The 242,720-nt window shown below is 53.1% G+C and overlaps 7 protein-coding genes and 1 long non-coding RNA gene across 8 annotated transcripts; 5 read left to right on the top strand and 3 right to left on the bottom strand.

Moving 5' to 3' along the window:
• Positions 1-76,897: 76,897 nt before the first annotated feature.
• On the bottom strand, positions 76,898-81,709 carry LOC127026147 (green-sensitive opsin). Its single transcript, XM_050911233.1, has 5 exons — positions 81,349-81,709; positions 79,330-79,498; positions 77,591-77,756; positions 77,238-77,477; positions 76,898-77,029 (listed from the first exon to the last, which is right to left on the bottom strand). The coding sequence occupies exons 1-5, from the start codon at positions 81,707-81,709 to the stop codon at positions 76,898-76,900; spliced, it is 1,068 nt and encodes a 355-aa protein (XP_050767190.1).
• A 16,464-nt stretch (positions 81,710-98,173) lies between these two features.
• MLN (motilin) lies at positions 98,174-107,127 on the top strand. Its single transcript, XM_050911173.1, has 4 exons — positions 98,174-98,290; positions 99,820-99,936; positions 101,351-101,459; positions 106,916-107,127. The coding sequence occupies exons 1-4, from the start codon at positions 98,174-98,176 to the stop codon at positions 107,125-107,127; spliced, it is 555 nt and encodes a 184-aa protein (XP_050767130.1).
• A 124-nt stretch (positions 107,128-107,251) lies between these two features.
• Positions 107,252-119,001, top strand: LEMD2 (LEM domain nuclear envelope protein 2). The gene is made up of 10 exons (XM_050911503.1): positions 107,252-107,850; positions 108,023-108,963; positions 110,278-110,318; positions 111,033-111,108; positions 112,354-112,430; positions 113,081-113,160; positions 115,449-115,594; positions 116,644-116,745; positions 116,837-116,939; positions 118,140-119,001. The coding sequence occupies exons 1-10, from the start codon at positions 107,252-107,254 to the stop codon at positions 118,288-118,290; spliced, it is 2,316 nt and encodes a 771-aa protein (XP_050767460.1). The 3' UTR covers positions 118,291-119,001.
• Positions 119,002-131,780: 12,779 nt separating this feature from the next.
• On the top strand, positions 131,781-140,908 carry IP6K3 (inositol hexakisphosphate kinase 3). The gene is made up of 5 exons (XM_050911469.1): positions 131,781-131,979; positions 136,932-137,154; positions 138,197-138,369; positions 139,009-139,184; positions 140,438-140,908. The coding sequence occupies exons 1-5, from the start codon at positions 131,781-131,783 to the stop codon at positions 140,906-140,908; spliced, it is 1,242 nt and encodes a 413-aa protein (XP_050767426.1).
• Positions 140,909-143,447: 2,539 nt separating this feature from the next.
• Positions 143,448-147,270, top strand: LOC127026257 (ubiquinol-cytochrome-c reductase complex assembly factor 2). Its single transcript, XM_050911420.1, has 4 exons — positions 143,448-143,585; positions 145,856-145,930; positions 146,294-146,363; positions 147,092-147,270. The coding sequence occupies exons 1-4, from the start codon at positions 143,448-143,450 to the stop codon at positions 147,184-147,186; spliced, it is 378 nt and encodes a 125-aa protein (XP_050767377.1). The 3' UTR covers positions 147,187-147,270.
• A 1,129-nt stretch (positions 147,271-148,399) lies between these two features.
• ITPR3 (inositol 1,4,5-trisphosphate receptor type 3) lies at positions 148,400-191,455 on the bottom strand. Its single transcript, XM_050911249.1, is given in 62 exon segments — positions 148,400-149,273; positions 149,555-149,716; positions 150,241-150,401; positions 151,117-151,282; positions 151,558-151,682; positions 152,117-152,212; positions 152,730-152,922; positions 153,409-153,573; positions 153,687-153,859; positions 154,358-154,483; positions 155,479-155,671; positions 156,188-156,298; positions 156,997-157,083; positions 157,373-157,474; positions 157,741-157,836; positions 158,124-158,234; positions 158,666-158,866; positions 159,239-159,423; positions 159,506-159,680; positions 160,380-160,549; positions 160,791-160,881; positions 161,043-161,151; positions 161,332-161,480; positions 161,617-161,801; positions 162,549-162,669; positions 162,789-162,914; positions 163,230-163,355; positions 163,450-163,701; positions 164,061-164,107; positions 164,110-164,260; position 164,318; positions 164,437-164,558; positions 164,733-164,858; positions 165,318-165,386; positions 165,591-165,755; positions 165,923-166,088; positions 166,257-166,314; positions 166,600-166,729; positions 166,883-167,079; positions 167,389-167,536; positions 167,703-167,847; positions 168,135-168,186; positions 168,189-168,385; positions 168,470-168,539; positions 168,542-168,651; positions 168,814-168,933; positions 169,062-169,234; positions 169,378-169,539; positions 169,786-169,927; positions 170,616-170,776; positions 171,069-171,168; positions 171,345-171,487; positions 172,080-172,130; positions 173,371-173,466; positions 173,852-173,998; positions 174,976-175,059; positions 175,192-175,290; positions 175,412-175,570; positions 175,759-175,845; positions 179,069-179,190; positions 183,185-183,255; positions 191,318-191,455. Coding segments are annotated over 62 exon segments (7,989 nt in total). The 5' UTR covers positions 191,410-191,455; the 3' UTR covers positions 148,400-149,204.
• A 22,975-nt stretch (positions 191,456-214,430) lies between these two features.
• BAK1 (BCL2 antagonist/killer 1) lies at positions 214,431-227,686 on the top strand. Its single transcript, XM_050911311.1, has 6 exons — positions 214,431-214,462; positions 218,616-218,735; positions 224,601-224,736; positions 224,869-225,012; positions 227,187-227,367; positions 227,563-227,686. The coding sequence occupies exons 2-6, from the start codon at positions 218,648-218,650 to the stop codon at positions 227,665-227,667; spliced, it is 654 nt and encodes a 217-aa protein (XP_050767268.1). The 5' UTR covers positions 214,431-214,462; positions 218,616-218,647; the 3' UTR covers positions 227,668-227,686.
• On the bottom strand, positions 227,546-234,119 carry LOC127026191 (uncharacterized). Its single transcript, XR_007767731.1, has 3 exons — positions 234,050-234,119; positions 230,200-230,370; positions 227,546-227,848 (listed from the first exon to the last, which is right to left on the bottom strand). It is a non-coding gene; the product is annotated as an uncharacterized LOC127026191 (long non-coding RNA).
• Positions 234,120-242,720: the final 8,601 nt, after the last annotated feature.

The raw sequence follows: 242,720 nt of genomic DNA, 5'->3' as shown, positions 1-242,720 counted from the left end.
CACTTTGTTCTGCTCTCTAATCGCTTTGCTTATACATAATTTGGTGCCTAACACACCACTACAAATACTGTGATTATTCTTAACAGTCATATACAGTACATATAATTTGAAGGTGAATGTGGGAGCTGTCAGAAGGAAATGTCTAGCCTGTGAATAGCTGAAGGTCATGTCACTACAATGGTAACTCTTCCTCACACCTGCAGTTGAGTATGTGAAAGCAAATTCTCTGTGCCAGGAGCTCTTGATCTGTGTGGGACAAACAGGTAGGCAGGAAAAGGGAGAGCACGTGTGGCAGGAGCCCATGGGATGTGAGCGTCTGCTTCCATCAATGTTTGTTTTGGAGAAGCACGGCGCCCAGTTTTGTCCTAGGAAACTTCAGCTGTGGCTTTCTAGTGGGATGCACTCGATCTGTTCCTGCAAGCGTGACGTAGGGCAGCTCCGCTCCCCTGCGTGGGTGGGTGATGGGTGGTGTTTCCCTGGCAGAGCACTGTCCTGCTCTGCCTCTACAGTATGAGAGTGTGCCATGAGCATGGGGAGCTGGAGCTTGCCCTTTGCTACGGGAGCAGAGGAGCAGTTGTTTGAGGCTCACCTGGAATTAAAACATGACAAATAATCAGCTTTGCCTCACCTTGAGTTTATAGGAGACTGCATGTGTCTCATCTTTTGTGTGATGATGGGGCTTGCTGTCCCTATCCCACAATCTAGATTTGTTTTCTACCTAATATTTGTTCCTCTGTTCTTGGAGCAGATTAATCAAATGCTGCAATCCACGGGGTAGAGTCCTAGGAAGCATCAAAAACCCTACAACAAATAACTCATGAGTGGTTCTTCTCTTGCGCATCTTATCTTCCCGCATTAGACACAGAGAGACAATCAAAGTCAATGCCACGCTTATTGTAAAATCTTTACAGCATGTCTCTGCAGAAGTTACAAGAGGAGTGTTGAGTTGTTCCCTGGCTAAGTGAAATTTTTTTTTCCCCTTGCTTTGAAGCTTGCCAGCTGGGACTCTGCAGCCGGTAGGACTCACGGGGATCTGTAGTACCTGAGCAGGGGAAGTGCTGGCCACACTTGTGTTACCATACACAGCTCTTCCCCCTTAGCTTCTGCCTCTGAGAAACCTGGGAGAGACCAAATGTTACTAGTAAGCCTACAAATGCTTGGAACGAAAATCCAATCTTTTGCCTTGACTTAGCTATCACTGCAAAATGAAGCTTTGGGGATGTACTTGATACTGTGGCACCTGGAGAGCTGGAGGACTTTTTGGGAGGCGGGTGGGAGAAGAGGCTCCCACTGGGACTGAGTCCTTGCTGTTTCCGTGCAGAAGTCTCTGAAGGCTGAGTTCAAGAAACCGAAAGGTTCCTGTGTGTCCTATACCCAGCCTAGGGCTTCAGCCTGGACTCAGCACCTCACCGTGAGGTATCCCTATGGCGTGGAAGGAAGCAAGGGGAAAACAAAGCACTGTGTGTGTGTGTGCAGAGCTTGACTGAACCTTCAGAACACTTCCAATGATGGGTGTGGAGCTGCAATGAGGAAGAAACACCCACGCACACATGTACCCTCTCTCTACGCTCTGGCTGTCCCCCGCTCCCACGTGCGCTTTGCAGGCAAAGTCTCTCATATGCTGAGGTTGTGCGTGCCGTGTCGGCTCCCCGGGGGCCCCTCCGGCTCCTCCCGGCCCCGTTGGCTGGCGCAGAGTGGGATAGCTGGTAAAATAGTGCTCTTTCAGCATCAGGTGTGCCCGGCAAAGGTGAGATATGGGAAGGGTGGATGTGGAGAGTGAGTAATTGAAGGCCAAGAGGCAAAAGTGTCTGACAGAACAGGATTGATTTGAAGCTTTTCACTGGAACACTTGCAAAAAAAATCAATGCTTATTCCCTGGACTCGAGAATGTGTTTACTGTATTCGGCAGCTAGCATTAAAAGTGAATTCCAGCAATTGCAATTACAGCTTTCTCCTTCATTGCCATCCCCCCTCTCCCTCCCCCATTCCCCACTCCCCCTCTCTTGCTGGCTGGCTTTCGTCATGTTTTGGAGCCTAAGGCAAAGCTAATGCAGTCAAACTGAAAGTGGTTTTGTAAATTGTAAAGCCCACCTTCCCCCTTCCTTTCCTTTCCCTCGGGATCTTCTTTTCCTGAGCACTGTCAAACTTGATTCAGCTCAGAGCCACGGAGGTGCCTTGCCGAGGAGATTGCAAGGCGCTGAGCCTGGCTGGAGCACGGCTCGCTAGCAAGGCAGCGGGCCAAGGCATGTTAGTCCTAATGCTCTCTGATAAGACCATTTGATTTCCTACTGCCTGATGGCACAAGTCTGAAACACGGAGTTTCAGGGACGAGGCTGTGTGGGGAGGCGACGCAAGGGGATGGTGATGGGGAGCTGGGAGGAAGGAGCCTGTGCAGTGCCCGGGGAGGGCATGCCACATGCCAGCCTCCGGAGTGGGTATCACACCTATCCTGCACCAACCTGGGCTTCGCAAGCCCCGGTACATCCAGCCCTTCTGCTGGGAGCTGCACAGGGTGCCCAGCACTCCCCCATAAGCCCTTCAGACTGGTCCCAGTAGAGGGCACTGATGCCTGCACTCTGATCCTCTTCATTAACCTTTAATTAATGTGCAAGTCCTGCACTGGTCCCAGCTCTGGACAGAGTGTGGAGGCAGGGGTTGTCCCACCTACCGCAGAGAGGCTGTGGCTAAAGCATCGAGTGCCAGGGTCCCTAGGACAGGCTCCACAACAAGGGCAACTCCAGGTTGTCCTGAGCGAGACAAATTAAGTTGTTTGGGGTTTTTTCCCTTTTTTTTTTTCTTTAATTTTCTTCTTTGTGGTGTGGATTGCAGCTGCAGAGGAGGGAGATGGAGCCTCTCCTGCCCTGTGTGTTAATGAAGCCGTTGCAAACGCAGCTCTGATGTGAGGATCTCGTATTGGGGGTTTGGTGGTGTATGAAGTGGAAGGAGCTCTACTTGACTTGCAGACCCCAGCCTGAGCTGAGGGAGCAAAATGAACTTGCTGTTGCTTGTAAACTCAGTGGTTTTGATCTGGAAGTTGCTGGTGGGGAAAATAAAATATGGGAAATCAAGAATTCATTGTTCCTCCTCTGCTTTCCTGACTGTAGTGTTTTTTAGTTTGGTTTTTTTTTTGCATGTGATCCTGTGTGGAATAAGACAAGGGACTACTGACTGTATTTTGCTTATGCTTTCTATCTAGGTATTGATCCAGTCCGCTCTTCAGAGGAAGTGTTTCCAAAAGTGCATAAACCTGCTGCTTTTGGGTGTAACAAAAGCTTCTGATTTGATTTTTTTTTTTTTTTTAATGCTTCTGCCAGTTCAATCCAAAGGACCAAGCTGCTTCCCACTGAGCACGTGGGTTGCCACTTGCAGGGATTTCCAGGGTGTGCAGCCAAGACCCTGCTCAGCCCTTCGTGCGAACCTGCCAGGAGAGGTGGTTTGGAGCTCTAATCCTACTTCTGCGTGAGCTGCTTCTCTCTCCACCCTGTGAAACCAGGGTTTATCTGTCTCCCAGGGAGCGTGGTGGTGGTAGATGCCAGTAATGCCCGTACACAGGCTCTGTGAGTGGCGTTGGTATCAGGTTTTGCTCTGCTTGTTGCTCTGGATCTGGCAGAACCTCTGAGCTGGATTTTGCCTCCCCGCCTATGACTCGCATTGCAAAATTCCCAGCAGCGTCCGGTGCAGAAGAAAGCACTTTGCCAGATAAACTCCTCACGCTCGAGTGCCTGGGTTTGTAAATGCCTACGAGAGGACTGTTAAGCAGCAGCAGTATTTATCCAGCTCGCTTTGATAAACACACTTCGGAAACTTCCCTTGTGAGCTCTGGCTTCTTGGCACTTGGCTGACCGCAGCCACGTGGGGCTGAGCTGGGCGACGGGAGCCTTTGGCTCTAACCTGCCTTTTGCTGCGAACTGCCTGCACCATCCATCAAGTTGTTTCAGCTCCGTTTTCCTCCAGTCCCTTCTACTATATGCATTTGGAATAGAAGTTGTTACTGGGAGCTGTGTTGGGCTCAAGACCACGTACCCAGCTTTTGGTAGGCAGTAACAGATCTCAGCATCTCATAGCTGATCAGCCAGAGATGTCCCAAGTGTGAGATAGTTTGATGCATGTGGGCTCTGTTGGCCTCGGCTCCCTTCCTTGCACATATGCAGTAGCTATGAGAGCAGGGTCTTGTCTTCATGGGGGCTTGTTGGCATGACAGTGACAATATGCTGGGGGTTTTTTGGTGTGTTTTTTTTTTTTTTTTTTTCTTCTCCTTTTAAATGGGAAAGGAGGAGCTGCTCTGAAGAATAACAGCTGGCCCAGCCAGGGATGGGTTCAGGGCATGTTGTCCCTCACTTGTAACTTGAAAAGTCATGTGGATAGAGGCTCTGGGCAAAAAAGGGGAGACTGTAGTAAAATTCCAGAGCGTGCTTCTGTGGCAGCCAGAGAAAGCACTGGTGGCTGCGAGCAGCCAGTCTGCCCGCGGCAGCCTTTGGACAAGCAGCTTTCGGAAGCGTTCAGCCCCTTGAATTTGCTCTAGGTCCTGAGTGCTTTGCAAGATCTGGCACTTAATTCCAAACCCAAAGCTTGAGGGAAATGATTTTCCTCTTCATTTTGAGGGACATTGAGCTAGGGACTAGGAAATAGGCTCTGTGATGGTCTGTCATGAATGAATTCTGTGCTCTGTTTTCCTTGGAGATCCTTTAGAGATGGAAAATTCATGCTGAGCTTTCGAATGAAGCCATTGTGCCTATTTGCATGTATAAAGCATTGGGCAGGACTGAGCTAGGGTTGCTAGCTGCAGACCCTTTTGCTCAGTCTAAATTGCCGGCACTGTGCGCGGAAACAAACATTATGTTGATCTTACTGACTGAAGTCAATAGCACACAATTCCCCGGGTTGCTAGTGAAAGCAGCACGTGCTCCAGACCTTTCCACAGCAAGTCATTGGAGACGTTGCTAAGTCAAAACCTGCTTTTCCCAGACAGTGCGGTGCAGGAGTGTTTGTTTTCTCGAGTACCTAACTAAAGTTGCCACACAAAGCAAATGAATGCTGACTTAAACACAGTTGCTAAGACAAGACCCTAGCGAAGCTGAGGAATTCCTCTTCCAGCTGTTTGCAGAAGCAGGCGATGAATATAGGGAAGGGGGAGCTGCTGCATGTGCCCTTTGTCACCACTTTCCCTGGGTATTTGTGACCGGGGACAGAAGTGCCCCCGTGGCCTGTCTGGCTCTCTTAGGCTGTGACAAAACAATGCTGCATGGAAAAATGTAAGCTGGGGTAGTCCAGCGGTCAAATCCCCTTCCAGCTTGGAAGAAACATCTTTATTTGTCTTGAGAGGAAAAAAATAGACAGCCTTGGAACTAGATTGCTCAGCCAGGGCAAAACTGTGCGTGGAGAAGGTGGCTGCCTTCCTGCCGCTGATCCTTCCCTTCCCAGGGATGTTCCTGCTCCCTCCTGGAGAAGTTGTTTGGTGCCAGACAGCACACAAGAGATGATCCCCAGAGGGGTCTGCTGACCACCCATAAACATGACGCTCACTGGCTCTGGAATGGATCGGGGAGGGATTTAGAGACTCGGAGCTTGGCTGCATGGCTTGGAGATCGCCCTGCAAGTAAGCTATCCTCTTTGCTGACACGGGCTTTCTCTTCAGGTCATGCTACTAAACCTCTGGACCCCAAGATAAATCACTTCCTGCTGTAATTACAGAAACTCATTTGCCTGTGATTAAGCAGTTTGGTGGAAGGTGTGGGAAAGGTGGTAGCTGAGCTTTGCCGGGTTGTGCTTTAATTAGGATAAAAGGGCTTCCTTCTCTTCCTCCCGCAACTCTCCCTGGGCCTTCCACCAGGTCTGACGGAGGCAAGTTACTGTTGGCTTGACCCATTGCTGACTTAAATGAAACGAGTTTGTTCAACACAGTGCAAGCTTTAGGATGTAAATATGCTTTAATTATACAGCCTAGTGTTTGTACTGGTATGATTACCCCCGTCCCTGCTGAGCAGCAGGGTGTCCTGCACCAGCTCTCTGCAGGTCATCTCTCCAGGAATGGCAGGAGGGTATCAAACAGCTGGTGGAGGTGAAGAAAGGATGGCCTGGGGCTTTGGAGCACTGGTGAACAGGGTGTGAGGCAATGCAGATTCATTCCTTCCCTGTCAATTGTCCTGGACAAACTTCTGCAGGTCCCTCATGGAGGCCCAAAGTAGTGAGGGAATTTGAGGATGTACGATCCCTGTGGACTCGATGGGAGCTTGTGTCTTGCCGAGGCTTGAGAGCATGTGTGTGTTTTCTGTCTGCCAAGGATGGTAACCATACTGCCCGGTCTCTTGGGGTGGTAGCACGTTGGATAGAGGCTGTGAGGATGGCCAGGCCTGACCTGGAGGTGATGGGAAGGGCTGAGAATCAAAGATGGGTCCTTCTTTTGGCAAAACCAAAGAGTGGAAAGAGTCCCCTGAGAAGGACTGTGTAAATGGAGTAAACCCAGCTCCTTCTGCAGGAGACTTCTCTGCCCTTCCCTGGGAACTGGGAACAGTCTCGCAAGCAAGGAGAAAAACACTAATCTCCCGGTGTCAAGAAACCAATCTGAATTTCTGTGCTTGCGCAGTGCATGTTCCCTTTAATGTCCCACACTCCCCAACGGGAGCCCGGGGACGCTAATTGCTTGCGAAGGCTCTCTGAAGTGTTTTTTGCTTGGTGAATGTATTTGCGTGATCTCCAAGCAGTACTTGTGAAAAGTGGCAATCCGTGTCGCCAACGAACCGCCTGATTCATCATGAATCGATTTCCGTTGGCCGTGGTACATGACTTGGAGAATGTCAGAGCCTGCAGCGTGGGGGGAGAGGAGGGAATTGCTCTGGGTTGAGATGGGGAGGGAAGTTGTTAGAAACCAATGCTCAGAAGAGTCAAGAGAAAGCTTGGAGTGGTAGTGATCCCTCTGGGCCCACTGGTTTTTATTTCTCTCCCCGCTCTGTACTGCTGTTTGTTCAATGCCACACAGCTTTATGCACAAAAGGGCCACCAACCTTGAGTCTTTTCTGTGTGTGGATCAGCCTGCAGCTCTGCATGAAGCTTCTTGGTGGAAAAGCTTTCTGCGCAGGTTGGAGAGCCTCTGGGTTGGATAAATGCAGACCTGGGTTGTTCTTGGTGACCTGCTCCCAGCCTTTTCCCAAGGATGGCCAGGTACAGTGTTTGCATATGTAACTGGGGTTTTGACAACGCAGTTGCAAGAGGCAGGTCTAAGAACACAGCCTTGGCACCTCTCTTGGACAGAGACTGGATAATTTAAACTGAAAGAAGCTGCTGGGGCGAGCAGAAGAGTGATCTTCTGCATCTGTCTGGGAGGTGTGTCAAGGACTCTGGTGTTTTTGCAGCTTGTAGTTTACATCTGGCCACTGTGGGCAGCTTTCCCTGGGTTTCATTCTCCTGCAAAGCCATTTGACTTTTCTAGCTAATAAAATCTGTGTCTTATTAGAAGGAAGTGTGTTGTTTTCCCTCCTCATCTCTGTCCCTCCCCTCCTCCCTGTGGCCTGGACCAGAGCCCTCGGAGGGCTTCGCAAGCTGTGCTCTGCTGATGTGCATGGATTGCTCCCCCATCACACTCTGTCCCTCTTCTGCATAACCCAGCTGCAGAGAGCTGAAGAGTTTGGACTTGTACAGGGCTGCGAGGTGCTGTGCAGCTCCCTGATACATCCTCCCCCAGCCCGTTGTAGGAAGCTATGGACCTGGGCTGTAAAGATAGGAGAGGAGGAGAGATCAGATTAGCCCTGTTCTGTATAGCAGGGCAATGTCTTGTACTTGCTGGGACCCAGGGGAAATGCTTTAACCTCCCTAGCTCTTAAATTTTCCTTACCCTGTGTGCTGGGCATGAACTGTGCTGGGTGTGAGGGCAGGATTTATCCAGCATTTGAAAAGCTCTCGGGATTGGATTCTCAGCCTTTGGGGACAAGATGGTGACTGTATAAAACCAGCCCTTTCTTGCTTTGTCAGTGCGGGCTCCTCTGTACCTGTGTCAGCCAGGTCTGGTGGCTGCAATTTGTTCGTCCCACTGGCCCTGCCGAGCCAGCCGTAGGTGCCAGCAGAGGAGCTGGATCCCTGCGTGCCTTCTGCAAAGCAGCCGGAGTAACTTGCTTTCGCATGGCAGGATACCCATTACAGGTGGCTGATCGGAGCCAGCAAGATCAGCCTTTGGCTTTCAGATCCCAGCAGGAGCACGGGGCTTGGGCAGCAAGGCTTACAAATGCAGGAGGGTTTTAAAGCAAATCTGATTTGGAATTGCCAGGGCAAGAATGCCAATGGTGGCTCTTGCAAAACCTATCCTCAAAGCTGGGCTGCTTTTAAACACCAATTAGTAGTGAAGTTGCTTTCATCCCCTGCAATTTGTGGTTCACTTCTAATTCATCTGAAGCCAGGAGTATATTTTCTGTATCTTAGTGTGTCCTCTGAGTTGTCCTCTGAGTCAGGCTGGGTTGCTGTGTGCTGCTGCTTCTCCAGGATTGGGAACTTTCTGTTTGCTCCTGGCTGATTGCACAGGACAGAAACCTCTGCAGTTCTGCAGAACTGCATGGAGACAGTGACCCTTTGCCTGGATTGCCTGGCTGCTGCGGATGCAGAGCTCTTGAGGATGGGTAGGAAACCAGTGGGAAGGTTGTTGCCCTTCCCCCTCCCTTTTATTTTCCTTCTTATTTGTACTAACAATTCCATTCCAGTGGTCCTAACAGCAATTTGCCCTTCTTAAACTGGAGCTATCCATGCTGGGGGGGATGAGCTCTTAGTAGATGTGAAAGATGCTACAATTTAAACAGACAAGATGGGTAGGCAAAGGATAAGAGCGAAGCCAAAGGACAGCAGATCAGTGACAAACCCAGGATGTGACCCTGAACTGTCTCAAACCAGCTCTGCTTCCATCTGTCTGCTGTGGCCCAGATGCCAGCACGGAAGTCTCTTGCTTATGCCTTGAATCTGGGGTTAAGCTGGCTTCCTCCTCCTCCTGCAATTCTGGCCTCATTCAATCTTACCCAGAAGAAAAACCTTTTTAATAGTGCATGTGCCTGTGCTGTTGTGGCATGTTCACACTGTCAGCAAGGCGAGAGAGTCCCTTTGGTGCTGGAGTGGAAAGAGACCTCATTTCGAGTGTGGCTGCAGGAGGTGGCTGAGTCACTGGTGCCATCGTCGAGCACCCTCCTGCATCCTTCACAGCTTCTTCCCTGACCTGCTCTTGCAGGGAACAGATCTGGCAGGGACGTGGGCATTGGCAGTGCTGCCCGCTGCCCTGTGGTGTCCAGGACCAGAGGATGAGGCCAGCGTGTTCCCCGTTACCTAAAGGCTGTAGGATGCATCTTTGCTTTCCCCACCAGCCCGTGGGTCTCCTCATGTTCAGGGCTGGTGGGAGCGGATGGGATGTATTGGTACCTTGGCACAGGGAAGCTGGGTGAGAGAAGGCAGAGCCGGTTCCTCCCTCTTGCTGGCGACAGCAGCAAAAAGAGGGGAGGCAAGAGCTGTCTTGCTTGCTTCCCAAATAGAGTCCTGGCAGCAGTGCCCAGCAGGACAGAGAGGGCAGAATGCATGTCTCTGCACTCTCTCTGCGTGAACACCAACTTGATTTGCCTTCCAAGCCTGTCCTCAGAAAATGCCCACCCTTTCCTTTCCCGTGAGCAGGCTCCAGGCTTGCTCCAACTCCTGAGAGGTCTAAAAATGCTCTGCTCTCCCAGGGAGAATCCCCGTGGCAGCCCTTCCCGGTGCCAGGCGAAGCCAGCCCTGCTCGTGCCAGCGCAGGAGCTGCCGACCGTGCCAGGGCACGGGGAGAGGATCCCATCTGTGCTCGGATCGCGGCCTCGTGCTGGCTCTGTCCCTCCTGTCTGTCTGTTCCAGAGGATGTTAGAACTACATGTTAAATAACTTTGTCTTTGGCACCTCTCCCTTTTACTGGCTGTAAAATGATGGCAGGGAGAGCATAGGTGGTTGTTTGCAAAAACAAAGCAGCACCCTAAAATGAGCAATCACTAGAGGAACAAAGAGGCATATGAAATACCTATAAATCTCCATACTGTGTTTAAATGGTGCAGGATTTTTTTAAATGCCCTCTTTTTTTTTTTTTTTCAGTGAGGATTATATCCTAACAGATGGGCAGCATAAACTGGAACATCAGTTATCAGGCACTGGAGAAGGGCAGGATTTTGTTAAATACTTTGAAGCTGAAGTCTGTATCCTAGTAGCTCTGAGATGATTTTTCTTTTTTTTTTTTTTTTTTTTTTTCCCCCTGGACTTAGGACTTCTGAAGCTGAGCCTAGCTTGGTTGCCTGATGGGTGTGGGAGGGTATAGGAAGACATCTCCAGCAGGAAAAAGCCCTGGTTGAGGCTCTGGCTGTACCTGGGTCAGTAGGGTCCCTGCGGCACTGCGGAGCACAGGGATGGCGGCTATGGAGTAAGGCACCACTCCTGCTCAGTGTGCAAGAAGGTGATGGACCCCCCCACCCCAGTTTTCCTTGGGATCGACACTGGGTGCCTGGCTTTTGCCTTATCTCTGCTTCTCCCTTCCTTGAAGCAGCAAAAGCCTGCTTCGTGCCTGTCGCTGCTGTCAGGCCGTTCAGAGCAGCCTTTCCAATTAGGCTCCTTGTCTGGCTCCAGCAGCCTCAAAGGGCTACGTGCTTTCCTCATCGACCTCCGGATATATTATGCCTCTGTCAGCCTGGTAGGATTTGGGACAAGAAAGACTCTAGATTGCTTCTTGTAGATTAAAATGCCATATTGTGAATTTTTTTTTTTGAAGGGAGGGTATTGGATGCCATGGACTACCCTGTCTGTGCTGAGGAAGCATCCTGGGCTATGGCTGGGGTAGGGTTAGGGCTGGCTTTAGGGTACCAAGGGCTGCAGATCCTGTGGCCTGATGCTCTCGGCACTGCTGGGACTGGTCCTATTCCATTTAACCACTTTTTTTTTAATATGGAGCTGGGGGAGGCGCCAAGCTGATGGCAGTCTCTGGCTATTGGTACCCTTTTCCTCCTGCCCACATGAACACAGAAGCAACTTGAGGCTCAGGCTTACTATGAGAAAGAAGTTCAAATCCCCATTGTCCCAGGTGCTGGGAGGATGCAGAGCTCGCACTTGGATGGGACAGGACAGCCAGCACGTGGGAGAGCAGCACTTAGCATCATCCTCATCCTGCGTTTGCATGGGGGGGTCAGGTGAATTTAGGGGCTGGGAGTGAGGCCAGGGTCTGCTCTCACCATTTGTCCTGCTCCCAAATCTGCATGGGAGCCCTCAGCTGCAAGGAGCGGGTGGTTTGTCTCTGCTTTTTGGAGACCGTGGCTTTCAGCCAGTCCTGTTGGCTTAGAGTGAGCACAAAGGGTCAAGGAGGTGGAAGTGGTATTGCCTTGTCTGTGTGTCCATCACTGCCTGTACCCACTTCCTTCCCATCTTTAGCTGCATGAAGCATCTGCCCTGAATCTGCACAGCAAATCCCCAAACCCGGGTCTCTGTTTTCTGTTAGCCCCCTGCCTCCTGCCCCATCTTCCCTCGCAGTCCGTCGACATTTGCATTGCTGCAAGGGGGAGGCTGCCTTTCCAGCCAAGGCCAGGTCATCTCTGTGACCGCAGGGAACGGCAGCCAGGGACTGAAGCTACAAGTCCCCAGCAAATACAAAACAATGCATAAACATGTTTTAATGTCGAGTTTTTATTAAAAGTGGACTAAGAGATTAAGTTGTTCATCTGCCTTGGAGGGAGTGACTTTATAAATCTTAGCTTGCGTGTGCTCACAGAGCGTTGCTAATCTCCATACTAGATCCAGATCACGTGTGCATGGACTGCTCGTTTGTGGAAACCTCTCTTTCTCCCGCGATGAGAGCTGGGGCTCAGCGAGCCCTCTTTGGGCTTAATGTCGCTTCCCACTGACACAAAGCTCCTGAGTCTCCTTCCCCTTTTCAGACTCTTAGGCTGGCCTTTTATGTGCTAGTGACCCCATGGTTTGAAGACCCTGCCAGGAGCTGCACTGGGGTCAGCAGACCATGGCTGATATCTGCCATATCAGCAGACCCATGGCTAATATGAGACCCTAGGATCTTGCACTGGACATCGCTAGAAGATGCTTTGAATGCTGCAAGGATGGCAGTGGCCATTGAGAAGGCCTTTGAAAGCAACTGGAGTGTTACACTCTGCCATGCTGATTTGCAGTGGTGGAAGAGATTTAGGAGCGTCTGAAAATCTTATCCTTTGGTCTCTTTCTTAAGCATGAAATAGTCGTAGAAGGATTGGAGCAGCTTTGGCAAGAGATGATTTGATTCCTGGCTTTTCTTTCTTCCTCTCTACTTGTTTTCTTTTCCTATAAGCATTCATCTAGAAATACCCCTTGGCCAAGGTTGGATTGATGGCTCTGGGACAATCAGTTGTATTCTGCTGCTGTTAGTGGTTTTAAAGGCAGTAAAGTTGGGTCCTTAAAGTGCTGTCAGTAATCATTTTTTATAGTGGTCAGATTGCTCATTAGCACACTTGTTTTCAGATATTTAAGCTGGAAAGAAATCTATAGTCCTTGCATTTTTAACTTGATAACCACTCAATAGAACAAATAGAGTTGGAAATTAGAGTAGAGCTGGACTGGAAGAAATAGTCCTGAATGCTCACCTTTTACCTCAAAGGTCTATGGAGACAAGTGCTTTGAGAACACAGCTTGGGGGAACACATATATTCCTAGCCTACAGAGAGGTAATAACACTCAGGTTTACAATGGTGATTAACCTGTAGGATGATCAGGATCTGGAGGTAGCCCTAAAACAGGTATGTTGAAAGCTGCTGCTCTGAGTTTGGGAGGAACCAAGGGCTGGATCAGAGCATTGATTTTTAGGTCACGTACCAAAAGAAACAGCCCAAGAGGTCCTAAATGATGGTTCCCAGAACTTGGAGGCAACTGGCTGGAAAAAATCAGACAATGCGGTGCTGGAGTGGCTTTTCCTAAAGGCAGGGGCCTCGGCGGCTGGTTGGAAACTGCTCTGTGTCCTGGTATGCAGTGTGGGAGATGTCCTGGGGGTACCGGGTGCCCTGCCCAGAGCTGGGCACAGCTAAGCATCGGGACGAGTCAGTATTTCCCCCACCACACCTTCAGGTCTGGCAATAAAACAGTAAAGGGCTGGGGGATTGTGTTGGGATTTTTTTTTTTTGTGGTGATTTTTTTTTTTAAAGCATTTTGGGATTCAGTTGGAGGCAAGGTGCTGTGCAGATGTAAGCTCGTTAGAAGATCATTATCATTATTTACCTGCTGTGTCTGTCTGTCTCTAAATAGCATTAACTGTCAGCCTATTTATCCATGTTCCCCTCTTACCATTATAGTGGCAAAACACCAGCTTGCCCTGTCTGCCAGCCCCTCTGCACCTCCTCCCTCCCCACTTCTCATGCCCAGAAACACTGGTCACACTGGGCTGCGTGTTATGGGAGCTTGAGGGGCGCGAAGCCAGACTGTGCCCTGGGTTCAATCCATCCTGTGTTGCAAGGCAAAATTCAGAAATTTTTTTTTTAAAGCCTTGAAATGCAACGAGTGTGACCAGGCAAAGCGTGTTCCCCCTCGGCAGCCAGCCTTTGCCCGTCCCTGCGCGTCCCCTCAGCAGCCTGTGCGGCTCAGTGCCGCTCTGTGTAGCACTGTGGTCATGTTGCTCAGAAAAGATAATTAGCATGAGGAAGCTAAAAAATTTTGTCTTGCACTTTTTACAGCCTCTAACCCTATTAGTCAGGTCATTTGGAGTCCGGGGAGGGTTGTTTCTTGCCAGAATAGATTGCAAATGGATTGAGTTCCATTACGTTGTTAATTAAAAGGAATAGGGGAAAAAAAAAAAAAAGAGGGGGAGGAGAAGAAGCAATGGAGTTGTCTGAAACTTGGGAAGGAAAATTAAAGCCACTTGGGTATTTTCCACTGATGCATTCGTGTGCATTGCCTTAGTGCTTTGTCCACCCTGGGTTTTTTTGCTCTTGAGCATCCCAAGTGCTTGCCTGCCCCACTGCCACCCCACCTGGGGAACCCCAATGTCCTGGCTGAAGCCCAGCAGGGTCCATAGCACAGCGCAGCGAGAGGCGGCAGGGCTGAGCATCGAGGCAGTGCAGCCAGCAGGCCAGGGATTGCCGCAGAAGAGCCAGAGGAGGAGGCAGCCAGCCGGGTTTGGAGAGCCCTGTCCCGCTGCCGGAGGGGCGAGCTGGTGGTGCTGCGAGGGAGCCGTGTCCCCCCCCCCATACACCAAGGCAGCACGGTTAGACTTTCATGAGCGCTATCGGTTGCCCAAAGCGCTCAGTGCACTTACTTATTTTGCAACGCGGTCCCGCAGCCTGTGATGTGCCAGCCGTGTCTAAGATGTCTAAGAAGCCGGGCTGTTTCTTATCAGCCGTTCGTTCGCACTGTCTCAGAACCCTTCTGCTAAGTGTCTTTTGTCCCCTAATAAACTGATAAGCTCCTGGTAATCCACTGATCGCTGATAGGCAGGGCAGCCCTGCTCTCCCGTGCCTGCACAGATAAGGCAGCTCTTTGGCAGCGGGTGATACAGCAGCAGCCTGCGGAGCGCTGAGCCGCCCGCCAGCAGCAGGGAAAGGGTGGGCTTGGGGGGAGCCCGTGGCCTGATCCAGCACGCCCTTGCCTTGTGCTCGGAGAGGGGATGGGACTTGATTACAGAGCAAGGAGGACGGACTTGTCCAGCCTCTAATCTTAACCTGACGCGGGGTTTTTGCATCGCTGGGGCAGGCGGGCTTGTGTCCTGGGTCCGTCCCGCAGAGCACGGGCACAACTCGCCCTCTCCCAAAGCCGCTTCCCGGTCCGCTGCAAGCCCCGGAGCCTGCGGTGGGCCAGGGCATGGAGTCCCACTGACTGCCAGCGCTGCCGTGGCTTAGCAGAGGATAATTGAAAAGAAACGGAAGGAGGGAGAGAGCGAGGGAGAAAACATGCGTTTTCTCCTCTCCCCTCGCTGTTACAACACTGTTTTGCTTGCTTCTGTCAGGAGATGGGCAGGAGGGAGCTGCGGAGCTGCTTTCGGTGTTAATTATCTGAGGTCTTCCCTGCGCATCCAAACTGCTGCAGTACAGACGGCTCCTGTCCCAGGACTGTTGGCCACCTGGCATGTGTGGGGAGCAAAACCAGCTCCAGCCTCCTTGCATCCAGAGCCAGCATGGGGCAAGGGGCTGAAAACGCAGTATCGCTTCTCCCTGGGCCCCCCATCCCTGCTTCCCAGGGGCCAGTACACAGCTACCAGTCTGCCTGGGTCATCGGAGGGGAAGCACCCCAGCTCAGGCAAGGGGCCACCGTGCCTTTTCTAGCCGCACATGCACACATCAGAGTCATTTAATTTGCCAAGCGATAGGGAGGAAGGGAAAGGAGTGTTTCATTTCATGTTTTTACCATCTTGTCGGCATTCTCCTTGGGGGCAGCTGATCTTTGGCCCGTTGTAGCCACAGCCCTTGTTTAGCAGAATCTGGGCTTGTTCTCCTTGTTTCTTACAGTGGAAAACAACTCATTAGCACAAGGTATGCTGGAGCCCTGGAGACTCTCCTGTTCTCCTGCTTTTTTTGCATGGCGCAAGGATGGAGTGTCTTTCTCCTGGCACTGAGCAAAATTATGGGCTCAACTCTGTGTCCTCCTCTCCTCTGCTCGTGTGTTTCAGGGTGAACGCTGGCTGCTCCCTCTCTTTGATACAGGCTTTTGAGCTGGGGGCATAAAATCAAAAGTAGGATCAATTTTCCCCCTGCCTTCTCTCCTTAATTGTGTGCGTTTATGTATCTGTTTGCTGCTGCTGGAGCGAGTGGGCTCAGCCCAGCAACCTGCTGTGTGGGGATTGGAAATGAAGTATCAAGAAGACGCTGACAGCCTGCTCGCGAAGGCTTGATCAATCAGTATGTAATAGAAAAATGGCTCTGGCTCCTAAAGGGAAAGGGAACCAAAGGATTTGATTAAAAAGTAAGATAGTAGCTGGTTGGAGGGGACATCTCTCGGAGGCAGATGAATCATCAAGTAGTTACAGAGAGGGGTTTTGCTTGAGACCAAAGTGGGGGGAATCGCCTGCACCCTTGGGCTGAGGACTAGCGTTGCACATCACTGAGTCTGTCATGGGTCTCGCTGCCCTTTTCCTGATGGGCAGCTTGGGTTAGGAGAAGCAAAGCTGTGGGTGGGAGATTGCCCAGGGGCTGTGGGCAGAGCCAGGGGTGGGTCTGCACTGCAACAGAGCTTGTGCTGCCTGGGATGGACCCTGGGAGCAGGGCACGGGGGTTTAAACTGGGAAGCATCAAACCCAAGGCCTGAATCCACTTGAAAAAGAGACCAATTGTAGCCAGACGGCACACCCCAGCATCCTGAGTTGGTGTTAGAGACTGGCTGTGGGTCCCTGCTCCCGCCTGTGAGCTCTTGAGGAAGGAGCTGTGCTGGGCTCCTCTTGTTGCAGGCAGAGCCTGGGTGCACGCAGGCTGGTGCCTGCCCTGCTGGCATTTGATTTGGGCGAACAGGCACTAAATAATCGGCAGTCTATCGATCCAAGGTCACCCATGCCAAGGCGTGATCGATAGAAACGGACAGCTGAGTGGTTCTGTAATAAAGTGCCTTCACCTTAGTGGATTTGGGAGAGAGCAAGGGTATGGGAGATTAAATCCTCCTGCCATCGACAGCTCATCAAGCAAAAGATATATTAGTGAAGAAAAATTATGCTTCCTGAGCCCTGATGGGAGGAATTGAGCTGCTGGGAACTGTTTGTGCTCTTTGGGGGAACATCAGCCAGGAGAACCGCTCTGGTGCCTCCCAGCACCAGCTGGCAAGGAACTTCCCGAGCAGCGGCAAAGCTTTTGAGGGCTTTGAAGGGATTAGGGAATCAGCAAGGGAATTTGCCATGGCTGCTGCAGCAGCAGCCCAGCATGAGGCTGCTGGCCAAAGGGCTGGTGTGGATCTGGCTGTGCCATGCTAAAACCCAGCCGCCATCGATGCCCTTCCCAGCCTGATGGGCTGTGACAGGCAGTAAAGGGCATCACACCGTGCCCCTGCAGTGCCTGGGCTGCCCTGGAGCCCACGGAGAGAGAGAGAGAGGCTGGGAAGCACCATGTTCCCTGCAGGTTCCAGGACCTGTCCCCATCCCCACGTGCGGAGGGAGGGGAAGGCAGTCTCTGGACGATGGTAAGGTCTGCTGGGATCAGGCAGCTGTTGTGTGAAGCGTACAAAATCCATGTGCAGCAGAGAAATGAAAGGCGCGGGATTAGATCCTGCATCTCTAGGCTGCCCTGTCCAGCTCTTGCCTGCTAACCTCCCCTGCCTGGCTGTAACCTTGCAGCAGGAAGGAGAGAAAGTGAATAACACTTAAACCTGTGCAGGCCCGGGGTAAGAGCAGCCCTCTGACATCTCCTCCACCTGTTTTTCAAGACAAACTTTCCACTGTGATCCACACGCCGCTTTATTGAGCTCTATTTCCTCCAGTCTAACTACAGAAAGAAATTGGCAGCAAACGCTCTCTCGCAGGCAGCGTGGAACAGGAGCGGCCGGCTGTCAGGGCCCCTGGGGTTTTATTGCCCTGCCAAACACCTACATCATGGTGACACGTACATAATTACATATGGACCAGGGAGGATGAAGCACCCGGCACCTCCTAAATGTGTCAACATGATTTGAGAGGTTTGGGCTCGGCTGGACTTCTCAGGCATTAGATTGTTGACTCCAATCACACGGGCATCCGGAGGATCAATAGCTGCACACCTTAAAGCAGCTGGCTGGAAGGTGAGGGACTGGGGCGCTGGGTGTCAGGGAGGACGATTAAGTTGATGTGTGAGTTGGGTTTGGGGTTAGTCACTCTTCCTTCTTGCAGGGAAGAGGAAATCTTGTGGGTAGACTGCATCTCAGCATCTCTATCCCACCTCCATCCCGTGTCAGCAGTCACGAGCTGCCTGCGGATGCTCCGTGACCCTCGTTATGCAGCAGAGCATCTCCCAGGTTCACCAGTAATCCCATGTCTCGGATCCAGACACACCACCTCATGCCGACAGCAAATAGCTGTTGCTAAGAGAAGCAAGCATCCGCCGGCTGAGTTCCATCTGATGGCAAATGCAGATGGCTGCTGGCCACGCTGCCGGCACAGGGAGCATGGCATCGCGGTGGGAGATGCTGCAGGTTGTCTTGTCTTTGGCCTGAGACTGAACAACGGGAGGGAGCAGACGGAGCTGCGGTTTCAGGCCCTTGTGTGGGTTCTTGCTGAAGCTGCGTGGGACGGAGCTGCCCTGCTTTGGGCAACGCTGCCCTCCATGCGCACTGTATGAGCTGCCCTTGGAAAACAGGGGGAGCTGGGTGTGATTCGTGTTATCAAGAACAAAAATCAGAAAATTCTTGAACAAAACAAGTTGAGATTTGCACTGAGTTTTCTTGCGGTAAGCTTTGGGAATAACTGATTTGAGCTCTTATCGCAAAGAGCTGAGGTTCCTGGAGTTCTTGTCCCCTCCAGCTCAAACTCATGGCACTAAGCACGTGGGACTTTCTAGTGACTGATGAACAGTTAATTAAAATATCCATTGATTACTCATTAAACCTGCATGCTCTGCTTCGGGATATCCCTGCTGTCAGCCTCCTTCCCTCTCTCGCCTGGGGCAGCTCTTCCACAGCAGGACCCCTTGGCCCCTTCCCCTCTTTGAACTTTCTCACCTCCCGTCTCTCAGATGGGCAAAGGGCTGAATGTCCTCGGCGTCCCTCTCTGTCCTCGGCGTCCCTCTCTGTCCTCGGCGTGTCCACAGGACCAGAATCTCCCCTCTGCACCGGGGAAGGTTTGTGTGTGCATGTTCTGGCAGGTTGTTCAGCCCAACCCGTATCTCACCTCATTCGTTTGACATGACAAATTAATTTCCCCGGTGCGGAAGCTCTGCTTCGGCCCTGTGACTCTCCTGTCATGTCTCACAAGCCGTCCCTGGATGAGCTGGCGCCGAGGTTTGTGGCACCTGGCTGGGGCTCCCCTGCGTGCTCTGCCAGCCCCGATTACCCAGCGCGACTTAAGGGGAAAACACCTGCAAACAAATTGAATGTTTCTAAGTGCAAATTGGTTTTTCAATTGCTCAAGATTTAAAGTGGCACTACTGCAAAATAACATTATTTTTAGGGCAGGTGTCTTTGGAATATAGATTTTGGGGGGGGGGGTTGTCTTGAAGGAGTGTGTTGTGCGGGGAGCGTAAGGGAGCTGGGAAGAGGCACGTGGCTTGGGTTGTTTGGGGATGCCGAGTGAAACGCAGTAAGTTTTTAGCTGGCTCCTGACACTGTACAAGGCAGGCAGGTCCCGGGAGGCTGGTTGCATTGGGATGTCTTGGATCGACGTCTGGAAACAGCCAGAGGATGAATCTCACACCTGCACTACTGGCCTCATCCGCTTCCAGTCTGATGCTCACGTTGCAGGGAAGGGAGGAAACAGGGTACCCTGGCGCGAAACAAGCTGAGAAGAGCCTGTGCATGGTCTCTCTCATATTTGGGGCGATGAGACGATCCTCTGTTCTTGCAGGGGTGACCTCGGACCTGTACCTGATAAATACAAACTGATGGTTGCCAACGCCACAGCAACTGGTGAGGATCTGAGCAGAGTTCAGTACCGCTCCAAACTTCCCCTTCTCTTCTGCGTGCTCTCCGCAGTCTTCATTTCCACTAAATCACCTAAATCGGTTTCGCTCAGCGGTAGGAAAGCCATGTTCAGAATATAATGGTTGATCTTTTATGACATTTACCGCCACTCATGTCAGAGCGAGCGCCTGTTTAATTCACTTGTTGCTATGCCATCCGTCAATCACTATAAATGTTATAACAGCAATCTGTCACCGGAGGGGTGTGCACAGGGATGTGTGCGTGGGGCCTTGGATGGGCCTGAGAAATGATGTGCCACCTCTGAATTTTTTTTTTTTTGGGAGGGGGCATCCATGTCTAACCAGCACTGTTGGGTCCCCTGTCACTAATGTACCTGCCTCGGCAATGGGCTTGTGCAGCAAGCTTATTTATTTGCTTGCAGCTTATTTATTTGCTGTCCGGACTGCTCTGCTGCTTGTCTCCTCACCCAGCAAACACTCCTCCTCTTTTGGGGAGCAGGAGGCTTCTGATGAGATTTTAAGCGGTGAAAGTTCGTCTGGTTTTGCAGCAGTTTGCATCCCCAACAGCCCGTGTAACAGCAGCCATCAACAACAAAAAGCCCAGCAGCAAAACAAATGAAGACAAAGTAGCCTTAGGTTTCACTTCTTGCCCTTTGCAAGATGTTGTATTAATACATCTGCAAGCCTGTGTGCAATAACAAAGATGAAATTCCAGTGACGCCTTGTTTGGGTGAAGGCGGGCTTGCAGATGTTTGAGCTCGCTTTTCCTGCAAAGAGTCAGCATTTTGATTGATCTTTCAGCAAAGATACGAAAACGCGCCAACTTTGTGTGACTCTTCTTTTTTGCGGTGACGTTTTGTACGGCTCCCGTGCGTGCCGGTGTAAAATAAATGGCACGCAATGATTCCCGCTGCACGTGGCTATAACTCCGCGGGGTGATGCTGCTGGCATTATAAACGCCCACTTAAAGCTCAGCGTTTCCTGCAGCACCGATTGCACTCGAATGCGGATCCCGGCTGGCTACCCGTGCCGAGCTACCTGGGGTCGGGAGAAGCCAGCCAGTGCGGGTGAAGGCGGGTGAACTGGGCCGGCAGCAGGACAAGCCGCAGAAGGCAGATCAGAGCAGGGTCCTGCTGTCAAAGGAGGTGTCAGAGCCCAGCGTGACAGGTAAAAGCCCTGCGCCTTCCCCTCCTGACTTCAACATGGAAAGTGTTTCAGGTGCTCCTTTTCCCCCTTGCACAGAGCTCTTTATTGATGACAACTTAATTAAGAGTGGCAAAGTTCATGAAATACTAATTGCCCCCAAACTCACATCTGCGCTGCTCTCTTGTTACCTGGTGAAGGGATGAGGGTCTCCCTGGGTCCCCAGAGCAGCTCTATTCCCCAGGGAGAGCTCGGGCTGCTGCCCAGGGACAGTGGGAAGCTCTTGGGTGAAAGGCTGGGGAAATCCTGCAGTTTGGAGCCAGCAGGCTCTCCGCTTTCTTCTTTAACCCTCACGGGTGTGATTTTTGGCCTCGATGGGTCTCAGATTCCCTGTTCGTGAAACGGAGTTAAATTTTCCTTCCCTCTGCTGCGGTGACACTGGCTCCTCCAGCCCCACTTGGGTTTTATTCTCTTCTCTGTAGAAGTGCTTAAAGGCGCTTGCCCATGTCGCAGGCTGATGGGCAGCACGCTCGATGAGCAGGGACAAGGCTCTTCCTACTAAACCACGGGAGCGCAGAGGCAGCTCTCCAGTCCCCCGTTATTCCCCCATTATTATCCTGTATTTCCTTCTTCCCGCTTCCCTCTCTGCCCTCCCAGATGATGCTCAGCTCAGTCATCCCTGCGATGCCATTGCAGCTGTGAGCAAACGGAGGAGCAGGGCTGGGACGTGCAGACTCCGTGCAAGCAAGGAGATGCTCAGCCCTGTGTTCCCACCGGGGTTGCGTCTGCACCCCAAAATCCCCCCTCATGGGGTCTTTGCGGGCCGGTGGCTGAGAACTGAGCGATGCCTCTGGGATTCAGCCCGACGGGAGCTGCTCTGAAAGCAGATGGGAGCATCGCTGGCCCAGCTGCCAGGGCTGCTGGGCAAGCTCTGAGTCTGGCATGTCGCTTCTGGGGCAGGAGCAGGTTTTTTGTGCACTTGCAGATGTTTTGAGCAAATCTCTAATGCTCACATCTGGGCTTTGAACCTTGAAGGCTGTTCTTAGTCACCAGCACCTCGGACGTGAGGCTGGCTTGGGAATGGACTAACGAGCGTTTCTGCTTGGTTTTGGGGTCTCAGGTTTTGAGCCTTTTTGAGCAATGGGTTCTCCTTTGCTCCCCAGTCCCAAGAGACAGGCTCGCCACCTCTTTCCAAATGAAAGCCGAGACCCTTGCCCCTCGCCTGAGGTTTCACAGGTCAGCTGTGCCAACGCAGAATCGCTGGGCAGTGGCACAGGGCACAGGGGATGCTTTTCATCCCCTCGACCCGGTCTGCGTAGGAAGGCACTGGGTTACACCTGGCTTGCGGGTAGCTGGGATTTACCCTCCGGAGCTGCTGGTTTATGGGTGCCGAGCGTGCATGGGGGGGCATTGCAGGGGGATAAAAGGGGGAGGAGAGCACTTACAGGAGCGAGGAAGCAATCACCAGCCTGGGTAGGGGGAGGCAGTGGGCTCCAGCTAGGCAAAGGGGCTGCTGGAGCAAGTGCTCGTGGCTGACTCCCTAAACCCTCGAACATGAGGATTTATAATGGAAAGGCTGCCAGAGCAGGAGCCTAGCAGGGTGAATAGAGCTGCTCTAATGGATATTAAGTGATTTGCGAGCCTGCTGCTTGCAAACACAGCTGTAAATAGAACAAAAGGAGGGGGAAGGAGATGAAAAGAGGCTCAGGCTCTTTAGCAGCGTAGTGTGAAAGATGGGGAAAGGTTCCTGTGCAGGGCTCGGGCAGCGAGAGAAACAAAAGCTGCAGCATCTATTTTCATATCTTTTATGTCTTCCTTGCACTTAATCTTGTTTAGCTCTGCAATTAAATTTTAAGACGCATAAGAGTGTTCGCTTACACACTTGGATTCTTCGCAGATTGAATTATTTAATAGAGTGTGGAGCGGCTCCATGATCTCAGAGCTATGGCACCAAACGCAGCCAAGCAGAAAATTAATAAACACTGCCTGCCGTCTCCGTGCCTCCCGCACTCCCCTCTGCCATCTTCCCACTCCGGCATGCTCTCCTCCTGCCAGCCGCCCCTTCTCCACCCCCTTCTCCAGCCTTTCCTCTGGGGTTTCCCCCTTCCCTTCCTCTGCTGCTTTCTCGTTTGGTTTTGCCATTCATCCTCCTGCTCCAGCCCTCTCCGGTGTCTGCGCTTGAGTCCCCCCGGTTGGGTCTACGGGCTGCTCTGCCCGTGCGTCCCGTGGGCTGGAGGTACGTGCAGGGTGAGAGGGGATGTCCAGCCCACGCCGCCACGGGTGGACAGGCAGCCTCGGACACGTGGGCTTATTGGACCTCATCCGTGCGGGAGCTGAGATAGCTCGATCCCCATCAGCCATGGCTTCGTCTGCGCGGGGAAGCCCCTCCACTGCGAGGAACGGGACTGGCCTGCGCCTTTCTGCAATTGCATGCCTTGGCCTGGAGTAAACTGTGTTTCAAGTGCCGTTGGCTTTCTCTCTCTCTCTTTCTCCCTGTTCCCCAGCCAACAAAGTTCATAGAATCATAGAATGGTTTGGGTTGGAAGGGACCTTAAAGATCATCTAGTTCCAACGCCCCTGCCATGGGCAGGGACACCTTCCACTAGACCAGGTTGCTCAAAGCCCCATCCAACCTGGCCTTCAACGCTACCAGGCACGGGGCATCCACAACTTCTCTGGGCAACCTGTTCCAGTGCCTCACCACCCTCACGGTGAAGAATTGCTTCCTTACATCTAATCTAAATCTACTCTCTTTCAGTTTAAAGCCATTACCCCTTGTCCTATCACTACATGCCCTTGTAAAAAGTCCCTCTCCAGCTTTCTTGTAGGCCCCTTTAGGTACTGGAAGGCTGCTATAAGGTCTCCCCAGAGCTTTCCTTCTCCAGGCTGAACAACCCCAACTCTCTCAGTCTGTCCTTCCTAGGACAGGTGCTCCAGCCCTCTGATCATCTTTGTGGTATGGAATTTGTTCTTCTCTCCCTTCCTTTCTTTTTTGGTAACCTTTCCAGGCAACAAATTGCAGGGGGCAATTATGCCGTGTGCTAAAGAGAGCATTAAGCCAGCCACAATTTCCGTAGAGGATGTTGCTCAGCAAACAGCAGTACAAAAGCAGTCTATGAAATTCATCAAATTGCCTGTTGGATAAAGGCATACATTTACAATGCACTTGGAGCCCTTGCGAATTATCTGAAGAGAAATCAGTTTGTTATTTCTTTTCCTTTTAAGTTTCACTTTTTACAAGGAACCAAATAAAAAGGTTTGAAAATTGCTGTTAAAGAAGGGGCCTGGCCTCTCCTTCCTTGGAGACGCCAGCGGTTTTCCTCCATCGATTCTTGGCGGGGATGTGCTTGGGGTTTTATGGCTTTTAATGTGATTCTCCATCACTCCTTTCCTCAGAGCCTCCCCTCCCGGCTCCTGCCCTTCACGCTGCTCTTGTGACGGCTGTCGGACATTGCCCCGGCATTTCATGGGGCCACCCAGCGTGGGTGACGGCAAACGGAGGCACCGGCAGGTTAAACTGTGTGCACCCGTGGAGCTGAGCGGTCTCCGCATCCCAGCCCCATGCCCAGCACCTTCGTGGAGCTGCTGCCTGCGGTCCCCAGCACCGCTCTCCTTATTAGCAGCTACCTCCCTTTCCTTCTCCATAGCCAAGGGCGGAAGTTTCCTGCTGGATTGAATTGAGATTATTTCTTATCCTTTCCAGAGTATTTTTCTTTTTCCAAAAGCTGCCTTCCCCCACTCCTCCCCGAGGCTTTTTGGCAAGAGGGAGGGCTTGGACGTAGGGCTGTGGGGTCAAGCAGTGATGCTTTTCCCGGCCCCGTTGCAGGGTGGAAATAGGTCTTATGCAATTGAAATTCTGGAGGGAATAACAGGGACACAGCAGAGAAGCAGCTAAAACACCTCTCTAATTGCTAATCAATAACCTAAAGAAATGTTGCCCTGGCTGAAACCTGCTCCCGGGGAAAAAATAAAAATCCACATGATTTGTTTTGTGATTAGAGTGAGATTTTATTTGTCTGGCTTCTGGTTTGGTTTTCCCCCTTTTCTGTTCTTCTGGGCTCCCCACCCCCATTACACTCAGGTTTATGAAGTTATCACCCGCTCCTAGGTTCAAAACCTCACTGAGAAACATTTGGCTCCGCAAACAGACCGACACTAATCTTCTGTGTAATTGAATCATCATCGTGGATATTATTTGGCTGCTTTGAAACAGTTCTGTTTCTCAAGTAATATTTTTATTAGCTTTTGGTGCAGTTGCGGAGTGGGTTTTTTTCAGTAGTAATATTATTTCCTTGCTTTCAAATGCCGTCTACAGCGTGGCTCTTTATTGGTGTGTTACTAGGATTTTGGTCTGCCTTAAAAAATTCTCCGCAGGCGTGCGGAGCTGTGAATCCCCCCGCTCTCTAACAGAGGCTGTCAGCTCTCCAAGGACGAGCAATTAAGGGACATGACCAAGGAGAATTTGCCTGCACTTAGCTGTCTCTGATCTCCTAAACCACCAGTTTGCAGCTTGATTTGGGCCAGTTTGCCACTTGACTTGGGCCAGTTTGCAGCTCAGTGGGGTTATCACCATTTCCCTGGGTGTTGGAGGGGATTTTCTCCATCCTTTGGGGATGGGAAGGCAGATGCACGGGGCTCCCCTAAGCCCGAGGGCTCTCTGCAGCCTGGATAAACTTCTCCCAAAATACAGCTCCTATCCCAAGGGAGGGATAATCCAGACACCAGCCCCGATGCTCCTGCCGTCAAGGATTGCTCCTGGGGAAGAAGAAACCCTGGATCAATGCAACGTGCTTTGACCCAGAGATGGTTCATGGCAGCTTGGAGAGAAGAGTGGGGAAGGGGCCGGGCGAGGAGCTCGGGGGTCGGGCTGAGCTGCTGGGGGCTGCGGGAGGGATTCGTTGAATCCTGCAATTGCCTGAATTCATTTCAATTATTGGCAGTGCTTCTCTACAGAACTAAATAAAGTAAAATAAATAAGGAAAGCAGAAGGCAATATAAAGCAGTTAGAGAGGATCAGTGGTGAATTGAATAATTCATTCAGGAGAGAAAAGGAGCTATTTGCAATGTCAGTCTTATCTTGATTGTATTTATAGACAGGAACTTTTGACAAGGAAATTACCTGTAAATTCTTCTTCTTTTTAGTTGGTTTTTTTTTTTTCTTCCTTCATCCCAGAAAATAACAGGCAGGAAGATTTCCTGCAGGTTTTTTTATTTTGTTTTTTTCTGAGGCAGTTTGATGGATTTCTGTAAAGAACATGAAATCTTGTGACCTCCCCACGAGCCCAGGGGAAGCTGCTGCTTTGATGGAAACAGAGATAGCGGCAGCTGGAAACTCAGGAAGGAAAGGAGACAAAAATGTTCCTCAGTGCTTCCAAAAAGGGATGGAGGCCACCCGTTTGTATTTCGTAAGCTGGGTTGTGGAGCAGGAGGGGTCCCTGGGTCCCTGTTTGGTGGTAGGTAAAAGTCGCTGCTCTGAGTTTTTGTCTCTTGAAAGTGGAGATTTCGGGATGGGGGTTTTGCAGCAGTGTTGCCAGTGGCAGGGAGGCTCCCGGCGGAGCGCCCGAGCCAGCACCCATCGCTGCCAGCAGGACTCTGCCCGTGGTCTGGGTGCACAGCGAAGGTGCCCGGGGTGTGAGCGGGGCGCTCGGCTTCCTGCGGCCCCAGGGATGCTGGCGGGGAGGAGGAGCGGGAGAAGGGCAGCTGGGCCAGCCGGAACGCCTCTGCGAGCACGGCTTCTCCTCCTGCAAAGCTGCAGCCCGCCAGAAGTGTCATTTTATTTCAGAAGACATCACTTGGAGTGAAAGATGGCTTGAAAAAAAATTAATCCTACTGAGTTCCTTTGGCAGAGAGAGACCCAGGGGCTTTAAAAATTTATTTACGGCTCTCGTGCCTTGTATTTCCTCTTCCCCTTATTGAGAGATGCGGGACTTTTGGGATCAAATTCCACTTTTCCACCCTAAAAAGTGGCCATGGAGCGAGCTCACAGAAATCGAGCCCGGGACAGACTCTGCCAATACAGAAGCTCCAGTTCTGCCTCTGAACAGACGTTGTTGTAATTTGTTTTCCAAGCGGTGTTGGGGAAATGCATGTTGTTTGCCGAACCTCCCATTTGCATTGTAGGGAAGTTATAATTTGAGCGAAGCATGAAATACTCGTGGTGAACTTGTTGTCTCTGCGAGCGCGCTGGAGCTCAGCCTCGTGTATAATTGAGTTGTTGTAATGAAGTCTAGGTTTGGTTCTTCAAGAAGGAATTTGTTTTGAAAAGAGGCTCTCGACTTAATTTAGATTTCATGCTATTTCCTAGTGCTTGCTGTCAGTGTTGTAGGTCTTACGGGCCAATTTCTCCCTGGGGTAATTCCACGGAGGTCAAGTGGTGCTGGGATGTGGCTCTCCGAGGAGCTTAGGGATGTAATAACCAGCAAGTGGTCCCTTGGCAGTAATCGCAGAGCTGCAGAGGATCTCAGCGCAGGCAGCACCAGCCCCAAACAGCAGCGTGCTGAGGTCTGACCCTGCAAAGCGGTGGGAGCTCGACGATGCTGCTGTGCCCATGGGATAGTGACAACCTGGGGTCCCCGAGGAAACCGGAGCTGGGGGTTGCATGCGTGTTTGCCCAGCGGAGCACGCTCTCGAGACAGACATAGGGCTGGGGAAAAGAGGAATTTTCCCTGTTGTATTAAAACTGAAATGGAGGAAATATAGGGATGGAAGGGGCTGACCTTCCAATGCCTCCTTACCAAGGGAGACAACACACCATCTCCAAAGTACCAGGCTTTTTTGCTCTGCTGCTCTTCTGGGAAAGTCCCCCTCCTGCAGAGCTGGTGGTGAATACTTTACAGGCTCCATAACTCATTAACATCTCTAAGCAAATGTAAAAGCAACAAGCAAACAAGCTCCCTTTCCTTCGTTTGTGCGTTTTGGTTTTAAATATTACGTTTCCAGGGATAAATGTTGGCAGCACTTGAAATAAGATGTATTAATTAATGAACGAAGCACTTAATTTAGGTTTAATAGGATAATCCTTTGCCGCATGTTACATAAATAGTAATTGAATATTAAGAATGCATTGAATGAGAATTAGCTACTAGGGGAGAGATGCAGTTTATTGCATTCTTGTTAAACGCGTAGCCCCAGCCCGGGTCTCTAGCGTGGGAAAGCTGGATTCAAAGGCTCTGAAAGTCAATGCAGAAACTGCTCTGAAATGTGTGTGGAGCCCAGGGTGAGAAATTCAGGATTAGGCTTTTGTTCTTTAGCAATCCATGGCCTGACCCGAAGCTCAGCTGAACAGGAGGGACCTCTTTGCATTGACTTTGAGAGCAGCCGGATCATTCACCAGGTGAAATCTAGCCATCATCCTAAACACATGCCTAGGATAAATATAATCACTAGTGTGGGGGATCAACAGGTTGGAGGCAAAGGGCTGCTTTAGTCGTTATCCAGAGCCATGGGGCTCTCTGCCATGTAGAGCTTGACAGCTTTGCCAGGTCTGGCAAGCATCAGGCCCAGCAAGGAGAGGGTGACTGAACACCGGCGATGGGCAGAATGGGACCTTGATCTCTCTCCTTTGCAGCTTGAGCTGGGGGAGAGCTTTCCCTGGGCAGTGTGTCCCTCGGCCCCTGGGTTGCCCCGATCTCCTCCTAACCCACCCACTATAGCAACCATGGGAAATGCAGTCCTGCATCCTTGCTCGCTCTCGGAGGGGAATCTGCCACCTTCATTTTATTCTGGGATTTATTTATTGCCACTCGCTCAATTACATTATTGCAAAATGTGAGTGATAAAACCCTTAAATTACTTATAGCTCATCCTTGTTTAAGGGAATAATTAGTGTGCTTCTAAACAGGGAGCAATTCTTCACAATGGGAAATTTAGTCTTTAAGGATATTTCGCCTGTAACTTATGTTACATAATTTAGCACTGATTACACAAGTATTTTATTCTGTCTAGCCCTAAAACTTTCCCTCCTTCCCATGCCAGTTTACCTCGGCGCTGCAGGTCATTGCACACTGAAGGTGCTGCGGATCCTGCTTAGGGGACTTGCTGAGGGCTGTTTCAGCGACCCGTGGCAGGGCAGAGAAACAATATCGGGTCCCCTAAATTCTCCATCGATGGAGCAGCAAACCCCGAGATGCTCCCGCTGGCTGCATCCCTGTGCTGTGCCCACCTGCAACAGCCATGCCAGCTCCACCACAACCCCAAACGCGTCGTCTTTCAGCTAAACCCTAGCCTGGCACTGGAAGTCAAGTTGATCACAGTTTCTCTAGCTCTTATTTTAATTATTTTTAATCCCTGGCCAGAAAAACTGCCTCAAACCTCAGCCGTTTGCCTGTGTCACTTCAGCCCGTCCGGGTAATTTATGCAGCCGAGGAGAGCGAGGTTATTTAGCTATTGTTTCAAAACCGGGTGCAGGGGAGCGGGGGGGATGGAGATATATTTCATCCGTGATTCAGATCCTGCCACCTGGGAGAGGCTGGGTGACAGGTAGGGAGAGCTGGTGTAATTCATCTCCTGGGCTGGGAGGAGCTGGAGCCCGCAAGCAAATCTCGTGGCAGGAGTTTGGAGCATCTCCGTTCTAGCTGGGGATGATGGCTCAGCTGGCACGAGGGGGTTTTGCGTAGGAGAAGAGGTGACAGCCCCAAAGCGGGGGGACCGAGCCAGGGGAGCCTCTGCCCCGACCCGGTGCCGCTGTTCCTGCATTGAGGCCGGGAGCAGGAAACTCAATGGCAGCTTTCTGCAATGTGCGGCGAGGCAGAGCGCAGCGATTTCCAGTGCAACCCAATTCTCCCTCTATGTTAATTAAATGGGACAGGAACATGGACGTGGCTTCTCTGAATAAGAAATCAACTGGAAGGTGGCTCCTTTCCCGAGCCCTGCTGCTTCAGCAACCAGACTGGAGGAGAGGTGGGAGGAGAAGAATATCCCTGGATTAAATTTAATGAAAATAAATACATCAGCTCTACTAGCAGCAGACGGGGCCCCGTTTAGGGAACAGCAAGTCCAGCTCGTTCTTCAGGAGCTGTAACTTTTGCGCTGGCTCAGAGCCCACTTGGTGGCTTTGCACAAAGTGTTTCAGGAGGTGCAGGAATGATGCCTGGGAGGTAGGTGAGACAGCCTGGGAGACAATGATAGATGAAGTAATGCTTCACGAAGCTGGCATATGCTTGACAATGAGCCTGTTATGCTGGATGCTAAATACCAAATGGTGATTAAACGGTGGTGGTGCAGAAGGAAGGGGGTGGAAGACGGAGAGTTTGACCTGTCAGACAGCTCCCGGGGGCTTCGCTCGGCAAAACTTCCTCCAGAGTTGCACAGAGGTGTGGGGGCTTCGTGGGTCCGTTTGATCCTTGGGTTTGTTATACATATATTTTTAAATAGCCTCAGTAAAACGAGTATTTCCATAAATAGCTGAAAGTAAGAAAGTTGTTCTCGTATGGTGCTCTCCCAGGTTTGGTTTCTTTAGCATCCCGTAACAGCTGGCACAGGTTCCTGTCTGTGGTGGGGAGACCAGCACCTGCCTCCTCTCCCCTCTCGCTGTTCCTACAAAACATGCAAGATGGAAGAGGTGACCCAGACGGGAGCCGACCTGCCCCAAGCCCAGCCTGTGTGGTCCGTCCCTGCCCCGGCAGTTTTGCAGCAGGGAGTTAAGACATACCTGGGGCAGCCCCTTCCTCAAGTCATTAATTAGAGGTTTGCTCGTGTCCTGTCGTGATCTGCTGGACTTTCTTTGCTTAGCTGCACCCTGCCAATGCTCTGGGCTGTTTACATGTAGAGATTTGATTTCAGGTCCATCTCTAAGCCTCGCGGTGTCTTGTGGTGACATTTCCCTTGCTAAATATCAGAACAAGGATGTTTGAAAGCCAGAGCGAAGAAGGGCAGAGCGAGAGATGCAGGATGAAGGACGAGAAAGGGCTGGAGGAGAGGATTAGGGGAACAGTAATAGGAAGTGAAAGGAAAACAAAGTCCAAATCAGGCCTCGTGGAGGAATAAATACCAGGATGGTTGGGTGGTCAGGCAAGGCTCCTGCAGAGGCTGTGGGATCATTCAAAAAGCAATTAAATGCTTTCCTGGGGGAATGGGCTTACTGGAAAGAATGAGCCACTTTGGACCTTTTCCAGTCCCTGCTATCTTTAATAATCTTCCAGCAACTTGAGCCAGCTGGTGGATGAAGGCAACAGCCAGGACTTCCTAGAGGAGTTGGGCAAAGTGGTGAATCGTGGGGTTGCAAGCAGGTTGTTCGGTATCGCACAGCTCTGCAAGGATGGGGTGTTACGGGGAAACACTGCAAGGGAAGAACTCCCCCATGAATCTCTGCCTCGTCCCTACGTGTCCCAAAAACCCAGATTCCGCAGTGTCCTGGTGAAGAAGAAGGTGATGGCCTTGCTTGAAGCCATGCAGCGAGTGGATGGAAGGTGCCGGCAGCTCCCTCACCTCTCGGCAGCGGTTCCCGATCCTGCAAGAAACGGTTGTGGGTTTTACTCTCCCCCCACTGCGTTGGGACTAAGAGCCTGGCTGCACCATGCTGCTGTGGGAAGGGAACTGGGGGAGACGGGCACTGTGAGCCTCTGCAAGCGTCATGCGGGTAGGTTGGAGGACTGCAGGGATCACCGCTCATGTGTCACTGGAGAAACCCAGTGTCAGTGAGGCTGGAGACCCTCGCTGCGCCCGTGCAGTGCTTGCTGCAGGATCCGCGTTAGGTGTTTGCTGCATGCGATCACTCTCTGCTCTCCCCACGGCTTTGCTGACCTGCGCAGGGCTGAGCCCTTCGGGTCTATGGGCTTCGTCCAGTGGTAACTTGTGTGCTCGGTGGCTCTGCGATACAGCAATCGTGAATCAAACCCAAGGTCCTGGTCCCGAGGGTGTTGCTGGCCACAGACCTGCTCTTGCTACGAGATGCAGTGTCTCTGCTTTCCCTGGTATCTATCCTGGTCACCTTTTTTTTTTTTCCCTTTTTTTTTCCTCTTTCTCTTCCGCTCCTACAAGAACAAATTATCTGAAAAGATCTCAGGAAATGTGAAAACAATAATTATTCACTTCAAAATAGCAGTTCTGGGACACCTGATCTCCACATCTTGTTATAAAATGAGGCTGTAGCAGACTGACACCTTTCACAACACAGAGTGCGGAGGGAGGCAGTCGGGCTGGGAAATGTGCTGTGCGGCAAGGCAGCACTTTCCTCTGCGCCACGCTCGCCGGGGCTGTGCCCGCCCGGCTCCTCCAAAACGGCCCAGCTATGGCACCCCGTCCCCTCGGCAGCCACCGCGCCGGCTCCTCTGCCGAAACGCCGGGGCGGCGGCACGACACGAGGCGCCGTGTGCTGTCGGCACCTGGGAGTCCCGGGGCTTCGATTGGAGCGGCTGTCGAGCAGCCAGGGAGACGAGCAGGAGGCAGCAGGCTTGAAGTGCAATTTGCATTTTAATAAAGAAAGTTGTATTTTTTTCAGTGATTTGCATTTAAATCAACCGTGTTTCATAACTGAGCATCCCTCTTAAAGGGGCGCCCTGCGCTTTGCCTAACTCAGGGGAAAGGTTAGAGGAGACTTTTACTTATCCTGCTCAAACTGGGGGCTAATAATGTCACTTTTTTGCTCACAGGTGGTACCTACTGACCCTCACCCACGTATTTCAGTCTGCTGGAGAATCCCGGAGTCCTCCACGGTGCCGACAGCATCTGAGCAGCCCTGGCATGAGCAGGCAGAGCGGAGGTAGCACAAGGGAGATGAGGGGATTTGCCCGGGCACAGGAGAGGGGGACCCTGTTAGCAACATAAGCAGAAGCAGAGTAGGCGCAGGCATGCCCAAACCTGGGTGAAACTGGGAAATGGTAGCAGAGGGAAACATTAGCAGTGCAGAGAATGTAAGGAAATTATAAATTTTTAAAACTGTTTTGGATGAACTGAAGTATTCTGTTTTTAACAAATGTGAAGCTTTTCTCCTTTCAACTCCTTTTTGTACTAAAACCATTCACGCTCCAGCACAAAACACAGGATCTAGAAAAGAGATGGCACTTCTGAAGGCAAACAAGGAGATGTTCTGTTCTGAGCGTGCTGGAAAGCTTCTCCCCCTCCAAACGTAATGAACTTTTACTGCTGTTGAGAAGTTTCTATAAAAAGCCATTTTCCAATGCAAAAAATGTTGCACTGGAGGCCTGTTTCGCTGGGTCTCTGGGTGACGGAGCTGAAGTTACTTGGCGCTGCCTGTTCTGCCTCCTGAGCCTGCCCGAAGCATCGTCTCCCCTCCCCATCACCCGGGGATGCCCGGGGCCCCCCCTGCACCCCGAGGAGAGCACTCTGCAAGGCGCCGTTTGCTTGCAGTCGCTTTTGTTTGCAGACAGTGAGTTTTCCATCAAAGCCGCTGCTGCCTTTCATCCCTGGGGAAAGCTGCCTGTGAGAACAGCCTTTTAACCGCAACTGATTTAGGGGATGGGGAGCCTTTCATGGTCCTACTTTTATCTTGGGAATGGGATGGCTCTCCTTGTAGGACATGGATTCGAGTGCTTGGAGAAGGAGAGACCGATGGGGCGTGGGCTTTGTCCTGCCCCCCGGATGCTCCAGCCCTTGGTACTGTGAAGATGGGCTACAGCACAGTCGTGCGCTTCCCTTTGGAGCAAAACCTGCCTGTGATGAGGTGCTGCTATTCTTTCATTGAAGGGCAAAAAGCTCAAAGGTTAGTTTTAATGTTTAATGCTTTCCGACGAGGTGAAAGCAGAGGGAGGAAGAGGATTGCTTCCTATTTAAGCACCTCTGTCAGATGCCAGGGTGTTCAGGTGGGAGGGTTGTGGGCTAAATCCCACCCCAATTAACTTCGGCGCTGCAGAGTAAGCCACGTGCCCTCGAGGGAGATGGGTTCAGAGGAGGGTTAGGCAGTGCAGCTGCTGAGCTAAGCACAGGTATCTCTTATAGCATAACCTGGACGGGGGATACACATTGCTGCCGACGACGCGGTCGCTAGCCGGGGAGCTGCAGGGTCTCTATCCAGAAGGTGATGGCCACGAAGATGTGACCTGGCTGTTGCCCACGTACTGCTGAGCCGGGGGATGCCGAGATGTCACAGCAGTGCTGTGTCACTGCTGCTCCTTTTTATAAAGGATGGGAGAGGCACGAAGGGGAGGTTGAGTAACAGTGGGTATAATTCAGGTTGATTTCTTCCCAGACTCTTCATTTGCTGAACATGTCACCAGCCGTGTAGTATATGGGGTGTTTCGTATCAATTTTCTGCAATGCCAGGCCATAAATAAAGAAAATAAATGTTGCGACTGTTAATCAGTCGGTGCTCACCCAAATGAGTTCCCTATACATTTTCCTGGTCTATAATTACTTGTCACCTATTGCTAGTTTGTAACTTTTCGGTCTGTGATTCTGTTAGGTGGCTTTTTCCCCCTCTTTTGACAGGATTAATCTGTTAGTTGTGGGGTTGGTTTTTTGGGTTTTGTATTCTTTTTTTTTTTTTTCCCAGGCGAAGGGAGTTAAAAACCTATTGATTGGTAGCGGAGGTTTCTTATGGGTTAGGAGCTGAGGGAAAAACTCAATCGGAGCTGTATTTTTAATGTCCAGAACAGATATTTGATGATACCTGGTGCTGGCACTGTGCAATTCGTGCAGACTTTTTGCAAGCGTACGTTGATTTAAGCCTGGCGTCGTTGCTGGGAGGTGGCCGCAGCGGTGCTACGAAAGCAAGAGCAGGTGCTGAATACTCTCCCCTTTTTCTGTCTGTCTGTCTTGTTTTCTGCAGCTTTCCAACGCTCTGGAGATGCTATGTCTTGCAGCACTCAGCTCCCTGCCCTGGTCTGCATTCACCCCACGCTGCATCTCCTCTGGGATTTAGGTCGGTCGCCCCGGTTTGCAGGTGGAGAAGTGGAGGCAAGGAGCCTTGCTCGCAGCCATCCTCTGCATCAGTCTCCCAGACAGGAATCCTGACTCCCCATCCAGCAAGCTGGGGCAGGAGGCGGAGGAAATCCCCTGTGAGTGATTGCTTCTGGTAAGGACCGCTTTAAAATAGATAAGTCTAATGGACAAGAAACAGCTGTGAAAGCATAGTTTAATTTTTCAGCCAGGCCCTCCAAGCTGGAAAACAGAGCTAACTTCATCTCCTTTCCCCTTGCACCGAAAATAATTGTAATTTACACACCAAAGGGACAGATATGCTGGAACATCTTGTGGCAAGAAAGTATTAACTACAGCTGTCACGTGGAGCCACCCCAGGGATGGGTATATTAGGGGAGAGGCTGCCGAGATGGATTTTTGGGGGAGAGTGCAGGGAAAACGAGCACAGGTTCATGGTGAATGCGTCCCTCGTGCCTCTCCGGGCTGCCTGGCAGAGCTGCCTGCCGCGCGTGGGGATGCCTTGGGCTTTATATCCATTGAAATCTTCCCATGCATTCATTTGCCTGGCAGCCTCTGCTTTGAAGGCAGAATAAAAGACTAAATTTCTAATGCAGTAAAGGATAAAACACAATGGGGAAGTTGGTCGGCTATACAGGAGGAATAATAGGGCTATTAGGTGAATACATTTTCTGTGCACCCAGCCAAAACGTTTCATTAAAACAACGGGGCTCCTCCCTCCCCTGCTAATAAATTAACCTCTGCAGAGGGGACAGATCTGCTGAAAGGATTCACTTTCCGAAGTGAAACGTGAGCCTGCATCTCTCGCAGGGAGGGCTGCCTGGTCCTCCCCTCTCGGGGGAGAGCTTGGGTCCTGGCTGGAGCCTCCGGCATGGGATGCTGGGCACTGGGATGGAGGCTGGTTTCTGAGCCTACAATAATTCATGTAGGGGCCTTCTTTCTTCATTTTACCTCCTTCCCCCCAACTCAAGGTCTGTCCTTGGTTTCAGACAGTTGAGTACCTCTTATCTTTGCCCTGGGTCTGTCCGGGTTCTGGCAGCAGCCCCAAGGCAGGAGCTCGAGGGACCGCAGAGCCCACCCGAGCCTCCAGCCTGTCCTCTCCGGCCATCCAGCGGAGAGCCAGGACAGCATCCTTCCTCCAGCAGTTTATAATCTTGCAGGGTCTGAGGATGACAGACGTGGATTTGGGGCCTCCAGTGGGATTTGGAAGGACAGAGTCCAAACATCCATCTGGCCGTGAGCTCGCCACCGTCACCCAACCGTCAAAACGCCTCCGGGGCTTGGCACCTCCGAAAACAAGGCATTTTTGTGAAGGGCGCGTGGGATGGAAAATTGTTGTTTGTGTTCACAGAAGCTGGAGATCAGATGCTCTGAGCCGTAAACCAGCCTCATCGCTCGGGGCAGCGCTGGCAGAGGGAGAAGGGGACTGCAAAAGCATCTTCTGAAAGGATTCAGGTAGCTTTCTCTGCTGGAGCAGCCACTGCTGCAGGGTTTTGTTAGCTGAGCTTGATATGGCAATTCCTCTTCCTTCCTGCACAGCCGGTCCCAGGGCCACCAGCAGGTCACCGAACCCAAAATGCACAAACAAACCAAGCTTCCTACAAGAGTTTCCATCAGGGCTGCGTGAACGTTGCCGAGGTCCCCGCACACGTGGGGACAGCAGCCAGCCACTCGCCTTTCAGCGGGACCGGGCACTGAGTGATTATAAATACAAAGCTTTGCAGCAAGCAGACTCAGTCCGGTGGCTGAAAAGATCTTTTTGCAAGTCTAGTGCAGCCTTACGTTCCTCCACAAATTATTTATCAGCATAAATAATTATATATTAGGGCCATAGTGGATGCAAATGATTTAATTAATAATACACGCTTCAAGAGTAATTTGCAATTTAAAGTGCTGTATAAAAGCCTGGTATTAGCAATACTTATTTTTATTTATTAATTGCTGGCTCTCAAAATCTCCATGGTGAATAATTTCCCATCTTTTTAATTTTTAATTTATTTCTGTGGCTCTGGGGAGAGGAAAGGTGACCTTGTAGTGACCTTGTACGGAAGGTGGTGGACTGGGAGTCCCCAGCCCTGGTCCACCCGTGGCTGGGCTGTGGCGTGTTTGTTTGACCTTCATTGCTGGAGACTTGGGGATTAGGGTCTGTGATCTTATGAATAGTTTTTGCTGACTTTTTTTAGCTTGTACCTGTCACCTGGGACTGCCTTGCTGCTCTTTCGAACTGTGTGTTTGGCTGATGTTTGGTGAAACTCTTCCCAAAAGAGGGATGCGGTGCTTGTGCTGATACCTTCAGCACAGCAAAAATGAACCCTGGGTGGGATTTAAGGCCTCGGAAAGCCCCGCTGTCTGCCTCGCAGCAAGTGCTGCGCCCCAAAAGCCCAGTCTCAGCTTCCCCCTTCAGCTAATGTCTCCAATGCACAGAGACCAGGACTCCAAACTCTGCCTTTCTGGTCTGGGAAATGCAGTCTCCCTGGTATTACGTCTGCCTTTGCTGCTGGAAGGGGCTTAACTGGTTTTCCCACGGAGGCAGAAAGATGCTGAGCACCAAGAGGGCTATGATGAGGTCAGGAGGGGCAGGAATGGGTGCCTTTCCCCTTCGCAAGGCGTCCTGAGAGCCGGTCTCTCCCCTTGCATACCCCTTGGCTCGAGCATCCCACCGAGCAGGACGCCGGGCAGGCTGCTGGGAGGCGCACGGCAGCTTTGTCCTCTTTCTGAGATGAAGTGCTTTCTATAACATGTGAGTCCTGACACTTTGCTGCCTGTTTCTCAAAAGCCGGCAGAACCTGGTGGGCGCTCGGATCCGCAGCATATGGTGCGAGTCACTCCGAATGCACCCAGCGAAAGCAGTCTTGAGGAAATGGGTTGGGGAGCGAGGGAGGAGGGAAGCTGTGCCGGTGGCTGCCGGAGCCATCCCGCTGGCAGCCGCCTCCGGGAAGCGATGCAGTAACTCAGCCAGGCGTGGAGCGCGAGGGGAGCCGCTTTGTGGGTTCGTCAGTGGCTCTGTCCGGTGCCGTGCGCTGCTTTAGCCACGGGGCTGCCGGGCGTTTTGCCAAGTCCCTGGGGTGGGGATCCACCTTGGTGACGGGTGCCGGCCACCGCTGCTGACCGGGTGCCAAGAGGTGCTGGCAGGCGCTGGTGCCTCTGAGTGCTGCAACGTCCCTCTGCTTGTAACGGTGGCACCCGCGGTGGAGGACTGTGTCTCTCGGCGTCCCACCCCACGGATAGAGCAGGAGGCTGCAGGCTGACCTGGCTCTCAAGCAGAGGGCTCTATGTGCAACCAAGACCCCAAAAAGCCAGATCCAGGCCCTCTCCGTGTCGTGAAGTCCCACGGCCTCTGCAGCAATGCTGTCTGCAGGAGCCGTAGCTGCCATGGTGCAGAGGATCGGTGCTGGAGCTCAGTGGGACGAGGGAGTGCCGGCGGGTCGGTGCCGAGCATGGCGGTGGCGGTGGCGATGCAGCTGCTGGCCCATCTGGCAAAGCAGCTGCTGGCGGGAGCTGGGGCTTTGCACGCAGACACACAGGCGGCTGGAAATAGAAATCGGGGAGAGAGGAGGCACCCGGCGGCGCGAGGCCGGCCAGGGAGCGGGAGGAGGCGTATGGACTAAATCCTGCCATGTGTCGTGCTGGTCTGGCACTGGTGATGCGCTGACCAAGCTGGTGGCTATGGGGGTGAGCGGAGGTGTGTGACCCCCAGACGAGCAACAGCAAAACCCTCTTTGGGGTTTTGGCAGATCATAGGATAGCTGGTTGCTTCTTAGTTTCTCTTAGGACTTCTTAGTTTCTCTTAGGACCTTGCTGCAGCACGGAGGGGATGCAATGCTGCAGGCAGAGGGATGGATGGTGGGACCAGAAAGAGTCTTAGCAAATGTGTGGCTTGGATCCAGGGCACCACCATGCTTTCAGTGCCATGGGCTGGTGGAGCTGGCAGGAGCTTGCCAAGGAGCGCGTGGCAGGCTTAATTAACCTGATCTGGGTGCATGGGTTAAATAGCCCTGGTCTGGGCTAAAGTGTTTTAATGCTGTGTCTGTGTTGGCAAGGAAAAAAAATGGCACGTCTTTGTGTTTCCAAAGCCCCGGCATGGACACCGCTCTGCCACGCGTGCCCTGTCAGAGGCCAAAAGCCATCCCTTGCAGGTAAAGATTTCCACGCGAGCGGGATGCAGTGCTGCAGGTATCTCAGCACGGGCTCTGAAGCATGTACGGAGCCTCGGGAAAACACTGCGCACGGTGCACAATAACATTCCCGATCGCTAGCGAGGATGCGGGAGCGGCAGCGGACCTGGGTGCCCAACGCCAGCCCGCTCATCCCTGCCCCTCCGCAGCTCCTTCCCCCGAGCCGTCGCAGCACTTCGGGGCACTTGTGCCGAACCGCGGCATGACGAGGACACCCGGCTCGTCTCCATGGGGCGCGGGGAGAACATGGCAGGTGACAGGCCTGTCAGAGCGCTTGGGATGAGAGCCCATCACAGCCGGCGCGTTGACATTTTCATTTCCGACAGCTGCCTGCTGCTGCTGCTCGTGGCCCTGGGGAGACGGCTCGCCGGGGAGCCGGGGCTGGCACGCTGCGGGCTGTCCCTGCTCCGCAGCCCGGCTGCCCGCGGGAGCACAGGCAGGGCAGGACCCTTCCCCGATCTGAGCCCTTGCATTTCGCAGAAACCCAGCTTTATCAGCTCCTGTCTCACTGGGCAATTTTTTCCTTTTCATCTGGCACTGCCGGCAGGTCCATTAATCCTCTAGCAGCTGAAGCATGGTGTGATTTTTCCAGGCGGAGTTTGGTCTGGGTCGCGAGGTCCTGCTGGAGCCTGGAGGGATGGATCTGTCCAAGACCATCCGGACTCAGAGCTCCAAAAATCCAGAAACCATCCCCAGCCATTTGTCGGGCAGTGGGGAAGAAGATTCGCCTGCTGCCACTGGTCCAGCTGCTCTAGAGAGGCCTGAGATCAAGGAAAATCTCTTTTTTGAAGTAAGTCGGCTTTGCCTGTCCCAACTTGCCGAAGTTACTGTGGAAGCCCAGTCAGATTTCTGTAGGGATTTGTCTGCTACGGCCTGTGTTCTAGGAGCTGGGACCTCTTGGCTGGATCCTTCTTGCAATTTGTCGTTACAAATATCATTTACCCTCCAAAGTCACGTCTTGCTTTTAATCAGTCTTTACCATTCAAGCGTGCTGCAAACTGCTCCCTAGGTGGCAAAGCGTTATCCTTCTTAATGAGTGGGACTTGGGGGACACGGGAGAGCAGAGCAGCCCATTTTTCTTCATCACCACCAATAGATCAGAGCAAATCAGTTTTGCAACAACTTTAATAAATTGATTCAATTTGGTGAGCCAAAAACAAGAAAAAGGGAGAGATTAAAAAATAAAGGAGGAAATAACATGGGATGCTTCCAGCAATTGTGGTGGATGGTAAATCTCTTCTTTATTACTCCTTTATTATTTCCAGAATCTGAAGTTTAAATAATTAAGCAGAATAAATGGTGGATGAATACTATTTTCAAGTTTTATTTATTGATTCTCAAAGGACAGATGTGCAGAGAGACCCAGGCATAGAGGAAACTAATTTCTCCAGTGGTGTAAATCAGGGTAGGATCATTAACATGAATGCCATTTAAAGGAGATTTACACCAGCTGAGTATCTAGCCTCCTAATTTTGGGAGGAAAATATGGAAGACTACATAGATTTCAATAACTTTTTGTTCTGTCTTCTGTGCGATTAATTTATTTCCAATTTAAAAGCACATCAGGTTAGTGTTTGGTTTGTTTGTTGGTTTTTTTTTTTTGTAATTTAAATACATTTGTTGACAGTGCTGCTCGCTCTAAAGGTCTTCTCAGGAGTCTGAGACTGGAAAAGCTCCATGTGCCTGCAGGTTTCTGCTCACAGCATCTGCAAGGCCGGGCTGGTACCCTGGAAGGGGAGGAGGTACTGCACCGCGCAGCCGGCGCTGGACTCCCGATAGCCGCCTGAGTCACGAAATCCCGGGGGCTGCTGGAAGCAGGTCGGGGCTGGGAGCGCCGGGGGCTCTCGCCTGGGCAGGCTGCGAAGGTCAGGGGCGTTTGCAATGCCTGGGCAAGGATTTCCCAGGGCCAAAGGCTTAATTCCTGCTTAAGTCTGATGCGCACCTTGCTCTTGATAATATCCACTTCAGCAGTGTATTTATTCTTTTAAAAATACAGATGAAACCCCAGCCGCCTGGCGTGCACCCTTCTGTGCAGTCCCGCGTGCCAGACTCCCGAGGCAGCAGGTTGCGTTTGGGGGTGAACATCTTGTCGTGCCTTTGCTGTTCTTAATTGCAGCTTCAGTCTCAGGTTGCCGCTGATCCGTCACGCACGCAGCGGGGTCTCGCCTTCCACAGGAGATCTCCGGCGCTGGGATATTTTTGGCAGGCGAAGGAGAAAGAGGTGGCGGCTGCTACAGCAAGAGCAACAGAGGCCTCGGAGAAGCAGAGGCGTGCGAGCTGGTATTAACAGTGGGGCCAATTAAGGAGACCAGGAATTAAGTCAATCTGACACCTGTAAGTAAATTAACCCAAAGGAAATACGATGTTACATGAAATTTCTGCTACACGGAGAGTGACATATGGATAAAGCAGCCCCGTGAGCAGATAAATAGGTGGTTCCCTTCGTTATCCAACCTTGCCTGTGTGTTAAAACCAATTAGGGCACGTCAGCGGTGCAGTTGTAGCTGATGGTGACGGGCACTGGAGCAGGAAGCACTGTCAGTTTTCAGGAGTCCCCAACTCAGCTCACTCCGAGCGAGTTGCATCATGCAAAGTCTCAGCATCGTGAGAAGGAGTTTCTCATGCTTGAGAGAGTCCTGAAATACAGACGCCGGGAATGCGAGGCTGGGCGTGCAGATCTGACTTTTATGGCTTCATTCTCCACTGATGAGCTTGGATGGGGTTGTGGGAAGTTATTTTGTTCCAGCAAGACGGGGAGAGTCTCAGGCATCGGGAGCTTGGCTTAGGTCTCTTCTCATCTATTACCAGCCTGGAAATGAAAAATCTAGCTATGATTTGTAGCGGTTGCAATGGAGCAGAAAAGCTGTTGACACCTCCGATCCATCGCCGTTCATTTTTTTTTTCTGCGCTCCCTGATATGACTGGCAATTGGTATTTGGGGAGCGCGAGAGAGGTGGTGTTCATGGCCTTTTCAGCTCCACCAGTAGCACCTGCATCGCAGTGTGCCGTGAGGTTTGTTTGGGCGGACTGAAGAAAAATTAGGGAGTTTATAGGATGTTTCAGAGGAGCGCCTGAAATTTGGGAACTGCCATCGCAGGGTGCATTTGCTACCAAATGAAGGAGGATCCACTATTGCCCGCGGAGATGTGTGGGTCTTGTTATCTCCCTGCCTGGAAAGCAGGCTGGAAAGCCAGGAGGCTGGGCTGCGTTCCTGTCACTGCCAAAGTATGTCAAATTAATCTATCTAGCATCTTTGCGAAAATTTTTGCCCAGCTTTAAAATGGGGACAGTCGTCACCTGCCTTTTTTAGAGGAGGTTTGTGTGTTTAAGAGGAACTGTGCGTGGGACTGAGTTTTGCTCCCACGCTCGCAGCAGGGGTGAGATTTGGTCCTTCAAAATGTCACTTGATAAACAACAAGTAATGATAAACACTTATTGTTATTCTCCCTTTTTTTCCTCTGTGGGAGTAGATGATATTGCTAAGTGACCAAATACTCATTTGACCCTTGAAAATGCAAGAGTCATGTTTAATTCATGTCTTTTATTTATAGATTTGGGCTCCTCCGGTTTCTCTCCTGCGATGCGCGGCTGCTGCTCTGGAGCAGAGGGAGGGTGTTCGGCCAGAGCCTCTCTCGAGGAACAGCCTTCAGGACCACGCTGTGGCAGGAACGCCATCGGGCGCTGTGTCAGCTCCCTGCACGCTGGTGAGGGCTCGTAAGAAAATAAATACGGGAAGTTTTGCAGCCAAATCGCATGGATGTTTTTGGTGGAGCAACCGCAGCTCCCTCCCCACCTGCCTGCCATCAAATCTAGGGTTTTCCAGTGGTATCAGCATCAAGCAAGTTCCTCCAAGAGAACAACCCAGCGGGATGGGGAGGAAGGGAGCCACGTCTCCCTGTCCCTCACCCCACCAGCCCCACGGTGCCCTGGCTGAGGCAGGCAGCTGAGCCTAAGGGTTGGAGCAAACTGGGCTGGGGGGGAAGCTCTGCCCATGACCACAGTCCAGCAAAGCCATGCAAAGAGCTGAGTGCAGCGGCAGAGATGCGTGAAGCAGGGAGACCGTTAATCAGATTAATGAGGACATGATCTAAAAGCCACATATCGATGACAACGATTGAGTGGTGCTGGACAGAAACAACGCAGGCGGAGCTGGCTCTGGCATGGCCTCTGGGATGAACGCTTGTTGTTAGCAGGGAAAGGCAGTCCTGGGACATGTGGCCAGGGGCACCCGAGCAGAAGGGCAGGGACATAATCCTTTCTCCCAGCACAGTGCTGGTTAAACCACTGTAATGCAGATAGCTGTGGGCAAAGCATCACAGAAAGGAAATGGAGAAGCAGCAAAGGGAGGGAATTGCAGCCTGGAGGAAGATAAAGGGTTTAGAGAAGACGGCTGTGAAGAAAGCGATTAGAGGAAATTAAACATGGACAGGCTGGGGAGGGGGAATCTGGCCCTGCTGGTGCGAGGACACATTGCAGAGCAGGGGAATTACTCTCATCACTGAACTGTGCAGGCGCTGGGAAGAGAGAATGGCATTAAACGGAGCAGGAGGCTTATGCATTTCAAAGGCCAGCCAGGCACTGGCACTGGGACCAGCTCTGGGCTGAAACCAAGCAGCACAAGAGCAAAGGGGTTGGAGGAGGCAGGAAGATGTTAATTCCTGCCTGCTGAAGCCCTAGTGTATACACTTCAGGAATCCGAAGGAGCCTTTGGTAGAGCTCTTCTGCCTCTGGTTTTCAACCTAGTCGATTAAACATCCAGCATGGACACGCCTCTTCCCTCGGACGAACCTCTTGCAAGGGACAGACAACCTGAGGCATCATGAGTTGCCTTGAACTTGGCAGCTTCTTCAGCCGGGAAAAGCCACGGGAGATGGATGCATCTCCCCTGGTACTTTGGTGCACTGGCTTGAAGCTTGCCTTGCCCTAGGATCTCTGAAGATGCTGGAGGACTGACCCTTGTAGTGCAAACATTGAGGGCAGGATTGGAGTTTGGGAACAGATGAGGGTGCTCTCGCATGTCCCAGCAGTGCTGTCAAATGCACTCCCGTTGCTTTGGCGAGGGAGAGGATGGGACGGGCTCCCGGGTGCTCTCTAGCTCACTGCTGCTGCTCCTGGGAGATGCATGAAGGCACGATCCTAAAACTTGCTTCCTAGAAATTGCTGCCAACCTGTGGGAGCTCTGACAGAGGCATTGTCACACCAGTGCTGTTGTGTTGATGACAGGCGGCTGTGCCACGTCTCAAGAAGGATGAAGAGCGACTTAGGAGAGCTGAGAAGTTCACCACAAGCCTTGTCTGAAAAGGATGCTGCTGGGAGGGGAAAGCACCTGATTGTGGTTTGACCCCTGGTTCTCCTCTCCCACTGCCCCTTTTCTTCTTAAAAAATAGGAAAGAATTAAATCCCATCAGTGGCTTTTAAAAGCCAACTGAAAATGTCCTTTATTAAATTACCACCCTATTGATCTAGCAGTCATCCGAAAGGGGATTGATTGAGGACTTAAACAGACACGCAGCCGGGCCAGACGTTCAATTAATGTGCATAAACGGGCAGTGGAGAAGCAATTTTCAGAGTAAGTCAAGCAAAAGACCAATCCTGTTTTGCCTTCCATGCCAAAGTTGCTTCTGTGTTTATTTTTATGTTATTTCATCTTTTTTTGCCCTGTCCCTCTTATGATAAGCGTGTCATTGAGAGGCAGCACTCAAAGCACAGCTCACTCCACTCATGGAGCCATCGCTCCCTTCCTTTGGGCCTTGGAGAGGACACATATGCAGAAGGGTTGGGGAAAGCCACATCATCTTGAAGGACTCGTACCTGAGGGTGTTTTTAGCAATGTAAATCCCAGGTTCTCCATTAAACTCCTACAGAGAAGACAGTATGCAGCAGAAGACCTGTCGCCTGCTTTGAGTATTCACGTGTCTGATGAACCTTGAGTTGCTCTTCCAAGTCTGGGGAAGATTTAAGGGGAAAAAAACATCATCTTTATTGATTGTTTCCTCCCACCTCTTCACCATATGATAATTCCAGCTGCCTGCGAGGGGCAAAGCAACCGTGATGGATATACAAATATTCAGCTTCGCTCTGGCCTTTCCTATGAATGCTCCAAAGAGAGCCCACGGACATGGCTGAAGCATGAGCCAGAGGAAAGCATTTGAAGGCAAATCACTGCTCTGTGTTTGTGAGCAAACCGCAAGAAATACTCTGGGTGTTTTTTTTTTCTCTAGACTTAGCAAGAATCCTGATAAGAAATGCTGGCCTCCGAAGGCCATCAGCCCAGCTCCGCTGGCTCGAGGGCTTTGCTCCTGATCTCCCTTAAGCCAGAGGTAGCTGGCATCACCCCACGCATGTAAAGGTGATCTCCTGTGGTTTGAAGCGGTTGAAGGAGAGTGCAGAGCCAGGCTGCCGAGCCCCAGTGCGTGTGGAAGGCTGAGCTAAGGCGTTTCATGGCTCCAGGCAGAGCTGAACCACGGACCTGGTGAGCTGGAGGTGCTGAGGTTTCCCCGTGCCTGATGCACCATCAGTGCTGACCTGCCGGGTCTTTCCCTGGGGAGCCAACGGGACTTCACAGCAGTGATGCTGGGGACCTTGATTGTACTGGTGGACACACTGGGGCAGAACTGGAGCCCAGTCCCTCCCTGCTCTGGTTTCTGCTCATTCAGCTTTTGCTAAGCAGTGGCCGAAACTCCTGCATCTCTGTCAAGCAGCAGAATGGGAATTTGCTGGGGCGAGGGACTCTTGATCTACTGCGCTTGGGGAATATGGGCTCAAAAATATCCGTGCGAGCTCTTCCACCTTCCCTTCACTCTTGTCTTTGTCCTCTGCTGCTCCTGATCGGGTGAACGTGGGGTCCCCAGGATCTCCACGGTTTGGGCGCATGGAGAAGGACGCTTTCCCCTCGCCGACCCGAAGCCGAGCAGTCTCCTCCTGCCCCACCAGACTCAGCCGTCCCCTCGCGCTGCTGCTGCTCCATGTGACAACGTGGCTTTGTGCATCTCCTCCTGCGGGAAGGGGGACCGTGTCCTGACCTGGCATCGCTGGTGAGTCACCACGGCAGATAGCCTCCCCTTTCCTTAACGGCATGGCCCTGGCGCTCACAGCTCCTTCCCCAGTGCCGGCAGGAGGGAATGCGCTCGGAGCTAAAGCCATAATTAGCGGGAGCTCGTTGCAAAGGCTGGGACCGAGAGGCTTTTCCTGTCTGTTACGCTTCGAGAAAGCCTTTCATTATGTGGATGGAGAAGCGTTATTCCTCTTCCCCTTTGCACGCTGCGGGATTGCCTCTCCCAGATAGGTTGTGCTGGTTGGAAAGCTGTGCCGTGCGGAGGGGTGAGGGTGCCCTGGGGTTCACTCTCCTTCTCCTCCCTGGGGAAACACGGTTGGAGCCACTCATGGCACAGGGAGGAGGGGGCAGGGACGAGGGGGGCCATGGGGCGATGACCATGGGAGGAGAGCTGGAGGGATTCGTTCGGGCCGGTTTTGTTCAGTCCAGTGACTTAGGAGCCAAAAAAGAGCTGGTGGGGGCAGCAGGAGCGCAGCCCCTCTCCCAGGACTTGGGTCGGGGCGGAGGGAGGGTGAGCGGAGCGGGGGGCTCAGGGGTCCTGACCCATCTCCTCTCTCAGCCTGCAGTGCCTGCCGGGAGCGGCGGAGAGGAAAGGGAGCAGGCTGGCGGCTCCTTTCCCCTCTCTGATCTGTGTGATACAGTCACTTTTGAAGAAGATAAATTATTGAATGGGTGAAATCTTCTGTGAAGAGTTAATAAAAATGTATCTTCAATTAGAATGTGCTGGGGCTTTTTACAGCACCTGAATGGGAGCTGCTCCTGCGGCAGATAGAGACCTCTCATCTCCTTTTCCTTTTTTTTTTCCCTTCTTTTTTTTTCTCCCCAAGATTGTTGTTTCTTCCCTGCTCAAGAATAGCTGTGCAGGAATAGAACCGCACCCCAGCAGCAGGCAGGAGCCGAGCCAGCGGGGGGGAACGGATGATCTCTTTTAAACCAAGAACTGGTCAGCAGAGAAAAAGATTTTTTTGTGTTTGTTTTTTAATTTTTAATAGCTCTGCTTTTTGGATTTTTGGAGCCAGTATTTTATTTTAGTGCATTACTTTGTCCCTGGTAGTACAGGCTTTAATTTAATGTGATTCTGTGTTAATATTCCTTCTTTCTCTCTTACTTGTTCTTCCTTTGGTAATAATCAAATAAGTGGAGCATGTCATTAACGGGCTGTGAGCACCGGAGCATGCTTGGGTGCGATGGGGCCCCCGTCACTGGAGTGATGGCTTGCTCTAGCCGGTGCTTGCACTCCCTTTTCCTCTGCCTTTACAGCTGTTGGGTGTTTTTTCTCCCCAAAAAGTGACCCCTGCAGCATTCCCACCACTTCGGGACAGAGATGCTGAGTACTTGGCTTTGTGGTCTGCTTCTTTGCCATGCGGCTCTTGGGATTTATCCGGCGCCCTTCCAGCCACCTTGGGCAGCTCGAGGCGTGGGACGGTGAGTGCTGGGGTGCTGGTTTAGATGCTGCCCATCACCCAGCAGCCTGGCAAAGGTCCACAGCTGAGGAAACACCAAGCAAAGTCACTGCTGGGGGCAAACCCCTCTGCCGGGATCTCCTTGGGGTGCTGAGATCATCCCAGCTGCTCGTGCGATGCCGAACAACCCAACCGCTTCCCTTCCCAAGGGCAAACTCACCAAAGCTCATCCCGAGCAGTATCACAGCCCTTTTGTGACTGTAAATTTGGGGGGCAGGGGGAAAGAAGTGATTTATATGTATAGTTGGGATTTTATTTGCGTTTTAAATCACACTCTGCTAAACTAATGGACCCCCTATTTATAGATGACGCCAACATAAAGTGACTGCTAATTACTACAATTAATATAACGTTAAAGGCTTGCCAGCCAACTCCACTGCAACTTCTATCGCCTACTCATTTTCAATTAAGGCACATTGACAAGTAAAATACGCAGTTATTAAGAGCAGAGCCCTGTTGTGTAATTACATTTTTCTAAGGTCATTAATCTCCTGCAATATTCAGTTTTGCACCCGATGGCCGGAGCGGGGGCAGTTTTGAGGGACAGCCCGTCGGGGGACAGTGGTAGCATTTAAGGAAAGTAAAAAAAGGTGAGGTTTTTTTTTTTTTTTCATTGTGCCCTCAGGCTGTGGGTGCACATCCTTGGATGAGCATCCTTGGATAACCCGTGGGACCATCGCGTCTGTGGCCAACGGGTGCCCTGCTAAGCAGACCGTCCCTGCCGTGCTGCACCCCTGGGTGCTCTGGCTGCCTGCGAGATCTTTCTGCATTAGGGTCAGGCAGAAAAGCCCTGTGTTTGTGGAGCTCTCGGGTGGGTGCTATCCTACTTTAATCAAGTTTCCATGGTTCATCCCCACATTTATTATTAATTCCTGAGCTCTTTGGGGACACCAGGCTGGGCTGCCTATTGAAAAGGGCTTTTTCCTGCCCCATGACCGGCGGCCAGGACGGGAAGGGCTCCGGGCTGTACCCTGTGCACTTTTTGGGGCCAGAGGGAGAGCAGAGGAGCTGGGGGGATGGAGACCCCCCTGCGCTCTCCCCGCTGGGGAGCAGAGCAGCCTCCTCCTGCCCTACCAGCTCCTGCACACCACACCGGGCCAGGGATTACGGTGGATGCCAACAACGAGGTTGAATCCTCGGGTTAAGTCTGTGTACGTTAACTCAAGCCCCCAGCAGCACAGCGCTGAGCCTCTCCCGCCCTAGGTCCAAGCCTGCCTTGTTTCATGTTTTGTGTACTTTTTGGCTGAGTGTCGGTAAAGGCGCTACCAGCCATAGAGGGGGCAAGTGCTCTGTAAAGCAAAAGGAGAATAAATAAAGAAAAGTCAGTATATAAAGAGGCTTAACTGCAAACAAGCAAGCAAACGCCCAGAGCAGCGAACGAGCATCAGCTCCCTAATGCCTCCAGCAGCAGCTGGTGAAATCATGCGCAAAATATTGCGGCATTAGGGCACACGCGGCGACAAGGTGTAGTGCTGTGATTGTAATAAAGACAGACATGGGCCTTTAACACTTTCAAGCTGATGCTTTGATTGACTGTCTGAGACTCGGCGCTGGCAAAGCGGCTGGAGCCCGCTGATTGCCAGTGTCTGTGGGCTGCGGAGAGCGGGGAAAGGAGGGCTGGGGAGGGGGCCGGTGCTCGCACGGGGCTCCCCTCGATGCTGGCTGCCCGCTGGGCGAACTGCTGGTGGAAGCCTGGATGCAGCGTGCAAGGCTCAAGGTCTAACCCAGCTCCCACCCATCCCATGGGTGTCCAAGAGCTAAAACTGTTGAGTGCTTCTCAGCCCCCTGCAATAAAGTCCTTGCTTTACAGGTCTTGCCTGGTTTAGGGGTGGTTTTTGTTTTCTTGGAGCTGAAGCTGCTTCTCTGAGCTCTGTCTCCTCCCTTTGGTCTGTGGTTTGGACTTTGTCTCTGGACGCTCTGGGGTTCTGCGTCTCCTCCAACTCCCTGGGCACTTTCTGAGCCAGAACTATTCGCCACGGCAGCTGCTCATCTGTGTCTAGCCAGGTACTACAGCACTCTGCTGATTCCCATAACTCCAGGGTTTAAGCACCCAGCATGGCCCTTAGCACTGAGCAGCAGTAAATCTCCACATCCTTGTTTGCCTCTGGCTTTATTGACAGCACAGAGGAATGACCAGGGCCACGTGCGAGGAATGAAGATGTCTGAGGAGCTCTGTGCAGAGGGATGGCTGGCAGCACACGCTGTTTGTTTGGGCCTTGGGACACCTTTCCGCTGCTCCCTGGAAGGGGATGGCTTCTGCCTCAGACTACAAACGCAGGAGCGGGACCTCATCCAACCCTTGCTCACCAGATGGGGCTTTTTTGATGTTTAGATCCTTGCAAAAGGTGAATGCAGTGGGCACCTGTAGGGACTGCACTTGCAGGTCAAGACTAGTGTACGAATGAGGCTGGACACTCCGGTGTCTCCCCTACAAACCCCCTGTCTTGCAGAGATGTCCCACAGGAGCTGGGACACATGGCTCTCGACACAGCTCAGCAGAAACTCCCCCAAACCCCGTGGCCCTTCCCAGCCGGCTGCCCTCCTCGTTCCCCATCCCCAGCGCAGTCCTGGTGTTTCTGTGGGCTGGAGCAGCCCAGCCATGGGCACCACGGGGCTGTGGCCGTGGTGGCTGTGCTCCTCCACCCTGGCCTCTCGAGGCTGCTGTGAATGATGGATGAGCTGAGGAGAGGAGCAAGACGGGCCTGGCATTCACCCTGCTGGGACAGGCTCCTATCTTGTTGATTCGCCTGGCATTTTTCCTTCTGCAGTAATCCCCGAACTCCTCTCTGTCCTTCCCATACACACAAGCACGTTTGCTCTTTCATAGATGAGCACAGAGTCCTTGCACAGGCTGTGGCAAGCCCGGCTCTTGCTGAGATGAGTGGAGCCAGACCCGAGCCAGAGGGGCAATGCCACCCGGGAGCACCAGCACGGAGGAGGAGCAATGCCCCGACGGGAGCGACAAGGCAGAAAGCCCATTCAGCAGACCAAGGAGGGTTAGGGCACTCCATCCATCCCCATCCCTCCTGGTCCTGTCCCTTCTCGCCGCTTTGTAGTAGCTATGGACAAGGTTTACTCAGATTTATGGCACTTTTGAGGAGGTTTCTAGGAAGAGATGTCTTTTGCCCGCTAAATTACCAACATCTCTCTCTCCTCTCCCCAGAGCTCAGCTCCATGGCTTGACTGACACAAAAACTTCCCAGCATCGGAGACTGAGAGAGACAAATGAGCAATTTGCCAGAAAGTTATCCTTTGGGATTCCTTCTCTCTCCAGTCAGTTTAATTGGGTGAGCTCAGGGTGGCTTTAATTGCTGCGCTCAATGCGCACCTTCAGCCCCTCCTCTCTTTTTTGTCTTCCATCTCTCTCCTTCCCCCTCCTCCTTCCCGGCACCATTTATCTTCCTCCTCCTACAGTATCTCTCCTTGTTTTTTCCCCAATATCTCTTGGAAATGGTGACAAGCTGAAAGCTGAAATGCTGTTCGAGTCCCTCACTGCTGACAGGTTCTTTAAGACTTTGGTGCTTGCCAGAGGGTGATGAACTGGCGCGGAGATGCCTTGGATTTGCCCGGGGGATTTGCGACGGCTGCGGCAGCGAGCAGCAAGGCATCTGTTGCTGGTTATGTGCTGTTTGGTGAAGGCGGTGATGTCTGGTGGGATGTGGGCTGTGTTTTCACGCGAGCCGCCTTCCTGCCCGTGTGCTTTGGGGCTGGCATCTCCCAAATGTGTCCCAGTGTGGGCTGAGGTTGCAGCAGAGGCTGTAAGAGCCCAGTGTGGGACTGGGAGCCCCTGGTCATGGCTGGAGCCTGGAAGATGTTTCCTTATCCCTGCTCCTACTTGCTGGTTGCTCTTAGTATTTTCAAGGGGTTGGAGACCATGCGGGGTTTGTGGTCATCAGGTTTGTATATGGCAACTGTGGTGCACAAACTACACCCACTTAATTTGTCTTGGCTTTTGCGTGGTCTCATCCCAGAATTACCTTCAGGGCATTTTCAGGGTCAGATTCTCAGTGGCGTGAATCAGGAGCATCCTGGAGTGCTCCCAGAGAGGCACCTGGTACAGGAGGGTGGTGCAGCGAACGGCTTGCCTAAATGGTTCTGAGTAGGGGTGCAAGGACAGGGGAGATGGAGAGAGACATTCAGAGTCCCTCTGCCCCTCCTTCCTCTGTGGCTTGGAGTCCTTCTGCCTGTTACCAACATCTCCCTCCTCTCTTCTCCACGTTCGCCAGAAAACCCCTGCTCCCCCCGCCCAGCCCGGCTGCAGCTCTCTGCTGCCCATGAAGGCAAAGCTCCTTGCCGGGGAGTTTGCCGTGCATTTTAGATCCATGTCTGAATTTTGTGTAGTGTTTGGAAACAAGAGGGAATAAGCAAGCCCACTCCCTGGCCAGCAAACACTAGATTTGTGGCTCGCTCATGGTCCCCAAGGACACAGCACAAGCATCCAAGCAGCACATGCAGCACTATGATGAATGAGGGATAATTTAAAATGGTAGCTGAAGTCCAAATTCTGTTTGTAATAAATACATAAACTAGTTAGAAATAAATTGATTAACCAAGGGTATCCTCTTAACACTCTTTAAACTCTAACATCTGTTTGTAATAAATAATTCAACCGGTAGATATTAATGAGGAGGCCGGGCACGGTGGGAGAGAAGGCTGCTCAGAAACTCCACAGAGACGCAGGGCTGCCAACAACCACGAGCCGGAGGAGCGGCTGTGGCTGCAGCCACGGCTGTGTGCTTTCCCGGGGGCTCGCTGTGTGCACGGCAGCAACACGCGTGTCCAGCCATGTCCCGACTGACACGGATATGATTGCATGGGCGGAGAAGCTGTGCAGCCAGGCGCACGCAGGATGGCACGTGTGTGCTTAGCATGTACCTGCCTGTCCGTGTGCTCACGCCCTGCGCTGGCACAGCCAGCCTGCTCCAGGCACGGCACAACCTGATCCTTGGGTGCAGCCACGCGCAGCCCCAGCCTATGCAGTACTGTGTCCCTGTGGATTTATATGCATATACGGCCGCACACAGAGGTTACACTATGGAGCTTGTCACATGTGGTATGTGGACACTGTGGGCGCAATTGGTGTGGAAGTTGCACATGTGTGTTTCCTGGCATATCCCTGTCCCGCTGCGGGATCCCAGGGAGGAAGCGGGTACCCAGCCTCCCTGCCCAGGTTGGCCGACCCCTCCTGCCTTGCCTCCGGCAGCCCAGGCTGCAGGCAGCAGAGCTGGCTGTCACGGGCTGATAATTGTTGGGTTTCTCCTTTTTTAATCAGTGCTAACAGCTGCTGGGGCCAATGCATGAGGGGCTGCTGCTCCTGGCACTCCTCGTGAGCCGTCAGCCCAGGACCATCTCCCCGATCAGTCGGAGGAGCCAGCTGGACTCGGACCAATGCTCAGAGTGAGTAACGCGCTGCGGGGAGTGGGGGGCACCAGCAGCTCCAGACGGGAGACAGGGATGAGGGATGGACCCACTGGTACCCAACCAGGCTGCTTGTGGTCCTCTAGCTGAGCCAGTGCTGATGGCATTGCTCTGTCCCTGGAAAGTGCAAATCCTTCAGTGTGGATACATCAGGAGAGGCTGTCCAGCTCCCAGCTTAGCCAGTTCTGCACCAGTCTTGCAGGCAGAGGCAGAGCTGGATGGGGCCAGAGGCAGGCGAATGCTGGAGCATCAGCCCAGGCGAGGAGCCGGGTGCAAGAGGGAAGGTGATGGGTGCCCGGCACAGTCTGTCCTGCTGCAATCTCCAGGACTGTGTTTCAATTCCCCCTCTGCAGCTGGGGAGCGGGCGGGTGCCGATGGGCAGAGATGTGCTGCAGGTTGCTGGGGCAGAGCTGGCTGTCGCTGTTAAAGGTCTGAATTGCTGCAGTAATGAATTGCTCAGTCTGATGGTTTTGCTGCTGTCCCATGGCTGTGCCGCGGTCGCAGAGCCACATCCCGGACAGCATCTCCTGGATCCCTCCCATGGGGTCAAATCCAGTCTTGGCGTAAGTTGCTATTGCACCCCACAATCCCTGCTCCCACGGGCTCCAGCTGCTGTTGGCTTTCAGCTGAATTAGCAAGAACCAAGTTTATTGCTCTAAAAACTTGGTTCAAAACACATTGCCCTTTCCCTCTCTACGCTTGATGTGTTGCCCCATGCAGAGAGGACATGCAAGGGCTGAGTGCTCTGCCATGGGTTGTCCCCTGGCTGGCATCTCCCCCTGAGAGCAGCAGGGTCCTGGAGCGAGTGTGCACCAGCCCCAGACGTGCCAGCATGTGTGTTTGACGGGGTGAGAGGGAGAGGAGAGGACAGGAGAAATGATTGAATGGTCTCAATCCTGCCTGCGAACCTCTGGGGAGGACCCAGACCTGGGAGATGGTCAGAGGGATAGTGTGGGCAGGAGGGAGATGGACTTTGTGCGTGGTTGTCATCTCTTGTCCCCCAGATGTGAGGCTGGTCTCTAACTTGGTTCCCAGCCTGCTGCCTCCGAGCATCGGTCCCTGCTGCTCCATCCTCCGGTCCCTGCTGCTCCATCCTCTGCCAAAACAGCTCCCTGAGCTCCTGAGGCCGCGACGAGGTGCTCCTCCCATTAATCACCCTCTCCCATCGGTGTCTGCCCAGGAATTAAACTCATTTGTCACTGCTGCCCTGTTCCCACCCGTCCCTCTCCCAGCATGCTCATCTTGCAGGGCTGGCTGCTTGTGGCAGCCCCGCGGCCTGTGTGTCCCGATGTCCTCAGGCACCGCAGGCCTTATCCTGTCTCCATCTGCTTAGAAATGTCCTAGGGCACGCACGGAGCCATTTCTTCTGGCCCCCACCTCTGCAGGCCCATCACAAGTTGGGACCCCCCAGAACTGGCTGCATTCAGAGGCAGCCCCCGAGCCCGGCGCTCGCTGATGCCGATGCACCAGGGCTGAGCGAGGTTGAGATGCCCCATTTGCTCCACCAAAACCCACTGGCAGATGCCAACGAGCCTCTTACGTCCTCCCTTTCCCAGGGTTGAAGTGGGAATTTGGCCTGAGTCATTCTGCAGCCCGACCCCGAGCGCCTCAGCCCCCCGTGTCCCACGCAAAACCTCGGCCGGGAGCATCGCTCGCAGAGTAACAGCTTCATTCCCAGCCTCCTCCAGCCCCCCGTGCTGCACTACCTCGACACGCTCGCTCAAACCCGCTCTGCCGGCATCGCTCTCCGGCTTGCAGCATGGCCCCTGGGAACGTTCCCCCGGCAGCGAGCAAGAGCTGCTCGTTAATTAGCCTCCTGTTACTCCCGAGCATCCCCTGCAATAACACACAGCTCCTGCCTTTTAACTACCTACAAGTAATCATTCAGTCTCCAATAAAAAGGGAAGGAACAGGCTCCTGGTCGTGTTGTTAGCAATAATTTTCCTGGCTGTTAACCTGCTCCCGTACTCTAATTTTTCTCTGCGAAGCCCCAGATGTGGTGGGGAAGGACGGGAGCCAAGCACGGCTCCGATCCTGGCGCTGACTTGCTGCCAGCTGCCCATAACCACACATTTAGCCGTTCTTATTCCTCCCTGCCCATCCTACGTGCTGGTTTTAAGGGCATGGAGGGTGCATCCACGTGGGTCTGTGCAAGAGAGACTTCCCATTGCCGGGCGCTTAGGTCAGGCTACGTATTTCTATGAAAAGAGATGGAAAATGTGAATGACTGTGACTGAGTTTTTGCATTAGTCCTAGAAATCCCATATTGGCCTCGGAAAGGCAGTCACTGTTCCTAAACATCTTATAGCGCAAGGAAAATACAGTCCTGTCTGAGACGTCAGCCTCGCTGAGCTATTCCCAAGGAGCCGGCTGTTTTCTTCTCTTGTTGCCTGTAAATCCCCGACACGCTTAAAGCCTCTCTCCTGATAGGGAGCCTAGCGCCTGAGCCCTGAATAAACCTGCTGAAACTCTCTGGCTTAGCATGCCGAATGTAATGTTCTTAGCCAGCCTCATCGCGGCAAATCTCCATATTTCTCAGGGATAAACACTCACCTCTCCTCCCTCCGTCTTCTGCTTTATGACTGATTTTCCACCGCGGGCGCGGCGTCGGGCTCTAATTGCTGGAGGGATGGTGAAGCCACTAAAAAAGTCTCTTTGTTTCGCTGTACCCCCTCTCTTGCAGGGGGGTTGCACACCCAGCGTGGTTTGCAAACAGCTCTTTCTTTAATGGGAGAGGGTTTTGCAAAGAAGGATCTGGGGGCAATACCCCTGAGCACCTTTCAGCGAGGCTGGTCCCATCCAGCAGTGGAGATGGGAGGATGCTGGCGAGGCTGGCAGCGAGTGACGGCTGCCGAGATCGCTGTGCTACGGACACGGTGATGCTGAGCCAAGCAGTGGGATCTCCGTGGGCTCCCGGGCATCACCGTAGCGGTAAGCAGCCATCAGTGGTGGTGTGAAAGGCTGTCCTGGGCGGGCTGCATCTCCTCTGAGGTTCATACCGAGGGTTTGGGATCACTTGAGCTGGCTCAGGCAGGGCTGCTCAGTTTTACATAAATTCACCTGCATTGGGCTGCTCCCTTTTGAATTTCAGATGCAAACGGAGCTGAAATCCCCACCCTGGCCCGCACCGCTGCCTCTCCTGAGCTGTTTCTGGTGCAGAAAATCAAACAGGACTTGAAAACCATGCACGACAGAGAGAAGGCTGCATCGAAGCAGGGCCAAGCTAAGCAAGCTCAGAGCTGTCCCAGTCTTGAAAACATCTGGAGTTGTGCTGTAAAACAAGGTGTGTTGGGGCAGGGTATGTTCAAGGCTGTCTCGGCAACCCAGGAGGTCCTGAGAGAGCTGCCAGGCTGGTGCAGCACTACCAGGAGCTAGCAGTGGTCTCCCTCCTGCTGCATGGGGGCTTGTGCTGCTGCGAGAGTGGTGGGTTGGAGCTGTGGTCACAGGCTACGCTTGCCCGAGGCTCTGTAGCAGCCTGGAGGTGCCAACCGTTCGCTCCTCGCCGGGCTGGCGATGCTCACAGCTCTCCAGCCCTGTCTCGGTGCAGCGCATGGGTGGACAAGGGGAAAAAGAGATGGTGGAAGGGGAGAGATTGGGGAGCTGATGGGAGGAGGAGAGAGACAGGCAGGGATTGTTCCTAAAGCACTGGGGGGGGAACGAGGACGTAGATCACCAGAATTGGCGAGGGACAGGCCATAAAGCAAAAATAAAAAGGTATTATAATTTATGATGCACAGTAAAAATATCCTGGGAACTGGGTTATGAAGAAGAATTCATTCTCTCGCCAACTCTGCGTATCTTTAAAGATGATAAATGACATTATGATTCTTCCTTACATCTGAGAGCTGAAAAATTCACTCCACCTTGAAGCTCTGTCCACGTCCCCTCTGTGCTCCTCCTGCTCCCCAAAAGACAGGGGCTGCTGAGCCCTGGCCTGGCATGGTCACCCTGCGGGGAAAGCGTGGGTCCCCCAGACCTGGGCTGGGGACACCACTCTCGGGGTGCTGTGCCTGGGGTGCTGCAGCAGAGCAGGCATCTGCCCACACAATGCACTGAGTTGTGTGTGGCCTCAGCATTGTGTGTGTGTGTGTGTGTGTGTGTGTGTGTGTGTGTGTGTGTTACAGGGCTGCAGCCAGGACTTCTGCCAGCACTTTTGGGGTGCTGTTTGTCCCTCCCATCCCCAGACGCAGATCCTCCTGCCCATCTTCAGCGGCTGCTGTCGTCCTTTGCACGGTGCAGATGGTGTCTGAGTGTCTCCAGATGCCACGGCAGAGCTGATTACAGGAACCCCTGGGCCGCCATCCCATGCAGGTTGCATGTTTGGGGTGAGTGGGAGAAATTCCCTTTATCACGTAGAGCCATGGGGCCTTTGAACCCAGACCCTGATCCAGAATGAGAGAAGGGCGAGGACCACTGCCGGGGGATGGAGCCGCTCAGCCACGTGCTGGGGCTGTCCCCTTGTGCTGGCCCTGACTGCAGCAAGAAGAGTTGGCCTCTACCCAGCTGAACGCTGCAGAGCAATGTATAAACGTGGATTAGTTGTTCACAAGGTGGATTTAAAGAGTTAGGAGAGGAGAATGAAGCCAAAACTTTCTTTAAACCTGCACAGGCAGCCTTGGCATCTCTTCCCTTCCCTCTGCACAAAGCCAGCCCCTGGGTTTCTTCTTTGAGAAGAGCCCTTGATGCCTCCGTGCCTCCAAGCACTGAATAAAAGGCTTTAATTACCCACTGCCAGGCACCAGCAGTGCCGCTGACAGCGGGGAGGTGCCTTCTGCCCACACCTTGGGAAGGAAAAACTTCCTACAAAAGGAGCCATTCCCGTGTCATGTGCAGAAACGTCCGCTCCTCCGCTGGCTGCTCTGGGGCTGGTGGGCAGAGCCGCTGCTCAGCCCTCCGCACCTCCAGGACTCATTTTCCAGGGAGGTGGTTTCCTTCTGCTCGCTGTCTTCCACTTCTTGAGTGCTTTCTTGTCCTTCCTAAAGGATGTGGCTGCACCACAGTGGCTTGTATGAGCTCCTTGCATGGCTGGGGCATGGGCTCTGCAGGCTTCCCAGCTGCGGGCAGCTCTTTATGGTGGGGTTTCAAGGCACCATCCTAGAAAGCCGTGCTGAGTCCACCGGTACTGATGCCCTCTGCACAGTGACGGGCACTGGACCTCTCCCACTGGTGCTGTCTGCCCCGGCACGACACCGCTGCATGGCACTTGCAGGCTGGCCGTGCAGCAATGCCTCCTGCTAACGGGTGGGCATCCCCACGGATGGGTTTTCGGCAGGACGAGTGGGATGAGATGGAGCCTGCACCCTGCGACTGCGTCACCCCTAACTCTCTCACTGCCCCAGCGTAGGGAAGGGCAGGTTGCTTGTGCCTGGCAACACAAACACTCAGGGGACTCCCGTCTTTCACCAAAAATTTGTATTAGGAAGGAGATAACGGATCTCATTTTTATCACTGCGGCTGAGCGCTGCAAAGGTCAGGAGCTGTCAGCTGCCAGCCAGCCGATCTGCCCGCTTGGGCTGGCTGCGAGGCTGGGCTTCGTCAGCACCTGGATATTTCCAGCCTTTCCCAGGCCCATCAGCAACGCAGCCAGCTCCTCCGCTGCCGGCAGGCCGGGAGCACCTCCCCAGTGCTCCCAGCTCAAGCCCCGCTGCGTGACCTGGTCCCCGTCCCTGCAGGGCAGAGCGGGGCCGGGGGCGAAGGCAATCGCTTCAAGCGGCAAATCCTCGTGGGGACCGACAAACCCCGCTGCTTCCAGGCGCCTCCGTCTCTTCTGGATCCCCTCCTTTGCTCATGCAAAACCTATTAAGCATAGAAGAACCTCAAGTATTCCCCAAATGAGTCATTAACCAGGTCCGGGTAACAGGTGTTCCTTTAAAAAGGCCTCTGAAGCCTTCAGAAACAAGGGGAGCGGGAGTGCTTGGCTTTAATCATACACCAAAAGCAGATTCATTTTCACAGCGGGATGGCAAGCTGCCTCATCCGATAAAAACAGACAATACCACGGGGAGGCGTCTGCTCCGGTCCCAGCTGCGGCGGGACCGTGTGCCCAGCCAGCGCTCTGCCTTCCCCACTTGTAATTTCTTAATCTAGTTTCGGAATATTTTATTACTCCTGGCTCTCATCTGCTTTTTGTTCGGCGTGGCGCTCCTTCTTCCCTCCTCCCTTCTCGCTCCAATTAAATTATGTGCTGCAACCCATTGCTTTCACCCGGGGCTGCTCCGCCTTCTGCTCTGCCTTCTCCTCCGTCTCGGCATGCCATGCCGGCCAGTGTGGCGTGCCCTGGGCTGGTGGGCAGAAAAAGGGGCTGTGTCGCACCCTCCAGGCCACGGTCCCCCATGAGGGTGCTCTTCTCTTAGGCATTTAAAACCATGAGGGTCCCGGTGCTGTGTCTGCATCTCCTGCATCCGGAGCCCTGCTCCGATGGATGCCTTCACCCACCTTTGGGCTCCCTATGCCAGCCCAAGCACCGGGGTGAGTTCAGCCCTGCCAAGGGAGTAGCGTGGGCCATCTGAAAGCAGAATTGGTGTTTTCTAAGTTGTATCAGAGAATCTGCTCCTTTCTCTGCAGTTCTCCTCTAAAAAAGTCTTTATTTCCAAGCAAGTGATGGATGTGACAGCAGGAATGCCCCCCGCCGCCGCCCCTCCTGCTGCCCGGCTCTGCCTTCCCTGCCCTAAGGTTTTCGTGTGCCTTTGTCCATCTGTCGCGCCGAGGACGCTGTTGGGGACAGCCAGTGACGCTGCTGTGGCTGCGAACTCAGCTGTTGATCAAACACTCACCATCTTCACCGTCCTTCCCCAAGGACCGCAGCCCACCGAGCATGAGGGACCGATGCGGTGTGCCAGCTCCGGCTGCTCGTCCTGGCAATTACCGAAGTATCTGTGCCGTGGGGGAAAGATTTAGGAGCTGCAAGTAAAGAGGGGAGGGGGTTGGTCAGTCAGGGAGGGTGGATTTGGGGCAGTTCCTGCCCCTGCAAGGAGGTGGTGGAGCCAAGATGTCCTTTGAGTCCTGCATCTGAGGCTGTGCTGGCCCGTCCAGGCTGTCTGGGGCCATATTGGCTGTATTCACTATTTCCTGCTAGCCGGAGCCATCCCCAAGGAGCTGTGGCTGGGCTCTGCTCCCCTGTATAAACGGACTCCCTTGGGTGCAGCCTCAGCACCGCGGTGGGCGATGATGCCCCCGCACCCTCCTTCCGTCCCCTTCCCCTCCTGCAGCCGCCCGTGCGGAGGCGGCACCGCTGCTCCCCGTCTCCGCCGCGTTTCCCCTTCGCTGCTTGGCTTCCGCGCGCGCTGAGGTGCCGCTCGATTCATCGCTCCCGGCCCCGCTGGCTCCAGCTGCGAAGAGCAAGGTGTTTCCAAGCAGCCGCTGCCGGAGAAGCCCCAGTGAGTACCCCTGCAACCCCCTTCTCCGCTCTCGGGGTGGTATCCCCGTGGGGTGCACCCCTTGGGGGCTGATTTAAGAGCCACGAGGCTGCCTTTGCATAGAAGTTATTAAGAAGTTGCCCAAACCCACCCATCCCCGCAGCTTGTCGTAACTCCGGGGGTCCCTTCCCGGGGTCTGGAGCCTCTAAAATCGATGTTGAAGGTGCGGAGCAGCCGAGGGAGGTGGCAGGGAGAGGATGTTGCGATGCACCGGCTCGTTTTGGAAAGAGCTGCTTGCTGCAGCAAAGGGGCTGTGGCCACTTTTCTGTAGAGAAAAATGGAGAATTTTCTGTGGTTTTATTAACTTGAATTTTAACTGAAGAAATGAGAGGAGCAAAGACACTGAGGATGTTTGGCAGCCGAGCACACACCCCTTCCTACCTCCTGACGGCTTCTCAGCCACAGAGATTTGAGCACTTGATTTCATTTTGCTGCCACCAATAAAACACATGTCGAAGGGGAACTGTGGGGCAGAGGGAGGGAGGGAAGAGGAGCATCACGAGCTGGGAACCAGCACTGAAGTGGAGGGTGGGGACCAGTCCCATCGGTAATGGTTAAAGAGGGAGTGAGTAACAAACAGGGGTGGTGGATATTTGGCAAGATAAATGGCGCACAGAAAATATGCTTCTTGCAAACTTTGTGGGGATAAAAATGATTTAAAGAGACGCCGTCAAGATAAAAATCATATCTATTCAAGAACAACCCCTTACAAGTGTTATTAATAGTACCCGAGATTGTTATGCTGGGAAGGACTTTAAAATATTGAGTTTGCTTTTCGCTGTTGGTGCTGCCTGGTTTAATTTCTGCAGCGTGCTCGGCCGAAGAGCGCAACAGTGCCTGGGTAGGTAGGTGGCAAGCGTTGGAGCGAAGGCGAGACGGCAGGGCCACGCAAGCCCTGGTTTCCCTGAATTCAGCTTCTCGGCATCCTTGAGGACATGGTTTTGGAGTGCAGATGCATTTCTCCACCCTGTGCTCCAGCCACAAGCATCTCCTGCATCCCGAGCCGCCCTTGCATGGTGATGTTGAGGGCTGGGTAGAAGCAGCGGGTGCTTTGCTGTGTTGATCCTGATGCCAATGCTGCCGGACCCTTGCACGGAGCCTCTCCCCGCTGCACCCCATAACCAGAGCCAGGTTGGAGTGAGACATCAGTGAAAGCCTCCAAGCGCTGGTGCCTTCCCCGCATCCCTTGGGAAGTTGCGCTTTGACTGCTGGATGAAAGGCTTCTCCGGCATCACAGACCTCCTCCCTGGGTGTTTAATTACAGGCTGTGATCCACTTGTCTCCTAATCTTCTCTTTGCCAACATCAAGGCACCGCTCAGCCGGGTCCCCCGGCCCCGCTCGTCGGTGCTTGCAGGAGCTGGGCCTCCAGCGCTGTGGTTCTTCCCTGCAGTGGCAGGGACGGGGAGCGGAGCGGGGCAGGGGGAAGCGGAGCTGCCCCGAGCACCGTTTGGGGACGTCAAGTTGAGCACAGCAGCAGGCAGGCGGACGGGGGGGGACAGGCTGATGTCCCACCATGCTCCGAAGAAGTTGGGGGGAGCCTCCCCGCTGCCCCTTCGAGTGGGCAGATTTTCGTGGAAACTTGGCAATAGGGAAAACCGGGTTGTCCTCAGTTTCTTCTGCTTCCCCCCAGCCCGGTGGTAGGGATGGCCAACTCCACAACACTGCCTGCAGCTCCAGACTTGGACGCAGCCCCTTCTTGGGGCCGGGAGAGAGCACGGGGGGAGTCGGAGGGGTGTGATGAGGTTGAGCTTTGCTCAACACTCCCGCTCACTTGTCCTGCCTCTTCCCAAAGACCCCCGATTTCCCCCTCTGCCTCCCTCTCCGCTCCTTAACTCTCCGCAGAGCTTCTCCTCCTGCCCGGCCTAAATCTCTCCATCTCTGACCTCCGTTATTCCTTTCTGTGCACCCAGGGGACAGATTATACCTTTCCTCTCCCGCAGAGCTCTTGCAGCTTTGAAAATTGTGATCATGTCTCCCTTCTATCTTCTTCGAACCGCTCAACGCCGGCGCTCTCCATCCCTGCCCACAGGTCTCGCTTTGCAGCCCCCCCGATCATTTCTGTTGCTCTCTCTGGGCTCGTTCCCAGCGCTTGACATCTTTCAGCCGCGTGAAGATTCATTTTCGCTGCCTGGCCTGCCAGTACACCGAGAAAAGGGGGATCGCTGCTGTATTTTAAGCTGACTGGTTTGAAAGCTGTGAAAGCAGAACTGAGAATTTAATGGCACGTTAAATATATGGCTGATTGTTAGGTCCAATTCTGATTTCAAAGCAAATATGGGCTTGGGAATTAAGGATGAAGATAAGTTTCACTACAAGGTAAATAAAAATTAACTGATGGTGATATAAATATACCTGCGTATTAAAAGCGGGCATGTGTTTTTTGAAATACTCTCAATTAGAGATGTGAGGGTTTGGGGTTATTTTTAATAAAAGCTTCATAAACATGGCAAAATTTCGAGGACTTACAAACAATAAAAATACTCCCAGCTCCAATATCTAACTCCGGATGTTTATGACTGTTTAGTGCTCCTCGCATAAAATAAAAGCACCGCCACAAATTAAGCCAGTTGCTTTTGCTACCTTTTGTCCCTGATCTCTGCAGGCGGCTCTAAACCCTGCCCGGGAGCGAGGAGGTGGCGAGGGGACGCCGGGATGTCCCTGGGAACGACGCCTGGCTCGCTGAGGGATGGAGAGGTGGCCCAAGCTGGGAAATGGGGTGGAATGGAGTAATTGCAGGAATTAATTGGGCAGGGCTGTCCCCTGGATGCAAGTCCCTGGGTGTGGGTGCAATTAAGCATCACCCCCAACGATGCTCTCGCAGGGTCTATTTATTCTCGAGGGTGTTTGGAGCGAGGGCTGGTGCTTTGCAGCTAGCCCTGTGCTGGGGCTGGGCTGGAGCGTTGGTGTTGCCGTAGCACAAATGCGTGAAATCATAAAAATTGGCTTAAACCAGCTTTTTACCGGCTCGATTTGCACTTTGCATATGCAGCACTTCTGGAAACGTGCTTCTGATTTGGGTACCGAAGCGGGAGCTGAGGACGATGAAACCCGGCCTTGGCTCTCTGGCAAGGAGGGCTTGGGGCTCGCGGGGTCTTGCCCGGCCGAGGCTCTTTCTGCCGCTCGCTTCAGTCCAGAAAAAATCCCTAAAATGAGGCAGGAGGGAGAGAGAAAGACAAAACAGGAGAAAGAAAAGCTCCTGCTTCAGGGAACGGTCGCCTCTGATTGTTACCAAACTTCTTGCAAACACGAAAACAACAAAGAAGCGAAACGCGGAGATAATTAAGGACGTAATTGTACACACACAACTGCTTAATTAAGCTTTTCCTCTTTAAACCTGACAGAATCTGCTTACAAGGTGCGAGCGCGAGGGGAGGCTGCCCATATGCCGGGCCATCTGCACCGCAGGCGGGGGAGGCGAGACAGCCCCATCGCCGCAGCCCGGGGAGGAAGAGGTTGCCCGAGTGCCAGGGAAAAGAGCATCACGGCCCCGAATCCGGCCATGTGCCGGTGGCTGTCCGTCTGTCCCATGCCTGTGCCTGCCCGGGGTGGGACTGGCAGGTCGCCGTCTCCTTTTTGCTGCTGAAAAACACGGAGCCATCCCAGCTTGGAGCTCCTCTCCCCGTTTCACCCCACAGCGTCCTCCTTCGTGGGATGTGGGGGATGAGGACAAACAGACAGCGAAGGTTAATAAGTGAAAGAAAAAGGGACAGGGACACCTGACCCAAGCTCCTTCTTTCTGAGATTCAAATTAAAGTCGTAATGCTGTTAGGAACACGATTCAGAGTTTATGAACATGTTATTTATATTGATTTATCCCCGCAGCCCTCAAGACTTCTTGAAAATAATTAGGGTTGACATTGCCAACACTAGAGCTAAATGTTGATATCATATAATGAAAATTGCATGCCTTGGCTCTGCTTGGCAAACGCAGTGTGCTAAAGCAAATACCAACATCTGCGGATTGCACCCTGCACGGCTCCTCAGTCAGACACTGCAACTGATCGTGGCACCCGGGAAGACACGTAGCCACGGGACGGGGCACCTGGAAACCCCGACCTGCAGCTCCCGCTGCAGCCCCGCTCGGCCGCAGGAGCCGGTTGTCCAAGGGGCTGCAGCAATCCCATCGCCTCCGTCCCGGCTCCGGCACCGGGATAGCCCCATGCCTCATTTCATCCCACATCTCCGCTGGGATGTGCAGCCCAGCCCCTCCACCCGAGGCTGCACTGCCTGGGCAGACATCTCCATCAAGCGTCACTGCTTTTTCTTTGCCATATAGTAGTTTTATTAAATTTTTTCGTTAACATGGCTTATAACAAGATAGGACACGTGTACCCGGACTAGGAAGGTATAGGATGGCCTAGCCTGGGGCCAGGATACATGGCTCCAGATTTAGCGCAAGTGCTCTCCCTATTAGGGCAATATGTGCTTGAGCTGCTGTGGAAGTGGCTCCCCGGGGACAGTCCATCTCCTCCAGCGACGGAGAGGGGCTGAGCTGCATCGGCTGTTTCTCCTAACGCGGAGGATGCCCTCCGTCAAGCTGCTTGGTTACTTTTAGATAAAATCCCATCAGTTTTCCAGCTCAGGGATACCAGTTTCTTTCACCATCACTCTTAGCAATGGGTATCATGCCGTAACTCAAGCCCCTACGGAGGGGACACCGGCACGTGCTTTGTCCCCGTGTTTGGGGTGTCACATCTCACTGTCCACGCCATCCTGGGTTGATGCCAGACGTGAGAAGCCAGCTTTGGGATCGCAGGATGCCCACGCACGCAGGCGGCCCCACGGAGAGCGGCATGTGGGGAACGGAGATTCCAGCCCAGGCTTTGCACGGCGAAGCCGGCGGGATCAGGGGAGCAATTCAATTAGGTGCCTGACGAGGCAAGGAGAAATGAGACGGGTCGTGGCCGCACCAGGGACGCGCTGGGAGAGGCAGAACAGGCATGACGGGAAAGGTCAAGGCCTGGATCCTGGGAATATGCATCTTTAGTGGCAATAAGCGGCAGCGGAGACGACAAGCCCGGCAGCCCCACTTGCCTCCAAAAAACCAGGGAAAAGCCGGCATGAAGCTGCTGGGGAGGGCAGGGAGCAGGGAAAGCCCAGCTGGGGGGGCAGCGGGGCGAGGGAGGGGGCTGGCAGCTCTGCCCCAGGCGGGGCAATTTGGGGATTAGCAGCAGGCAGGGCACACCCGGGGCTTTGTCCTTGATAAAGGGCTGGTTGCCCCACGGGAGGCTTGCAGGAGAGGAGCTGGTGAAGCCATGCAGAGACCTTGGGGCTGGTAAAATGCTTCTTTGGGCTTTGGTAGAGCCCATGTAGGACCTGGGGCCCTGAGACCCCAGTGCTGGGGTTTGGCACTTGTCCCTTCTGCTGAGCCAAGGCTCTTTCTGCAGTCAGGGGCCGGGGTTGAGCGTTTTGGTGCAAGCTGAGCTTGGCTCCAGAAGCCGGCTTTAATTACGTGCCGTGCTTGGTGCCATCCCCGCAAGCAGGGCTGTCGGCAGAGCCATCGCTCATCTCGCCCAGGTTAGCCGCGTCCCACACGCGCCTGCTCTTATCTTGCTGTTTATTGCTGTAAATTATTGAAGTCAGAAAGGCTGACTCAGCAACGGAGGCTGGAGGAAATTTTTACACATCTATCAAAGCGACGAGTCCCACTCCTGTCTGTGTTTATTGCTGGCTGTGTCACCTTGCGGTGGGCTCGCCTCTGGGCTGAGACGGGCAGTGGTGGCTGCAGGAGTGACTTGTGCCTCTCTGGGGCTGCCCAAAGTGGGGCAAAACCCGATGCATGGATCCAGCTCTGCAGCAGGCATCAGCCCGCGTTGTGCCGTGTTGGATGTGGGGTGGGATGGGTCTGGAGCGGTGATGACAGCCGGGTGTGCTGGGCCATGAGCATGGATGAGCTGGGATGCCGGAGTGGGTAACTCAGTGGTGGGTGTTACAGCTGGGTGGGGAGAAGGGGTAAAATCTTGTATTATTTCTGCAAGAAGAGGGGAAAGCCTTGGCCTGCAAGGGGAGGTCTCTGCTGGAGACCCCCTGCATGGCTCGATTTTAGGGGTGTTAGTGCCCCAAGACCACCAAGAGTTCAGGCCTTAGTGCATCAGGATTGGGGCTGCGCAGCACTTTGGAGAAATCAGTTGTCTTGAGCCAGCTGCAGAAAAATCCTTCGTTGTCTGGGGAACTGTGGCTTGTCCCCAGCACCATGGTGCCTGCCCTGTGCCGGTCCGATCCTGGCACCCACCCGTGTGTTCCTATCGTGGAAGTGGCCTCCTCCGGGGATGCGATGGCTGAGTGTCCTGGGGGTTGGGGCATCCCAGGGAGGGCAAAGTTTTGTTTGTGTATTTGTTCCACTTTAATTTATTGAAGTGGCGTGGGGACCTGCTAATGAAGTGTTGAAGATGGATTGTGGCTGGGTTGTGTTACACGGGGCTCACAGAATAGTTAATTACCCTGGGAAGCTCAAATGCAATGAATACTTCATAAAGCAAAAGCCAACAGTGAATTATTCATTATCCATTTATCAGGGGCAGCTATGATAAACCCTCTGGGACAGGGACTGAGTGTAGGCTCCCCTTCCCAGCCTTCGGCAGACACGGACCTGCTCATCTTCCCTGTCGGCATGGGACCCACGGGGGCAGGGACCCCATGGGGCTCCTCTGGGGAGGGATTTTGGGGGAACCTGTTCCCTAAAGCATTGCTCAATTTGCTCAATCATGCGCTGAGCTACAGCAGGCACCTGAAGAATTCAGCAAAGGGCTGGGAAGGGGGTTTGGAGACATAGCAAGGGAGCGGGGTCGGTCATCTGCCTGCAAGGGGGAGAGCAGGACAGGTCGTCCGCAGTGAAATGCTGTGTGTTCCCTGACAGGACAGGCACTGTCCCCCCGAATTCGAATTCAAAGTGGCAGCTTGGCTGTCGCCATGGGGGTACCCAGGGATGCCCCGTTCCAGGGACAAGGGGAAGGGAGGAGAGGCAGGCAAGGAGCCAAGCACCAGGCACAGAGGCATTTTAAATACACCTGGCTGGCTAATTTGCTTGACACATCCTAACCAGGGAGAAATTAAGATCCATCCTGAACTCTGAATCATACTCAAGGAGAGAAACCTCGGGAAAAGGAGCTGTGGTGGAAAACTCAGACTGTGGGTAAAGCGAGGGACTGGATGGTCTGTAAATACCTGCTTGGTGCGGTGGCCTGCATGGTTGGATGGCATCTGAGCGGGGACCAGGCTGTCGCATCCCGGCTGTCGCAAGAAATAGGCTTTGCTGCCATCTACCTCTCCCGGGCTCCCCGGCAGCCGGCCCCGGTGCCGTGGGGAGGTTGCGTGTGCCGTGGGCTGCTGCCGTGTGCCGTGGGCTGCTGGCGGGGCTCGGGGCTGCCTTGCTGCTCTTGGGAGTCCCAAAACATCCTGACCTGAGACTGAAATGGTGCTGGGAGGCTTGCAGGGGAAGCACTTGGGTTTCTCCTCTCCATCCCTCTGCTTCAGTCAGTGGTGGCTCTTGCACCGGGGTCTTCCTCCGGCACCAGCCCAAAGGTTACTCGCTCGCCTCCAGCGCAGGGTGTAAGTGCCTCCGTGATCTGTGTGCCTCGGGAGGACTTCATGGGGGAGAAAGAGCAAGAGGCGGGGGGAAACATCCCCTTGACATCCCATTTCATCAAGCATCTGCTGCCAAAATGCCGTGTCCTTCCAGTGTGGCCTCCAAGGGCACCAGGCTGTGCCAGGCACACTTCGGGGCTGCTCTGCCCCGAGCGTCAGCATCGTCCAAAGCAAGATGTGGCTTTGCTCGAGCCCTGCCAGGCGAGGCAGCCTCCCCTGTCTGCACGCCCTGGGCACTTGCCTCCTCCCGCTTCCCTCCCTGCTCCCCATTTCATCAATTTTTTTGGCACAGGCAGGGCAGCCCACGCTGCACATCTGCATTGCACAGCTGGCAGGGCACATCTGGGTGGGATATTCCCCTAAAACCCCTGGCTAAGCCCGCTTCCTGCTGTGTCTGATCCCGCTGGATGGAAACGCGGCAGCGATGGGATGTCCTGGTCCTTTCCCTCCTGTGGCATTGGCTCTGCTGCTGCATCTTAATGCTTCTTCAGCACTAAGCCGATGGCTGTGCCCAGTTGAGGCCGCTCCCCCCCCCCCCCCCCGCTTTATGTTCAATTTGTAGTTTTGTGTTATCCCCCAAAATCTGTGTTCCTGCTGATGTTCTCTAGACCTTAAAGAATATTTAACCACCTGGTAAATTATTTATCCCTCTGAGGTTTCGTGCATTCGGGGTAGCTCACAGGCCTCCTGGAGAATTAACTAGAGCCATAAATCAAAGAGACGTTTGAGAAATTTCCCATTGCTCGTGCTGATGGCGGCCTGGCCCCTGAAATGCCACTCGCAGGTTGGGAGCCCGGCGCTGCCACTTGCTGCTATTACTTCTTTAGGAGCTTGTTAAATTTAGAAGTTAAATAGACTCCAGGAAACGGATGAGACACACCAAGTGCCGGCTACAGGGGAAATTGGGTGGCTGCCACCCCCTAATACTCCTTTTTAAGGTGGGTTTTTTTCAGGCTTTGCAAAGCACCGCCATCAATCCAGTTGTGAGGGTGAAGGCAGCCGAGGGCGGCTCGTGGGCTGCAGCAGGGTGTTGTGCCGTAGGGAACGGGGACAGCAACGCTGCCTGCTTGGTGGGTGGGAGATGGGATGGGATGGTGGGACTGCAGCAGCTCCACTTGCATGGAGTGCAGGGGATGTGCCCGATGCAGAGAGGGGGTAGCCTGATCCCCCGAGGGGCTGTCGGCAATGCTGGGCATGCAAAAAGCTGATGGCTTTTACCTGTTGTCTTACGGACCAGCTGAGGCAGGGATGGAGCAAGGTCTCTGCTGTCCTGCTGCAGTGCTTTCTTCGCTTGACAAAGTGAGTCTTGTCCTGGGTGTCCCTGCCAGCTGCAGGAAAGGGTTAGGAATAAAAGGAGGTACAGGGAGGAGAAACGCAGCAAGGGGTCAGGCTGCCAGCCTCCTGGCTTGTTTTCCCTTATGCACCAGAGCTGAGCTGAGGATGGGAATTCAGGCGGACTCAGCAGGGTGGTGCATTTGGGTTTGCATGGGACGTTTTTGGACGCCTGCTGCAGCAGCAGCCCAGCCGGGCTGGAGCAAGGCAGCAGCCCTGCTCAGGCATGCGTGTAAAAGCTGTTCAGTAAGGCAAGGCAAGGGACAAATCCTGGCTCTCTGATGTCTCTTCGCAGCATCATATGGAGTGAAATGTGTTTAGGAGTCGCCTCTGGGCAGGGCCTCTCGGTAAACAAGCTGTCGCACGGCGCTGCCGCGTCCTGGGCAGGGAGCTCTGGGCGGCAGAGATGCCACGGTGCCCGCAGAGCTGCGCTGATGCCAAGCGACACCCGTGGGGGTCTCCACTGCAAGGATGCTCCCGTCTTGCTGAAAATCCTACAGATTGCCCTGTGCCCCGAGGTCTGCCGCTCACTTCATGTGGCTTCTGTATTTTTATGGCTTTTTTGTATGCTTTACATATCCTGAATGCTACCGATTGCATTGCGGGTGTGAGTCGGAGGTATCTTTCCCCTCCTGCTCCATGCCCCCAGCAGAAGGGAGATACATGGACCTGGGAGCTCGGGGCACCCTGGCTTTGCAGGAGGAGGCTGCCTGGCTGCAGTGCTACCACGACACCATCCCCTGCCACCCTAGCCATGCCAGCGTGGGCTTTCCAGAGGCCCTGAGCTGGATGTGGTTGTTCCAGCGTGGGTGTGGGGTCTCCATGTGTATCCCCTACCTCAACAATGCCTTTTCCTTTGGGTCCCCTGCTTTCTCCCCATGCTGGAAGCCTTCTGCAGGGGTGGCAGACAGGTGTTTCACCTTTCCTGAGACATCATTACTTTCTCTGGCATCAGTCTTTTTCCAGCAGAAGCCACCTGCATCACTTCTGCTCCCGAGCAGAAAGAAGCTGCCTCGGGAGACCGCTTTCACTGCTGACCACAGTGCAAATCACTTCTGTGACGGCTTTCCCTCCGCCATCAAGCCCTCCTGCTCCCCCTGCACCACCTCAGTGAGATTTTAAGCATGGTTTGTCCTTATTCCCTTCCTGCATTAAATCTCAGGCCCACCCCAAGCTGCACAGCGGCGCCTGGGACAAGCCCAGCTGCACCCACAGCACTGGGGTCCCCAGGGACTGTGGGAATCCTCCTCCCCCTCGGGACCAGGGCAGGGTGTCCGAAGAGAGGACGCAATCTGCTGCCATACAGTCAGACAAGCCCCAACCCCACCTTCCCTAATCAATTAATTCATTTGACTCCCCGTGTGATGATGCAAAGCTGCAGCCAGACCCCAGGGAGGGGGTTTCTCCCCTCCCGCGCTGCCCCCAGCCCTTTGCAGCCAGCCTGGCTCAGTCCTGCTGTTTATTCCCCATAGAAATGAGAATTTCAGTTTATCACGTCTGCCTGGCGGGCAGCAAGCCACCAAGCGAGCAAGAAGGAGCCTGCAGCAGCCAGCTGGAGAGAGCTGGGAGAAAGCGCTAGGTAATAGAGGTATTTATTAAAGGAGGGAGGAAATTTATATGCTATTCCTGCTTCTTCAGCTCTCAGTCATCGCCAAGGGGAGAGGAGGAGTGGGCAGCTTGCGCAGGAAATAGCCAGGAGTCTGTTTTCTGCCCATTTGTCAGTCTGATGAACAAGAAAAATATAGGCGGTCTTGATGAAGGAGAAATAGAGAGTCTGGAGGAGGCTGGCGCGTCTCTCTCCATGGCCGTTCACAGCCGTGAGCAGCCCCAGATCCATGGGGAAGCCGCCCTGGGGCTGGGGGCTCGTGCCACCGTGGGCTGGGGGACCCGAGGCCCCCATGTTGGTGGCAGTGAGCTGTGAATGGGAGGGCAGGGGCGAGGAAGGGATGGGTGGGGAGGGGAGGAGATGGGAGAAGGGGCCGTGGGGAGGAGAAAAGGGGCTCTGGAGGGGACAGGCTGGAGGAGAGCCCTGGCAGCGGGATGGGGACGGTCTCGGTGTCTGGAGCCATCACTGCAATCCATGCATCTCCTCTTAGCAAGGCCCCCCCTGCCTGTTAGTTTATCTAAAGTGCTTGGCACCTACCAGAGAAGAGCACTAGGGAGTAAAAAACCCACCAAGTATTAAGTGCTAATAATTCCCTACTTTTATTTGCAGTTATCCACCTACATGAAAGAGGCTGGGTTTTTGCTGACACTTTCTTGCTGGGAATTGAATGCTGCCTGAATCATCCATCCAGAGCCATTTGTTCATAAAAGTAAGGAATTGCTGTTTGAATCTTTTTATTGCTGCTAATGTGAAACAGGCAGCGGTGATGGATTTGGAGAGCCTTTGCACAGGCTGGCGATGTCCATGCTGGGAAGTGGGCACAAATGTGGGTGCTCGTGCACCCTCCCGGGGGGTGCAAACACTGCCTGGGTCTCCCTGGGTTCAGCCTCGTGGAGGAGAGGCTGTTGGGGCTGTGCAACGTGCCCCTGGCACATCCTCTGGCACTGGCAGGGGAAATCTTGGCCTCTCCCCAAGCTGTAACCCCAACAGCTTTTCCCCTGAGGGGCAGCTTCTCCCCATGGTACCAGGGTCCATGCCCCCTGGAGAGGGGCTGGGGTGGGATTTGGACTCCCCAGCCCTGCGAGTGTGACGGCACAGAGGGAAGGGGGGAGTTTTTTAATCTTAATCTTGTTCTTTCCAGAGCTGCTGGCGTGGCCGGACAAGGAGATGGTTTTCCTTTGGCAGAGACAAATAGACAGAGCCAGACCCTCCGGCATCCCGGCTGCTGCTTCTGCACTCAGACGTGATAAATATGTCCCAGGAGAAAGCCCAGAAAGCGATGTCCCAGCCTGAAGGGGATCAGCCCCGGGGCAGGATGAGTGCTGTACGGCATGGCACCGGGCCAGGACCCCGTCTCAAACCTCGTGGCCTCGCACCCTGTGCCTGTCCCCGTGTTTTGGCGCGGGATCTCGGTCTGTGCCCTGCAGCTGCAGGGGACTCGCACAGCCGCTTGCGGGGCAAGGACCAAAGAATGGCCCCTTGCCGAGATCTCCCTCCTCATCCCTGCGGAAGTCTCCAAATTAGGGATGTTATTAACTACAAGCTGCTTTTCCCCTGACTGCTGCTTGCACAAATGATAACTGATTTAAAATGAATTGAGCCAATTACTGCAGTTTTCCTAAAACAGATGACGGCAATACTCGGGTAAGGAGGAGCAATCCCAGCTGCAGTGAGGATAAGAGTTAGACACTGAAATGCCCTTTGGGCCCCAATTTCCAGCTGTCACAGTTTCCTGGCTAAGTCTGGCTGCTTGCCTCAATTGCATGTGAATTTAGGTGGTAGCAGCCAGGGGCTGCTGAGCAACCTCAGGCCAACGGCGCTGGAGAAGGTGATGGTACCTGCTCTGTGTGCAATTATCTGCTATGAATGAGCGATGCTGGAATGATCCTTGCTGATTGCAAGCAAGCAGTGCCTGAAAATATCAATGTATTTCTGGAAAAGTGGAAAGAAATAACTCCTGAATGATTTTTTTCAAGGATGGGACCTTGGGGCTGGGCTTGGGGATCTCCCAGTTCCTTGGGGCTGGCGCACATGGGGATTTGCCATATGGGAAAGGTGTGGGTTGTCCAAGGGCTCCTAAAGGGTAGCTCCTGCCCCAGCTTATTTTAACCAAATGGTTATTTCATAGATATGCCAAGCTGGTCTGCCATGCCCAGATCTGATCTGCATATGAAGTTCATCAAATTTGAAAGAACAATAATTGTCACTGGATGTCTTGTCCTTGTAACGTGAGGAGCTTTAGCGAAAAAGAAACATAATGAAGATGGATTAAAGCTTAACTGTGTGAAAATGAGTTAAGGAATCTTGAAATCAGGTTCCCATTTGTCTGCCTTTCCAAATCATGGGAAATACTGATTTACTTGGGCCAGCAGCAGTGACAGCACGCCACGGTCCCAGCAGAGAGGGTGAGGAGTGACATGTGCCACCGGCTCTCCGGGATGGGGACAGGCCGAATCCTGCACTGCTCCTCAGCCGGCTCGGTTTGCCACAAGGTCCGAGCCCTTGGCAGTTTTGGCTGGGGCACGCAAACGTCGCAGGCTGAGCTGAGGAAGAGGCTGGGCATGACTTCCTCACGCTAAGGGTGGCGAGCGGCTGGTGCTCAGGCTCTGTCTTGCTGAGGATGGTTGGACCGAGCTCGAGCTCTTCCCTGTGCCCATCGCGCTCCCCAGTTTGGCTGCAGCCCCCCAGCCCTGGGTTTCCCTCTGCCAGGAGATGCCCCTGGACAGGACAGTCCCCTTCGATGCAGGCCACGCAAAAGCCTTTGGAATTGAGATTAGCTGAGCTGTTGCAAAATCAATTAGTGATAAAACCCTGTGGGCAAAGCGTACAATTGTATCATTTTATTATGTTGCCATCTAGGCAGTAAAAATACATAGATATCCATGTATAAAACAATCTGAAATACTGGGTCAGGAATCTGGGCTCCTGCTGCTTCCCTCTTAATCTCCTATTAAGTGATGTATCTTCTGATTGCTTTTGTCAGCTCTCTAAATTTAATAACTGAAGTAACCATCTTCTCCTATTGTTTGCATATAAATAAGTGTTGGATCGATAAAGAACATCTCTAAAAGTCCCTGGATTTGAAAAACGAAGGGAGCATGGCCTGGCGGGCAGTTGCAAGAAAATTATGACTTCACACCTCCAAGAAACAGTGTTTAGAATAAGAAGGGGGGGACACAACAAAAAAGAAAATCACCTTCGATGAAATGCTTTCTGCTACTGAAAGGTTGAATCGATGCGGGCTAGATGAGGTTTCAGCTTTTGGTTGCAGATTGCCTGGCTGCTGCGCTCCACCCCTACGGTTTTGGAGAAACCTGTGCTGCAACTTGGATGCTTTAATTTTTTTGCAGGGATTTGTTCAAGGAGAGGTGAGCATCATCATCTGCTGCTGCGGGGCCACCTCGGATAGAGAGGGGCTGGAGGCAGAAGCAGAGGGGTTGCTCTCTTGGGACAGGTTTATCTTTTTATTCCCATCTGCAGGTCCACCCCAAATAAAGCAGCTCCTCCTTTGCATCGTGGATGACTTCAAGCTGCCTGATGTCAAGCTGCCTGCACCTCCGAGAGCATCACCAGCCAGCCCCACCGGGGACACCACATGTGCACAGCCTGGCCAGGCACCATCCACCTCGAGAAGGCTCCTTGCAGCGGGGTAGTTGCACCAAGGAGGTAAAACTATTCTGCAGGAGAAAATTCCCTCTACAAAGCATCCCCCGGGCTGCAAGGGCAGGCCGGGTGCTCGTGACCTCCACCGGCTTTTTGCAAACGGCGCTCGCTCGTGTGCGGTGACACATCTGGCGAGGCAGCTGGCTGCTGAGCGCAGGTGGGGGCGGCCAGAAGGCATCGCTGCCGGCATCGCTGCCTGCATCTGCCGCTGCCCAGCGAGCTGCAGCACCGCGGGGCTGGGGCACTCCGCTCCATCCCTCTCGCACCCATGGGAAATTCAGCTGCAAAGCCTCAGCTCACCCTGAGGTGGTCCCCGGCTCTCCGGAGCTGCTTGTTAGGGGTCACGGGCTGCTGTTATCCCCTTCCAGGGTCTGCTACATCGTTGTGAATTCTTCCAGCATTGCTGCACGGCAGCAAAAGGCAAGCAGCCCTCGACTATAACTGCAGCATTTAAAAAAAAGAAAAAAAGCATGGAGGGGGGGATACACAGCCAGGCACCGCGCTCTGTTCAAGGTGTGCGGTTATGGAGGGTTGCGTTCCCGTAATATATTGCGCTCAAAAGTCTAGGGGGTGAGATAAGCAATGCCGAGGAGGCCTCCTTCGCACATGGCGTGCTCAATCACTCACTATAAAAAAGCCCCGGTGCCTCCGCTCCTCTGGTTCCCCCATCGCTTCAAAGAACAAAAGGAAATGGGCTTGTTGCTTTGTAGGCGAAGGAAAGGAGGCTCCGGAGACCCGGGGAGAGCGGGCCATGAATTATTCAGTGTAGCTGTCGGTGCAGGAGTGGTGCCGAGACCTGCTCCTGCGGTGACCCCAGCACCGGGCCCTGGCCAGGAGCCTTGAATTTGGATGGATGCAGGCGCAGTCCGGCTGGGTGCGGAGGCAGGAGGGTGCCCGGATTGCTGGGGCTGGGGGCAGCGACCTTCCCCCCCGCTCCCCAGGGCACGGCTAGGCTGGTGGTTTGGAGCAAAAGGTGGTTTCTATTCCTGCATTCCCATCCCAGGGGTGAGCCTTGGGCTTCCCACCATTTTTGGTTGCTTTGGACCAAAAAAAGGAGGAAAAACGCCTGAGAGGGGGCACGTGTGTGCCGAACAGGGAGGGCGGTGGAGGGCAAGAGCCCCGGCAATGAATGCGCTCGGGATTGCTCTCCAGCCAGCTCGGTAACAAATTCACTGACACAGGGAACAATTTTTCCCTGACTCTGCCAATTCCTTAATGACGCTGACGCGAAGGGCCCCGCGGGGAGGGGAACTTGAACTCTGCAAAAAGCTCTCTGCTGAAGCTTTATTTAAGGCTACGTGGGGGATGCTTAAATATTAAAGGATGAAAAAAATAACGGCTGGTGGTAGGCTAGGTGGCGAGGGCCATGGTACAAGCGATGGCACCGGCTGCCCTGTGCTCTGTCTGTGTCTCTTTTCGCCTCTAAACCCCTTTGGTGCTCCAGCTAATGGGGCTGTCACCTTGCTGGGGACGGTCACTGCTCTCCCCTCTGATCTGGGCCAGTCTAACCCACAGATCCCCATTCCCATGGCTTTCGAGACAGCTCCGGGCTTGCGTCTCCAACAGCAGCATTGCATTTTCTCGGTTGGACACCAGCGTCTTGTCAATGCAGCCCAAGAGAAAGGACAAGGACTGAGCATCTGTATTTTTCTCTGCGCTGCTTCTGTTTATTTCTTATTTTTTAATCCCTACTTCTTGACTGTAGAAGTCCTTGTGCTGACACGGTATTATTTATTTATAAAATATGTACAGGAAAGCGCTCGAGTACCAGTCCCACCCTCCAAGGCTGGCCGTGCGTGTCCGGCTGGCGGGAGCGGAGGTGAAAGACGGTTTCTCTGCCTTGGAGTCGGGAGGAGGAGGAGAAAGGAAAGGGCTGAGAAAGATAGAGACTTCAAAGTATGTGAGCAAATATTTACAGGTTCCAAGACAAAAAAAATATATCTACAGTGTTGTCTTGGGGATACAGGGAGTTGGGCTTGAAGCGAAGCCCGCTCACAGCTCCATTTGTTATACTGAATTATAAAGACTATGGGTATTGATTTCCATCGGCTGTGCTGGCAGCGGGGTGCACAGCTCCGGCGAGCCCCAGGCTCGGGTGCTGGCAAGGGGCAGCCGGGACCGCTCCAGCCACGGGTTCGTGCTTCTGGAGTTTTTGCAACGGTGCTTTGTCGGTACGCTTAGTTTTTGCAAATGAGGGCCGAATGCTTCTGCAACACTCCCTTGAGCGCCAGGGAAGGGGGATGCTAGCAGGGAGCGCATTTCAGGGAGGGAGGGAAGAAAATATTGCAGTTGGGGGGTTCCCGCTGGGCGCTGCCGTTTTAACACGATGTGAACAAAGCCGGGGGTTTTGCTAGTGCTTGGGGCAGGTAGGGACAGTCCCCAAAAGCTGACCGGCTCCTGGGAGCTGGGGAAGGGACCTGGGCTCCCCTGCAAGGGGCTGTGTCAGCGTGGAAGAGCTCGGTGTGCCGTCTTTGCACCAGTGGGTGCAGGGGTGTCCCAGCGAGCGTGCCTGGGGCTGGGGGTCTGCACGTGGCGGGGAAGCTACTGCAGTAGGTGCACAGGTAACTGCTCGTGCAGGGGAGGGTGTCGGTGCACAAGGGAGTGACTGCATGAAATGAGACTGTGGGTGCGTAGGTGTCTGTCTCGGTCCCCGAGCTCGGCGGGTCACCCCAGTTCAAACTGTCCATGGTCTATGCAGGTGATACTTGGCTGGAAGAGACGGAAGAGACCTCGGTCTTGCTCTGGGATACGGCGGAGGAGATGTCTTCATCCCCAAAGGGGTTCTTGCCGCAGCAGATTGTGGTGATCATGCAATTACGGAACTGAAGAGGGGAGAGAAATGGAGAACGATGGCATCGGGGGCCAGTGGGGACGTGCTGCCATACTGAGAGCCCCCGACAGCCCCCGAGCTTGCTGCTCCCCCCAGGCTGAGATGCAATCACTTATGGGGAGGAGCAAGGTGCCTGCGGTGACACCAGGCGTGCTGGTAAGCCAAGGGCAGGGGAGAGGCTGCGCCGTGGGGCATCTCACCTGTTTGTTCATGAGGACGTAGATGATGGGGTTGTAGAGGGAGGAGCTCTTGGAGAAGAAGGCAGGCACTGACATGAGCGTGGCGGTGAAGTCCGCTCCCTTGTTGGTGAAGATCCAGAATGCCACCACGGCGTAGGGCGTCCAGGCCAGCATAAACCCCAGCACCATGAGGATCACCATCCGCGTCACCTCCTTCTCGGCCTTCTGGGTTGTGGCCGATTCCTGCTGCTGGGCAGCTGCCTGCAGGCAGGGAGGGTGGTGAGGGGCACCCCCCAGCTTTCCGCCCCTGGACCACCTCCCCTCTCCTGCCCAAGCTGCCCACCCTGTCCCCATTCATCCCCTCCCAACGTTACCTCTCGAACTTTGCAAATGAGGCGCCCATAAGAGAAGAAAATGACCACGACCGGGATGATGAAGTGGATGACGAACATGTAGAGGACATAGGACTCGTTGTGGTAGTCGGGGTTGTGGGTGTAGTAGTCGGGGCCGCAGGAACACTGCATCCCCTCCGGCATGTATCTGCCAGTGAGAAAGGTTAGGATCTTCACCAGGACACTCCTGGGGGGCAACAGGAGGGGCTCAACCTAGGGACCGAATTCCCCAAGGATGGGGGATGCTTGAAGAGTGGTGGCATGCATGTTTTGGGTGAGCTCCTCCCCGCCTTCTCCTCTGCACCCTGTGCACCCAGCCTCGCTGGCTCTGCAGCGCACGGCTCCTTCGGGGCCAACACGAGCCGTGCCGACATGTTGCACTTGAGTGCGTAGCATCGGTTTGTTGTGACACTCGCTCCCTCCCACGGGGAACGGGCTATTTATTTCCTTCCTACATGGCTGAGCACTTGCCTGCCGGGAGCCACCTGCTCTCCCTCTGCGGACAGAGGGACGCCGAGCGGGGACGAGAGCCGCCAGCTTGGTGGGACCAAGCTCTTGAGGACTTTGTCCCTGCTGCTGCACAGGGTGGAGGGATGCACAGCCTGTGTCTGGAGGGACCCTGGCTCAAAGGGGTGCAGCTTAGGTCTGCTTCGGAGCCAAGGACCGGCTGCCTGGGCAGGGATCCCAATTCAAGGCTAGAGGGGGACCATCTGGCTATGCCTCATCGCAGGTGGATGGTAAAGGGACTTTGCTGCCCCAAAGTCACCTCCTGCACGTGCCCAAAGGGCTGGTAGGGGCTTGCTATGACCCCACAGGGCAGCTCTGCAGTGGGATGCGAGGAGAGGCCGGAGCTGCAGCATTAGAGAAATCACCTCCTCCTCCTCAGCTCCTCCCTTACTTTCCGGGTGGCCTTTGGCTGCTGCATCGACTCCTGGCCAGGGATGTGGGTGCATGCAAGAGCCAGACACGGGCTTCAGCTGCCCGGAGGGCACACTTGCTGTAGCCTAGTGAGCAGCCTGTGGCTTGAGCAGCCAGCATTGCCTCTGTTTTCACCCCCGAATCCTGAGCCTTCACTCTCTCATCCCTCAGGCTCTGTCCCTCGCCCCACACAGAGGTGAGTCGCAGCGTGTGGCTGCAGCTGGCTGCATGGCGCTGGTCGGTGCTCGGGAGCTGTAGGGCCGGAGCAGGGAAGGGGAGTGAGGGGCTGCTGGGTCGAGTGGGGCATTTGTTGGGGGGAGCTGAAATGTGCTGCGGTGCCAGGAGCAGGACAGATGGGCTCGCAGGGAGAGTGGGGCAGGGGTGCTGGGAAAGGTGCTGTAGGGCTCCCAGGAGCCATGCTGGGGTGGCAGCACGTCAGCAAGGCCAGGCTTGCCTCCCCTGAGCAGCCTTGCCCGCAGGCCTGGTCTCCAAACGCTCTTTATGGTCTGCAGAGAGAAATGGACGCTTCACAGCCTGGGTGAGACAAGCCGTGCCTATCGAAGCCCCTCTCTCTCTGCAGGGCATAAAGGGAGCACGAAGGCTATGGCAGCTGGAGATGCTGAGCCTATGGCTGCCTTTGGTTAGGGGACACCAAGCCATCGTTAAGACTGACAGCTGAGGTCCCATTTCTGTTCTGACTCGCCCCATTGCCTCTCTCAGCTGGAGCCCAGGGAGTTTCATGTCCTGTCCCACGGGGTGTTTGCACAGCAGCTGGGGCTGCCGCTGAGCATCCTTCAACTCACCTGGACCAGCCGAAGAGGGGTGGAGCGGCACAGGAAAAGGCCATTATCCAGGTAAAAGCGATGCCCATCATGGCGTGGGTTGCGGAGAAGCGGAAGTTTCCCATGGGTTTGCAGACGACGATGTAGCGCTCTATGGCCAAGACGACCAGGGACCACAGGGCGACTTGGCCTGCAGGAGGGAGAGAAAGAGAGAGCGTACGGTGGTGGTAAGAGCTCCTCTGGGCTTGATCTTCTCTTCGTGGTCTCGTGGTTGCAGCGAAGAGCAGAGGGAACTGAGGAGTTGGGGATCAGCAAGGGATAACCAGCATCCTGCTCAATAACTGAGAATCTCCCGGCCGTAACATTCAAAAGGTCTGGGAGCCGAGGGGAGCGTCTGTGCCGCAGCGGGATGCTGGTGGTGGAGGAGGGGGATCATCACCGTTTTTTAATAATCTAAAAATCAAGGGGGTGAATTCCACCTGGGCGCGAGGAAGCACAATTTCCGGCAAAGACGCCAGATGCATCCAAACCTGTTGATGCATTTAAATGTGTATTTCACGAGTCTTCCACCAGTGCTGGATCAGGGAGAGGTGTACGGGGGAGGCTGTGTGGGTGGGCATGCGTGCACATGTATTTAGAAGGGATAATTAAACTTCAGGGGATTGGGAGCATTTAGTCGGTGCTGTAAGCCTGCTAATGCCCCCAGCTGTGATAATCTGCTGATAACTACACCCTGTGCTAGGATTCGCTGGAGACCTGCTGCTTGCACAGTGACTGCTTCCCATCAAACTTTCTTCCCTGTGAACAGGAGCCTCGTTCTTTACTAGATACAAACGTTGGAAGGGCAAGTAATGCTGCCTGCAAGCCTGCAGACTCGCTTGATCAGAAATGGTGCAGACCCATATGATCTTCTGACCCCAAGACCAAGCCCTTCCTCGGTCCTTGGCTTGGATCAGAACATTTAGCTTTGCTTTTGCCTGGCAGAATATCCACCTGTTGTTTGGTTGGTTGTTTTTTTCAAATCGGCATCATTGTGGGAAATTGCCCCATTTAGGGAACAAAAGTGAAGTCCTTGCAGTGGTTATGGATCTCTGCAGCAAGGATTAGCGGTTGTCAGATCCATCACGAGGTGTCGTGTGGGCCGGCTGGCTGCGTGGGCACGGGGTGCAAAATGAATTTTCCCTGTTTTGCACGGGGGCTTTCTGCAGGGCGAAGCGTTAGCAGCTCTCATGTCCCTGAGAAGCGAAATCAGGAAGCTCTCAAGGGCACCCAAATTGGGTGCCACTGGGACAACAGCTGAGCAATTGCTGCAAAGCCTGGGCCTGGTTTCCCGAGCTCTGTGCAACCCTGAATTCTCCTTACCCTCCATGCTGCTGCTCCTCTCTTCTGGTTAAAAGCTGCCACATCTTCCTTTTGCCCCTAGATAAGCTGTGACCATTCTCCTTGTCTTGAACTCCTCCTCTCCATGCCCGTACCCGTTCTGTGGGGTCCCCTCCCGGGTGGTCCCTCTCCCAAGGGATGTCTCTTCCCTTCCCAAACCCTCTCAAATGCTTCGCCTTTTCCTAAGAAAAGGCTTTTGGCAAAGATGCTTGACATCATTGATTCAAGGACGTGATGTGGTCATCCCCAGCAGGTCTCTGCTAGCCGTGCAACTTCGGTGTGAGACCCCATGAACGCACGCTGGGCAGTGTGGCCAGATGACCCCAGGCTTGATCCTGCAAACAAGGATCCCTTCCTGGCATTCATTTCCTTGCAGCTGCCCTGCTAGTCATAAGATGGGCGCTTCTTGGCATCAAGATCAAACTTGCATAAATCTCTCTCTATCCTCATCTTTAAGCCGCAGGGAAGCAGCGCCTTGCACGGCAAGCTCTGCCCCACGCAACGAGATGGCTTTCTGCACAGGAGGGATGCTGCGTGCATCGCAGCCATCGCAATAGCATGATGAAGGGGTGGAATTGGGCTCCTAAAGCCCTGAAGAAGCAACATCACCCTCTGCCAAGCCTGGCCCTTAGACCCAAGCTCCCGCCCCACAGCCCTTACCTCCCAGCGTGGCGAAGAAGCCCTCCACGGCACAGCCGACGGGTCCGAAAACGAAGTAGCCATTCCAGGCAGTGTAGAAGGTGACTGTGAAGCCAAAACAGGCCATGAAGAGGTCAGCCACCGCCAAGTTGACCAAGATGTAGTTGAGCGGCTGCCGGAGCTTCTTGTGTTTGAAGGTGACCAGGAGGGTGAGGAGGTTGATGGGCAAACCGGTGGAGATGAGGAAGAAGATGTAGCAACACACGATGCGGTATTTCCAGGGCTCGGCTAGGTAGTACTGGGGGTACTCGAAGGGGCTTCGCACCACCCCTGTCTTGTTGGACATAGGCACGTAAAAATTGATACCTTCCGTCCCATTCATCCTGCCAATGTTATGGCAGCTGCTTTGCTTTTAAGGGATTTTTTTTTTTTTTTTTTAAATTAAATGCTCTGATTTTGTAATTAATTTTGCTTCAACCCCAACTAAAAAAAAAAAAAAAGGAAGCCCCACCCCCCCAATGCAGAAAAATACCCAACTAAAGGATCCTCCCCCCTCAAAAAAATGAATTAATAAGAACAACAGTAAATCCCGAGGGGATGGGAGGTGGTGCGCTGCCCCTGCTCCGTGTCGAGGGCTGGCAGTGCCCGCGTGCCAGGGGAGGTTTTATACCCTTCGGCCTCCTTGAGGGAGCGCGGGGGGAGGCTGGATTAGGGGCTCGGCTAACTTTGTATGACAAGGGCAACGGGATTGAGAGGGGTTGATGGTTTAAGCACCCTCTAAGCAGCCAGTTGGCCCCAAAACCTGCATTAAAGCGTATTAATTGCCATTAAGTGTTTAATATTGTTTAAGGAGTTGGGGGGAGGAAGGGATGGGGTGGGGAGCCCTTTGGAAGAGGGGCAGAGGCAGGAGGAGCGGTGGTGAGTTGGGGAGAGGCTGCTTTGGGTGATTGATGAAGAAATGGGTCCGTGCTTGGGTCCACAGCGGGTCACAGACTTTGGGGTGTCCCTGGGTGGCTGAAGGACTCCATGGGAGTGTTTGGAAACTGGGGAGTGCCCAGCTCTGCCCCACTGACCTTGGGGAGGTCGCTGGGGGAAGACTGGACCAAGCTCTGGGGGTCTGAGCCACGGGCTCGGCTCTGGCTGTGTGGCTGCTCTGTGCTTTGGGTGCCTGCTATGGATACATGTCTCCATCACAGAGCAAAACCGGGCTCTGCTGACACGGCCAAGGGCCACCGCTTCCCATCCCGAAAGCTGCTTCCCATCCCGAAGGCTGCAATCTTGGTAAACACAGCATTTTGGGAGCAGGTCTCTTGGCTGTATTACGCCCTGAATCACGCACCCTGGTTGTGCTAGAGTGCAAAGGACTGAATTTCCGCCTCTGCCTTGCCTCCTCTCCAGGCTAAAGGATATACATTATTCAGCTGATCCTCCAAGCATCTCTGGCAGGACAGGAGGGAGTACACCATCCGGCAGGGATGGATGCGGCACAATCAATCAGCCCTGCGACTCCCTGTCTCCCAGGGAGCTGCTGGTGAGCGTTTCCCACCTGAGCCTCCTCCCCATCCCAGCAAGTGGGACCCCAATCTGGGTTGCAGCTTTGCAAGGATTGGCGGGGTTTAGGGAGGGTCCTTAGCCACAGCTCTAAAACCAGCCTGACGAAGTGCCACTACTTGTTGGAGAAGCAGCACCTGAGTGCTCCTGGGGAGGGAAGGAAAAGCCTCAGCAATGCTGATGTCCTGAGTTCCCTCCAGAGACAGTGCAGAGAGACCCGCACCAGCCTGCAGCCACACTTGGAGAGCAAGCGGGATAGAAAGAAGCTTCTCCCAGTCTCTTAGCACTCAGTTTGGGGTGCAGGATCCCCATCCCAGCACACACGAGACTGTGAAACCCTTCTCAGCAGGGTCGGTGCCAGCTTGGAGCACCGATGCTCCATCCCATCCAAACTCTTTCCCATTTCTTCTTCTGGGTCATGGGTGCTCCTTCTCCAGTCTCCAGGAGACCTGCCTAAGGCGCCTTAGTGAAGCTCTTCCATTAATCTCTGACATCTGGTGGCGTTAATGGCCCTGATCTGTTAATGCGGTAAGCTGCTAGCCTCTTTCTCACCACTGCCGTCCGCCAAGACAAGGTGGATGGAAAAAGTCAATGCTGTCTGGCTGGATGAATGAGGTCTTCTGCCAGACTGGAGTGTCTCAGAGCTAGAGGACAGGAGCAGAAGGCTAAGGGGTGTGGGTGGGATGAATGATGTCCTAATTGCTGACCCGCTGATCTGTCTGCAGAGATCCAAGAGGAGCAGAACTAGGACGTGGTGAGAGTAAGTGGGTCACATCAGCCTCAGGTGCCCTGGGACAAGGACTCCCCACGAGATGTCTGTGCCTCTCAGAAGTATCTCACTGCATGTCCTGTGAAACCACCAGTCATGAAATTCCCAGTCTAGGTCTTCCTTGAGGGGAAGAGGTTGTTGTGGAGAAGTCCCATGGCCTTACTTCTCATAAATCTTTCCCTGGAGGTATTTCATGCCTCTCCTGGCCATAGTCAGGCTTCTGGACGTACAAAAGTTGGGCACATTTTTGCAGAATTGGTTGAATATTAAAGGAGACCCCAGAAATGCTAATACACATAAGCAGATGTGCATCTCAATTCCAGTGTGTCCCTCCCAACTTCCATGGTAGAAAGCAACTCTTTTCAGCTAAAAGATTTCACTATGATGGTCCACCTTCAAAAGACTAGGACCTTGCTGTCAGTGCCAGAAGCATCTGAAAGCTCTGGTGCTTCTCCAAGGTTTTGTATGCGAATACGGTTATCTCATGGGAAAGTTAATCTTCATCTCCCAGAAAGTAATTTTCACCTCCCATCTCTGTGAGACTTTCTGCCACATCTTTGCGGTGTCCCGTCTTCTCCTGAAAGAGTAGAGAGTTGTGCAAATGAAGCACAGCTCTGAGGAGAAGAGGTGAAATGACAGTCTGTTTTGGGTGGTGGGGGAAAGGATCAGCAGTATTTTTTGCACAGAGATTTTTTTTCCTTGATCAGTGGACCCTCTCCATTTGCTCTTTCAGCTAAGGTGTGGTGCAGATTTGGCTTCAGGCATGGTACTCAGAAACGTTTCATACAGAGGACTGCCAACAACTGGAGCAAGAGGACTTTCACCTGACCTTCACCTACATCTGGACCAGGACCTTTCCCCTTTTTGGGAGCTGAATATGGAGCAGGTAAGCCTGAGTCGCCTCTGCCGTGCTAACAGGAGGCTGCCCTTCCTAGCTGTCCTCATGGACTCAGCTTTCTCCCCCTGCGAGCTGAGGACGGTGTTTCGGTCATTACCCCGAGGCTGGTGGATTTAGAGCTCTCCGCAGGTCAGTGACAGCCGGAGCAATGCTGAAGGCCTCGCATAAACTCAGCGTAGGAAAATGACACCGGAGAGGATAGCTGGTTCCTCCAGGACGTGTCCTGAATGCAACCTCGGTTCCCTCTTCGTCTCTGTCACAGAAATGGAAAGTGATGCCTTTAATTTGGTGTCTCTTAGCAGGGGAACTTTATGGGCTGTCTCCCAGAGAGCTCTCAATTGTTTTCTATGCTGACTCTACGACGAAGAAGGCAATAGAAAAATTCAGGTCCTGTTTAATGCGAGAGGAGAGGCTTGCTTTCTTTGTGTTTGTCCTTAAGAAAAGGAAGGGGTTTCTTCCTTCTTGCAGGTTTTTTCTGCTTTGCTAAGCAATTTGAGATGAGACTGTCTCTTATTCATTGTTTGTCAGCACATTGCGTGATGGAGCCCTGACTGCTCTGGGCTTTCATGTCCTGTGTAAAGCAAGAAATGATGATTATAATCAAATAACTAACTTGCACTGAGCTGATACAGTTGGTTCACTGGGCTTGAGCGACAGGCAGAGCAAAGCACGCGGATGTGCCGGGGGAGCTGGGTTTCCCAGAGCGGTGGCAGTTGGGAGCCCTTTGCGGTGCCGTCCCTGTGCAAGCGTCCCGTTGCTGCTTGGGCAAAGGCACAGGAGCGACTTGCCCATGGGCACACAGGGAATGACTTACAGAGTAAGGTGTAGAGAGACACAAAAGCAATAGAAATCAGTCGTGAAGCAAACATCTGTGCCTAAATTCTGGTGACGGACGAAGGCACAGGACCTTGAACCTTGGCCATGAGCACCAACGCTGAATGCAAAACGGTGCCAAGCTCGCTTTTGTGCTTTTGGCTGGTTTTGTAACCTGCTGCCCTGAATCTCCTTTCTGGAGGGGCTCATTCCTCCCTGGTGGGCTGGGGAGGAGGCAGGAAGGCGCAAATATTGCGGTGCCTCCTGGTACCCCCGGCTACCCTGGCAAGACCTCATTTCCCCATATCAGATAGCAGCCACCCGTGGCCGCTGCACTGAGCCGCTTACGCCGGGCTTGTGAGCTCCCTCGCCAGGAAACGGGTTAAAGAAAGATAAAGCTGGAGCGTTATAGAGACCATATGGAGGGGAAGAAAACCCTTTATCCTGTAATTGGATTCGTTCCCCAGCAGAGGTGAGGCTGAGTGGAGCTGACAGGTTGTGATGGGCGAGGCGCTGCCAGGTCCCTGTCCAAAGCAGGATGTGTGTGCACAAACTTGTAGATCAATCCATTAAAGTGGATCAAATAGATTTAAATGTGTGGCAGGGAGAAGGAGGACACAGATGTATTTACAATTTGGTTCGGTGGGCTGTTCCTCCCCCAGCAGGGATTAACTTGGCCGTGGCTGGCAGCTCCGAGGAGGCAGCCGTGCCCTCTGCCGGCAGCCACAACGCCGGGGCTGGCTGCCTGCCACTCCTCCGGGCTTGCACAGTTGCATCCATCCAGGACAAGGATCTGGTGGTGCAGAGGCAGGCTCTTTGTACCATGCCCTTGCTTCTGTCCCAAAAAATAAGGGCGCACAGAAGCCTGTCTCCTGCCTTGCTCACAGCCCCCAAAGGGCTGCACCCACGAGGTTTGGGCAGGAGGAACCGCAGCTCCTGTTTTCCGTGCAGGTTCCCCGTCACAATTCCTTCTCCAGGCTCTCCCCACCAGCACAGCCTCGGAGGGGGTGGATGCACCAGAGCCAGAAGGCAGCTGGGAAGTGGGGAGAGCTTCACCACTGCCAACCTCATCTCATGTGCATGGTATTTGCAAGCAAGCAGGCCCCTGTCACCTCCCAGGCTTTTCCTCCTGCTGCTGATCCAGGTAACATCTCTACAAGCACCGTAGGATTTCCTTGGAGAGATAGAAAGTCTTTGGGATCTGTCATTTTCTTGCCAAGGAGCTGAGCAATCCTGGCTCAGCTGTGAACCTGCACCACTCCGTGTGGTGCTGTCAACACTTTTAACTAAGTGATAAACCAGGGCTGTAGCAGAGTAGGCAGGTTTGCAAGACAGGCTCACCAGCCACGCAGCACCACGGGACGAGCAGCCAGCACAGCCCAGCAAAGCCAAGCAGCCCGAGCACATTTCTCTGTATGTTAGCAGCTGTGCAAGGGAGCAAGCCATCCTCTGACGAGGGTGATGGCCAATGCAAGGGAGAAGATGCTGTCTGCTCCTGTGAGAGCTTCCCGTCTTGCAAACTGCAGGCAATCCCTTGCTGGATTTTGTTCTGGTTTATGGGCTCTTTGAGCCAGGTAGGTGTTAGGCAGCAGTTAACAGGGAGAGCTGGGAGACAGGGATCTATGTCCAGCTCTTCTCTCCAAGCTCTGCTTTGCCCAACTAGTGGCAGGTGCTTAACTGCAAAATCAGAGAGGCAAAAGAAAGGCTTTCATTTAATTCCAGAGGGACGCAAGAGCATAGCACCACCGCCTTTGTTCTGCGGTGTCCAGCAGTGCCTGCTGTGGCCCAGCTTTGAGAACGGCTGAGCAGTCAGAAAAGGAGGTTTAGGCAAATAGAAATAATCCAGCTTTTTTATTTTTAATTTGTAAATCTCATTTGAAGTTGAACCCTGTTATTCCTGAGGGCCTTATTGTGGATGTTCGTAACCCTCTGCAGCGATGCTTTATACATGCTGTTTAGTTTTGTCGTAACTGGGTCAATTTTTTTCATTCCTAGTGTAGAGCCCTTGGTTTTCTCTGTGGAAGCCTGGAGACTGCTGTGACACGGCCAGCTGGGTTATAATCTTTCAGGAAACAGTACAGAGGAAATTTGGGGTTTGCTTGCTTGTTTTCTGCTTTCCAGCAGGGCTGTTCCCCGGTGCCTGGCTGGGCTGGCTCCTTGCTCCAACGTCCCTATGGGACCATGAACAGCCGACCTGGTGTTCCAGCTCCCAGAAAAGCCCCGTCCTGGTGGTACTTTGGGTGTCCCGGGAAGAATCCCTCACGTCACTGCCCTGGCCATACTCTCAGCCAGACGAAGAGCCCCATCCCCTGCCTTTTGCCCCATTTTGAGGCCACTCTTCCTCTTGGTGGCAGCTGGGTCTCCTGCACCGCAATTCATTTTTGTCCTCTTCTTGCTGTTCCTGCTTTAAAGCCTTCTAGGGATTTGCTCCAGACCAAACGTGTCCTTTCTCTCCCTTTGCCCTTCATCCTGTAATTGGATTCATTTCTTCCATCCAGCCCACCCTGGACTTCTCCCCATCCCTTTATGTAACGATGCTGGCTCTGGGCTGTGCTGCTCGGGACTTGACCTGCAGCCACTGAAACCAGCGGAGGGGTCTGCACCGATTCCTACTGCACGTTGAATCCCACGTTGGTACAATGACTTTTTTCTTTTGCGGTTCCTGTTCCCTTCCCATTTGCTGCCTCTTTTTCCCTTCCACGTGCGATGTGTGCTCCCTCCAGCCTCTGCATCGCTCGTGCAGCAGTTGCATCTCTGCACGAATCCTCTGAGCACGCGGTCCTGCCCAGGAGCTCCTACACCCCGCATGGCACGAGAGAAGAGGTAAATGCAGCAGCCCCACACAGATGAGCAAAGCAATGGCAGGATTGTCTGGAAAAATGATTGATTTTTCCACTCCTTTCATTAATATTTATTCGCCTTAATTCCCAATCTTTACTGTTTAGCTCTCTAAAGCCTTTGCGGTTGAGAGGCTTTCACTGAGGTTGCTATTCATCACCTAAGCAAAATAACCATGGATTAAACGAGCATTTTATCAAATTTGAGTCCTGTGCTGGAATCAGACTTTGCTGGACAGGCCCAAATGTCTCTGCAGATCTTTCTGCTGTTGTCAGAGTTTTCCATCTGGTTTTCCCGGCCCCATGTCCCAGCCGGGATCGATATGCCGCTGTTTCGCTGATCACCAGGTTTCTCCCATGAGAAATACTCACCAGTGAGCACGTTGACTTGCCATGTGCACTGTCTCTTTTTTGCCCTGAAGGCATTTGACCCTGTTTCCTTGTTGCCTTGCAGAATGAATTGGTGCCTTGAAAGTCTGAAAGGAGATAAAGCAGCAGTAAACTCTTCTCCCCTGTTGCAGATAAACTGCTATTAACTGCTGAGGGTTTCTGGAAGGAGAAGGGTGACTCTCCATTGAAAGCGCTGATAAATCCTGGGCATCCAGCATAATCCAGTCCACTGTATCAGGAAATCTCTTGGGAGCTGGCAGCATTGAGCAGAGCAATGCCTTTTCATGCGACAGTTCTCCCATGGACAGATAATTTCCATGGACAACAACTGCAAATGCTGGCGGTTGGATCCTGACTGCTTTTGCCTCCCCTTTCCTTCTGAGCTAAACAACCGCTGCCTTCTGCAGCGAGACGGGGCTTACCTGCAAACTTCATCTGCAACGGTGACCACAGGACTGAATTTTGCATCCCGTGTGTGAGCAAGAATATCATACGTCATCCTCCTGCTGATTTGACAGTGCAAGCGGCCCTGCAAAGCAGCAATTTAATGCACTTCTTGGTGCCTTAACGTTTCGTCTTGTTATGCTTAACCTGATATATTGTTGTTTGATATGGGAACAGTAGGGGGGGTAAAAGGAGGTAATAAGAAAATAAAAGGTCAGTGGGTGCCTGGTGTGTGTAAAGGCTAAATTGCTCTTTCATCAAATCTAATAAATATTCCCTGTGAGTGGGGTAGGGAGCTCTTTTTCTGAAATGCTAAGTGATTTCCCTGCCTCAGAGCCTCAGCCCAGGACTTGGATTATCAGATGCAGGCAGGGTCTCCCACCGCCGGCCGTGGCACCTCGCCTGCCCCTGCGTCACCGCCAGCCAAGCCCCGCGTCTGCAGCATCCCGGGAGGCCAGGGCGGCAGGGTGCGAAGGGAGAGCAGCCATCCGCGAGGGACGAGCCAGCTGCAGCCCCTCACTGCGCATGAAACTGCATTTTCTACCACTCCTAAAAATATTCCTGAGCCTTCAAGTGAAAACCCGGTGGTTTGGATTTGAAAACCAAAATGGAAACAGATGAGATGCATCCCATCTTGTTTTCTCACCTCCTCTCCTTTCTCTCTTCACTTGTTCCAGATCAGGGAGAGAATGGCAAAGGAGTGACCAAAAAAGAAGAAAAACAAAGCAAGGAAACATTTTTCTCTTGTTTATTTTTTTACTTGTTTCAGAGACTAGAAAGTTTTTATAAGCACAGAAATCTGTTTTATTAAAAAAAGGGATTTCTTTTTAATTTTTTTTTTTTTTTTAAATTCCAGTGGAAGACGATTGTTCTGGGATAGGACACTTTGGCCAGTGCCTGTCTCTTCCACCGCTGGTAGAGAAGCTAAATGCATCCAGGCTATGTCCAGAAACACGTTTTCCTCTTGCTTTTGTCCTTCCATGGAGAAACGGAGGCAGCAGGCAGAATTTCCAGGTGTCCCTAATTTTGGGGTGTCCAGGTCACCTCAGGCCCAGTTTCCAGAGAGGCTTTGGCATTACGGGGTGCAGCACTCATTTGTCAGGCTTTAAATGCCTGTGGGAAGCTCTTACAGGGGCGTTGCAGACCCAGAGGAGCTCGGTGAGTTGCTGAGGGTGTAAATCGGCGCAATCCTGCTGGAGATGGGTCTGCTGCAAAGATGCTGTTCCATCCGGGGTCTCTTGGAGACATTGGTGTTGAAGAGCTACAGAGCATCACATTTGCAGGTAAAACTGAGATCGCTGCCTCTGAAAGGCGAGCGGTGGGATGCTCCCTACCCTCTGCTGCACATCCAAACCTTCACCTCCTTCCCCATGTCTGACCTGCACCTTATCCACAGCTCACTGCCACCAGCAAGAAGAGCCTCCGGTCTCTGGGTTGGCTGTAGGAACCAGGCAGAGTGGGAGGCGAGAGAAACAACGTGAGACAAATTCCCCATTAATCTAAGAGATCATTATTTGCTGTTAGAACCAGGAGAATGAACTGGTTTTGGGAGTCAGCAGGAGTTAAATCCTTGCTATTGATTCTCACCCAGCCCGGCTGCGCAGCCGTGAATTACCGTGAATTATACCGCTGAGCAGTGGGGAGAAATTAAAGTGGGCGCCAGGCAAGCGTGGGGACAGGAGGGGGAAGTCTGCGCCCTTAAAATATTTATGCTGCAAATTAACGTGTTTTAAGCCTGTGATTGTTCAAATATTTATCTAGCGTTAATATTTTGAAAACTGCATTAAAATTTGCCACTGGTGCTTTATTCATTAGGAGCGTTCAGCAGCCACAGACGGCAGCGCCTGCTAAATCTGTAATGTGTCCGTGCAGAGACAGCAGCTGGAGGATGGTGCCTGGGCTGTGAGAAAGAGCTTTCTGCTCCTACTTCCAAAGCAGGGAGCCTAAAATGAACTCCTTACCCATGTTAACTTCAGCTGTGTGACTGCAGACGTTCAATTCAGCAGAGCATGCGCCAGGTTTTTGACCTATCTGACTCCAAGCAAAAATAATTTAATGTGATGTGCTGGCCCCATCCAAGGAGGTTGTTGGCTATGGGGGAAGAGAGGGTGATTTGGCCCACCGTGGCTGTCAGGGCTAGTGCTGTGGCTCTGACGCTCACCCCCAAATTGCAAGCTTTGCTGGGGGACACCCCAATGCCTGACCAAGAGTCAGGCGGAGCGGCAGTGCAGGATTTCAGTCCTTCACACTCTCCCCACGTGCTCTCCACCCGCTGCGTTAGCCTAGGGCTGAAACTCAGCTTCAGACTCACATTGGCTTCTATCTCCTGTTTTTTATGCAACCCACTTGCCAAAATACCCCCAGCACAGAGTGACTTGGAGGGAAAAGTACAGGACATGGAGACAAATGCTCAGTGTCGCTGGCACAGGGAGCTCATTTTCCCTCGATTCCCTGACATTGCAACTGATACATGGCTTAATGGACTTTACTACTACTGCCAGTTTCCTGTTAAAACTACTCCCAATTATGGCAAACGTTTAACTTTAGGTACGAGCAGAACTGCAAGCAACTCCATTTTGCACATCCCATTTTTGTTAAGCTTCTAGCCGCTGCTGCAATTTTGCTTCATAAAACAAGGAGAGTTTCAGGGGGCCTGCAGATTGCATATTGTTACAGGGACTGCAGCGGGACAGATTTTTTGCATTATAATGCTAGGCAGTGAGATTTCCAGCTGTGACTTTTATTTTCATTTATCCTCATTTTACATTGGTGATGGGGACATGCCAAAAGCTGTTTTTATGGACTGGGCAAACCTAGAGCAAAAAGGTGCCTGTTGCTCCCACCTACTCTGGTGCTTCCACTGAAGAAGTCTTGCAGTCAGGTCCCTTCTTTTCAGCTCTCCGTTTCCTTTCCTTTTTAAGTACTCTTGCATAATTAAGAGGTGAACCTCGCAGACAGCATCCGGCTAATACAGATATGATTAATTTTCATCTTCCCTTTTTATTTTAAAGGTTGTCCTTTCCATTGCAGAAAACTTCATCGCAGATGGATGGGAAACCTGCCAGCCAGCCACATTTTTGAGGTAAAAGGGGACAAGACATGGGAAAGTTTAGTGCTTTGAAAAAGTGACCTTTCTTGGTAATTAATTTGTCACTTCCCAACACCATCTGCTGACTCGTCAGCTGCATCCATCATAACCATGCAAAAAATACTGGAAAAGTCAATTAAAATGAGAGCCGGTGTCAAATGGGCTTTGGGCAAATTCTTTAGCAAAGGGAGGGAAAAAAAAAATAACCTGTCGTGTAATGTCCTTTTCATCAACACACGTACACATGGTTCCAGGGAGAAAAACTATGTTGACCTCTCTGGAAGTTTTATAGCTAGGATCACTTCATTGCCTGGTGATAAGCTGCAGTAAATGCACAGGGATCTGGGAAGCATCTTAGTGACTGCCACAGTTTTGAAGGCGGGGTTTGGCCCAAATCGAGCGTTATTGACTGTAGTGACAGCAGCAAGTCCCTCGCGAGGACCAACGTGCGCTGCAGTGTGTACAGGTCGTATTGACTAGCTGCGATGGAGCGAGGTGAGAAAAGTCATTTTACAGGCTTGGGCAATAGTTCTTTTCCCCTTGTCTCCAGCAAATACTGCCAGTGCTTAGCTTTCAACCAGCCAGGCAGGCATGCCGCTGCACACCCCTGCTATAATACCCTATAAAGCCATTTGATGCAGGAGGATTTCATTGCTTTCCCCAACTCATTTTTTTCCTCTTGCATCTCGCCTGGTTGCTCTCAGGTTTCCTTGCGCGTAGCCACCCGTCTGTGAGAAGCACCAGGACGTTTCTGGCCTGATCCCAAACCCTCCTGCATCAGCGCCTGTCTGATGGCCTTGGGAGAGCAAAGATGAGATCTCATGCAAGTCACTTGCTCTCTCTGCATCTCATTTGTCTGGAGAGAGATGTCAGTGCACAGTTTTGTGTCCCTGAGGGGGATCAGTGCGTCCAGGACTGTGAGATGCTCAGTTATGATGGTAAAAGGGGCCACATGAAGACTCAAAATGGACAGATAAATCCCCTGGACTGCTTTGATATCATAGAATCATAGAGTGGTTTGGGTTGGAAGGGACCTTAAAGATCATCTAGTTCCAACCCCCCTGCCATGGGCAGGGACACCTTCCACTAGACCAGGTTGCTCAAAGCCCCATCCAACCTGGCCTTCAACGCTACCAGGCACGGGGCATCCACAGCCTCTCTGGGCAACCTGTTCCAGTGCCTCACCACCCTCACGGTGAAGAATTGCTTCCTTACATCTAATCTAAATCTACCCTCTTTCAGTTTAAAGCCATTACCCCTTGTCCTATCACTACATGCCCTTGTAAAAAGTCCTTTTCCAGCTTTCTCGTAGGCCCCCTTTAGGTACTGGAAGGCTGCTATAAGGTCTCCCCAGAGCCTTCTCTTCTCCAGGCTGAACAACCCCAACTCTCTCAGCCTGTCTTCATAGGAGAGGTGCTCCAGCCCTCTGATCATCTTCACGGCCCTCCTCTGGACTCACTCCAACAGGTCCATGTCCTTGGACTCACTCCAACAGGTCCGTGTCCTTCTTATGTTGGGGGCCCCAGAGCTGCACGCAGTACTCCAGCTGGGGTCTAACCAGGGCAGAGTAGAGGGGGAGAATCACCTCTTTCGACCTGCTGGTCACGCTTCTTTTGATGAAGCCCAGGATACAGTTGGCTTTCTGGGCTGCAAATGCACATTGCTGGGTCATGTTGAGCTTCTCATCAACCAACAGCCCCAAGTCCTTCTCCTCAGGGCTGCTCTCAATCCATTCTCCACCCAGCCTGTATTTGTGCCCCGACTCATGTGCAGGACTTTGCACTTGGCTTTGTTGAACTTCATGAGGTTCGCACGGGCCCACCTCTCAAGCCTGTCAGGGTCCCTCTGGATGGCATCTCATCCCTCCAGCATGTCAACTGCACCACACAGCTTGGTGTCATCAGCAAACTTGCAGAGCGTGCACTCAATCCCACTGTCCATGTCGCCGACAAAGATGTTAAGCAGCGCCAGTCCCAATACCGGCCCCTGAGGAACGCCACTCGTCAGTGGTCTCCACTTGGACATCGAGCCATTGACCGCAACTCTTTGAGTGTGACCACCCAGCCAATTCCTTATCCACTGAGTGGTCCATCCGTCAAATCCATGTCTCTCTATATAGAGTTGAGGATGTCATGTGGGACAGCGTCAAATGCTTTGCACGAGTCCAGGCAGATGACGTCCATTGCTCTTCCCTTATCCACCAACGCTGTAACCCCATTGTAGAAGGCCACCAAATTTGTCAGGCATGATTTGCCCTTAGTGAAGCTATATCGGCTGTCAGCAACCACCTCCTTATTTTCCATGTGCCTTAGCATAGTTTCCAGGACGATCTGCTCCATGATCTTGCTGGGCGCAGAGGTGAGACTGTCTGGCCTGTAGTTCCCCAGGTCTTCCTTTTTTCCTTTTTTAAAAATGGGGGTTATGTTTCCCCTTTTCCAGTCAGTGGGAACTTCCCTGGACTGCCACGACTTCTCCAATATGATTGGGAGTGGCTTAGCAACTTTATCTGCCAGTTCCCTCAGAACCTGCGGATGCATCTCATCAGGTCCCATGGACTTGTGCACCTTCACGTTCCTTAGATGGTCTCAAACCTGATCTTCTCCTACCATGGGCAGTTCTTCATTCTCCCAGTCCCTGCCTGTGCCTTCTGCGACTTGGGTGGTGTTGCTGGAGCACTTGCTGGTGAAGACTGAGGCAAAAAAGTCATTGAGTACCTCAGCCTTCTCCATATCCCAGATAACCAGGTCTCCCATTTCCTTCCAGAGAGGGCCCACGTTTTCCCTCATCTTCCTTTTATCACCAACATACCTATGGAAGCTTTTCTTGTTGCCCTTGATGTCCCTGGCCAGATTTAATTCTATCAGGGCTTTAGCTTTCCTAACCTGATCCCTGGCTGCTCAGACAATTTCTCTGTGTTCCTCCCAGGCTACCCGTCCTTGCTTCCGCCCTCTGTAGGTTTCCTTTTTGTGTTTGAGTTTGTCCGGGATCTCCTTGTTCATCCACACAGGCCTCCTGGCGTTTTTGCCTGACTTCCTCTTCATTGGGATGCATCACTCCTGAGCTTGGAGGAGGTGATCCTTGAATATTAACCAGCTTTCTTGGGCCCCTCTTCCCTCCAGGGCTTTATCCCATGGTACTCTACCAAGCAGATCCCTGAAGAGACCAAAGTCTGCTTTCCTAACATCCAGGGTAGCGAGCTTGCTGTGCGCCCTCCTCGCTGCCCTAAGGATCTTGAACTCCACCATTCCATGGTTGCTGCATCCAAGGCTGCCCTTGAGCTTCACATTCCCTACCAGCCTCTCCTTGTTGGTGAGAACAAGGTCCAGCATAGAACCACTCCTCGTTGGCTCCTCCATCACTTGGAGAAGGAAGTTATCATCAACGCATTCCAGGAACCTCCTGGATTGCTTATGCCCTGCTGTGTTGTCCCTCCAACAGATATCAGGGTGGCTGAAGTCCCCCATGAGGACCAGGTTTTTTTGTAACGCTGGTGGGTCAAACTTCATTCTGCATTATGCTTATTTTATGGCAACGTTGTTATTATTGTGATTTGTCCACATTACAGTAGAAATATAATTAAGACACAGGCTTCATTTACCACTGGTACACTCACATCAGAAATGCTTTATCCTGAAGGCCTCCTAAGCTAAATAGACAAGCTGGGAGAGATGAATTTCTCCATCTTATAGGTGGGGAAACTGAGGCAGAGATCCCCTGTCCAGCTGTGGGACCCACTGGGAACAGCTGCCAGCCTAAAGACAGAAGCCTGGGGAGGAAGGAAAGGGGATCTTCCTGGAAACGAGAAACTCCTAAAAATCCAATGCAGATAACAACGTTCCTTGTCTGGCAAACTCATTTCCATGCACGCCAGGTAGCTCTTCGTCAGCTCTGCTGGAAGTGTGGGCACCTGCGCAGGTAAGTGATTGCACACCGGTGCCTCTACACGTATATAAAGGGTGGGAAAGCCAGCAGGAGCATCCAGGCACGAACAGGAGCAAGAAGAGATCGGACCTCCAGCATCCCGTGGCTGCACTCGCCAGGTAGGTGCTTGGTCTCTACTCCCATTTGCAAGGTCGGTGGGGTGGGCACTTCATGGGTGCTCAGGTAGGTGCTGGTGTTACCAGCACAGGTTGGCTTCAGCAGAGAGCGCTCTGACGAGAAAGAGGAAACAAAGTCGATGCTTAAACAACGGGAAAGGTGCTTTCTGCTCATCCTCCATCGCAGAGCATCGATTCCACCAGCTCCTGCCTCCCTGCTTGTCGTGAGCACCCAGCAGACACCAAAGTGTGCTGCAGAGGCACAGGGAGCCCCGGGTGCCCTCTGCACTCGGGGAGCTGCTTTGAACAGACAGAAAATGAGTCACAGATGGTTCCTATTGACAGTAATGGTTTGATTTTTTTGGAAGACAGCTCAGTAGACAAACATCCTGTCTTGTCACTGTGCTCACGCCAGTACCACGTGGATGTTCACCCCTCCTGCCCCCAAACTGGCATTTCACTCCATTTTACACAGGCATAAGCAGAGCTGGGCAATGCTGCACCCAGCCCCATGCGACCGCAGTACTTTGTTGTGCTGATGCTGAACTTGGGATCCTCCTGCTTTGTGCTTTCTCTTTGTAGCTGGGAAGCAAATTCACTAACAATGAAGTACATATCTGCCTGGAGAGGCATCGAGCTAGAGATCTCAGGTCTGAAAGACATGTCCTGCTTACAAAATAAGGAAGGGACATTCAGAAATGACATTTTTTGACTGGAGTAATGTGGGGGGTTGTTTCTCTGGGGGGAAGAGGGAGCGAATCGATTCACAAAGGGATAGTCAATAAGAGATGAAGGAGGTGACTGGGTTTATTTCTTTGTATATGGTAGTATTTTTTTGCGGTGATAGAATAAATAGAAAGGCACAAAAGATTGATGCTACTGAGATAACACCATGTTATCAGGACATACGTATATCAACACATTGTATTACAAGGGGAGAGCCTGAGAAATCCTCTTTTGATCACTGCAGCAAACGGTACATCTGGCTGGGTCACCCAGGGCGATGTCCCAGTGCAGGTGACAGCTTTGATGACCCAGTGTGGGTGGGCAGGGGGGAGATGGCACCGGTGCTGCCCTAAGGGAGAGGAGCGGGGCTACAGCCGCCTTCGCTCGCCGTCAGCCCTCCCCTGGCCTGGCACGCAGTGGAGGGATATGACTGGCAAGTGCTACGGAAAGGGAATATTTATTAACTTCCACTGGCCTTCGGTTCAATACTAGCTGATATTTATGGGAAATCTAATTTAGGGGTCAAATTTGACCTGACAATGTCTTTTCAATAACGTCCAAACCAAGAGGTTTCTGAAACTAATTAAGGATCAGGCTCCAATCAGGTAAAGTAGTTAAGCTGTGGGACCAGACTTCATTAAATTCGTCCAGAGAGAATATTTTAATATTTAAAGAGAACATTTAATGTTTACGTAAGTCCTCTTCTGACGTGAAGTCGCTGTTAAATCACTTCAGAAGGTAGTTTTTAAAGCCCTTTATACTAGGCTTTTATGGAGCTGGGCTGGCAAATGCCCTTCCCAGCTCTCTTGGACCCAATGAGGCTTATTAAAAGATTCAGTCCATCAAGGAAGGTTTTCAGGGGTGAGGAATATGAAAACAAAATTTATCAAAACAGCTGTCTTAAGGTTTTTCTCTCTTACAGCATCACTCTGTCTCCCTTGCTGTCAGTGGGATTGATGGGAGCATTTTGCTCTGGATGTGTGCGGGTCTTAAACCAGTACAGCTGGAGGGCTAAAGCTTGCAGAACAGAGGGAGTCTTTAACAGTACTGAAGGGCTGGGCTTGAAGTCTCTGGAGATATTGCTCAAGAACAAATCTGTTTACAGAAAAAGGTTTGAGAGGAGAATTGTCAGTCAAGACACTTCTATTCTCAGCTCAGGAGCAACTGGAAGAGTAAATATACCTCTAGTTAGCTGGTGGATAAATTAGATTGCAGCCAAAGGGATTTCTTGTCAAACGGCCCTCTCCACTATCACCCTGGTATCTTCTTTCCTGTGTCGTTCAGACTCTCACGATGGTTTCAAAGAAGGTGGTGGCCAGTTTGCTCTTGGTGTACGTGGTGTCTATGCTGGCTGAACAGACCGAAGGCTTCGTGCCCTTTTTCACCCAGAGCGACTTCTGGAAAATGCAGGTAACCCCTAAGAAATGTACTGCAGGGGCTGGAGCCCTGAATAAACCAGGAAAGGTGTTTCTTCCTCCCTCATCCCCCAAGCTCTGCCGGTGCACACCGTGCCACTGTCATTCCCATTGTCTGCCCCTTCTGTTCAAACAGGAGATACTATGACAGTGGCAGTCCCTCACTCGTCCCAAAGTTAAGGGCTATGGGAGAGGGCAGAGACAACTTTTAAGATCTGAGACTAGAAAGGAAGAGCTTGGACTCCTTTACGTAAGAACTAAAAGACCTGTGTGGGTTATCATCCGCAGCTAGTGGGTCTCGTTTTTCTTTCCTCCATGCTAGTGGCTGTAATTTTTATAGAGAAGCTGCAGCCTTCCATCACCATACTGATGGGTCTTTTTGTTCTAACAAATAATTAACCATCCTCCAGATGGTTGTCACCTCTGGGATGTGCAGAGAGGAGAATGTTTTTTCTTTTGATGTGAAACTAATACTGTTGAAAGGTGTCAGGCAGGCAGCCTCAGAGACTGCATCTTCTTAAACACAGCCGAAGTGAGCTTCCCCGCACGACACAACCCATTGATACTGGGGAGAAATCTTGTTTTCAACACCTATCCGCTCACTGGATAGCAATTGCTTTTTGTGGGGAGTACAGTCATCCTTCAGCCTCCTTGACGAAGATGATGGGGACCCACGCACCGTCCCCAGATCGATTGTTCATACATCACAACCCTTGTAGCTACGTGTCTGCTACTGATTGAGGGTCTTCTAGATGTACGTGGGTGAAATCAGTCTTCCAAAGGCTGCCCCTCCTCTGAGCACGCATTCAAACCAAAGCGAGTGCGCAGCAAGCAGTCAGTTTGACTCTGAGCACAGCCTTCGCTGCATTTTACATGCCCTGTCGTGTCTGTCATATCCCAAAGCAACTGTGGCTTTTCTCTTTGGGCTGGGAGGAAAGGGAGGGTCCTGAAGCCAAGTTTAGCCCCATAAATGGGAAAGGACTGACATTACAGACCTGCAAGAAAGGCTGGTAATATGTAACGTCTCTCCATTTGCAATGAGGCTGTGCAGCCTTTTATTAAACTTCATTGCCACTGCTACAGAACAGAACCAGGAGCAGGCCTCTGCAATAGCTCTGTAAGGTCAGTATACTTGGCTACCGCATCCTGCTGACAGGGTTATCTTGCACAGATCAAAGGAGTCGTCTACGAGTGTGTGTTTGCTACAGATCTTTACATGCAATCCTGTAACCCGACCTTACACCCAACATTGCAGCCTCTGCTGCATGTCAGAATTACAGTCCGCGAGGCCATGCTGACCACAGCTGACTGGTCCCTTCCCAGTGAGCTGTGGGCCTGCGGAAGGATGCCGCATTGGCTCCAGGCAGCAGTTAGACCTCCAGTCCCTCCGGTTTTGTGTCTAGCTCTGCAGGCTCCTGGCTGCTGGGCATCACACTGTTGATATGGTGCAGAGGGGGTTTGGTACCCGCACGATGCTGCGTCCCAGCACCACTGCCCCATTTGCTCTCTACTGTGAAGTTGCAGAAAAAGGAGAGGAACAAAGGAGGGCAGAAGAAATCCCTGACCTCACTGCAGCAGCTGGAAGAGGAAGGCTTCCCTGAGCAATCCGGTGCAGATCTCAACAAGGTCAAGACCATCCAGGTATGTTGAACCATGCGACTCTAAGGAGCCCACAAGGACACACAGGGGGACAAGTAGCCCAAGAGTCAGCCCACAGGGCTTGGCCACAGAGGAGTGTTTGGTGGTGCCGCGTGAGAAGACAGCGGGTGTTATCAGGGAGCTCACAGTCAATATAAAGGAATACCACCCGTTTCCTGCCAGCCCTGCCAGGTAACTGAGCAAGGTAGCATCAGAGAAAGGTTTTACCTCCACCTTATAAATTATCTTGGACATTCAGCAGCGTGGTCACCCCTCAGACCCACCTGGCTTCTCCCTTAGGAAGATGGAAACAACATGAGGTCTGTCTTTGCCATTCAGTGAACAGCAGCCAACTGCAAGACAGGAATTTGCAGCTCTGCTTCAGCTCTGGGTTTAACTTGTCACTTTTTCACCCAGCTCCAGATTAGCTGCCCGGTGTCACCTCCGATCTCACAGTCCTCTGCACTGGAAAGACCTTATTTATAAACCTGGGCCCATACAGCCGCACCCCCCAAAGTCTGTATACAGAGCAGAAAATTGCCAATTTTAGGGATTTAAGTGCCAGTCTAAGCCCTCAAAGGCATGCTTACCTGGTTAGCCAAGTCTGAAAATTGTGCTTTTCCACTTGAACACAGGGAACTCTTTGCCCTGTCCGTGCAGGCGCTCCTGCGGTAAGCTCGGCCATTCTCTCTGCCAGCAAAAGGAGCGTGTAGGTCCACCCCAAACTGCGGGAGAGACTGAGCGGGACAGGCAGCGGGACTAGCTAGACTGGAATTTGGCCAAGACGCAGGTTAATGTGCAACTACTCTCGCAAACGTGGTGCACCAACAATCAGTAATAGGATTTAAACAGCAAGGATTCACAGTTCAAAGCATTAAATAACTGGCACATCCCAGTGTCTTAACACCCCTCCCCGCTGCAACCACAAGCCCTCCTGTGCCTCCAGCAATGACCGGAACAACTCTGTTTACTTCGGGTACATCTGAGCCACAGCTGGCTCAAAGTCAGTCAGTCTGGAGGCAGGATGATGTCTCATCCTCAGTCTTTACTAAGGCAGGGTGCTTCACCAGCATCAGTAAAGCTGATGGCTTGAAGGGTCAAGATGTAAGATAGTGGAGGATTAGAAGGTTCAGAAATTATTTTCTTCTTTACAGTCTCTGTTGCCAGGAGGTACCTTTATCTGTGTTTCTGAGTCAGCCCATAGATGATCCAATGCATGAAAACTTTGGCACTCTGAACAGCACAAGATTGCATTGACTTCAAAACGTTTCTTCTCCCTATATAAGGATCATCCTCTTCCCTTCAAATCAGCCCTAGACCCTCTACCGACTTGAGCAAAGAGGGGCCAAAGCACCCCAACCTGCCTCCCTCTGCTCTCCTCAGCGTTTCCTTCTGACTTTTCTGGCTTCCTCCACAGCTAGCTGTTCCTGTCAGAGCGGGGATGTGGCTCACCCCAAGGCAGCTGGAAAAATACCAAGATGTCCTGGAGAAACTGCTAGCAGAGATGTTACAGGACACCCCAGACGGTACTGTCAGGAGGTTGATTTCTGCCTTGGGAATTCTGCCTTTCCCTCCTCTCACCAGCTCATCATCACGGAGATATTTATATTCCTCAGAAGGGCTTTTGTGTCATGTTTGCTCACTTTACAGAGTACTCAGATACCCCGCCCGCTCTCATGTACTCACTCTTCTTCTGGGAAGGTTATTCACTCTCTTAGGGTGCTGTCTGTGCCCTAGAGCTGATAGGGACTGTTGGCAGCATTGCAACACTTCCCAGCAGCTCTCCTTGGCACTGCTTCCCACTTCCCTACTCCTCCTCTCAAAGTTCCAGTCTTCAGGGTACAATTTCCAACAGAGCTTATAACACAAGCTACACCTGCGAGGCAGCTCAGCAGCTGCAGTCAGATCTGAACACCTTGCTCCCTGCACAGGGGCTTAACACTAACACTTAATTACAGCTAGAATTAGCTGCAATTCAAGATGTTGACTGCTAACAAATCCAGCCCTGGGCTTTGCTCTTAGTGTATGGGAATTGCAACAGAAAATATCCAGGGGCAGTACGTTATGCAGCTATTCCTGCCTGCAGACTTGAGGGGTGGTGGAATGGGTCTCACTAGCGTTACCTCTGGACCTTTGTCTTATTTGGGCTTAAATGTCCCAAACAAGAGAGTCCCCCCTGTCCCTGTGGGAGTTGTTATTCTGCTTTGGCTGTGCTGATTTCAGTTCGCCTTCTAGCTTTTTAGCTGGGGACCTGAGAAGGAGGAAACAATATATAAAACATAGGAAAGACTGAATGACAGATTTAAGGACACTTGTTCTTTCCTCTCTTTTCTTTTTAGCTGACTGATATCTGCAGAATCAGAAGAGAAAGCGATGTAGCTTCCTAAAGCTAAAAGACTCCACTTATGTAAACGAAATCTGTAAAAGAGATTAACAACAAAATCTGAGGTGAGATAATAAAATGCGCAGTATAATTAAATGGAGGATTTGTGTCTTCTTTTCTGCATGCCTCTCAGCCAGATGGCAAGCAGCAAGTGTGGGAAAGAAGAGAGGGAGGGTTTCCAGTTCTAGAGAACATCACCGTCCTTCTGAGAAGTGCAAAGCATGTTGCAAAGCCTGAGTAATTAATCTTCGTGGACTAATAAGTTTTAGCCCTCCTTTTTGGCAATGAGGGAAACTGAGGCAAATATTTACCGGATCTCCTAGCCAAACTGGTGACACAAGTACTGGATGAGGAGTATTGGGTGGGGGACCTGGGCGTCCCTAACCGGGCTCCCTGCTCTGGACGCGGGAGGGCACCCTCTCCCACACTGCTGGGAGAAAGCAGGAGCCCTGATTTGCAGTTCCTACCTGTGCTCTTAACCCACTCTTACTCACTCAGGCGATATAAATCTAAATAACATTGTGAGGAGCACCTCTCCCATAGCTATGATGCGAACAGGCACAGCGTGTGTGAAACAACGCAGAGCTCTGGCCTTATTTCTGCCTCTCAAACAAACCTTGAGGTGAAATCGTAATTCCACTTGAACATATTGCTCTCCATTTACATACCTTTGGCTTATTTTAGAGCTGCTCCTCTATATTGGCAGCAGGAAATCCAACATATGTAAAGTAAGGACGGATGAGATCAATGGTATGTATGTGAATAGATCCAATTTCAATCCAATTTTATCCTCCCAACCTAACACAAATTCTGTTCTCACTGTGGCTCATTTAAATAGCTGTGTTTGTGCTAGAACAACACTCCTCGGTATGCTCTCTGCTGCAAGCCATCCCTTAGAAGAAAAGAAATCTCCCAATGTATAATGCAACATCCAGCACAGAGTGGATTCCAGCTTTAACATTTGATTCAAAGGCATACTCCTAGTCCATGGACTGATCAGCTCAGTGTAACTCAAAGTTTGCAGGGATTATTGCTGAGGCAGGTTGAGCTATGAAATCACTATAAATGAGTCTGAGCGGTTGGAAGATAGAAAATAATACATTCCATTAGGCTGAAAGTGAAAGCAACTGCAGGTACTGCTGGGCTATAGGAGCTCAGCCAGTGCAAATCAGTCTGCAGTGGAGTGATATCCATGGGAGATGCGGGATGGAAATCACCAGAGGAGCTGCACCACATTTACATCAGTGTTCAGCAAGATCAGAGACAAGGCTGTTTGCTTCAGAGGGGGCACTGCTGACTCATTCCTTCTGAAAGACCCAAACCTTTACCCCAAACAAGGGGGTAAAGAAGGAGAGTTTCCCCTTGAGGGGCAAACTGCTCCTAAAAACCCTACACAAGCTCCACTGCAGGTCAGAGCTGTCTCTATAGCATCCCCTCTTGCCCAGCACCTTCACTCAAGTGGTTTCCCATGCTGACAGCTCCCCTGTGCCATCTAGGAAGGAACATTGCCCAGTGATAGCAAGAAAGAAAGCGAACATGAGCCTCTTGGATTTGCTTCCTGGACCATTTCCCACCACGGTGATGGTGGGGCTGATGCTGCAGAGAGTTCCATAAGGAGATCCACCAATGTGACTTTGCTGGGATATCTCCTTTTCCTCTTACATTTTGACCCAGACAAGCTGCAGCAGCAAAGGTCTGCTTTTACCCTGGCGCTCTGTTGTGCCAATGGCTCTTCCCAGTTGACCCAGCTATAAATGACTTCAGGGATGTATGGCTGGTTGTGACAGTAACTGTATTAACCCCCTGTCTTGTCCTGCAGCAACAACTGTGCTGCCCAAATAGGCACAAAAGTGCAAGGGGGCATTCAGCTTTTGGAATTAAATTCCTTCCAGCCTCAGGGGCTTGAGCAGTGGGAAAGAAGCAGATATTCTTCTGCTGGAAGGAGAAGACAGATGAACCCCGGCCATGCTCCCAGGCAAGACTCCCACTGTCAGGGCTGTATCTTTTGTTAAGAAGCAAAATGGTCTCCCAGTTGCAGGACAGATCTGTATTTACAGTGCCCTGGAAGGCTGCTTTGGCAGCCAGCAGAACCTAAGTCCATGCCTGCAAGCAAGTAGGAAGATCTTGCCACTCCAGAAACCAAACAAGAGTTTCGTGGCAGGATGAGCAGCTGAACAGTTGGGGGAAAGAGGCAGGGAAAGGAGGCGAAGGAGGAGAGAAAAGAATGAAATCAGCACTGACTTTCTAACCTAATAAGAAGCTCGGCAGGCTGAGGACATGGCATATGATCGGGAGGATGAGAAGCGGTGTTCCTGGGTCACACCTGTGCGGCGGCTGTGAGCGACAGGGTGTTAAATTGGCACAGTCGGCTCCCAAGTAAGATTTGACACTTCCCCTGGTGACATATGCAGGACTGTCGTCCAAATGCCACGGGATAAGAAGAGGAGGTGGGACGGCGGGGTTTTTTTCAGCAGCCCCTCAGTCAGAGGTGGAAGGGTTCATCTGCTGCCCGTGCTTTTCGGGGTGCAGCATGCTCCCCTCTTCAGGCGCCTTATGAAGATGGTGCAGGTCTATTTCTACCCCTCTGCTTACACCAGTCCTCTCTTGATACTTCAAGAGAAGCAGACGGCACGGCACGCCTGCTCTTCACATTCAATATCTGAGTCACTGCCAGCAGGCCTAAGGCAGCTTCTGGACTAGCAGGGAAGGTGGAGGCTGTCCCCTCCTCGCTGTCCCATCTTCCCACATCCAGCTCAGGATATTTACAGCCAAGACATTCGAGAGCTACACCGTGGGCTGGGAAACTGGATTTTCACAGTCGAGCATCTCTGAGCATCACAGCCCATCTGCAGCATCGGCAGGCCTGTGCTCGCCCCGACAGCCTTTGCTGCTGCCCAGAGCTATGGGGATGACAAAGGGGCTGCAAAAAGCAGAAAATCCACTGTCAGCCTCATCATCGGCACTGTGGGCAGGGTGATGGGAACAAATAGGTGATTGTCCATGGGGATATAGGCTCTGTCATGTCTGAGAGACAGAGGGCTGTCTTCTCCTGCTGCCTTCTCCGTGGTGGCCAGGTACCTTCCAGGGAAGGCAGGGATGCTCCCAAGGGTTGTCTTGCTAGGGAGGAAGGGAGAGGGGTTGTGGATTTCTCTCCACAAAGAAGAGGCATCTGTTTCTGCTGAGCATCAGCGCCGCCAACCTCCCTTCTGCGAAGGAATCACAGCTTTTCCCCAGCCCTCCCGTTCTCGAACACCACTCCCATGTTCTCCACTCTGAAGGTCATGCAATGAGGCTGCTGGGCCAAACTCCGTCCTGGTGTAACTTCCCTGACCTCCAGAAACACAAGCAGCTGAAAGGATGGTTTTTGGGTTTTTTGCTGTTCTTTTTCTCCAAAGCAAGAGGAGTTAACTTAATTCATGGGCTTGTATCAGCTCAGGCTTAGATGCCAGCGTGCATTTGCATGTCTAGGCAAAGATTCTCCAAATTGAAAGCTGTGAGCTTACAGAAACTGTGTACTAAGAGCGTATTCTAATTCTGTGTTTACATTAGACACCGCTCCAAATTATTAGCTGTCAGTTGTGCTTTCCAGTTAGTGAGCAGGGGAGGCTTGGCTTAGCACGTTCACACTTCCCATCGGAACTGAGTATGCTCTTTTAATGGGCTCCCTGGCCTCTACTAAGTGTGTATTTGTTGTTGCTAACCAGATTAACAGATCTCAGCATCTTGTTGCTGCTTTCTTGCATAAATCAGGAAGAGCGAGGCGAGCTTTGTCTGGTGCCCTAAACAAGAAGGGCACGGCAGCAAAGTGAGCGTGAAAGGAGGGGTACCCCTAAAGAAGTTTTTAGGTTGTGAAGGCGCAGTTTAGCATCCCCAGCCTCATGGTAGCAAGCGGTGGGTGTCCACGCTGAGCTCTCCGGGAGCCCCCACCAGCTCCCACTTGCTGCAGGTCCCACTCCTGCGGGACCGCCAAGTTTCCACCGCTCCGGTATCATGCGTCGATCATAAAAACGGCGATGCACAGACAGCCTGCACGCATTCATCACTACTTTTTCATTATCTTTAATTAAATCCTGATATTACGCCACAGTATTTCAGCCACTTTCATTACTTTCTTTATAGGCGGCAGCAGGAAAAAGCAATTACTGTACATCACTGCCTTGCCAAAATAAATTTTCAAGTCGACACTTGTTTTTGCCTTTTTAGGCTGCAAAGTATGCAAGGAACCTCCTTCCCCAGCAAATATCCTGAGGACCCAGATCCTGATCCTGTCAGAAGTGGTGGCAAAGCTCCAGCCCACTTGATGGGTGCCAGTTAAATGACTGTAACTTGGCAGCGATGAGAGGGATGAGGAAAACGTGCGTGGGGGGTGGCAGGTGGCTGGGAAAGACACTTCTTTCTCCTCATAAATGTCCCTAAAAGAGTCAAAACATCGGTGTAGCTTGGTCGGAGTGAGGTGAGAGGTGCTCAATGCCCCTGCTTGCTCCTGAGGAGGGTCCCCCAGAGCGATGGGGCGGTGACACTGGCCGGCCCCAGATGCTGAGGCTGCTTTTGCCCTTCGCTTTCTCCATTTCTGCCCCCTTCCCCCTCTCCTGAGCTTAGCAACAGCTCCCGCCCGGCAGCCCTCAGAGGGGCCCTCCGAGAGGACCCCTGACCTCCCCAACATGGCGGAACCAGCGAACCTGCCTTCACAAGATGGCGGGAGCGGTATCCGGGAAGCAGCGCTTTCCCTCGACCTTCTCAATATGGCGCCTATCCCCCCCTCCTCCCTTATCAACATGGCGCCGGCCCTGCGAACAGAGGAGGCCGCATGAGCCCTGCGTTTGCCCTTCCCAAGATGGCTGCCCGAGGGGGTGCGGCGTGCCCCTCCCAAGATGGCGGCCGCGCTTCCCTCCTCGCAGAGCGCTTCCGGTGGGGCCTGGTGTCAGCGCCGCGGCGATGGCGGAGCTGACAGACGCGGAGCTCCGGAAGGAGCTGGTAGCGCTCGGCTACCGGCCGGGGCCCATCACCGCCACCACCCGCAAGGTCTACGTCAAGAAGCTGGGCTGCCTGCGGGCCGAGGTGGCGGCGGCCAGGCGCAGCGGCCGCGGCGCGCCGCCGAGCCCGGGCCGCGCCCCCGCCAGGCCGCAGCAGGCCTCGCCTTCGCGGCAGTGGTCCGGCTTCAACTTCAGCCCCGTCGGGGCCGCCCGCGACAGTGAGGAGGAGGATGAGGAGGAGGAGGAGGAGGAGGAGGAGGAGGAAGGGGGGCAACAGCCCGCGTCCCGCTGGGGGACTTCTGGGGAGGGTGGCGGGCTGTCCTGGGGGGACTCCCGGGGGTCCCCCCCGGGCCGGGGTGGAGGACTCGGCTTCAGGGCTAAGGGAGGCCTGTCCTGGGACAGCTTTGGGGGGCTGAGCCCCTCGGCGCAGTGGGGGGCATCCGTAGAGAGAAGCGAGGGGGCCGGGACCGGGCTGGGGGCATCCCTGGGTGGGCATGGGGGGCTGAGCTCCCCCTCCCAGTGGGATACATCTATAGAGAGAAGTGGGGGGCTTGGGACTGGGCTGGGGCATCCCTGGATGGGCCTGGGGGGCTGAGCTCCCCCTCCCAGTGGGGTGCATCCGCAGAGAGGAGTGGGGGCCTTGGGGCTGGGTCGAAGCCGTCCCTGGATAGTCTGGGGGGCTGAGCCCCATGTCCCAATGGGACAAGTCTACAGAGAGAAGCAGGGGGGTCAGCACTGGGCTGGGGGCATCCCTGGATGGGTTTCGGGGGCCGAGTTCCACGTCCCAATGGAGCACGTTTACAGAGAGAAGTGAGGAGCTCAGTGCTGGGCCAGAGCCATCCCTGGATGGATTTCGGGGCTCAGGCTCCTCATTGCAGTGGGGCACGTCAACGGAGAGAAGTGGGGGGCTCAGCACTGGGTTGAGGCCATCCCTGGACAGGTTTCGGGGGTCAAACTCCACATCCCAGTGGAGCCCATCTGCAGAGAGAAGTGGGGGGCTCGGCGTCAGGGCTGGGTCAGGGACATCCCTGGATGGGGCTGGGGGGCTGAGCTGCATGTCTCCCTGGGGTACCTCCACAGGCAGGAGCAGGGGGCTCAGCTCCAAACCTCTTTCCAGCGATGAGAGTGGGGGTCTGAAGTCCAGGAGCCATTGGGGCATATCGGGAGGAGGAATTGGGGGGCAGAGCTCCCGAGCTCAGTGGGACACAGCAGGGGAAAGGAAGGGGCTCTCTAACAGCTCATGGAGGCAGGAAAGTGAGGTGACATCCAGTACCCACTGGGGCACCTCGGCGGGACCTGGGGGGTTGAGTCACCAGTTTGGGAGAGGGAAAGAGGACTTGGCTTCCAGTGTTCGGAAGGAGGCAGACAGGGAGCTGAACCCTGGCAGCCGGGGAGGGGGATTGATCCGGCGGTTCCCGTGGAGGGCTACGAGCGATGCAGGGCTGGCCTCAGGGAGCCGGTGGGAAGCGTCGGGAGCAGGACAGGGAATAACCTCCCGTACTCACTTGTTGCGGTCAGCCCCCAAGCAGCAGACGGATGGAAAGGGCAAAGGCCTGGAATACTACTTCTCCCAGTTCCTTTGCCTCGCCAGCTTTGTGCTGCTGCTGATTTTTCTGGGCATCCTCGTGGTGAAGATGATTGGGTCAGGCTGGCTTGACAGGAGAGAGGAGAACTGTACGTGCACTGGTTTAATCCTGTTTTTAAACTTTATTCTTCACCTTTCTTCTCTGCTTTCCCTTTATTACTTCCATCGCCATCACATTTGTCATTCTCATTGCCGTAACCTGACGTCTCTGCTTCTGTCCCTGTTTCCATCTCCCCTTGCCCATGGGAAACCTTGTTAGTCATGGAAAGTAAGCAAAGTGTGTGCTTTTTTTTCAAATGAGTTTGGCCTTCGGTTCTTCAAAACCATGGGTTTTATGGAGAGTGACATTCCTGCTAGGCCAAGGATGTATTTTATGATTGTCCATTGTGTAACATAATGTCTGTGTAATTGCCCATTGTGTTTTTAATGTTAGCCTCTGCACAGCGCAGCCCTTCGTGGCCTTTATCCTGGCCACGTGAGAAGTACAGTGGTTGAATTGGTACTTTGGCACTGCAAGTGTGGCAGAGCTTTGATGAGAAATGAAGAGGGGCTTCCCCATCACCCGGTTTTTAAAGCAGAGTTCCCCAGGTAGAGCAGATGGAAATATTGTCACTTCATGGCTTTGAACTGAAAGAAGAAGGGGTGTGGGGTGCGGCTGGGAAGGTGCGAGTCCTGAAGCTTGGCACGCTGTGCCTGTAGGTGTTTGTGCACTTTGCATGGGCTGGGAAAGCTGTTTCCTGCTTTCTCAAAGTCAGAATAAAACTGTTTACAACTTGTTTAGATGTTTCCAAACCAATGGTATTTTGAAGCAGGAAATCTTGCAGCACAGCTGCAAATTCTGTAAATTCTCAGGTAGTTAAGATTGCTAGAAAGTAGTGCATGGTGGACCGGTGGCCGGTGTATATCCAATTGTCGGGGCAGGAGGGGGCTGTTAAACCAGAGGCCATAATCTGCAGAGCTAACAGCTCCAACTAAAATAAATCCTCTGCTTTTGCCTTGAGGAGGCTTGATTTAAATCCCTGTTATCACCGTGATATTTCAGGTGACCATGGTGTGCAGCGAAAGGCATTACTAGATTGTAAAAGATCAGTGCAAAGCAGTAGGTAGTAGAGGAGCACGAAACATCTACTTAAAAGGAGCTATTACAACATTCAGAGCCCAGTTTTTACTTTCCGGCTAAACAGGGTTCATCATTTGCACCCGTTTTATTTGTTTTGCTTTCAGCGCTGCTTACCAAAGCAGTGCTTTGAATGCGCTATTTGCATAGCAAGGTGTGTGGAGTGAGATTAAGAATAGCAGAATCAGGCTTTAAAGTAGAGCCTTCTTTTAAAAAGATAATTACTTTCTTGATCAAAGCTCTTGTTTTGCAGCCAGCTAACTCGCCCTCCCCTTCTCTCTCATAGTTAATCTCTTGCCTGTGGATTGTGACAAAAGAACGGATGATGTAAGCATATATTTATTTATCTTCAAGTACTGTGGATAGGGGATTCTCACAGAAGAGTAATTATTCTAGGTAACTTCCGCCAATATCAATATCACTGTAAAATTATTAGTTCTATTGTTTTACAGAAAAATTGTGATTTGATGAGTTTGGAATTAATGGGCCAGATTAAATTAGGACTGTATATGAGACTCCAAAAGATAAAAATTTAAATTCCCTATTATGTGAATCAATTTCTGTAATAGTTGTAACAGAATTGATATTGGTTTGCAATAAAGCTGTGTTCAGCTTTAACAATACAAGATTTAATCCAACTAATTCCCTGAACTCCATCATAAAGTGTTTGTACAGCGCTGTTTCTTTTATCATAATGTATTATTAGGAGAGAGAAAATTTCCTCTTGGATTCAGACTTATGCTTAGCCTCCTGTGATGTTCTGGAGGCAAAGAATCCGTCTGTGGTCAGTCAGAGGGGATGTCTGGTGGTGCAGTCTGGGCTATGGGCCGGGGGAGTCGGTGGCACTTTCAGAGGATGCGCTAGCTCGCTTTTGCTTCGGAAACGGTAGATCTTTGCTGCAGGTGTGTTTAAACGGAGCTAGTGGTGCATGACTGAGCCAAACCCCACTGCTGGCATTTTGTTTTGGTATCTTTAGCTAGTCTGACCACTGTCCTGTTGCTGCTGGTCTATTCATGTTTGTTACCTGTTTCTGACTTTCAGTTCTGTCAAGCTAAACAGAAGGACATAATAATGAACATACTGAACGAGTTGTATAACTACTTGTCCGTACAAGCTGGTAAGTTCCAATTGTCATTATAAAACACTTAAGAGCATTCAGCAAACTGCCTCTCCCAGCTGTCTGGACATTTTTAACCTCAGTTTGAAGAGAGGGGTTTATGGAACAGTCAGTTCCACTTGAAGAGCTCTGAGAAAGTCAGGTAATAGAAAAATAGAAGAAGATGTGTTTATTTTTATTCTGAATAGTGCTTAGCTAATGCACTCAAATCACTATGCTCTTGTGGAGTGGTCCTTATTTGCACTTGATATATTGGGAATTTGAGGTAGAAATATTCAGTTTTATGGTTCTTTTCTACCAGCATCTTGAAATTGTCTTCAAGACACTCAGAGCCAGTAAGTCTAAGCTGATATGTTCTTACAAATAAAGTGATTTAAGAAGTTGCCAGCTCTCTGCTGAAATGTGGCAGCTGATTATGTGAGTACCTCTCTTTTTTTCTCAGTACAGAGTAAGACAGGCTCTCTTAGCTGAGGAGCTAGCCAAGCACAGTAGTTCAGGAAGTCTACTGTGTGAGCAGATCTGGTCCATAACTAGTATTTTGTGATCGAGAAGGCTTCTAGAAATTCAGTGCGTGAGTGGAAACGTGTTCAGCAAGATGTATAACAGTGTTAATCAGTAAAAGTGCTTAAGTTCCATTTTCTAGATTTCAGACCTCAACAAGGCTGAAGCCTTTAGATACTTAAGCTTCACAGACTTTCTAAATCTTTTCAAATCAGACTTCAGCATCTGCAGGATTCCCACCAGTTTTACGTAGTCTCTTAGCACATTTGTTTAGTCAACTTTATGAAGCAAGATTTAGAAGATTTAGTTCCTCGCCAGCATTTCTCTGCCTGGGTGGAAGGTAGAGCTGCTATTTAGGCTCCTTAGAAGCATTTTGAATGCTGATCATCAGCTCCAACACCACAGTCTTTGATACCTGATGCAAGGAGCCCCTCTGCAGGGCATTAGGTCAGAGAGGCAGTTATGTACTCTGCAAGGGGGAGGAACAGTATTTTTTCCCCTCATTCTGTGTTGAGTAGCTCACACTGAAGCATGAGGTTTGATTGCCCAACCTATATGCAGTGGCTGAGCATTTTTTTAATAGTCATAATCTTATCTGCCTACAGTATCAATCTTACCTTGTAATCATTTTCCCCAGAGCTATAGCCGATTTTAAAGGATAGCATTTCCAGACAGTTCAGTGTATTTCTGAACTGTTCAAGGGCTTTTTTCCAAAACATTATTTCTATTTTACTTTTTTACCAGGTAATTTTGAATGCGGAAACCCTGAGAATCTAAAAAGCAAATGCATTTGGGTTAGTGAAGCAAAGGATCATGTGGTGGTGAGTAGGCTGTGAACGGCTATTGTTATAACATAGTGCTTAGTCTCTTATAAGGCAATAAATAATAGATACTAAAGCAATTCACCATCTGTTTTACTTCCTCATCCTGTTTTGATTCTTTCCCGTATCTCTAGCTTCCCCTTTGGCCAGTCCTGTTCTCAGCAGTTCTTCTGAAAATAATCTTCTCCTACATCTCTGATTCAGCCCCTGTAAATCTAACTTAATGGTTTGTTGTTTCACCATAGTCATCAGTCTTCTGAAACCAGAAATTTCCCTGCATTGAGGGCTGGACAGAAGAAGGATTTTTCTATACCCCAAAGTGTCAGAAGACAGACTGCTTTGATCTAGCATTCCATTTCTTTCATGGTAAACTGTCAGTAAGATTATGTTGTATTTAGTGGTTAGTCTTAACAGTCTGGGATAGTGTTATTTCACAGAGTGCTTCATGCATCATCTACCATAGTCAGAAGACTTTAGTCCAGACAGACCTTCAGATTTAGTTCTCCTTCCTCCAGTTTGCAGAATTATGATAAGAATTAACCTAGGGACAGACCGTATAGAATGAATTCTCCTAGTACTGTAATGAAATAATGTTGTTCAGTATTTTAAATGAATGGAGAACTAATCTTCTTATGGATTCTTCTGAACAGAATATAACCGGTACTTCCTCCCAGAAGTTTGAAGCTGCCCTGCACTGGATACTGAACAGTAACAAGGATTTAGGAATATGGTAAGTGGAAGCCCACTGTGTCAAAGTTACGTTTTTTGGTGTTAGCTGATACGTAGTTTGACATCGTCTGTGGTGTGCCCTAAAAGCTCCCATACCTTGTTCGATTTCAGAAGATAATCTGGGATTGGTTTTGTCAGTGCTTGCTGGGCAAGCTTCCAAATGAAAAGTACAGCCCTGCAGCAAAAATTGGCAACTGAGCTCATTCCTTCAGAGTCTGTTTCCCAGCCTTTGCACTGGGGGACACTGTGTTCACAAACGTGCTGTCTTGCAGATGAGGCGTAAATCTGAGGTCAGGGCTGCTTGTGGCTATCACCGGTTCTGATGTGCTTCCTGCAAGGTTTAGAAGTGGTGGTCCTGGTGTCCTGCCCACGGTCCTGCGACTACAGTACTCTTCTTAAACTTGCCCATATACTCACTTTTCCCAAGATACCTTTTCTTCAGTACTGTTACTGTAGACAGAGTTTCAGTATTGTGTGGAGCTGCATCCTTTGACCAAAAGGTTTATTGGACAGCAAAGCACTCTCTTCAGTAGGTAACATTACCCATGCTTTGGGATCCTTTGGAGCCAGTCCCGATGAGGAGGAGAGGAAAATGGATTGTTGAATGCTATCTTTTCTTTAGTGTCAGTTGTCTTTCTGGCAGAACACACAGTACGTGTTAAGATGAATGGTCTGACTGACTATGTAGGGTGTTGGTCAGTCATCGGTGTGGCTTTTTTCTCTTGGGTTTCTCAGCTATAACCTAATGAAAGACTGTTATCCAGAGTCCGCAGACATCATTATCTTCCCCTGGGAAGTGTCGGCTGCCTCCAGTCTGTGTTAACTCTGAAGTCTAACATTTGTTTGCATTTTAACATTGCTAAATGTATCTCTGATTAAATGAATTGTAACAGTAGTAAGGCTGGAGTTGGTGGGCATAGCTTGTATGAATTCCCACTGCTCGATTTTTCTGTAAAAAATTTCTGCAGCTGCTGTTGTGATCTAAGGATCAGACAGTGTCTACTGCTTTGATTATTGGTGTGTGGCAAATTCCCAGGACAGGAGATAGTTTCCTTAGTGGCAGGTTTGGATTTGTAGGTGGACTGGGATCCAGAGTTTTCAAATTCATATTTTCATACAGGAGCACTGCTCATGTCAGGAGCCGTGTGGTATGATATACTCCCATTTTTTTTATTTTCATAATTAGCAACTCTGCCGACTGTTGGCCGAATGGATCCGCTTTCATGGAGTCTGCGTAGCGTGCAGAATGAGTGTTCAGCATGCTTAAAAACCTGCGGGTGGCATTTTTAGCAAATGCTACATGAGATTATTTTTCTAGGTGCTAGTCTGAGAGGCAGAACTGAAAATGAGCTCTGCACTGGATGATTCTGCTGCATATTTTAAATATTTTCATGGAATTTGGATTGTAAATAAGACAAGGGGGTGGCAAACAACTGTGTGTCTCTAGCTACTGTAGAATCCAGTAACCAAATACAAGCTGTCAGCAGTTTGTGAGCTGTGCACTAGTAAATTGAGAAAACATCTTTGTCTAATAGGTTATTCATTGCAAACATAGAATGAATTAGTAGCTTAAAAAAGTAAAATCCCCTTTAGTCCAATTCCTCTGAATCTGATGGCTCTCACTTGGATTACGTGATGCCTATTGGCTAAGAGTGTCTAATAAGGAAACCACATCAGTGTAGATCTGTATATAAAGAAGTGAGTTAAAAGCATATCGGATAGCACAGCAGGTGTGTAGAAGCGATTTTGCAGGAGGATGTGTTATCGATTTTGCCATGAATGCTTTCCGAGGGTGTGTCTGTTCTCACTGCAGATACAGTTGATGCGTTGTCACTTTTCTAGCTAAACTGTTTGTGCTCATCTGTACTGAGGAAAACAGTGCAACCTCCACAGACATTCGCAGTCTCCCTCAACTGCTCTCTCTGCAATTGCTGATGAGTGACTCAGTAAACATTTCCATTTCTGTGTGCTGGGAGGTGGGAATCCAATTTAAAGTTTAATCTTCTGCACGCTGAGAGGTGCTGTCAGAGAGTCTGCAGAGGGAGACTTCAGTTTACCAGTGGGAGTTCCAGCCCTGCTGCCTTTTCTAAAGCCATATCCATTCCTTGCTAAGCAGCCAGTCCCAAAATGTTCTGGAAAGAGGAGCTGCAAGGATGTTGGTGTATTTTCTATGTGGTGTACAGAACGAGTTACTGCATCCGCAGTCTGTCTGTTCTCCCTGTCTTGATTAAAGACTGCAGTTGGAGTGTCTGCTCTCTTCAGTGAAGATTTTCTGCCTCTTCCCATCAGGTTGAAAGGCAGAGACCTTTCGGAACCAGTTACCAAAGTGGAGGAAGTGTTCTGTCTCGAATCAGCCCATCCTCAGATGGGGCTCGGCTGCCGTTTCCGTCGGGCAGTGGTCACTGCCATTATGAACCTTTTCCTGTTTTTCTGGAGTAAGTCATCAGTGTTAGTAATCAGCTTCTCCCCTTGCTAGCTGTAGAGATGAACTTGTGCGCGCACATGTGTTCTCCCAGCCATATGAAATTACTAACAGAGGTGAAATAAATCTGCTGATGAGTTAATTTCTAATTAACCTTTGTTCTGGCAGCAGAGGGAGACCTGTAGACCTGCTCTTGTGCTGTGAGTGCTTAACATTTACTTTAAATCAGCAAGCTGATTAGCTCTCTGGGTATTCCTCAAGTACCCATTACTATGGTCGGCAAAATAAGTATGTTAACCTACCTAAAAGATTTGTTTTTTCTTTCTTTTCTTGCACTAAGCTGCAAAGTCTTCTAGCCTCTTTAATAATGACTTGTAGCATTTCAGTGTTAGAGGTTTTATTGGAATAGTCTGTCATGCCCCAGCTGAGACAGAGGTCTTACTGAGCAAGGTGATAACGAGAGATGAGTGTTGACTAGAAGAGTTTATAATCTAGCCAGACAAGGTGGGGGTGAAAGGGGATAGTTATGTTTATTGTAGAGGCTGAGATACTAAAGTTAGCTCATGTTGTAACGGCGGCATTTGTCAATGCTAAACCTTCAATATAGATCTCCTGAATTTTGGGCTGGCGCTGGAGCCCCAGGCTTTATTTCCTTATCAAGTAGCTATCTTCGGAGCAGTGAAGCTTGACAGTCTTCCTAAGTGATTATTGTGAGGGAGGCCTCTAGCAAAGAGATAGCTCTGGGACTTAGAGAATTGAAGCCCTGTGGTTGTGCTGAGGTTTCTGGTGGGGGGGGGAAAACTCTGTGATGAGGCCTTCTGACCACCTCTTCCCACATCCACGCATGCTCTTCTGCTGCAGGTGTGGTCAGTACCAAGGTTTCTGCCGGGTGCAGCTGCACTGGTGAACAAAATGAATTGCTTGCATTCAGTTCCAAGCAGGCCTGGGTAGCAGGGAGTGAAAGCTGCCTCTGGGGAGAGGCAGTGTCAGAAATGAAACTGCTAGCATCCAGCAAGTACACGTCTGTCAATTACTGAATTCCATTTGTTTTTATTGTTCTAGGTCTGATAACACTTTGGGGGATCCTGATCTTCCTTCGGTATCGCTGGCGGAAGATGGAGGAAGAGGAACAAGCCATGTATGAAATGGTGAAGAAGATCATAGGTAGAATCCAGTAGCTCTGTAAATGCAAGTAGCCCTGTTCTCCTCTCTGCTGTGTTGAGGTCTCTCACTGTTTTGTCCTCCTGCCCTCCAGCTGTTGTCCAGGACCACTATAAGGAATGGGAACGGAATTTGGAGCGTTACCCCTATGTCGGCATTTTCCACGTTCGGGACAGCCTCATCCCTCCTCAAAGCAGGTAAGCTTGAGTTTTATTCAGTAAGGAGGGCTGTCAGCATGATGTTATTCAGCTCAGCTAAAAAATGCAGTTACAGGGCAACGGACCATGAGCAGACAATTGATGGGAAGCTGGACTGCAAGAAGAGTGTGTCTGGCCTTTCAGTTTATAAAGGATTTTGACATAACTCAGGCTATGTCTTAACCTGCTGCAGATTAATGTGACAGTCCCAGGGCTGATATTTTGTGCAGTCACACAGGTGTATTGTCATTGTTCTATCAAACAGTAATTGGATTTTGTTTTGCTTGGGCATGGAGCATCTGATTTTCTCTCCTTCATCTCATATGCGTAGGATGCTATCCTGCTATCCTCTTTCCGGCCGTCGTACCTTATTATCCCAACCGGTGCTGTGCTTTTCAGAACAAACCTTCCCATGAGCTGAATAGGGTATTGGGAGGCTCTTCTGAAGTGGTTGTGCATGTTGCTGCCTGGAAAGTTACCGGTTCGAGTTGGGCAGCTTGAAAGGGAGATACAGTGAGATGGCTGGGTTTGGTGCTTTTTCAAAAAGGAATTGTGGTCGAGATAGTTGCTCCATGGGTGGTGGGACCAGAGGGCTGCAGCCTGGTTCTCGGCGGTCTATGTGCCGCTTGCTCCATCTCTGCAGGAATGTTTCTTGTGTTTTGGTTAAATGGAGCTATTTTGTTCTCCTGACGGCACAGAACGCTACGTGTGCTGCGAAGTCTTAAACGTCCTCACTCTTTATCAATCACAAACCTCCTTTTCCTACTAGTGGTAATTTCAGCTGTTTTGAACCGATCTGTGTGTGTGTGGTGCCCAGAATTACTAGACACTGATTCAAAACTGGGGTGAACTTCAGTTTGTCCTCCCTGGTCGGAGATCTCTCTGCATGCAGGAAGGGTGAGGGCAATTCGCTGATCGAGTCCCTTCGCAATACGAATTGAGCTTGAAATTCAGGGCAGTCATCAATTACTGGTACTGACAGAGGCTCTCGTCTTCCCCCCGCAGGCAGGACCTGTGTTTTTATGTCCTGGCCTGAAATCGCTTCTAAACCAGAATTCTGGTTTAATCTCCTTTACTGTCTGCACAGGGAACAAGAGGCAGGTAGCAGTAGCTTGATCAGCAGCCGCAGTTGCTGTAGGCAGGAAAGTACAATGAGGATACGATGCTAATTTATTTTCTTTTTGTTGCTGTTTCTTGCAGAAAAAAAATGAAGCGGGTCTGGGAGAGAGCTGTGGACTTTCTGGCTTCAAATGAGTCACGGATTCAGACAGAGTCGCACAGAGTAGCAGGAGAAGATATGCTTGTGTGGAGATGGACTCAGCCTTCTTATGTCTCAGATTCAGAGCACTGAAGAGGAGCAGAAGTTGAGCAACTGTTGTTATGGACCTCTGCAAGGGGACAGTCCCTTCTCTGGTGGTGGGAAAGAGCAGGTCACGGTCCTAATCCCTTAGGGTTGGGGATTGCACGTATCTGTTTGCTCTTCTTTCTGAAAATCTTCACACACAAAAATTCAGGGCAATAATGTTGGCTTGGAAAGAAGATGGGCTTGAGCTGGTGGTAAGCTAGAATTGCACCAAAGTTAGCCTTCCAGCAGATACCTGGCTTCCGTAGGCAAGCAAACCTAGAACAACTTTCTAAAAAGAAAAAAAAAAGCATACCTAATATCGAGGGACTTAGGATCTCTCTGACAAAGCTTAGGTGTTTAAAACTTGACCTCAATTCTGCAAAGGCCAACTGGTGGCAACGTCCATCAGGGAGTGTGTTTAAAGATTAACATTTCCCATGGAAACATTAGGGTGGCAGTTAAGATGCATTTTGTTAGAATTTGTTTTTATCAGTACAGAAACAGTGATGAAAGCACTTGCTGCTTCCTAGCGAGGAGAACATTTGTGTCAGCTTCACCCTTTAAAAATGGGGGAGAGGGGGAAAAGTCAGGTGAAGGTAGTCCTAGAGGGAGGGCAGTCTGATGTGCCTTGGTGGTTTGGGCTGGATTGGGTGGGACAGAGGAGTGGTTGTGACCCTGCTATATACCTTTTAAGTCTGCAGTCTGTGTACTTTATGATTTGGGGGGGGGGGAGGGAGGGAGGGGGGAATTTGGGTGGAAAGTAAAGGATATAGGAAGCTTCAGAAAGCGCTTTCTTGTGGCTACAGCCAAAGGGACTGCTTCATGGGCTATTAAAGAGCAGCTTTGGAAAGGCTATTAGGGCTGAATGTACACGTTTATCCTGGGCAGCTGCAATGTGTGTGCTGTGTGTCAGAGAGCAGAGATGTACCATTCGTGGAGTGTCAGTACAGGAATTGCCAAGTCAATGTTCCTGCAGCCTCACAATAGGTACAAGGAGCAGCGATCAATCCTCTGTTCGTGCTGCAGGCGTCGTATTTTGTATCTATAATCATTTTGTTACTTAAGTTTCTTTTTATGTCCAGCAAATGAGTGTTTGTTTCAAAGAAAATAGCACCAGTGTGTGGCAGTTTAGGCTAGGCAGAGATACTGCTAATCTACTCTTCCCAATATTGTAAAACAGCTGTCCAGCTCACCACTAAGACAGCAGGGACCAAATTCATTCCCGGCGTAAGCTAGTAAAACCTGCAGAGAGAAGCCAGCGTTGATTTGAACCCGTGTAACCAGTCGATGTTGTTCTCCTTAGCATCACGGGTACAGTGTGAATGCTTGCGTTCAGCTCTGATGCTGGATGCACGGAGAGCTTCCTCTCCGGGCTCTGGGTTGGCTTAGGACAGCTGCCGAAGCCCGGCTCCCCGCTTTGCAGGCTGGTGATGCCACGTAGAAGGTGGGTTCCTTGTGCCGGTCCCTGCTCACCTCCCGGTATGAAGTCTGCACTTCTCTGCCCCACGGCTGGCTTTGGTGGGGTTTTCCACCTCTGCACCCCGCAGGCTGCTGCAGAAGGACTGCAGAGACTCCTGACATACCTCCTGCCGGTGGTCGTCAGCCAGAACGAGTGGAGAGAGCAGATTTCTCCAGGAACAAAACACGGGGAGGTCTTTCCCATTAAATGGGAAATATCCTGTGCGGAGTTGACTCTTACCCCATATTTTCCTTTTGGTTGCAAAGGTAGGGTGTTTGAGCAGAAGAGGAGACTCGACAGCTGTCTTCAAGACAATGACCAGCTTCTTCCACTGTTAATAAAATAGGTGATAAAGTGAAGGCAGCCTTGATTCTTCTAAAATGTTGTAGTAAGATCGTCACTGCTGCCGTAGAAATTTTTGCAAACACCGGTGCCTACATTCTTAAGTCTTTTTAAAATACTTACGGGGTTTGGGTTAGCTTTTTTAACCGTCCAAATCCAGAAGTGAAGAGTCAGGCATTGCAGTCATCTTTTTGTATTAAACTTGTTTTTGTAGAATAAATTTCACTGGCTTGGTGCTGTTTATATGTTCAATTTAGCTCTGTACATCAATATATAAAATAAATTTATTACAAATAATTTGTGACCTTTATTTTTATTGAGGAGTCACAGATTGTTCCAAGTGCTTTCACTCAGGCAGATCAAATAGATCCTGCGCCGGGGGGAGCTCACGGTTTCTAAGAATAAGACTGAAGATGGCATGAGGATTGCATGACAGCCTAATGAGACAGCGTGGATCCTTGTGACGCTCGGTGATCTCAGTGCAATAGCCAGCAGTCTCAAGTGTTTGGTTGCAAATTAAATCTGGTTTGGGAATAGTTGGCGTTAAGCAGAGGTGTGTATGAAAAGCAGTTAGCTTGTTTAGCTGCATTTTGTAGAGATTGACAGCTTGGAGGGTTGTGAAACACTAAATATTAGTTTAGCAGGTTGATCAGTATTCCTGTGGCCCATAATAAAGCAGTTTATTTAAAGCAGGGAATGGGATGGTGCAATAAGTCTATGGTAACCGAGTGAGGATGCCTCAAGCTTCATGTGTTTTGCATTTGTTCTCTGAAAGGCAGATCCCTTGTACGTTGGGTGTTTGAAATCAACAGCTGCCGCAGAAAATCTTGACTCTGGTCCCAGCTGCTGATCCGGTGTGTTGTGGCATCCTCAGGCCGTGGTTAGCTCGCCTGTTTTTTGGGACGTGACGTGAAGTGCCAGGTGATGGTATAGGAGGACTGGGAGGTAACGGGGGAAGTGTTGGATATGGCGCTGGAGTGGGATGGATGTCCCTTCCTGCCCTCGCTCCCGGGCTGTTGCTTGTCGCTGGACACATCGCTTCCCTCCTTGCGTCCCAAGGGTTAATACGCTTTAAGCAAGGCTATTACAAAGCTCTGTGAAAGAGGGGATATTTATGTCAAGGAAAAAGGCAGAAAGTCAAGTCTTGGGCTATTTACCAGATCCCCAAGGTTTCCAAGGTTGCCTGGTGAGTAGAAGACACATAAGCACATCTTGCTGGCAAGTCTGAGTTGTCTTTAGGGTCCGTTTCCTTGAGTGTTTTCAATTCCTCTCTCACCTGAGTGTCAGTGACTCGGAACATGTGCTACTGCGAGTTTCAACTTCTTCAGAGTCTGCTCCTGAAATGGCACGAGTAGTCCATGAATCATCGTTGCGTAACTTCTGTGGACGTGGTTGACTCACTCGTGTTTGGTTAGAGAACTGTTTAATTAATCTCACAATGTAGGTCTGGATGACAAAGGGAGAGATTTCCACTGGCACAGAAGGAGGTTGGCTCTGTGGCTGCCGTGGAAGTCGGTGGGAGCTGGCTACCTCCTCTCTGGTGTTGAGTAGTTGCTAAGGTATGGGAACAAAAGGGAATGCAAGGCTACATCTCTCCCCTGAACCTGCATTCCTGTTTGGATGCTTTTACCCAGTCTAGGTTGCTAAGTTACAGCTGAAATATATTCAAGGTAAGGAAATAGTCTTCAGTTTGGTGTAATTACATGTGCCAGAGGATGTTTGCTTTCAGCCAAGCTGCCATGATGTTTTCTGCGATAGTCTTCCCCCCGTGTCCCTTCTTTCATTTGCTATCTTGAGAGGAGAGAAGACTAGTTTCATGCCACGCTGACTGCCAAGCTCCTGCTTGCTCTGCACAAACTGTATTGATAATTTCTGTGGTACTAGCAGTTTTCCCAGAACCCCAGGTCCATTCAAAGAAGAGGGAATAGCTGGGTTCTTCATCCCCCTGCCCGGCTCTCCTTACAACTTGCGTTTGCTCAACCAGAGTTCCTAACATCCCCCTCCCATTTTCTTGCAAAGTATTAACTTTCTATAAATAAATTCTCCAACGGTGGGCTGATAAAGCCATCGCATCCCCTTACTGTCAGAAGGGAAAATATGTACCAACAAGGAATCTAAAATAAAATTTGCCCTTTATCTTTTCATTTCCTGCTTCCATTTAAAGCCTTTCACATTAAATGTTTTGTCTCCTGCTGACATGACAGCTGATGCTGTGCCTTATTTATGGGGCGCAGAGTCAGGGCGCTGTGCCAGTTCTCCTGAAAAGATCAACGTGAACCGGAGAAGAAAAAGCAGGGCCAGCGAGTCCTGCCCGAAGGCGCCCTCCCTCCGGCACGGCCCCTGGCTGAAGCAATCACTCCCCAATACCTGCCCTGGGATTTCCACCGTGACTTCATTCAACCTTTAAAGAACGGCCTCCAGGTAGGTGTTGCAAAAGGTTTTTGTGCACGTTAACGAACGGACCCCTCGCTACAGCAGAGAGCGAGGTCTGAGCCCCGTCCCCACCTCCCGACCCCTCGGAGGGCTGCCAGCCGCTGCAGAGCAGACCCCAACACGGGGACCAGACCTCTGCGCTAACCTCAAAGCAGCACGTTATTTTTGTAGGAACACTTCTGTAAGGCTGGTGAGGTCTGAGGCAAAGCTCACGGGTGTCTTTGAATTGGCTTTCCAAAACGAGGAGACCCCAGTGGGTTGTGGAAACCTTGCTTGGCTTCGAGCTCGTCTCGCCCAGGGGCAGAGCGTGGGCTCTGCGCCGCAGGAGCCCCCCACGCTCCCCCTTCCCCGGCTCCTGGCAGAGCAGCGGCTGCCCAGGCACGTGCTCTCGGGTCACAGGAGGACACCGGAGCCTCCGCCGATCTCTCCTCTGGCAGAGGAGACCGCCTGCCCTGTGTCACTTAGCAGTGACCTGCTGTAGGGCCACATCCAGTGTTTACATCCCAGCTCCAAAACAGCTCTCGGCATCCAAACAGCAACAGCAGAGGAAAACACCCTAGGGTGGGGAGGAGCTGCTGGCGGGGGGCTGGGAGCAGGGCCGGGCTCGCAGGGTGCAGCTGAGCCGCTTCCATGTAAAACAGCTCAGAAATGGGTCCTGGGGGGTCCCTGTGCTCCCTCTGGGAGAGCAGCTCCTGCTTTGCTCCCAGCTGGGGTCCCAAAGGTGTCACCAGCAGCAAGGACACCTCAACAAGGGTTTACATGCGTTTGCCAGCTGGTGGGTGAGGTTCCAGCACCCATCAGCAGCAGGAAGGGCATTTCCAGCCCCGGGGCTGGCTCAGGGTGAGGGAGTGACCCAGCGTGGCTGCCTGGCGCAGGAGGGTGGCTGTCCTGGTGTCACCGTGCCGCAGCTGCAGCTCCCGTCTGGCACCACTGCCTGTCCGGGGAGAAAGTGGAGAATAAAACAACAGCAAAGACTTAAGGATGGTCCAAAGCCTTTGGGGGTGGAAAGGGGAAAAACCTGCACTGTTGGCGTCAGTGCAGGAGGGGAAAGGACAGGGCACACCACAACGGGGTCAGTGTCAGCTCCCTGCATATCCTCGGCAGTTTCTGTTGCTTTTCTTTAATGTCCAAGGCAGTCTTCAGTCACACAATTTTATTCCAGCTCTCCCGCAGATACAAATTTAGTCCTTTAATAGGAGAAGGGCCCTGCACAAGTCACGTCAGGATGAGGCTCAGTGGTGCTGAGGTTACCCGGGAGCTGGGGACCAGGCAGCCCTGGTTCACTCGAGGCTTGGCCTCCACTTTTATTAATGGCAGCATGCCCACCTTGCCCTGAGTCCGTGCCGGGCTGGGAGAGGTTTGGAGTCGGGACCAAGGCTGCAGCCTGCAGGCTAGCCAAGGGTAATAATATCTTTGTGCCTGTAATTAGTTCCTAATTAGCATAGTTTTAATATGAGACAGAGTTGCTCTCCCCTTAGAGTGCTCTGCTTTTTACAAGAGGCTGAGTAATTGCCTCTGCGGCTCTGCAGCCGTTCGCCAGCTGCAATCAGCCCGGCTGCCGGCGCGGGGACCCCGCAGCCGCTCACGGGCTCCAGCTCCGGCATCCTCCGTGCGCTTGTTTTAATGGAGTGATAACTGCAAAGGACGTGTCTCCCAGCCTAGCAATACGCCTGACATAAAAATGAGATTGCTTCAATTAACACATGCATTAAAAATACATACGATATCCAGCAGGACAGGCTTCTGAAAAGGAGAAAGGTGTGTGCCGGTGACGTGCTGCAGCAGCCGGACACCCGTGCTGGGCTCCCTAGGGCCACAGGGCAAACCTGGGTGCTCGGTCCTGCCTCTCACTGAGCCCAAGGGACACCCCCCCGGCCCCCAACATGGGCCTGGCCCCTCCTACCAGCTCAATAATGATTAGATTTAAAGCTTGACGTGTTTTGGGATTGCATACTGGCTTGGCTTCTGTTTTCGGGGGCTTTTGGAGCAATGTGCTATAGCGCAGGAAGGACAGAATAAGGGCTGTCGGGACCTGCTGCTTGCCTGTGCCACCCTCGTGGTGGGTACGGTGAGGGGGAGCTGGCTTGGAGACCTGTCCTGCCCTGTCTGTCCTGGAAAAGGAGGAGGAAACGCCAAGACCAGCCTGACTCGAGGGACAGGAGAAGGGAGAAGCAGATGCCGGGATGGTCTGTGATGCTGAGCTGTGGCCCACGGGCACCCCGTCCTGCGATGCCGAGCCCTTTCCAGACACACAGGAGAGCCAGCTGGTGCCGGCAGCGATCGTCCCTGGCTTGCTGAAAGGCAAGAGGTGCTTCAGCCCTGGGACGGCTCTGGGCTGTGTCACCTGTACCCCTGTCCCAGGAGAGCCAGGGGTTTTGGTGGTAAGCCTAGCAGGGACCACAGCCGAGGTGGGATGGAGAAGGCAGCAGCCAGGTCCGGGTCTGCACCGGTATCCCCAGTTGTGACCGAAGCCCCAGGTCTGGGCTGACCCTTCCTCACTCTGCTGCTCACCTTAATGGCACCTAAACCCACTGAAAACCTCCATCTCTCACTAGGGATACGCTATCGAGTGCGAGTTCTCCACAACAGCAGCAATGTTTAAGGATAACCTATAGCTCAGCTGGGCGGCCGAGGGGATGCGATCAGGGATGACAAGGTGGCGAGGGGGAGGACAGGAGCGTGTTCCCCACAGCAGAGCAAGGCACCCTGATGGGAAAGGTCACTTAGTCTCCCCCAGCCCCGTGTGTTTTACTCCCAACCTGTCCTCTCCCCTGGCCTCTGGCTGCTCCAGGGCCATCACAGTGCAGGCGATGCCGAGCAGAGCCGAATCGTGGCCGGGAGACATTTCACCCCATCGCTGGAAGGCGGCAAGGTACCTTAGGGGAATTTACACCCTGAGTTTTTGACACTTCTATTGCTTTTTGCTGAGATTGGCCGATGGGTTCAGAAGTTGTTGGCGAGGGATGCACCGTGGCTGGCCTTGCAGAGCGCCCACATCAGCTTTTTTTTCTTCAGAAACCGACCTTTAGGCGGAAAAAAAAAAAAAAACGCACTTTCCTGAACTAAAATACCAGCATAAAGCAGAATGAAGTCAGGGCTCGAGAATCAGGGTCTTTGTTTCATCCTTGTCTTTAATCTCGGCCTCTGCCGCCAACCATCAGTTCGATCCCTCTGGTCTTCGTGAGCTTGTTTTCTCCCCTCCAGTTAGCGAGAATTACCACATCCATCAATCGTTATCTCAACAGCGAGATTTTCTTCCCAACCTCCTGCCGTTTTGCTGCAAAGCCCTCCCAGCGCCTTCCCCATCGCTGCCCACGGGACCCCAGTCATGGGCACTGATTTGCTAATGTCCTGAAGTTATCATTGGGGACTGCTCTGGGTCCCCTGGGACGGGGCGATGAGAGTGGGCACCACCTCCTCCTTGTCCTGGGGGATGCCCGGATCCCCTAAATAATATATGGGTCCTGTCTTCTTGGGATGCATGGGGCTGGCATGGGCTGGTGCGGCATGTCCGGAGCACGCCTGCCCTTGGCACACACTGGAGAGGATGCCCAGCAGCGGGTGGAGGGGTTCCGGAGGGGGGCATGTGCTGTCCTTGACTTGGAGGAGACAGTTCGGCCCTGGCAGGAAGCTCCCTGGGACTTTTCCATTCCCCCACCGGTCCCAAAGTGCCGGGGTGTCGTTTTTCCCTGCACGAGGCTGTTGGCAGGGTCAGGGCTGGGTGGCTGTGGGCTCCGCTCCACTCCCCTACTGCCCGGCTTCGGGCAAACCCCAGTCTCGCCCCATGCCTTGCCCCCCTTGCCGTAAATAGCTTTTCTTTGCCAAAAAGACTGGTGATTCAGTCTGTCCCGCAGCATCCTGGCTCCTCTCGCCACCTCCCTCCAGCGAGCACAGCCCCTCTGCCCCGTCCTCCCCTACATCACCCCAGCACATTCCCCCCACGCAGGGAGCGAAGAGCCAGTGGGTTTCTTTGCTGGGAGCTCCGGGAAGCCGGCGTCCATCCTGCTCCCACTGCCAGCCCCCTGCCCTCTCCCGCAGGGAAGTGATAAACACCGGTGGGGCTGAGCTGGGGGGGCTTTTGCAGGTGGTATGGCGGAAAACAGACGGGGAAAAAAGCAACAGTTGTTTTCCTGGACAGAGTATTGCACAAGGGAGCCGGAGCGTGGCCACGCTTTCTGGAAAGCCTAACACATGGCCAGCCCCGTCTCCCTCCATCCTTAACCCTCTCGCACACGCGGCTTTGTTTTCCGTTAACACCCAAGGGTGTCTCTCCCCCCTTTAAAGCTCAGCTGTCAGCTGGACATACCAGGCGCTTGCCAGCACCGGCGGCAGCAGTCAGGTGATGGCCCAAATGTCCGCGGGCTCCCCCTGCTCCCTCATTTCTCACGCTTGAGCCACACCGAGAAGCAGCGAGAAACCCAGCCCAGGCAGGACCCCGAGCCCACGCTCACCGCTGAGCCTGGACCGGCCACGTACACCCAGCAGGTGAGGTCCAGGGTGGCTTCTGCATCAGCACCGGCCGCCTTCCAGGGCAGGATGAATACGGGCAGGATGAACAAGCACTTGATTTTGGAGAGCCGGCAGGATATTATTAGGAAGGCTCCGAGCACAGCCGTGGCTTGCGGGAAGGGACAGGAGCGAGGGGGACAGCCGGCACCCGGGGGGCTGGTGCGAACTTCTGGAGCCACCCGAGGTCTGCAAAAAATGAGCCCGGTGGCTTTCGGTTCTTCATCGCACTTGTGGCATCGCCAGAAAGCGCGGGGCTGGTCAGCAGAGAGGCAGAGGGTGTTTGGTGGTGTGAAAGGCAGAAATTAGGCAGGGGGGTGAGGGAACTCATGCCCTTTCCCATGGGATGCGGTGGCACCGTGTCTCCCTGTCCCGCGGCGCTGCTGGCAGCTCCAAGCTCTCTACTGCAGTCCAAAGGCACGTTCCCGTGTCCCACCAGTAAGCCCAGTCCTCACCAGCCCCGCTGCTGCCCTGCACCATCTCCCGATGCCCATGCCAGCCCCGGGGGTGGGCAGGGGGCTGTCAGCACCCTGCCAGCTCAGGATAACGCGACTCCCATCCCTCCCCATCGATCCTGCTGCTTCCCGCAAAGCAGCTAAATAAATCCTTCAGTGCAGCAAACTGAATCTTTGCATCTTCTTCCTGAGGGACGCGGGGACCAGTCATCAACTTTACGAACATCATTTTCTTTCAGGAAAGGAAACATAAGATAAAAGAGCTGAGGGTTTCTGCACATAAGGATTTATGGCAGGATGGTTAGAGCTGGGTTTCTTGCCGAGAGCTGAGCTTTTCGCTCCCGGCATGGTGCTGCCCTGCAACTATTTCTGACTTTGGCTGTAGTCGAGGGAAGAGCAGGAAAGACAGATTTGAAGGTTCATTGAGGGTTGCAGCCGCTTGCCTGCCCGTGCAAACAGCCCGAGTCTGCTTCGAGCCCTGCCGGGATGGGCGCTGAGCTGGAACCGGTAGGATTTTCCTTCTGGCCAAGGCGTTGCGGAGTTTGGAGGCACGAGGCCAAAGACTGAAGGGAAATGGGGCAACTGGGCTTTGCAAAGCGCACCCACACCTTGCTCTCGGGCTGGGCTGGTGCTCGGTGCAGAAGCTGGCTTTGATTCCAGGTCAGCTCCAGTACCAAGGGCTACGGACATAGAGATGTCTTCAAATTAACAGCTATGTTCTTTTCTTGCTTTTTAATGAAGCAAAAAAAAATTAGCAGCCCCCTGCAAGCGCTTGAAACCCAACTGTGCAGCAGGGTGCTTTGGGATGCTCCAGAGAGCCGGGTCCCCCAGAGGGGAAGATGCTGACCACGATATGTAAGACTAAGAAGATGGTCCCGTGCTGACAGAGCATTTGTTTTTAAAGTGATTTTGCTTTTTAATATTCCAAAGTATTTCTGCTAAGAGGATGCCAGCTATTTACAGGGCGTGGGCTTTCTCCTCGGGCCGGGCTGTCTGCCTTTTGCCCCCACGTCAGACTCAGAGCCACAACGGTTCTGCTTGGGACGGGATGGAGTAGGCACTAATTAAAGATTAGAGAATTTGATCTGCTTGATTTCTTTTGGCTGTGTTTAGAGTTGGGAATCAATAAGCTGTTTAGCTCAGACTCTTTTGACATTTGGCCCTAAATGAGAGCAGGGAGGAGGGTAACGGTACCCGGCCATCAGTGGCCCCGCAAGCCCTGGCTCGTGCTGCGGGCAGAGCCGTGGTCCGGCCGGTGCCGATCAGCCTGGCAGGTCCTCGTTACGCAGACGCGATCGTTAGAAATGCAAATCTGTCTCAGGCCAGCGATGCTGCTGCGATGCACTGGAAGGGAAGGTGGTGGGTTCTGACAGTCACCGGGGAAAGAGCCGGAGAGATGCAGAGGTTTTAAAGTGTCTTGGTGTTTTTTTTCTGGAGAGGGGAGTTCTCTGTATTTTCCTTCCCCAATATTTTCTGACTCATCTTCATCTGCAGTGCCTGGGTTGCTTCTTTTTTTTTTTTTTTTTTTTTTAGCTAGGGGGAAAATATTCAAGGTTTCTGGGTTTGTTTTTGAGGATACAGATTTATCTGTAATTCTGTGTATTTTTAGTGACGTAAATATCTTTTGGCATTTGCGATAACTTGAGCCGGCAGAAGTGATTTATTTCAAGAGTGTCTTGTTTCAGAGGAGCTCGGAGCAGCTCAGTAAGTGTTTGCGGTAACATTTATCTGCTCCGAATGGACGAGCTGCTTCAGAACAAAAACTAAATGAAAAGAGCCCCTTTCTCTTACTGCAAATCTTGCTCCGAGTTTTGCTTCACAGAAAACAATAGGAGCCATATCAAATTGTGGGTTTTTTTCCCCCAACTCTCTTCGCAATGCCAAGGTTGCCAGAATTGTGAGTGTGTTAAGTCAGCCAAGTTTCAGCCTTGGACTGTCTCTGAAGCAATAAATACTGGATTGAAGTCAAGTTGCGCTCTCTGCTCCAAAGAGGCGTTATGACAAATCCTCTTGCTTTTTGCTTTTCTCCTTTTTTTTAAGGAGGGGAGGAGGGGGGGAAAAAAACCAAAACCACAACAAACCTACAGCTTTCAAGGGAGAAATCCTCTTTAAAAGTTGCCGCAACTTAACAAAATGCTAAATGCTTTTATTAACTTCTAGAAAGGCTCTGAAGAGCTGCTTTCTTCCCCGGCTGAAAAGCACTTGTCTAAGTGGCCTGGCTTTGTTCCCTCCATGCTGGTACAGGCTGGTAATTGCAGAGTAGAAATTCCTCTCCAAAGTGTGTGGTGACGAAAGAATAGAAAAATGGGGGGGAAAAAATAACCACCTTGGGGGAAGGTAAAGGGGCTGCTCCGTGTGTTTTGGAGGTAGGAGTGTTTCTTCTCCCCCTTCTCTGCCTTCAACCCACTTCATCCCACTCCTCCAGGTGAGAAACAAAATGAGCACCTGCGCTGAGTGCTTGTTTGCTCGGTGGTTTAATTGCAGCAGGAGCAGCGTGAAGGGGAAATTTAAGCAGCAGAGCTTTGGCTCTTTGTTGCAGGATGAGGAATATGCTGCGTTTCAGTGGTTAAAGCTCCCAGGTCAGGCTGTAAGTGCTGGCACTGGAGGAAAGGCTGAGCCTGCCCTGTTTGCAGAGACCCGGGAGCAGCCTGGCAGCCGGCTGCCTGCGATGGGAAACTCCAGGTTTATTCCTGGCGTGAGCAGGGAGGTACCACCATCCCTCCGCTGTTCGATGTCTCCTGGTTAAGGAGGGGGTGATGGTGCTGCCCCGGTCCCAGCAAGGCTTGGTGTTGGCAGAGGTGGCGTCGCTCACCCAGCAACACGTCCTGGAGGCTTTGCTAAAGAGAAATGGATCTTCCAAAGATGCTATTATCTACTGCACTGGGTTTTTGCTAGCAAAAATAGGATGCAAAACTCCCCAAGGTACGCTGAAGCTGGAGGAACAAGGAGAAAGTCACCCGTGCTAACAGGGGCAGGCAAATCAGGGCTCTGCACACCCCTTTTTCAGGGTTGCAAGAACATGGACCAATCCTCAAAAGGATGATTTTTTTTTTTTCCCCCCTATCCCTTTTAGTTTGGGGTCTGGAGTGTCTTCCTCTGATTTTACTGCCTCGATGGTATGAAGCCAGACTGCTTCTCCAGTGTAAATATGAGCTCAGCTGCCTTTTTGTCTTCCTCAGTGGCTATGGGATTCCCCTGCCCGAAGTCCACCAGAGCAAGAGCCATCCATGGGCTTCTTGCAAAGAATAAAGTGAAGGAGTGGGTGTTGCTGGGTGCTTGCAAGAGAAACCAGGGTGCTGAGGCAGATGTGGTCCGCGTCCGTGCTTTTCCTACCTTACTGTTTTAGAGCCAGGACTCGTTGCTGACAAAATCAAGGAGGAATTTCTCCCGGGGCCTAGAATCAGGGACGGATCTGTTGCTGGATGCTCCTTTGGGCTGTAGCAGAGGGCAGGGCTGGAGAGCTCGGGGGAGCCAGCGCCTGGGTGCGAACCGTCTCAGTGCTGGTTTGACACGTCCTTGTGCCATGTGTTAGCGCGGTGGAGGAAACACTCCTGCTAATGCTCTGGTGTTAAATGACAGGCAATGTCCCAACCTGAAGTTTCTTTAGAAGGTGCAGAAAACGTTGCTAACCCCATCAGCAGTGTTAAGAGGCAAGGGACTGCCCAGGGATGTGAGCTTGCAGAGGCTTTATTAATAAATCTCCTTTGCAAGGAATGTCCTAGCTTGGGAAAGACTAAGACCATCATTAACACTGTCTTGTAAGGCAAACTGAGGCTGTTTCACAGCAAGGGGTGTCATTAATACAGCGTATTAATAACCTGGCACTACTGGTCCAAGGAATGTCCTGATCCAGCTGCTTTGACAAGGCCACCGCATTAACTTGATAGCTCTTCTCGATCATTCCCCTCTGTTTCTTTTGCTCCCAACAGGTCTAAATTGGGTCTTTCTGGACTCTGCATTTCAGGATGGGGCTCCCTGCCAGCCCCTGGGCACCTAAAGATCTCATCCCACCCACTGGCGCCCTGGATGCCCGGCCCCGGCTGCGGCACAGGCTGCCGGCGGGCAGCGCGAGGCCAGGCTGTGCTCCCAGCCCTGCCAGGATGCCGGCGCAGATGGTGGCTTTGCGGTGGCTTGTCCCCCTTTCTCACGCTCCCCAATACCCTCTGTTTTGCAGACGCCGTCAGTGAAAACCCAGAGTGGGTGTTAACTGGCCCAGCGCAGTATGTCCCAAACTCTGCTTCCGATCCCCCTTCGCTGCTACTAAAGGGGGGCAAGCCCCCCTCCGCCTTTCGCCCAGCACCATGGTGGGGCAGAGCCCCCTGGACCCCAGCGAGAGCAGGACCGCCGTCCTCCTGGAGCCCTTCGTCCATCAAGTGGGCGGCCACATGAGCATGATGAAGTACGACGAGCACACGGTCTGCAAGCCCTTGGTCTCGCAGGAGCTGAGCTTCTACGAGTCGCTGCCCTTGGCCATGAGGCAGTTCACGCCCCAGTACAAAGGTAAGGGGAGATGCTGGGGAACGAGCTAAGGGCTGGCAGTGTTGTCACCAGGATTAGTCCTGAGATTGGGATAAGGGGCTAGTGGCAGCGCGGGAGGTACCGGCTGGCTCGGTCGGGCTGGGTCGGAGCTGTGGAGCTCCGTCACTTGCGCAGGTTTTGCTGAGCAAGGATGCTTCCCGGGTGAGAGTGTGCATGGAGCAGGTCTGTGAGACTGGGAGGGTTTCCTGGGTCTCCATGGCTGGGGGGGGAGTCTCTGATATCTAATAAGTGTTGAGCGCTGGCTGATGGCACCAGGAGAGCCTCCCCTCTGCCCATCCCCTTGCTGCCATGGTCAGCCTTGGTAACACTGGGGACTCCCGTTATGTCAAACGGGGCTGAAATTGGTCTGTTCTTGAGAGGGACAGGCATGAGAAGATGGAGGATGAGAGCGTGAACACGATCTCTGCCCAGAGAGCCGAGAGCCTGCGCAGTGCAGGAGCAGGACAGAAAGGGTAAACACAGAAAAAACACAGAACAAGGGGCAGGAATAGGATGGGGTTTCCCCAAGAGTGTTTGCTTTGAGGATTTTGCAGGTCATGGCCCCAGATAAGTCGGTCTGATGGCAGGCGAATGACAGCACTGAATAGGTGTAGGAAAGCAGGGACTAGGAGAGACTTGTTCAAAACAGCAGTCCCAAGATCTGACACATGATGCATTTTATTCAGTAGAGCTTTGAATTAGCATCCCCTGATAAGAAAGGTTTTCTGTACCAGGAGCAGAGCTCAGGCTGCCTTTGTCTCATGTGCACGGCCCCATTGCTCCAGGCCTTGGTTTTAGAGGAGGTGAAGGTTTGTGTCAGAGGCAGAGAAGCTGCTGAGGGCAAGGAAAAGGTCAGGGTTGACACCAGCACCAGCTGGGGGAGAGATGGTCCTTGGGGCCAGCGTGAAATACCGAGCCTGGAAAACCAGCCCAGGGATGTATCAAGCATCACTTTTGCTGGGTGCTCCACCTTAGCCAAGCCCTGCTCCCCCCAGCGCTCCTGTGAGCACTGGTCCCTGGAAAATCAGAGGCAAAGACCACTTAACTTCTTAAAAATCACATCCAGGCAGCTGTCCTGCTGCAAGTGAGACCTTCCCGGGACAGGGAAGAGGCTCCCGCCTGCCCCTCCGCTTGGTGCCCCCCATCACTGCCCGGTCCCCACCTTCAAACACCTCCCCTGTCCCTAACTCTCCTTGACCTGAACCTCTTTCCCAACTGAATTTCTCAGCTTAGCTACTGAAAAGCAGCACTTGGTGTCTGGGGGGGTCCTAGTATTTTTTTAAGGCATCCTCCCTCCCTCCCTTTCTTATTCCCTCACTATTTCTACTTTTACTGCCAGACTTGTGCTGCTTATAAAGCTCCTGACCCTGGATTTTTGCGAGAGGCGAGAAGCTCAGCTGTCATGTAAAAACTTAAAATATCTTTTGGTCCTTCAGTGTTACAGAAGAGCTCAAAGTGTCAGCCGCGGTTTCAATGAGCTTCCAATCCAATCTCTCCCTTTCCCAGAAAGTCAGGGGCCTTTGCAGATTTATGGGACAATATTAAAAAGATGCTTAAGAAAGAAAATAAGTCTTCCGCTAAGCAATTTTCTTTAGCCGGGGCCAGGGTTTGGTGCTGGAGAGCTGGGCCCTGCTCTGTCTCTCTAATAAAGATGTTAAGCAGTCCCAGCTTATCAGTTCAGGGGTGGCCCGGTTATTAATACCTTTTTGTCTTCTTTTTCTCTTTATTGCAAGTCCCAGTGAGTTTTGTGATGAGGGGTAATTAAATAGCAATTCTTCTCCAATTTGGCATCAGGCACACACATTCTTTACTCTGATTATAACTGTCCCAGCCCTGAATGCCAGGCAAATTAAAAAGGTGGAACATTTTCCCACAAGGGTGATGGGGGGATGAGCATAAGGGGAAATAATCCTGAGGTCTTCATCACCCGTTCACACGTGTCCATGTTCCTCATCTCTATTCTTAGGTTGCGGGGGGACGTCTCGGGGACTATTATGTAATGATGACATTACGTGCGATGTTGATCAAATGTCATCATTCAAATCTAACACCCGAGTCGGGTGCTTAAAAAACATCTACCGCTCACTTAACCATTTCAGGCAGGCTGGTGACCTTGGGACCGGCTTTCCCCCCCACAGCCCCTTCCAAGCCTCTGTCTGCCCTGAGCTGAGCTTGCAAGGGATGCTGGACTTGTTTTCAAGCCCAGTTCTGTTCAGATTCCTATTGCATGCGGCAGTAAATAAATGCACTTGTAAATTTAAAAATAAATCCATGAGGGTAGAGCTACATAGCAAAATGCTCCTGAGGATCACTGGGATGCCACTAGCACGGTGACAGCACCCGTAAATACCCACTGGCTGCCTCGCTGGTGCTGGACAGGAGGGGGATTGTGGTTTTGGTGACACTAAAAGGCCAGCAAAGACAAGTACCTAAATACACCTTTGCTCCCAGATAGATGTTTTCTTGTCGCAATAAAAGAGAAGGTCGGTAGCCATGTGTTATAGATTTGTTTTGCACACGTAGGTCACTTGCAGGACATACGCAAAACCCGTATGGAAGCACACCGGGAAACAAAAGTATTTTTCAGGCTGAGCGTAGGTTTTTGAAGACAGAGTTTTCAGCTGGAAGGAGTGAGAGGATCACACTCCCTTGCAATTTAACTGCTCATTCTTGCCTTTGAAAATCTCCCCATTAATTTTCATATTAACGTAAGATACTTAAGAACTCAGAGTTTCATGCTATATATAACATTTTTAGGGCCAGATCGTCAGCACTATGTAAATCAGCACAGCTCCATTGACTTGCAGATATGTAATTGGGACAGTTTTTAAGGTTACAGGCTGCTATAGTGCCGTAACTGAGGCGTAGAGCTAGATTTGGAATCGAGGACTCCGTTCGCCTCGCAGTGACTTTTTAAAAATAAAAAGACTTTGATTTAGGCAAAAGATACACTGGCTTTTTTTCCTGCCTACCTCCCCTGAAAATTCAAAGCAGGCATCCGAGCTGACAGGAATTTCGCTTGCTCTCTGATATCTGTAATATGGATTTTTTACGAATGGGACTCAGCGAAAGATCAGGTGGGTAACGTTGGAGCCTGAGGAAGACAGAGCTCCCAGTGCTCACCATCACCATGAGCAAAGGACTGAGATAGATAGCTAAAAACATTACTTACCCCCTAATTAAGGATTCCAGCCCCCCAGCTCCCTTGGCAAAGCACCCCGTGTATATTCCTCCCTCATTTCAGTGCAAAATTAGCCGATTTAACTGAGCCTGCCATGGCACGCTGTTTGGATTAATGCCGATTTTACAGCAAAAGGGAACAGAAATGGTTGCGGTACCCGAGCAGAGGGGCTGTACGGAGGGCGGGAGGGAAGTGCACCCGAATAGAGCTGGAGCTGCAGGGTTATGGGGTGCAGGACCCGGGGAGGGACGGGCACCCCGAGTCTAATGGAGGTGGCCGGTGGCTGCAGACACACAGGGTTCCTGCAATTCAGGTGGTGAAAACCTCCCTCAGTCAGCAGAACTCAGCAGGCAGGACTTCTGCGCACACCCAGAGAGGGCAAATCCTTGGGTCTGTGTTTGCTTACTATAATCTCACTTTAAATGGAGAGAAGGGAGTTTGCGTATTTATTTGCTTTGGCAAATTTGCTTGGGAGAACAGAGCTCCCTTGTTTGTTAAGCTGCCGAAATGCATCTCCCCACAGTGCCCAACAGACCAAGTGAGGATACCCTGGGGACAGTTGGATAAAACCCAGCTCCACGTGTTGCTAACACACAGGGGCTCTTTCCAGTGACGAGTTTTGCTGGTCCAACAGCCTCAACTGTCTTCTTTTGGATCTGCCTTACTGCAGCTAGACTTGAAAGCAGCAGGGTACGACTCATGTGGCTGGCATCCCCTCTGAGCTCCAAAGGGCGATGCTCTAAAAATGCCTCTGCTGCCTTCAGAGGCTCAGGTAGCCCTGACAGAAGGCTGCAGGAGCAGGACTGTGGTTATCAGCCTTTCCCAGAAAGGTCAGAGCCGTCTGGTACACGAGCCATGGCCATTCCTGCTCTGTCATTTGAGACACGGAGGCAGGCGTCCCCATGCCAGGGTTGGGCTGAGACTGGGCTAAACACGTGACGGGCTGAATGGCATTTGAGCCCTGTGATTCCTGTTAGAGTCAGGCAAAATTGCAATGCTAAAATACACAACGGTGTTTTAAGCACTTAGGGTGGAAAGTAACAATCCCCAGTCACGGTCATGTTCCCCCTCACGTGTGAACACCAGACATGTGAGGGTCCGGTCCCCTCCATCGGCCGTTTGGGTGCTGGTCCTTGGCACTTGGGGAAGGACACGACCATGACAACGTACAGGCATCATGTATGCAGGCAGCGCTGCCAGCCATGCACATGCCTCTGCCCTTGCTCCTGGGGGCTCGCCAGTCAGAGGTAGCAGTTGGCATGCTGGTTGTCTTCGGAAAATTCCTTGTCCCCAACCCTCCCTTTGCTTCCTGGCAATGAAAAGCATTTCCAACCTTGCCCTGTCTTAAAAAGTGAGACCTAAATCCCTTGTCATAAATAAGCCAGGAGCTCCCGGTCCAACGTGGGGGTCTTTGCTGGGTCACTTGCGGCATAGCAGAGCCTGGAGGGACAGAGGACGAAGGAACGTGATGTTCAGAGGAGGCAGGTTTCGAGCTGAGCCTTGAAAGGAGGGAACATTAGAAAAGCCTGTGGCTGTTTTCCAGGGTCTCAGACTAACGGTGTTTATTGGGCCTCAAATCAGAGTGGCATCAATGTGAGAGCACTAAAATACGAGGAGGCAGCTCTCCTGCTAAGCGCCAGCCCTCTCAGGAAGGCCAGACCACCTCGGGCTGGTGCAGATGGTGGCCAAGCCTGTATGGTAACCCAGGGGTTAATCTCATTTTCTCGTTTGTTTTTCCCCCCTTTTTGTCCAGGCATCGTTTCCGTGCACCTCAAAAAGGACAGCCTCGGCAACCTGACCCTGATTGCCAGCCCCAGCCTGCAGACGGAGAGCTGCGGCCGGCTGGATAACGCCATCGGCGACTCCTCGGTGACGATATGGCACCAATGCAAGTGGGCTGCCAGCACCGGCACCGGCAGCGAGCACGCGCTCGTCAAGTGGAGTCACACACAGGTCGCCAAGACCTTCAAAGACAGGTGAGGATCTGTCATGGGTGGGATGCTCCCTGCAAACCTCCTCCTGGTCCTCGCCTGCCGCTTTGGGTAGGGTCTAACGAGGATGGGTTTGGTCGCACAACTCCTGGTTTAAGGCAAAGTGAGCAAAAGCAATGCCCAGCCAAGGTGAAGAAAAGCAAAGCCCAGCCTGGTGGCTTCATGGTTCTTCTCTTCCCCAGCTTATGGATGGAGTGGGGCAGATTTGGCTACTGCTGAGACGCTGTTGCTCAAATACGTGCCTCAAACTCCGCTTTAAACCTGTTTCCTCGGAGCACAGCTCCAAGAGGAGGAGAGGCCCCATGAGAACAGCCACCAAGCACGCAGCACATAACGTCCTTCGGCTGGTAACCAGCCAGAAGCAGCAGCCTCGAGGTGGTTCGATCCTGTCCTCATCCCAGGGGAGAGCTGTCTCTGAAAGGCACGGCAGTGCTTGCAAGCACACCGCGACCTTAGGGCTTGCAGAGGCTTTCTGCAAGACATCTTTCATCTCAACTGGTTCAGAAAAGACCTAGGTCAGCTATGACTGAAGGGTGCAATATTGCTAGCGTGAAACCGCTGCCCTCGGCGTGATGGGAGTTACGGTTTTGGGAGGAGCGAGACCAAGGAATGACCCTCCAAGGAGAACAAATCTCCTCATCGCTCCCCCCCTCCCCTCCTCAAAGCCAGCCCCTCTAAATTGGGAATCATTCCTATTGTTGGACAATTTGCCTGCGTTGTGCCCGTTAGGCAGATAAATAGAGATTCCTGGTCATTGGTGCTATGAATGGTGCTTTTCATAGGAGCCAAGCACACTTTGAAATTACAATGAAAGAAAATATTGGCACCCAGCAATAGCTGGCTTTCTGAAAATTACTTTCACGGAGTAACAAAGGATCTCCGCAGGTTGGACATGATGAATATGTTTCCTTTGAGAGTCCCTGAAAATTCGCCTCATCAAGTTTGAGGCTCTACAAAAGAGGAGTGGAGGGAATATTCTCTTCTGGAGCTTATAAACCAAACATGTTCTTTTGTGTGTTTTGTCTAGCTGCCCGGGGAAGATGCTATTGAGGACAGACCTTCAGTACCGCACAGATTCACTTTTGGAAGATGCAAATGGAAACCAGCCAGAAAGAAACAGCTACAACCCCTGGGGACTGCACTGTCACAGGCAGCACCTGAACCGCATGTCCTCCAAGCATAATGAGAACAAACTTCATCGTATCCTTTTTCCTCTCTCCCCTCCAGCATAGTCTTGGCTACAAATAACAGCTCGTATTCAATGTATGTTTTATTGCGGGGGTATGCATCCCTCCTCTGCCCAGTCTCTGGGAAAATACAGAATATAGTTGCTCTGTTACCTTCTCCCACTGTTTATAAAAAAAAAAAATAAGAAAAAGAAAAAACAAACCACTTCCCATAAAGGGTATTCAGCATAAGTCAAGGATCCCCTTGGCATACATTTAAAAACACAACTATATAGGAATTAGCAGCTGCCTCGCCTTTTATTTTCCTATTACACTTCATTACCCACCAGTCATGTGAGTAATGCAGTTGAACAACTTCCCCCACACCCACCGGAGTGAGTACGGCACTGAGGGAAGGTGTGGGATTGACAGCCCAGGGCTATCGTGTCACTAGAGAATGGAGCTGTTGGTGCTTTAATTGGTAGGACTGTACTACAGTAAATTAACTGAAATTGGCAGCAAGGGGCCTATAGCAATGACACGTTGGTAAAATTGGCTCAGAAAGTCTCATTACAGTTGTGAGCTATTATGGAGAGCGTCAGCAGTTGCTCTGATTTAAGACCTCTTTCAATTAGAATTTAAAAGTATCGGGTTTCCCTTAACTCATGTTCAGAGTTTCTATTGCTTGAAAATGTGGTATCAAAATACAACTATCCCTGCATCCTGGACTTAAAGATGGGAACCCGGCAGCATGGCGATGACGCTTCGGAGGAGAAGAAAGCCCGGCACATCAAGAAGTGTGAACAAAGCACCTCTGCATCTCTGGGCGTTCGCATCTGTGGGATGCAGGTAAGACGAAGCCTCGGTCCTTTTGGTGTTTGCCCAACACACAGCTTGAAACCAAGCTGGAAATCTAAAGGGACTCTTCGTTGGCGTAAATTGAAGCAGGTTTATTCTCGTCTCCCACCAAACACAGGCTGCAAGAACTGGCCACTCAGCTGTGTGTCCTATCCTCAAACAGCAGAGGATGCTTAGGGAAGAGTACAGAATATGGCACATATAGGGTAACCCTTTCCCCGTACCCCACTGTGACTTCTGGAGATTTGGCTGCTTTCACAAGCGGTGGCTGCATAAGCACCACCCTGCACCACTGCCACCAGTACGAGCAGCTGGAACCAGTTTACCCCAGCTGAGAATCTGCCTGTACATGAACACAGATCCCCTCTCATGCTCAGCTCTTGGCTGCTGCCCAAAAAAGAAAACCAAAAAAGCATCCCTTTGCCCCGCTCGTGCCTTCGCAGAGCTCTCTCATCCTGTCGCCACAAGAGCGAGGGGTTTATTTTGTGCTAAATATTACGGTTCCTCTCGCTCAGAATCGCTGCCCTTCCTCCCAGAAACCAAAACCATGCATTTGTTTCACTCACACTTCTCAAGCAGATTTCAAAAGGTTGTTTTGCTGTGCCTGAAGGATAATTATGAGAATGATGATTATAAAGCCCATATATAGCAGCATAAACACTCGGTGTCAAAACCTGTGTCCCCTTCTGGTCTCTGACATCCTTCTGTTGAGCACATTATCCTTTAAATTACAACTGGCGTGTGAGCTAATTCTAAATTCACTCCCTCATTTCTTACTCAGTGTTACCAGAGCCTCACATACAAATGTCTGTCTACATCTTGTCTCTCTGGGTTTAAGAAAGCAAGATTATGGCTACCCGTGCATTACGTATTGCGAGAAGGTACAAAGCTGGGGTATTCCTGTACTGCTGCAAACTCCTGCCGTAGCCAGAGGGAAAATGCTGTAAATCACTAGCGACACGGCTATGACTTACAGCTCTTCGGGTTTCACAAAGGGGTAATTTATAGCAGTACAACAAGAACCTGCACTAGTGGTTTAAGTGGAATAGTTTAAATCTCCAGAAAAGACAGGAGGTAGGATTCAGCGAGAGGCCTGCGGTACGTTGCCAGCATTGCTAGATACTGCTGCAGAGGATCTGTGTCCCATTCCTCAGCTTGGGCCTGAACTTTTTAGACCAGGGCGAAATCGAGAGCTTTGGGAAAACCGAACAACTGAATCTGGATTGTCGCTCTCTTTCCTCCAGGTTTACCAAGCGGACACTGGCCATTTTCTCTGCAAAGATAAGTATTACGGCAGGAAACTCTCACCGGAGGGATTCAGGCAAACCTTGCGCCAGTTCCTGTGCAACGGTAACCACCTCCGAACGGATCTCCTGGAGCCCATCATCCTGCGGCTAAAAGCTCTGCTTTCTGTCATTAGGAAGCAAAGCTCTTACAGGTTCTACTCCAGCTCCCTTCTCATCATTTATGACGGACAGGAGCACAAGGAGAACACAGCACCCTTGGATAATCACCTTCACTTCCAAAAAACAAACTGCACCACGTCCCACGGCACTAATCACTCCCGAGTTGACGTCCGGATGATAGACTTTGCCCACACCACTTTTAAAGGCTCCAAATGCAATCACACCATTTACGACGGGCCAGACCAGGGCTATATTTTCGGCCTGGAGAATCTCATCAAAATCCTTCAGAATATCTCGGAAGGAAAATGACAAATTCTGTGAAATAGCCTGGATTTACTAGTGACCGATAGCCCTGAAAAGTACCGCATTGGGTCAGTTGTACGGGACCCTCACAGCTGCTGGATGTCACGTGCACGGTTTGGAATGAGAGCATGGACAGCTTGCTAGGAAAGTGCAAAAAACACTACGTGCCATTACTGAACTCAAGCGTAAAAAGCAAAGAGCTGAAAGAACCTGTTCTGTCTGCAATCAATCAGAAGATTTATTTTCCTTTCTTGTTTTACTGCTGTCCTTGATTTATTTGTGAGCCAAAAGAAAGCATTACTTGAAAGAGTCTTAATGATAAAATAGGACCTGCTCACCTCTACACTCACGAAGCCGAGCGGGCTAAGGAGATACTGTGCATTTTGAGTGAGACTATTAAAATGAGCTGGCAGGTCTGAACAGATTGCAGCATTGCTTTCCACTCATGCTCAACGCTACGGGCTGAAGGCGAAGACGCAAGCGGGAGAGAAAAACGCACGCCCTGACATTCACGCTCCACATGCCCGGCGCCGCGAGACGGTCGAGCGTTCTCCGTGCAGCGCGGGTGTTGGAACGCAGACGTACGAGACGCTGCAGAGGTGCTGTGCTGCTTCAGGTGTAAAAGCAGGGGGACCTCCGACCAAGAACTGGACCTCGCAAAGGTTTAATATCCCTGTGGGATTATAACAGGGCATGTTTCAGAAACTTTCGAAGCAAGGGGCTCCGTAGGGGCTGGAAGTATGGGAATGCGAAGATTCTGTCAGATATCAGTCACAAAAAACACACATTCACATCAAGGTATTTTTGCTTAAAAAAAAAAAAGAAAAAAAAAGTGTGAGATTGAGTCAGGGACTAGACATTAAAGGTCACCTAGAAATTCTTTGATACAAATACTGTGCGTGTGTTTGAAGGAGATAATAACAAAAGACTCAAGATAATGTTTACAGCTTTTGTGGACAGATTTTATTATTACAGAACAAACATAATTCCTTCCTGCATGGTGTGGGAAATCTGAAAGTCCTTACACAAGGAACACAGCTACAGAACCCCATTACTGGGGAGTGGGGATATAAATAAAATTGTCTAAGTACCTCTCACCTGTTGTCCATCTCTCTTTCACTTCCACAGCATCCTTAAGTTACGTTATCTTTTGTTTAGGGCTGTATGTTTTGAAGAGAGCCATTATTTCCACGGGTTTAAACACCAGATCTCGAGGGAGACTCCTTCACTTGTATTTTACTGCATACAGCTGGTGAATTGCTACAATTTATAGCCAGAAAATTTAAGTCATCTGGCCCAGTTGCATTATTTTACTTGGCCTAAAGTCCATCTGGGAAGACCTCATTATCTACTGGATATTGTTCACAGTCTTGCATATTTCTTGCCCACAAACTCAGATGGCTATAAAAAAAGCCACAAACACTTCGCTTCAGTAATGAAAGGACTGAGACCTCAATTGTCTTGGCTCACGCACGTGCACCGTGGTCCTGTGCTCAGTGCTAACTGTGGCCATTACCAGCTCTGCTGATGGGGTTTATACAGACCCACCTTGGCATCTGCATCACTGCTGAGCCTCTCGCTGGATGCGCGCAGCGGGACGGGACGTCAGGTCCGAAAGCGGGGAAGGATGACGAAGGGTCTGAGCATGACACCAGCAGCCAGACCCCCTCGTCAGCAGAGCAAAACACCCCCCTTGGCTGCACGCCTCACCTGCCATTGCTCCTGGAAAGAAAACGGCAACCTGTTGCTTGAATAGTGACAGAAGGCATCCCGCTCCCTCCCTTTTCACCCCTTATACACGACCACATAATTATCAGGTATTTAACCATTTGCCTGCCAAGAGGAGGAGCTCTGAGCCAGCGTATAACCTTACATACTCCACGTGGAGAATGGGAAAAATAGGCAAGACTTTCTAGGTTTTAAAACGGCCAGAAACCAAGCATTAAGGTAGCTAGTACGTGCCGCACTGCTGGCTGCCTGGCCCGGGTATCCGCAGCGCCGCAGGAGCAAGATCCCTTTGCCAGCCGCACCAAGCAGGACGCTTGGCAGCGCAGGCAGCAACGTAGCAAATGAACGGGCAAAGCCAGGCTACTCATCAGCTGCCTTTCAAAAACACAGGGCAGGCCGTGAGCCCACCGGGGGGGTGGTCCTCGCAGCGCCGATTAAGAGCAGCGTTGCTCCCTAGGCCTCGACCCCCGCCCTTGTAGCGGCCTGGGCCTGAGGGCACCGGAGCGGCCTGAGGGCCTCGCCTGGCAGTTCTGCCGGCCCTCGCCGAAAGCACCCCCGGGAACGGGGGGGAGGTGGATGGGGCAGGCTCTTGGGAGCCCCCCCAGCCCTCCTTTTCGGTGCTGCTCGCCAGGGCGGGGGGTGTCAGCGTTGAGGGGCAGCGCCGGTTCCCCCCCGCCATCGCCATCGCCATCGCCCTCCCGCCGGGGATCGCCCGGCGCCGCGCCGCGCATGCGCAGCCCCGGCCTGACACACCCCCCCCCCCTTCTCGCCTGCCGTAGGTCACGTGATCCCTGCATGGCCGGCGCTGCCGGCAGCGATGGCGGCCACCAGGTACCGGCGGTTCCTGAAGCTCTGCGAGGAGTGGCCGGTGGAGGAGACGAAGCGGCAGCGGGACCTGGGCGTCTTCCTGCGGCAGCGGGTGGCGCAGGCCTTCCGCGAAGGGGAGAACACGCAGGTGAGGGCGGGCGGGGGGGTATGGCACCCCCGCGGCGGCGGCCTGCTCGGGGAGGGGGGGGGGGGGGGGGGGGGGCCGAGGCGGGGCCTGGGCCGCGCAGGCGCCTCTTCTCTCCCGGCCGCCGGCGGTGGGGGGGATACGGTTTAACGGTCTTTCTGAGGCGGCTGCAGCGGTTTCTGGGCACAAACCTTAGGAGTTCGGTGCTGACACGGGGTTCTGCCCGTAGCACCCTTCGCCTCGGAGCTCGGCTCGGTTGTAGTTGAGGAGAAGGCTGTGGCTGCGGGGCTCCGCTGTGAAACGAGCCTCCCTCGGGTCTCCTCAGGGACCCCGCAGAGCTTCCCTCGGGGCCCAGGACAGGCCGGTGTGTGTGTGTACGCTCTGCTCGCCTTTGGAACGCAGGCCCGAGTCACCCCCAGTCAGCCACGTCGCTTGTCCCTCGCGTAGGACAAGCTGTGGTTTATACCCAGTTCCTGCACGTTTATGCTATGTGCTTTGGAGAACCCCATTCCCGTGGTTATGGAAGCGGGATACAAAGCATTGTGAATTCGTCAGCGCCGTGCAGGAATCGAGTTAATTAAGTGTGTTTTGCTTACCGTAGCGATAGGATGATAGTGCGGTGCAGTATGGAGTACATAGTGAAATGCGACATTGCCTGGCACTGTTAGGATGCAGTGGTTCTAAAATTGTATTCCAGCTACAGTTGTAATTGTGTTGGCGTTTAGGCTTTGGTGCTGGAATAAATTAGAGAAGCTAATGCTTGACTTGGGCTGCAGACCTTTACAGACTCAGAGGTGGTGCTGTGGAATGTAAATGTGCCCTTTCTTAGCATAAAAACATTGTTCCGGGTATGCATTTTCTACTTCAAGGGGCCATTATAGGCACCTAATTCTATATTGGTCACCGGAATAGTCTGCAGCAGACATTTCGGGAAGTGCTTATTGCTTTTTTATATGCTCAGGACAGCTCAATATGCTGCACCAATTGGCTACAAGATCCCAAAGCTGCCACTCATCTTGAAAATCTAAATTGATGCCTGCAGCACTGATGTCAATTTGTATGTATAAAGGCTTAATACAGCAAAGGGAAATGTACTGGCAGACAGCAGGAGGAATGTCTGAGAAAAGAACTAGAACTGTAAAGGATACTTTATCAGTCTAATGTCTGTTTTATTTACATGGAATAAGATTTGCTGATTTTACAGGGCAGGGGGGGGATACTGTTTCTGCTACCCATTTAATAGCTATTTCTGGTATCATTACTAAAACATTAGCAGGGTCATTTGAAATGTGACTGCAAGATACATTAAGCTGAAGATCACCTGCAGTGGGATGGTGCTTACTCTTGACCGTCTGTCTGTCCCTATATCCTCTCTCCTGCAGCAGCCGTTACCTGCTGAATAAGGAGAGCCTTTCCTTAGTTCTCCTAGTTTGCGCAGAGGAGTCATCACCCGCTTTGTGCTGAACCTGTGCCAATGTCCCGAGGACAGATGAGCCGTGTCATTTTAGCCTGACATGTTTCTGTTGATACTATTCTTATTCATGTATCCGTTTGAATCATTTATGTTTGATGTCATCGAGCAGCAATGGAGCGTTCTGGTCGAGTTGGCCCCCATTGTAAAATAGAAAAACAAGATGATGTGCCATCCACGCTGCTAAATAGATGGCTCTGCAAGGCAGATGCACCTGTCTGAGGCACCTAGCAGAGGTTTAGGTATTAGCAAGATCTTCCCAACTTGCTAGACCAAAATAGAAATCCATTTACCCTTCACAAGCTGTTCAGTGTCTCTCGTGCTGCTTTTCCCTAATCAATTATCAACTATTTTTAGCCTGCACTGGGATTTTCTAACTTCCATCCTAGTACGTTATCCTGTTTGATGCTTTAGAATAAAACAGGCGGCAAAACTGGCCTTTGAGCAAGAAGTCTCGCAGATTTCACAGCACTGGCCAATAAACATGACAAGAAAACTATCCAGCAATAGTCTCATTAACTGTGTATTCACAGTTGATCTGTCAAATCTTTTTGAGCAGAGTTTAAAGTCAATTCTGGAAATCACATGCCTCGTTATTCTTGTAGGCCAAGCTGGTGAGAAGTGGAGGGCAAAGAAAATTATCTGCGTTCTGGAGCAGCGTAGTAGGGGTCACCAGCATCCTACATTGCACTGAGAAGTCACCTAAGCTGCTCCTTGACTGTCCTCACAAGCCTTGAAATGAGGTGGGTTTTGCTATGGAGGTTTAAAATAAGACTTGTGTGATACTTTTATCCCTTTCCAGATTGCTGACCCTGAGACCTGTGACCGAATGTACGAGAGCTTAGTCAGAATCCACACCAACTACTACAAAAACAAGGTGAGCTTTGGCGTTAGCCGTCATCCCTCTTTAGGGGGTGAATCACCACCTACTGCGGTTGGTGGCCTCGTCCCAGCAGGGTTTCTGGGACTCTCTAACAGACAAATGAGTGGTCAGGTGGATACAGCACTGCCCGGTGCCTTTGGTCACTCCGGGAAGGCTGCAGGCATCTTGGCCTCTGTGACATGTATGAACAATGCAGATGATTGATAGTTCTTGGTATGGATGAACAGAATTCTTAGAGCTTGACTGAAAATGAGCTCGGACTCTACCGCTGTGGTGACATTTTTACCTTTTTTAATGCGCTACGAGTAACATCTTTTTCTCTCTCTCCTTCTCTCACCTACTTGCTCGCTTGTGAAGTATCCACGCCTGAAAGACACGAGCTTCACTGGAGTGACAGTAGAAGATTGCAAGATGATACTAGCAACAGGTACTAATACTGGGCTTGATTTGAGAATAAGTCAGTGCAGGAGATAAAGTACATTCTAGTCTTTGTGGTGTTCACTGCATCACTTCTACTAAACACCTGTGACTAAAGGACAGAACGGGACTGCCGTGCAAGTACATTAGGATGTTTAATGAGGAGTAAGTTCAGGAATAATTGAGGAGATCTTCAGTAATCTATCAGGGCAAAAAGTCGATTGTATTTTGCACTGGACAGGAACAGCAAAGGGTTTGCAAGAGCTCTTTGAGATCAGATAGCAGGAGCTATGTGAAAGAAATGCACGTTTGCTGTGTCATTCCGAAACGTAGCTCAGCTTCTGTTTCACTATGTTCAAATTCCCTTCAGTATTTCTTCTTTTGTATTAGACTTTGAGAGAAAACAGGGTACCACGGTGCAGAAATACTCTCAGCCAGATCATTTATTAAGTGCAGTGTAGGAAGCTAGTGCAGTTTTGTTCTGCTCCAGTTCCTAACTTTGATTGCAGTGCGTGGAAACTGAATATTAGTTGTTAGTGGTAAGGGACTCCCCGCACAATTGATTGAAAGGGAAGACAAACTTGCCTCAGGCCCTGAAATAGAAATTCATTAAGATGAGAAGTCAAAAAAGGAAAATGTATGTAAGGCAAAGCTGTTATAAGAGGGCTTTCATTCCTTTGCTCTTCCGCTGTTCTTCCTCTTTCCCCATCTCTCTCTCTCTCTCTTCTCCTTTTGCAGACATTCTGAAACAGATGGAAGACATGAAAAAAGGGACATGGAAAAAACTGCGAGAAAAGTTTTATGCCAAGAAACCTGAAGAGGACTCGAAATGATAGCCTAACTCCAGGATTCTCCACTGTATATATTCCTAAAGCACTGTATGTTGCCATGATGAATAAAACCATTTATTCCTCTTAGCAACAGCATTTTTGTTCAGACTTACACCTTACACCATTCATATTTAGTGCCCTTTCTTTTTTTCCCTGAAAATCTAGGACATAGCTTAACGTATCTGTGCTGAAATGATATTGGAGCAATGTAGTGTAGAGGAAAGAACTTGGTGGTGTTAGACCTGATCCTTTGTATGATAAGAAATGGAACAACCAGGAGATGCACAGAGCTAGTAGGTGCAACCATGTTAGCTTTAAATTTGCTTGTGAAGATAAGAATAGTGATGGTGTGAAAACGTAGCTATGCTTGTGTTTCTGTGTGTTAGCACTGGTAACGGTGAAATTGAAGGAGGGATAACTTAAATTGTCACATTTATTTTCCTTTTGAGAAGACACAGGAGAGGACTGAGGGTGACTGTTTACCACGGAGTAAACATAAACTGTACACAGGAGTGACAGTGGAGCCGTGTAAGAGTTTGAGATTTCAATCAAATGCTGCAGCAGTGTGTTGCTGGTCGAGGTAGCTATATGCAGCTTTCCCTCAGCGTGAAGAGAAGGTTCCATATGGGTTACTGCGTATCTGAGGGGTAAAGATAGGTTTTAATGACACGTTGGTATATAGGGCCAGAAACAAATTTCATGTGTGATTAGTCCATTGCTATGGCCTATTTTTATTCCTTTTTAAAGCTTTAATGCTTACATCAGTGTCTATTCTTGGGAGGCAGAGGCACAGGACTGTAGCTGGGGTGGCTACAGCGCTGCTTGGCTTGGGAGGGATGAGTGTCTAGAACACAGCTATGCCAGGACTCTGCTTGGCTCCAGGCAGCACCAACAGCTGCTCCTTTTTATGTATTTGAACAGTGTTTTCCTGGCAAGTAGTGAAAGAATTTGAAACTTTGCAGCAGGCTCTAATCCAAAGCTTCAGAAAACAAGGCTGGTGTTCAAGGTAGTTCTTCATGGTAGCATTCTTCTTCATCTTCTGACTGGAGCGTCATACTACATTTTAACGTTTAACATCTGGAGCTGAGAGCATTGGACTGTGGAGCACCTGGGTAATCCAGCCCTGGTTTGGCTTCAGGGCCTTGGATTGTTCTGTATTTCTGTTTTTAACACAGCCCCATTACATACCAGAGCGCACAGGAAGGGAGCTTTCTTTACCATGTTTAAGTTTTTATTATAACATGATTTTGTATTTAATTTAGTTAAGGCAATTTACACTTCAGTTCTTAAGTAACAACAATAACAAAAAAAAGTAAAACATTACACCAGAGATGAAACTAAAACACAGGACACCCCTTCACAGTGAACTCCTGTAAACCTGCAGTCTCCTACTACTACTGCCCAGATATTCTTGGTCCACAGAAGGCAAAAAAGACTAGTTCACGCTAGTACAAGCTTGGATACTCATCCTCTTCTGGTGAGTTAAATCTATCTCCTTGAGTTTAGCTCCTCTTTACTGCACCACAGTGATGAACAGAATTCTTTAAATGGAGAGGGATCAGTATGGAGCAGGTACAGCAAATACGATGGCTGGTTTGCAAAGGTCCACAGGTACTAGTGCCACTCTTGGAATAAGTTAAATATTGCAGCCCTACAGCTAGTTACGCTACACCTGAGGTGGAGGCCATCAGAATGTAGCTCATGGAGATAAAGATACAACCCTCCACATTTGCAAAATAAAGAGTTATTGCAATGAGGAATAAAAGTCCTGTATAATTTATCTTCCTACAAGGGCATTAGAGTAACGTGTGGGTCCAGGTATCGTGAGGAATCCTGGCCAGTCCCTGGTTCCTGAATTGCTTACAAGCGCTCTAAGGAAAATGTTGACTGTGAAGCCCTTCCACATGGTCCGTCTTTCTCTGACGGTGATGTCCATGCGTGGAACCCAGGAACAAGCAGCCTCCTTAGCCGATACGTAGGCGTAGTCCCTCGGTGGGTGAAGCCGATGCTTCTTCTGTGTCTTAGTGGTTCATGGTATTCTGGACATCCACAAACCCCATCCTTTGTCTGCGCTTCCGTTGCTCTGTCATCTAGAGTTCAAACAAGGACACAAGTGAGGTAGGAAGCCAGAAAACCCTGTGAGTTGGATTCTAGCTGATGAGGAAGTTAAGTATCAAAAAGCACATGTCCCAGGTGTCCCTGGTCCCCCCAAAAAGAGCTGCAGGAGCCCTTTGCTTTGTATCTGAAGCTGTACCGCCCTGGGCTGGTTCTGCCTCCTGTTCCTTGCAATCGGTGTCTATTTTGGTAAGGACAGCGGGTTTCTACGGTCAGGTGTTCCTCGAGTGTTCCTATTTTAAAGAGTGTTTAGTACCTGTTCCTTCAGCTCATTCAGCTGGGAGGTGAGATGGGACACCAGCTTCATCGTGGTGTTGAGTTTGTCTTGAAGATTTCGGATCTCATTCTGTTCCCCTTCCCCTTCATTGCTGACCAGCGACATGGCTCGCATCCGGGGGAACCAGTCAAGGTTCTTGTTCTGGAAAGGCGACCATGGAGAATGGGAGTTGGAGAGGGGGTGAGGAGGAGGGAGGAGACCTGGTAGGATTTAACAGGAAGCCTGCCTGCGCTTAGGGATTAGAGAAATTCTCAAAGGCTCGGCTTGTCTGTATCTTTGCAAATTTTCCACAATGTTCCATTTCTAGGTTTTTTTTCTCACAGCCTTCTGGGCTCAAGTTCAGAAGTTTTTCTTTTCTAAATTTCCTTTCCTTCCCTTCTTGCCTTGAAATCACCTTGAAGTCACACTCTCTACTGCTCGGTTCTGCCCTTGGTTCAATCCTTAAATACACAGTACAAAACATCAAATAGACAATGTGGTGTTGGCTGAGATTGCAAAGTGGAAATAACCAGCTAAGAACACACTAAGGCACAACAACGTTATTTAACATTTTACAAAAGCTCCTTCTCAAAGCTGTTTTTCTTTGGCAAGCCCATTGTTCTCAAATATTTCCCAGGGGTAGGCAGGCTGGAATAGTGAAAGAGCTGCCCTGAGAGGACGCGTACCTTTATCATCTGCGCCACGTAACTCTCCGGCCCTGTGTAGTCTGTCTTGTTCTTCACTCGCACCAGCACTATGAAGTACAAGTAGTTCCACATGTTGTGCTCATATTTAATATGCTCCTCAAAGGACACTGTCTTGTTGTCAAACTTGTCCCTTTCGAGTCCTGGGAAAGGCAGTCAAGAACGGAGAAGGTGGAGGGAGGAGATGGGGAGGGGAGGAGAAGGGAAGAAGTGAGCGAGCAAACAAATGTGAAAGGAAGTACAGATAATTGCATCCTCTCCCAGGTGTGACTTTCAAGAAGTGCTTTTAATAATTAGTTGGCATTTAGCACACAACAAGCATCCCAAACAGGGGGAAAATAACCCAGTTGTGTATTCAGGAGGCTTCTATTTAAAGTACTACCAGCTATGCTTCCTGCCTATGTATCTAAAAGCATAAAATGCACCCAGTGGATCTTTTAAGAAAAAAGCAGCTAGACTTACGGGTTTTTCGCTTTTTTTGGATGCCTTCTGATGACTGAAAGCATTCCAAACTTTTTCTGTATTTTATTTCCTTAGTAATATGGTGCTTTTTTTCCACTGGCTAAGTGATGGTCTCGGGAGTGGTAGATGCACAGCAACAAGAACTCCACAATGTGGCCTTTTAGTTTAATACCTCATTAACAGGAGGCGAGGAACAATACAGATCATTTCCCCTCTCAGTTTGTGTCCTTGTTTAAGCCTCCTCCCACTGCAGTGACCCATCAGTGAACAGATTTAAGTTTTGCTGTGAATCAAAATGAAAACCAGAAACCAGCTGAAACTTCTTTCCTTCCCTCAACCTTAGAAGAGAGGAAGAGCTTTGGGGCAATTCCTGTACACCGAGGTCCCAGCGCTCACCACATATGAAACAGGTGGTCTTCAGTATCTCTTCCTTCTTTTGCTTCTCGCTCCTCAGATCAGCAAAAGTGTCAATAATGACCCCAAAGATGAGGTTAAGGACGATAATAATGACAATGAAGAAGAAGAGGAGGTCGTAGACAACCCGAGCAGGAAACAAGGACTCCTGTAATGGATGAAAGGGATAAGCGTGTGTCTCCTGCACATCTCTCCTCTCGCCACTCCAACTGTGCTGCCTCGTTACACGGGCCGTGGGCTGAGGGTACCAGGTGAGGAGGAATAAAGAGTGTGATGGAGGAAGAGAGGAGGAAAGCCCTGGAGGACAGCGTGGGGGATAGAGCTGGAAGTGTCACAGCTCCCGGGGAGGGAGGGCAGCTGCACAGCGGTAAACGCAGCAGGACTTAGCAGAAGAAAGGGGTCCCGCATGCTGCCCAAACTCACATCCTTCGACGGCTTCCGCAGAATGTCACCCACGCCCCCTCCGTTCCTCAGGCCATGGTTCAGGACAGTGACGATGCACATGAGCAGCGTGTCGCAGGCGCGTTCCCACTGGTCAGCGTCTGTTTCTAGAGTACCAGAGGGGGAAATAAAAGCAAAAACCCAGAGCATAGACAAGGCTTAAGTACCAGGCCATTACAAAGAATCCAGAGCTGCGGGGATGACTCTTGCTGCAGCGATGCAGTGGCAAATCTCCTGGGAGCAGGTGCTTGTTGCGGATCTCCCAACCAGCAACTTCCCAGCAGCTCCTCCAGCTTGCTTCTTGCTGTGGAGGTGTTTGGCTGAGCGCTCCCGAAGCTCCCACTTTCTTTTATGACTAAATTGAATCTACTTCAACATTTTTTATGCCAGGGTCAGTGCAACATTTGCAGGCCTCTTGCCTGAAAGTGGGTTGTTTGTTTCCATCTTTGAAAAGCTAGGATTTTTCTGAGCTCGCTGACAAACCAGGCAGCCAACCTACTCTACCACTAACAGAGTCAACCTTTCTAATCAGCTCACTTACCTTCCAAGGCAGTGGGCACAGCAGAGCAGCTAATTTTATCACCGCTGCATGACTCCATGAAGGTCTCCATGTTCCTTTGCATCCCCAAGGGGTCATCTGCAAGTAAAAGAGACCACAGCCTTGTCAGAGCATCAGCTTGCCTTAGTAAAACTCTTCGCTGCTGTCACGGGTGCTTTTCAACTGCCTCTTCTTGTAGCTTTCAAGCTTCTTGAAAAAAAGTTGCTTCATATTCTCCTCGCCTTTTCTAGGCTTTGAATCTTTTGCTCAAGTTTCAGTAAGACCTCTACAGTGCTAAAACTTCATTTGTAGCTGTCTACCCCCTTCTCTACAATCACTCCTAGCCCCAAAACCCTGCTCCCTGCAGCACGAGGTCCCTAAGTCGCCACAGGCAGCCGTCTTCTCTGTTAACCCCAAAACCAGTGCTACCAGGAGTTTGCGCCAAGGGTATAAAACCCATGACACACGCACGCACACACAGACACACGTGGGTGCTTTTGCAGCGGGGAGGGAGCAGGGCCTCATGCAACGGTCCAGCTGCAGAAGGGGACCCACGCTCTGCCTGGCCCCTCTCTAGCCCAAGCACCGCAGCCAACGAAGGCAAGGGCTGAACAACCTTTGGCTTTGCTGTCCGGCAGCCGGTCCACCTCCAGGATGAAGTCATCCTTCAGGAACAGGAAGCCCACGATGGAGAAGAGGTAGACGAGGATGAGAGCCAGGAGGGCTGTCAGCAGGATGGAGCGCCCGTTCCGCGTCACACTTTTGATGACGTTAAACAAGGTCTCCTCACGGTAGATCAAGTCAAACAGCTGAAAGGACCCAGGTGCAAAGAAATGCCGCGGGGTGCTTTTCTTGATAATGCCTGGCCTACCTAAATCCCCTTTTATCCTGAGATCTTGGATCACTCAGCAGACCTTGACTAACTTTCACACAAAGCATTTAAGTTTCCCAGCTTACTGTAGGGAAGCAGAGAAGAATGAAGTGACTTATGCACAGCAGGAGAGCCAAGAATAGGACACATGCACCCTGCCTCTGCCCTCACCAGCTCACGTTGTCTCCCAGCTGACCCAGATAAAGTACAGAGTAGAGATTAGAGAGAGAGCAAAAGACCAGGAGAGAGACAGTAATAGATACTGTCGGAAGGCAGAAAGATCAGCCTACGCAAAGATTAGAGCACAGCGAATTGTTCTCGCTGCTTTTATCAATCAGCCCCTGGAAGGTGTCACAGGAACCTTCTAGCTTCTAACAGGGCAGACAGGCTACCTCCGTGCCCCAAACATCTGCATTTATTGTACCAGGATGCTGTAGAAGAGTTCGTGCACAAAGAGTCCCAGGACGCTTGTCAGGATGTAGCCAACATGGTAAAGAAATTCCACATCCATGATCATGGCCTTGTAGCCTCGGATGAAGGTCCCACGATTGCCCACGAAGCTCACTACGAACACAATCTTGTTGGTCAGCTGGGGAACAACCAGAAATGGGAGGGAGTGGGGTTTGCTGCACTTTATGAATGCAGAACAGCCTCCTGCGTCACGGGCTGCTACGCTATTTTTCCAGCACATGGAGAACTTACATTGAGAGCTCCCAGGATGTTCAGAGTGAGTCCAATCCCCAAGTAATAAATCGATCGCAAGATCAGTGCCACGAGGAGCGGTCTGACGCCATAGCGCTTAGTGAACAAGGCCATGATGGAGAAGCAGATCAGAATCCAGAAGAGCAGCGAGATCAGTGGGGAATCCAGCACTCCTGGGAAGAGAAGACCCACAGCAATTAAATGGCATGAGAGTAAATGCATGCTGCCAATCGGACACTGTGCTGCTGTCCAGAAAACCTAATGTGCTGATTATCAGAGGGAAGAAAGAGAGAAATTATGCTTGACTGCAAAGACTAGTATTGACTAAGGTGGTTCTTACTGATACATTTTTCTAACATCTTTTATCCAAGATCTCAAAACCTTCGTAAATGATGGAGGCTTTGCCTGACAGCAGGTATGTATTCTGTCATTGCTTCCCCCGTTTTACAAACAGGGAGAAGAGACTTTTCCCTAAAAAGGAAGCAGTGGGAGGGCTGGCAACTGAAATTTTGACTCAATCCCTTCCTTTGACCAGCAGAAAGTACTTGGGGCTTTAGGAGTCAAAAGGAGACTGAGGGTGGGGAGAGCACAGGTAAGGGGACCGGTTTTCCTGCACATGAAGGTCCTCTTTTTCTTTCACCTCGAGGAGCAGCAGATGCCGGGGCACTTACCCATGGAAGTGGCTTCAACATAGGGGTAGAAGAAAGCAATGATTATGTTGATGAAGACAGCCAGGTTGAAGGAAATGCTTCCCCAGAGCGTCATTCTGCGGGAGAACCAGTACATCAGCGGCATGCCTGGAGGGAGAGGAGGCAGACACACAAATCTCAGCCAACCTTGTGCCAACTGGGGAACGCTTTGTCCTCCCAGACATCCGAAGGGCTCGGCTCAGTACAGTTAGCAGGGCCCTTGCCTCCCACTTCCTTCAAAACGTTAATAAAAGCTCCCTCCTCATCTGCTGAAATAGGAGTGCAAGTTCAAAATGTTCCTGCTTGCATTTCTTGGCTTCTCTGCCCTTTGACCTGCTCTGGCACCTTGGAATCAGATCGGCTCCGTTCTCCTCCTCACCCTCCGCCCCATCTCCCACCTCCTACAGCCTCGCCGCTCACGTCCTTCAAAACAACAGTGTCTTTGTGTTTTCAGCGCTGGTGCTCGGTCCCAGAGGAGACCCAGCCAGCAATTTCCCATCCATACTGGAAACTTGTTTCCTGCCAAATTCCTAAGATAGTTTTGACTGGATCTGCAAGTGTTTTCAGAGCTGCTACACTACTCCTTAGCTGCATTGCAGTATTTATAGTGTGACTCTTTAGTGAGCTCCTGTTATTTTAAGGCAGGATTTCCATCCCGATGCAGCCCTGAAAGCACCTAAGCAGGTCTGCAGGGTGCAGAGAAACAAGTTTTATTTCCCATATGTAGCTGCTAGATCCTGGCTTTGGAGAAGGCAACTGAAAACAAATGAAGAGAGGGCTTTCCAGGGGAAAACACCCGCGGGCGTAATCCCAGGGAACATGCTGTAAGATGCATTTCAGACTACTGAGGAACTGCACTAAAACAGGCATGGAGGAAGCACATCCCTGGGATCTTGATTAACCTCCACTCCCTGCAAACTGCCGAGTGTGTTGTGCTCTACAGAGCAAGGGGCACAAAGAGCTCAGAGATGTGATTTCCAGGCTGCTGCCAGGGTTCACAGCCCTTTCAAAGCAGGGCTGCCTCCCAGTTTCACAACAGGGGCTATTCGAAGTGCCCGTGCTGGCCGGGGAGAGCCCAAAGGGAAGGTCTGGTTTGCTCTTACTGCGCAGTTTCTTCTGCCATTCCATCTCGTTGTGGAGGAAGGACGACTGGTCGAAGAAATCACTGACTTTGCTGCCCTGCTCATCCTGCTCCGTGGTGGTGAAGAGCCGGTACTTGGTCTCCTTGGTGAGGAACTCGCAGATGCCAGGCACAGGGAAGATGATCTGCTCCATGCTTCGGTCCAGGCGCACAATCTGCAGGAAGCAGAGCGAAGGACAGGGTGCCGTCAGACCCTGCCCCTGCCAGGCTTTGGTTTCCTCTTTCCTAGACCCAGCTGTGCCTTCCCCTCCTCCCTCCCACTCCACTGGGATCCAAATATCACCGGCCACTTGTCTATAACGCTACAAATCGACCCAGCAAAGGCAGCCCTGACTGTGCCGGAGGAAAGCCGAGACCGCGTGAACCCTTGCCGGCCCATCTGCAAGGAGAGATCCGTGCCGACAAGCAAGGATGGGGCTGCCAAATCGGCTGCATCCCCGCTGCTGCTGGGAGAAAAAAGAAGGGTCCGGGGGGGCAGCTCATTCCCTCAGCTCCTCACGGGCTCTGCTAACGCCTCCGGCTCTCTGCAGAGCAAAAGGCTCATCTGCTTCTTGCCAGCACAGGGATAGGAAGGCTCCCAGTGCAAAATAACCGGGCACGAGGCAGCTGGAGCACACGTGGGATTCACCGACCATGTGCATACTGGCAACCCAACAGCTAACAGGTCTTGCCTCAATCTGGGATGTGTGTTTCTCGTAATAAGCCAGCGGGTCTTCCTCTTCTTCCTGGACCGGGGCCGTCGACTTCAGCATCTGCGTCAGCTGCTTGTTGTTTAGGCTGAGCTGGGATGCAGGGAGAGGGAGAGCGGATGAGAGTGGCCTCAGCCGGAGGAGTCAGGTCTAACTCTGCACTGACAACAGTGTTCCTCAAAAGTGACCAAAGCTGATGAGGTCTCAGGGAAAAGCAAATGAATTAAAGCTTCCTAAAGGGGTACGAGCACTCCCTGAGGTGACAGACATTCGATTCCCTGCAATAATTACATCCAAATGCTGCTAATCCACAAATTACAAATCAATGCCCATAAAACCCCAGGGAAATCATATTACTGCTGAATCTCATTTGGGATCTAAGGTACATAGGCAAGAAACGACAGCAAAGGACTCAGCCCTTCCTTGTCTGAAGGGAAGGGGAGAAAGCGGGTACCAGCAGGACCCCATCAGGGCCACCAGCCTGTCCCTGCGGCGAGCTGGACATCACCCTACAGCTGAGCCTTCCTTGGGGAGCCCCGCAAATACAGCTCTCCGCAGCTTGGTTATAAAAGGTGCACGTGCCTTTGGGCTTGTCGTCTGGGCTACAAGGGCACTGATAAGTCTTTCTTTCTTTCTTTAGTCCCTCCGGGGAATACCAAACCCCATCAAATCTTAAACAACAAAACCCAGGGTGACTCAGCAAGGGTGGGAGAAGCAGCTCTTCGCAGTCTCCGGTCAGGGTCGGGGCGGGTTGCGGGGGCTCTGCCTCCGTTCCCAAGGCCCCTCCGTACCATGGATGAGATGCCCTCCTCCTCCTCCTCCTGGATTCGTTTCACTGGCTTCAGGAGCTGCTGCAGAGACTTGTTGTGTCGGGACAGCTGGAAGAGGGACAGCGATAGCCAGGTGAGCACAAGCTGGCGAGCAGCCACCGGTGAACACGGGAGCGGGACATGGGGTGCACAGGGGAGTGGGACGGCCGGCAAGCCTAGGGGCTGGCTTTTCACAGGAGCCAAAAGCACATTTCCCAGCCATGCCTCCCCAAGGAGGCCAGCCTGGCTGGAGGAAATGTAAATAAATATAGAGAAAAATGTGCAAATCAGCGAGCAGGAGCCCAGCGCGGCACAGGGAGCCCAGCCTGGCAGGGACCCTGCTGTCACAGCTCAGTACCTGCAGTGCCAATATATAAATGTTGTGACCGACTTCCCGGGGAGAAACCTCGGCGTTTTCACACTCCTCTTCCTGCAGATAGGCCTTCTTAATCACGTCGACCTGGAAGGCAGCAGAGGGACAGTGAGCTTCTCCCCACCTCCTTGCCCCATTTTCCTCCTCTGGCCACGAATGGCTCTGGGAAAACCATTAGGCAAGGATGCTTGTGCAGAAGGCGGTGACCAGCAGTATGGCAGACGAGATGGTTATTGGATTGCAAACCAGAAGCTGCATCAGGACCCGCAGCAGAAGAGGTCCAGCAATGGGCCAGTGGGGAGACTGGGGGCTCAGTGGGGCAAGGCTGGGGGTGTTTCACTGTCAGCCCTTACCAGTTCCTGTGGGCGGAGGCTGATGAGGATCCGCTCGGCGTTTTCGCTGTCGTGTCTGCTCTCCATGAGGGCCAAGAGGAGCTTGGAAGCATTGTCCTGGCAAAGAGAAGCCCTTGCTGAGGGGAGTTGTGCCCTGCAGAAACCCCCTGCGCCCTGGTCAGCTGTAACTCCCCGGTGCTAGAGTTGTCTGAGCCTCACACGGTGGAGATGTACCAGCCCTGACCCACCAAGCCCACATGCTCCCACACTCAAGGACCTGACACATGCACAGTCCCTGCTACAGCAGCCACCTCACCCCACAGCACACCCCACGGCCATGCCAGCAAGCCCACGCAGTGATGCACACACACATGCCCCCCATCCCAGCCCAAGGCTCTGCCTACCTTCAGCTGCAGGACCAGGTCCATCCGGTACTTGCAGAGGGGGCTGATGTCATTAAGGATGAGGGCTGTGATGATGTCGATCCCATTGGACTCGTGGGTCACGATGCAGCTCTGGGGGAGCAATGCAATGTGTTATCCCATGGATGCTGCCAGTCCTCCCAGCTTCACCCTCCAACACAGCCCAGGTCTGAAACGGTGCCCTGCCTACAGCGCTGACCCTGCCTGATTACCCCAGGAGCCCCCAAACCCCCCATCTCCCTGGAAAGGGCACCGTTTGCACCACTATATTATTTAACCCCCATTTGCATCACCATATTATCCAGCCAAGCAGTAGCTCATAACCCGTGCAGCATCCCTGTGCACCCCGGCATCCTCTGCTGCCCATGTTCTGCTCCTGTTCACACCCTGAAACCAAAAGCTGACCCTGGCCCTGCTGCTTTCCCACGCATCCCCCCCAGATCCTCCCTTGGGCATCCCTCATCAGCGCTGAAACGCCCCAGGCACACCGGGAACAACCCAGACCTGCAGGGATACCCACAGACCTGGTTCTCGTGGCAGGGCCCTTGGCAGTACTCGGTCAAGGTCTCCAGGGTCTGGGTGATGAGGGCCACGTTGTACTCGTTGATGTAGAGGCCCAGCAGCCCCAGCCCCCCCGTGGTGCTGCCGCACATGATGTCGAGGAACTGCAGCGTCTCGCACACCAGGTTGTAGTTGGTCTTGTTGTTCTGGCACCGGAGGAAGTTCTGTCGAGCAAAGCCTGCAGTTAACGGGGCTGAGCGGCGTCACTCCGATGGGAGAGGCAGTCCTGATCCCCCTCCCGACACCCCCTCCAGCTGCAGCGCGATGGAGAATTGGGCTGGGGCCACCCCTGTAACGTACAGACCTCCGAGAGCAGCACTCAGTCCCATGGACACAGTCGTGCCGTGAACGGCTCCTTTCACAACACCAAAAGTTATCCATAAGGGATGGTGCATTTGCAGACGGGGAAACTGAGGCACAGAGTGCCTGGTGCAATGGCTTTTTTGGACCAAATTGGGGCAGAGCCCAGCCTTCCCACACCCCAGTCCCATGGCCGCTGTCCTGACCCCCAGACCCTAGCAGCCCCCGTAACCAACCTGCAGGTCCCGGTTGTGGTTCTCACAGAGCAGTTGCAGGAATCGCAGGATAGGCTCCATGATCAGGACCGTCACCCCCATTTCGTTGTTCTGGCCCTGCTCCCCAGTGTCATGGCCCTTCCGAAACCCTATGGCCATCGGGTATCGGGAGGGGGTGCCAGGCATCAGGAAGGTGTCTCCTCGTCCTAGAGGGCAATCCAACCTCGTTAGCATCAGGCTATCCAACGAGACAGACATCGGCTCTACCAAGAGGACACGGCCTGATACCTTTGGTGCCAGGGTCAGGCTCGTCTTTGTCCTCACGAGGCTTGTTCCCGATGTCACTCATGTTCACAGACACCGTAGATTTGGTCTCCTGCTGCGCTTTCTTCATCCGGTCGTGCAAAACTTTGAAGAACTTCTCAGACTTCTTGTCGCTCGTCATGAGGTTGTAAAAGGATTTCTGGGAGGAGGGAGGACAGTTGTTCAAGTCTCCACCATGGGGTCCAAACTGTCCCTGCCTGCCCCTCTGATTTGGTAGCCTCCAGCACTCAAGACCTTGTCCGAGATAACCCGGTGAGCAGGTTTATTTCTGTGCAACAGCCCTGGCCATTGCAGTCCTCTTGGATTTACAGGGATGGATCGTCCCCTGCCGCTGTGCTCTCCTTTACCCTAAGCGGGGTTAGGGACAGAGCAAGCAGCAATTACAGCAGCTCCAGGCCTGGAACCCTACTGTATTTTGCATGTACAATTTTTTGGCTTCCCTGTGATAAAGGATTCAAGATAACCCATGAGTTATCACCCAGGAGCTGCAGCCCTGAGCCATTTGAGCAATACCCGGTAGAGGGCATCAGCATTACTCCAGAAACAACCTGCAACAACCTGCCCCTTTCGCAGCATCCAGCCCTCGAGCTCCATCCAGCCACAGAGCTGGAAAACTCAAAACCAGACAGATTTCTGCAGTTCCTCCTCTGGACAGCCAGCAAACACATGCAACCAAACAGTATTTTGGCAAAGCCTGCTGCCCAGGGGCCAACCCAGGATGGAGGACTGCCCTGCACCCACGTCTTCCAAGTGCTGGGACGGTTACACTGCACACCTCAAACCATGGCTGCCCAATCCCCCCGGGACTGGCGCCCACCATGCAGCCAGGGCTCAGCACCTGGATCTCGGTGTTGCCTCCATCCAGCAGCCGGATGGCAAGCAGGATGCTCTCTTGGAAGATCTTCTCGTTCTTGGTGTTCATGATAAGGTCAGCCACCAACTTGGTGGCCCCTTCTCGGTCCAGCCGGCACTGGACAGCAGCGATAGCGGACCAGTCCTGGTCTTGGCCTGCATGAGAGGACACAGATGGATGTGATGCTGTAGTAGTGCAGGAGAACGAGCACAGCTAAATCACTGCCAGGAGCATCTCAGTCCCATCCCTTCATCTCCCCAAGTCCTCTTCTCCTGTGGAGGTGGGGGCATGGCAACCAGCTACAGACCTGATCCCACCATGGCTCGGGAGCCGGGAATTCGAGGTGTGTGTGAGCAGTGCAGAGAGACAGGGAAGGCACAGGAGAGGGGCACTCACCTCCCCCAGCAGCATCCACGATTTCCCCTTTGGAGCTGGACTTCTTGTTCTGCAGGTAATTGTTCAGGAGCATTTTCCGCAGCAGGTTGCCCTGCCAAGACAAATAAACGTCATGAGTCTCCCAACACCAGGGCCAGCACTAGAGTGGAACAAGGCTGAGCACCCATGGGCTGCAGCGGGGAGGGCTGGGAAGCAGGGGCTGCACAGACAAGGAGCGGGGCTCAGGACATGCCATGGGACCATGGTGCTCACCCTCTCGCCGTACTTGTTCCTCTTCACCAGCATCTGCTGCAGCGTCCTCAGCACCTTGATGCACAGCTTCTCCTCTGTCTCCATGAGGTCCTTGGTGTGCTGCACCAGCCTGGCACAGCAGAGCCACCGTCACACAGCCGAGAGGGACAAGGGGGTCCCTGAGGGAACTGTCCCCACCATCCCTCCAGGCTGCAGGCACACACCGGGTTGCACAACCCACAAAGGATGAAGGTCACCAGCCCTCCCCAGCACTCCCAGCAATCCCTGGGCAATTGCAAAGCATCCTCACTTGGACAGGAAACCTCCGCTCTCGCATCGCTGAAACGCCTCCGTCCCCTCCATGAAAAGCAGCTCTGGCCGGTGGAGGACATCCACCAGGACAGACAGCTCAGCCTCCACCAGTGGTTTCAAGCGATCCTCCAGTGCGTTGATGATGTCCTACAAGTCACAGCACACACCTTTAGGGCCAATGCACGCCTAGGAGACACGAGCACGGGAGAGGGACCCCTCCAACGCCAGCACCTTCTTGCTATCATGCACTGACCCATGCCACCATCACCCCCCTGCCCCATACCTGCAGCTTCTCTATGATGTTCTTGTAGTCCCACTGGTTGGGGGTGGTGGAGACGCGGGGGAAGGTCCGCGTGGCCGTCTTGTAGCTGGACGTGTTCCTCTGCACGGTGCTGGTGGAACTGCTGTTGAGCAGGGAGCTGACGTGGGCGTCCAGGTCCATGGGCAGCGCGATGGAGCGGCTCTTGGCTGCAGGAGACGGAGCCAGGGTTGGGGACAGATATGACCCAGCCCACCCCATCGGCTGGGTCCTACCACACTGCCTTGGGCCGGGCATGCCTTCACCAGCTCTTCATTTGCAGCAGAGAAGATTTGGGTTAAATACAAGAGTAAACTCCTCCAGGCTAGCGAGGGGTGATTTCCATCCATCCCTCCCCACTGCAGCACAACATTGCCCACAGCCCCCCAGCCCAACGTAGGATGGAAAGAGGCACCACCTCCAGTTTTTGGTTGGGAAAGCCCAGCATGGAGATGTTGTAAGCACCCTACTTCAAATTACAAAGGGAAATCCCCACCCAGTGTCTAACCACCGAGCAATCCTTTCCACACGGTGACTCAGTGCTAACAACCCTTGTCCCGAGTCAGGCAGCCACAAGCAGGCTGAGGGCAAAGTCCTGGCGAGGGAAAACCACCATAAATGCTGGCTTTGTTTCCAGGCCCTTCACCAGCAGGGACACACCAGGGATCTCCCAACCAAGCCCGGGCTTCGGTTATCCCCACATCACCCTGGTCACGCCCGGAGATGTAGCTCAAAAAAAAGCACATCCCGGAGCCAAACCTCCTCATTCCCGGCCGGCAGCCTCTCGCCAGGGCGCCCTGCCAAGACCCGCAGTAGGGACGATGGCTCTTGCTCCCTGCCGGAGCAGAGGCAGCCAAGGGTGGCTGCATCCTCCTGGTCGGTGAGGAACAGAGCATCACTCCGGCGTGGTTCCTTACCGACCATGGCCAGCGTGCGGATGCAGGCTTCCACTGAGCTCTTATGCTGCTGCTGCAGCCAGGGACACTCCAGCAGCCTCATCGTGGACTGGAGAAGCTGCACCACAATGGTCTGGTGGGTCTGCAGGAGAGAGAAGGCAGGTATGTATCAGTGCAAGGTGCGATCAGACCTTGTTTTGGGGGGCTCAGTGAGCTCCTTTCCTTCCCTGGCCACAGCTTGGCCATGCAGCACCTCATTACCTGCAGCGAGGTGCTGTTCTCCGAAAAGGGGGAGCTGAAGAACGCGTTGATGGTGTCCAGCACCACCGTCAGCACGTACTTCTCCAGCGTAGGGTCTGGCAGGCGTTTCTCTCGCTTCTTGCACATCTGTGAGGAGAAGGAGGATGCTGATGGTACCAGGGCGAGGTAGGCATGCATCCTGGCTGGATGCTGCTGGCATGCAGTGCTGCTGGGACCTTGCTGAGCCAAGGGACATGGCTGGTGACACAGCTCCTGCATCTACACCAGAGAGCCCCGACTGCTCCCCAGCCTGAAGTGTGGCAGCTACGGAAGTCCCCATGGTGCCCATGTCCCATGCCTGGCTCCCTAGGCTTCAAGGAAGCCTCTGTGACACCAACCTGTCCCCATCCGATACGGCAGCCGTTGCTGCTGTGTCCCTGCCACTCAACCCTCCCCACGCACCCGGGCCATGTCCAGGGTGAAGTTCTCGAAGAGAGTCCAGATGTGGTTGCTGGTGTAGATCTCCTTCATCTCCACCTCCGTGTCCACGTAGCAATGGTTGACGAAGTTCACGTAGGCCATCTTCACCTGCCGAGGAGCGAGGGAGGTGGGGCACAGGCACCGTCAGGAGAAGGCAATCAGTGCAAAGCCACTGGCACCCTCCTCACTGGGCACCCCGTACCTCCGTGATGCAATCCTCATGTGTCACCACCCGCACCACGTCCTCCAAGGGCAGCAGGGATGTGCACTTGATCTCTGTGTAGACGTTCTTGCCCTCGGCGCAGGCAGCCAGCAGGTCCACCAGTGAGATGTGGTACATCAGCGGGCTGTTCTCCTCCACCCCATCCCTGGCTGCTGTCATCATCTCCAGAAGGGTGGCCAGTGAAGCCTTGTCGTTGTAGAAAACCACCACGTCGTCCCCAGCATTGGTGAGCTGCAGGGAAAAGTCAGTGGTCACCGCTCCGGAGAAGGAGGGTCAGAAACCTGCAAGGCAGAAAACGGTGTCCTCTGCAGCGGGGCGATGAGAGGCAGCAGCCGGTGAAGGGTGAAAGGGCCGTGCATTTACAGGGAAAACCAGGCATTTGCAGTGCAATCAAAAAATCACAGCTCCAAAATGATTATTGGCTTTTGGACCTTGCATTAAGCTCCTGGAGACATTTCCTACTCCAGGGAGAAGCCACCATGGCTGGGAAGGCTTCTCCTCAAGGAAGAAGCCAACCGTGCACCTCCCAGGAGCCATGCCCTGCTACACCCCACGCTCACGCCCCAGGGGCTGGGGGGAGAGGTGCTCACCTCGGTCATGATCATGTCCTGGCACTTCTTGACGTACTTGCCCTCGCCTTGATGATGGTGTGCAGGAAGTCGAGGTACTGCACGTGGCGGCCGTGGGTGGCCACGCAGTGGATGAAGTGCTGCGGCACCGTCTCATTGATCTCCGAGCAGAGCTGGTAGTTGTTGAGGAAGATGTGCTGCATCGTCTCAGCCTCCAGGAGCTGTGGGAACAGAGTGAGGCTGGGGGCTGCAAGGAACAGCTTCCCTCCTGCCCTGACCCTTCCTCTCCCGGGGTCTCCTCCTGGCTTTTGTATGCCTTGCTCTCAGCCCCAGGAGCGGTACTGAAGTCTCTCCCTGTGCTGCTGCCTGCGACCACCCTTCGGTCCCCTCTCCTTACCCCGGGGTCAGGAACAGGTTGAGGTGTTTGTGCAGCAGGGCCTGGTTTTCCTGGTTGCCAGCACAAAACTTCTGCAGGAACTGATGGGTGAATTTCAGGATCTCCATCATCTTGGCATCACCCTGAGGAAGGGCGGAGAAGAGAAATACCCAGGGTTGGTGAGGGATGGAGAGCAGCAGCAGGCTGCTGTCCCTCCTGCCCTGCCCAGCTGCAGGACCCAGTCATGCAGGGGTCCCCCCGCATCCCCCACCCCTTGCCCTGGGCACTTCAGGACCAGCCAGCTTCTGCCCACCCACCTTCTCATAAGGGATCTGCAGCAGATCCAGCATCACTTTGTGGGCATCCATGTTCTTCAGAAGGCGCTGCTGCTTCTTGCGCACTTGCTCTCCGACCCCGCACATCTTATTCAGCCGTTCCAGGATCTGGGGAGAGAAGGACCATGGCAGAGGGGAATTGAGCCTGGGAGCCCATCAGGATGGCCACCAGCACTGGGGGCTTGCTTGCAATCCAGATGCGCCCTCCGTAAACCCAGGCACTCCCCGCATCGCTCGCAAATCTTGGCACTCCCCTCAGCAATCCTCCTCGCAGTGCCATGCAGAAAGCCCTCGTACCCATCACCAACCCTCTCCCCTCCAGTCCTCCCAGTGCAAGGCTCACTTGCGAGCCCTGGGGACGTAACAGGGCTCCTCCTTGCGCTGAGCTGGCAGGAACAAGCCCTGCCTTGGACTCGTTTCTACTGAACCACAGGAGAGCTTGGAAATCCCCCCCATGATTTCACCCTTTCCCTTCCTGCTGGTGCACCCATGGCATCCCAGGCCAGGCAGGCATCGCTGGCCGTGCCTCCAGGAACAGCCCTGGGGACAGGATTTGGTCTCACTTACCCCCTTGACTATCTGATAGTTCTCGCTGCTCTTCTCTCCTGGAGCAATGACCTCTTCGTCAGCAGCATGCTGCAAGGGGACAGAAACAGCACCAGGGTCCCACTGCACCTCTCCAAAGCCTGGGGCATAACTACACCCCGCAGGACCCTCCCTGACCCTCCTCTTCCACGGAGAGGGGTGCATGGCCCATCAAGAGGCATTAGATGCAAGCTGCACCTCTACCTCCCACTCCTCTCCTGCCCCAGTTCCCAGAGTCTTGCTCAGGGCTCTCACCTCTTTCTTCTCCTTCTTGTTCCCCTCCACCGTGCTGTCCCCTTTGCTGCTGCCCTTCTTGTCCACCCAGAGCTCTGATTTCTCCACCATGGTACGGAGTTTGTCCAGCTCTGACTTGATCACCTTGTAGTTTTCAACATCCTGGGCCGAGATCAGGAGCTGAACCTGCAGCGACATTCCCAGGGATTTCCAGTTTGGGGCCTACAAACCCCACTCTCCTCCTCTCCCAGACCTCCCTCCCAAGGAAAGGGGCCAGGACCCATCCTACGTCCTGCACCCACAGCCAAGCGTGGGCTCAGAGGTGCTCCAGAGCAGCGTCCCACCAGGGTTACCTGTTTGAAGGTGTGCAAGACCTCCTGCCTCTGGCTGAAGTGCTTGAAGAGGAGTTGCAGGGAGCCGGAGATGAGCGGCGGGTAGTCATGCATCGTCAGGTGGATCAGCACCCGCAGAAACATCCTCCCTCCCTCGTCATCCACCTCTAACATGCTGCTCGTCTTCCTGAAGCCGGGACGAAAGCGCTTGGTGTTAGCAACCATGTGGGAGCTGCATTAGCCTTTAGAGCCTCATCTTCCTCATCACCTGCAGCTTTCAGCCTCGGTAGTATGGGCAGGAGAGGAGGAGCCCTACGGCCAGGCTAACTGTGCAACGGAGGGGGCAGGGACTCACCCCACACCGAACATGGCTTCTGCGTGCTCGCCGATCCGGTCCAGGTTCATGGCTGCAGCTGAAGGGAGAGAAAACGGAGATGAAAGGGGTGGCCAACGTGATCCCTGTGCATTGGCAGAAACCTACAGAAACCAACCCAGCTCCCTGGCCCCTGCTCCGAGCCTCCACGACGGACACAGGACACCTCATTGCATCGGCACAAACTCCAATCCCCCCCATGCTCCCTGCCAGCAGCAGCGGCGGGTGGAGAGCTTCTGGAGCTGTCACCTCCGCCGCCTGTGTGTCCCCAGCCTGTGGGGTTTGCTGAGTTGAAGGTGTACCAGGAGCAAAATGAAAGAGTTACTTGTGGAGTCAAAGGCTGGAGCTGTCCCATCAGCCGCACTGTCCTGCATGGGGTAGACTTCCACAAACTCCTTCTTGAAGACAGAAAGCAGGTAGGAAATCCTGTAGTCCAGCCGCACGTTCAGGATGAACTGGCAGCAGCGAAGAAGAATAAAGCAAAAGTGAGTGCCCTCTTCATGCCAGCTGTCTCTCTGCCTCAGAAAACCATGTCTTCCCCACACCACCCCATCCCACGAGTCCCACCCACAGCTCCACAATGCTTCTCCCTCCCCACCGGCTCCAACCTGCAAGATCTCCAGGATCTTCAGCTTGGTCTCCATCACCACAATGTTCTCGTTCTCAATGCTCCTCCCTCTGTCCACTTGCTCTGGGGCAGACCCGGCACTGAGGCTCGGGGGGCTGAAGATGGACTGTTTCCTGCTCAGCACCATGGTGGACATCATCTGCCCAACGCCCTGGATTGACCTCCGCACGTTCTTCCCTACAGAGGCAGCCACAGCAGGCAAAGTTAATGCAGATGGAAAGGGAGGTGGCAGAGGACCAACAAAAGGACCCACTTAGACTGGAAAATGCTGTAGATCTTAATGAGAGAACGAGTACGAGGGACTGGCCATTTCTCTGGCATGGCCAAGGGCTCAACACCTCCTGTCTCCCAGTGCAGACCCAGCCAAAGCTTCCATGTCAGCAAACCAGTGGCTTGTTTTCTTGCAGCCAAAACTGGAAAGCACTGGGCAGACCATGGAAAACATCTTCCTGCAGGACCGCGCCTGGTTATGGAGCAGGGACTCACCCGTCACCTCGTCGTTGTAGACCGCCTGCATCATCAGCTGGGGGTTTTGGACGCAGTCGATGATGCCCAGCAGCGTCCGCGTCAGGCGCAGCAGCTCGCTGAAGCTGTAGAAGCCGAAGTAGATGAGGTTGTGGGCAAGGCTGACGACCTGGGGAAGGACAAGCGAACTCCAGACCTTGCTGTGCTCAGGGCTGAGCAGGAGAAACAAATATGGGGGAGAGGGATGCCAGCACGGCCACCCTCGTTGCAGAGGCAGTCGCAGCCAAACCATGTTGCATCCTGCAACGTGCCAGTGACACTGGCAGGACTCGCACCTCGAAGGTGAGCTTGTTCTTCTCCTCGTTGGCGAAGGGCACTGCCTCGCTCACCACGTTGTTGAGGTAGTCCTCCACGAACTCCATGGTGCTGGCAAACTTGTTCTTCTTGTCATCGCGTGAGACGTTGAGGTTGGAGTCGTAGCTGTGAGGGGAGATGGTGGGCGTGAGCTGGATGGCAGCGAGTCTCCTCGCACCCAGCCTGGAAGGAGCACTGTCCAGGCAGCTGCTGAGCCGTCATGGCCAGAAGTGATGCTCACGACTGTGATGGAGCCCACTTTCTTCTGAAGGCTGAGACCTATCAAAGTCACTCCACAAATGCCCTCCTCCCAGTCCCTGCTAAAGCCAAGCCAGTCCCTAGACTGGACGGCATCTACCATCCCACCTCCTGCCTTGTCCCTCAAAGCCACTGCGAGCCCCAAGGAGTCTCACTCTTTGATCGTGATGGCCGTGGGGATCTCGGTCCAGAGCCGTGCAAACTTCACGGCATCACCAGCTCCTGGGGGTCCCTGTCCACGTGCACGTGCAACATGAGGTGGCAGAAGGATGCCCGGAGATCGAAGGGCAGCATCTCATCTGCCATGCAGAGGAAGATCAGGTCCACACCCAGCTGCTGGGAGATCTCCTTGATGGCCAAGTACTGGCGATCCAGGCACATGCGGGCAAAGAGCTTCAGCTGGTACCTGCCCAGGGATGAGGGGGAGAGGGAGTGAGGCCATGCAACCCTTACACCCTCACCTGGAGAGAAGATGCTGCGGGATCGTCACCTGTAGTAGCTGAGGACGTTCTCGTCATGGGCATTGCCAGCCCGGGCCTCCTGTGCCAGCTGCCGGATGCTTTCTCATGGTGGTCATTGTTCTTGTCCGTCCAGGTGAGCCAGACCTCCTCCTCCGAGTACTCGATGCTCAGGTACTCATGGCTCTGGGACATCTCCTTCACCGGCCTCAGCCTAGGACAGAAAAGGTGTAAAACGGGAGATGCTCCCGTGGACAGGGAGCGGCTGCACCTCGAGGGGTGACGAGGGTTTTACCAGAGCATCGCGGGAGCTGGTGGAAGGCAGGGCCAGGCACCGAACCCCGAACGTGGAAAACCTCTCCCCTTGGCTACTCACTCCGTTTTGATGAGGATGTCGCTGTTCTTTGGGTCCAGCACGCACTTGCAGATCAGCTCCTGGGTGACGGGGATGGCAATGTGGTTGGACACGCACAGGTCCGAGAGGTAGTCCAAAAACCTACAGAGCAGAGACAGCTCGCTGTGAAAAGGGGGGTCCACGGGGGCTCTCTCCACCTCTGGTCGAGGCACATCCCACCCACCAGGCAGCACAAAGCCCTTTGGGACGGGGCCTTTCCGGACACGCACCGTGGCTCACGGTTCTTGCGCACCAGGCTGACGAAGGTCTCCACCTCCGTCTTCGTGATGTGCTTCTCCAGCAGCTTGCGGTTGTTGTGCAGCAGGGCCGTGATGGTGTCCTCGGCAAGAATGTCGTAGCCGATCTGGGACTGCATCATGCCGAACTGCTTGGCAATGTGCTCCTGGAGCGGGCAGAGAGGTGGTGAGTGCACGGGGCTGGGTGTTGGGACTCTGGCAATGCTCCCCCTGCCCCACCGAGACCTCGGCACCCCCCAGGACTTTGCAACGTGGCGGGATGGGGACTCCCCCCGTCACCCCCATGCACCTGGTTCTTGCGATAGTCCTCCTGGGAGTGCCGGAGCACGCGGTAGCACAGCCGAAACATGTACTGGTAGGGAGCGTTTTTCTGGTCCGACAGCTCTTCCAGTCGCACCAGGGGCCCTTCCCCGCCCTTGTCCTTGAAGGGGGCTTTCAGGATCCCAAAGATCTGCCCAAAAGCAGAGATGGTAAGTGCTGTGTCCCCCTCCACACCATCACCACCCCCATGCACGGCTGGACACCAGCCGTGCTTGCCAGGAGGGCTTGGTGCACCACTGGGACATGAGCTGGAGACCAGCTACACCTCCTCCATGGGGTTTTCCAGGTCCCTGGCCTCCAGTGTGGCCCTGGGCAGAACAGGACATCTCTGCAGGACCTCAACCCTGCTTGGATGCAGGGCCCCAGGGCCACTCACCTGCTTCAGGATGTTCTGCTCCCGCATCAGCTTCTGCCGCTCCCGGTTGGGCTTGGTCACCACGATGTCCAGCACGTTCTGGCCATTGTTGGGGACGTCGCTGACGAAAAACACCAAGTCCTCCAGCAGCTGGATCACGAACCTGCAAAGGGGCACAGGGCAGTGGGACTCTCCGGCTGGGGGGGCTGCTCACCCACCTCATGCAGCCCACCCAGACTCGGGTCCCTGCAATGATGCTGGCGCATTTTGGAGAACCAAAGAGCCCACGTTCAGGGCTCAAAAGACTGCCAGGGAAGCTGCTGGCTGATCCTCCCCTCCCTGCTAGAGGTTTTACAGTCCCTATGGTTCCTAAGGAAACTATATGTGCCAGGGTAAATGCCAGGGGCCTTTGCTCGTGATTCATGCCAGGGATTTTGCATTTAACGCCTCTGCCCCCTTAGTCACCTTTGCGGCACCCGCGCGGGGCGGGCTGGCAGGGCGGAAGCAGCTCACTCTGTCCCATGGGGGATCTGTATTTGCTCAGGAAGCACCAAGAACCCACCCACCTAAAAATAATACTGTGACTAACCCGGCTGCCCCTATCATGGGGCCATCTCTCAGCCCCTCGGATATTTTTCTAGCGGCAAAGGAGGGGCCGGAGCAGGGCTGCAGCGTTATCTGGTTTCCTCGCCAGACTCCTGGGAGAAGCAGGCATGGATTTGGGTTGTGGGCAGGAAAGCAAGACAGCGCTGGCACCAAGACCCAGGCAGGGGCCCCATCCTGCAGCGATGCTGGAGAGCCCTTGGAGGAGCCCAGCACGGCCCCATCTCCCGGGGGAAATGACTTTTTACCTCCGGTCATTCTGGCTGAGAAAACCTTCGTTCATCTTCTCCACCACGTTGGCCAGCATCGAGCTGGCATCGTTAGCAAAGTCCAGGTCCCGGATCTCAGACACGGGCACGGAAACGATGGCAAAAGCTTCTTTGTCTTCTTTGGTGGGGCACGTGCCCAGCTGGGAAGCAACGGGGAAGCAGCATCACACAGACAGGGCAATGCCAAGCATGTCCCCACCATCTGCCACCAACCCGGTGGTGACAGTGACCCAGTTCGTCCCCATCAGAAGGGCTAGGGTGGCCTCTGGGTTACTGGGATGGGCTCTAGGCTGGTGTCCAGCCACCCCCTTGGATCATCAGGGTATTTCAGTCCCTGGGTAAAGCCTGGGTGCTGGGTGGGAAGGAGCATGCTAAGAGCTATTGGGGCACAGGGGACAAATCCACGCACGGGAGGAAGGAGCAGGGCCGTACCATGAGGCGAATGGGCCTCTCCTCATCGATGTCAATGGGCACGTTGGTGCTCTGGATCCAGGTGTTGGTGCAGAGGTGGCGCAACCTCACGTAGGAGTTCCTGCAAATGGCACAGTGTCCCGGTGAGCGATCCCCACACGGACACACCAGCACCCACCACTTCTCCCGACACCCGGCAAAGCTCCCCCAAGAACAGACTTGCCAAAATTTCACACCACGCAATTATGCCTCCCTTCTTTATTTCAATCCCTCCATGGCAAACACGTGCTCACGTACCGTGGGACGAAGGAGTCCGTCTTCTGCAGCGTGGTAGGGTCCAGCTCGAAGAGGGAGGCGATGTCATTGCCGTGGGGCACGGCCACCAGCCGGTATTTGATCTTCTCCCCCGTGTTCCTGCGGCTGGCGCGGCTGCTGCCCCCCTGCACCGGGGAAAGCAGCTTTGAGCCCGGTGTGGGGCGGCCGCCCCGCCGAGCCCAGCCTCCCTGCGCACACGGCATCGGAGGAGACACGCAGCGGCTACGCTCAGAGCAGAAGCTTTTGCTCGGACGCCGGGCTGAGCCTCGCAGCGCAGAGACGCACAAGGGGCTGCAAGAGCACAAGCGCGGCGCGACGCACCTGAGCTACGAGGCCACCCCTTCTCCAAATCTCACCAACGGCAAAGAGGGAAAACCCCCTGAAAGTCCAAATCTCTCTTCTACCAGCACTTCCCCGTGGCCTGGGGATCCAACATGCACTGGGACCCCTCCAACAGATTTCGGCAGGGTCCTCTCGCAAGCGGGACATAGGGATGCTACTCTACAGTGCGGGGCGCGGGGGTGCTCTGCTGGGCAGCGGGACAGCCTCCGGCCACAGCCTTGGCACCGAGCGGGACCCGGCGGCACGGCACGGGCACTGTCCCCGCGGCGGGCTCTGTTTCGGGGCATTTCCCTGCTTTCAGGCAGAGTCTAAGAGACGGCGTGATTTCAGGCAGCGGCAGCAGCATTTCTGCTAGCGAGGCTGCACACAGCTCACCGTGGGCGCTGCTTTGGGCTCAGCCACGTCTCCTTTATAACTTGGGTTTTCCTGAAAAGTTAAAGAGGGAGATGAAAGACAGCTATCAGTCCTCCCACTCGGTCCCTCCAAAACCCTGCGCACGGGGTGTTATCTCTATTCCTGCCTTCCTCGATCACATCGCAGAGAGAGGAAACCTGCCCAGATGGGGCTGGAGGACGCGACCCGTACCCAGTGCACAGCGCTCCGTCCCCGAGGAGCGGGACGGGGTGAGCCCTGGTGAGCAGACTGGGGGCTCTGCGTTGCAGCAAGACGAGCTCTTGCTGTAAATCCCTCAAGGCCCCAGGCTGAGGTCTCAGTGAGCAACACAAGCCGGGCAGCACCAGCCTGGGATGAGGATCATTCTGTGATCTTCTTTCCTCTGCAGAAGATGTCACCTAGGGGTCTTTTGGTTTAAAGCAGCCATTTCAGAGCCCCAGTATTTGCTGTTTTCCATCCTGCCAGTGGTGCAAGGGGCCCTGGGGACTGCCTTCGTTGTCTTCTCCAGCTAGGGAGCACCTTTGGCACATGGTGCACCAAGATCCCCCCCGGTATATCCCTGCTCCCCTGGCAGCAGGGTGTAACACTGTCTTTCACTTGGTCCTGGCAGCTCATTTGTGTCATATAAACCACATTATCTAAGTGCGGAAACCTCTTTGTGCCTCTATCAGGAGGCCTGGAGCTGGCCTTAAATGGGAGCAAAAAATTTGGCAAATGATGTTTCCAGGCCCAGATTTTGCCCACACCCTCCCCAGGCAAAGACAGCCCTGGGTGCTGCTGTGGACCAGAGGATGAGGATGGGCAAAACCTGATCAGGAACAGTTAAACGCAGCAGGATGAATTATCTCCTGCTTCCATCTTACCAGGAGGTTGTGCCAGTACAGTTGCTTGGCCCAGAGTGAGCAAATAGAGGAAAGCCCCGGCCACCCCCTCCTGCCCTCCCCGGGCCAGAAGAGGAGGGAGCCAGGAACAGCAATTTTGGCAAGCGAACCCCTGCACCGTGGGGTGGGGGATTTCAGAGAGGAAAGCCTAGCCCTGCAAACAGGCAAATGATGATGATGCTCACAGCCCCAGTGCCAATGCCTCCTGCGAGCAAGGAGGAGCCGCGGAGGCCCAGGGCAGGACGGCTCCGAAAGCAGAGTGGAGCGGGGCCAGAGGCAATCCTGGGCACTGCTGCTCTGTCTAAGGGCGGGTGGGCACTGCCTTTGCAAGGGATGGTACCAGCCTCTCGAGGGCAGGGCAGGTCTCTGTGTCCCTCTGCTCACCCCCTTACCTCTGCTGCCAGGTAGTTGCCCGTGGCAAGGTGCTTGAAGCGGTACAAGCCGTTCCAGTGCCCGGCTCCCCCTCGGCACGGGTCGTGGTGGACCACCTGGGAGAAGTAGAGGAGAGCTCAGCCGGTGGCACACGGGCTGCAGGGAACCGGGACGCCGTTCCTGCCTCTGAGCCTCTGCTGACCCCGGGCAAACACACTGCTGATAAGAGGCCCGTCCTATCTCAAAGGCGGCCATGAGTAAATATACTCAGGGTGCAGAGCTCAGACAGACGCTGGTGCCTGTCCACCAGCAGCCACAGTTCCCAGTGCTCTCATGGAGCTCAAGCCTTGCACCGGCTTTCACCAGGGCAGTCGGGCTACCAGAGGTGGAAATGTATAGAAATAACCACTGCTTCTAGCAACCCCCCCTGGTGAAAGTGCAGCAACCCACGGAGGTACCCCGAAAGCCCATGGACACGCGCTCCATCCCCTCCCCGCTCACCTCCACCTCCCACAGGGCATTGGAGCTGGTGGCCGAGGTGGCTGACTGTCTCAGGGTGGTTCGGAGGAAGACGTGCAGCTTGCCTTTGTACTCGTCGCAGGTGAGAAACTTCTCCTGCTCGGCGTGGAAGAGCCTCACCACGTCCCCCTGGCACCGGGAAATGGTGGTGAGACCCAGGGATGTGGCTCTTCTACAAACTGACGTAGCTCCTCCTGTGACACCCCCCCCCCCGACTCTGCAAGGGGGTGGGATCCCCCCTGTACGTGGTCCAGAGCAGAGCACAGCTCCCAGCCACGGCACGGCAGGACCGCGGAACCCCAGGCATCGCGGGCACCATCAGCTTTTCCAGTCCTACCTACCTGAGCTGTGCTAAAACCTGCCTCTAGCAGCACAAATGCTCCTCTAAACCCAGGGAAGGGCACGTTGCTTGGGCACGGGGCACCCTGCACTCCGCAATGCCATCACTCCATTTACTCATGCAAGTCACTTCTCTCTGCTTCCCCGCCCCAGGCTATAAAAAGGGTGCAAACCCACCATTTTACACCCCTGGAGAGGGCAGAGGCTCCGCTCACCAATGTGTTTAAGGCATTAAAGCCCCAGGAAGGAGGATGCAGTGGATGCGGGAAGCCGGGATAAGTGCGGCGCCTGGGGACGAGGGTCTGTAAGACCATAACAATCAATATCCATCCAGCTGCTTCCTGGAGGACCTCAGCCCCAAACAATAGCTCTGTAGGGAAAGTTCCTTTCCCAGGCAACAGCCAGCCCTGCTGCACTGCTAAACAGCTGAAAATTGTCCTCGCAGCTAGAAGCCACTGCGGGCACTACGTGTGCCTCATATTGTCCTCAAGAGCCACTTTAATACAATAAGGCAGAGGGTAATTTCATGCCCCCCTGGGTACCTGCTGCCAGGAGATACTAAAATATCCAACTCTAGCTTGCTGTTAAGTTCTCCAAGTGATGAATTCTCTAGAAATTAAGGTCCTCAAGGCAGGATCTCTTTCCTCTGCCCTTGTCACACAGCCAAACAGCTGTTCACACGTCCTGCCCCTGCAGGGGACCAGGGCCAGGTCCCCGGAGCCCACCGTGTCCCGGGCAGCCGGCAGCGGCCGAACCTCCTTCCTTACCCCTTTCAGCACTTCCTCCATGTGATCGCGGAACTGCATGAAAAGGTTGATTTTCCAGCTGGTGTTACAATTGACCGAGTTCACCTAAGGAGCAAGAGAGCGAGGTCGTGATCCCTGGTACAAGGAAAAAAAGGAAGAAAAAAGGAAGAAAAACAGGCAAGCCCCAAAAGCCAGACCCCGTACAGGCAGCCCAGCCCCAGCCCAGCCTCCCCGTACCTCCTTGCAGCCGGCGTTGTCAGCAAGCTCGTAGTTGCTGGCGTGCAGCGGCTGCCCGGCATTGACGGGGTTCAGGATGACTTTGTCTCCCACGACTACCTGAGGAGCAAAATGAGAAAGGGGGGAGCGAGGATGAGACCGGGTGCCCAGCAGGGAGGCGAGCCCTGGCACAACGCTTTCTGCACATCTTCATTTAGGGACTTTTCAGCCCCACGCTCACGTTATCTCCGTTGCTCCTCAGCTTCCAGAAGGGCTGGATGAAGAGCCAGGATCCCTCGTTGCCGGTGGCATCCAGCGTCACCCGCATGGCGTTTTTCTCAAGCAGAGCCGGCAGCCGCTTGTTCACTGTCAGGTATTTGTTGCTCTTCATGTGGAGGAGCTGGAAAGGTGAAGGCCGGGGTGAGCGGTGGTGGTACAGCCCCCCAAGGTTCCCAGGGCTGGTCATACCCAGGAGTGATCCCACGAGCCCCTTCCCAGCAGCTGCCTGACTCGCATGTGCTGGATCTGTGCATCTCCCTCCCAAACCCATCGGGCAAGCGCAGAGGAGGGGAGAGCGAGCACCCGTACCTGTATGACGCTGCCGTATTTCACCACGTCGCCATGCACTTTCTTGTTCTCCGTCTCGTTCTGCTTCTGCTCCATCTGGGCTGCATGCTGAATGCCGAAAGGAGAAGAGCTGAGTGTAGTAGCACCCTCCTCACTCCCCAGGAGCAAGCCCCAGAGGGGCCACCCGCACCCTCAGCTATGGGGAGGATAAGACAGGCTGGGATGCAACATCAGCATCCCTCTGTCCCCCAGACAACATGGGCCAGAGCTACAATATGGTCCTCTGCATCCGAGAGCTCAGCCCAGGACCACAGCGTGGCCCTGAGCAGCCGTATGAAGTCCATGCGAGCTTTAAACTGAGGACTTAAAAATTAGGACAGGGACAAAATGGCACCGAAATTCCCCCCAAACCCCAGCAGGTCTTACAGGGCAGCACCAAAAGGGACTCTGTGTACAGGCCAGGGACTGGGACAATGCACCCATCTCAGCCCCGCTGCAGCAGGGCCGTGGGGACCAGGGACTCCCGGCAGCACCGAGACTGAAGAGTAAAAGGCGCCGTGCCGGCGGTGCCGTGCCCAGAGACGGCTGCAGGTCCAGACCTGCTGCAGCGGATGCGGCAGGATGGGTCCCCGCCGGCCAAGATGCCCCAAGAGTGGATTGCTCAGCACCGCTTGCAGCCCCTCTCTCCAAAACCACAGACATTTTCCGTGCGGTGGCTCTGGCAGTTGGAGGAGTGATGTCGACGCATGCAGAGCAAGGCAGGAACGTGCTCCCACAGCAGATCTGTCTGGGAATGGCGAGGGTGCGCTGATGGCCCCAGCGCCAGCTCGGGCACAGCCCAGGCAGCGCCAGCCCGGTGTTCCCCCACAGCTGCGATGGGAAACGGCAGCGAGAGATGGAGCTTGGAGAGCATCTACCATCCTGCTTTCACCCCCTTTCACTTGAGTGCAGAGGAATTGGGAAACACAGCTGGAATTGCGGCTCTGCACTGGGAGGATGGGGCAGCCGGCCCGTGAGTGCCCGAGCAGGCGATGCTGGGGCTTTGAACATGTCTGGCACTCATTGTGGCAGTACAAACCCTTTGCTCTTTTGAATGTTGCCACCGCTTTAGTTAACCCTCCATCCCCACACAGCTCTGGGTACCACCCGGGGATGTGAGGCCCGTGCTGGTGGCTCCTGCCATTGGGAAAACAAACCTGCTGCCAAGAAATCCTGCACTGATGCAGAGCTGCGAGTTTAACAACAACCCTATGGAGCAACGTGGCTCCGGTGAGAGATCTGGCACCGCGCGGATGCATTAAATCTGCGTCCAGATCTGAGCTCCTCCCTTGCAAGTGGGGCCAGGAGTGGGAACTGGCTGCCCCGAGCACGCAAGTCCACGGGGGCTGATGTTCCCAGCTTGTCCCTTGGATGGGACAGGGTCTGTCCCCAAGCCATGGCGGGATGGGGTGTCAGGGACGCACACGGGGGTGGGCAGCCCGGGAGGGTGCAGGGAGGATGGGGAGACATCAGCAAAGCGGGAGGAAAGCCTCCACGGCATCTCTGTACTGCATCTGGCTGCACCTACAATTAGTCAGCCGAGAAAACACTAAGCCTTAAACCCACTTAAAAACAACGGCACAAGAGCACAAGCTCGGAAAGGCAACCATGGGCATCATGGACGGCTGGGCAGGGTTTCTCCGCTTGAGACCCGGGCTCCTTCTGCTTCAGGAAATTATCTCCATGGGCTGGAAGATGTTTTCAGCCTGCGGGAGATGCTGATAAATCACAGCCTGGAGTCCAGCACCCCGCCAGGATGCCCAGGGGCTTTGTGGCAGCACGGGCAGCGCTTTGCAGAGGGCTCCCTCCCTGCCTGGGCTCCCCCAGCGCTCGGCTCCGGACGCAAAGGAGCATTTGCCAAAAGGGCAACACTGGGAGCAGCGGAAAGGAGCAAGGAAATGACAGAATCTCTTTTAAGACAAAACTTAACCAAGGTGCAATCAATCAGGCTCAGAAATGAGCCTCTCTGTCCAGTCATGGCCAGTACAGCTGTTGACATTACAAGTTACAGTCTAACTGGAGCAGGAAAATAGTGTTTCCATACAACAGCGATGATGTACAGCTGGACATGGCAGGAGGCACCGACCCTGTCCCAGCATCACCGAACCAAGCCGGGACGCCCTGTCCGGACACAGCATCAGACCTCGCTCCCCAAAGGCAAAACTATGGGACCAGTGGGTCTGGGCTTGAAGCCTGACGAGATGATTTAATGAATCTCTCCTGAGCTTCAGTTTTCTGAATCATCCTCGGGGCCTCGCCAGCTGTCTGAGGCGATTATGCAATGTTTAGCATGGGCCTTTTCCAAACCTCGTGGAAGTAAACAGGAGCCTTTCTCTTCCACAGCCCTTTGGAGCAAGTCCTGGCCGCAGCGGCTCCCTCCTCCACACCAGGCACCCCTGGGTGCTGCGGGGGGTGCAGGGCTGTGCTCACAGAGCACCTCTGCCCGCTCTGCCGTGGGCTTCTCTGCACAAGGAGCATTAGAAGGGCTGAGACAGCAAAGGCTGGGCACAGCGGCAAGGGTGGAAAGGCAGGTGGACATCGCCTCTCATCCCCAAAGCAGCATTGCTGCCCTCCCTTCCTCTCCCCGACTGCTCGGTCCCCTGGATCCTTCTCTGCAAGTCTTCCCTGGGACATCTCCCTTGCACTGGGAGCAACAAAATCACGTGGGGCTCCTTGGTCGCTGCTGTATTCACCCCATGCTGTCACAGCGTGGACCGAGCGTGGCCATGCCATGCTGCCCAGGGCTCCCCCCTGCGCCAAGGGCACACGTGCAGGCACGGCACGAAAGCGAAGGAGCCGTCGGGAGCCTGCGGCATGATCCAAGGTTCAGTTGCCTCTCACATCCGAGGCCGGATAAGAGCATCGCATGAGAAGGGTAACCCAGGGTGCAGCATGCATCCCTGGGGGCCAGTCCATCTGGGGACCACAACCCTCAGTCTTGCAGATGCCAGCACAAAGCACCTTACAGAGCTCCGATCTCAACCTCCTTATTAGACACCGTATGCCATGGTTAATTAAGAGCCGACGGCTACAGGAGCCGTTCCTCTAGAAAAGGTGGCTGTGGCTAATGGTCCATGAGGAGGGGAGGGTGGTGGGACAGGAGACAACAGAGCTGAGCAGAGGGACACCCTGAGGACAGCAAAACCCAGGGCAGGTCCTGGCCTCCATGAAGGCTGTTTTCTGGGAAGCAAAACATACCAGGATTTGCACGGCGAGAGGTTTGGATGTCATCACTCAACCAGCCCTCGGGGACTGTCCACTCTGAGGAGGACGGTCCCTCAGGCCTGCTCACCTGGAGTTTCTGCAGCAGCACCACATCTGCGATCTTCTCCTTGTCCTGCTTGGTTTGCTTGGCCTTCCAGTACTGCTTCTGGGCAGAGTAGCGGTTCATGGGACATACTTTGAAGAGGCAATCTGGAAGGAGAGGAAGGCAAGCAGGACGCTGCAGCAGCCACATGGTCACCAGCCATCATCAGTGTGTCCCCAGTGGGGCCAACGTCACCGAGGGGCAGGAACGAGTGCTCTTCTGGGACACTGCTCCTGTCCCAGCAGCATCGCTGGGAGATGGCCCTCCTAACCCACAACAGCCCCGTCCGCTGCTGGGGGTCCAAGGGAGACATGGCCGGGACTGGTGGAGTCACCTTGTATTAGCTGGTGGATTAGTTTCAAATCAGGGTAAATAATGAGTCCAGGAGTGACTCCACTTCTTGGACTCACGATTAGAAGTGTTCCCATTGGAAACAGCCATGCAATTTGGGAAGGAAAACTTCAGGGGGAGAAAAAGTACTGATGAAACCCAGCTGTACCAAAGGAGGAGAGGATCCCGCCGGGAGGGAGGGAGGGAGGGAAGCCGGCAGGTACAGGCACCGTGAGACCAGGACATGAGAAGATGTCTACACATCTCCCTTGTTACCCTACCCATCAGACACCCGGAGCCAGCAGGACCGCAGGTTGCTGCCCTGCGGTCCCGTGCCATCGGGATACGCCGGTTTTGCAAACACGCTGCTGTCCTCCTGTGACTGCTCACAGGGAGCCTCAATTACCAGTGCTGGAAGCGACGAGCAATCGCTCCTAAAATCTGTACGTCAACAGTCCTAAAAGAAACGCTTTGGGGACCTGAAGGGCACAGGTTTTACATCCCAGCTCCTCCAAACACTTGCAGTGTATCCGTGCTCTGCGGATTGCCCCGATTTGCCTGTTTTTCCCCAGGCTGCTGTGGCCGGGATGGGGGGCGGAAAGTGCGGACACCCAGGTCCAGGCTTTGGGAATTGAAGCACAAGAGCAGATGTCGGGAGACAAGGAGGCACTTACACTTCCCAGCCCCTCGCTCAGGGCTGGAAGCTGTATGGGGCGAGGGCAGGAAGGGCTCTGCAGCCTGGATCGCCCTAATTACGCCTGAAATAGCAGCCCAGAAACTTCAGACACAAAAAGAAAAAAATCACTTCCATCTCTGGCCCCGGTCCCGAGTCGCTGGCAAGCACGTATTTATTTACCTGGGAGTGACGAACAAACAAGCGCAGAGCACAGTTCTCACCGGCTCAGGCTGCTGGGAAGAGGCCAAGTTTCACATTTCATTTTACAGGTCTATTTGCTAATGGCATATCCCGTGCCAAGGAGGCCGTGACGCCGGGCTTTTAATCGGGGACTGAGCGTAGCTGCTGCAATGCCTGGCTGCCTTCTCCCACTGCCTCCGAGCAGGGCTATAGAAACACTTGGGCCACCTGCAGCATCTTAAATCGTTTTCATTAAATTGCTAATTAGGCTGCAAAAGGACCTGGTAGAAAGTAGAAACTGGGGGGGGGGTTAAAAAAAAAAAACCAACATAGCTATTAAGAGATAGGTGCAAATCAAACCCCTGGCTCCAAGCACGCCCTGCCCGGAGGGGCTGCCTGACATCCCCATCTCAGTACTAAGCCCTGTTTTGTAAGGAGGGAAACTGAGGCACGGAGTCACTTGCACACAGGAAGTCTCCAGCAAAGCTTGCGTTGGAAGCCGGAGGTTTTGGCGCCCAGGCCTAAGCACGGACAATTTTTTGCAAGACGGATGGTGGGCGGAAAAGAGGCAAGCTGAGGAAAGCTCCCACGTCAGCACTGCCCGGCGAAAGCAACCCAGCAGAGCGATGCTCGGCCGACCTGCCGCGACCCAGCATGGCCACGGAGGCAAAACCTCCTGCAAACCCGCAGCGGGGGGAGCGGGGCATTTCGGGCAGCAGCACAGCCAGGGCTCTCGCTGCCCGCTCGCCTTGCAGCCATCGCAGCGCCTGCGCAGCGCAGGATTGAAGCGCTTTATTTGCTTTTTTCCTGACGTGCCTGAGCGCAGGGCTGGGAAAAGCCTTGCAGGGGGAAAGAAACCGCAAAAAGAAAGCAAATAACCGAGAGGTGCCAGGCGTCTCTCGGAGGGCCGAGCCCCGGTGCGACGCAGGCGGCCGAGCCGGGCGTCCCTCGTCGCAGGGACAGGCTCCTGGGTGGGTTTTGGGATTTCCAAAAAACCATTTGGACCTGACTCCGGGAGAAGGGTCCTGTTTCCCCACCGGGAAGCTGAGCCGGACCCTGGCGCGACCCACGTGCGCCTCACCGCAGCGCAGGATAGGGCAGGGTCCGGCCACAGGATATGGGGACGGCAACAGCACATGAAAATCCTCTTAAGCCTCTTGCTGCTGCTGCAGGGAAACAGCAGCAGCCCGTTGTTTTTACCTCCCTCGCGGTGATAGCTATCAAGAAGGCAGACCGCTACTTTTCCGGCCATTAAAACAAGTGGCTGGATACCCTGATAGGGTTTGCATGGAGCAGGGCTGAGTCTAGACCAGACCTTCGCCTGGAAAAGAGATTCAACACCCGCCCATGGTCAGGCAGGGAGACGGTGTGGCTGCTGGGACGAGGCTTGCACCAGCTGCCCTGCGGCTGCTTCCAGCTCTTCCCATCCAGCCCCAGGTGAAAGTCCACAGATGTCCGGGAATGGGACGGCTCCCCAGGCTGCGCAGGGCTGCGGGACTCTGGGGAGCTGTCGGATGGCTCGTTAATCAGCCTTATGTACAAATTAGTGGCAACAGCTCCCACGGAGAGGCAGGTCGCTGCTTGGGTGGGAGCTTCGTGGGGAAGGGTGCCCAGAGGGGAAGGGTGCCTGCAGGGTACCCTGCTGTGGGATGTTAAAGCCACCCTGAGAAAAAGGTGGAGGCACAAAGCAGAGCGGGGAACCAATATTTTAAAAGATTTTTTTAAAAGGAGGCCTGAAATTACAGTGGCTGGGATGAAGGGAACGGCTGCCCTAAGCCAATCCCCAAATCCAACAATGTAATCGCTGGTTTGGGGAAATTTCTCAGTGTACAGCACAGCTCTGTGTACACTCCCCAGCTATATGCTCCGTGCACCGGGCACTCAAATCCAACCGGGATGCTCTTTGGGACACAGCCCTTCCCCGGCATTTGGCAGCATGTCGAGCACATGGGGCAGGCAGGCACAAAACTAGCTGGTAGTCTAGTTCCCAGGTAGGAGCAGCGTAGGGCAGAGATGTGATCCCCCGGGCTCAGCGCGGCCGTTTGCTCCCTGGAGAGCCGGAAGGTCGAGGCCGCCTCGCCGGCTGGCCCCAGGGCTTGCAAATCGGGGAAGCGAGAGGCACGATCTGCTTTTCCCAGCAGCCTGTCCTGGTTTCTCCAGACCGTTTCCACAAGCCAGGAGCCACCCCAGCTTCCACTGCCTCATCCCCTTTTCCACCTGGACCTGGCCGCGGCTGCCCGCTCCTGCCCGGGGCTGCCCCTCGCCCAAATGGGAAATAACGAGCGCAGCCCCGAGCGCCGGAGGAGACAACGCGGCCCAAAACGTGACGGCCGAGGACAGATCGGGATTTACTGTCTCTCCCTCAGCCCTGCCTGCCTCGTAAATGGGCGGCTTAATCCCCCGGCTCTCTCTGAGGTGCAGCCAAGCACAGCAGATGTAATTAGTTCTGAGTGCTAACAGGCTCGCCTTGAAATAGTTTGCCTGTTGCAACTGCCCCTCTGTCTGTCCCCGGCTCCTGGTGGGTAGGCACTCAGCTGCCAGCATCCCTAGGGATGCATTTTGGGATGGTTGGACCCACCTTTGCAGAGGATGGTTCCCAGCCACCCCTGCTCCTTAGGGCTGGGCTAAGGGGTCCCAAGGACCATCGCACCAGGGAGGTGGTTCCAATAAATGCCCCCAAGAGGCAAACAGAGGAGGGTAGGTGGTTTGGCCAAGCCACAGAAACAAGGCTATAGAGGCTGTCCAAGAACCCTCCGGGCTCTTCTGCAAAGGACAAGAAGCACCTCTGAGCCCCCGGCAAGCTGGGATAGCTGGGCCCCCCGTCCCCATGCCTAGCATGGATGCTCGGGGCCAGCATCATCCCCGAGGCTGCTCACGGCAGCGATGGAGCCGCCTCAGCCCAGCCCCAGCCTCACCTCGAAACTTCTTGGGTGGGTTGTCCAGGTCGCCAGCGGCCGGCTCCACCACGCACCGATCATCCACCAGCCTGCGTGGGGAGAAAAAGCAGGAGCAGGGGGTCAGCAACAATGAGATGACAGCGGGGCCCAAGCGAGCGGAGCGGCTTCGCCACAAACCACAGCACTGTGCCACCGTCACCTGGCCCAAAGCAACAACATCAAAAGCTGTGTCTCCTGTTTCCCAGCCATTTGCACTCTATAAATATTTAGCACAACAACGCTCAGCTCCTGGAGCAAGCAGCCGCTCTTGGGTGCTTGCTCCAAACACGTCGCCCCTTGTTCGCCACCACCCGCCATTTCTTTCCCGTGTGTTTTTCATCCCACTCCCTTGGGGCAAACAGCGACAGATACAAATCAGCAGCGAAGAAACACGAAGAAATTCTTCGTGTCAGCCACGCTGCCGGCGCCTTTGCTCAGTGACCCATGCAGGAGGCTCTGACGCCTGCGTCCTGCCGGAGCAAATCCTGCCTTGCCCAGCTCCCGGCTGAGCCGGATCCACCCCCCGGCACAGTGCCCTGGCTGCGGCGTTATTTGACTGTTAATCTGGCAAAAATGTGATGAGTTCAACTTTCATTCAATGGTTCTCCTTCTCCGGCTGGGAGCTCACCCCACCGGGACACGGAGGGTGTAGCTGCTGCAGATGGAGGTGGCAGGGGCCCCCCAAAACCAGTTATTAATTATTATCTGATCAGAGGTGCTGGCTCTGCCCATCAGATGCGAAGGGCTGTGTGTCTCCTCCCTGCCCACCTCTTTGTTTTCCCAGCGTTGAGCAAAATCCGGCAGGCTTGGCCTTGGGTGCCGAGGACCGATTTCGCGACGGATGGGATGTTGCTTTTCAAAGTTACCAAGAACAGCAAACCGTAACCCGGCACGAGGTTCTACTCGGCGCCCAAAGCGCAGAGGGACGAGCATCGCCCAAGGGGCTCACGGCGCCGGGGCCACCCGGAGCTTATCTGCGCAGCCCGCAAGGCTTTCAAGGGAACCCGGTGCTCCAGCAACACAGGCTGTACCCGCTCGCCCACTTTCTCCCAGCCCCTGGGAAGCAATGCAGCGAGAGAAACTATGCTCCTGCCCCAGGCGAGGATGTGAGAAGCGTGTCCCCACCTGCGGAGGCTGCATTCAGGCAGCTGGGGAGCCTGCGAATGGATGCAGGAGTGCACCCACGACGCCATCCCCATCCCGGGAGGGAGCATCCATCGCGGGGGCAGCTCTGTCCCTGGGACAGGAGGGAAGACGCAGCCTGGAGAAATGAGGTGCATGCACATGGCACAGCAGCAAAGGGCACAGCGGAGCCCGTGCTGCCCGCTCCGCTCCCCAAGGGACTCTCAACTCCCCCAACAAACCAAACAGCCAAAACAATGCTGGAGATGAACATGCTGCGCCGCAAAGGGTTGGCAAAAGAGACAGATATCCCGTTCACAGATCCAGCCTCCTTCCCTCAGCCCAGCCGCTCTCCGGAGGAGGGGAAAATTCCTTTCAATAGCTCGGCAGAGAGGAATTTGGCCTCCACGCTGATGGATTGGGACCCCGGGGACCCCAGCGCTGCTGTGTCCTTGGCAGCGGAGGCATGGGCTGGCAGGGTGCTCTGAACACCCAGCGCTGCTACTGCCCCTGCCACCAGCTCCCTGCTCTCTTTAAAGTTCCCCGGGGTTGGGGGAGATTAACCTTCGATTTCAAATAAAGAGAGAAAAGCAATTTCTCTAACACTTTTGGTGGCAGCAGAAGCTTAAAAACAATCAGCAAAGACCTAAATGATTGTAAAATAAAATCAAAACCCACAAGGTTCCAGTAAACTCACGGTGAGCTGTTCGCCGGACAAGGTTGCCTTGGCTTTGCAAACACTCGTGGTTGGCAGCACAGGGGGTTTTGGGCTCCCAGCCAGGGGCTGCCCAAACACAATGCCTTTTCCACAGGCCATGACAGCAGGGAAGTACTCAGGCACGTTCCCAAAGTCCTGCAGGGCACGGAGCCTTAGGAGGGCAGGGAAAGAGGTAAAGGGGAAAAACCAGAGCGGAGCAGAGGCAGCTGCGGACAGGGGCTGTACCACACGTCTCACCCCGCAGGAGATAAGCCAAGCCTCAGCCCAGCCCCGGTGCCGCTTGTAGGTGGTTTTGGATTCTATTACTATTATTTTGATGGGGACAGGGAGGAACAAACACTTTTGATGCGCCTGGGACCGAAGACCACCAAGGGCTGAGCCCCGACCAACCCACGGGTCAGGCTCATGGAGTGAAACACTGACCCTCGGCACATGCCCAGCTCCCACCAGTGCCTACAAAAGCAGAGGGCCAAATTAATCTGCGCGCTTTTAAAAAATAAAAATCCTCCATTGTCATGGCTAGGGGTCTCTGAGGAAGCGCCTGACCTGCGTGGCCCATTTTCAGTGCTGAAGTAAACAGCACGGGAGCCTCCCACCCACACCAGCTCTGCCTGCAGCATTCGCCTGCCACTTCCCCAGGCCCGGCATTACCGCTCCACCAGGCAGGATTAGAGATAGTGACCTGCCAGGCTGGAAGTCTTAATTAGTTAATGATCTCAAGGCAGTTTCAGCATCTTTAATCCTAGGATTACACGCTCTGCAGGAATGCAAAGTGTTATTTTTATTAAACTGATACTCTGGACTCACATTCTTCAGTTAAAAATTGCAGAAAATAAAAGGATTCTGACAGGGTGGACATGAGTCACCTGGATGACTGCTGGGGCCAGGACACACTTCCACTAATAACTGGCATTACCGCAGCGGGCCGGGGCAAATCGAAGCTCCCTCTGCTATTAGAGCAGCAGGGACGCGCGGGTGCTCACTGCCGCCCCGAGCTGCAGGGAGGACACCGGGCACGCGGAGGGCGGCTTTCATTTCTCAGGTGTTAATGAGAAAACAGGCTGTTGGTGTCTGAGCACCTGGAGGAAGATCCTGAACAAAGCAGCAGGCTGGATGCATCGATGAAAACTTCACGCTTTGCCTTCTCAAATTACCCCCAGGGAGCACAAGGGGCCAGATCCTGTGCATCGATGAGCCTGCTGCCCGCAGCCCAGCAAAGCGCAGGCGAGCATCTGGTTAGCTTTAAGCCATGCAAGTCATCGCCGTGGTTCCAGTGGGGCTTTCTGCTTGCTTTAAAAATCTCGAGCACAAAGTGATTCCCTGGCTCGGGGCCAGCGCGCTTGGCCTCGTGCGAGGCAGAGCCTTTGCCGGAGGTCAGGGGAAAAGCAGCTCGTCCAGTGCTGCAATCTGCCGCGGTCGGACACCCCGAGCCTCCCCGGGGACGGCGGCCAGCCGGGGCTGACGTGGAGGCATCACTCCTGCACCGCTAACCTGGGCTGGGGAAAGGGAGAGAGTCTTCCCTGGCTGCGGTACACCCGATGCTGAGGGGAGCTCCGGCACACCATGGTCCAGGGGTGCACGGGGAAGGAGTGTTCTGGGAGAAGGGGAGCCCCAACCCAGGAAGGAGCACCCCACTACAAAGCTCACCAACCCCTGGAGGTGAGGAAGAGGAGGAGGAGGAAGAGAGCTCGCTGTTGGGCATGGGGCCAGGTCAGCCCCTCTGGCTCGGGGTGCAGGATGGGCACTGACCCCATGGGGAGGAATAAAAATAGTGAGTGAATGCAGGGCAGCCACAAAAATGCAGCTTTTCCCCCGCTGTCCCAGTGCTGGGAGGAGGAAGCCGCTCTCGGCCTCGCGTGCTTCTCCTCCCCACAGAGACGAGTTCGTCCTGACCCAGCAGAGCTGGAGTTACCCTTTAACCAGCTGTGTTTCCCTGAACTGCTCCACCCTGCAAATTCACCTGCAATCACAATTACAGCTATCAAAGGCGTTATTTCACCTTAAACAGCCAACTGCCATTCAGGCACGTTTGCCACCGGCCCTTCTCCTCTGCAAGCCCACAGTGCCAGTCCCCGAGCCCCCGGTGGGTCCTGGGAGCCCCCCAGGGATGGCAGGGACGGGGCAGCACATCCCCATCCAAGCACAGGCACCTGCACTGCATTTCTCCTCCTCTCTGGCTCTGGCCATTTGGTGCTGCCTTATCAGGGACACAAGATAAGATGGGGATGCTCATGACAGCGGTGTCTCCCAGGGCTCACAGCATCACCCCATCCATCATGCTAGAGCAGGAACCAAATGAAGGTCTCCGAGCTCCTTTCCTTGCTTGGCCATTGGTTTGCTTTGCCTGGATGATCCCCACAGAGCACCCCACATCAGCGGCTGTTCCCCCCATCCCAGACCCAGTCCCAAAAGTTCCCTCTCCCCAAGCACAGATCTCCCAGGAGTTACCAGCGACAGTCCCTAAGCAGCAAAGCACCTGCACATACAAGCTCCTCGCGGTGGGGTGCCATGCCCTGGCGAAGCTGCTGCTCAGCACCAACCCCACATCCCTGACCCACACGGCTGCTTCTGTCCCAAACTGTTTCAAGCTGCCATTTCCTCAGACACCTTTAATTTGCAGCAGTGAAGCCACGGCAGCGAAGTTGGGCAGCCCCGCAGAGACCTTCCCCACCTCCCAGTCGTGAGTAGCCTTGAATTGAGCCAAGAGGGAAGACCAAACCACCCTCAGGTCCCTGAATCTGACAAACTCCTCCTGGGCACCTTTCCGTGTCCCCAAAACCACTTCTGGCATCTCCGATACACCCATCCCGTCCCCCCATCTCCCCCAAGAGACCGTGTCGTTCCCAGGGCGCTGAGCAGCACAGCCGAGGGATGCGACCAGCAGCGTGGCTGCCCTCAGCCTGGTTCCCCCGACACCTCGCGGCGCTGCTGCTTTGCAGCGGCCTGCAATCGCCCTGCCTTCCCATGGGACTTCTTAAGTAACCTCCTCCTTTTGGGCTGTCTTTAGCATTTTAGCTAATTTGGGTATTTTGGCTCAGTGTTCCCCCACCTAGCCCAGCACCTGAGTGCACAGGAGTACTCCCCACCCTTCGGCGGGATGTTTTTCCTCCTTACGAGCAAATGCCCACTGCAGAGAGGGTGTGCGGGAGGAAGGGTTTGTGCCTGGGGACCTTCGACAGTGCAATTCGGGGGACTGGGAGCAGAGGAGGCTCAGCTGGGGGCTGCAGGGCTCCCCCCACCTCCACCACCAACCCCCTCCATCATCCTCAGTAAGTTGCTTGTACAAAAGGAGGAAAGCACTTCAAAAATTAAAATATAAAATAAAATAAATTGAGACCTAGTGTTAATAAGGGGCCTGATTCTGCTTCCTTGCTGTTTTTCAAGGGACAACTGTCTGATGGGGGAAGTCCGGTGCTGTGCGAGCGACCAGTCCGGCCCCCAGGTACCCCCATGCACCCGGGGCTCAAGGGAAAGCTGCTGCTTTCCTGGCGGAGCTGCCAAGAGCCTGGCAAGCTCCTGCAAACGATGGCACCCAGTCCCTCTGAAGGCGAGGGCGGTGAGAGCAGCCACTGCCCCGTGTGCTGGCTCAGTCCCGGACGAGATGCTTCCCGGCCCATTTCCCCACAGACCAGGGCAGGGCTTCACGCTGTCACCGGAGCAGCAGGGCTCGCAGACCCGCTGCTTCTGAGCCAGACACCACCAAGTGGTGACCCCCAGTGACAAAGCACTGGGGTTAATGCATTTAAGGCGAAGCATGAGCTGCAGCAGAGCCAGGCAGGAGGAAGCATCCCCAGCACGCACCCCACCTCCTTCCTCGTGCTCTCGTCAGACCCCTTCGCCCTTCCTCAGCCTCTCTGGGCATTTCGCAAACATGACTGCGGAGGAGCTTGGTGCAAGTGGCTCCAAACTCCGCTGCGCCTCCCACCAGCTCCGCATCCTGAGCACAGACAGATAGAGCCCTGTGTTCCCCACAGCACCGCCTGTAAGCACCACCGGGTTGGGATTTCGTGGACATTCACACCCGCATCAGCCAGGACACACCAGAGACCACAGCAGCACTCTCAGGAGGAGCTCACTGCCCTGCTGGGATGCTGACACAGGGATGTCACATCACCAGCACATTGGGGTACATCCCTTAACGTGACACTTGTGACCAGCACCTGGAGACACTCCATCTCATCCCATAGAAACAGAGGATCCCACTGCAGACCCCAGTGATCCCACAGCCAAAACCAGTTCCTCTGCGAGGAAGGATGGAGGGAGCACTTCTGGCATGGTGCTCAGCCAGGCACCCAGCACCCAGCATGGGGCTGGCAGAGCCATTTGCCTTGCAAATGAGCTAAACAAGGTCCCAAGCTGTGGCAGGAGGGCTAGGGAAAAGCACTCTCAGTGAGTCACCCAGTCCCGTATCACAGGAATGATTTAAGGTGTGGTTGGGTCTCCCAGGTCTCAGGGCACAATTTCAGAGGGCGGGAAACAACCCGGAGAAAGCAGAACCCCGGGAAAGTGGGGCTGCCCAGCAAAAGCCGTGCTGGGGCCTGGGAGAAGAGGCTCTCCAGGCAAGCCCTGCTTTTCAGATGCTTCTAAGTAAGTCTTTGGCCCCCAGCAAAAAGGGGGACCTGGGGGCCAGAGCTGCAAAGGGATCAGAGCCCCAAAGAGTCTAAACATCTCTTAATTCAGCTCCCAGTGAGTCACTGGGACCTGTTGCGTGGGCTAATAACCAGTGTTGGGTCCCAGCGGAGCCTCCTCCAGACCCGATTTCACAGACGGGCTGGAGCGGTGCTCAGCGCTGAGCTGCTGAGGCTGCAGCCCCTGCCTTGGGACAGCGGGAGAGCGGGCCAGCTACAAGGACACCTCTCCAAAAAGGACCGTGGGGATGTCCTCCCACCCATCCACGGAGGGTTGGGCACAGACAGGCTGCATCCTGCACGTGCAGGACCTTCTGCCCAACACCGTAGTTTCATGCACAGGGATTTTGTGCCCGAGTCTGCACCCAGTTGCACCCAGCAGCCCATTTCTGGGCAGCATCCCACAGCCAGTTGGAGGAAGGCTTCGGTGGGCATTAACCCAGAGGCTGCGTCTGCCCAGCGGTGGGTGCACGAACGTGTGTAGGCGAAGGTATGTATGTCTCCGGTTATACATAGGCATGTGGGAGCAAGTGCATTCATCGCAGATTATAGAGCCGGGCAGCTCCTGCCCCAGGAATCCCATCCAAGTCAGCATTCCTGGCTGAGCTCAGCCTCTCCTACACGCAGCATGGGGCAGGCACGCTGGCACAGACCCACGTCCACCCGCTTGGGGCTGCAGGCAAGGTTTAGGTCCCTGCTTTGGGGTAAGGAAAAAACCCACCCATGCTCCAGGGCATCCAGCAGCCCTGCCAGAGCCCTCACCACTGCAGGGACGCAGCCTCTCCCCACGCCGCAGGGCAAACACTCCCGGCAGGAGCAAGCAGCCAGTGGATGGAGAAGGGCATCGCTGAACGTCTTGGTCTGGCTTTGCCCAGGTGCTGCTTTAGCAGCACTGCTGGCTTGCAGGGAAACAGGAGGGACAAGGGACGGGTCCCCGAGCTCTCCGCTCGTCTCCCCAGGTCAGGCTGCGAGATCCCCTCGCCCATCCTGACATGTCCAAGAGGCTGCAAGGAGCTGGCCCAGCCTGGACCTGGCAGCGCTCTGCTCCCCCCAGCCCTAAGTAGCGCTTGGTGGCCATCGGCAGTCACATGTTGCTGACCCTGCAGTGATTCCCGCTGACCACCAGATATGTGGGACCCCGAAGGGGGACAGCGAGAGCCATCGCTGCCTGTCCCAGGGGATGGCAGCCTCCAGCAACACTGAACAGAGCTGGAAGCACTTAATCACCCCGTGCCCCAGGAGGGATCCCTGCTGCCCGAGCCATCCCGCTCAGCCACACACACAAACCCCTTCCTAACCCCACCAACCCCTCACGCTGCTTAAGCCCATTCATCTCCCGCAGCCCCTAACGGGGGGAAACACTTTGTGGCCACGGCTGCCGGAGAGGGTGGCCTGCAGGGTCCCTCCAGGGCCCCATCCTGCCCCTGGCAGCGACCGGAGCCGGAGGAGAGCCCGGAGGCACGCAGCCTCGCCTCCCCAGCACCTATGCCCATCCTTGCTGCAGCACCCAGAGCTTTCTGGCCCCTTTTCCCACGGGGCTCAGGCTCAGCACCACCTTCCCTTCCCTTCCTGTCCCGTCCCGTCGTGGTGGCCGGCTGTCCCTGGGACCGGGCTCACTGACGGGCAGACACGGGAGCGTCTCACTCACCCCAAGTGCTGATGAAGCCATTGACGGAGCCCTCGGCGTACAGGGAGACGATGTCCCCGATGTGCAGGAAACTTGACATCTCATTCATGGTTGCCCTCGACCCGGCTCAGCGCCGCTTCTTCCCGAAGTCACCTTCCCGTGCTGAAATCCACCATGGGGCGAGTGGAGCTTGGGGGAAACCCTGCTCCGGTGGGGGGGGGCTTATCCCAGCCCGGCTCTCCCTGGCTCCCTGCGAGCAGCAAAAAGGGGAGCGGGACGGCAGCGAGAGCCCCACGCACAACTTTTACATGTGCTGTGCAGGAAGGGAGCCAGGGGAGCCGGGCAGCCGTGGGCGTGCAGCAAGGAGGAGGAGGAGGAGGAAGAGGAGGAGGAGGAGAAGGAGAAAGCGAGGGGGGGGGGATATATGAAGCTCAATTAGAGGTTTGCATGAGATCTGTCCGGCTGTCCGTGTCTCCGTCTCTGCACAGCTTTCTACCTGCAGCCAATGGAGAGCGATCAGGAAGTCCTGCTCGAAAAAGCATGCAAATATTTCTGGCCTGGGAGGAGAACCGGAGCCTCCCGGGGGGGGGGGGGGGGGGGGTGCCCCAAAAGAAGCCCCACCCTCCTCTCCCTGCCTCCCGCCTTGGGGGAGCGTGGGGAGGGTGGGGGGGGGGACACGGGACCGCCCGCCCCACTGCCCTGGAGCAGCCCCCGGGCCCCGCGGGTGGGGACGCCGGGCTCGCCCGCAGCCGGCGGAGGGGAGCGCTGCCACCGCTCCCGTCCACGCGGGCTCTCCTCGTGTCACCTCCCCACGGCCAGCCGGCCTCCACTCCGGGTGCTCGGCCCCTGCGCCCCAGGACAGAGCCCCCCCCCCCAGCCGGCCCCGTCGGGGTCTCTGCCACTTGCTCTCCTCGGCCGGAGCTCCACCACTTGGAATGGCACCGGGCGCTTTCTTGGGAGCGATGGGGGGTCGCGGGGTGTTCTCTCTGCACCCAGGCAGAACGGTGGGCACAGCGAGCACAGCCACACTCGGTATCCACCAGCAAAAGCGAGCAATCGGTGCAGTTGGGATGTACCTGCTCGCCCCTGCACCCTCCCGCACGTGGCAGAGGGAAACTGAGGCCCCCGGCTCCTGCAACCAGCCCCTGGCCCACACAGCCCCTCTCCTGCCTCCCCAGGTCCTGCTCTCACCGTTTGCTTCGTCCTCCTCCTCACTTTGCAGCAGGACCAGACGCCAGGAGCCGCAGCTCTCCATCCCTGTCCCCCACTCCTACACCCCAAGAGCTGCCCTTCGTCCAGCGCTTCCCCCAGCCCAGGCACAGGGATCCTGCACCGCCCGGAGCAGGGAAAGCCCCGGGGTGAGGACAAGGCAGCTCTCACTGGATTTTTCTGCCCCAGGCAAGCACTTGTGGCTTCCTGAAGCCTAGGTGCCTCCTGCCAGCCTGCCGCTCCCAAGCTGGTCCAGTTCATATCTGCTTCACCTCTCGCCACCTCTGTCCCCCTCCTGTCCTCACACCATTGCCCAAACCCTCCCCCTGTTCAAAGCACACGCTTTCCCCCTGCACCCGTAAGCCAGGGTGACACTCCAGCCGCTGTCCCCAAGCCTGACCAACCTGACGGTGCTGCAGGGTTCACCCAGCTCTGCTGCACCCAACCCACCCATCACCACCAGGAGCTGTGAGCACAAAAGAGTCCCCCCACCCCTCCAAAGCCCCCCCGCTCCCTGCAGCCCATAGGGAGCCTTTCCGCAGTCAACCCAACACCGCAGGGCTGGGCAAGCAGCTCCGGGCTCCCGATATAACACCGGTGGAAAAGGACCACATCCTCAGAGCATCTTCTGGACAGCACAAGTGTCCTAGTTCCTCACTTTAATTAAAACTTGCCTGCTGTAAAAACAATATCGGAAGGGGAAAAAAAAAAAGGCATGATGCTTTTCTCATTTATTTCCCTCCTGTCCTCTTTTCTCACAAACAAACACACAGGTTTCAGGAATATAAACCTTGCCCTAAATAGTGATTTTTTTTTTTCCACTAGGAAACGGACAGGTCCCCTGGCAGAACAAAAGGAAAAAAATTAGTGCAATTCCTCCGGGGGAGATGCGAATTCAGGTCCATCAGGATTAGCTGCGTTTTCAGCACAGGACAAATTTAGAAGCCTTTATCTCAGGGCAACAGAGGGGGAAAAGAGAAGATCATGAGAAAAAAAAACTTGCTGCTGTTAAAAGCAAATGAAGGTTTCACAACAGGAGCTCAAAGAAAGCCCCCAAGGAATCAAAGACCAAAACTTTATGCACAGATCAGCCGCTTTGATCAAAGGCACAAGCGGCATCTCAGCTGAGGGGCACCACAGCATGCCCATGCCGGTGCTCACACCAGTCCCACCAGTCTCACCGGGCCGGACACCACCTCTCCCAGCCTGGCCCAAACCGGGCTCCTCATGTACCCATCCTCCCTCAGCGCCATGGATGGCTTATGTTTGCAGAGCACCAAGCAATAAAAATCATCTGGAAGCACAAAAAAACCCATTGCAGTAAGCAAACAGGCGTCTGGCCTGGTTTCTCCCACCCAGGAGAATGGGGAGCAGCAAGATGAAGCCTCTTGAAGTCTCCTTCCCATCCCATGGCAGGAGGCGGCCCCCTCCCCACGCCAGGGTGGTGGACACCGCATCCAGCCCATCCTCGGGGCTGAACATCCCAGCTCAGCTCAGCTGAGGATGGGGAACCCAAAACATTTCAGAGGTGCACCCCTACCTGCCCTGCACCCTGGGGATGGTGATACGACGTCTCCAAACCCTCCCTGGATGGAGCTGGGATGGATGAAACCCTCCCCATCCTCCAGCCCTGGGAGGGCAACGTGCAGCTCCAGCTCCCTGGCCAAGCAGCTGGGACACGACAGCTCTGTCCCTGTGGTGGGCACAAATAGTGACCCCCAGCATCTGCCACCCAAGTTTGCCAACACACAGGCAGCAGCACAGACAGGTAGCTTCCAGGAGGACAAAAAAAAAAAAAAAAAAAAAAAAGCATTTCTCCTGTGGCTCAGTCACTCAGTCACTCTCAGCTGCCCTCAGCTATGACCACGCTGAGCTATCACGCTGCCCACCCTGCATGTCCCCACTCTGCGCAGGGTCTCTGGGCTGCTCCCAACCTGCAAGGACATTTTGTGCATGGGCTCAGACCCCAAAATACGGTGGGGAGCTGCAAACAGCGTGCAGCCCTCAGGTGAGTGAGCAACCCTGGCCATGGGAATGCTCATGGGCACATGCAGCAGGGCGGCCACCTCGCTGTGCCAGCGCTCGCTCCCCCAGGCCCCGGGGAGATAGAGGAGTTAAAAATAGGAGCATTTCCTTCCTTACCCCCTACTTTATGCTATGTGATAAATAAAAACTGGGAGTTTCTGCCTCCCAGAGAGGAAGCGGCTGTGGAGAGGCAGCCGGTGAGTCAGTCCAGCAGCAGTCATCCCCATCCCTAAGTCACAGCCTCCATCTCTGGCAAGGTTGGAGCCACATTCCTTTCACATGCTGAAACTGCTCCTTTGCAGGCAACTGCTCAAACTGCGGGGCCACCTCCCTCCCCCAGGCCCCCCAGCCCCATCCACAGGATGCTGCTTTGGCAAAAGCTCCCCTCTACCTGCATGCCCTTCCCACAATGGCCCTTGGCAGTCAGCACTCCCCAACGTAGGATGATGTTGGCTTCCCAGCCATGCCACAACCCTCTGACAGGTCAGCCAGGATTGTAGCCCCTCAGGGCTGGACAGGAGCCCAACTGGAGCTTAACTTTGTCCAGATGCTTCGGGAGCAAATGTATCGCTGATGGAGAGGATGGTGAGCAGGGATGCTGGCTGGGGAGGCAGATGGGTTAGTGGTACCCAAGCAGCATCCCAGTGCCCTGCCAGGTCCCCATCTGGCTTTTCCAGAGGTCTCCTCGGGCATCCCAAATCCAAGCCGGGAACTCAAGGGTGAAGCCACTTGGAAGAAGAAAGCAAAAAATAACTGTAGCCTCCTTTGTTCAAGGAGGAGGAAGGGAGACACTCGGTCCCTTGTGTGCAAGCAGAGCGGGGAGCAGGAAGGCTCTGCTGACAGATGCGCATAAGAGGGGGATTCTTAGGCCAGGAGGCAAGTTTGCCCCCTTGTCTTGCTGGCTCTGGGTGCACCCTGACCCCGCTGCTGCCTACGGATGCAACACAAAGGCTGTCCGGGCTCTGTATGGTGCCTTTCACGCTGCTGCACCACCCTCCCACGCCAGCCACCCCACAGAGAGCAGCAGAGTTGGGCCAGGACTGACTCCAGGCTACAGCTATCAAAAAAAAAAAAAGGGGGTTGTTTCAACCTTGTTTCTCCTTCTGTGTGAGGATTTCAGAGCCCAGAGTAACTACCACTGACAAAAATTGCTCCTTTGGTGCAGAAGATCCTACGTGCATCTGCAGTGATGAGGGTTAGACCCCAAATCTGCTTTGCTTGAGCTGCAAACCCAAACCCCAAACCTCCCCCCCAGCAGCCGTTTGAAAGGTGACCCAAGGTCTGCCGGGGCAGGGCTGAAACCCCCTCGGGCAACTTCATTAACCTGCGGAGACGAAGGCCGGTTCCCTCCTGACTGTCCCATCTGTGCCTCTGCTCGCGCCTGGCCGTCTCCGACTGTGGCTGTGCGAACGTTCTCACGGGAGCAGCCACGCTCCCCCAAAATAGCTCTCAGACTGGATGACTTTGGCCCACATCCTCAAAGGTATTGAGGCTCCGGGTTACCTCGGAGAACCTGAACCTCCGTCCCCGCAGGGGTGGCAAGAGATGGCCTGGGAAGGAGAAGATGCTGGTGCATACGTGGTCCTGCTCAGACTGACCCTCGCTGTGCACGGGAGGATGCCCACACGCTGGTCTCACCCCCGCAAGACAGAGAGGAGGATGCCATAGGAAAATAGGGCAAAATAGAGCAATTCCCCCCACTCCCACACTTGCTCCTTGCCCACCATCCTGTCCACAAGTCCAAGCCCACGGGTGGGTGCATCCCACCCTGAGGATGGGCAGGGTGAGCAGCGGGAGCCGAGAAGAGGGGAAGGACCCCCCCGCTCCCACCCACCCTCCCTCCCCGAGAAGGGTTAAGCGACACTCGCATCGAAGACACTTTGTACTTGGATTTAAAAATACAGCCAATGCCCCGGTGGCTCAGCTCCGTGCAAGTTGCAGGTATATTTCCACACTTGAGCCAATAACCTTCCCCAAGGGAAATTTAGGCTTTTTATGATTAAAAGGGGAAAAAATAATAGTGGGGAATTAAATATAGTACAGAACGAGAGAACAATTAACAGTTGCTGTTAGCAACACCGGGCCAAGTTTGGGACAAATGCCGTGGTTGTCTGGAGAACAGCAGGGCTGGGGACAGCCACCAGCACGGCTGGGTGACACGGGAATCGGCCGGGTGCTCAGGGCAGGGAGGGACTCTCGGTCCTTGGCAGATGGCCTTCGGGAGCCTGGACCCAGCACGACCCAGACCCACGCGACCAGCCTGCCAGGACTGGCCACACCTCATGGGCATGATTTTTTTTTCTACCTTCACTTTATGAAAAGCAAATGGAAGTGTTTGCACAGGCTTGTAGCTTCCCTAATAAGCAAACACAGGTTAATTGTGGGGTGGAGCCGGGGATGGGGCTGCCAGCCCCAGGCTGGCAGCCAGCGGCAGGGACAGAACGGGTGAGGGAAGAGCCCCATTACCCATTTCCCATCCCTTCTGGTGCATTGCCCAAGAGATTTTTGCATTGCACAACTCTCCCTGGCTTGGCTGGCCATCCGCTGCCCCGCACCTTGCTCATCGCCTGCGTGCAGCTACCATGCAAACTCTTCCACAGTTGCACAACCGTTTTGCTCCAAATCAGCTGATTTGTTGCCCACTACAGTCATGCTCATGTGAGAGCATCACTAACGGCTTTGCTGGCTCATCTCCAAGGGCACACGCTAATTTACATCCCGGGCAAAGCCTCCTGTTATTTCCCCAAGCCCTCCTCGCTCCTGCACATCAGGGCAGGGACCCAGACTAGACTGCCTCGCACGGTCCCCATCGATGGGCAGGTTTTCAAGAGCAGCCAGCAGCTCCAGAGCGACCTCGAGCACTGCTGGAATTGGATCACACCAGTGTGTCTCAGCCCCTGAAGAAATCCAGAGGGATCCGCTGCAAACCACGCTCCAGCACGGAGGAGCCAGCAGCACAGCCTCTTCTTTCAATAGCTCTTTTGGAGATGGATTACCACGCCAAGCAGCATTTCCTCTGCCTCCAAGTGGACCACGCAGGCCCTCTTGCCTGGCTTGCGGTCAACATGCAGCGATGAATGAACAACACATCTTATCGGAGAGCGGACGGAAAATGCTCTCCAGCTACAGCCCGGGACGGGCACGGTGCCCACCTCCACGCGCAGCCGGGACGCAGGACGGGCTCCAGCTCCATCCCGCCGCCTCCGAGCTGGGGACGGGGATGCTCCACCGGGCTGGTTTTAATCAGGGTACACTACTGCACCCACTCCAGCTCCTCCTGGGGTGGGTCCGGTCTGAAGGGCCCAGGGACGCGTGGGAATGTCACGGAGAGGAGAAGGGACAGAGCGCAGAGGAGCTGGCTTCCCACTGCAGACCCGTCCTGCCCTGGCCTCCATTTCTCCCTGTAAAGTTTCATATAAAATGGCTGATCTGAGGTTCTTCCCTCCTCCCCAGCTTTTTGAGACAAGTTAGTGCCAATCAGCCTAATTACAGTCTTCGCTGAGATAACCACATGCTTTCCTGCTGAATGACAGGCTGGGTTACCATGTGGCTCAGGGCCAGGACCAGCTGCCTCCCTGTCTGGGCCAGGCCACCGCCTCCGTCACACCGGTCACGTCCCCGAGGGATGGGGGGGACAAGCAGACGCTGCTCCCCTCCGGCAAGGGCGTGCTGAGAACGGGAGCGTGCAGGCAGCCCTGCCTGCAGGAGCCTGGCCGCCGCAGCCCGCACTTGCAGTCAGTTTTATGGGCTCCCTTAATGTGACAATGAAAGGAAACACGCTGCGAGCGCGGCCGGGCTGCTGCACGGGTGTTACAGCTCCAAGATCAAAGGAGATGCTCGGGGTGAGCTGGGCAATGCTGCAGCACAGGCAGCTGTGAGCCCTGCGGGAGGGGGACCCCACGCCGTGCTGTACCCCCATCCCAGCACTACAAGTGAGGAGTGCCCCAGGCACCCAGCACAGCCTGCTGTCACCTCAAATTGGGGACCGGCTGCAGCGCAGGACGCTGGGAGAGTTTCTGTGCGTGCAGCACGGCAAGGGCTGGATCTGCAAGCGGCGTCTCCCCGCTTGGGGTCAGAGCACCCCATCACAGGGGGGACATGGGGACACAGGTGCTCGATACAGCGAGGTCCCATGCAGGGCTCAGTACCCTTCAGCATGGGGATCCCAGCCATGGGCACCGTGCGGGGAGGTGAGCATTGGGAGTGGGGCTCTGCCCATGCCTGCCCAGGGGGGCTGCATACGGCCAGAGCTAAACCCAGCCCAGGGCAGCAGAAAACCCACAGCAGGAGCACAGGACAGGACCGGCTGCCAGGGCTGGGCATACAGGGACACCCCCAGAGGCAGCCAGCACACAAATTATCAGCCTAGGCTGCAAAACACCTTTTTGCTTTCATCCCAGGGGAGCTCTGTGCTCCCTCTCACCCTCTGCTCTCAGACAAGCCCCGCACAGGGTGCAGGAGCAAGCCCAGCGCCGGGGGAGCAGCTTTCCAGGCTCACATCCCTCTTGCATGTGCCCCAATACAGCAAATCCCAAATGCACCAGCTGCCTAGCAAAGAACCCCCCCAGTGTGAGTACTCACAGTGCAGGACCCGCCGTGATCTGGCACCACAGACCCCATCGGCCCCAGAGCTGCATCAGCCCATGCTGCCAGAAGGATAATCCCCCCCAGCCCCATGGGAAATGTGCCCCCCCCAGCTCCCTCCCCTTTAAAGGCTCCCACCCACTGCTGCAATTAAAGGGCCGGGTGGGCTCACCTCCCCCTACACACCTGGGTGCTGCTGGACCAAAGAATTGGGCTCTCGGCTTCTTCCCACTTAAAATTTGCTCAGCAAAGAGAGAAAGCAAAGATGGGGTGTGCGGTAACGGTGCCTCATTGGACACGTTTCCACCCTCATGGTGACGGATGTCCCAGGTGAGGGGCATCCTCGCTCCCAAGCCCATCTCATCGTGCTGGAGGGTGAAGAGAGGCTGGATGCAAACCCCAGCAGCAATCAGCTTTGCGGTGGACAAACCTCCGCAGCGGGTCCAAAAGCTGCTGGGATGGAAACAGCCCAAACAGCACCAGGAGGACTGATAATAACCAGCCTGAGATCTGATTTCAAGCGACCGGCCACATCCAGTTCTGAGAATAACACTTGCTGGGTGTGATCAAGGGAACACCGGGCTCGGCGAGGGCAGGAGAAAGCTGGCTGCTCTGCCTGCTTCTAGCCCAGCACGGCCGCGTGCATCGGTCCAGCCCGAGCTCCCGCAGGAGGATACGTGCAGAAGCGGTGCTGGAGGACCCGGACATCCTCGCATCCCGGAGACCAGCACGCACCTCCTTGGGATGAGTCACACTGCTGTGCCAGGGCGGTTCGTTCGGCAGCTTCCACCAGCACAGAGGAATGCAGTGAACAAAGACCCAAAATCCCTGTTTGTTGTAGAGGGAAGAGTTAGTCATGCTTGTGCTCCACGCTGCTGAGTCACCCAGCAGCCACGGAGCCCTGGGATAAGGGACTGGAGAGGGTGGGAGCGACTGTTTACTGACTTTACATGTAAATCAATCAGGAGGTTGTGACGATGCCATAAACCAAGACAGTCACAAGCTGAGAGGGAAGAGGAATAGTTGGGCAGAGTTTATAGCTGTTAAAGAAAAGAAAAAAGGAACCATAGAGGTATTTTATTTGCAGGACCGGAGCTGGCTTTAAAAATTATAGGTAACATTATATTGCATTTTATATACCACCAACAGACCCAAAAACTCTTTTATATGCTGCGGCAGACGCAGCTCCTTCCTGCCTGATTCAGAGCGGCAGCTGGGCCACGATTTCTGAAGGCATCAGCATCTCGGCTGGGGCTGTGGAAAGGCAGCTGTAACTGGGCAGCCGATGGCTTGAAAACCCAGCCGGGCTGTCCCAGGAGCAAGGCTGGTTCAGCGCCGCTAATGAACAGCCCGCACAGAGGCAGGATGCAGTTGCCTCGTTGGACTTCTAAACTGGGACACAAAGCATGTTCGTGCTGGTAAAGCGGAGTTTTCTTTATCATGGATGCCAGCTTAACAGCTAGCATTTAATTTTAACACCAAAGGCTCGAGTCTCCAATGACTAACATTTCCTTTGATCAAAATCACGGCTCTGGAGAGCAAAATGCCCCGACGCTGCTGGGAGGGAGGTGTGAGCAGCAGGCAGCCGCTTCGCAGTGGCTGGCCCCGGCCCCGTGCAGGACACGCTTGCTGGAAATGCTGCGTTGGATTTCTCCGGTGAGGTCATGCTATCAGTTGCTGTTCCTCGTCCCAGCTAGGAGCGTCTCTGGGGCTCTGCCGGCAGCGTGCCGGGGTTTCCCTGGGTCTTTGCTGCTTCGCCCCATTGCACAAGCCCAAGCCATCCCTCTGGGAGGACTATGAATGCGTGCAAAGAGAAAATAGGTGTATCTGTAGCCTACATCTCCAAAGGGATTCAAATCATTCCCGAATGTAAAGCAGGAATTATATCTGCTTGTAAAAGTAGCCCTTACTCCCATTGTGGACGAGGCAGGAGAACCGCTCAGCCCATGACATGAGAATTTCCTACCCACGGCTGTCTCAGCCACTTGCCTCCAGAGCTTGAATCATTCTCTCATTCGATGCAGAAGTCGGAGGATTTCCTTGAAAATAGAGTCTTTGTTTGGCAAATATTTCTCCCGTCTGGTCCGGGGCTGTAAGCACTCTTTGTTGATTAAATTACGTTCTCTTTCTCAGCCAGCGCGATACCATCAGCAGAGAGAGAGGACTTCTGAGGCCCGTCTGAAGTGCCAGGGAAGGGTCCGTGCCCGTGCAGACGCCCTGCGCGGAGGAAGTGCTGTGTGTGTGTGTTAGAGAACAGGTTTGTTTTTGAAAAATACCAGGCTACATCCTTAGCGGTTTCAAATTTGGGGCACGGATTGTCGAGCTGTTCTGTGATTTTAGAGCACCTGAAATAATGGGATCTTAAGCTGGAGGCGATCTCCTAGAACCTCCCAGCCGCCATCATAATACAAATGGGTCATAATAAAAAATAAATTAGTGTGAGTCCACAGAAGCCAGCAGAGCTCTATCCCTTTCACAGGCTGAGGATCCAGATGAATATTTCATTTAAAATATTCTATTATGTTGGCTCATATCATTGTAATATCTGAGTGTCTCACATTTGTAATGCAACTTTACAACAGCTTTGTGAGACCTGGAATCTCAGACCGGAAATTATTTCAGGCACCGGCCTGAAATTACTATTTTACTCCGTGTTGGTGCAGCATCTTGCACAAAGGAGTCCACGACTGGGGCTTCGTGGTGCTACTGAAGATGCAGAATAAGCAGAGCGAGACCATGCATCTCAGGACAAGGTTGCACCGAAGCACAGGACGATGCAGGAAATTGGATCGAGCCTCCCAGTGCCAGAGCGGTCCCACCGGCCCATCCATCTCCGCAGCTGGAAAAGCCGCAGCAGTTAGAGCACTCATCTTCTATCAGCGTATGGGAAGACAACGAGGTTTGCAGAGGCTTTTCTATCTCGCACGGTCTGTGAGCAGCCTCGCTTGCTCTAGCACCACATCAGTGTTTGTAAACAACCTTCTCAAAATACATCTAAGCAGGATGTGGGAGCATCACGTGAACGTGCAGCTTCTTGTCGAGGCAACGGGCCCGACTCTGCCCTCAAAGGGTAGAGCAGAATAACTCACCGAGTTCATTTCCACCAGCCTGCCCCGACCATCGCCAAGGACAGCTCAGCGTAGGCAAGACCGCTTCCCACCTACGCAGTGGGAACAGCACAGGGACAAGGACCATGCTGACCAGGGATGCTCGGATGCTGTGGAAATGACTTGCTGCCTCTGCCAGACCTAATTTAGCAGACGACACCAGCTGCTTCCCAAAGAGGTGCACATAACCCTGAAACAAGCTGCTATGAAATGACTCAGCCAAGGCAAACCCTTCCTCCTAACACCTCCTTGTGCTGGTGTTTGACACAGGACCTGGCAGAGGGAGATGGCTAATAATACCTACATTTTATATAGCACTTTTCTTCGGGAAATCTCAGACGGTTTTACACAGAAGTCAAGTCTATTTGGAGCTCAAGGCTTCTAAGGATGTGTCAAGGACAGAGAGTTTTGGTACCCAGGAAGGCAACATGGGAAGGGTCTATTGCCAGGACAGATCTGCTAAACCAATCTAGCAAGACAGTAATGATGGCTGTGGTTAATTTGCCATTGTTAGGGTCCAGAGTAAACACCCCAGAGATGATCAGGGAGTTCATCTCTTTCACAGCCATGGTTTCAGGTTAGCCAGCAGAGTTTAGATGCTACAGCCCCATTTTGTGATCTGCCCCAGAGACCGGCAGGAGCACGAGATGGCTATGAGAGCATCTCATGCCATGCCAGGCCAGGAGCCCTGTCCGCTCGTGGGAGAACCGAGCTCTGGCACTGCAGCCAAAGCAGGTGCCCGACCCTCGGGCAAGTCTGGGGAGGGAACCAGCGAGGCCTCACGCGCTGGGGACCGCTCAGAAATAGCCCCGAGCAGCGCAGAGGAACGCCTGGGGAGAGCTGGTGCGTACACTGCAGGCTTTGTCTCGGGCAGGTCGGCTGGGTGTGTGCTTCCTGGCATACAATTCCCAGATTAGCAGGAGCCGGGCTGCCAGCAGCAACTCCGGCCCGGCCGTGAATGAGCCGCTCGGGGCTGGGAACCGCTGCCGAGGTCAGTGGTTCAAGCGCCCGGCGCTGCCGAGCAGCTCGGGGCGGAGGCAGGGGATGGGACGAGGCAAGGATGCAGGGATGGGACACCTCCTCCCATGTACCCAAGGGAAAATGAAGGGCCAGGGGACACTTCTCCAACCCACGGGGACAGGACCCCCCGACCCTTCTCTGATACCTCTATAAGAGGTTGGCTTTAGCCCCAGGGGATGGTGATCACCACCGGCCAAACCGATCTCACCGCTCCTTTTGTGGTGGGTGGGGAGCAGAGGCAGAGACCTGTCTCTTCTTACCCTGAAATTAATAAATAAAAACCTTAAAAGCCACAGAGACTAACTAATGTGGAGAACATGAAAAAGCTGGAGGGTGGAAGGGTTGGGAAAGGAGAAAAAGTAATTCAACACAGAACTGTTTAATATGGGAAAGTGAATAATCAGAGGGAGAAGTGAGAATAAGTTATTCACACTAAATGCTTAATCTAAAAAAAAAAAAAATTCAAACCAAAGCCAGGCCGTGCCAGCCGGGGGGGTGAGACTCACGGGTCCTTCCCAAGGAACAGGAAAGAAGAAAGCAAAAAGGGAAACGTGGTACGTTCATTAAGAGAAACGTAGGGGAAAGAAGAGGAAAAAGCTGGAGCTGAGGAGCTCTTTGGGACAAGCCTAAGCCCGGCCGGTACCGGGGTGGGGAGCAAAGAAGCAGCATTGATCTCTCCTCCGGGAGGGCTGCCAACGCGGGGTGGTCCATCGGGGGCTGCTCCTCACCTCTCCCAGGAGCTGGATCTAGGGAGGGAAAAGGATGCACCTCAGGGACCGAAGCGGCTGACGCAGAGCGGCACTGCCTCCCACCAGCCCTGCTGCCCGCTCTCACTGCTTGGTGGGGCTCCCGGTGCTGCCCCGTGCCCCAAAACGGGCTCTTCCCTTCCATTACCTGCAGCCGCTGGGCAGCGGGGGGCCCTGGGGCACGGGGTTCTGGGCACCTCCAGCATCTCTCGCTACGAGAGCTGGACCCATGCTGCCACGTTGCAACCATTAGCATGAAGCAAGGTTAACCCGACACCCCACTGATGCCCAGCTGCTTGCACCCCTCCGGCCTCCAGCCCCATTTACTGCCTCAGAGAAGCTGGACACCAGCAATTCCCCACCAACTGTGGCTCCGGGAGACGTGCCAGGCATGCCCCTGCCTTTATCTGCCTGTGAAGACCGTGCTTATGAATCGGCATCTGTTTGCAGACACCCCCTTCGGAGGCCAAAAGGAGCTACTGTGCAGGCTCTCGGGATCAGACCCGCGCCCTGGAGCTCACGGCAGATGGGTTCAGACAGAGAAGCATCCCTGTTAAACTCTGAGTGCTTTCCTAAATGCTCAAAGTCTGCGCCTGCCCACACACTGCAGAGCGAGGTGGCTGCGGAGAGAGCTGAGCACGGAGGAAAAAAAAATTAACCAAGCAAACAACCCGGTAAAACTCCTGGCCTGCACGGCGTGAGACAAAGAAACCGCCTCCACGCTCTGTTTTCCAATGCTGTTTGGGAGTTTCCCATCCCCCTGTTGCAGCTACCGAAGACAAGACAACACATCTGGTCTTTGCACGAGGGAGAAGATGGGATGCTGCGAAGTGACCCCCATGCACGCGTGCCCAGTGGGCAGCGAGGGTGGGCAGCGAGGGCGGGCAGCCCCCCCAGCACCCCCCTCCCCACCTCCCAGACGTGCTCTTCCTGTGCACGAAGCGAAGGAAGTCGCTTTTTCCTCTCTCCCGGGCTGTCCCTGCCTTCGGGAGGAGCGTGCTGACGTTCAGCTGCCCTTGTCTCACACCAGCGAGGAGTGATAACCAGCGCACGGATCTGCCTTCGCAGAGCCAGGCCTGGAAACTCCCCGCGTTTCCTTCGCACGGTGACGGAGGGTTTCCGTAGCCAGTTGTCTGGTACTGCCCGGAGCCCTTGTCAGCCCAGATTTCAGAGGCATTTAGAAATATGTCACTGATCCATGAGGTGCTTTGGAGGGGAGGAGTTGCTATGCAACCCCTTGTATGAAAGGGGAAACTGAGGCAGGGAGCGCAGAGCCAGTCTTCTCAAAGGGGAGACTTAAAACTAGGCCCATTTAATAAATAACCTCAGCCGAATCGTGCTGGTTTTTTTCTACAGAAGCCACCAGATTTTCTAAAATGGATTTATGGACCTGACACTACGCAATTTTAAGTGTATTGGCCCACGTGCCTTGCCCGTGGTCCCACAATGGCTTGGTGGAGGAGGCAGAAATACAGCCGTGGCCACAGTGCACCATGGTGGCACATGGCACCAAGCGAGATGTCCCATGTCAGTGCACCGATGGCGTTTTTCTCTTCTAGACTGACCTCAGCCTTTTCCAGGGGTTCCTGCTCCACTTGCTCCCAGCTGTGCCCAGCTTCTCCCAAAGCAGCCAGTGGTTTCTCCTGCTCTGTCTTCAGAAAACCTCGGTTAGAGAAAGAAATACGTCAGAGAGACAGACACCCTGAGTACTACAGCAAATTGGAATAACGCTCTCGATGTGTCCTCGCAGCCAGGAATCGACCCCAGACGCTGACTGCTTGGCCACATCATCACAGACCTGCAGGACCTTATAAGCAGCAGAGAGGTCTGCTGCCACGCTTGAGCACTCTCTGTGCTGACATGCCAAGGATCGGAGAGTCTTCTCAGGGTGCTCGCAGGAGCCCCGTGCTTCAGGGCTAACACCCAGGACGTGATGGTTTAGCTTTCTTACCTGATCAGGAAAAATACCCAAGAGGCCATGGTGTGCCTCCCAGAGGGAAGAGATGGGAGCTCTGTTATTGGAAATATTTCAAATCTAGTGGGCAAAGTTGGAGGGAACGGTCTGGACAGAACAATTCTGTGCTGGGGACAAAGGTGGAAAGGAGGAGGAGGGTCTGGGAGTCCCTGCCCTCCCCTCTTGCTAGGAGCCCATACGATGACACTCAGCCCCCACACAGATTTATCAGCCCTCTGATAGATACACGCAGTCACAGAAACACCCCCTCTTCCCATATTTATACAATAGAAGGTGTATTTATAAATTATTTAGTCCTAAACAGATTATAGCTTGACAGCTCTTCCAATGCCTGAAAAACACAAGCTGGCTTATGCTGGCTTCTCTGGACACGGCAAACAGACGGTTTGATTAACGTTCAACATGCTCCAATAGCTATTATAGGAACAAAGCTGGATCTGTTGGGGTTTTTTTAATCAATTTGATAAATCTGGTGCATGCGAGAAGCGCTTTGCCTGAAGCCTCATATTCTCTCTTCATCCAGAGCCCAGAGACAGCACAGCCGTGATAAACTCGGTGTGGAGACGCCCGTGGTCCTGGCACAGTGGCTGTGCTCTGCGGGGAGCTGGGGCATCGCAGCTCCGACCTCGGCCCCCGGGCGCTTGGCACTGCCACCGCCTGCATCCTCCCACCCTGCCTGACTGGGAAAGGCAGCCTGCCTCCCCCAGCAAGCCCAGAGGGAACCAGGAGGAAACTCTGTGGATAAAACCTGATGAACAACAGGGCGTTTGCTCTTCCTTTTCACAGTTGCACTTGCTCTCCGTACCACAGCATCCCTGAAGAGCTGTCACACCCCGCTGAGCTGGGTGCTGTGGAGCCAGGTGAGCTTGGACCAGCTCCCTCCTGCCGGGGAGCAGCGGGCGGCCCAGCTCCAGAGCAGCAAGGGGAGCAGAGAGCAACTTTCCCTTAGTCACATCCTCTGGACAGTTAAGCAACGCTGTGGCGAGCCGGACTGAGCCGTGGGCGGCATGCACACGCTGCCGGCACCGCAGCCGGGGCTCACAGCCGGACTGTGCAACCCACGGCCACCCACGCTCCAGCGGCTGCAGGGCCGGGATTGGAGTCCTGGGTTCACCAACGGTTTGCAGGAGGCGAGCCTGCCCACCCCTGACATCCACGACTGCGTGGGGTGACCAAAGCTGTAGGTTGATGGAAAACCTCTTTGGCCCGTGCAGAGATGGTCCCTCAACGCACCCCATCCTCCTGTCCCCGCTGTCCCCTGCTCCCCGCAGCCTGGACCCAGGCGCGGGGCAGGGAGCCAGGGTGGCCCCGCACACCCACCCACGGGTGTCTGTGTCACCCAGCTGGGTTAGCCCGGCTCGGCTCAGCTCGGTTGGAAGTCGGAGAGTGCCATCTGGTGCTCCGAGGGAATTTCTCTCCCCAGCAGGTTCCCGCAGCTCTGCTAAAGGGCTGGGGGGAGCCAGCGGCGGGGTTCTGCTCCCATCCTCGGCAGGAGAGAGCGGAGGAGCTCACCTCTCGACCAGGACCACATCAGAGGGTTTTGCAGGCAGGGGAGGGAGAACCGGTGTTGCAGGTGTATCAGCAGCCGCATTCAAAAGAGGCTTCTCTTTGCTTTCCAGCTCCATCAAGCTTCCCGGGGCACGAGGCTGCAGCGGAGAAAAAAAGAAAAAGATTATGTCAGAGCTGACAAAATGTCTCTGTACAACAGCTTGATTCTGATGTAACGCTAATTCCAGTAGCTGATCTTGAAAAAAACCTCTACCTCTTCTTCCCCCCCCCGCCCCTTGCCAATTTATCATCCAGAGATCTCAGAGCGCTTCATGCAATTGAGTAGTTGTCTCCTGGCACGGATGGGAAACTGGGGCAAGCAGGGGAAAAGGCTGGTCCCAGGTCACATAGGGAGGGAGTCACAAAACCCAGCAGACATCTGGTCTCCAGGCTCCCACGCCCGAACTGTTAACTTGGCTCTTGTCCCCCATATTTTGCCAGGCAGTGGCAGAACCTGTAGCATAGCCATGCCGTACAGAAAGGAAATCTATTAAAAACCCTACTTTTTAACAGCTTCAGGCAGCTCCCCAAGGCTACTGTTAAAACACCGCCTTGGAGTCCCTCTTCGCTCTCCGGAACAAAATATTGACCATTTCTCAAAGAGCTGATTTAATGCGCTGCACCACCCAGCAGAGAGGGGGCCTAATTTGTCTTGTAGCTACGTGCTGCACCATTCACACCCCACACCCACGCTTTGGCAGAACGGCTTTATCAAACCACCAACCCGTCCGCCACCTCAGCTACTTCCTGCAGCTCTACCAGGTCCTGCGTCTTTTTCAGCGCCTCTCAGAGCCCTGACCGAGCAGCTGGAGTCTCTGCTCTGCTGCAGATTTGTTTCTCTGCTGCAAACCTGCCCTGTTTATGTCATCTGGATCGGTGATGCCCATCCTGCTCCATCCGTGGCCTCCTCTGGCTTGCTCACGCTGTCTTGCAGATACTTGGGGAAATCGCCGGCATCCCTGACCTGACCCTCATCTCAGATGAAGACCTAGTCTGTAGGGGCATCTCTTGTTCTGCTTTGGGTCGATGTATTAGGGAGGTGTAGGAGCTATTACAACAGGGTTGTCAGAGACAGCAAGATAATTCTGCACATACAGCTTGTTCCGGGGCTGGTGGGTAACTAGTTACCCCAGTTAAACAACCATAGTCACAGTGGGGTCTGTAAGAAGAGCAGGAAGGGAATCCCAAAGGGCTGGCTCTTGCCCCTATCCCTATTTCACTCCCATCCATCCCATCTCAGCAAACGTCCCAATACCATGTGTTGCCCGTCACTGACCAGCAGCATCCTGAGACCATTCCCTGCTCAGCTGGAAAGGACCACGGAGGTGCAGAAGAACTTCAGAGGCACCCCTGAAAGCCCACCTCCTCTGACACGGTAGTGCCTTGGCAGTGCCAGGGACCAGTTTTAGAATCCCCCATGCTGATCTATCCCTATGCCTTTTCTAAGGCCTGAGGGCACTTAGATCTGCCTGCATGTAAACCCTTCTCAGGAGCGATCGCTGCCTTAGCCCCATGCTCCATGTCCTTTCACCAACCTTATGTGAAGTCTGTCGATGTCTGTTCATGTTGAAGAGCCTGTTCCACTGCGACAGCTCTGCTTTTGGGGATCCTGCACCCTCATCTGCTGTTTAAAACAAGCCCAAAGAAAACAGTGACTCCCCAGAGCTGTCACCTCCCTTCCTGCATGTGGTCCTTGGCACAGCAATCAAACGTGCCCCCAGTGGAGTGTCTGAAAGGATACCATGCCAGGTCCAGATCCTCTAGTACCACCAAAGCAAATGGACTTACTGCCAGGCATGCTGGGCATTGAATTCAGTGGGCAACTGGCCAAAGTGCCCCAGCCCCTCGCATTCCCCGGGCGATTTTCAGTGCTCTCTGCCCTGGCCCTTGGGTACTCTCCCCAGTGACCTGACTGCCTCCGCAATCCCCCTGGTCCGTCTTCTCCAACACACAGTTTTGATGCCAGCATTTAGCCAGCAGACAGTGTGCAGCACGGCTCCCCAGGCTCGTATCCAAAAAGCAGCACACAGACTGCGAGAAGGGCTACCAGTCATTCCTCAGGACTTCTCCCACCAACCACCAGGCAGCCCTCGAGTCCTCAAGGATGGGGGGGGTGGATTTCCTTTCCCTCTGAGCCATCCTCTCACCTTTCAGGAGCTGCTCTTTCTCCCATTCAGCATCAAAGCCCACAGAAAACAATGGCTCAGGGCTTACACGGCAGGTAACATCTTCACCATCAGCACGAAAACCTTGAAGGAGCCCATCCCTGGAGGCAAAGCACAGTTAGGTGTGTTCAAACAAAGGCCAGCAGGACCAGCATTGCACTTTCTGACCCTCTAGCAGCAACACTAACACAGCTGGATCTGGTTGCATCCCTTGTCAGCAGCCTAGAGAGGCCAAAGACTGCAAAGGGCTATAACTCGCGTTTCTGATGGGTGCCTGGGGACCTTTAGGGGAGGGAAAAGCATCACAGGCAGCAGTGGGAACGGAGCCTGCTTGCTGTGGATGCAGGATGTCCCGAAGCTATGCGGGTTCTGGAAGCCAACTGCAGCCTTACTGGAAACACTGGGCTCATTTCAATGTTTTAAGGAAGTAGGGGGAAAACTGGATTTTATAAAATCCAAATGAGCACCTGTTTATAAAATCCAAATGAGCAGCCTTCTGCAAAACACCGGCTGCTCGGGATCTGACAAGACGGATGCAGCCAAGCGGGCTTCTCCCTATCGCTTTAGGGCATCCATCTGTATGAGGACATACCCCCTCGACAGGGGCACTGAAGCAAGCTGGGCTTTTGGCCCCATGTCACCCCCCACCCCAACGCTTACGTCTCCAGAGCTTTGTCACCAAAAGCTTCTGGCCTGGCTCTCCCCTCTTCACTGGCCACCCCGCTGCCTGCACGCTGCCGGACTGGGCTGCCGGCAGGAGTGTCCACCACGTCGCCGGCCACCACCAGCTCTGTGTCGCTGGTGCTCAACGTCAGGCAGCTTCTGCTCGTGCTGCTCCCCAGGGAGCCGGCGAGGCTGAGCTCCTCCAGCTCCCCCAGCAGCGGCTCCGTGCTCTCCCCCTCGGCACCCTCCCAGGGCTCCCAGCTCGGGTGCTGCTGCCCTGCCAGCTCCCCTGGGCTGCTGTGGCCACCAACGGTGCCCAGCTCTTGCCCCTCCGCTCTGGGGTCCCGTGTCCCCCACATGCTCCGTGGGAGCCCAAAGAGATTCCTGAGGAGCTGGAGCAGGGAGGGACGGCTGGGAGCCCGAGCAGCCGTTGGGGCATCCATTGGTGCCAGTGCTGGTGGCCCAACGGCTCAGAACTGGATTTGAATCAAACGGCCCCAAACCGCCCGGAACGCAGAGCTGCGGCACTGAGACAGTGGCAAGGGTCTGAAACAAGGCTGGGGCGGGGGGCAAGATGTCACCCAGGGTGCAAAGGATGCACAACCCAGGACTGGGAGAGGGACACAGACCAAGCACAGCCCAGAGCTGGGGGAGAAGAGGGGCCCTAAAAGGTGAAACCTCCCTTCTACCCACAGCAACTCATTCTTGCAGCTTTCCCACCTCTGCCACGGTTTGGCCTAGCCCTGAAATTTCACACCAGCGAGGGAGAGTGGGAGGAAGGGGGAAGGCTCATGCAAACACGCAAGAACCCCTCCAGCAGCGCAGTACCACGGCCAAAGAGAGCAAGATAGAAAATTACTTCTTCAGCAGGCAGCGGCGGAGCAAACAGCTTTTAAAAGCAGCATCTGCATTTGCCCATTGCAATGCGATACATTCATGACAATAACAGCAGGAACCGAAACAGCAGCAAACTCAGGGACCCGTTTCTCCCTCGGCACATTTCTGATGGGTATTTTCCTAGGGCCACAGTCTGAGGCAGGGGGATGATTTTCCCCGCAATGTTCCTGGGCCTGACAGAGCTGTGCTGTAGCTGCAGTAACACTGGCATAAAGCCGCTCTCGCTGATGTAACGTATCCCTCGCGGAGGCATGCTGCTAGGAGTTCAGCTTTGCTTCTACACTAGGAGTTTCTTCTGGCTGGCTCTGCCAGTGTCTGCTCGTCCTTGGCTCAGCTAGCCCACAAGCTGCTGGCTGCAAGAAGGGTTTTTTTTTTTCCCCAAAAAAACTCATCTAAAACTGCCATGTCATCATGACTGGTTGAAACCGAGATTCTCCCACCCTCCAGCTGCACCCTCCTGTTTCCTTTCCTCTGCTATCGCCAGGCTCGGGCGGCCAGCACAGGGCACTGCTCTTGCAAAGCACAGACAGCAGCCCTCCTCGCTGCAAAAAGTGTGTTTTCACGTCAGCCCCTTGCTTTTGCTGGCACAAGAGGAGGGCTGGGGATGCACCAGCTGAGTGCAGCCCCCTTTTCCAGCAGCAGCACAGATTTAGACTACACCAACCAATTGGTGAAACCACATGCTGAAATGCCACATGAATCCTGAAACCAGAGGCTCCTTCTCTGCGGCTGCCGTGCATCTCTTATTTACACCACCAAATATATCTCTTTATTTACACCAGCAAAAGGGGCTGCCGGTGGAAGCAGGGAACATTTCACATCAGCATCAGTCATCGCAAAGCTGATGCGACAGAGCCAGCTGGGAATTTCTTCCCCATTGCCTCAACATCTTAAAGCCACTGCAATAGCAAAGCAGGCTGTCTCCGCACCGGCGGAGCTACACCCAGGATTTAGACCACTCATCAAATGATCTCCTAAATACTTGCTTGCCACCATCATTTCTTGATGTCCATATTGGCCATTCCCATAACAGAGCTGGTGCTTTCAAACTAATTTCCCTTTATCCCTGATATCTCCCCCTTCTTTAACACTCTCCAGCAGCCATTTGCAGACACATTGCAGTACGAGTCCCCCCTGCCCACCCACAGCTCAGTCCCCACAAGCTCCTTGCTGCACTTGCTGTGGACACAGAGTTGTCCAAGCCTCCTGCACAGCTTATTTTCCACGCTTTTTGCTGCTCAATGTGATTAGAAGCAGCTACGAATATCATACACCTGATGCTCACCTAGTACCACTTTCCCAGCTGTTTTTCTACAGCCGTGCCACAGAGGTGTTATGCAATGTATTTGAGGTGGAAAAGAAGTGGTTTGCAAAAAGGAAGAAGGATTTTAGATGAGATTTGCTTTTGCAAAAGTTCTCACCAACGCTGCCGTCTAATGAGGTAATACTAAGGGATGCTAAATCTGAAATGGTGGTGAGACTCAGGAACAGCCCAGATTGATGTAATGTGGTGGAGAGAAGCACAGGATTCATCCTGCAGCAGTCAGCACATCCCGATGTGCCTGTGCTGCTATTCAGCCTAAAACCCGGCCACTCATCACACTGGCTGTGCACAAGAACAGCCACCACCAGCACGGATCAGCAGGGGCACTGGGATAACCCAGAGGTAGGGACATTCAGACCCAAACAGCCACCATTGCTACGTTCACCACCAAAGCTCACCCCAAGGCTCAGTGCAGAATTAAGGCTGATGGCGGGGCCTCGAGCTCCCCCAGGACTAGGAGTTTCTTTGCGAGCTCACACTGGGAGGAAGGCAGAGCCCTTGCTATCAGGCTGATGGGGACGGTCCCCATTAGCTGATTCTTCACCTTCCTCAGCTCCATGATTAGTCCTACCCCACCAAAAGCCATCTCTGGCCAGGGCACGTCTCTCCTGGCCCCTTGGCCCCCGCAGTCACTGCAGGCATCCTTTGCTTCACCCTCCACAACCTGCTTTTCACTGGTGTCAATGCAGCTACCACCTTCAGAAAGGTCTGCCAAGGCCACGTCCCCGGCAGCCCCCACCTCCAAGGGGAGAGGGCATCTCTGAAGCCAGAGCAGGACCCTCTGCAGCCAGGGGCCCATTTTCCTCTGCAAAACTCAGCCAAGTAAGTCAAGAATTCAAAAATCTTTCTGTTCGGCTCTGGGGCAGAGGGTATCCCACAGGGCATGTCATCCCAGGGCACAAACAGTGCTCCTACCATTGGACAGACAGGTAGTTTGATAATTAGCAGTCAGGCATTTGTACTGGCCCCAAACCTCTGCTTATCTGGCATTTTTCAGCACCAACAGTGAAATCCCTGGCAGTCTCCCAAGGAGCGAGGTGAGGAAAAGCAGCTGGGGCAGCTTGCTGAGCCGAAGAGCCACCTCCAGCGCAGAAGTTATCTTGCTCTCCAGGGTGAATCATGCCCTTTCCTCCAGCCACTGTGATTTTTCCTAATCTCAGTGGATTTCAAATTTCCTAAGTCACTTGGTGTGAATCACCTCTGCCACCGGCGACCTTTTTTTCTGGTGGATCAACACAGAAGTTTCCTACTGGAAACCAGAAATGCTCTAATAATGACTTTAACAGGGCTCCTGACCCTACCTGCCAGGGAACCTGACAGAGGGCAAACCGATTGTGCTAAGGTGCCACAGCCTTAACAAAAAGGTCAGAAAATCACTGGAGAATCCATGAATAAGCCAACGACTCCCGGGGAATCGTGGCGAGCAGGGCGCTGGGACGCGCTGGGACGTGCCATCCCCGCACTGCTGGGCTCAACAGAGCAGTCCCCCAACCCCTCTTCCAGCAAAACCGCAGCCAGGCGATGCCCCAGCTTCACCCAAACCCCCTGAGCCCCCCGAGGAGCCCCGCTGCCCCCCGGCCCCGCCGCGGTGCTCGGCGCTGCACAGAGCCGCACCGCAGCCGCTTTCCCACGCTCCGGCCGGGGAAGGTGCCTCTAGAGGGAGCTGAGCCCTGCCCGGCTCCGCGTCTGCGTCTATGGTCTGGGGTTGGGTTTCTATTTTTTTTTTTTTTCCCCTCTTCTTCTTTTCCCTCCTCCTCCCCGGCCCTGCTCGCTTCCTTCCCCCGCGCCGCGCTCCGGGGAGGAGGCTGGAAGGGAGGCGGCGGGGATGGAGCAGCTCCTCGCCGGGATGCGTTAGCTTCCCCGGGATACCCCGGCCCGCCTGGTTCCCGCCGGGACGCGGTGAGTAGCGGGGGGACACCCCCCCCAGCCCCCCCCCCCCCCCCAGCCTTCCCCGGGATGGGTTATCTTTATTCACCGGGCCCGACCGGGCGGTGCCGGGGCTGCCGTGAGCCGGGGGAGGGATGCACCGGGAGTCCCGGGGTGCTGGCGGGCTCTGGGGGAGCCCGGCAAGGCGGGAGGGGTGGGCAGAGCCGCAGGGCCTCATCCTGCACCGGCCGGTGAACAAGGTTAAAGTACGCAGGGGTACCTCAGCAAGCAGCACTCCGGTGTGTGCAGGGCTGAAAGGTCTCGCTCTGAGCTGACCGTTGCCCCAAAGAGGAAATATCATCTCTTTTAATAATATTTTCTCCAGGTCGGTTTTTTTTTTTCCCCCTCGCAGGGCTGCGGTGGTGACAGCCCCTCCCGGCATCCCCGTGCCAGCGCTCGGTGTAGGGGTTCAGGGTAGACAGAGTTGTTTGAGCTGTCGGTGGGCAGAGCTGTGCCACGCCGAGGAACTGGGGTGACATCCATCTCACCCCGCTCTGGGCTGTGACCTCAGACACGGGCATGGCACATGTGGCTTTGCAGGCTTGCCTGCACGGTTGCCTGCACGGCTTCCCGCCCAGCAGCGCTGGGGACCTCCGGGACGTGGGTATGCGGGGTTGTGGGGGGACCCTGGCTGCGATGTCTGCATCTGCTGGGGCTGGTGGGCCAACTGGACCCTGGTGCCATGCTGGGTGCGTAAACACCAAACTGGGCAAACTCACCTGTTTGCTCTTCTAGGCCAGGCTGGGAGGAGTGGGGCTGATTCTGCACTGTCCATGCGGGGATGGCAGCAGGGCACAGGAGTCCTGCGGGATCCCTGTCCTGGAGAGGGTTAGCTGCCCTGCACACCACATGATGGAATCACTTCCATGCATGAGCCCAGGGCCAGACCTGTGAAATGCTCGTCCCAGGGGATGTTCCACACATTTCCCGGAACAGGATCTTCATAACATGTCAGGGGGTGACTTCAGAGCCCCATAGCCGGGCTTGTTCCTAGGGATTATGGCTGCTCCTGCAGATCTTCTCCCCTCCCGCAGCTTGCAGATCTGCCTCCTTCTCTGGGCCAGTCCCACCCTTTTCCCTGCATCCAGGGCTCAGGCACTTTCCTTTGGAGAAAAGTTGGGAGAAGCGGTGAGTGTGTCATACGGGCACACAGGAAATGTGTCAGAGACCTTTAAGGAAAGGAGATGAGGGTGAACTGAACAACAGTTGAGGCAAAGGTCTTTTTTTTTATTAGGGAAGGCTGGCGGGTTCCAGGAAGGCTGATTCTTTGCATGGCATGTGCTCATTAATAAAGATAAGACTCCTGTGCCATCTTGGAGGTGTTGCTAAATCCACATCCTAGGTGCTGTCTGCTGCTTTTAACCCTTTGCGGCCTCGTACAAGAGCAAAAAGTCACGGTGGAGCTGAATCTTTTAGCAGCTGCTGAGAATTAGACGCTGCTCCCAGTAACCTGCAGCTTCCCCCAAACCCTCTCTTGAGCCCTGTCTCAAGTCCTGGAGAGCCTTCATTTTCTGCAGCCTTGGGCTGTCTTTAAGTGTCTGGGTATCATATCCTCCTTCACGCCCCTCCCTGCTCTCTTCCAGCACAGTATTCTCATAACAAAGGGGGAATGGGGCAAATCAAAGGGGCATTGGGCTGGGAAGCAGGAGGAACGTGGGCAGCAGCACTCTCGATACTGGAGAGGATGGTCTGAGGCACTTTGACCCCCAGCAGAGACTGGCAGTGAGCTATCATCTTGGGCGTTCACTTGGTTTGCAGGAGTGGGAGTTTAGGGTGCTCCCCGGGGAGCAGGTTGGGGACCGGCAGTGTGCTGACGAGGACGTAGCTGCCGGTCCCAGATGTGCATGTGTGCAAAAGGGCTGCAGTGCCCTGTGTTGCAAGAGAAGAAAGCGCTGCAAGAAACTATATTGAGAAGGAAACTGAAAATGAAAGTTGCTCTTAAATGACGGCCACAGTCACAGCCTGCTGCTTCCTAAGGGTTTGCCACACGGCAAACGTGAAGAATCACATGAGTCAGCTGCTTCTTGGGCACTGGACTCCTGTGCTCACCAGCCATCCTTCATACTGAGCAGTCAGGTCTGCATCAGAAATTCCCTGTTATTTGTGGCTGAGGTCTGGGTCAGAGGCAGCGGGTTGATGTGAAACACAGCCGGTGGCACCTATAGACCAAACTGTAAAAGCTCCAGAGGCAGCTGAACTCTTCAGCTGGATGTGTCTGCATCCTCCCCAGTGCTCAGTGCGTCCTCAGGTTGTAGCAGCACGGAGTACAGTAGAAATTCATACTGCTTCACTTACCCGTGAACTCCAGAGAGCTGCTCTGAGTCTGGTCTTGCTTCCCCTTGAAAAGCACTGAGGCCTTCCTACGCAAGGTGGGCTGCAGCTGTAGCCTTGCTAAGCGCCCGAGGAGGGGCTGGGGATGGCAGCGGAGGAAGCACGGGAGGGTTTCCTCTCTGGAGGAGGGACGGGGACACGTGCATCCGCTCCAAGCACTCCCTGAGCTGTCTCCACCACGTCCCAGAGCAGAGAAGAGCAAGGAGAGGAGCAGCTCTGGAGCTTGGGTCTCTGCTGATCTGGGCAACTGGGAGCCGGCTCTCCTCCCAACTTTACCCTCGGTCCCAACTGCTGATCCTCATCGCGTTTTCAGCTTTGCCTTGGATGGGGATGTTTGAGGTTGGGGAGGAAAAGGGAAATCCTGTCCTCGGAGGTGCGTAGGAAAAAACAGCATCTCCATCTGTGTGTCACTGCGGCTCAGGCTCCCTGAATGCAGCTATGCAAATACATGATGGCTTTCTAAGCCAGGCTGATAAGCTTTGTGTTTCCAGCCCCCCATCCCCACCATGACTGCAGGCTGTACTTCACATTACTGCTTATGGTCTCAATTTATTTTTTCTTCTGAATAATCTTCAGTGTGAGGTTGTAAGCTTGGACCACGTGTTGCATTTCTAATCTTGACATAGGTTGTTATTTATCCGTAACCAGCACTTTTAAAAATTTTTGCCCAGGATACAATTTAAACTTCTGGGTGTTGATGTGTCTTCATGAATTTAGACCTGGTGCAAATCAGAAAACCCCCCAGTTTAGCCCTGGAAGAAGTCTGGCCCGAGAACATGTACTGGCATGCCAAACAACAGGCTAGGAGCCGCAGTGATCTCTCTCTAACCCTGACGGTAACTGCGAGGCCTCGCTTCCTTCCCTGCAAAAAACAGGGGCTGAGGTCAGTGTGACAAGCAGAGGGGTAAAGAAGCTGAGGATTGCGATGAGCCCTAAACCACAGGTCTGGGTTTAGGATACCTGTGAAGTTCAGAGGCGGGATGAGCTGTGCATTTCGTTCTCATTTCATTTTCTTATTCCGAGAGGAGTTCAGAAAACATAAAGAACAGGGGGAATTAGAGCTTCTGGATGTAGGAAAACAGAGAGCTCATCTCTTGTAGAAGTTGTGGAAAACAAGTCGGAGGTGCTTGCCAGGAGGAATCGGCACTGTTGCGGCAGCTCCGTGCGGGAGCCGTGGCAGCTCGGTGCGGTCGCGGGTGGGTTTGCCCTTGCTGTGCTCTGACCCGTCGTGGCTGCAGGTTGGGGTAAGCAGCATTTCGGGCAGCAGCGGAGCCCCAGGGCTCAGCTCCCAGGCACATTCTCTGGATGCAGCCAGGGAGTCGTAGAGCCCTTTTGCGCTGTGATTTTTGCTTTCATCCCAGGGTGAAGCCACTGCCTGGGCTGAGTAAGAGCCGGTGCAGGCCGTGGCACTTGCTGAGTGGGTCAGGGGATAGCTGGCATGTTTCCGGCAAGGGTAGGGAGGTGGTGAAGTGGGGTAGGGAGTTGGGTGACTTTCCTCTTCTGGCACATGACTGTCTTCAAACACGTTACTGAGAAGAGTCGGGAACAGAGGAAAAATCTAGCCAAGGGACTTGGTGTGGCCAGGAATCGGGGAGCGAGCGTGTCGGGAAGGGAGGAGCCAGGTTGCTGGCAGAGATAAAAGCAGGCAGCGTTGCTCCTCTGAGCACTTGGCTCAGCCAGAGGGGCTTCCTAAGGCTGGCCTGGGAGGTGAGGGAGGGAGCAAGGGGCTGCGAGGCTCCAGTGTCCCTGCTGGCTGCTCATAACCTGGTTCACTTACTGTCTCTTGTCGTTCCAGGTAAAGCTGATACTCCCAAGCATCTCTCTGCAATGGCCTCAGGGAACGACGGAGTCCCACCAAGGGCCCACGGACGCCGGGGAAGCAATGGGCGCAGGCTGTCACAAGAGCCTAACTCAGGTAAAAAGGTTGCTGTGATATTCGGGGAGGAAGCATTTTCAACCCATTCTTTTTTTTTTTTCCCCCCCTTGCTGTGTTTCTTTGAAAAGATGGGTTTTTTTCATACCTCCAGGGCCCTTTGCAAGACTGGGATAAACAAATCAGTTCTGTAAAGCTATGCTGAATTGAACTGGGAGAGCACACGCTCAATGCTTTCGGGAGATGCTTGACATTGGATTAGCACGGTGGGCAGCAAGGGGGGGCTTGAAAGGCACGGAGAAAATAGTGTGCAGGGAGCTGCCGGAGTGGGGTACGCTGGCAGCTCCGTGCAGGCAGGCTGAGGCAGGCATAGCGGGGTGCCACAGGGCACAGGGGTTGGGGCGTGGGGCAGATCACCCCGGCTGGCTGCGAGATGTACGGCTGGTGCCTGGTGTCATTGACTTTCCCTTCCCTGAGCACAAGGGAGCGAAAGGTGCTCGATGTTTAAAACACAGAGGAAAAACAGGCCTTGCTGAGCAGCGCCTGGTCTCAGGCAGTTGGTTTCAGTCTTGCCGCATCAGCTGCTGGATGAAATCGGGTCTCCAGTGTGCCTTGGCATAGCAGCGATGAAAAGTTACGGCTCGCCAACATTCGGAAGCAGTTCAGTCCGTTTCTCGTGTGTGCCGAGCCCAGCAGACTGTGTAATTGCGTTTCATGCTAATAGGTGAAACTGGGAACGGGGCCGAAAGGAACCCAGGAAAAACCTCAGCTCCCGTTTCATCCCAAAATGATAAAATGCCTCTGCACAGAAAGCTGTTAAACACAGGCGACTTCTCAACCTGTTTTGCAGGTGGACTTGTAAATAAGACTGAGTCACTGCAGCTCTGTCAATAACGGAGATTAGAAGCTATACCTAACTATGTATTTGAGCTCAGATCCAGCTCAGAGCTGTTTTATTGGCCTGATAATGTTATTTATACTCTGGTATTGCCTGGACTCCTCTCCATCTCTGAGTACCATTTGTGCTAGATCCTGCATGAATACACTGGAAGAAAAAATAGCCTGTCCTTCCCTTACCAAAGTCTACAAGGTATGAAAATAAATAAATAAGAGCAGTTGTTTATGTATGCTGATTTCCTGTTGAGGCCAATGAGATGCTGATGTGAAAACCAGTGAGAGGATCAGGCCCTGAGCTCTAACCACACTGTTTTACAGTCACGCTTCCTGTACGCTTGCAAACGCTTACTGGCAGTACTGGCATCCCTCTGCTTCCCAAAACTCAGGGGGGGTCCATCTGGAATTTGGAGGTGGGATCTCTGCACGCCTCTTAGGGAGAAGCCTCATGGACTCCTGCCGAAGCAGAAATGTGCAGCTTCCACCAACACGTGCTAAGGGATTACGGGGCGGAAGAAGGCTTTTGTCAACAGGTATTAAGCCTGGCTTTCATTTAGGGCTCACTTGCTCTGTTTGTTTATCTTTGGATGCGGTAGGGAGTGAAGAGATTTATCTACTGCTCAAGGATTTGCTTGAGCACTGTTCTGAGCCCTTGTTCTACCAGCCGGTGCTTAGGGCATGGACAAGATGCTGCTGTTTCTGTCGAGGTTGGGTGGCAATTTGCACTTCTGGTGTTTTTAGGGCATTGTAGACGAAGGCAGGAGCTTCGTACTCCTGGCAGTATGTGATGAAGAGGAGGAGCAACTTAGCTTATGAATAGTCATGCCAAGGGGAGCAAACATTGCAGAAGGAGGGGTGGGAGGCCCAGCACCAACAGTGCTGAGCTGAGCTCAGGAAACAGGGCTCATACTTCAGAAGAGTAACCTTGCCCTCCTTCAGTTCTCATCTGTAACATGGGGGTGGCAATGCCTCCCCGTTCAGACGTGCTGCCAGGGTACGCACAGAGCTACGGCAATGGTTTGGATAATTACATCAAGTCTCAGATCCGTGGGACAAGCCATGGACGTGGCTGTCCCCACACTTGCAGGTAACCATGCCAAATGCAGCTCAGCCCCCTTACACTGCAGAGGGGCTAGTCCACGTGATGAAACTATTGCTCGTGTGGTCACTTAGCTCCTGTGTGGACCACGTTAGCTGGAATCCCAAAGCACTTTGTTGAGAAAGGTGATATATTGCTATATCTACTTATTACTACTAGGGAAGTGGAGAGAGCTTTGATGCCAGAGTCTCTGCAAGGATGTCCAAGGTGTCAGGGTTGTGCATGGAAAGCCCAGCCACCCTGACCCACAGTTTGCAGTGTCAGCCTGGCAACTGTTCTCTTCCTCAGATTACCTGGGCTTTCTCGTCTGTCTGTGTGTGTTTAATACTCACGTAACATACCTAGAGAGGTGTGAGATTTGGTCCTTGGTCGTTTATCTCAGCTCTGGACTTGACGTTGCATGTGAAGCAAGTCATGAACTGATAAATAGTTGCTTAGGGATGTTAGTCATGCATCTGTGAGCGTCTCCATGTCTTCATCTCCAAGACCACCTGCAAAATAAGTAGGAAAAATGTGAGCTGCCCGTTTAAGCCTGGGTTCTCATACGTTCTGTAGAGCAACTGAAACCATTTAAACATACTTTTCTCTTGTCTGGTGCCCATGCAGTTCCTATCTCCAGCACAGACATAGAGTATTGGGCTTCCTGTTGAACTGCATCTCCCATCAATATGCGGTTTCCGTTTTTAAAAGAAAAAAAAAAAGTCATCCTTCTGATGGCTGTGCTGGGAAATAACTCTGCTATGGAATTGCCTCGTGACTCCTTTGTTCTGGCCTGCAAAGGATGCCCCAAATTGCAACTACCATGAGGTGGAGTCGAGCTTGCCCTCGAGGTAGAAATCTCCAGAGACCGTTCTTGGTTCCCCGGAGCTGTCTTCTCCCTTCGGAGACCGTTGCTGTTTCCAGGCTGGATATCTCCCTCTGTGCAAACAGATGCACCTCTCAGTGTAGTTACTGCCTGTCTCCTGAGCTCGAAAGGGATGCTGCCAGGTTGCATCTGTCATTATTACAGTCTGTAGCAGGGCTATTTAATTTAGTTGTAACAAGGTCTGATGGATAACTTTGGTGAGACCTGCCAGTTTTTACCGTAGCACAGCTGCTCTCCGGGAGATGGGAACAGTGAGAAATAAGGGATCTTGCACAGAAATGCAGATGTTGCGTGTTTGAGACTGGCTGGGGTCCGGTCAGTGTTGCCTACGGTGTGGATCCAGGCAAGAGGCTGTTGGGGTAGGTCTGGTCTAGATGCTGAGAGTGAGCTGGGGACCGAGGACGACAGGGTCGCTGCTCCATGAAGCAGAAGCGGAGCAGGTCCTCCTTTGCAGCGTGGGGGTTCACAGCAGCTCGTGAGCCCCCTAACACAGCCCCGATGATCCCACAGGGAGACCAAAGATCCCAGAGGAGCTCCAAACCGCTCTTCCCCTCTCTGCTGCTGGTACTGGGAGTCCACAAGGCAAATCTTGATCCAGATCCTCTTCCCTTGAGTGGGAGAGACCCAGAGATGCTCCCAGTGGGTGCTGTGCGCTAGCACCTGGGGGAAAAATATGTGTGTTTGCCTGTCCTTGTGTTACTAAAAATAGTGCCTGGGGTAATTAGAACCATGGATTTTTTTTGTATACTTATTTCCTCTTTTGTTCTCGCAGTGTGTTTACCCTGCCTCTCACTGAAACTGTGAGTCAGTCGGTTTCGTTTTCTGGCTCTCGGTGGAGCGGTCACTGGCTCCGCCGGCTCCTCCGTAAGGTGGGATTTGTTTATCGCCAAATAAACCCATTCCTGCAAAACAAAAAACAATCCCCTGAAAACACAGCGGCCAGGGCTTGTCATTTCCCTTCACCTTTATTTACCCAGCCTGAACTCCGTGTAACCTGAGTCTCTGCACGACAGGTCCTCTCCCTTCCCTGCACCCCATCCAGGGCTGGGTCCATCTCCCCGGAGCCGCATGTGGGCCATGTAGATGTGACCAGCCGGAAAAACTCTGCGACGAGTGGCACAGCATGTTTTGGAGACTTGGATACAGGGTTTTATGGGGCAGTGTTGCCAGGACAGCTGTGTCCACTAGGCCAGGTCCTCACATCCCAGCTCTGGGACGTTGCTCGGCAGAAGCATCTCTGCATTGGAAATGCAATTTCCAGTGGCCAGAGAACTGCATGGCCAGTCTGGTGGGTGGATATACTGGGATGCTGGGGAAGGGTTTTAGCTGGGTTGGCTGCAGTGAGCTGCACTGCTGCTGGATAGCGTTGCTGGTACAGATGTGCTGCTGTGTGTCACCAGCACACCTTGCAGGACGATCACCTAAAGCCACGGGTCTGCAGGGTCCTGTGCTTCTGACGTTCCCCATAGTAGCTCATTTACCTGGGCTTTGCACCTCGTTTAATGCCTGTGAATCTCCGCCCTGAATGGTGATATTCTGTCAAAGGAAGAGGGCTCTGAGCCGTCCGTACCATTTCTGTCCCCTACAGATTTTGCATCTTAGAAAAGAAACTGGGAAGAACTGTGTTACTGGGACCTAGGGGTAGCTCCCCCCGAGCCCTGCGGGGTGACTTAGCTGGGCTGCGGCTGTTTGAGAACTGGTGCTCTAGACCAGATTTTCTTCTCAAGCCAGCCGAAACCGAGCTCTAATCAAAGACATCCCGTGACAGACCGGGTACTTTCCCCAGGAGCTATGTAACGCGTATGATAAGGTATCGGTCACCATGGTACCTACGGGACTGAAACGCCTCGCCGGAGGCTCCCTGCTCCAGAGGGGACAGGTCCTGGCCATGTCCAGACCCTTGCTCTTCTCCGAGCAGCGTGGGCACAGGGGACACGTGTGCGGGTCTCGAGCTGAGCCGTTTGCAGACGGGCGCGTGCTTGTCGACGCCGGTTGTTTCTGACTCGCTTCCTGCTTGTGCAGAGCCGGGTCGGTTTTCGCGTGCTGTCAGGGCTGGGTGACGTTACTGCATGGGTGCATTCCTCTGCTGAACCCTGAATACCTGGCATGCCGAGCCCTGCTTGTTTACGAGAGCAGCGGAAGGAAGCTGTGGCACCCAAAACCAGCCTCAGCTCACCCCCACAACAGCCCTGGCTCACCCCCTGCCCGCCTGCAGCCTCCCACTCGCCATGCAATGGGCTTATTGCTTCCACAGGTATTTGTTAGCAAAGCAGGGGATTTGGGTGTCCACTCTCGCACAGGGGCAACGGGTGTGCTGGAGCAGGAGCGGGCATTCAGTTCAAACTTTTTGGCTGTTTATCCACTTTCAAGCGCAGGATGGGGGGGTCACCTCTCTGGGCTACAGTTTACAAGTTATTCAAAAGCTCCTCTCCTTTCTGTTCCTGCTAGCAGGCCATGGAGAAGTCGCAAACCCTGCCCTGGCATTGCCGCTGCCGGGCTGATGGGTGTATGTGAGACCAGTGATGTGTGATTGAATCAGCAAGGAATTAGACTAAAATGACCAATTTAACTTTTGCTCACTGCGTCATTGCTGATGCCATGCGAGGGCACGATTGTTGGTGACATTGAAAAACAAGATTGTTTGCTGAGGGTTGATGGGCAGCACTAGGCTGAGCTTTGCCTCCAGTTTGGGTTTGGATCTGAGATTCCTGAACTTTTTTGTGCTGAGCAATGCCCTTATCGAGAGGTAAGAGAGAGCTGCCAAGCGCAAGCACTTGAACATCTGGTTTGTGTTGTGACAGTCCTGTAGCTGTCTCTTGCCAAAAATGGATTCAAAAGGTGGGCCTGTGCCCCTAAGAACAAAGACTGCTCCAAAATTAGTTTTCTGAGAACTAATTTATGTTGGATTCTTTTTGTTTTACTGCAAAAGGCCAGTGTTAATACAAACAGCACAAATTTAGGCTGAAAATGAGGGAATGGTCTCTTTCCAACTTGGGAAAGGGGGGAGATGAGCTTCTCCCTTGACTTTTCTTCCTCTTGTCTCTCTCAGAAGACCAGGTGGTGGAGGAGACAGAGGAGGTATTTCAGAGCTATGCCTTCTACCGCTACCAACAGGAGAGAGAGGAGGGAGGGGAGGAAGTGCCCATGGACCCAGAGATCGCGGAGCTCCAGCAGGACCTGGGCAGGTAAAACTCTGATACCAACCATATGCACATCCCTCAACCCCATCCCGAGCCAGCCTCCGTTACAGACCCACCCCTCAGTCCTGCTTACCGGTCTTGCTGACCTGTCTGTAACGCCGCCTTCCCTCTGGGCAGCACTGGGAGCCTGGTGGGAAGGCGCCTGGCCATCATCGGTGACGACATTAATGAGCGGTACGACGCGGAGTTTCGCAACATGCTGAAATCCTTGCAGCCCACCAAGGACAACGCCTATGAGTACTTCACCAGGATAGCCTCCAGGTAAGGCCGCCGGCTCCCTCGGCGTGGGCTGGACACCTTCTCCTGGGGAAGGCCGGGAAGGAAAGGTCAGACAGGGTGCAGTGCAGTCGGTTAAACCCGTGCCCCCACTCCGGAGCAGCTGCCTCCCGGCTCTGCCCCGGCACACAGACTCTGTCCGTTCAGCCTTCGCCCGCCGTCCCTGGGTTGAGCTCCCAACAAGCTCACCATGACGGTTCCTGTGTTTTCTGCCTGTCTGCTCTTCCTCCTGCGCACTGTTTGGACTGTCTTCACCTGACAATCATCTCGCAGTCCTTGCACAAGCTGACCAGGGTCAGAAAGTTTGGGGGACATGCCTGGGAAGCATGTCCCGTGCATGAGTAGCCAAGTGAACGTCCCAGCTCCCCTTCAGGGGTATGACCAGCCTTGGACCAAGGCAGACCTGCTGCTGGTCCCACTGCTGCTTGCTTGACAGCTGAAAAGTCCTGATGAGTCAGACTTTCAGAGGAAGCAAACGCAGCTGCAGGCTGTGGGGATGGGCAGGTACTCGCTGCCCTTGGCGTGGTCCACATGGAACAGGATTGGACTAACTCGGGATGGGAGATGCTCCACAGGCTTGCAGAGCCTGCAGCTGTCTCATGTAGGCGATGCGCGCCCAGCTTACCCGCTCAAAGCACAGCAACAGGGTGAAGAGCAAAGGCAAAGACCTGGACAACTCAGTGCCCTGATTGCCCGAGGTACAGGCTTGGATTGAGGTGGCTGTCAAGGGGTTCAGTCCTCACCCCTCTGTCTGTAGGGAAACCAAGACACTATGCACGTTAAATGGTTTGCCCAGGGTCATGCAGACAACCTGTGGCAGAGCCAGGAGAGAAGCCGGGGTCTCTGGGTTCCCAGGCTCCCGTTGCTCCTCTGAGCACGCCTGGCTCCGGTGCAGCCCCGTCCCTGTGCACCCTCTGCTCGGTGTTTGTTGTCTAACTGCCTCTCTTCTGTCCTTTTCCTGCTCCCCTGTCCTTGGGAAGCCACGCTGCACTGTTTTCACCGCTTTGCCAGCCTGAGGCGGTTAACGCACCGCAAACAGGTAAATTAACCTCTTTCCCTCTCTTTGTGCTACCTGTTGTTCCTTCCCGGGCTCTAACTTTCCTCTCCCTCTGCGACATGCACAGTAGCAGCTCCACGCCAAGGCTCTGCAGAGAAGACCGTTCCCTTCAGCTATGCAGACAGGGACCACCAGGACAGGGCACAAGATTAAAACACAGGGCCTGAGTCTATTCTTTTTATTTTTTTCCTTTTTTTCCTTCTTGCTTGCCTTGCTGGAAACCAGGGAAAAAAAAAAAAAACCTTCAAAAACTGGTCTAGATAAATCAGTGCCAAACCTGCAGAGTGATGCAGTTTGTGCCCACAGCAACCAAAACCGGGAGCAGGAGCAGTAGGCATTGACTAGGCACATTCTGGAGCCCCCCAGCCCTTAGGAGTGTCCATCTAAGGCAAGATCAGATCAAGTTTTGGTCTTGGGGGGGTTTGTCTATGCAGGAAAAGGGAAAATCCTGTTCTAACATGCTTTGTCCTTAGATATATTTCAACTTCCTTACCTCCAGGCACAAGCAAGGGCTGCTTTGGGACAGATGGGTGGTAGTTCCCACTCTGGCTGCACGTGTAGCAGCCGCTGAGCTTGCTGCAGCCTACAGCCTGACGGCTTAAACCACCACCAGTTCCAGCTTACCTTGTTCAATACCCTTGCCCATGAAAACACAGGACCTACAGGCAGCTGATGTGCCCTGCGTTCGGGTGGAGACCCGAGGGAAAGGCAGGACGGGCAGGAAGGCGGCAGGTCAACCGCCACCATCCCAAAGCTTCCCCTCCAGCAATTCAGAGCCTGTAGCTGTGTAGACAGGATTTGGAAATTTCCTTTTTCCTAGGACATCCCTAACCCACCTGGCTGAGGCAAACAGCAGTTGTGACTGAGACCGTGTTTGTTCTGCCCTGAAAGCACATCCTGGTTATGGGTGGCCACGTGTCGCTTAGCCACAAAATGGCTTCGTTGTCTGTGCGGTGGGGAAGCACCTCGAGGACTAGCACAGCATCCCCAGCCCTGCTCTGCAACCGGCACTGCTCGAGAGCCCGTGGCCTGGCATGCAGAGACTAGGGAGGTCTGAGCCAGCCGTGGCAGCGATTTAATCAGACCGTCGGCTTCGTTTCAGCTTGTTCGAGAGCGGCATTAACTGGGGCCGGGTGATTGCGCTGCTGGGTTTCGGCTACCGCATGGCCATCCATGTCTACCAGCACGGCATACCGGGTTTCCTCCGCCGGATCGCCCGCTACGTCGCAGAGTTCATGCTCCGGAACCGTATCGCCCAGTGGATCGCCCAGCAAGGAGGATGGGTGAGCCAGCGGGAGCATGGGGCTGTCCCAGGGGGATTCGGGGGCGAGGGGAGGCAGCTGTGCCCTGGCTGGTGAAAGGTGCAGCCTGGGGACAATGGCACTGCTGAGGTTGGTGGGGTAACCCGGGTGCAGGCAGAGCAGCAGCCCGGCCCAGGCAGATCTAACATGCTCTGGTTATTCTCTGTTTCCTGTTAGGTGGCTGCACTCGATCTGGACAATGTTTACATGAAGTACATGCTGCTGGTGGTGGCCCTGGTCATGGTGGGGCATTTAGTGGTACGACGCTTCTTCAGGCCCTAATTGATGTGGGGGCAGAGGCTGGGGGGTCTGGCCAAGCTCTCTCTCAAATATCTGCTCGGCGTTGACATCTCCCAAGAAAGGGGGAATTCAAGGAACCTCCGAGAGAGAGAGCAGCTTGGACCTGTGACCCTCCTGCCACAGGGCCCAGGGTCTCTGCCTTCCATGCAGACACCACCAGGAGCTATGGAGAGAAGCAGGGGAGGGAAGGTTCAACTTTGTTGTCTGTTTTATGCCTTGCTTAGCTGCTGAGGACAGAGCATCGCTGTGACACTCCTAGCGTGCAGCAGTGAGGCAGAACAGGCTCCTCTGGAGTCAAGAGTGTGGAGGAACAAATGTGTTGTGATAATGTCTCTGTGTGTGTGCACGCAAGCACGTGGGTCTTGTCCACTCCTTGGGGCAGGTGCAGAGCTCCCCACTTGCTAACGGTTCTAGCCCAGACCATGCTTGCATTTGAAGAGGGATTGCAGCCTTGGTTGCTGCAATTGTTGTCTGTAAGTCACTGGAGGGGCAAGCCAGCATTAGCCTGTGTGGGGCTTGCTTTCACCTTCCCTCTGTTCCTGAGCCCAAGTACTTGAGCCTTCTCTTTCCTTTTAACAAGCATCCCTACCCCTTTTTAAAGAAACACACTGACTACGTGTCCTCTGACAATCGAGGGTAATATCTGGCAGCACTGGCAGGCAGGTTTTCCCTGCCGCGACCTGAACCTGGAGACCTGCAGCTCTCCCACGGCTGATGCAGGTGCTGGGGTGCAGCTTCACAGCCCTCCGTGAGCTCAAAGGCTGCGTGCCGGCAGACCTAGGAAGCACCAGCAGGTTTCCAAACACTAAAAAGCTGTGGGGTGACTAATGGTTGGTGTAGGCAGCCTGCCTGCCTGCCCGCCCTCCCTCCACTTCTGCTGGGGGCTTCTATTCAGTAGACTTGGATGCTGGCAAACGAGCAGCCCAGTTGTGACGAGTTGGCCTCCCTTGCTCTCAGTGGGAGGCACTGGAGTTGCATCCCATCCCTGCATCAGCTCTTTGCCTGCTGAGCTCAGCTGGGCAGGATGGTGCAGGCATGCCCTGGTTAAGCCCAGGGCTGCGGTGTTTTATAGCTGCCCAGACAGCAGGGCCCAGCCTCTTCTGGGCACAGAGTCTTTAGGAAGTGACTTGACCTTGTTCTGTTCATGACTGATGCCTGAGCATGATTTTTGGGGGAGGGAGGGAAGCAGGCTCCACTCTCCCATCCCAAATCTTTCCAACTTTTGCAAAATGAGAGCATCCCAGCATGGACCGCGTGGTTTAGCTCTGTTCTTTTTACTCCAGGTGACTCTGTAAGGCTTGAAACTGTGACTGGCCCTGTCTGAGCCAAACTCACCCTATTCCAGCATCACCCATCTCCTAGAGCAGGTCAGCCAACTGGGGGAAGGAGCCAGAGGGACCTCAGAGGTAGGAAATGAGCAGTGGTCCTGTGTCTGGGCTCCTCTCCTAGAGCCCTTCTGGGCTGGAGCCTGGGACAACGGGAGTCGCAGTATCGTAGCCCTGAACAGGCTGAGCCCTCCTGCCCTCTGGGGCCTTTCCACGATGGCTGGAGCAGGGAACTTGCTGGTATTGCTACCGCAAAATGGGCTGAGTGAGCACAACTGGCAGTGCACCGACTCATCTCTGTGGCATGGGGATCGCCAAACCAGGGCAGAGCCCGGCTCGCCTGCAGCCCTGCCTGGTGTCACCCGCTGCGGTGACCGCTTTGAAACCCAAGGGGGGTCAGAGGGACCTCGAGAGCAGCCCATCTGCCCCACTGTAGCAAAGGCATTCCTGACAGACAGCTAACCTGTTTTTAAAACCCTCCGGTATTGCCTCCCCATATCACTGATTCCTACCTTAATCTTTACCTTCAGATAGATTTTTTTTCCCCCCCTCAATGCCTATTGCTTGCTGCAGTTTAAGCTTGTTACTACACGTCCTGTCCAAGCACAGAGACAGGACACCTTACGTCCTTTCTCCTTGCAGCTGCAGAGGCTTAGCAGGACCAGCCATAATTTTATAACATTTACATCCCTCATGTTCCTCCCTCTTAACATAAGAATAGCAAACTTTTCAGCCTGTTTCCATATCAGGGTCTTTCTGTGCTTATCGTTTTGACCCTGACTGTTTCTGCAGTATCCCTTTCCCTGGTGGAGTGCCCTGGACTGTGATTAATAGAAAGGCATTAAAATATTTGCTATAATATTCCTCCTCTATATATCTCTGGTTTGGTTGCTTTGTTTGTTTTATCTATCTGTGCTGAGCGGCACAAATCTCCAGTGGATTGTCCATGCTCAGGTTTTGTGGCCGTGCTGACTCTCCTTTAGGAGCTGAATGCCCACTTAGTTCATTTGTCCCCTTGCAAGTGTATTTCTTTGCATTTATCCACACACAACTTCATTTACCATCGTGCCGCCTCTTCACCCGTCTTGAGCAGATCTTGAGATTTCCTCAAGATCCCAAGACTCTTCTCTGCTGTGAACCAGTCTAACCAACTTAGTATCATCTGCAGTTTCCCATCCCCACACCTTACCTTCTTTTCTGGGTGAAAACACCACCAGATGGAGCCTTTTTGCCACGATGAAAATGAACTACTAATTGTTATTTTCCTTTTCTCTTAATCAGCCACATCTTTGACATGTCACTGTCCTCTAGGCTAGTTCTCTGGTTTGGTTGTGTCTCCAGCAGGACTTTTTCAGAGGACCTTGGAAGGAAAATAGTATATCATCAGCTTTTATTCACTACTTCACCGACACACTCCAAGAACTCTAACAGATTGGAGAGAACTTTTGTCTGTACAAAAAGCCATGCTGCTTGTAATTTATTCTCATCTTCCAGATAAGGTGTTTCACCTTGCAAACCAAATTCAGCTGTAAGGCCAGCAGACTTTATTTAAAGAACATTTTTCAGCTTTTTGGTAGATGATCAAGCCTTAATAAAGTCTGTGATACCTGGACAAAGAAGGGAACTTTTAAAATAGGTGCTGTAGCAAAGGAAAGTTTCCATTTTTTCCGTTTTCTCAGGGGATTTGCAGGGAGGATTGTCTCAGGATATCAGTATATTGTCTCCCTCTGCTCTCACCTCTCCTAGCCTTCCTGATGCTGGTTACTAACTGGAAAAAAAACTTGAACTGGGACTGTGAATGGGTGACTGGTCTGTAGTACTGTGTCCTGTCACTGGATGGCAACAGCACTGCAGGCACAGCCACCTGGGTGCTGGCTCCGAGGGCAGAGAGGGGCTGAGCTCTCACAGAAGGGGAAACCCCCCCTCCAGGTCCCCCTCTTTGTCCAGGTGACCTCGGTATCCATCAGCTGTGGTCTGCACCCTCAGAGCTGTGGGTGCACACCATGGTCTGACCCATACCAAAGGCAGGCATCACTGGTTTGTACTGGACTGCTGTTGGGGAAAGTGCCGAGTGCTTTAGGGGGACAGGAACAGGCTACAGCAGGGATGGATTTGCTGGGTTCAAAGCAGACCAAGATGAGAAGGCTTGGCCCTCCCCAGAAGCTGATGCTCTTTGTAGGGTTGGTGGGCCCTCTCTAGAGAGCTGCAGCAGGTATCTACCTCGAAGCCCCACTCAGCAGAGTTTGGGCAGGGGGCCTGGACAAGGTACCACAGGCCTCCTTGACTATACGCAGAAGGCTTTTGCTCTGGGACTGGCAGTGCCAGGAGCCATTTTTACAAAAAAGTACATCTTTGCTATAGAAGCAAGAGCTCTAGATAAAACTATGTTCTTAGAATAACCCCAAACTTCCCTTACAGGGCTGAATCAGCCACTTTATTCTGCAGGGATAAAGCCCCGATCAACTACAATATTTTTAACCAGTGTAAGCTTCATTTAACCACCAACCCAGTCACACATTGTACCTTGTATGAAAGCAAGCCCATCTGATGCACTGAATAGCAGGCTCTCCCTGCTGCCACCTTTCTAGCCACAGTGGTGCTACTGGGGCATGACTGCCCCCGGGGCTTTGGCTTCTTCCCCTGGTGAGCAAGAGAAACAGGGGTGGGAAGCCCTCAACTGGGAAAGGAAGGCAGAAGATGAGGAGAAGGCTCTGCCATGGCTGTTCACAAGGAGAGGCTTGTTCACTGAATCATTTAGATTGGAAGGAAAGTCTCACCCCCGCTCAAAGCAAGGCTACCTAAATCACTGCAGGGTTTGGTGGACAGCTGCGGAGCAAGCATCCCATTTTTCTAGCATCAGAGACCCAAGCTGGTGTTGCATCTGAGGAAGGACTGGCTCTCTCTGATGCCTACAACTTAGCTGCACCCACTGGTACCAGTGCCTTCCTGGTTTGTTCGCTCCTAGAGTGGATAGGAAGAGGGACCAAAGAAAAGCTTGTGCTATTTCCCTTCTCCATCCAGCCCCAGGACCAACAGATGGGATGGCTTCAGCATCACAGTGCCCAGCGAAGGCTGAGATGCACCCCAGAAGTAGCAAAGAGGGGTGCAGGCTGTCCAGGTAGCGGTGCCAGTACCCAGGGCTGGAGGAACCGTACGTGGGTGCCAGTCAGGGCAGCTGATCGCAGCCCCACTCGAGGCCACGAGCTCTGCGCCGTGGTTCCTTGTACCTCTCTCCGCCGGCTCCCTACATATCAAGGGGTGCAGGAAGGAAAAGGTACATTTGGTGAGGATTTCTTTGTGCAAGAGGCTACCCCAGGAGAGGTGTTAAGGGAACATAGCACAGGGAGTTGTCCAGACAGAAAACTCCTGGTTCAAGCAGAAGCATCTGTGTTCAGGAGGGTGGGCAGAAGAATTTCATTCAGAAGGTTATAATGAATGCATAGAAAAGGGGTGAGAGTCTGAAGGAAGAGTCTCATTTACTGAGCCTATTTGAGAACATTTTTTACTCCCACCCTCTCCCAGCTCTTTCCTTCTGGATGGAGGAATCTGCCTGAGCTATTAGTTTGCTTGTCGGAACCACCTCTCCCTTCTAGCCATTCCTCACGCTGCAAGCCAAACCCCGAACCATCCCTGCCAAGCACCGGGTGCTGCAGGGTTCAGGCTGGCAGGGGCCAGCACTGCCCCAGAGAAACTGGTCTCTTCATGGTCAGGACTGGTGGCAGCCTTCTGTGAAGCTCTGTGTGTTGGGTTTTACACGTATACTTGAAACCACACTATCACTATTAATTCTGGTTCTTCCTTGCCTTTTTCACAGTATCAAAGCGCATGGTGTTTCACACAGCTCCTTCCCCAGCTCCTTTCTCTGTCCCTCCAGGAAGCCCCAGTCTCTCCCAGCACTGCAAGAAGGGGACAGGGGTATATGATGGAGCAATAAAGCATGCTTTGCACTGACTCTGGAGGGGAGGGACTGGTAAACACCTTTTCTTTCCAGGGGAAGGAGGAGAGGAAGACCACAGGTTGTCCCAGTAGCAGCAGGGAGATGGGGAACGAGCTCTGTCTGCAGGCCAGTCTTTCCCCAGTGCAGGTTATCTTTAAATGGCAGGCAAAGGGGCTGTGTGGAACATGGTGGCTTGCTTTTACCTGAAAAAAACCCTATTTCTTTCACAAATATTCTGTTTTAAAATGATGTAATATATATCTGTGAAAATAAAAATGGTACATGCAGTGCAAACTCTTCCTGGCTGTGTTGAGGGTTTTCTTCCAGAAGCTGTACTCCTTTGCAGGGTGCTCTGGGTAGCTCTTGGGTGCATTATAGGTTCCCCTGCACAAATTTGCACAAGCTATATTGTCTCAGTTGCCCCATTAGTTTAGGGATACCAGGCCTTCTTACACTTTTTCTAGCATGAAGAGCTAGACAGGGAGAGAAATCTGCTGCTGAAGCTTGCTTTGCCATCCCTGAGAAATAGTGCCTTTACAGCAGATGCTGCAGGGATGAAGAAGAGACCGCTGTAGTAATCTGCTGTCTGATCAGCTGCTCAACCTGCCCAGAAGTTAAGGATCTTATCTCTGATGTGTCCACACCTCCCTAGCAGGAAACAATAAGGGTAGGAAATTGCAAAGGAAAAATCCATTACAGAGAGGTACAACAGGATTCTCAACTGCCATAAAACACTCCAGCAAATGAAAGGGAAAGGGGTGTTCATCTCAGAAGAGCCCAACGCGTAAAAGATAGGGAGGTGCTACCACTGTCCTGTATTGGGATGACAGCAATACCTCCTGCTAGCTAACAGCTCCAGCTGACTGCCCAGAGAGCTCGCATTGCTAAGCGGAACTAGGGTTGGCACAAAGATGGGAAACTGGGGCTCCTGCAACAGTCACTGTCCTGGGCTACCTTTCCCAAATACCAGCCCAGATCCCCAGGCTATGCCACTTTCAGCTGCTCTCTTTTCACGTGCCAAGACAGAGCATGAGCTTGTACCAAGCCGCCCTCCCTTTCCTGCTGCGCTCTCCTTTGCTCAGAGACAAACCTCGCTGCTTACCTGATTTTTCACCCCTCGCAGGACCAGTCCGGACGCCAGCTTCCACCAACCATTCCTACCAGCACCGCAGAGCTCCAGCAGCGTCTGTTAATGGGTAAAGAAGCAGGTGATGTTAGGGGGGACAGGATGCTTTAATACCACTGCGTGGGTGCCTTGTTAATGAGCACATGCCTTGCTAATAAGCCGAGACACGCCTTACCTGTGCTAACGGCCACCCATCCTCCCCGCCTGCAGCCACTTCTGCTGATGCCGTCCCACCTCCAGCGCTGGTCACTACAGCCTTCACTTTTGGGGCTGGGAGGAACATCCCAATGGAGCCCCAGTCTCTTGGTCACTGGTTGTGGTGGGAGGCACTGAGCCCAGTGCAAGCCCCGGTGACTGCGAGGGGTCAGGGGAGATGCTGTCTCCATCAGTCCTTGCTGATGAACATGGAGCATCCTTCCAGTTTCCCCATCCCCACCCTCGATAAGGAGCTGTTGTTCTGGTTGAGAAAAGGAGGGGGGTGGGCAGTGGCAGGATTTACGGTTCGTGTAGGACTCCATGGTGTAACAGAGGTGGCTTTACAACGGGGGTGGCTCTGCCTTGTCAGCGGGCAGAGGAGCACTGCTGTCATCGTTCAGCCAGCTTAGCGATGAATCCAAGTGACTCCACAGCTCCCATCCGCTGCTCTGTCCCATCCCACGTCATTGCAAACAAGTCTGTCTATCCAACAGAGCAACGACAGCGTCGTGCCATTACCCTTCATGCTCTCTGGGTGCCTGGATTTGCAATTTCTACCTCTGAATGCCAGTCAGTTAAAACGAGGGAGGAGAGATGGAGGGCAGGATGCCTGCCAGGATGGTCTGGGACCAGAAGGTGCCGGAGGGTCTGAACCCAGGCCATGCCCTTTTTCTGCAGAATTAATCCTGGGGAATGTGTATGGGAGCTCTGGGAGAAGGAGGGGAGATGAAGGCTCCGGTTATAGATTGCTGTAGAAAGAGCGGGGGCTCAGGCTTTCCACACGATCAGCCAGTAGCAGATTAAGCATTGGAATCTAAATAAATATTTACCCTCTAGTTCCTGGTCTCTATAAATAGCCGTATGTCACAGTTGCCAGTTGGTACTTTGGGATTGCTGCAGTGAGATTCGAGCAAGATGAGAGTATTCCCAGTCACGCAATCTTGCGCATACCTGGCTGACCTGACGCTCCGCACACAGAAACACGCTGCTGAAGCTCCGTCCCTTGCTGTCACTGCCTCTCTGTGCAGGTAAAGGTTAAACTTTAACAAAAGATAAATGGCCCTAATTAAAGAGCCAGCTGCTCCTGTAATCCACTTTGTGTCCTGCCCCAAAACCAGATCAAGCTCCTAATTAAATTACCAAAAAAAAAATTAAGGCCACTATTATTGAAGTATTTGCCTTTGGCCATTCAAATAGAATTGGCCCTAAACGAGAATCCAAGATCTGGTAGCAATCTAGATCTAGATCTGGTATTTGAGACAAGTACCTTATCTCTAAAACTGGGTCAAACTCTGAACCACCCAGAGTTTTGTGGAAATAAAGGTTTTTTCCAGTTAATTTCCAGGATATGAAATGAGAGTGGGCAGGAGCTGGGAAATCACACTTGGTTTTATCATCTTAATTTTTTAAATAAAAATCCTTCGCTCCTAGGCAGGTTTCCTTCATCTGGCATGTGTTTGAAGATTCTCAGCCTCTGGCTAAGATTCAGCACGCTGTCATTACAATGTCAGGGATACGCTTCCTCCCAAGGGCTTGTTCACGTCCATTCATCTCACGCATCATTTCTACCACTGATATCTGGGATTCCACATGGGACCTGGCTGCATTGACACAAATGAATTGAAGGAAACAGACTTTGATCTCCCAGCTGAAAGGGGAACACGTGCAGCAGTAAAAGCCCATGATTGACATGAACTGGCACTAGCACCTCCGACAGCAGGAGTGCCTTTGTGGCAGCGCTGCGAGAATAGCTTGCAGCAAACCGTTTACTAAGCCAGTGGTTTTTTCCATCCTGTGACTTGGCAGCCAGAGATGCAGCGTCTTCCCCAATTTATTCCTGATTCCCAGATCTCCCTGACTTTCCCTGAACAATCTCCATGAATCACGGTGGTCTGGGCAAATTCAAGAGGAGACAACCCTGGAGGTATGTCTATCAGTTAGACCATGGGGTGAGGTGAGCTTGTTCCAGCAGAGATGACCGTTCTGACATGCATGAAGTTGGGCTCTGCTCTGCTTTTTCTATGCTTTCTGGCAGTCATACAGTTTTCTGGATCAAAGCTGGAGTCTGTCCAGATGTCAAGAGCTCTGGCAGAGCAATTTCACGTCTGCACTCAATATACCATTTAGACATACCCTTATCATCAGATGGCTGTGGGGAATACTGCAGTAATTCAATGCCCTTGGATGGACCTCTGCTGTAAAGGAGGAACCTCTTCTATTAAAGTTAGAAGACCTGATTCAGCACGAAGCAAGCAATAAATTCAGTTTTCTACTTACACCAGTCCTTGAAGGAGACCAAACCATAACACTGTCTTTATAGAAGTCGCATTTCTAATTCAGAACTCCCTCTCTTCAAAAATGCCCTCACATTTGCTGGAACCATGACTCTGCCCACCGACCTGTTCACCAGAATAGTCCAGGGAAGTACCCTGGCATTTACCATGTGCTGATTGTGCTCGTCTCAGGGGATTTACACCCGTGATTTAGGTGGGGTTGTTCTACACTTACTCTGCAGAACCTGGACCAAAGGTCAGAAAGCTGAAACTGGATGAGGTCTCCATGGCTCAGATGACACCCTCTTTGAACTCTATGGCAGCACACAAGCAGCACAAGATGTTTCACAACCCTTTTTTCCTTGCAATCTTCTTGCAAAAATCTGTAGCAAAACAATGACAACACATGTAACGACCACGGCTCAGCTGCGTTTCCTTAAAAATAAAGGAATCCTACCATCAAGGCACCAAGCAGCAAGGCTTTGCCAAGGTAGCAGGACAGCTTTCTAAGAAGAAATGAGTCATTTTTAGCAGCTGGCACATGTGAGTGAGGGAAAGGCAAACCCATAAAGACAGCAAAATTCTGGCACTCTACAGCTTGTTCAGACTTTGAGCCTTGTCTTTAAAGCAGTCTATAGATGCTCATTGTGGTATTTGCAAGCAGTGTCACTCAGTTATTCCCTGATGCAGATGCTGTCAGGGGACAACGCGACTGAGCATCATTCCCAGCAGAAGCGTTGTGCTTCATCCCTTTTAGACTTTGCAGCTGGCAACTCCTCTGCTGCTGAATGGAAAAAGCCATGCTCCTGCAGTGGCTTCTGCCATGACAAATTTGTGTGGACCATCATGCCAACGATAAAGCCACCACAGTAAAACCACCCCAACTGCTGAGGAACTGACCTTAAAAGCCACCAGAGGAGGACATCAGGAATGGATACTGCATTTCTCCTGTGATCCACTTGCTGTCCCTACCTGGAAGGTGCTCAGATGTGAAGCATCTGCTCTCCTTCACAACAGGCTGCAGCCTTCTGGAGAGGGTGCTGCAAGAGGCAATAGTCACCTTACTCACACATCTCTACATCTGCGAAAAAAATAAAGAAAAAGAGACAGGCTTGTAACAACTCACTAGCAAAAAACCAAACGGAGGTCCTAAATAAGAATAACACCAAGGTTAGAGCTGTTAACTCAAGAAAAGGATGTGCACTTCAGAACAAATAAATGAAAAAACCCACATTTATCATATCTTCCAAATGTTGTGGTTTCTTTTCCTTTAATAAAACCTTGGTTTTCTGCAGAATCTTTATTTTCCCTTTGCTAGGAATTCCCTCCAGTTCCTGTGTTCTTTCACCTTTTCACTTTCTATTTCTGCTACCACTGAAGAAACACAGAAGAAAAACATAGTTTCTCACCTAACAAAAACTTCTCAAAGCATTGTTTTGATGCATTTTGACAGATTCAAAATTCTCAGAAAAAATATTTAGACCAAAACAAAGCAGTCACTGAAGTTTTCCCTCCTAGTAAAAGGGGTATTTCCATTAAAAGAACAACAAAATACTTTGATATAAGTTTCTCGGCCAATCTAATCTTGGGCTGAACTGTATAGTAAATGCAGGTTTAGAGGTAATGTTGCTTCCCAGGTCTTGTGGAAGCCTTGAATTAATAAATTAGGGAAGAAAACTCCTTCCACTGAAAGTCCAAGACAGCTAGTCCCTTTCTACTTCATAATCACCAGCAATAAAAACCTTGTAGGCTGACTGATGCTTTCCCCAGTACCTGGAAAAAGCTTGTTTTCCAGGTTTTGTACTTCCTGACCCCTGGGCAAGCCCAAGCCAGGCTCAAACCTGGAAGAGCCCTTGTGAAGGACCCTGACCTCCTCTCGCGGCCAGCTCAGCAATGCTGCATTAGCAGGAGGGCAAGGTAAGTTATAAACCACAGGCAGGAGGCTGAGTTAGCCAGGGTGTGTGCAGGAAAGGGTTACACCAGCCTGCTCCAGGAATAAGAGGCATCCAGTCGACCAGAGTTCACCATTTGATGCCTGTTGCTGGTGCTTGTCTTACTTCCCCAGTTCACTACCTGAACCACCTCGGTGGGGCAATAGCTGAGAGCTTTTCTTACAGTTGCAGAAAACACAGCTAAGGGTCCAGAGGTTGTCTGCTGCTTTTTTAAGACCTCAGGGAGGTAAGTGCTGCCCCTTGGTTTCTGGCTTTCCTCTGAAAGTACCAGCAGGAAAACCCTCTCCCCAATTTTTTCAGAACTGGTGAACATCCCGCCCTCACTACAAAGCCTTGCCTGGCTGGAAATCTGCACCAGTGTAATTTAGGGCACATCAGCACATGAAAGTGAACTTGATTTAAGTGAGAGCATCACTTGAAACTGCAATAGCTTTTCTCAATTAACTCTGCAGGTAGGAAAGACCTTGAAACGCATTTTAAACTGCTATATTAAGGCATTATAAAATCCTTTGTGAACACTATTATTCTGGCTCACTTTAAACCTGATACCCCAATCTGACGTTAATACAAGGGTTGTGATCATGACTTAGTAAGACATAACTACGCAGCTGAGTTGTGATAACATTTAACCCGCCACAATACAACACCCTGCCAGTGACTTTGTACCATTTGTGCAGCTTTTTTTTTTCTGACGCAAGGGCTGAGTCCTCTGAGACAAAAAACCAGCCCTCTCCGCATCCCCAAGTACCATCCTCGCAGTGCCAGAAGCCCAGCATCCCACCGTGCACCACGCAATACGAGTGGACGACATGGCATGGCGTGGTCAGGGATACCGCAGTTACGTGCTCTCGCTGATTTGACTGCTGCAGGTCAAAATTAGTGCTACCAAGTACTCTAGTAAAGCAGGTGTTACTGGTCACAGTAGTTGAAGGCAAAATATTTTATGTCACATTAGTGCTGAGCTGGGTCTGTGCACGTGGTTAATTAAAGAGGCTCAGCCAGAGATTGGTAATTTGTTAAGCTGCATAACTTAATTGCTTGCAATCATCTGCCTATCCCCACACTAAGCTACTCCTAACATGAAAGAAGGCGTTGAATTGTGTCTGTTAAAATTTATTCATTTGGCTACTGAGGTGCAACTTCTGCGTGCAGATAAGACCGAACCATTCCCGTTACGGTTATCACACGTAGGCAGCTCTGTACGCCAGCTCTCACCAGCTCTGCTACTGACAAACAAGCAGTGCTATGAGAAGCCCCAATATTCAAAATGTACCTCGAAACTCAGCCTGACCTTTCAGTTCACAGCTGGCCACGAACACAGCCCTGCGGGACGCAGAGACCCCAGCCACTGGCGAGCCGGGCGAGCCCCGACGGGCGGCAGCAGGGAGCTGGGGTGCGCCTGGTCGTCCCTACGGGCAGAGAGCAATCAAAGGCTGAGCCCTAAAAAATTAAGGAGCCTTTCCTGCTATTCGTCTCACAACAGAGTTTGTTCCTGTGATTAGCTATCATCAGCCAGGACCGAGAAAGGACCTTGTGTCTTTCAGAAGGGCCAGTGCTCCTGGGCAGCCAGGTACAGCGGTGTCCTGCAGGCAACTCTTCTTAACACACTGAAAACTGGACTTTAATCCTAAGAAAGATCTGTTTTAAAATTCCCTCTAGTGGAGAGAGGGTGGAAATTCAAGCTGCAAGGTTCAGCTCACCGAGCAATCCACATCCAAGTTTTGAGGGGCTGTGAGCTCTTGCGCTGGCTGGCCCAGGGCCACCTCCGCCCACGCAGAAAAAAACCAGTTGACCAGCTGGAAATTCCTTTATCATTTCATATTATCCGGAATTTTATTTCAACATAACTGAAAACTTCTAAAGACAAGCTTTTATTCATTAAAACTACGGGATTTTTTTTTTTTTAAATGGCTTTTCATACTGAAAAATTAAATGTTCTATTCTGCAATGTCGAGGCTGGCAGGTTTGAATTGCTCAGAAGACAGTGATTGCCACAAAGGTTCCTCCTCGGCCACCACCGCGTCCTTTGCGGCAGCTCGGCGAGCACCCTCACCCTCTCATCAGTGGCAGACAAACCAGGACGGCTTTATTGCCGATGTAAATCAGAGAAGCTCCGCTGGCTTCCGAGGAGCGCTGCAGATTTATGCCAGGAGCTGACCCGGCATCTCTATTTTCAAAACTAGGGCAGATTGAAATATGCTGTTTTTCAATAATATATTCAGGTTAACAGGGCTTTTATATTTGGGCAATTAATCTTGCATAGACTGAGAACCTCTTGGGACAACGTGCAAAGGTTGCTAAGAAGAGGAAAACAAACACAGTTGTGTAACTCAGTTCTCCCATGTCTTTTCTTTCACGAAAACACACTGCAGTGATACGGCAGCGATCTGAAACCCAGCAGTAATATTACTTTAATAATCAGAAGCATACCAAGACATAGTATAGAAATGATTTTACTAAGAGGTAGTATTACCTCATCTTGCGTTACTGTAAAACGATTCAAACCAGAAATATTGAGACATAAATCTGTGGTAACAGAGGAAAACCAATATTGTGCTAGAGAAAGTCTTTCCGGTTTCTTGCAAGACTGTTCCCTCCCGTGGCATGTGCTCACATACAGAAGGGGAGGCCTGGGGCACGCACACACGCTTGCCTCGGCGTGCCTGTGCACGTGCTCACACTGTATTTAAAATCAGTCCGGGTCTCAGTGCTGATCCCTGGTTGGTGCCACCGAAGACTCTTCCCAAACCCGATCCTTGTCTTTCTGCGCTCCCTCTCGCTGTCTCTTCTCCCTGTCTGCCCAGCAGCCCTACTGCCATCTTCAACTTAATCATTACCTAATAAACACCGTAACAGATGCTATTCAGAAGTCCAGACAAGCGAGGTGTACCCATCTTCTTGCTTAGGAAACAGACATCTGCCCAGGCAATGGCATCCAGCCTGCTGTGATCCACCTCTGGCAAATCTGTTACATATTATCCCATTTTTCCAGGTACCTCCATGTCTTCATTTCTCTCTTTCTTTGCTCTGAAGCTCAAGTAGGACTGATACGTGACGTTTAGGCCTGTAATTGCCTCTGCTTTTTCTTCCCTCTTTGCATTTGCTGTTCCCCAGTCATGCAGCATCATCCCCAGCTTCACAATTTACCGAGATCCTTGTGATTCGACCCTTACTTTTTAATTCTTCCAGCTTATCAGACTCTAAAATAGCCTGGCAATACAACTGCTATATGCCAAGCAAACCAGTAATCATGGTTTTGTGCTCAAGCCCAGGGAAGCAAATACTACCAACTAAAAACTGTTGAGCTGCTTGCTTTCTGACCGAGTTGCCAAAGCCTGGGGAAGGCAACGCTACCCGGCAATCTGCGTGACGCCTCCGCTTCAGCGGAGAAGTGGCTGACTGCAATGGAAACTGTTCAGTCGCATATAGTAGCTGCATCGTTGCATGACAGAAGTTTCCAATCGCAAATAGCAACAGACTCTGAAAATATGCAGGTGGCTACTGCTTGATTAATGTGTGCTGCATCTGTTATTTCACAGTGGCAATCACACTATATAAACACACCACTGCAACAGCAGTGCATTGATTTATGCTAGCTGAAAATCTGCCCCTTTACACCGTTTTTTTCTTCCTTTCTCCTCCCACGAAAAATAATTTCCTTCTGAGCCCAATAAAACAGAAGATCTCATTGGTTCTATGTTGTAACAGTAATATCGCATTCTGCTAGGAACCAGCAATTCTGCCTCTGGCCATGAAATTCAGGTAATGACCCATAACTGAAGTAAATTAGTGTTTCATTTCCCATCCCTTGCAGACAGCTTACTAATGGAAATTGATTTCTAGCTTTTTTCTTTTTCATTTAACATGCTTGTGTAACGTCTTTATTTTAGATTCAAGTGGTTTCCAGTGAATTTTAGCCAAAAGGCTCGCGTACAGGCGACCACCGAAAGCATCTGGTTAATCAATGTTGTGTTAAACAGCACACGGGGGACCGGCATGGCAGGGACATCCTCGTACCCGCAGCAGGCTCCTTCTGTCCTGCGCTCACACCCGTGGACACGCTCTGGGACAAATCCTCAGATGGAGTAAATCAGCAGAGCTTGCATCCATGTAACATGCACAGAAGTCCTACTATCATGGACCCGCTCCCTTACGCACAAGCTCTTACACAATTACCACGTTCATTTGTATGTGACGCTTTAATTTATACACTTTCGCATGCCCAGT

This window comes from Gymnogyps californianus, chromosome 27, assembly GCF_018139145.2.
Source record: "Gymnogyps californianus isolate 813 chromosome 27, ASM1813914v2, whole genome shotgun sequence".
Lineage (NCBI taxonomy): Eukaryota > Metazoa > Chordata > Aves > Accipitriformes > Cathartidae > Gymnogyps > Gymnogyps californianus.
The sequence above is the reverse complement of the archived record's forward strand: the minus strand, read 5'-3'. Positions and strand labels throughout refer to the sequence as shown.

What these genes read in the sequence shown, in the direction of transcription:
- LOC127026257 (XM_050911420.1), top strand. Translation starts at nt 143,448, where the DNA reads ATGGCGGCCACCAGGTACCGGCGGTTCCTGAAGCTCTGCGAGGAGTGG. An exon ending in GCGAAGGGGAGAACACGCAG is followed by an intron (nt 143,586 to 145,855) that starts GTGAGGGCGGGC and finishes ATCCCTTTCCAG; the next exon opens with ATTGCTGACCCTGAGACCTG. An exon ending in CAAGATGATACTAGCAACAG is followed by an intron (nt 146,364 to 147,091) that starts GTACTAATACTG and finishes CTCCTTTTGCAG; the next exon opens with ACATTCTGAAACAGATGGAA.
- BAK1 (XM_050911311.1), top strand. Translation starts at nt 218,648, where the DNA reads ATGGCCTCAGGGAACGACGGAGTCCCACCAAGGGCCCACGGACGCCGG. An exon ending in TTCACCAGGATAGCCTCCAG is followed by an intron (nt 225,013 to 227,186) that starts GTAAGGCCGCCG and finishes GCTTCGTTTCAG; the next exon opens with CTTGTTCGAGAGCGGCATTA. An exon ending in TCGCCCAGCAAGGAGGATGG is followed by an intron (nt 227,368 to 227,562) that starts GTGAGCCAGCGG and finishes GTTTCCTGTTAG; the next exon opens with GTGGCTGCACTCGATCTGGA.
- IP6K3 (XM_050911469.1), top strand. Translation starts at nt 131,781, where the DNA reads ATGGTGGGGCAGAGCCCCCTGGACCCCAGCGAGAGCAGGACCGCCGTC. An exon ending in TAATGAGAACAAACTTCATC is followed by an intron (nt 138,370 to 139,008) that starts GTATCCTTTTTC and finishes ACTCATGTTCAG; the next exon opens with AGTTTCTATTGCTTGAAAAT. An exon ending in TTCGCATCTGTGGGATGCAG is followed by an intron (nt 139,185 to 140,437) that starts GTAAGACGAAGC and finishes TCTTTCCTCCAG; the next exon opens with GTTTACCAAGCGGACACTGG.
- LOC127026147 (XM_050911233.1), bottom strand. Translation starts at nt 81,709, where the DNA reads ATGAATGGGACGGAAGGTATCAATTTTTACGTGCCTATGTCCAACAAG. An exon ending in CTTCTTCGCCACGCTGGGAG is followed by an intron (nt 79,499 to 81,348) that starts GTAAGGGCTGTG and finishes TCCCTCCTGCAG; the next exon opens with GCCAAGTCGCCCTGTGGTCC. An exon ending in TCATTTGCAAAGTTCGAGAG is followed by an intron (nt 77,478 to 77,590) that starts GTAACGTTGGGA and finishes CCCTGCCTGCAG; the next exon opens with GCAGCTGCCCAGCAGCAGGA.
- MLN (XM_050911173.1), top strand. Translation starts at nt 98,174, where the DNA reads ATGGTTTCAAAGAAGGTGGTGGCCAGTTTGCTCTTGGTGTACGTGGTG. An exon ending in GCGACTTCTGGAAAATGCAG is followed by an intron (nt 98,291 to 99,819) that starts GTAACCCCTAAG and finishes GTGAAGTTGCAG; the next exon opens with AAAAAGGAGAGGAACAAAGG. An exon ending in GTTACAGGACACCCCAGACG is followed by an intron (nt 101,460 to 106,915) that starts GTACTGTCAGGA and finishes TCCTGAGCTTAG; the next exon opens with CAACAGCTCCCGCCCGGCAG.
- LEMD2 (XM_050911503.1), top strand. Translation starts at nt 107,252, where the DNA reads ATGGCGGAGCTGACAGACGCGGAGCTCCGGAAGGAGCTGGTAGCGCTC. An exon ending in AGTGGGGGGCTTGGGACTGG is followed by an intron (nt 107,851 to 108,022) that starts GCTGGGGCATCC and finishes CAGGGGGGTCAG; the next exon opens with CACTGGGCTGGGGGCATCCC. An exon ending in GTGACAAAAGAACGGATGAT is followed by an intron (nt 110,319 to 111,032) that starts GTAAGCATATAT and finishes TCTGACTTTCAG; the next exon opens with TTCTGTCAAGCTAAACAGAA.